The 248549-nt window shown below is 39.1% G+C and overlaps 2 protein-coding genes, 1 long non-coding RNA gene and 3 pseudogenes across 20 annotated transcripts, besides 7 other annotated features; 1 reads left to right on the top strand and 5 right to left on the bottom strand.

Annotated features, from left to right (window-relative positions):
- Positions 1 to 44378: 44378 nt before the first annotated feature.
- On the bottom strand, positions 44379 to 56594 carry RBM11 (RNA binding motif protein 11). Of its 10 annotated transcripts, XM_005260997.6 has the most exons (6): positions 56469 to 56594; positions 53026 to 53188; positions 51582 to 51654; positions 48214 to 48313; positions 45827 to 45892; positions 44578 to 45700 (listed from the first exon to the last, which is right to left on the bottom strand). In XM_005260997.6, the coding sequence occupies exons 1-6, from the start codon at positions 56562 to 56564 to the stop codon at positions 45458 to 45460; spliced, it is 741 nt and encodes a 246-aa protein (XP_005261054.1). In that variant the 5' UTR covers positions 56565 to 56594; the 3' UTR covers positions 44578 to 45457. The 10 variants fall into 10 exon arrangements, 6 of the variants coding, with proteins under 6 accessions (XP_016883876.1, NP_001307531.1, NP_658983.3 ...); NR_135311.2 differs by having other exon boundaries at positions 44379 to 45892; positions 53026 to 53198; NR_135310.2 differs by having other exon boundaries at positions 44379 to 45871; positions 53026 to 53198.
- Positions 56548 to 56777: a silencer, noted in NCBI's record as "silent region_13213". NCBI's record gives its function as "represses an Ori minimal core promoter by ATAC-STARR-seq in GM12878 lymphoblastoid cells {active_cell/tissue: GM12878}" and the evidence as "EXISTENCE:reporter gene assay evidence [ECO:0000049][PMID:35858748]".
- LIPI (lipase I) lies at positions 61796 to 163939 on the top strand. Of its 8 annotated transcripts, none has more exons than NM_001379565.1 (10): positions 61796 to 61951; positions 83332 to 83717; positions 86682 to 86790; positions 90892 to 90993; positions 106300 to 106389; positions 107466 to 107528; positions 109228 to 109332; positions 120067 to 120178; positions 127952 to 128128; positions 163671 to 163938. In NM_001379565.1, exons 1-10 carry the CDS (start codon positions 61906 to 61908, stop codon positions 163756 to 163758), a joined length of 1278 nt encoding a protein of 425 aa, NP_001366494.1. In that variant the 5' UTR covers positions 61796 to 61905; the 3' UTR covers positions 163759 to 163938. The 8 variants fall into 8 exon arrangements, with proteins under 8 accessions (NP_001366494.1, NP_001289929.1, NP_001289927.1 ...); NM_001303000.2 differs by having other exon boundaries at positions 107361 to 107528; positions 109228 to 109314; NM_001302998.2 differs by having other exon boundaries at positions 107361 to 107528.
- On the bottom strand, positions 128284 to 193777 carry ERLEC1P1 (endoplasmic reticulum lectin 1 pseudogene 1; annotated as a pseudogene).
- Positions 152275 to 152324: an enhancer, noted in NCBI's record as "active region_18269". NCBI's record gives its function as "activates an Ori minimal core promoter by ATAC-STARR-seq in GM12878 lymphoblastoid cells {active_cell/tissue: GM12878}" and the evidence as "EXISTENCE:reporter gene assay evidence [ECO:0000049][PMID:35858748]".
- Positions 156212 to 156361: an enhancer, noted in NCBI's record as "active region_18268". NCBI's record gives its function as "activates an Ori minimal core promoter by ATAC-STARR-seq in GM12878 lymphoblastoid cells {active_cell/tissue: GM12878}" and the evidence as "EXISTENCE:reporter gene assay evidence [ECO:0000049][PMID:35858748]".
- Positions 183133 to 245319, bottom strand: LOC105377134 (uncharacterized). Of its 2 annotated transcripts, none has more exons than NR_188592.1 (3): positions 245154 to 245319; positions 188607 to 188801; positions 183133 to 184167 (listed from the first exon to the last, which is right to left on the bottom strand). It is a non-coding gene; the product is annotated as an uncharacterized LOC105377134 (long non-coding RNA). The 2 variants fall into 2 exon arrangements; NR_188593.1 differs by having other exon boundaries at positions 183133 to 184142.
- Positions 195933 to 196222: an enhancer, noted in NCBI's record as "active region_18267". NCBI's record gives its function as "activates an Ori minimal core promoter by ATAC-STARR-seq in GM12878 lymphoblastoid cells {active_cell/tissue: GM12878}" and the evidence as "EXISTENCE:reporter gene assay evidence [ECO:0000049][PMID:35858748]".
- Positions 195933 to 196263: a biological region, named in NCBI's record as "Sharpr-MPRA regulatory region 1456".
- Positions 195969 to 196263: an enhancer, noted in NCBI's record as "tiled region #1456; HepG2 Activating non-DNase unmatched - State 9:DNaseU". NCBI's record gives its function as "activates a minimal TATA promoter and a strong SV40 promoter by Sharpr-MPRA in HepG2 cells {active_cell/tissue: HepG2}" and the evidence as "EXISTENCE:reporter gene assay evidence [ECO:0000049][PMID:27701403]".
- On the bottom strand, positions 201765 to 201880 carry RNA5SP488 (RNA, 5S ribosomal pseudogene 488; annotated as a pseudogene).
- On the bottom strand, positions 203663 to 208501 carry ANKRD20A18P (ankyrin repeat domain 20 family member A18, pseudogene; annotated as a pseudogene).
- Positions 244858 to 244927: an enhancer, noted in NCBI's record as "active region_18266". NCBI's record gives its function as "activates an Ori minimal core promoter by ATAC-STARR-seq in GM12878 lymphoblastoid cells {active_cell/tissue: GM12878}" and the evidence as "EXISTENCE:reporter gene assay evidence [ECO:0000049][PMID:35858748]".
- Positions 245320 to 248549: the final 3230 nt, after the last annotated feature.

Raw genomic sequence — 248549 nt, 5'->3', positions numbered from 1 at the left:
TGCACCAATTTGGGAACACCTCGCTCTCACTCAGCAGCCACAGCCTGAAGAGCCCTCCTCCTATCCGCACTTTCAAACTACTCACTCTGTGGATTCTCCACGGAAAATACAAGGTCTTCTAGTAGAATGGGCCTTGCTTTTTCAGATACAGTTATGAGGAAAGAAACAACTTTGAACCTGTGCAGGGAGGAGGAAGCCAGGAAGAAAAAGAAGCCTAAAAACAACGCAGGCACCAAACCCAGCATTTGTCTTTGACCTCTAGGAATCAGTCCCCTCAGGTAATGCTGGTGCTAGAAACTGGAAGCAGAAAGATTTCTACAGTTACTCAGCTCGGTAGAGATACCTGGCTCCTTGATTGGTGGGAGAAGGGAGGAATGCCTCCCAAAATTGTCTAGAAGTAGGGGAGGGTGATAGATGTGTGTGGGAACTATAGTAAAGAAGTCCCTACCTAAGGAGATTGGGGAAAAATTCTCTGGGAATCCCTCAAAATGTAATAAAAATTACGTTTTAATGTCAAGTTTCTCCATTTTATAGGAGGTGCAAGATAAGACTGTGCAAATGAGCAGGAAGACATGAAGGTTTGTAAGAAAAAAACTGAGTTTTCAATGCCTAGTTAAGGAAAACTGGGTGAAATACTCAGATTTGCCTAGGAAATAGAAAAGTACAAAATAAGAGGATCAGATATTCGCAAAACCTTACAACAAAGCTAGAATTCTGACTCGCTGATTTATCGTGCTAGCTGGGCTATGAAAGAAATACTTTTGTTTTCCAGGAAAAAGAAAATCATGAGACGGTGGAATAAAAGGATATCTAGATTGAGTAATGGGTGGGGCATATTCTGTGCCACAATACTCAATGTTTCGGCTTGTTGGAAAGATTCATTCTGTTGATGCTGTATAAGTTTTGCAGGTATGGCACGTCATCCTTTCTGGCTGGTGGAGGAGAGCCTCATAAACAGACCGTGAGGGTGATGAGTAAGGTTGAAAGAAAGAACTGTTTTCCACAGTTAGTTGGGCATATACCTGTCACTATGGCAGAGAGAGGAGAATCTCTTTCTTCAAGACAATTGTAGGTTATGTTTTTATGAGGGGTGGGAGATTGGGTAGATGTGATTTTCATTGTTCTTGCTAACTTTGGTATAAAAATTAAATTAACAATAATATTCAGTTCACTGCATATTATCAGTATCATTTTGTGAAGGGCCTTTCTATTTTGTTTATATTTTTCATCTGCTTATTTTCTAGTCCATTTATTTTCCCCAACAGAAGTCGTCTGGAGCAACTAGTAAGTATCTTTCCAATTCACCTTCTACAAATTTATTGAGATACTTGTTTATCCTTGAAAATATATGGTGCTGTTTTATGTGCCTTCAACATAGGCACAAGTGGTATTTTGCTATAAAGTCATAGCGATACAATTCTCTCCTGTCATGTAGCTTTGAAATGATTCCAAACATGTACTCTGCTATGTGAGCGATATATGTTTTGCTGTGATAAGAACTTGAAGTGTATTTCCTCAGCCTCTCAAAAATGTGACGTCTTATCCTACTCCATATGTGAGAACTTGGAGTGATCTTCCCCTGCCCTCAGGAATGTGACACCACACCTTAGCCTTATCATACCCCATCTGTGAGTTACTGATTTCAACCACTGGACTTCTATATATATATATTTGGCATTTGGAAGATATTTATAACTCAGGGAACTAATATTTCAAACTACCAATACATGATATTGTATATTATATATATATACACACACACACACATATGTGTATATATATATATATATATACACACACACACAATCTGAGAGCTTAGAACATGGTAGTCTACACTCTGTGAGCTACCTCCCTACATATGCTGACCCAGGGCTACACTGTCAGCTGCTTCTCGGAAGACTGAGCCCTCCGCCCTGACAGAGCTGCACCCTGTTAGCCTTTGAGCTAATCTCTGAAGCCCTGCCAACACCAGTCACCTTGCCTGTAATCTAAGATCTCTGCTTTGTCAGTCATGACAGTCTCACCTGAGAACCACTTATGTAAATATATACCTCAAATTTTAACTAGACTTTACTTTCTACAGAGGCCTGCTTCCATCCTAATTGACCCATTAGACTTCAGTAATTTTGGAATTCACTCACCGTGTAGTCAATGTACCTCATCTATCAAGCATATTCCCTGTGAGATTTGTTCTTCCTATTCCTCGTCTCTTTAAGTATTGTGAACCTAAGGAAAAAAAAATTTCTTCTTATATGATGTCTTGGTCTATTTTTTGCTACTACAACAGAATACCACAAACTTGGTAATTTATAAACAGAGATTCTTTGGCTCACAGTTCTGGAGGCTGTGAAGGCCAACACGAAGGCACTATTGGTTTGGTGATTCTGATTTTAAGATGGTACCTTGAACACTGCATCCTCAGGAGGGGAGGAACACCACACCATGTTTTCACATGGTGGAAGGTAGGAGGAAAAAAGACAAAATGGGGTGTAACTTGCCCTTTTATAATGACATTAATTCCACCCAACCCTCACGGCCTAATCACTTTTAAAGATCTCATTTCTTGGCTGGGCGTAGTGGCTCATGCCTGTAATCCCAGCATTTTGGGAGGCCGAGGTGGGGGGATCACAAGGTCAGGAGTAAGAGAACAGCCTGGCCAATATGGTGAAACCCCATTTCTACTAAAAATACCAAAATTAGGCGGGCATGGTGATGGGCTCTTGTAGTCCCAGCTACTCAGGAGGCTGAGGCAGGAGAATCGCTTGAACCCGGAAGGCGGAGGTTGCAGTGAGCTGAGATTGAGCCACCGCACTCCAGCCAGGATGATAGAGCAAGACTCCGTTTCAAAAAAAAAAAAAAAAAAAAAAAAAGATCCCACTTCTTAATACTGTTAAAGTGGCAATTAGATTTCAACATGAATTTTGGAGGGGACAGACATTCAAACCACGTTATATAGCAATAAACTTCAATTTGTGACATACTTTGATCATCTCTTTATTTCTACCATACAAACAACCCCCCTCTTCCCACATTTTAAAAAATGACATTATTTGTAAGGCACCTTACCCATGCGAGGCTATGCAGTCCTCACCTATGGTTTCTGACTACTGCATGCTGCTTTGTTCCATTCAAATACCACATTCTAGAGGAACTCCCATAGCAGAGTGATTAAGCACATAGGCTTTAATGTAAGACTGTGGGCTTAAATTGTGGCCTCCACTGCTTACCAGCAAGTCATGAACATCTCAGGGCTCACTTTCTCACCTATAAAATATAAGTAATAGTCATGCCTTCCTCATAAGTTTGTTGTAACAATTACATGACTTAATCATATAATAAGCAAAACGTTTAGAACAACAAGGGGACATGGTAAAGACTGCATAAAGTATTATGATTATTACTTATCTAGTCACATTGTGATCAATACGTAGGCTAACTCTGTGGTCAGTGCTGTGATAAACACCTCTCTCTGAGGACTGGTATGTGCATTTCTTTTTTTTCTTTTTCTGTTTTTCCTTTTTTTTTTTTTTTTTTTTTGAGATGGAGTCTCGCTCTGTCACCAAGCTGGAGTGCAGTGGTGCAATCTCAGCTCACTTCAACCTCCGCCTCCTGGGTTCAAGCGATTCCCCTGACTCAGCCTACCTATTAGCTGGGACTATAGGAGTGCACCACCACAGCCGGCTAATTTTTTGTATTTTAGTAGAGATGGGGTTTCACCATGTTGGACAGGATTGTCTCGATCTTTTGACATCATGATCCACCCACCTTGGCCTACCAAAGTGCTGGGATTACAGGCGTGAGCCACCACGCCTGGCCGTGCATTTCTTTTAGATCATGGTTCTCAAAGGTTTTGAATGTAGGACCTTTTATATATTTCAAAATTGTTGAGGACCCAATTAACTTCAGTTTGTGTATACTCTATCTCCCTATATTTATCAAATTAGAAATTAAAATTTAAATTAAAATATATTTATTTGTCAATTTATTTAAAGATAAACCTATTGCATGTAAATGATATATTACTTATTTGTAAAAATCCATATATTTTCAAAACTTTGAGAAGGTTGCCATTGGTTTGATATCATTTTAACATTTATGTTTTAATATAATTTAACATTTTAATGTCTGGTTTAGTAGAAGATAGTTGGACTCCCATACCTGCTTCTTTATTCAATCTGTTGAGATATTTTGTTTTGATTGAAGTAGATGAAGAAAGCCTGGATGTATACACATATGTAGTTGGAAGAGGCAGACAACTTCAATTAGCTTTCAGGAAATTCTGTATATTTTTCTTTGAGATAATACCAACATTTTGGTAGCATCTTCAAAGTTATTCACAATGTGGAATCTGAAACCATATTGGTAAATCTTTTGTGCTTTATTATATGAAAACTGTTGGTCTATCTTGCATTTTGAGTGGATATTTTATTCTTTCATAATTTTGTAACATCATGTATTGGTAGTTCAAAATATTAGTTCCCTGAGTTATAAATATTTTCCAAATGCCTGTGTATTTGTATTATATATATATCACAATTATATATCAATTATATAAATAATAATTAAGTTGCCTTTTGTTTAAAAATGTCAAATTATTTAAAGATGTTAAATTATTTAACATTGCAAAGAATCAGATGTTAATGGTGGTCCCCTCTGGGTAGTGAGATTATGAATGATTTTCTTTTTTTCTTTATATATATATATATATATATATATTTTATGCATTTTCCAAATTTTTTACAGCCATCATGCATTAGTTATAAAAGTAGACAAAAATAAATATTAACTGGGATTTCTCCATTAGGCTGATGTGTTTTTAAACACATACATATTTTTTCGACACGTGCTTTAAGAATTTCTTTGCCAGAACCTCCACCCTTACACTTTGCCAACTGTCTCAGCATAGAGAGGAAGGAGCTGATCGAGTGCTTCTTGTAAGCAGGGGCGTAGGTGTGAGAGAAACCAGAGTGTGCAACTCGTTTGGCATTTTCTACCTGTATAAAACAAGACAAATTTTGTAACCTCTTATTTCTTTGCCTCAGTTTCCTCAGCCTCATTTTTACCTCACAGGGCATCCAAAGTACTGAAAAAGATACTTAGTGTAAAATGCAGCATACAGACCCTGACGTGTTGTATGTACACAATGCAGTAAACACCACAATCATTATTTAGAGCCATGTCTTAAAAGGTATAGAGATGAAGGCTTAGCTGAGGCTGGAAACCATAAATGTGAAGTACAGCAATCGGGCATAACTCTAGGACCATAGTCCTAGATATGCTTTAAACATGGGAGCAGTAGTGACAGAAGAAATGATTGGACTTAACATAGAGGATCTGTAAAATGTCCAAAAGAAGCAAGAATCAAAAGTGGCTGTGAGGATGTCTGTTACTGAGGTCATTTTGTTTGGACACAGAAAAAGCTGAAGCTAGGAAAGTGATAGGGAACTGAGGTCAGGGTCAAAGTACTGAATGTCTCAAGGAGGATAAACTTTTATGAGTTATATTTAAACAATCAGTCAACAGAATGCAATTCAAATATGCCCTTGGAGTGACAAACCAGGCAATAGTCTACTGTCTCTGCCAAGAGTGCTGCCTGTTAAAGGGGGACTTGGCTGTCTTTTACTGGACATAAAGATGGTCTTATGGGAAATCTACATGCAGGTCTGTCATTTGGGGTCGACAACTTTATTCTCTATTGAACATGGCTATCACATTTTTCCTAGTAATAAGCATGGCTGCATCTATTCAGAACTTCCAAACTCATCATAATAACGATATTAAGCAGCGAAGGGGCAGGTGTTGATTTCCACAGGGAGAATTAAACATGTTTTTAAAATTAACTTCTTGGTTTATTTCTATTAAATATGCACAGGTTTCTCTCTGTGAAGTTCACACCTCAAGATCTGTCAGCGTTGGGAAAAATCACCAAGTTTTTTTCTCCCCAGTCCTCCTAAGATGAGAGCTGATAGTAAAATGGAGTTAGAAGAACATTAGCAAAAGTCACAAAGTTACTTTGTGCTTCTATTTATTAAAAGCAAGTGGAAGTTGCACTGTTTTTGAGTGAGTTAAAAAACAGTACTAGAGAAATGAAAATCAAAGTAATAGTAGAAAAGACTGCAGGGTTCTCAAGGTTTATTTCATGCCTACCAGGTCACAGAGGAGGAGACAAGGCCGAGAGAGTTCAGTGACTTTGCCGACATTACAATTGGAAAAAAAAACAGAGAAAAACATCAGATTTCCTTGAATCCAGGATCTTTGTGATTATTTTTCCACTATGCCAATCTGACACTCTCCCTTTGGCTCACATAATTACTGATTTGCAAATGTGAGAGAGAGGATACAAAATCTGCTCATTTTTACATTAACAAAGGGTAATACAGTTTTTTTTAATCATTTTTTATTGTGATCCTAAAGTTGTCTGGATATGATTTAGCAAAACAATTTTTCAAATATTTTTAAAGAATTTCTTCAAATCTCCTTGACTGTATTTTGCTGAACACTGTTCTTTATTTAATTGATATATTTAACAAGTGTTAATTGACTACCTTTTGTGTGTCAAGCCTTCTGGTACATGCCAGAAGTGTAGTAATTTGTTCCTGTCCTCACTAGATTCTACACTAGTAGAAGAAACCCAGAAGAAATGAGTATAGCAAAATAGTAATAAAAACAACAAAAAATGTACAGTACTATAGATAAAATGAATAGGATGTAATATTAGATAATAATTTATCAAGGTTCCACGTATTAGTCCATTCTCGCACTGCTATAAAGAAATACCTGAGACAGAATAATTTATAAAGAAAGGCCTAATTGGCTCACAGTTCCACAGCCTGTACAGGAAGCATGGCTGGGGATGCCTCAGGAAACTTACAATCATGGAGGAAGGCGAAGGGGAAGCAGACACTTCTTACACCGCCGGAGCAGGAGAAACAGAGAGAGAGCGGGTAGGTGCCACACATTTTAAACCAGATCCTGTGAGAACTCAGTTGGGAAACAGCACCAGGGGGATGGTGCTACACCATTAGAAACTGCCCTCATGATCCAATCCCTCCCACCAGGTCCCACCTCCAACACTGGGGATTACAGTTCGATACGCGATTTGAGCGGGGACACTGGTCCAAACCATATCACTCCACCATCTAGATTAGTTAGAGAAGGCTCTCTGAAAAAGCTAAACATGATGAATGAACTGGCCACAAAACAGTTGAAGGCAAACCATTTCAGGTACAGGAATAACATGGACAGAAATCTAAACACTTTTCTTTATGTTTGTTTTTTTCATTCTTTCTAGAGTGTAAATTATTTGTAAATATGTAATCTGTCCATGACTAAATATTGCTAAACCTAGAGCAGGACTGTATTCTTTATTTCTCCGTCTATCTTTCTGCACCACCTTCTGAATTGTTTGGTTTCCAGGGAGACATCGATGGAGTAAATTCCACATTTATTCTATTTAAATGAATATGTATTGAGCCATGCCCCATGAATCTGTCCTTTCTGTACATAATGCATTTCAGACAGATTTGAATATTTTGATCAAACTAATGTAGAGTGCTAGAACAGAGCCCTGAGGACTTTAAGGTCAAAACTGAATAATAGTTACTATGTATAGTGCTTTTATGTGTCAGATGTTATACTATGTTATTTATATTCAGTATTTAATTGAGTCCATACAACCAAACTCATGAGTTTTTCAGAAATTAAATAACTTGAAGGAGTCATATGGCTGATAATCCCAGAGTTGACCAGAAGTAGTTTTATCATCAATTTATTCAGAATGGAAGGAGATGGTGCCCCCAAAGCCCGAGAGCTGTGGCAACTTGCATGTGTATTAATATTAACACAGCTATGAAACGACTCCGTCAGCTATACGTGTCAACATCGAATAGGGTTAAGAGAGAAGTGAATTTTCTCAGTGTGAGTAGTCTGTCTTTCAGGGGGAAGGAGATTACTGTGAACTAGAAGAACTTTTCTGAATTTTCTGTAGTTTAGGTGAATAGTCATTTATTTACCCATCATGTATTTATTGCATTCCTATTATAATAAGGGGTAGGCATTATGGGAAGTGCTGGAAAGAAAAAACAGAGGAAGAAAAATCCCTCCAACATAAAATGTATATTCTAGTGTGTTTGGGGAACAGACAATACACATCCAAATAATGAAAGGTTTTGATGTCACATGACAATAAGTGGTGTTAAGAAGAATAATGAAGAGAAGAGGGATAGGAATATGGGTAATGTCACAATTTGTATATGGTGGTCAGGGAAGGACTCACTGAAAAAGAGTTAGAGGGAGGAAAGACTTTCCTTCTCTACCCTCGTAGGTTTGATAGCGAGGCTGTGAAATAAACTGAAAACATTAAAGTTAACAGGAGAAAAAGAATGTACGTTTCTTAATTTTTAGTATTATGTGTGCAGGGACATTGCAGAGAAAAAGTGAATATCCAAAAAAAACAAAGCAGTGAGATTCTGGAGCACATATACCATATACAAAGGGACATAATATATAGGAGAATACAGGGAAATAGAGGGGGGCATAGATAACTTAGGGAAGGGTAAATAATTTTTAGGAAAGGTGAGTGGACTTTAGAAGAAGAAGGGGTGGGAAATATGACAGTTTGTGGCAAAGTTCGTCTGGGTGTGATGTCAACTTCTAGTCCCCTCTCCTGTGATGAGTCAATCTTTCCTGGTTGACAAAACTCCTGTAAAAGTGATTGATGACAATTGTTTCATATGGAGGGTTTGTCTTTATGTAGATAAAGGGAGTTCAGCAAATGTTTCTCCCTGCCTTTGCTATTTTCCAAGAGCCTTCAGCTAAAAATAATCCATATACCAAAGCAGTATATTGTGGGGTATCATGTTCTGAATTCCTTCAGTGTGTTTAAGAAAATACCTGAGAGAGAAGAAGAGCAAGAAATATGGTTATTTGGTAATATTCAAGGAGACCCTGGCATTTAAACTTGCAGAACAGGTGTTAGAATTTGGAAGAAACCCAAGACCACAGTGCTTGTTTAGACTTTGTACAGAAGTTTTATCCTGACTAAAACCTAAACAAGTGATCTAAATAAGTATAAAATAACACATCTCATAGACAAGAAAGCATTGTTGGTTATAGTTTAATTTGTAGATTTTTTTCTTAGTAGTTCAGGAAATAATGATAAGGCTCACAATCATTGACATCTTAGATCCAACGAATTATCGTATTAGGAACAGCAGATGGAATTCAGTCAAGGATGACGATTGACAAAGGAGTCTTATCATTTAAAAAATCATTTCAAATTAAAGCTAATATCTTTTAAGTATAGAAGTAGACACAATAAAATCATGTGTACTGTAAAGGTTTAAAAAAAAGGTCACAACAGGTTAGTTCACAATTTCAACCTCATTTCCAGCCTCCTCCTTGGTCAATGTTCTCATACTTCGACTCACCATCGATCTTTATATATTAAAGCAAAGGTGGTGGTTATGACACAAGAATGTAGTCATTATCTTCCTATTTACTTTAACTAGATGAATTTATGGGATAAGGATGAGCTATGCAAGGAAGAGTTTCATTAATTTGGCTTTCAAAATTGCACATTAGTGAACAGAGAGAGAAGTCGGAAAAGTCTTTAAATTCTTCAAAGACTACCAAAGTGATTAACCTTCATTAAAGAAGATTCCTATAAAAATATAGATACAGTTTCTCCCTCAATGATTATTAATTGAGAATTAATTTAAGGATAAAAAAACTTTCCAAATTTGAACAAAAAGAAAGAGAAATCTGAAAACCTATATTATTTAACATGTTGAATTTCTCTCTTTGAAATCGCTGAAACAATTAATTAAAGCTCACATTATTTTGAACTTAGCCAAATATACTTACATTTATATTTGGAAATTATAATTATATCCATGAACATATTAAGCAAATTGCCTAAATGTATTACTGCCTATTTTATAAAAACATTTGAAAACATTAAAAAGAGCAAAGAAAAAGATCGCCTAAACTCTATCCTCACCTCCACCCCATGACAACTCTATGTGTAATTTTCTGTGCTCCAGTTCTTAAATAAGCTCTATTATTGCATTTAGTTACAATTTTACCATGTTTACATTTATTTTTTTCCATTTTTAGGTTTCACAAATAGTTTTCCTGCATTATCCCCATAATTATCATTAAAAATAACTACCTAATATTTTATTATGCTAATGTAGCATAATTTAATAATGTCAATTATTCAACATCTTATTATTTCCAAGTTTTTACTATGACATAAGCTTCTTTGTGCAGAAGTGTTTTTACTCACTTCTTTTTATTACTTTGAAATGAATTACAAAGAATTACTAGTTCAGGAGGTTTCAGCATTCTAATGGTTCTGCTTAACCTTTGGCAACATTATCCAAAAGCATACTAGTAACTTACATTGTCCCCAGAATGTTATTTATTTATAAATTGATACATTTATTTCACTTAACTTTACACTCATCTTCCTGCTCTGTGGGTAATAATGATAGTGATGATGACATCACCACCACTAATAATAAGGTTATCTAGTCTAAAACACGCTGAGGACTCTTCTAAGTAATTTATATAGAATTTTAATCAACAATTGTAGGTTTTATGTTCAAATCAATTTGTATTTGATTCCTTGCTCTTCTGCTAATTAACATTGTGGCCCAGGCAGGCCATTTAACTTTTTTCAGATAAACTTTCCCAGTCATACTATGCAAATAGCACTAAAACTCTTGCAGAATTTTTGAAAAGATTGGTTTTCTTAACATTTGATTTAAAAAATTGCCCTTTTAATCTTTCTAGAATTTATTTTTTAATATGTTAAAATGTGTGCATCTAGTCTTTTCTGAACAATTCATTTATCACAGTATTGATTAAATACTATTCAGTTCACCAATATTTAATGTGTACTTCCTTATATTCTAAATTATCATAATCCATTGTGTCTATTTCTGAACTTTCTTCAGCTCACCAATATTCAATGTGTACTTCTTTATATTCTAAATTATCATAATCCATTGTGTCTATTTCTGAAACTTCTATTTTTTCATTGATATAATTTTATGCCAATATAATAAATAAGATTTCAATGATTATTGCATCAAAATATGTTTAATCCTTTGGTAGACTATAATTTCCTTACTAAACTTTCTCCTTAGTTCAGCTAAAAATTGGGTTGTTTCCTGGTCACAGGACCAGGAAAGATTAGGCTCACAGACACTTTGAAGGGTGCGGGGATTATGGAATTTATTGGGCAAAAAGGAAAATAATACAGTAAAACAAGAGGGGTTCCTGTTAACAGGCCCCCATCTCACAAATAGAATCCCAGGTTACTTCACAGGAAGAGGAGGGACCAGGTTCCTTCCCCCTGCAAATGGGGGGAACTTCCCAAGGCTCCACTCTGTCCTCCCAGTGCACAGGCCGATTGGAGATTCTCTGGGGAGCTCTTTTTAATTGGCTGTCTCAAAGTTGTCAAGGCTTTATTGATATGTTCTCAATGTAGCACAGGTGCAGCAACCTCTGTAAATGAAACTGTTGGGAAGTTTCAGTGGTCCCATTAAAGTTGGCTCGAGCAAACTTTTAGAACTCGAACAAAACGCGTGTCTGATTGTAGCTACAGAATCAACGGAACTATATTGTAGGATGCCTTATTTGAAATCCATGAGGTATGAGTTCTGAAATATTTATTATATTTTAATACAAAATTTGCAACTATATTTAAATTTTCAAGAATATAAATATTGGTCTGTTGAACCAGAATGTGTCATTCAGAGAAAAGAATGAGTAAATTGTCTGATTTACAAATTAAATCCTGATTTAATTGAAATCCATTCAAATTCAATTAAATATACTCAGTGTCATGCTATTTAAATGGAAGACAGCATTGCATTCTATAACAAAAGATGGTTTCCATAGATATTTTAAAAACAAAAAAGACAAATTTACTGTAGATGAAAGGTCCAAATTACACATTAAAATTTTGATATTTTAGACATGAGTTCACAAAGTTCAACATTTGTTAAATAATGATAATATAATTAATATTGTTAGCATTTATTTAGGACTTACATGCTAAGCATATTCCCAGGGATTTGTACTCATGTTATCTTAGAGCAAAGTTATGAGGAAGAAACCATTATTACCTGCATTATATAGCTGAGGAAACAAAAGGTTCAGAATAAAACCTGAGAACTTTGTCCCAGATCATACAGAACAAGCATTGGAATCCAGATTTTTTTTCTCTCCAGAGTCTGTGCTCTCAACCATTTTGCCAAAAACAATTAAATCCTTTTATGTTTTGACTTTTCTTCTACTTTGCTTAGCAAATGATTTTTATTATGTATAGCTTTGTAAATTTAAACTGAAACCCTTTACAGCGTCTTGACTATTCAGCTGATGGAACAGCCTCTATAAAAGATCAAACAGTACTTAACAAGTGCTCTTGTTTAGGATTGAAGGCTAACACTGGGAAAAAACAGTGTATGTAGTGTGAATTTAAAATAGAGCACACCTTTCAAATAGCCTCTAAAATTAAAAATATGATATATGACTGTAAATTGTTGACTTCATGTTCACAACACTTTCTGATTTAATTTCAGAATATGTTTATTTTATGATTTCGTAAAAACTTATCAGTAAAGGGCTATAAAAGCTCTAAGATAATGGTTTGACCTTTGTTCTTTCAATACCAAAAGTAAAACTAGCACTACCATCCAGTTTCAATATATAGGCAGGGGGCTGTCCAGCTGGCATTAGCAATTGCAAATGTAGACTTCACCTTTCCAAGGCAAAAAAGGATGGTTGGCTGTGGGAACAAATCTTCATCTTGGAATAGCCTGTGAGAATGCCTAATCATCTACGAATATTACTTTGGCACCATCTACTGGACAGATTAAATAACAACCAACTCACTGTGGATTAGACCTACTTCTATTTCAGCGCTTTTTGTAGTAGCAATCCATATCCTCCAGATAGTCAGAATTAATTTCCCAGCCATAACATTCATTTTCTTCTTTTCCTGTTGATTTACTAGCATGGGGAGCTCCAAGTGGCCACGTGTGGGCTCAGCTTCCAGTTTAATGGAACCATATTAAAGCATCTCTGGTGGAAGCATTCCTCCCTTGGAAACCAAGATCACTAAGTTAGCAGAACCCCAAATCTTGGGAACATTAGGTCTCTGACACAATTCCTTAACTCTGCCATTGTAGTATGAAAGCAACCACAGACAATAGTAATGGAATGAGTGAGGCTGTATTATTACAATAAAAGTTTATTACAAAAAGAGGCAGCAGGCTAGAGGTGGCCTCTGGTCCATATTTTACCAACCTTTGATATACATATGATTTAAAACTCTACAATTTTTAATGACTTGCTCTATGACCTTGTATAAGTTTCCGTCTCTAACTGTGCAGTGTTCTTGTTTGTGGGGTGGCAGTCAGATGGATATAGAAAGATAAACAAAGATATTGAATTCACTAATTGCATTGTTCAATTTGTCTAAATCTCTTATGAATTTGTCTGTATGCTTGCTTTTTCCATTATGCATAAAAGTGTGTAAAATCTTTTGCTGTGATTGTGAATTTGGGTATTTTTCCTTGTGCTTTTGGCACTTTTCCCTTTATGTGTTTTGAGAATATGATATGAAGTACACACAACATTAAATTTATTTCAAACTAGTGAATTGAATCTTCAATTATTTTCAAGTGCCCTCTTTATCACGTGTGTAATAATGTTTGCTTTAAAGTCTCTATTTCCTGATATCAATAAAGTTATACCAGCTTTTGTTTGTTTGGTTTATGTTTGCATGGTGTATGATTTTATATTTTGTTACTTTCAATATTTCAGTATACCTTTCCTTTTCCATTAGTTGGTTTATTGTAAGTCACATATAGTTGGTAGTTGGACTGTTTTTTTGTTTGTTTTGTTTTGTTTTGGAGACAGGAGCTCTCTTTTTATCACCCAGGCTGGAGTGCAGTGGGGTGAAAATGGCTCACTGCAGCCTCGATCTCTCAGGCTCAAGTGATCCTCCCACCTCAACTCCACAAGTAGCTGGCATGCACCACCACTGCAGGCACGCACCACCACGCCTGACTAATTTTTGTATTTTTTGTAGAGATGGATTCTGACTCAGATAACAGGGTTAGCTCTAAGAAACAACAGAGGACAAGCTGGCTGAGTGCTAAAACTTCAAGATACAGAGGGTGTTTGAGTATTCAGAAGCTAAACTAGACCCATAATGAGAGAGAAAAGGGGACTAGAACTCAAAGAACATACCTAGACCGACTTAGTTTCAAGAAGCAAGCTAGGGAGTAATTCCGGGGGGAAAGAAGGTGATATAGAGGAATCTCAAGAGATCCAACTGGAGAAAAAAAGGAGGAGGTTAGATGTTTCCCAGAAGGAGCCAGAATTTGGGAAACTATCAATAAGTTCTATTTCAAAACTTCAGATAGGAACTATTGATAAATTCTCCATCAATACTATAGGTAGTAACTATGAATAAGTTCTCTTTCAAAACTGCAGGGAGGGGCTGGTCGCGGTGGCTCACGCCTGTAATCCCAGCACTTTGGGAGGCCAAGGCAGGTGGATCGCCTGAGGTCAGTAGCTCGAGAGCAGCCTGGCCAACATACTGAAACCCTGTCTCTACTAAAAATACAAAAAATTAGCTGGGCATGGTGGCAGGTGGCTGTAATCCCAGCTACTTGGGATTACAGGCAGGAGAATCGCTTGAACCCGGGAGGCGGAGGTTTCAGTGAGCTGAGGTCGCGCCATTGCATTGAACTCCCACTTGGACGACAGGAGTGACACTCAGTCTCAAAAAAAAAAAAAAAAAAAAGAAAGAAACAAAGAAAAACTGCAGGGAGAGAATCTGTAATAAAAGCAATCAGGGAATGACCCAGTGGGGGACATGAAGCTGCACCACCCAGACAACCTTCAAGGAGGATTTGTCACCCCAAAGTTTGCTGGGATAGGTGCCAGCAGAGAGCCTTTAGTTGCCAAGTCCTCACAGGGTTGTCTCAGCTGCTAAGAGCAGTCTGGCCAAAGGCCACACACTTCTGTGGTGGCTACAGTAAATGACTGGTAGACATTGGGGTACAAAGACCAGACCACTTCAGTGCAAAACAGGATAGCTCCGATTATGAAGAGGCAGTGGCCTCCTTCACTCTTCACCTTTTCCTCTGCCCATTGCTGCTCACATCTCTTCCTTGTCACTGGTGGCGATCCCAAGAGCATTCTCTAGGAAACATACTGTATGCTAAACTCCATCACAGAGTCTGCTTCCTGTAGAACCCAACCTGTGATACACCCCTTAAAGAGTGAAATAGCAATACCAAACGGTTGTATAAAGTATGGGCAAATGTGAGGGTGGAAGGATGATAAGATCAGTAGCGTATTCATCCGTGTTCTTCAGAGAAATACAATCAATAGGATATATGTGTACAAATATAAATCTACTATGTAGATTAATAAATGTATATTTATTAATATATTGATATTTATTTGTGTAAATCTATTATAATATAAATTATTAGGTAAATCTAATATAAATCTCTATATATTTATATTATAACTTATATAGATCTACTATAGTAGAAATCTACATAAATATAAATCTACTATGTAGATTTAATTATATATAGTATAAATAAATTTATATTTATTAATATAAATTCTAAATATAAATCTCACAAATCACCAGTAAAGAACTTACTCATATAACCAAATACCACCTGTTCCCCCAAAAACCTATAGAAATAAAAAATTTAAAAAAAAAATCCCTTTTGGGATATCTACAGAGTAGAAACATGAGCAGAGGGAACAACATATTCCCTGTAACATCTCTAGGCCTTTTGTTCTCTTAACCCACTGTACTTAACCATCAGTTCAGTGGCCAAATAAGAACAGTATAGTCCCCTTGAGAGGAAGAGACCAGTACTCTCTCAGGGCAAACAGCTTTCACCTTTAAAAGAGAATCGCGGTGGCTCATGCCTGTAATCCCAGCACTTTGGGAGGCCGAGGCGGGCGGATCACAAGGCCAGCAGATCGAGACCATCCTGGCTAACACGATGAAACCCCGTCTCTACTAAAAATACAAAAAATTAGCCGGGCGTGGTGGTGGGCGCCTGTAGTCCCAGCTGCTCGGGAGGCTGAGGCAGGAGAATGGCGTGAACCCGGGAGGCGGAGCTTGCAGTGAGCCGAGATCGCGCCACTGCACTCCAGCCTGGGCGACAGAGCGAGACTCCGCCTCAAAAAAAAAAAGCGAATTCCTCCAAAACCAAACACTACTCTTGGACTCCCCCCTAGGCCTATTAGTAACCAGTTTATATTTTCTTCCTAGGAAGCCATGAAATGGGACAGAATGCAGAATCACAATGAACCCAAAAGTGAGTTTCAAGGTGACAGAGAATTACCCTGACTCAGAGACAGGCTTCGGATTTCTAAGGAAATAGTTCTCTAAGGGAATGCACAAAGTATCACCCAAGTGCTTTATGGTATACTGACTTCCCTAACTTGTAAGAGAAGTTAGCAACCCTTCAGATATGTTAGAAATTTTGTAAAGTGAAGGCTGCAGTAACCAAAACAGCATGGTACTGGTGCAAAAACAGACATATAGACCAATGGACCAGAATAGAGAACTGGGAAATAAGGCCACACACCTACAACCATCTTTGTTAAGAAGTAGCAGATGCTGACAACGTTGTGGAGAAAAAGGAACACCTTTACACTGTTGGTGGGAATGTAAACTAGTTCAACCATTCTGAAAGACAGTGTGATGATTCCTCTAAATCTAGAAGCAGAATACCATTTGACCCAGCAAACCCATTACTGGATATATGCCCAAAGGAATATAAATCAATCTATTATAAAGACACATGCATGATTATGTTCACGGCAGCACTATCCACAATAGCAAAGACATGGTAACGACCTAAATGCCCATCAATGATAGACTGGATAAAGAAAATGTGGCGCATATACACCATGGAATACTATCCAGCCATAAAAAGGAATGAGATCATGTCCTTTGTAGGGACATGGATGGAGCTGGAAGACATTCTCCTCAGCAAACTAATGCAGGAACAGAAAACCACACACCATGTGTTCTCACTTGTAAGTGGGAGCTGAAAGATGAGAACATATGGACACATGGTGGGGAACAACACACATTGGGGCCTGTCTTGGGTGGATGGCGGGAGGGAGAGCATCAGGGAGAATAGCTTATGGATGCTGAGCTAAATAGCTAGGTGCTGGGTTGTTCTGTGCGGTAAACCACCATGGCACATATTTACCTACGTAACAAAACTGAGATCCTCCACATGTACCTGGGAAGCTAAAATAAAAGTTAAAGAAAAAAGTTGATGTTAGACTTCGTAAAATTCAAAACTTCTGCTCTTCAAACAACATGTTAAGAGAATGAAAAGACAAGCACCAGCTAGGAGAAAATATCTGCAAATTACACATCTTATAATGGACTTATATCCAGAATATAAAAAGAATTCTCTCAAAACCCAATACTAAGAATACAAACAACCAATTTTTTTAAATGAGTTGAACAGACCAATGAAAATATATTCAGGTGGCAAAAAAGCCATGAAAAGATATTCAACATTGTTATTCATTAGGAAAATGTAAATTAAAACCACAGTAAGATACCAGTACATACCTATTAAAATGATTGACTTAGAAATAAAAAATAAATTTTATAAAATGAAACCATTTTGATTACATTTATCTGTTTGGTCCACATCCCTAGAATTAGTAACAATATTGATATTCAAATAGTATAGTTTTCTATCATAAAAATGTAAATATAAATGGAATAAAAACAAAGAACACCTGCTAAGGTCAGTGGTAAGTGTGATGCACTTCTTGCAGATCCACCTGGAGTTCTAGCGCCTTGGTGCTGCTCCCCACAGGAGGATCCCACAGGAGATGGGCAGAGGAAAACCAGCCCAGGGGATCCTTCTGCAAATAACATAACAGATCACACTGGCAGTTGCTCCTGGATACTTCCTTATTCCTGATATCTGCAAACTCTGGGTCTAGAGTACTTTTATTGCTGCCCCCACTTTTAGGAACAGCGTATTACATAAATGTACTGGGCTCTTCTTTCTTCTGGGACTTCCTATTGTTTTATATGCCTGATTTTTGGCATATGAAACAACATATATATATATTATATATATGACGCACACACGTACACACACCTATACATATATATGCCAAAAATAAAGCATGTATATGTGTTGTTTTTTATGCCAAAATTTGCCTTATATATGTGTGTATGCATATGACTGTTTTATCTGCCACTGTGAACCAGCAACCCCTTAAAAGCCCTGTGCTAATCTTTTCCTCAATAATTAAGGAGTGTTCTGTGTATTTGTGTTTAATCTACAATTTGTGATAGCTAAACTGTTCCTGCCACTTAAGATCACAAGATTGGTTCAAACCCTAAATTCATGTCTTGTGAAAAATTAAAAGGCATCTCCAAGATTTCTAGGAGTACTCAATATAGTCATTGCCATAGCCATCTTTACTTTCAAACTCTTGCTTCTACTAAGTTAAGACAAGTAATATATTGGCACTGTTCCAAACATTGTTTACTCAAATACCGACTCCAGAGGTTTCCTTATTGTCAACACACACACACACACACACACACACACACACACACACACACACACACACCCTATTCACAGAAGGCCTTTGCTGGCATTGCTGACTTTACTGGTGCTCTGGACAGACAGTCTAGGTTGATATTGCTGCAAATTTGAAACTGAATAGTGAACACTGTCCCGTGGCACCTTCTGCCAATAATGGATGAAGTCTTGCACCATGTTTGTAATTGTCTTCTCTCTTGCTCCTCTTTCAGTTTACCTCAGTTTTTCTTCTTTGTTCTTTCCCACACCATCCTATTCATTTCTGTCGGGTCCTGGTACATTTTACATTTCCTAGTTTTTCGCTAATTATTGCCCTCTAGTGGCTTTTCAAGGTATTTTTCTAAACAAAGATTTTACACAATGAAAACACAGATGCTAGCTTTTAAGATTAATTCTTTAATTCTTTTTTTAACACTTCACTAGAAATAGACTAAGCTAGTTGTAGCACATTTTTAGATAATATTTTTGAAATGTATTTAAGTTCTTAAGGAATTATAATTATATTAAGTATTTTTCCTACATATTTTGCAAAAGTGGCTTTTCTGAAAAAAAAATTCTGTCAATGAACAATATCAAATAAAAGCATCTTCCTTTTGATTAATTAACCTGGCCACATTTCACAGTGATTCACCCTGTTTTGTGTAGTAGAAGAAATCATTTATAAAGGAGCTCTACTAAGGTTCTTGTTGTTGTTGTTTTATTTATTTAATGGAACTGGCAACTGACTTTTACTACCCATCTGTGAAATTCTGTGGACCAAAATAATCTATTTTATTCTTAATGATCAGGTGTCAGCCAGATACCTATGCACACACAAGTGTGTGATTAAAAGGAGTTTTTTTAAAAAGCTGTCCATTGTCACCTCTGAGATACATTTCAAGAAGGGTTCCCTTCCTGAGAGGGAATTCAGGGAGAAGTGCTTAGTTTTTGAAGCAGAACTTCCTATTATTTTGAATCTTGGCTTTTCACCCCTGTTTTCCAAACAATCAACAACATTCAATATCCACAGTTATAGCACACAATAGGCATTTTTGTATAAGGGATTGGTATTCAGGGTGAGCTTGGTGGGGGATGGAATATGGACACAGGTGTGCTTCACAGAGTTGATGGATGAGATACCGCCAGGCACCACATAACAACATTTCAGTCAACAACTGAACTATGTGACAGCATATACGGTGGTTGACCACATAAGATTATAATACTGCATTTTTATTGTATTTTTTTATGTTTAGATATGTTTAAATACACAGATACCACTGTGTTACAATTGCATGTGGTATTCAGGACAGTCACATGCAGTACAGGGTGGTAGCCTAGGAGCAATAAGCTATACCATATAGCCTAGGTGGGTAGTTAGTCTTTCTATCTAGGTTTGTGTAAGTACACTCTATGATGTTGGTACAACAACTAAATCACCTAATGACACATGTCTCAGAATATATCCCCACGATTAAGTGATGATGACTGTATTTTTGACAAAAAGCATCATGAGAGAAGAGCAAAGGGTCAAGGAGAGTTAATTGATCAGTCCTAACATATACTGAATGCCCCTGACTCTGTACTTTTTACTAGAAGCTTGATGTCTACAGCTTCTTGAATTATGGTTGTCAGAGTGGAGTTTGCTTACTGTGTAGTTAACTGGTTGTTACTCTCTACTGGATTTGATAAATCAGAAAAAAATTCCGCATATAAGAATTAGTTGGATTAATAGCCAAACCCTGTTTTTAAGGGTTTTGTTTGTTTGTTTGCTTTTGTTTTCTTGTTTTACGAAATCTCAAAGGAAGTACTTATGGTTAGAATGCAAGACAAGGAGTCTTTTTCTGGGATTAGTGTTTAGTTTGGCTTCATAGTTCTTAAGTCTGAAATGATTTCCTTAGCCTTCTGAAAGCCACTAAGAAGGATTGATAATTCTGTATAACCATTCTGTATTTATCAACTGCTATTTGTCTTTCAGAAAGCTGCAGGATTATAATATAACAATTCTCAGACACATGTAAAACATATATTGCTCTTCTATTTCTCACTGCAAAAATGAATTTTGTAAAGTATTTTAAACATTGGTGTCTCCATGGTAGCAGAGGAGATGATAAGTCAGAACACGAACATTGTCTTTGCATAGATAAAACTGTAGAATAAAGTAAAATGATATGTTGAACACCGAATATCTAGTTATGTCCATCATCACTGCACTCTAGGATGTGAATATAGTTGCCTTGGATTTGCTAGGAAGAATTTTAACTCACTGTTCCTGCTGTATCACATTATAGCAACTTTTCCTTCACAATCTGAATATGCTAGTTAGATAATGGACTTAAAAATTGAGGAAATGAGGTATAGTCCTCTTCTAATCCTGTTTTCTACAGGGTAAAGAAATATTAAAATAGATTCTTGCACAGATAACTGAATTAAAGGATGATATCAATTATCTGATTCAATGGATAAGCATAGGCACAGAGATATGGAGAGCTGAACATACTGTAAAATATCCTTTTGTTAACATTGCAAGCTGTTAAACCATGCTGCTTTGTTGAGTGTTCTCTCATTCTTGGGGAACAAAGCTTTGCTTTTCAGTGTTTGTACTGACAGAATGTTGGTCCATTTCCATGTGCCCTCTCATAAGTACAAATAGAACTCTTGAACAAATGTGGAATAATTATTGTGGTCTAGAGGGAAAATCATATTTACTAAGCATTTACAAGGTACTTAGGACAATCTTAGTACTTTAGCCCCAACGTGGGGATAGATCATTGTCTCCCACTTTGCATATAAAATTATGCAAATTTCATTGGTCCATGATTCTGTACTTAATATGGGATGGATATGGATTTCAGGTATTCCATTTCATGAAGAAATATTAAAGGACCTGTTATATAGGGAATTTAGAACTGCTAGAATATGGTAAGTTCTGAAAATGTTCTAAGTAACCATATAAATCAAATTAAATGTATATGTGCCTGCAATCAGATTACTTATCATTACACACTTGACTTAAGTATTAATAAACAATGAATCTTCAGGTGAGTGTTAAGAAGAATTAATACCCAGTTTATTTGATTTAAAGGTACCAAATAGCCCTCAAAAGCTATGGTGACAGGCCTGGCCAACATGGTTAAACCCCGTCTCTACTAAAAATACAAAAATTAGCCAGTCTTCATGGTGCATGCCTGTAATCTCAGCTACTCAGGAGGCTGAGGCAGGAGAATCGCTTGAACCCAGGAGGCAGAGGTTGCAGTGAGCCAAGATTGCACCACTCCGGCCTGGGTAACAGAGGAGATTGTCTCAAAAAAAAAAAAAAAAAGCTATGGTGACAGATTAGTTTACTTTCAGGATATTAGGCTGCCATTAAGTCATCAGCACTGATGTGATTTTTATGAAATGTTTATTTTTTATGTTTAAATGAATTGTCCTAGCATGTCTTTATATGATTTTCCTAGTTAAAAAAATGAAAATTACAGAAAATATCAGTACTTTAAATTTACTTTTGAGATCATTGGAAACCAAAATCAGTCTTTGTATGGTATTTTTACCCCACCTGCTTGGTTTGATTTTTGTCTATTTTATATCTCATGAATAAAAGTGTTATTTAATAACTTCTTGTCATTTTAAGAACATGACTGTAATTAATTTGCTTCACTCAGCTTCTAAGATAACCACTAGTAGAAACAGAAGAAAATAAAACTCACAACAGCCATGGTAGTATCTTGCCTGGGTCTGGGAGAATTTTCTGGAGACTGCCTGGCTGATGGAAGTAAGTGGCCAATGAGTTCAGCTGTGGGAAACAGCAAGCCATCTATAGGGGAACCTGCCCCCAATATTTCAACATAGGTTCTTTCTATTTCCCCTAAGTGTCAGCTGGCCTGAGAAATAAAGAGAAACAGTACAGAGAGAGGAATTTTACAGCTGGGCCACCAGGGGTGACATCACACATTGGTAGGTCTGTGATGGCCACCTGAGCCGCAACACCAGCAAGTTTTTATTAGGGATTCCAAAAGGGGAGGGAGTGTACGAACAGGGAGTAGGTCACAAAGATCACATGCTTCAAAGGGCAAAAGGCAGAGCAAAGATCACATGCTTCCGAGGAAATAGGGCAAGGACAAAATCAGGAACTCCTGATAAGGGTCCAGCAAAGATCACAAGGCAAAGGGTAAAAACAAGATCACAAAGCAAAGGGCAAAATTAGAATTACTGATGAGGGTCTATGTTCAGCTGTGAATGTATTGTCTTGATAAACATCATAACAACAGAAAACAGGGTTCAAGAGCAGAGAAGTGGTCTGACCTCAAATTTACCAGGGCGGGATTTTTTTTCCCCACCCTAATAACCCTGAGGGTACTGCAGGAGACCAGGGCATATCTCAGTCCTTATCTCAACCACATAGGACAGACAGTCCCAGAGCAGCCGTTTATAGACCTTCCACAAGGAATGCAATTATTTTCTTAGGGTCTTAATATTTAATATTCCTTGCTAGGAGAAGAATTTAGCGATATCTCTCTTACTTTCACGTCTGTTTATAGGCTCTCTGCAAGAAGAAAAATATGGCTCTTTTTACCTGACCCGGCAGGCAGTCAGACCTTATGGTTATCTTCCCTTGTTCCCTAAAATCACTGTTATTCTGTTCTTTTTCAAGGTGCACTGATTTTATATTGTTCAGACACACATGTTTTACAATCAGATTTCATATTGTTCAAACACACATGTTTTACAATCAGTTTGTACAATTTGTGAGTTTTATTTTATTCTGTTTATACTAGTGGTTATCTTAGAAGCTGAGTGAAGCAAATTAATTACAGTCATGTTCTTAAAATGGCAAGAAGTTATTAAATAACACTTTTGTTCATGAGATATAAAATAAACAAAAATCAAACCAAGCAGGTGGGGGAAAAATACCATACAAAGACTGATTTTGTTTTCAAATTATCCCAAAAGTAAACAAGCAATCATCACAGGGTCCTGAGGTGACCTGTTACGAAGATAACAGGATTAAGAGATTAAAGTAAGAGGCGTAAGAAATTATAAGAGTATTATTAGAGAAATGATAAACGTCCATGAAATCTTCACAATTTATGTTTCCTCTGCCACAGCTCCAGCCCGTCCCCCTGTTTGGGGTCCCTGACTTCCCACAACAGCCATCCTTTCTTGATTCTCTGCGACTTTCTTCCTGTTTCTAAATGCAAATATCTTTATTGAATAGTAACCTTGACAGCCATTGATCTACTGCCTCGATGCTACTTTGTCATGTCAACATCTAAATTTTAAGTGAACTTTTTCTACATTACATTAGAGACCAAAATTCCTATCATACAAATGGGATGGAACCAAGGGCCATCTGAAAGTAAACTGGTGGTGGCAGATTACTATTTTCTGCAAGATGTAATGTCTACAACAAGCATGAGAAACAGGGAGGGGGTCAGGAAGACCTTCTCTCATGGTGCACACTGGGGATTTTACAGATCCATGTGCATTATCTGGTAGGAATGTTAAAAAGCCAGAGGTGAACATAGAAAGAGCTCATTTAATTTCTGCAGAACCCAAACAGATAAAAGCCTTCATAGCAATGAAAGAGCATATGAACTCAGCCCATGGTCCACCCATAGCCCTCTGATTCCAGGTAAGAATAAGATTTGTACCCCAGTTGAAACTCAATGGACATAAACTCATTCCTCACTTCATGTAATTGGGTTAACACTGCAGCTGGGAGAGTTCTCCTCATTTAGGAATGAGTGTACTTATAAAAGAGGGAATATTAAAATGTATTATACAGCAACAGAGAACAAATCATGATATTTCGGAGAAGAGGCAAATTCCAAAAATACTTACTTTAAGAAATGTAGTAATGAGCATGTTTATTATTCTCTTCAGGACACAAGATGCTTCAACATTAATTAAATATGAGAAGAAGACTACAAAGAAAGAACAGGTTGGTATGAAAGTGAATAAGATGTAATTTAAAAAGAGATGGATGAGAAAAAGAGTGTTCTTGTATATCCCATAAGTGGAAAAAAAGGCCAATTTAGAAGAATGAAGTGTATTTCAGGTAAAATCAATGAGAAGAATGTCACATTTTAAATATTCTATAAATAAGATGGCAATAGTATTGATAGGGTTTGGGTCTGTGTCCCTATCCAAATCTCAGGTTGAATTGTAATCCCCACTGTTGGAGGTGGGGCCTGGCGGGAGGTGATTGGATCATGAGCGTGTGATTTCTTCTTAATGGTTTAGCACCACCGTCCCTTGGTATTCTATAGTGAGTTCTCAGGAGATCTAGTTGTTGAAAAGTGTGTAGAGCCTCCCCACTCTCTCTCTCTTCCTCCTGCTCCTGCCATGTGACGCTCCTGCTTCACCTTCTGCCATGATTGTAAGTTTCCTAAGGCCTCCCCAGAAGCTGAGCAGATGCCAGCATCCTGCTTTCTCTACAGCCTTTGGAACCATTAACCAATTAAACCTCTTTTCTTTATAAATTACTCAGTTTTGGATACTTATTTATAGCAGTGCGAGGACAAACTAATACAAGTATTGAGAAAAATTCTAAAATTATGAAGGTAGAATAATTAATTTGATACAAAGAATAAAAGAATATTCATACTGGCTTCAGACTTCATCTTTGGGACATTTTTTCTTATATATCCATTGATAGTTTTTTTTTCTTTTGTGAATCACTGGTTAATATTACTTGCTATTTTCAAAACTGAAAGCTTTTAGTTACATAACTGACTCATATATGATGGTTCTTATTTAAAAGTTCAAACAATACTGAATTATAGAGGGAAAAATAAGTATTTTATCTCTCCAGCACTCATCATAATCATAACTCTTTAGATCAAAGCTAACCAGCTAACCACTTTCAAATAATATACTAGGAGTACTAAAATGAATCCTTCTGCATCCATTAACTCTTGGAGATGTATGTTGTTATGTAATACATACACAAATCAACAATTTGCACAAAGATGTCTAATATAGTATTACACACAGAGGTGAAAAATATTCAAATTTCTGAAAATAAAGTAATAAAACAATTTTATGAAATGCAGTTTCTTTAGGCTGCCTTAGCCTAGGGTTTAAAACATGATCATATCAGCTCTCACAAACTCTGTCTTGTTCTTGTCCATATCTGTTAGTGGAAAAATAGGAGGTGGTCAGCGAAGAGTGGGATTCTTGAAATTTAAATATGGAGAAGTTGCATTTTTTGTTGATGGGGCCAAGTCTTACATACAATGATGAAAGTGAATGTATTAGATAGGGTAAGAGTTGAAATCATTAGAGAAAAGTTTAGGAAATCAAAGATCCAGTGATTTGGAAGGATCAACTAGGTCTTATACTTGAAATCACTGAGAATTTTGGCAGGAACAGTGTTGAAAAGACTGACAGTGAGCCAGGTGTTAAATTCAAGACATGAGAGCACTATGAATGGTACAATGAGGAGGCATGGCTGGTGATAGTAATATATCGCAATGGCAGGGAAGAAGGAGCATGATCTGGAAGTAGCAATGTTGAGCAAAGAGGCAACTTTCTTTCCTCCAGGCCAAGTTGTATGAGGAGGGTATAAGAGAAAACAGTTATTACTCAAGAAAGCTGCAAAGGAACAAGTGTCTTTAGGAGAGAATCTAGTTTCAGACTAGGAAGGTAAGAAAATAAGTTAAGGACACAGAGGATTTTGCTGTTGAATGACTGTGAGTTCATAAAACATAGCAGAAAAGCTCCAAAATGGGAACGGGTGGGATATGAAATCTGCATAGGGATGTTCACATACCTAATGGTGCCTATGGTATGGGAAATGAGGGATGACCTGTGTTTTTAGTAGTGGTTGAGGTAAATAAAGACAAACAGCATAATAAGATTGATCTTAATGGTCTTAAGGGAAATAGTGATGAAGAAGCTTTGAGCACAGGGGTTAGAGTTGGGAGAAGAGAGAGTGGTGAGTCTCTCACCAGAACACAGAGATATGGAGCTCTCCTTGACCCCTGCTGAAGAAAGCATGGAGACCAAAGAAAGGGATGTCTTGTCATTACACACATGTCCCTTTGGAAGGAACTCCCAAGTAATCCAAATGAAAGGTTTTTAGTGAGATAAACAGTGCTTTTGTAATCTTACTTCACCTAAGAAGATTAAACCAGGTTTGAAGCTTTCCAGGTTATGTGCCTTGTGGTAGCTGGAGCATAGGTGTGAGGGAAGAAGTCCAAGAAATAGCTACCCAGATGGCCAACTCTGAGAGGAAACCAAAAGCCAACAATAAGCAGAAGTTGTGAATTCTTAGAACAGCTTTAATGTAAATTATTTCCTATGACTTTTTCAGACTAAGTTTAAAACATATTGGTTTATGGATATAGCATATGACTAAATGGAATTTTTATGTTTAAAATGAAATGAGAGGTAAATAAATTTACAAAATAAGTATTAAAGCTGTATAATTTTACTCACCCTTTAAATACAGGGAGGTATAGGTGTCTATGTAGATATAAACCTCCCAGTTAACAGATATGTATCAAAGAGATTAAAGGCAGGTCAATTTGCAGAAATGCATTTAAATTGTTTAGGGAGCATATAGAAAGTTATTAGAGTTGGTTAATGGAACATGACAAATAAATCAGTTCTTTCCTTTCTTCTTACTGCCTTTTAAAAGCAAATAAAGCTAATCTGATTGCATTAAAATTCTGAATGTTGGGCTTGGCAGAAATACTACACGTTGATGAAGTTTAGAAGGGGATGAAGGAAATACTCCTTTCCCTACTCCCATATCTACCTGAGTTCTGAAGGTAAGAGAAATACAACAAAAGAGTGTAGATGGAGGCCAAAACACAATTATTGCTGATAAAGCTTGGGAGGGGGATGTATCTGGGTATGAAATACAAATGGCTTCCAATTATTGGATTCCAAAGTTTAAAAAGCTTACTAACCCAGTAAGAATGGTGCTGGTAAGATTTACAGTATGGGAAGCAAAGAATAGCTATACCTTGAGGCCAACTCACTGCCATGAAGGCCAAGAAAAGGGGAAGTGCTTTGCCTTTGCCATAATAAAATGATAAGGATGGCTTTTTTTCCATGTCCCAGCAGCTGAAGCCTGGGATGCCTAACATTGAGATATAATTTCAGTTATCTATTTCAGTGTAGTAAATTACCCCAAGCCTTATTTATTTACACACACACAAAAAAAAATTATATCTCATGATTTGCTCCCTGTGATGTTGATGGGCATCATGTGGTAATATTCAGCTGGTGAGCTGATTCAGAGATCCAAAATAGGTTCACTCACAGGCCTAGCCATAGCAGGAATTGTTGGAAGGTTGGGCTCATCTGGGCTTTTTCCCTGTCCATGTAGTCTTAGAACTTCTCCAAATGGTCCTTCTAGCAAGATAATTGTACTTCTTATGTGAAGACTCAAGACTACAAAGGCAAGTATTCCAAGACACAAAATGAAAATGTTCATCTCTTAAGTCCTGGGCCCAGGGACTGACATAACATCATTTTGGCTGTGTTTTATTTGCCAAAGCAGTCAAAGAGCCCATTTAGGTTCAAGGAGAAGGCATGTATACCCCATAAGTACATGAGATGAATGTCAAAGAATTTATGGTCATCTTTAATGAGCCATTGCCTTCCCTCTGACCATACACAAAATACATTTAACCCTTCCCATGAGTCTTGTGAAGTTCTCATTGCATTATAGCACCTTTCTTAGGCCAGGTTTCAAGGGGCTATCATCTAATTCAGATCCAGGTATGGATGAGGTGTTCTGGCCAATTGGCCCTTGTTCCTCTGTATCTGATAAGCTGTGAACTAAAAAGACTTTTTGTAATTCCACACAATGGTGAGATGAAGAAAGGTAAGTGCAGTAGAAACTCCAGTTCACAAGTGGAGGGAATACAGAGGCACGGCTGTTATTGGTTATTAGTAATTCTGACATTCAGGGTTGGGAACAGGTCTGCTTCCTGGAAATGATTCCCCTTGTTTCTTGTTACTGCCTTCTGTGCTATTGATTCTGACCTCTGGGTCCTCCTCCACACAGAATGGCCATGTTTTGCAATCAAATAGCTCAACTGAACAGGCAAGCCACACCCCTGTCACATGTCCAGTGAGGGGGATCAGGGAACTCTCCCGTTTCATCCTTACAGTTTTTGAGGTCTCAACTAAATGATTTATAGCAGCCACATACTTGTGATTTTTATCCTGAGTTTCTTTTAGTGTGCTGGATTTTATATTTGCTGAAGCTGTTTCTTTTCTTTTTGAGAATTTTTGCTTGCAATAACTGGGGATGAATAAACATTTTCTTTTCAAATCCAACAATCTCTGGGTCCTTTATATTTCTTCTAAATTCCTAAAATATAAATTAAAATGGAACAGTTTCTCTCTTTCTTTCCTAGCCTCTCTCCCCCAACCAATGTTGTACTTAATTACAGGAAGCTAGAAAAAGCCTGGGGGCATTTTTCTTATTCTGTCTGCAAAGCTCTCCAACTAAATCAAAAAGTGTGCTAGATATCCTATTTAATTTCCATATTACAACAGGGAGCTGTGTGACTGAACTTTCCAATAACAATATCCTCAATATTTTTGGCATCCTCATTGTCTCGTGAAGCCCCTTCCAGCTTTAAAGGTCTTCTCAAGTCCTTTTCATCTTCTTCTTGCTATCTTGTCCCAGAGCCAATGGGCTTGGGTTTTTGTTGTGGTAACACCTTCATTCCAGGCACCCAACTTTATAGGTTACAACCAGGGAAGAAGACTTACCATGAATGATAAGGAATCAGGATTTAATATAGGGTAGACGAATCATAGAAGAATGTTACCACTGCATTTGGTGGGCAGCCTGAAGTTGCTATAGATCAATAGGGCCAGAAGTGGAAACACACACACACACACACACACACACACACACACACACGTGATCAGTGACCTAGGACAAACTGGAAACCATACCCACTTCTCAAAATATCCAACCATGATGATGTGAGTGATTTGTATGCGTAGCTGCTGTGTTTACTACAGAACTGTACACATGCCTGCTTCAGGACTCAGAAAAGCTAAACTGGGAGATCCACGGGATGTGGAGGCTCTGTGGGCTTGCCTCCTGACCCACACCAACAACATGAGCCAGCAGACCAGTAACAAAGTTCTTTGCACTGCAATACTGCCTGATGCCCTGCATAGAACTATAAAGCCTAGTGGTGGCTGCTTTGGGGCCGTTCCAATTATCGTTTCTCCTATGGTTGGCCCTGGCCTGAAATTACAAAGAAGAGAATTCTGGAAAATGTAGCACTAGCCTAGCTATATTCACACAGTACAAAATCACTGAAAATGTATGTGATTTCTTAGAGGAGAGTTAATTCATCCCCAAGTGTAAATTTGTTTCTGTTCTTTTTAAAAGCATATATATTTATGGGGTGCAACATGATGTTTTGATATATGTATACATTGTGGAATGATTAAATCAAGCCCCATAACATATCCATCACCACATGTACCTATTTTTTTTTGTGGTGACAACATTTAAAATCTACTCTGTAAGCAATTTTCAAGTATTCAGTACATTAGTATTAACTGTAGTCATCGTGTTGAACAATAGATCTTGGGTGGAGATCTTAACTGAAACTGTGTACAATTTGACCAATATTTTTTCATTTCTCCTCTATACCCCCATCACCGTGACCCCTGGTAACCCCCATCCTACCCTTCTCTTCTATGAATTTAACTTTTAGATTCCACACAGAAGTGAGATCATGCAGTATTTTTCTTTCTGTGCCTGGCTTATTTCATTTAACATAGTGTCTTCCAGGCTCATCCATGTTGTTTTAAATAACATTTCTTTTTATTTTATGGTTGAATAATATTCCATTGTGCATGTGTGTGTGAGTGCATATATACCACATTTTCTTTGTTCATTCCTCCATTCATGGACACTTAGGTTGATTCCATATTTTGGCTACATTTTTTTCAAATGTTCGTAGCTAATAGGACGCTCATGAATCTCATAGCACTGACCAGCCAATTTAGTCAAAAGCCAACTCCTAGTTGTGAGGGCTGTTATTACAGAACCCAGTATTTAGCATTGCCAAGTCTATTGTAAGAATCTGGTTTCAGCTCTGACAGAATGTTAGGGCTATTTAATACCAGGCAATCAGTGCTCATTGTATAGATACATAAATTGCAAATTTAAAGTCATTTAAGGATGTTTCCTAGTAGAAAAATTATTCTGATGAACATATTTACCACATTTTTGGGGAAAATTCACTCAAACATATTCTCTTCTTTTTCTGCAAGTGTCATTTGAAACACTGCTACTATCTTACAAAGACTAGACATTTGCAAAGGTGGATGTCTATCTTTGCAATCCGGAAAATGCTCTTAATTTTCATTTTCTGAAATTTCATTGCTGCACTAAAGGGGAGCTTTGTCAAGGAATGTTACTTCCATAAATGCAAAGGCATTTTTAGCCTGCTGCCTACACGCTTTGTTATAGATTTACTTAGGCCTTATCTTAGTCAGTTCAGTCTGCTATAACAAATATACCACAATCTGCCTGGCTTAAACAGTAAACATTTACTTCTTACAGTTCTGAAGGCTGGGAAATCCAAGATCAAGGTGCTGATAGATCTGGTATCTGGTGAGGGCCTACTTCCTGGTTTGCAGATGACAGCCTTATATTTTCACGTGGTGGAGATCAGAAAGAGAGAGGAAATAAGCTCTCTTATGTCTCTTCTTATAAGGATAGTAATCTCATTCATGGAAGCTCCATCCTCATGACCTAATTACTTTCCAAAGGCCTCACCTCCAAATACCATGACACTGAGTATTTGGCTTCAACATATGAATTTTGTGGGGGCACAAACATTCAGTCTATAGCAGACCTACAAAACATTCCTGCCTTCATGTTTGTCTCAGCTAGAAAAAACTTCCTCAGCAGATTTCTCAGTTGAAGCCGGATTGCTGTTTCTGGTGTTCTTAAATCTAGCAGCCTAGAGAGAACAGATAACTCTGCCATGTGCTACAGTTCCTCCTCCTTTTCACATACACGTTCACTTAAGACACAGTGGGCATACACATGTCTACCTGTAATAATTATACCACCTTGACTCTCTCCAATAAGACTTGGTATTTCCACTCTTCAGCCAGAGGCCATGTTATATGAATTCCAGAGCAGGCTCTTCCTGGTTTCCAGATGCCACAGAGTCACAGAATAAAGCTCTCTACGTAGTACAACACCTTTTTAACATAAAGATGTTCAAAGACTATGGGACGTTTAGCCCTTTTTTCAGTATTAGGTATCAATACCACTTGAAATAGGATTGGCCCATTTTTATAATTGGTAAAGAATATGCATAATAAAACATAAATTTCTGTGTTACAAGAGCTATCAGTTGAACAAAGATGAGAGAGAGAAGAAAAAAGTGAGAAAAGAAAAAAGGAGAGTGATTTGGAAATAAATTTCCCTTTATTATTTATTTCTAATGATATATTTACATAAATGTTCAAAAGTATGGATGCTGTTTTATCCTCTTCACCCTGAAGTCTACTGAAAACTAGTAAAATTGGTAAAAGTGTGAATTATATTGTCACAGAAGGGCAGTCTTTTCATATATATTTTTAAAATGAATTGCCAGTACTGTAGATCTTTCACCTTACATTAGAAAAGAGGAGACAGGAATTCAAAGCAAAGTTAACTCTTTAAAGTGATTATTTTGTCAGGTTCTTTATAAAATTATTGGTAAGAAGTTATTGAATTTAAAGTATTTTACATCAATCAAATAAAACAAGCAGAAAAACACATTTTAATTGCAACAAAACTTTATTAGTTTAAATGTTTTATGGAAATGAAAAAGCCTATGGAAATAGTACATTATTTGGAAGCTAGAGTAATTAAAACAATGCAGTATTGTAAAACCAGATAGTTGAATGGATTAGAATAAAAAACACCGAGACACAAACAAGTAAGGATTTACTATACAGCTGAAGAGTTACTTTAACCAACTGGAGCATAGAGGAGGATAGACCCTTAACTTATACCACACAATAACATTAATTCTAGGTAGATTAAACATTTAAATGTGAAAGATGAAATAACATGCCAGAGGAAAAGCTAGAAATAGTCGCATAATTTAATAATAAAAAGCCTTCCTGAGAAAATCAAACAAGGCATACACCAAAACAGAGAAAACAGACTTAGGCTTGAGTACACACTGTAAATTCTCCAGCTCAAAGATATCTGAACAAAATAGAAAGCAAGTGACAAACAGGGAAACTATATTTGCAAAAATTACAGATACCAATAGTTGTTACTTCTGCTATATAAGGACCTCTTAAAAATAATTTAGAAAAACATGAGCCCCTAATAGGAAGAATGTACCAAGAATTTAATTCACATGAATCAGGAAATGATTAATAAACAAGAAAAAAAATTCAACCTTCTTTTCCTCATATGTGTTATTTTATAATAAAGCATATGAAAATGTAAGTATCAACAAAGTAGCACATTTATTAGATTGGTGATTAGCAAATATTAAAGACATTAAATATCTAGTGAGGGTGAAACTGTTGGAAAATATCTCATAAACAGCTGGTAGAAATGTAAATTACCACAATCATTCTGAAGAGAAAACCCAGACAAGCACTATTAAGCAACTTCCTCTAAGTAAAAGATTAGAAGTGACGGAATTCAGATTTTAACAGAGAGATCTCTACCAGCTAGATCTATGATTTTTACTTTACAAAAAATATTTGTATTAAAGAGTGTATTACTTAGAATCCAAATCAAATACCTAAGCGAAAAGAGGGAACATATTGTAAAACTACTAGGTCTTAGGAAGTCTCACATGCCTTTATTATTTTCTTTTTTCCTGCTTTCTCTGCAGATTAATGTTAATATATTCTGTAAAGGACTTCATGTTTCATTTATCCACAAGATGAAAACATGGCTACAGACAGCCCTTAGATTTACATTTTCTGAATATAGCTACTCTTTCTCTTTTGTATTTTCCAGCAGAATCAACCATGATTGGCCTACTTTGGATTGAGCACCAGTACTGACTTATCACTTTTGGCTAGAAGAGGAAGATCACAAGGAAGACTAGCCTGTTGTGGGTCATGTATGCTTAGCTACTTTAGAAATATGTGACCTAAAGAAGTTGTATCCTTTAATCAAAATGGTTGTTATAATGTCAATCATGGTGAGAGAGGGATTGGTTTGTAAATGAGATTATTTAATGTGAAGCAATCCATAATAGATGTGCAGATATAATCAGGCTCCTGAACTTCAAAATGAAAGACTAGACCCTGAACCCTGCTGAATTCAACAATTCCAGCTTGTCAGGTGTCTTGTCAGGCAGCTGCTAGGCTCTCTGGGCAACAACCCTGCCTTACATTGTAGCTTTCTTTCAAATTTCAATACAGTCACTCCCCAATTTCAGATTTCGTTAAGCAAGTTTGCTTAAAGTTTGATTCAATAAAAATTGAATGAAGCAAAAACAAAAAAGTGAAGTACATAAAAATAGTTAAGAAGGTGACATTTCATTGTCATTCATCTTTGTAAAAGGTAGGTTTTTCTGCATTCAAAATTTACTTGCATTGTTTTGTTTGGGTACGATACTTCTTTTCTTAAGCACACACTCACTTCATTAGTTTTTTTAAAAAATTTCTGGTACCTATATTTTCTAAATAGTGCATATTTTGTCAAGAAAACGTATTTTCTAAATAGTGAATATTATTGAAACTTGGAGAAATAAAAAGCTAAAGTAGGACAATTTAAGTGGTCAAAGAATAAAAAAGCAGTTTTATCATAAAATGGTTCTCTTGCACAGAATATTATAGGAAAGCCTCCATTTCATTTTCCTGAAGTAAGTTTAATAGATCTGAAATTTACATTAAGCTAAGGCAGAATATTTACATAGAGCTTCATCCTTAGTCTATATCTAAGGATTAGATTATATCTAGGAGACTGGTAACAATGAAATCAGTTCTAGCAAGAGCTAATCATCATTTCTGTTAAGCAAATTTTCATTTGAAATCACTTTCCAGTTATTGTAGACCCTGCAAGTAGATCCTTAGTACCATCAGTGTGGTAATAAATATTAAGGACACTGGAACGAGTCCCACAAGATTTGTATTCTAGCTTTTCTTTGATAAAAAAAGATGTGTGTTTTTGGGCAACTGAACTGCAATTTCCTCATCCCTATGGTGTTATTCTCAAGGCTAATGTTTGGAGTGCAATAGCCTGAATAAATAGTAGTTATTGTGATTATTAACCTCTTACAGCTTAGTCCCTCATTCATTCATTCATTCATTCATTCACTTTCCTACTCCCAAAATAGAGTAATGAACTTTGCAGTAAACAAAGAAAGCTTGATTAATATTATTTTCATACCATTGCCTGAAAATTTAGTTCTTTGATACAGTTCAGTGAATTTATCTTTAATGTTCTTCAGAAAAGAACATTATGGTATCCTGCACACATTTTTTTCATATGGTTCTCAATTACTCCTAGGGTGCAGTGGATCAGAATGACTGGCTAAGTTCTACTTGGATGGACTTGGTGAGGGGGAAGAAGCTAGTGTGTAGGTGGCTGGATGTTCTGTGGGTAGAAGGTGGAGGTGGACCCAGTTTGCTGGAAAAATAGATCTGGGATTTTCATCAAAGTAATGACCTGTAACTTCCCCTATTCCATTTCCATGTAAAATTCACAGGCTGATCTTTTGGAGCTTCTTATATTGCTGTTTTCTGAATGTGATATTTATTTTAATCAGGTTTTACTTGTATGCATTTATTTGAAAGGTGGAAATTGCAGCAAATGGCTGTTCTGATTTGCATCTTTATTAAGAAAAACAAATTATAGCTCCATAGATCCACAGTTTGAAAAAGAGATCCATTAATTTTTTGTGTCCATGGTTTCAAACACTTGTTTCTTATAGTTTGATGTCCTGTAAGATGGGTCCCTTTGGAATCACCACTTGTCTTACAACAGGACTCGGCATAAATTTCTTACCATCGTATAGATGGGTTAAAGAATAGACTTCAGTGGAGAAGTTTAGAGCAAGACAAGATAAGGCACAGTTTACCATTCTCCATTTATTCCCTCAGAGAAGCGTGCTGAAGCTGTGTGCTTGTGGGTTTGTGTGCTGTTGTAGAGGCCACTACTGCCTTGAACGTGAAGAGCCTGGGCACATGGGAAGTTTCAGTCCCCACTTCTTGTGGGTAGAACTGTGGAAGCCTCTTGTTCCATTGGAAATTGGGCTTGGATTTTACTTTCCTGGCTAGGAGAAGTGGGAGAAAATCCTCATTTCAGCTATTTCTTTGTCAAGAGCAGATAACCTGGGTCATTTTCAGAAAGTCTTGCTCCTTGCAAAACGCTGACAGTTGACTTTCCTTAGAGACTCACTCATCTATTAAAAAAATTAATGATAGCAGCCAAATTTCTTACATTATTTTAAAGTGTGTCATATTTCTTCAGATTTTTCTTGCCTAAATTCTATTTAGTTGGCTTTCACATTTCAAAATGTCTTTAACCATGTCTTACTTAAATTCTTTAAATTCCCCCAATATTATTTTCCATGTTTGTATTATGCCTTTTATTTTTCTGCCTCTAAACTGGCCATTTAAATAGTCTTCTCACTCTGGATGTTTCAAAATACCACTAATTCTTCTAAATTCGAGTTTAATGTGACCATCTGCATAAAACTTACTGTTACCTCAGGTGGAAATGGAATCTGCTTCACTGGAACCCCTTACTGAGTGTGGTATGTGTTCTATGCAGAAGGCTGGCATCTCATTCTACGAACTCAGCTAAGGTAAAACCTTCTTTACTTCAACTTACTTTCTGCTTCAAACTTCCATTCCAATGGCTGAGGTGGGAATAAATTAAGTTAGTTGGAATATTCACTTCTTTCATCAGGACTGCATCTTCTGCAGGATTACCTAAAGTCAGAATATAATTACGTATTTTGGTGTAATAAGCCTTCAAGCAGGTGTTCGGAAAAACAAACAAATGAAAAACAAACTCAAAATTGCTTCAGTTGTACTTTTTAAAATCTAAAGATTTTACCTCCTTATATCCTAATGCAATACTCCATGATCCAATATTTAATATTAAAAGTAATAAAATTCTAAGAGAAAACATAATTGATGTTTTCCCTTAATTTTTGATTGTAAAAGAGTTTTCTAAGCATAATTATAAAAACCTAGAAACCATAAAAAACACTGATGTTTGACTACATATTAATGATATGAAAATTAAACTCTTCTGTTCTTGAAAGAAAACAAAAAGCAAACTGGAAAATTTTGTGAAACATACACAAAAAACAAACAGTTAATTTTCTTAAGACCTTAATAAAAAGGATTTTAAAAACAAGTGAATAAGTACACAGAACTTCTTTTTAAACATGACATATGAAAACCAGACAGTTTTAACTCTTCTTCCTCCAAAAATCCAATTACAACAAATGTAAATAATTTTTTAAAAACTGTTTAATCACAGAGAATGAAAAAATAAACCACTACATTTTAGAAATTCTTTAGGTCTTTGATTAAACAAACCCACCAAAAATCTTTCTTGATCATTTATCCTTTTTGAGTTATGGTACTACTTCTCTGCACCACTTCACAACAGGACATTTGAGTAAGTTATCTCCTTTTTGCAGTCTTCCCCTTATTTACTTCTATTCTCACTTGAAATAACTCCAATCATGCTTTTGTCAGAATCAAGACATTCAAAATGTCTTAGATCAAGGATCATGGCTAAATTTAATGGTCAATTCTCTCTCTCTCTCTCTTTTTTTTTTTGACTGATTCTCACTCTGTTGCCCAGGCTGGAGTTCAGTGACGCAATCTCGGCTCACTGTGACATCCACCTCCCGGGTTGAAGCGATTCTCCTGCCTCAGCCTCCCAAGTAGCTGAGAATACAGGCATGAGCCATCATGCCCAGATACTTTCTATATTTTTTTGTAGAGATGGAGTTTCACCGTGCTGGCCAGGCTGGCCTTGAACTCCTGAGCTCAAGTGATCCACCTGCCTCAGCCTCCCAAATATCTGGGATTACAGGCGTGAGCCACTGCACCTGGCCAGTGATCAGTTTTGCGTCCTCACCCTGCCTGACCTGTCAATAGAATATGACACAACTCACTGTATCTTCCTCCTTAAAACATTTTTTCATTTGGTTTCACAGACATCGCATTCTGTTTGTCATTATACCTTGCTGGCTGTTCCTCATCTCCTTGAGGTACAAATACTGACTGGTAAGACCCAGGGCAATCCTTGGACTCGTTTCCTTTCTATCTTCACTCACTTCTAAGGCAATTTCATCCAGTCTCTAGGTTTTAACTACCACGAATATGCCAATAATTCTAATGCCTATATCGTCAACCTAGACCTCTTCCCTGGATTCCAGACTTGTGTGTACAAACTCCTATCTCCTATTAGATGCCTAATATGCAAATCGGAATGAACATGTCCAAAATTCTGCTCCTGATTTTTCTCCAAAACCTGCTCCTACACTGTTTCCTCTATATCAATAAGTAACTTCATTCTTCCAGTTGCTCTGACCAAAACTCTTGGAATCATTGTTGATGCCATTTATTCTTTCTCAATATTAGGATGCTTAGTAAACTGTTGGCTCTACCTTTAAAGTATATCCAGAATATGACAACATCTTACCTTTCTGTTTCTACCTTTTGATCCAAGCAATCCTTTTTTCTTGGCTGGCTAACTTCAATGGTCTCAATATTTCTATCCTTGTCTCCACTCCCATTCACAAAGCACCCTCACTAAGAATATATGTCAAAGTCCGTACAATAACTTCTAAGGTCCCTTAGTCAACTTCCTCCACTACATTGGCTTCCTTCACTTTCTCCCAGGAATGCTTCCTCCGTGGGCCTTCATCTGCTGTTTATTCTGCTTGGAATGCTCTTCCCTCAGCTATCCATATGGCTTACTCTCTCTCCAGCTTTGGCTCTGTAATCCCTAAAGCTTTCCCTGCATTTCCTCGTAATTATCAATTATTAAAATATAACTTTATATTTTATTTATCTTAATTATTCTATCTTCTTGATAGAATATGAGTTCCATGAGAGCAGGGATTTTTATCTTTTTTTATGTACTGCCATATCCCAAGCCCCTATATTCTCAAGGCGATGGAGTGGTAACTAGCAAGCAGCAAGCCATTTTACTTGCACAGGCTTAAAACTTGATGCCACCTTTCTAAGGAAGGATGAAGTGCAGAGCTGAAGATATGAGAAAGGCTGAGAGTTTGTACAGAAAGCTGTCGAACTCCTGGATTACCTCCTTTATTCTGTATAGTCAGGTGATTCCCTTTTTTCTGCCCAGGATTTATTTTCTTGAGGAATGAAGCTTGTCTTGCACTCTCATTATGCTCTGTGTTTACCTATATTATATTATAGCATTATCCTGATGTCATCTATCAAGTCAAGGTCAAGTGACTTGATACCAGTAGACCAGTAGCTTCTCGAATGTTGGGACCATACATTTTCAGTAATGTAGCCTCAGCACTAAAATTAATGTTTAGAATTATATTCAATCATTGTTGATTGATTTGCTTAATGGATACTCTAAGCAAGAAATAAAGAGAAACTGAACAAGGTCACAATGAGGAGCTAATGACCTCCTAGAAATGTACATGGGAAGTTGTCTAGAATAACTCTTAGGATTCTGATTGACAAGTTCTGATTGCAGAATGAGTCTGCAAGGTTTCCCTTGTGATTAACCTTGGAGGTTGGAATAAAATCAATGAAGACATAGTCAGCTTGGGGTACGTGGCTGGGGTGAGGGTTATTTTCCTATCCAGGATGTTACTCTTCTCAAATGAAAATAGAAGCAAAAACATTATTAGGATTCATATAGTATGTTGGACTGATCAACACTATCATTTAGAGAATGTTTTGATTATGTTTCCCAAACAAGGTAAAGTAATTGAGCCAACTATTGTTAGATTCAGATTCCTTGCAGTAAAACTTGTTATAAAGGCTTGTTGGGATCAATCATTCCAAGTTTTTAACACAGAGAGTACATTAGTTTGCATCTTTATATACTGGTTATGTTATCCAATTACAATATAAGTATGTATGTGTTTTCGTCAATCCTTATATAACCTGCTGGTGCGAAGTTGGTATTAGAAGCTCAAAAGAAAATTTCACCTGGAACCAGATAATAGATTGCTTGCCTTTACTTGCTATGGCAGGTTCTGCATGTACATGAGGTAATTTTTGTGGGTTGGGAATGATTGATGTGAATAAATAAACTTAGCCCACAGCTGGGGCATTTTGTAACTTTTTAGAACTCATTTTGACTAGGCAAAATAAAATCTTCACCAAGTACCTCAGCAAATCTCAGGGCAAATTGGAGAAACCGTACTCACTGAACTCACCTGGGCTTGAGGTGTGGAAGCAAATAGTATCCTTTGTTAAAAAAAAAAAAAAAAGCTTTTTGAGTTTTGTAAAGTAAAATAAGATTTCCAGAGATTTATATATTAGTGCTCATTTTCCCCCAAATCAAGCCCAGGCTATTAGTTGACTTTTCTTAATGAGGAGTTAATTAATGAGAGACAGACTAATTTCTGAAGTAACTGGCTTTACTAGGATGAGTAGAAATAGAGGTAGAATGTGGAAACTGTAAAGGATCTGAACTTTGACCACACACAAGAGCAGTGGGAGATGATACTCCATTAGTTCTTTATGAATCTATATTCCAGGAGCCAACAGTACTACTGTAACCTTCCTTCCTAAGGAGAGGGAAGATGAGGAATCCAACAGTCAAACCATCCTACAAGAACAGCCATTTAAACATGTGCCCTGCGCCATATCAACTGTGAGAAATATGGCCAGGCCTTAAGCAAGTAAATGGAGATGGACTGAAGCAACTGGTGTCACGTCTATCTTTTTATTCTGTTAACATTCCTAGTAAATGGGCCCATTTCCATTTATTTGAGTGACTGACATCAAGAGTGCTTCATTTTGTTGGAAGCATGCAAGTAGTCCAGGAAGGACTGAAACAGCTCTCTGAAGGTCATTGAAGCGTCACTATACTTGAGCAAATGGTCAATAGTGAAACATTGGCTAAAGCTGAGAAAACAAATAAATATTTAGGGAGAAAAATTAGCAATCGAAAATGTTGAATTTGCAGTGCTAATGAGATACCCAAGTGGGTATGTTCAGAAGGCAATGGAGAAAAAGATTTGAAGATAGTGTTAGAAGTTTTTGCACCCGGACAATGCTAATGAAAATGTAATTATTCTTAACTCCTTTTCTCTCTTTAAACTCTAAACAGGTAATAAAAAATGTTATATCAGAATTTTATAATAATCATGTTACAACAAATTGCTTATAAAATTTCATTTAATGTTGAGATTTCAAAGGTGATACCCTTGTATAAACAGGTACACATTTGAAACAATAACTCAGGATTAGTCACTTCATCAAATTTCAAGGGATTGTTTGGCACACATATCTTTTCAACCAATTTTAATTTTTCTCCTGTTTTGCCACTGCTTGATGCATTGCAGAAACTCATTTAAAAAATAAATTAGTGAATATGAGAATATACAAAACGTCTGATTTTTTTCTCAAATTCCAAGCTTCTTCTACTAGCGGCAGTAGATTGGATATATATGTAACTAAAAATAAGTAGATTTCAAGACTGAGGAGTTAAAATCAGAAGATTTCAATGATTTTAAATTATGTAGCATTGAGAACACTGGTAAGTTAAAATTTAATAGGATTGTAGTAGCTTAAAAATTTAATGGAAGTTTTATATTTTTTTATCAATAAAAGATATCATGCTAAATAGGTGAATCTCCTAGCCATCTGGTTGGTTCGAAGTTGTTAAAGTTGAGTTGTTAAAGTTGGTATCTAGATACTCCTGCCTACGCTGGAAGGAGTTACAATAATTTTTTTTCAGTTCTAACATTTTAGTTCATGTAATAATATTTCAATATAATTTTCTTAGACATATGTTATCCTTATCTCCTAAGAGACATTCCTTAATACATATTTCCTAAAATGCCAATCACAATGAAATAATTTAGGGCTAAGGTAAACTTCAGAACTAAAGGAAAGGCTGAGTGGAAGTTAATAAGTTGTTTAAAGATCTATTACTTTCTAATTACTCAGAAACATATTTTTCCCTTTGGCATGATTCCAAGTTGCAAAAATGTGAATTTTAAAAGAAAAAAATCTTGTATTTTCCAGTTTAAATTTTCAAAAACATGAATTATAGATAAAGCTACTGTATTAGTCTGTTCTTATGCTGCTATGAAGAAATGCCTGAGACTGGGTAATTTATAAAAGAAAGAGGTTTAATTGACTCACAGTTCTGCCCTGCTGGGGAGGCCTCAGGAAACTTATGATCATGGTGGAAGGCAAAGAAGAAGCAGGCACCTTCTTCACAAGGCAGCAGGATGAAGTGAATACCAGCAGGGAAATGCCAGACGCTTAAAAAACCATCAGATCTCCTGAGACTCACTCATTATCATGAGAACAGCATGGGGGAAACCATCCCCATGATCCAATTACCTCCACCTGGTCCTGCCCTTGATATGTGGGGATAATGGGGATTACAATTCAAGGTGAGATTTGGATGGGGACACAGACCCAGACCATATCATTCCGCCCTTGGACCTCCCAAATTTCACATCCTCACATTTCAGAACACAACCATGCCCTTCCAACAGTCCCCCAAAGTCTTAACTCATTCCAGCATTAACCCAAAGTCCAAGTCCAAAGTCTCATCTGAGACAAAGCAAGACCCTTTCACCTATGAGCCTGTAAAATCAAAAGCAACTTAGTTACTTCCTAGATACAATGAGGATACAGGCATTGGGTAAATATGCCCATTCCAAATGAGAGAAATTGGCCAAAATAAAGAGGCTACAGGACCCATGCAGGTCTGAAATCCAATAGGGGCAGTCATTAAACCTTAAAGTTCCAAAATGATCTGCTTTGACTCCAAGTCTCACATCCAAGTCATGCTGATGCAAGAGGTGGGCTCCCATGGCCTTGGGCAGCTCTGCCCCTGTGGCTTTTCAGGATACAGCCCCCCTCCTGGCTGCTTTCACAGGCTGGTGTTGAGTGTCTGCAGCTTTTCAGGTGCATGGTGCAAGCTGTCGGTGGACCTACCATTCTGGGGTTTGAAGGACAGTAGCCCTCTTCCATAGTTCCACTAGGCAAGGTCCCAGTGAAGACTTTTGTGGGGCTCCAACCCCACATTTCCCTTCTGCAGTGCCCTAGCAGAGATTCTCCATGAGGGCTCTGCCCCTGCAGTAAACTTCTGCCTGGACATCCAGGTGTTTCCACACATCCTCTGAAATCTAGGAGGAGGTCCCCACACCTCAATTCTTGACTTCTGTGCACCCACACGCTCAACAACACATGGAAGCTGCCAGGCCTTGGGTCTTGCAGCCTCTGAAGCAATGGCCTGAGCTGTATGTTTGTCCCTTTTAACCACAGCTGGAATGCAGGGCACCAAGTCCTGAAACTGCACAAAGCAGCAAGGCCCTGGACCTGGCCCATGAAACCATTTTTTCCTCCTAGGCCTCTGGGCCTTTGATGGGAGGGGCTGCCATAAAGACCTCTGACATCCTTGCAGACATTTTCCCATTGTCATGGTGATTAACATTTGGCTCATTACTTATGCAAATTTGTGCAGTTGACTTGAATTTCTCTTCAGAAATGGGTTTTTCTTTTCTGTCTCATCCTCAGGCTGCAAATGTTCCAAACTGTTATGCTCTGCTTCCCTTTTAAACAATTCCAAACCATATCTTTGTGAATGCATAAAACTGAATGCTTTTAAGAGCACCCAAGTCACCTCTTAGAATGCTTTACTGCTTAGAAATTTCTTCCACCAGATACTATAAGTCATCTCTCTCAAGTTCAAAATTCCACAGATCTCTATCTATAGAGGACATGGACAAAACGTCACCAGTCTCTTTGCTACAGCACAAGAAGAGTGACCTTTACTCCAGTTTCCAACAAGTTCCTCATCTCCGCCTGAGACCACCTCAGCCTGCACTTCATTGTCCATATCACTATCAGCATTGTGATCAAAGCTATGCCACAAGTCTCTATGAAGCTCCAAACCTTCCCACATCTTCCTGTCTCCTGAGCCCTCCAAGTCTCTAAGGAGTTCCAAACTTTCCCACATTTTCCTGTCTTCTTCTGAGCCTTTCAAACTGTTTCAACCTCTGCCTGTTACCCAGTTCCAAAGTCTCTTCCCCATTTTCTGGGAACCTTACAGCAGTGTCCCACTCCTGGTACCAAATAACTGTATTTGGTATGAATAAATACCTGATACTGGGTAATTAACAAAGGAAATAGGTTTAATTGACTCACAATTCTGCACTGCTGGGGAGGCCTTCAGGAAACATATAATCATGGTAGAAGGCAAAGGAGAAGCAGGCACCTTCTTCACAAGGCAGCAGGATGAAGTGAGTGCCAGCAGGGGAAATGCCAGATGCTTATGAAACCATGAGATCTCATGAGACTCACTCATTATCGCAAGAACAGCATGGGGGAAACTGCCCCCATGATCCAATTACCTCTACCTGGTCCTGCCCTTGACATGTGGGAATAATGGGGATTACAACTCAAGGTCAGATTTGGGTGGGGACACAGACCCAAACCATATCAGCTACATAAAGCAAAATTTAGTTTTTCATTTTGATTAGATAGAAATAAACTAATATTTATGTTTCAAACTTCACTATATTATATATTTGTAACCAAGATTAAAATTCAGTTACTCTCTTCATTAAAAACATATCTTTATTTTTTTAAATAATAAATATCTATAAAATGCTAGGCAACATGCAAAAGAAACATCCAAGCATGGCTTTTACTATTGAATTGAGTGGTTAATTCCCAACTGAGTTGCATGACTCTTTCAATTAGCTTTAGTAAATATATATATTCATCACTCTAGTTTGTAATGAGCTATAAACAAAAATGCCCAAATAATTTTATTTTTCTTCTAAAATAAATAAACCAAAAATAGGAAACTTGATTTAGACAATAAGTATTACATATCATACATTAATAAAATATTATTCTATTTACTTGCTCATTTTCATGATTTAAATGTTAATATAGCATCTCAAACCTTGCTAGCAAAAGAGGTGAATAATACACACTGACATAGCCAACTGATTTTAATGACATACAATTAATATGTGAGAAGAGGAAGGTATCCCTATAAATACACAATTGTATAAAAAGGGAATGATCCAAAAGTTGGTTTCATGATAATTATCTTTCCTTTGGTATCATTATCATATGTCCTCACTTTATAAAATAAACCTGAAGAAGAATATGGCTCAGAAACAACATATTTAGGTACTAAAAGAAAGGGGTACTAATGCCTGTTTATTACATCCTCATTAGGAACAATATGCAATCCTTAAATATCTGCACTACTTTCTTTCAGGAAATCCACCACTCCACATTGAATCCCAGCCTATTTGTAGTTGAGTGTTGGTTATAGGGGATAATCAAAGGGAACATGATGCTTTATCAATGTGTTCAATAAGTGACTTTTGATTAATAGTTTGGTGAAATTTCATCATTGGTACTAATAAAATGACAATAGTCTATTTGTTGCCAATGGGTCAAAAATATCATGACAAATACAAAAAGTGGTACATTATACTATTTTTAGAAAGCTTTTGTCGTTCAAGGCAAAAATTGAACAGCAAACCAGAGATAAGTCTTATTACTACATATTTCAAAAGACAAGATAGCCATGACATTGTTTATTTGATGGGATAACATCTTATTTTTTTCATAAGAGAACTAAGATCAGTGTAGGTAAGTTTCATTTGTAGGTAATACTAGTATCTTTTCTTCTTCTTAGACTTTCGGAACTTTTGGCTACATTCGTTGCCTCTGTTGTTGTCTGTGCTACTATCACTATCACTTGTTTGCTTTTGTCTCTTTCGTTTATTCATCTGATAAAGGTCAGAGTCACTTGGTTGTTGGTGAGTCCATTTATATGAGCTGGGTCCAGCCTCAAGATCTGGAACATGATTCAGTGAGGAAGACACGGATGCACTATTAGGAAGTGGAGCTGTCATCTGATAAAGGTCAGAGTCACTTGGTTGTTGGTGAGTCCATTTATATGAGCTGGGTCCAGCCTCAAGATCTGGAACATGATTCAGTGAGGAAGACACGGATGCACTATTAGGAAGTGGAGCTGTCATTTCATAGTAAGGAAGCTGCAGCACTGGATTATACACATGCCACTGCTGTGAAAACAAGACATTCATCTACCAAAACAAATCCAAAAGGTTAAGGAAAAAAAATTAACAGTTTACATGTATTATACAATAGCCATGAGTAAACTAAACTGTGTTTTGGTATAAGAAAGACAGTGACCTCTCATAGTAGAAAGGTAGGTGTTTCATTAAAGGGTCAATATAAAGAGTTGAGGCTGTGTATAGCTCACTACAATATAGATTAGTGCTATCCAATGGAAATAGTTTTTGTTTGTTTTTTTTTTTTTTTTGAGACAGGGTCTCACTTTGTTGCCCATGCTGGAGTGCAGTGGGGCAAATCTTGGCTCACTGCAACCTGCGCCTCCTGGGTTCAAGCAATTCTCCTGTCTCGGCCTCCCAAGAAGCTGGGACTACAGGCACACGCCACCACACCCAGCTAATTTTTGTATTTTTAGTAGAGACAGCGTTTCACCATATTGGTCAGGCTGGTCTCGATCTCCTGACCTCAGGTGACCCACCCGCCTCAGCCTCCTAAAGCTCTGGGATTACAGGTGTGAGCCACCGCACCCAGCCCACATGTAGTTTTAAATCTAGTAACTGCAATACAAAAGTAGAAAGAAACAGTGAAATTAAACAATGTATTTTATTTATCCCAATATATCCATTTAAAATGTTATAACTTTAATATGTAAATGATATAAAATTAATGAGATATTTTACTTTTTCTTCAAGTGAAGTCTTCAAAATATGAGGTGTATTTTATACTCATGGCATATCTCAATCTGAATGCTAAATTTTTATTGAAAATACCTGATCTGAATTTAGATTACATCAAATTTAGAGTTGAAAAAAATATACTCACATGGCCAAGTTGTTTCAAATATACTTAAAAGTTTTCTGAAAACCGAACCAAGTATCGGTTTTAAATTTTAATTTAAATTAATTAAAATTAAATAAAATTTTAAAACTCAGCTTCCTAGGTGCATATGTGGCAAATTGCCCCCATATTTTATAGCATAGTTATTTACTGTTTAGAGAGATGCTTCCTTTAAAAACAAACAAGCTCTTAACTCAAATTTCTAACTATTCAAAGATTAAAGATTAATAGAGATACCATGAACTTGTGTCTCTCTCCTACCCCATCTCTACCAAAAGATAAAAAATGCTTCGATGAAGACATTTATAGTTTCAGACGAGAACTGATTGTTTACTAATGTTTTACCATAGTTAAGAAAAGGGTTTTTTTTTTAGCAAAAGTTAAAAAGTATCAATTTACAGGAAAATTTCTGTTTAAAAATTGAAAATGGATATTTAACAAATCTAAAGCTCACATATACGTTGGGTATTTGCAAAAATAATAGTCTGTGAATCAGAAGACCTGGGTTAGTCCTACACCTGTCACTAACAAGCTGAAAATCTTGGGACTGTAGATTAACAACCCTGGACTTCAATTTCTTATTTATGAGGAATTAAAAAAAAATGAGTTCACCTTTAACAATGAAGTCCATAATTAAGATTTCTGGGTCAAAACCAATTTTTGGTAGTCTCTGGAAATAATTTAGTTTACTCGACCAATTGAGAATCTTCATTGCTATGATATCCTTCCCCTGTGATGTGTGCATGAAGGACTAAGTATATACTCAAGAAGGATAGTTTTGTCTTTAATTAAAAGGAGAAATTTACTTTAAAAATCCATGTCCAAAAGCAATCTATTTGGGATTGATGACATTATATAAAAATACTTCACTAAGTGAAATTATTCAAATTATGCAATTCTGCAAACATCTTTTTTTTTTCTTTTGAGACAGAGTCTTGCTCTATTGGCCAGGCTGGAGCACAATCTTGGCTCACTGCGACCTCCACCTTCTAGGTTCAAGCAATCATGCCTCAGCCTCCCGAGTAGCTGGGGTTACGGGTGTGCACCACCATGCCCAGTTAATTTTTTCTATTTTTATGATGGAGAGGGTTTCACTGTGTTGGCCAGGCTGGTCTCGACCTCTTGACCTCAATTGATCCTGCCCTGGCCTCCCAAAATGCTGTGATTATAGGTGTGAACCACCATGTCTGGCCACTGCAAACGTCTTTTAAAATAGTCATTTACATTAGAACTCTCTACTCAAATTTCACTTGGACTGCAGTATGTCGTCACTGCCGTCCATCCCTTTTCTGTTGACACCCTGGCCATTTGCTAAGGCATTAGAACTGAAATTTAGGATGATGGTGTTAGGCCAGGACACCACTGGAGGACAGTGCTGGGACATCTTGTGCCTTCATCCCAGTTTAGATTTGGGCACCATATGTTACAAATAGCCTTTATGTTCTTCATAGTTTGTATCATATTATATACTAAATAAAATGCATATTAAACTTACCATCTTCTGAAAGAGAAAATATTCTTGAGGTAAAGAAGTATTATTAATTGGAAAATACTGCATGGGAAAGGAAGATCTGCCCACCAACATTTCTTCATTCCTTTGAGGAGATGAAAGAAGAAGTAATAAAATCTTAAAATTCCTATTACAAATGTCATTTTCTCTTAAGAAAAACCACTATCTTTCCTCAGGGGATGCAAAGTTGTCTGCATAGAGGAATCACATGTAAATTCAGAAGTGTGATGGGCTGACATGTCTCCCCAAAATTCAGCTGTTAAAGTCCTAAATCCCAGTATCTCAGAATGTTACCTTATTTGGAAAAAGGGTCACTGCAGATATCATTAGTTAAGATGAGGTCATATTGGAACAGGATGGGTGCCTAATACAATATGAGTGGTATCCTGATTAAAAAGGGGAAATTTGAAGACAGACTGTTTTAGTCCATTTTCTGTTGTTATAACACAATACCTGTTTGTTATAACAAACTGGTATTATATAACAAACAGGTACTCTGTTTGTTATGAAGAAAAGAGATGTATTTCGGCTCATGGTTCTTCAGGCTGGAGAGTCCAAGATCAGGTGGCTTCTGGTGAAGGTGGTTATGGTTAGCTTCTGGTGAGCTCTACTATGTTATAACATGGCAGAAGTCATCACAGGCAGGAGGAGCTCACGAGAGATGGCCAAACTGGCTTTTACAACAGATCTACTTGTGATAACAAACCCACTTCCTCAATAACCAATTAATCCAATAATCCATTAATGAATTAAAATATACATGAGGGCATAGCCTTCATGACCCAATCACCTCCCAAAGGTCCCACATCTCAACACTGCTGCACTGGGGACCAAAATTTCAACATATGAACTTTTGAGGGACACATTCAAACTACAGTATGGTTACCCACAGGAAGAACACCATGTGAAGATAAAGGTGGAGATCTTGGTAATGCTTCTACAGGCTGAAAAATACCAAAGATTGACATCAAACCACCAGAAGCATGAAACAGATTATTTCTGATAGCTCTCATAAAGAAACAATGCTGCTGACACCTTTATCTTGGATGTCTAGCCTTCAGAACTATGAGACAATGAATAGCTATTGCTTAAGTACTCTGTTTGCGGTACTTTGTTATAGCAGCCCTAGCAAACTAACACAGGGAATATTCATTAAAAGCAGAAGGTACAAGAAACAACAAGAAGCATAAAAATCCATTTCCAAGGGAGAGCAAAGACTAGATTGTTAAATAAGCACCATTTTTCTCTGCAAATCACTTTGGGGACATGATAACCCATTTTATATGCTTTCTTTATAATATCAGAAATACTAGAAGAATAAAGTATTATCAATGAAATGTCATATCCAAAATATACACATAACTCAGGCTGTCTACTCTAGAATTTGTGATGACTTAGGGTCAGTGTATCAAACATAACTAGAAAATACCAGAGTTTGACTGCTATATTCTAGTGCCCATCTAGTCTTTTCTCTTCCGTCTAAATCTTACCAATAGCTTGTTCCTTCCTAACTCCTGAGGAAGAAGAGATACCTTTTCCCACTTGGTACTAGTAGAAAAAAGGAGTTCTTACATTATACACATGGCTCGACACATGAGTCTAGATAGTGCTTCCCCCCCTTTATGCTAACATTTGCGGAACATTGTATGCTCAGTATTTTAAGCACCTTGTGTTAATTATAAAATTCAATTCTCACAGTAACCTTTCAAAGTTTTATCCTCATTTTAGAGATAGGGAACAGAGTGGTAAAATAACATATCCAGTTCTTGTCTGAATTTGCATCTTGCCTCTGCTACTTTATTAATAGTGTTAACTGACTGTTAATAAACTGTTAATTGACGTTAATAAAGTGGCAGAGCTAACATGCAAATTCAGGCAATCTAATTTCACCACCTCCTTTCCTAACTTCTCATTTCACTGATGTAGAAATGTTGGGTGAATGAAGATGAGGAGCACACTGTTTTATCTGGGGTGCAATAATGCTCTGAAAGATAAACCTGGCTATTTGACAGTCCCGAGGGGCCACTCTCCAATGTTCAGAGGGTTGATATAACTAAAAGGGATAGGAGGGTCAGCTATTGTTAGTTTACTTGAGAATATTCAGCTCTGCTAAAGAAGACAAGAAAAAAAGCAGTATGGATGACACTCATACTGTTACTATGATAAACATTAGAAATGTAGCTAGTAGAGCTATACTTCTCTCTCTATATATAAGTATCTATATAGAGATACATAGATCTATATGTCTACTCTGAATAGAGTATATCTATTCCTCTCCTCTATATATAGATATAGATCTCTATCTATATCATACATCTATATGATATATCAGAACATAATATACCCTGACCTATTCTATCAGCCTGTGTAAGTTAACCAGACAGTACCAGAGAGCATGATGAAGCCAAACATTAAAAAAAAGAAGAAATGCAAAGAGAATGCAAAGAGAAGCACTTTCCCTTTGCAAGAACGGATTGTTTTTGTTATTCATATTTGTTTTCAGTATAGCAAGAGAAATTTAAAAACCAACAAGTGATACATCAAAAAGCCTGAACCACTTAGAGAGGCTGCAGAAGTACTGCAGTCAGCAGGGGAGGCTGATACAGCAGAGAGAAACAGGGCACGTGTTTATTAGTGTAACCAGAATTCAGCTAGTTCGTCCTTCTGCCTACTTGCAGCTTTTCCTAAGTGTGCTAAGCTATCCAATATCTTTCTTCTTGCTTTTCACTGTTTTTAAAATGGATGTAACAAAAGCTGTAATTTGAACATTTTCATTTGGTGTGGGAGCCTTTTAGTTTCATGACCTCTGGGATAGCCTGCCAGAGAGTGTATGTGGAGGCTACCATTGCATCAATAAATCAGGCTATACAAAATTCTAGATGAGTTTGAAAATTAACACAGAGAAGTTATTTCAAAAAGTAAAATAATTAATTCAATGGCTTAATGTCAGAAGGCTTAGTTTCAAAGCTAGCACTTTATCATCCTGTGACCTTAAGAACTGGTTAACTTTTGCAACTCCATTGACTCAAATATAAAATATAAATAACAGTATCCCTGTGATCCATGATGAAACCTTGTATGCTTAAATGATTTAACAGCTATGAAAAGCATGTAGAAAACTATAAAAAACTACAAATATAAGTCTCTACCCCCTACTACTGAAAATATTAAGACTGAATTTTAAATGAAAATATTTTCTATCACTTTTCATGGGCTCGGAAAAAAAAGATATTCCTTAATTTTATCCTAGGCCTAAAAAGTAAGGTTTTACAATAGCCCAAAATATATAAAAACTCCTCTTGGCATAAAAATATATTTGCTTTACCTTTGATGAGAAATATTTTTAAAATTACCTGTAGTTGTGTGAATTTATCTTAACACAGCTCTCAAAACTTTGGTTAGCTGGTTCAGAAGAGCGAGAACTCCCTTTGAAAGAAACAGAGTAACAGGTTACTTCATGGTACATTTTTTTTTGAGTTGTAATATTAAACCATAAAATGACTCAAAATATTTTAGGACGTAGTAGTGATTTTAAAATTCTGTACTCAGAGAAGATATATGCATATCTGACCTCTCAAATCATATTTATAGATTGTTTACAGTACTATATATATATCAATGAATTAAAATCAACCTTTGTCTAAATCAATGACTGTAAATAAGAATGACATTGACGTTGGACTTTGTAAGATACATGATGGTTTGTTCCAGACACCTGTAAACTAAAAATGGCAAATAAACAAGTGTTATTTGTTTCCAGTGTACAAGGCAGGAGTTTAACCCTCATGGACAAAAGCCAATTCAATCTTATACATGATGTGCCAGAACATAATATACCCTGGCCTATTCTACAGACATTAAAAGTAATGGCAAAACCGCAATTACTTTTGCACTAACCTAATACCAGGTTGTGTAAGTTAACCAGAAAGTACCAGAGAGCATGATGCAACCATGTATTACAAAAGAAAGGAAGAAAAAAAGAAATGCAAAGAGACGCACTTTTGCTTTGCAATAAAGCATTGTTTTTGTTATTAGTATTTGTTTGCTTTTAGTATAGCAAGAGGAATTTAAAAACCGACAAGTGACAGACCAATAAGCCTGACCACTTAGAGGAGGCTGCGTACATATTGCAAGAATTACCAGATGGCCTCTATTAGTCTCCTGAAACATGAAAGAGCTAGAGTAATGGTATAACATTCTCTTGGCAGCTAATCATGAATGATCTGTTCCTGATATGCGTGCAGGAGAAGTTGTTGAGGCCATTCTTGTCAGGAAGTTTTTTCCGCCACTACTAAGGGTAACTCTACGTTGCCTTTCACCACTTTGCTCTTACAGGGGCTAAAATCCTGTGCAACATGTATAGAAAGATTTCCCCAGAAGGACTAAATGCCCTCTCTCTATCTTCCAAATAGTACAGATTCAGTACCATACATCAGCAGTAACAAGATTAGTAAATACCCTTGCTATATAAATGTTACAGTTGTGTGACCCCAGTTCATTTAGATTTGCTCAATTTATAAGGGCCAATAGCAACCATCATAGCTACTTGCTGGCTGATACTAAAACGATTATCTTACATTTTATTTTTAGAAAAGATGCTATAGGTTTGTCAAGACTAATTAACTATATAACATTATGAATTAGACACGTGTTCTGAGAAAATTTAACAATGACCAGAAGGTAGAAGGTACTTTTTTTTGTTTTGGTCTTATACTACATAGGAAACAAATTGCTTACAACTCTGAGAATAGTACCAACCACAAAACACTTTGAAGATTAATCAGTGACAGGACCTACCAAATCGATACTGCACGTTAATTGGTCTTCCATATAAACGAATTCCATTCAGCAAAGCTATGGCATAAGACACCGATTCTGGGTGTTTAAAGCAGACAAATCCAAAAGACTTTGGCTTTCCTTCTCTGTCTTTGCATATAGTCACTTTGGTTAGTGGCCCCGCCTATAAGAAACTTAAAAATTATTTTCTCATAAATCCAAAGATTTTTTTTATACTCAAATAAGTAAATTCAACTTTAGACTAAAGAAATGTGTTAGCAATATCTTTATGTAGCTCTGCTAATAATGTATCTTTCTAATAATAAATATTACACTTCCTCACACTTTCTTTGTATTTTCTGGCTCATTGGGGAAACATACATGGTGTTAAGAACAGGAAATTCTAGGTATTAGTTTCAAACTGTAAAAGAAATGGTAGACTATCCTTCTGTTAGGCTTAACAAACCAATTTAGAAAACATATAAATCTAAGATTAAAATACTACTTTGTCTCCATACACATTCACAGTGTTGAATTCAAAAAATAACTGAAATGAGAAATTCAATGCTGGTTGAGTTATCCTCAAAAAAGCTGGCGATGTTATATCATAGTTTAAATTTTCTGTCATGAAGATTAAATATCTTTTCAAGAATAAATAAATTTATCATGCATTTTGATTTGGAAACTCCATCTGGTAAATTTCCAAAGGAAAAATGTTTAAATATGTTCAAGACTTTTAAGTATATTGCATTGTTTATAAGTGTGAGAAATTAGAGAGGCTCTAAATCTAACAACTGGAGATATTATTCCATGGTGTGTTACTAAAACGGAATAAAATATAAATTATAAATATTCAGATTATATTGATAGAAAAACCTATAATATGCAATGAAGATTTAAAAACACAGAGCCAAATATCATAGAAGATTGTTAATTACAACTAACGAAAAATTACATCACAGCCATGATAATGATTGGAGGAGGCACTTACAAACACAAACAACTGATTTAATGCTGAATGGTTCAGACTTTAATAACTGATTATTTTTCCCTGTAGAGTTGCATAAATAAAAAAATTGCTTTTACTCTAAAGAAAAATATTAATGATCATCTTTAAAATAATTCTGTGTGTTAAGATTTAGTCTTTTCCTTTCATTCTCTGTGCTCTCCCAGGGACTAGCTTCCCTTCCCTTCTGGCTTCAAGGACCACCTCATCAACAAATTTACTTTTCCCACCATGTCTCTTTCATGGAGACACCTCCTGGAGATGTCTATGTTTTTGTACTTCAATCTCAACATATTTGAAACTGAATTCACCATATTTTCTCTAAATCTCAACTCTAGTATTAAAAGTGTAATGATAATAAATCTGATTTTCTCATTTCCAAGTATAATCAGAAATTTGAAAGAAAATAGTAAAAGGATAAATATACTGTAATATAAAAACCAATAAAATTGGTGATTTTTATACAGATATTAAATAGATGTAATCACTATGGGACAGAACATGCTTACGTGATTTGAATTTTGACATAAATTTAGATATTCAAAGCATTTGTAAAGATAAAAGTCAACATGAAGACTTACTTTTAGCAACAATCACACTATCTTACAGTATTTTTTAAATCACAATGAAATACATAGTGTGATAGTTGTCAAGTTTTGCTGGGTGTTGAAGTCTAAAGTGGAAGAGAAACTCCACTTTGGCAATTCCTTTCAATACCTAGACAAAAATAAGAACTTATGCTTCTTACCTGATCTATTAAATAAAATTTATATTTTGCTTAGGTGGAAGAAGGAACTGATAAAGAATGAGAAGATAATATATAGTCTTGTGGATCCACACAACTGATATTGATCGAGTCCTGATTGACTAAAAATAATGGTTATTGGATAATGCAATCCCACCCCAGTCTTCCACTCTCCTTTTTTTGGAGGCTCAAAGTGAAAGAAGTCTTCTGGAGAAAAATAACTCTAAGTTTACTTTATATTTCTTTCGGTTTTTGTTGTTGTTTTTTTTAACTTAATATAGTAAGTTTTAAATGATACTGAATGAAAAAACAGATATGGATTAGAGTTCATAAAAAAGGAGGCAAGTTTAAAAAGATGAATTAAAAGGATGAACCTAAAAGTCTTAAAATCAATAATATTTTTCAAATAATAAAAAAGTTTTACGTCCAGGAAAGGAAACTGTATTCCTGGAAAGAACCCTCTCTACCAAATTGTATCTACAATTAAAAGAGGGTTGCTTTAGTTAAGTTTCGAGACAAAAGTAAGTCCTTTCACAACCAAATAAAGGACCCCTTTGACCCATTCAATCCTGAAAATTTAGTTCTGTAATTGCCTCCCTCGGAACTTTCCCTTATTCTGATAGGAGAAAGTAACTATTGATTTCTCTTGATGTTAGTATTATTACTAATAATAACAGCAGTACCATTAGCAGTAGTAGCGGTAGCAAACAGCGAGTGCTAGACTCAGCTGTAGCCATTTTACCATTAGGCCACATATTCCGATAGCCACATTATACTGCAGATACTACTACTCTCTTTTGACATATAAGGAAACTGAAGCACTGAGGAATTCATTGACAGGCTCAGAGTCACACTGCTGACCTCAGAGTTCGCACGCGGAACCACTTTTCTATCTATGTCCCTTCTCTTTTTATAGATTATCGTAAACATTGTAATTTTAAGTTCTCCCTGTTAGGAAGATAAAAGGATGTCTCGTCAATTTGTTTTCCCAGCACCCTCAGTATTTGCCCCGTAATTCCGGATCATTACACGGTTAGGGGAATGGCTGAATGAGTGTATCTTTTTGGCAAGTGATACCTAGCTGTATAGGACAATACGATAAGTGAGCGTGTATACAGGACACAGCAGGCTTAATCCTAGAGGTACCAGATCTCAAAGTTTCCGAAGGTCCTCTTGGTATGAATTAAAGGGCCTTGTCCAGGGAATCACCTGGTCACAGTCACGGTAAGTTGGCTGCCAAATCATCTCAAATCTCACTTTTCATGCTGGAATAAAAATACTGTCCGCATAAAAGGGCTTGAAGGAAGGAGCAAGGTGTAAAAGGAAACATTATAAAAGCGACCCCTCTCCTTTTGGGGGATGTCAGGCGTGCTTACTACTTGACGGAGAACAGTGACCAGGCTGTTTTCGGTTCTGCCCGCGCACACCCGAGGCCCAGGCAGCCTCTGGGAAGCCCTTAATCAGAAACGGGGGTTGAAGGAACCACGTCCCTGCCCAACCCCAGGACTCTGCAGCGCGGATGGGGATGGGGAACGCGCCCTCATTTCACTCCCCAGCCGCTCACCTGGAGACAGGTGCGCCAAGAGGAAACGAAATTAAAACCCCTGCTCAGGATGGGACGGAAGGGGGCCGGGCTCCGGGTGGTCCAGGTGCGCGCTATGTTTCCGGCCCGACGTGCTCCGCCCCTCCGCCGCCCCTTCCCAGAGACGGTACCTGAAGGAACAGCTCGTACAGAATCTCTTCCCGAACTCGGGCCTCTAAATTCCCAACAAACACGGTCCTGTCGGCCTCCTCCTGAGCAGGGAACATCCTCCGGTCTCGGCCGTAGAATGAAGTAGGAGCTGAGACCCCGCCCCTTCTCCGGCTTTACGGCGCCGCCTGGGTGAGGGGGCGGGGCCGGCGCCGGGAGCGCGCGCTGGGGGCGAGGCATGGCTCCAGGGCCACGCCCCCAGCGGACTTGGGGTACCGCCCACCGCACTGCTCCCTCGCCTGGCGTAGGGCTGGGCGGTGGGAGAGTGGGTGAGAGTAAGAAAGATGAATGCAGAAAGGGCTTTACTCTTTAGCTAGTGGGGTGGCTTCCTTTTTTTCTGGCACATTAATTGATTTTGGATTTATTCAATCAACATTTTAAATAAAGTCACTGTAGAGATGATTTAAATTGTGGTAACTTCATTGCAGAAGCTCCCAGGCAAATGCGGGGAGATACATTTCTTTGGGTCCAAAGAATAAATGAACAAATCATGAAGATATTAAACTATAAATAATTTTTGAAAGAATCGATGTTTGCATGGATGTGGATACAACAGAAAACTAGAATTAAAGTTTATTTTCCTAGAAAGTGCTCCCTAGATGAGTTTTTGAAACTGGTCGCAGAGGTTTTAAGTGGACTCCAAAAGGAACTTGAGAAAGCAAATACCAAGGGATATACTGGTGAGAGTGAGCCAGTTTTGTGTCTAAGCCAGAATTTTTGAGGATGGCAGCTAGGGTTTGTGTCAGGATCCAACGGCTGTACTTTGTTTCAGGGCTATACTTTGTATATGGTGTACCAGGCTAAAGGCTTAGTTCTTTCTTGGGGATAATTTTTGTTTTTAATAAAAGTCTTATGAACAATAAAATTACAAGAAAGGAGAAAGAAAACTTAGAATCTCAATACTTTGATAAATCAGCTGTCAACTGTTAACTTGGCTTCCTTTCTGAAGCTACCATACGTCTACATAGGACCTTGAGATCATCTCATGAATATCATATAGGTGATCAGAACATTATTTGACCTTTAGTTTGGCATCGTGATAAAATTTCATTTTGAATTGAGGAAGCATGCTTTTATCTGGTTGATGGACCAAAAAAAGTCATCTTTTCTAATGAAAAGGTACACATTTTAGGAAATCCTAATTTCTAATTGATCTCTGACATTACATAGTTTTATTACTTTGAACAAGTAATTTCTCTTTGGAATTCGGATTCTGTTTCTTAAGGAATGGATTGGACTAAATATAGTTACTTCATTTAATAGGTATTTTCTGAATGCTTAATTCTTGGAAAACAAAGGGAAATATAAAAGTCTGACCTCCTAAAGCTTATACTTTGGGAGAGACAGCCTTTCTACCCTCACAAATATAATATAAATGCTAGTAACTTCAGTAGTTACCTTCAACTGATATAAGTCCTGTCTCCATTTTTTTTTTTCCTTTTTCTTTCCTCTATCATCAGTAGAGTTGCGGTACAGTAAGAAGGAGTTAAGGAAACACTCATATTGTAGGCAAATAAATATATGTTGATCAAATGAATGGATACTTGCAAGTCTCTGTTATGTGTAGACCTCTTGATTTATTTGTATTCATTTACTTCATAAATCTCATCAAAGCAACATATTTCCTCCTTGAATTCCCCTCAGACACTTCTTATATGCAAGCTGTATCTTCAGGTTTCAGTTTAAACCATTGCATGTATATGAGTGCGTATGCTACAAACCTTTAACTACACTTGTAATTAATGTTCATATTATATTGTTCTATTGAAATTTGCATCCTTCTTTGTCTACAAATGTGCATAATTTTGGTGTTATAATATCCTCTTCTGGCCGTACATAAGTTTATAGTGCTTATAATTCTAGAATACTTAGTTAATATTATAAACTCTGAAAGTCAGCTTCTGTAGTTAGCAATTTTTTCAGAATATGATCTCAATATATCATTTTTCTAATGTAAGCATGTTCTGTTTCTTAACTCATATTGAATGCATGCATGGTAATAAATCTAGTAGTAGGTTAAAAATAATTCACTTCACTTTCAGTATTTACTGTACCATTAGTCATATATCAGGTTTTAATGGGTTAAATACATGTAACACTCTATAAAGAGCTAGCCTTTCTTCATTTATATCAGGATGTCTGATGTCCCTAGCTGAATGAACATATAATAAATGAAAATATATGTATATATACATGTATACCTCTGTATGTCTATATATGTATAATTAGAGCTCATTTCTTTATCTTCTTTTGCCCAGCCAACTTTTTTTTTTTTGAGATGGAGTTTTGTTCTTGTCGCCCAGGCTGGAGTGCAATGGCCCAATCTCGGCTCACTGCAACCTCCGCCTCCCAGATTCAAGCAATTCTCCTGCCTCAGCCTCTGAGTAGCTGGAATTACAGGTGTGTGCCACCATGCCCGGCTAATTTTTGTACTTTTAGTAGAGACAGGGTTTCACCATGTTGGCCAGGATGGTCTCAAACTCCTGACCTCAGGTGATCTACCCGCCTTGGCCTCTCAAAGTACTGGGATTATAGGCGTGAGCCACTGTGCCCGGCCCTGTGCAGCCAACTCTTACTCTCTTTTGTAGTTAAGCCCAGGCAACATGTCCTGCAATGCTTCTCTGAACTCTGCCTTCCAAATTAGCTGGCCACTCCACTTGTGTGCTTCCATAGTTCCCTAGGTACACTTCTGTCAAGTCCTTCTCACTGGGAACTAGTATAGAGTAAATATATTTCAGTACCTAAGACAATCTTTGACACACCTGTAGGTGTATAATAAATAGCTATTGAAAGAATACAGATTAAATAAATTAATGTCTTTACTTTGTATCCCCAACAACAAAGTCTGTGCCTGGAAATCAATAGGTACTTAATAAAAGTTGCATAAGTGAATGAACAACTGAAACAGAAGGAAGGAAGGAAGGAAGGAAGGAAGGAAGGAAGGAAGGAAGGAAAGGAGGTTGGCCAACTACTATTAAGGGATTTTATTGGATGCTTTTTTAAATTGAACTCATTTTTGTCTTCACTTTTTTAAACACTTATTTTGTCTTTATTCTGATTTTTTCTGAACCATATTTTTGTCAAGTAAATACAGTTTTTCAATTGTTTTATGTGTATTAGATGTTTATTATAAATAAATATTGTTAAAATTTAAGGAAATAAAGTAAAAATTACTGACAAATTTATCATGCAGAGATAACTATTTTGGAGGAAAACCTTCCAGACTTTGAAATATATATATATCACACTTTAGGAAAATATATATATATATTTATATATATCACACTTTAGGAAAATAAAGCATGCTATATAATACTGTTTTTTAGCTTGCCCTCTGCCCTCTAAAACTTTTTGTAATGAAAAAGGTGTAATGAAGGCCTTTTACACCAATAAATACTGATCAATCTGTATCATTAGTTTTAATCCACAGTAGATACCTAATTAGACTAATCTCTCATTGTTAGATTTTATATTGCTTTCATTTTTTGACTGTTATTGGAATGGTGAGATGAATGTCTTTGCTCATATATTTGTGCACATGTAGGCCATTTGCCACATAAAAGGACCTTGGATGTGTCTGTAGGAAAGTGTCTTGGATTTCTGTAGGAAGTATCTTTGTTGCTTAATTGCTGAGTCAAAGGGTAAGATTGTTAAACATTTTGACACATTGACAAATTAATAAAAGGTTGTGACAAAATATATTGTGATAAACAATGATTTTCCATCTCAAACACTAATTAACTCACTTGTAAAGTGCTTGAAGAACGCCTGATACATAGGGCTCAATAAATTTTAAATCTTCATCATCATCATCACATCATCATCATGAACATCCCCTTTGAGTTAATGTTTACATTGTAAGTGTGTATGTAAGCTACTTACAATCATTTTTTATATCCAAGGAGGACTAAACAAGTGCTCAAATAGATTGTCTTACTAAACTATTGGCATTTTGTAACTTTGTCATCCCCCAATATTTTCCTATTTAATGCAATGAACATTAATAACCTCATCTTTCTCATATTGGCAGTAGGCAAAATACATGATAATGAAGAAGCATGATTTTTAATTTTGAAACTCTATATTATACTGCCTGATATGCCAGTATTTTTCAGTATGAACTCATAAAGATGAAAGTAAATGTGCAAGAGTCATATTATAATGCCACATTGAAAGCACAAAGAGAAAAGGAAATTATAAGTGAAGGAGGAAAGATTTGTATTTTAATTTATTAAGTAAAATTTGTTAGGAAAAATTTGTTCTAGGATGTATGACACATTATCTTTCTTCCCATATTCTGAAATGATGTGGCTTATTTATATCTTTGTTAGAGAGGTGCAGTTCTTACAGCTAAGTGCTGTGGAAGGACCTAGATTATTTTTGGTCTTCAAACAAATTGTAGTGGTGGTATTTTTTAAAAAATGGAAATCTCATGTAAAACACCCAGAGATCAGACAGTTCAAAATAATGATGGAACTTCCTCAGCAGTTAAATGTTTGTGATTTTTTTAAACTAATACTTCATTTTGTTTGTGAATTTTCTCAAATACTTCCCCAGACCTCAGATTAGTTTCTGCAGATTTATAACATACAAAAAACACTTCTGTTCTTACTGTATTTTTGGAACTTTAGAGAAACTTGAATTTTTTAAAAATGAATTAATTTTTAAACTTTCAATTTATGTACTTAGAACAACTCCCAATTTTTCTTGCTTACTAAAGTCCATTGCTAAGAAAAGAAGATAATTAAGTAAACATGTAAAAAGAAAATGTATGCTAATTTTAAAATGGTCATCATATTAAATACTTTTTTTTTTATAATTTTCACCTTTTAGCCTCAAGTGATGAGCCAAAATTTTGAATGTTAAAATAGCCCCTGCTTTGGGGATGTAAAATAACATAAATATGAAAAGCTCATCTTTTATACTTGAAAGAGCTTAATGGATATGGCTTTCATTATTGATTTATGGTATATAAAGATATCTTAGTTTGTAGTCAAAGTGAATATAAACCACAACTTTTTCTGACTCTTTCCATTTCTAGCATTTTCTAACATCACATTTGCATATTTTCCTGACCGCTTCTGAAATCCTGAGGTTAAAAGGAATACAGAAAGATGTAATTAGATTTATCATTCCCTTAAATTCAACTTGTGTAGCTGAAGGTTTGTTTGTGACTTATTACAGAGCCTGTGACTTAAAAATCCTTCCCACAACCACAAGCTAAAGTGGGAGAAAACAAACTACCTCACCTTTTCAACCAAGAGGGAGGAGCAAAAATCAGTGAACTTTTACAGAAGAACCTGCCAGCCTGTGATGATCCTACCAAAGAGAAACCTCAATGAGTTACGGAATTTCCTTTTTGGTGAATTGAGTGCTGTTTTTGCTTTTCTCAGATTCCAAATGAGAGTATACATTTTTCTTTGTTTGATGTGCTGGGTGAGATCTGGTAAGATATTAATTAATAATTTGATTTATCTTTAAAAATTGCATATAAAATAGTGTGGTCTGTATTCTGGGATAAAGAATGTTATGATATAATGGGATAAAAATATGTTAGATTATTGGTACTAATTATAACAAACATTACTATTAAGAAAACTTCTGTGTGTGTACGTGTGTGTGTGCATGTGTTTGTTTAATAAGTTGACATTTTGCATTTTATTTCCTTGCCAGATAATTAGTAACTAGAAAACCTTTTTTTAAAAAAAGATGTAACTAGAGAATAAATAGAAATACTCAAGAGAAAAAAATTCAGTAATGGAGAAATTAATTTGGTATTTAAAATTATGCCTTAAATATCTTGTTTCAATTTTATTTGTTTAACTAGCTCTACTTTTGAAGAAAATTCTTACTTGGATAAATTATCGATTGCAAAACAAACAAAATAACCAGATACTACAACTTTTGCTCTCATTCAGTATGACGAAAAACAAAGCTGGTTTATGGTAATAAGGTAGAACTTTATTCTGGTTTATTGGCGTACAGTAATAAAGTTTATCAATATTAAGAGTATCGTTTTCTACTTTATGAGAAAGTAGAATTACTTGTTCGACTTATAAGTAGAACAATTAGTTCTACTTTATGGTAATAACAGTGGCAAATTTAAAATTCAAGATGATAGTTTTCTGTAGGGGTTTTATGAGAGCAGATTATTTCCTTTATGTTTTAAATTTATTTGAAATTTGTTAATGCATACTTGAATAACTTTAAAATTAACTAGAAATTACCATTATTTCTTATGTTTTCAATTGGCTATTTGAGATAACCATAAATTCTGGAAATGTTTGAATTTTATATTTAAATATAGAAACTAAATGATACTGATATGTAGTTTATAATTTATATTATTACTCTTAAGTTTCTTGATAGGGATTTTATGTTATTATAATGTAAAATAGTGGCACCTTCAGTTGAAAGCCAGAGAAATTTGAAGTCTAGGCCCCTAATCTTATGTGTCATTTTTAATACAGTTATAATCATTTTAATATCATAGTTTACATTAAAAACTTATTTGACAGACTTTCTGATATTATTGTTTTGATTAGTATTTATTTAGTCAGTTGCCTAAATTTTCAGTTGGGAAAATTCAAACATAATTGCTTTGTATGTTTCTGTCTGCTAATTCTTGTGTAATGATGATTAAAATACAATAGTAGAACTTTTAGATATTAACAGTAGTAAATAGAAAATAAGTGAATTACAAATTTTACTGATCCTCAAATTCATTTTTAACCCATGTAGACTCTATGCATTCTCTCATTTTCCTTGAATCTCTACTTGATTAAAAAATTTTGTTGATTTCCAGTAGTTTATTTCATACAAGTGTGTTTTATTTATTACACATGCTCCTTTCTTCTCCACTAGAGATTCTGATATATACCTCAAGGAGGGCATGTTTCATGGTTGTCAACATGAAAATCATTGATTAAATCTGCCTTTAATAAAGAAACGACATTCCGAAAAGCAGTTTAGTCAGGTGTTTTTAAAAATTGTAAGTAGAATAAAATGGGAGAGGAGAGATAGATCAAAAAACTTTATACAGATATACAGTACATCTATGTATCTGTATATTCAAATTATATGCATATATGCATATTTATTCTTAGTACAGTTACCAACTTATTGTAACCATTTACACTGAAATTTTTGTTGTTGCTGTTATTATATTGCAAGGGTCAGAAATTCTTTTTTTCTTTGGACAGGGTCTCATTCTGTCACCCAGGCTGGAGTACAGTGTGAAGTTCATGGCTCACTACAGCCTCGACCTCCTAGGTTCAAGAAATCCTCTGGCTTCAGCTTGCAGGGTAGCTGGGGCTGCAGGCACACACCACCACGCCTGGCTAATTTTGTAATTTTTGGAGAGACAGCGTTTCACTATGTTACCCAGGCTGGTCTCCAACTCTTGGGCTCAAGTGATCTGCCCTTCTCAGCCTCCCAAAGTGCTGGGATTACAGGCATGAGCCACTGAGCCAGCCAGGAAATATTTTTGTAAACGACCAGATAGTAAATATTTTACGTTTTGTGGGCCATACAGTCTCTTTTGCACCTACTCAGCTTTGTTACCAAAGCAAGAAAGCAGCAGTAGATAATGCATAAACAAGTAAATGTGCATGTGCACGTGCACGAATACAACTTTATTTATGGACACTCACATTTGAATTTGTTGTAACTTTCATGTCACCAAATATTATAATTTTGATTTTTTCCCAACCATTTAAACATGTAAAAAACATTCTTAGCTTGCCAACCAGACTTGACCACAGGACATAGTTTCCCACTCCTGTGTGCTTTGGAAGAGATGTTAAAGGTAGAATAATTCAGCTTTCTCATTTCACAGTTGAGGAAAGTGAAAAACAGAATAAAATGAAGTTATTTTTGTAAAGTCACAGAACTTGTAGTATGTGATAAAAATGCGAATTCTTATCCATAGGCTGGAGGTGAAGCCCAAGATTAGCAATTCTACTAAGCACTCAGGTGATGCCTACGGGTACGCAGACCACCTTGGAGTAATAAGGGTATAGGAAGTTACAGAACCTTAGAAGCCTGTTTGTAGGGCAGTAATCTTTCCAGAACCCATGGGATTCTGAGCTGAGTGCCTCAACAAAATCATTATTTTTCTCTAAATTGTGTCAGTATTTTTCTGATATGATCCACGATTAATTTTTCTTGACTTACTAAAATCAGATGCCCTCAAGGAATTTTAATTTATTGTACCAAAATCTCTTTAAACAAGGATCATGTGAAAGAAAATGAAATTTGGAACTAAAAGACCCAGATTCATGTCCTGGTGGCATGTCATCTTGTGCCAAGTCACTTAACCCTCTACATGCAGTTAATAGCTGTAATACTATCTCACTCTATTGTGAAGCTCAAAGAAGGTAACATAAATGTTGATTTGGTCACGTAGAAAGCAATATAAATTAGGTTAGAATAATCCACTGTGTTTTTTTCCGTGTTCATTTTCTCTTTAATTCTTTTAGATAATTTCCAGATGTAAAACTTCTCCGTGTGTGCTTCATGAACTACCATATGAGAATTCTCTGGGTTACCCACTTAAAAAAATGCAGATATATCTACCAAATCAGAATCTCTGGGGTTGGCCCCAGGAAATTACATTCTGAAAATTCTGATGTACCCAGTCATTTTTTTTTACATCCATTTTTAAGATCATTCTTGGGAATTCCTGGTATAAAGACTTGTTAGACACCTACTTTATTTTGCTTGTGTAGTCAGATTCATTTTCAGCAGCTTTCCTAACATTTGCATAAATGAGTTGCTGACTATCTTGTTTTTTCATTAAAAAATTAATTGACATAGTTGTGCCTATTATTTCTAGAGTACATAGTAATATTTTGATAGATATAATGCATAGTGATCATATCAAAGTAATTAGTGTATTGATATCTCAAACAGTTACCATTTCTTTATGTTGGGAACACTCAATATCCTCCTAGCTATTTGAAACTATGTATTATTGTTAACTATAGTCATTCTACGCTGATGTAGAACACTAGAACTTATTTCTCCTATCTAGCTATAATTTTGTATTCTTTCTAAATGTGTGTTTTGATTGCTTCACAACTACATAATTAAAGCTATATTTGCCTTTTATTTTGCTTTCTGCCACTAGCATTCAGGGATTTTAACATTTTACCTACAGTGTTGTGTCTTAACTGGCTCTGTGGCCATAGAAGCCACTGTCTTCGTAGCATAAAGTGGGTCAATTGTTTCGTACTTGGAATTCTGCTGGCCCAAAAGGGTCTTCCTTCTTATTATACATGAATAAACAAAGAGCTAGTGAACTTCTGATAGGGTCTTATTTATGTTGCTCAAATGTTTACATAATAACTTGTGCCAAAAATATAGTGCTCATGCTTTTCAGTTCTCACCCAGAAATGTCCTGTGGCTTCTAGTTGTGTGCCTGAGATCAGGTAATCTCTTTTAACTTCACTTTCTTCATATATAAAATGAAGAAAAGAAGAGGAAATATAAAACAACACTGGGCTTGCCATGAAGTGATAGCTGAATATAAACTATTATCATGTGGTTAATATTGTTGTTGTTAACAAATCCGTTTTTTTTCCAGAAATGAGGAAAGAGAATGAAGGAGGTTTTCATGTAGGATTTTTGGGATGAGAATGGGGGTTTAGATTATCAGAAAAAAAAAGGGTTAAATCTTTCTAAGATGTGTGAGGATTGTAGCTTTTTATGGCTAAGTTTTAAGGCTCTCTGTTCTTGAGTCAGCAAAACTAGTGGTTCTTTTGTTCATTTTGATTACAAACTAAGTTATCTTTATACACCATAAAATCAATAATGAAAACACTGAAAATTGCAAGACAAACTTATCTCAGCAGCTTGCCCAGCATGAAAAAGCATTTGAAATCAAAGAATGTTACAGTAACAGGAGACCATTTCTTTCAACTCCTTCCATTTAAACATGAGGAAACTGAGACTCAGAGATGAGAGGTAAAATAACTTGCTCAGAGTCACAAGAGATGTTTGAGAGAGGCTAGAGGTACTTGAGTCTCAGCTGCTCACGTCCAGGGCACTATGCCTGCCTCTGGACTGTCTGTTTTAATCTCCTTGCTCTCAATTTCACAGGCATTGTAACTGTAATGGAAATATGTTTCAGAGAGAATGCTGGACAACCTACAATGATTATTTATAACTTCCCCATGTGTCTTTGGTATTTTTAACATTTTTGCTGCTTCTATAATTTGAAACCTAATAAGATTTTCAGTATTATTTCTCAGCTTACCTCTCTGTTGAGATTACTGCTAGAGTCATTATCTTCCTACATCTTTGGAAATAAAATTCTATATTATGTACCTGCTAGTGAATTTTGAATCACAATAGAGTTACTTAGTCTATTTCTCAGATCCTCAATTTGTTAATTTTTCAAACAGGTACAAAAATTAATACTAATCTTTCTGTTTTAGATATATTCAGTTTTTGCTGATACCATTCATTTTGGCAATTTTTATTCTTAATTAACTGAAGTCTATTAAATCTATTTTTTCTCATTAAACTAAGAAATGAATATTTTAGACATAGGAAACTAAAAATATTAAAATACAGACAATAGAAATCACACAGAGAAATACAGATAAACTGAGAACACAATTTAATCAGCATCACTGCAAACTACATTTGTGTTGGTTAATATCTTACCCAATAAAGATGTGTGTGTGGGGGGAGGTATGTGCACAAATATATACATGTGTTTACAGTGTATTATATATACGCTATATCATGGATAAAATGAGTACTATATAAATATGGGCTATATATGCAGAAATATATATTCATATGGTTCATGTGTATGGTTTTTATTATCTTATTGTATTTCATTTTACATAATACGTGCTTTCTGATGTTATCCTTAGTTTTCAGAAACATAATTTCTTAAATGCTGCATAGTCCCCATCTTAGAAATACATGATAATTTATTTTTCCAGTCTATAATTTCCATGTATTTAATTGAATCCTAAATATTCTGTATTGAAATGTTGCAATATACATTGATGTTAGTAGTCAATGAGTATAAAGGTAAAAATGATATGGTAATTTTATTTTAATTAAAATTTATTGATTTTTTAAGGAGACTAAGCATATGTTTAATACATTTATGAACTCTTTGAATATTTTTAGAAAATATCTGTTTATATCCCTTACCTGGTGTTCAACTATAGTATTCTTTTTCTTTTTTCTCATTTATGGTTTTGTATATATATATTAGTTCCTTTCCTACCTTATATTGAAAACACTTCCGTAGTTCATTTTTTGTCTTTTGTCTAGTTTATAGTGTTTCTTTATGTACAGATGTTTTAAATGTATGTGCTATGAAATCTATTGGCTTCCTGGTTTCTTCCTTTGTTTTTATGCTGAAAAATTATTCTTCAATCTGAGATCATATATATATTAACTGTGTCCTTCTTCTAGTTCATATGATTTTACTTTTACATGGAATACTTTAATATAACTAGAATCAAATAATTATCCTAGCATTGTTTATTTAAAAATCCATCACCTTTGACTGCTTTTAATTGCCATAATTATTATAGTTAAAATGATATATTTATGGGTGTCCCCATTCTATTTCATTAAACTATTTTTGGTTCTGTTTCACAGGCCTCTTTTTAATTGGTTTATTATGTGAACATAATTTTAATCATGGTCCTATTATCTTCAAAATGTCATTTATTTTTCTTATACAGTTTCTGCCTCTCCTTAGTTATTGTATTGAGATTATTTTAGAATTGCACTGCACATATAAATTAATTTGAGCAGAATTTACTTCATGATATTAATGCTTATATTCAATCATGGTGTATTTCAGTACTGTATTTTTAAAAATTTCTTTTTTCATTTTTTCCTCTTTTCTCTTTTCCTCTTCTTTCTGTTTTCTTTTCCTTCTTTTCTCTCTCTCCTCCCAAACCCTTCTACCTCTTTTTTAAAAAAAAGACTAATTTGCAAATCATAGGAACCTAGTTTAAACCGGCTTAAACCCACTCATCCTTCAAAAAATAGTAATTGATTATATCATATAACTGAAAATTTTTGAATTAAATACCACTACATTTATTTATACCAGTACACATATTAAGCCTAGCATCCATTAGATATTCTTCCTGATGCTCTCGCTCCCCATAACCCCCACAAACAGGGCCCAGTGTGTGTTGTTCTCCCCCATGTGTCCATGTGATTTCAGCATTTAGCTCCCACTTAGAAGTGAGAACATGTGGCATTTGGTTTTCTGTTTCTGTGTTAATTTGCTAAGGATAATGGCCTTTAGCTCCATTCGTGTCCCTGTGAAGGCTATGATCTCATTCATTTTTAAGGCTGCATAGTATTCCATGGTGTATATGTACCACATTTTCTTTCTTTCTCTTTTTATTATATTTTAAGTTTTAGGGTACATGTGCACAACGTGCAGGTTAGTTACATATGTATACATGTGCCATGTTGGTGTGCTGCACCCATTAACATTAATGTTACATTAAATATCATGTAACATTAGGTATATCTCCTAATGCTATCCCTCCCCCCTACCCACACCCCACAACAGGCCCCAGTGTGTGATGTTCACCTTCCTGTGTCCATGTGTTCTCATTGTTCAATTCCCACCTATGAGTGAGAACATGCGGTGTTTGGTTTTTTGTCCTTGTGATAGTTTGCTGTGAATGATGGTTTCCAGCTTCATCCATGTCCCTACAAAGGACATGAACTCATCCTTTTTTATGGCTGCATAGTATTCCATGGTGTATATGTGCCACATTTTCTTAATCCAGTCTATCATTGATGGACATTTGGGTTGGTTCCAAGTCTTTGCTATTGTGAATAGTGCTGCAATAAACGTAAGTGTGTATGTATCTTTATAGCAGCATGATTTATAATCCTTTGGGTATATACCCAGTAATGGGATTGCTGGGTCAAATGGTATTTCTAGTTCTAGATCCCTGAGGAATCGCCACACTGACTTCCACAATGGTTGAACTAGTTTACAGTCCCACCAACAGTGTAAAAGTGTTCCTATTTCTCCACATCCTCTCCAGCACCTGTTGTTTCCTGACTTTTTAATGATCACCATTCTAGCTGGTGTGAGATAGTATCTCATTGTGGTTTTGATTTGCATTTCTCTGATGGCCAGTGATGACGAGCATTTTTTCATGTGTCTTTTGGCTGCATAAATGTCTTCTTTTGAGAAGTGTCTGTTCATATCCTTCGCCCACTTTTTGATGGGTTTGTTTGTTTTTTTCTTGTAAATTTGTTTGAATTCATTGTAGATTCTGGATATTAGCCCTTTGTCAGATGGGTAGATTGCAAAAATTTTCTCCCATTCTGTAGGTTGCCTGTTCACTCTGATGGTAGTTTTTTTTGCTGTGCAGAAGCTCTTTAGTTTAATTAGATCCCATTTGTCAGTTTTGGCTTTTGTTGCCATTGCTTTTGGTGTTTTAGACATGAGGTCCTTGCCCATGCCTATGTCCTGAATGGTATGGCCTAGGTTTTCTTCTAGGGTTTTTATGGTTTTAGGTCTAACATTTAAGTCTTTAATCCATCTTGAATTAATTTTTGTATAAGGGGTGAGGAAGGGATCCAGTTTCAGCTTTCTACATATGGCTAGCCAGTTTTCCCAGCACCATTTATTAAATAGGGAATCCTTTCCCCATTTCTTGTTTTTCTCAGGTTTGTCAAAGATCAGATGGTTGTAGATATGCGGCATTATTTCTGAGGGCTCTGTTCTGTTCCATTGATCTATATCTCTGTTTTGGTACCAGTACCATGCTGTTTTGGATACTGTAGCCTTGTAGTATAGTTTGAAGTCAGGTAGCATGATGCCTCCAGCTTTGTTCTTTTGGCTTAGGATTGACTTGGCAATGTGGGCTCTTTATTGGTTCCATATGAACTTTAAAATAGTTTTTTCGAATTCTGTGAAGAAAGTCATTGGTAGCTTGATGGGGATGGCATTGAATCTATAAATTACCTTGGGCAGTATGGCCATTTTCACGATATTGATTCTTCCTACCCATGAGCATGGAATATTCTTCCATTTGTTTGTATCCTCTTTTATTTCATTGAGCAGTGGTTTGTAGTTCTTCTTGAAGAGGTCCTTCACATCCCTTGTAAGTTGGATTCCTAGGCATTTTATTCTCTTTGAAGCAATTGTGAATGGGAGTTCATGATTTGCCTCTCTGTTTGTCTGTTATTGGTGTATAAGAATGCTTGTGATTTTTGCACATTGATTTTGTATCCTGAGACTTTGCTGAAGTTGCCTATCAGCTTAAGGAGATTTTGGGCTGAGACAATGGGGTTTTCTAGATATACAATCACGTCATCTGCAAACAGGGACAATTTGACTTCCTCTTTTCCTAATTGAATACCCTGTATTTCCTTCTCCAGCCTGATTGCCCTGGCCAGAACTTCCAACACTATGTTGAATAGGATTGGTGAGAGAGGGCATCCCTGTCTTGTGCCAGTTTTCAAAGGGAATGCTTCCAGTTTTTGCCCACTCACTATGATATTGGCTGTGGGCTTGTCATAGATAGCTCTTATTATTTTGAGATACGTCCCATCAATACCTAATTTATTGAGAGTTTTTAGCATGAAGGGTTGTTGAATTTTGTCAAAGGCCTTTTCTGCATCTACTGAGATAATCATATGGTTTTTGTCGTTGGTTCTGTTTATATGCTGGATTACTTTTATTGATTTGCGTATGTTGAACCAGCCTTGCATGCCAGGGATGAAGCCCACTTGATCATGGTGGATAAGCTTCTTGATGTGCTCATGTCATTTGCCCACTATTTAATGGAGTTGTTAGTTTTTATTCTTGTAAATTTGTTTAAGTTCCTTATAGATTTATAGATTCTGGATATTAGACCTTTGTTGGATGCATAGTTTGCAAAAATTTTCTCCCATTCTGTAGGTTGTTTAGTCTGTTGATAGTTACTTTTGTTGTGCAGAAGCTCTTTAGTTTAATTAGATCCCACTTGTTAATTTTTGTTTTAGTTGCAATTGCGTTTGGTGTCTTTGTCGTGAAATCTTAGCCTGTGTCTATGTTCTGAATGGTATTGCCTAAGTTGTCTTTCAGGGCTTTTGTAGTGTTGGGTTTTACATTTTATGTTTTTAATCCCTCTTCAGTTAATTTTTGTATATGATGTAAGGAAGGAGTCCAGTTTCAATCTTCTTCATATGGCTAGTCAGTTATCCCAGCACCACTTATTCGACAGGGAATCCTTTCCATTGTTTTTGGCAGGTTTGTTGAAGATCAGCTAGTTGTAGGTGTGCAGCATTATGTCTGGGTTCTCTACTCTGTTCCACTGGTTTATGTGTCTGCTTTTGTACTAGGATCATGCTGTTTTGGTTATTGTAGCCCTGTAGTATAGTTTGAAGTCAGGTAGTGTGATGCCTCCAGCCTTGTTCTTTGTGCTTAGGATTGCCTTGGCTATTTGGGCCCTTTTTTGGTTCCATGTGAATTTTAAAATAGTTTTTTTTTTCTCATTCTGTGAATACTCTCAATGGTAGTTTAATAGGAATCACATTGAATCTATAAATTGCTTTGGGCAGTATGGTCATTTTAATGATACTGATTCTTTCTATCCATGAGCATGGTATGTTTTTCGATTATTTTTGTGTGCCATCTCTGATTTATCTGGGCAGTGTTTTGTTGTTCTCCTAGTAGAGACCTTTCACTACCCTAGTTAGTTAGATGTATTCCTAGGTATTTTATTCTTTTTGTGGCAATTGTGAATGAGAGTTAATTCCTGATTTGGCTCTAGGCTTGACTTTGTTGGTGTATAGGAATAATAGTGATTTTTGCACATTGATTTTGTATCCTAAGACTTTGCTGAAGTTCTTCTTTATCAATTTAAGAGGCATTTGGGCAGAGACTATAGGGTTTTCTAGAGATAGGATCATGTTGTCTGCAAACAGTGGTAGTTCATCTTCCTCTCTCCCTATTTGGATGCCTTTTATTTCTTTCAAATCTTGCCTGATTGCCCTGGTCAGGACCAATACTATGTTGAACAGGAGTGGTGAGAGAGGGTATCCTTGTCTTGGCTGGTTTTCAAGGGGAATGCTTTCAGCTTTTACACATTTAGTATGATGTTGGCTGTGGGTTTGTCATATATGGCTCTTATTATCTTGAGGCATGTTCCTTCAATACATAGTTTATTGAGAGTTTTTAGCATGAAGCGATGTTGAATTTTACTGAAGGCCTTTTCTGCATCTATTGAGATAATCATGTGGTTTTTGTCTTTAGTTCTGTTTATGTGATGAATCACATTTATTGATTTGTGTATGTTGAACCAACCTTCCATCTCAGGGATAAAGCCTACTTGATCATGGTGGATAAGCTTTTTGATGTGCTACTGGATTCAGTTTTCCAGTATTTTGTTGAGGATTTTTGCATTGATATTCATCAATGATATTGGCCTGAAGTTTTTTGTGGTGTTGTTAAATCTCTGCCAGATTTTGGTATCAGGATGATGATGGCTTCATAGAATGATTTAGGGAGGAGTCCCTCCTCCTCATTTTTTCTGGAACAGTTTCAGTAGGAATGGTACCAGCTCTTCTTTTATATCTAGTAGAATTCAGCTGTGAATACATGTGGTCCCAGACTTTTCTTAGGCTTTTTTTTTTTGGTTGGTAGGCTATTTATTCCTAAATTTCAGAGCTCATCACTGGTATGTTCAGGGATTCCAATTCTTCCTGAAGTCTGTCTTGGGAGGATGTATTTGTCCAGGAATTTATCAATTTCTTCTAGATTTTCTGGTTGATATGCATAGAAGTGTCCATAATATTCTCTGGTGGTTGTGTTTCTGTGGGTTAAGTAGTAATATAACCCTTGTTACTGATTCCGTTTATTTGACTCTCCTCCTTTTCTTCTTTATTAGTCTAGCTAGCAGTCTATTTATTGTATTTTTTTTTGCAGAAAACCACCTCCTAGATTCATTGATCTCTTGAATAGTTTTTCATTTCTCAGTCTCCGTCAGTTCAGCTCTGATTTTGGTTATTTGTTGTCTCTGCTAGTTTGTGATTTGTTTGTTCTTGGTTCCCTAGTTCTTTTAGTTGTGATGTTAGATTGTTAACTTGAGATCTTTCTAACTTTTTGATGTGGTCATTTAGTGCTATCAATTTCTCTCTTATCACTGCCTTAGCTGTGTCCCAAAGATTCTGGTATGTTGCATCTTTGTTCTCATTAGTTTCAAATAATTTCTTGAAACCTTAATTTTACCCAGTATTCACTTAGGAGTAGGCTATTCTATTTCATGTAATTGTATCATTTTGAGTGAATTTCTTAGTGTTAATTTCTAATTTGATTACACTGTGGTATGAGAGACTTTTTGTTATGATTTCATTTCTTTTGTTTTGCTGAGGAGTGTTTTACTTTCAATTATGTGTCTGATTTTAGACTATTTGCCATGTGGCCTTGAAAAAAATGTGTATTCTATTGTTTTATGTGGAGATATCTATCAGGTCCATTTGACCCAGTGCTGAGTTCTGATCCTAAATATCTTTATTAATTTTCTGTCTCAATAATGTATCTCATATTATCAGTGGGTTGTTGAAGTCTCCCATTATTATTGTGTGGGATTCTGAGTCTCTTTGAAGATCTCTGAGAAAGAGCATGCTTTACAAATCTGGGTGCTCCTGTGTTGGGTACATATATATTTAGGATGGTTAGATTTTCTTGTTGAATGGAACCCTTTACCATTATGTAATGTTTTGTCTTTTTTTAATCTTTGTTGGTTTAAAATCTGTTTTGTCAGAAACTAGGATTGCAACCCCTATTTTTTTTCTGTTTTATGTTTGCTTGGTAGATTCTTCTCCATCCCTTTATTTTGAGCCCATGTTTGTCATTGCATGTGAGATGGGTCTTTTGAAGACAGCATACAAATGGGTCTTGGCACTTTATCCAGTTTGCCACTCTGTGTCTTTCAATTGGGGCATTTATCCCATTGACATTTAAGGTTAGTATTGATATATGTGGATTTTATCCTGTCCTCATGATGTTGGCTGGTTATTTTGCAGACTTGCTTATGTGGTTGCTTTATAGTGTCACTGGTCGTGTACTTCAGTATATTTTTGTAATGGCTGGTAAAGATCTTTCCTTTCCATATCTAGTGCTTTCTTCCAGAGCTCTTGTAAGGCAGGTCTGGTGGTAACAAATTCCCTCAGCCTTTGCTTGTCTGAAAAAGATCTTATATCTCTTTTGCTTATGAAGCTTAGTTTGCCCAGATATGAAATTCTAGACTGGAATTTATTTTCTTTAAGAATCTTGAACATTGGCTCCCAATCTGTTCTGGCTTGTAGGGTTTCAGCTGAAAGGTGCTCTGTTAGTCTGATGGCTCCCCTTTGTAGGTGACCTGGTTTTTCTCTCTGGCTGCCTTTAACATTTTTTTTTTTCATTTCAACCTTGGAGAATCTGATGATTATGTGTCTTGGGGATGATCTTCTTGTGAAGTATCTTACTGAGGTTCTTTGCATTTCCTGAATTTGAATGTTGGCCTCTCCGGTAGGTTGGGGAAATTTTTCTGGATGATATCCTGAAATATGTTTTCCAATTTTGTTCTATTCTCCTCATCTCTTTCAGGTACACCAGTGAGTCATAGATTTATTTGGTATCTTTACATAATCCCATATTTCTCTGAGGTTTTGTTCTTCCTTTTCATTCTTTTCTCTCTACTCTTGTCTGCCTGTCTTATTTCAGAAAGAATCTAACCCGGAGATTCTTTCCTCTGCTTGGTCTATTCTGCTATTAATGCCTGTGATTGCATTATGAAATTCTTGTAGTGTGTTTTTCAGCTCTAGCCAGTCAGTTACATTATCCTCTATACTGGCTATTTTGTTTGTCAGCACCTGCAACATTTTATCATGATTTTTAGCTTCCTACTTTTCAAATCTTAATGCTAAGTTAGAATATTAAAAAATAATACATAGTATGATAGCACTTTTTATACTTTCTTAATTTTAATGGAAATATGCCCTAGTGTTTTATCATTAGTATGATGATTCCAATTGGCATAAAATAAAAAAGCATTCTGTTATTTTAATAAATTATATTTCTATTTTAACTTATATTTAAAATAGTATAAATTATTTTTTTGTTCTTATGCTCTGTATTTTTGTGATTTGGGAATTTTGCCATTAGATTGTTGTATGGGTTACAATGACTTATATCTCATTTATCTGGTGTATGTGTGTGTGTGTGTGTGTGTGTATTTGTCCTATCTTTATGTTTGATATTAGGGTTATTCCAGGTTTTAAGAATTATTTGTTGAACTTTATATTTTTTCTATTATTTAAAAAGTATTGGACCTTTACTATGTTTTTTAAAACTAATTTTATTGATGTTTACTATAAATACAATAAAATGTACACACATTTAAATGTACTTTGATTATTTTTTGTTGTTGTTGTTGAGATAGGTTCTCCTTCTGTTGCCCAGGCTGGAGTGCAGTGGTGCTACCATGGCTCACTGCAGCCTTGATCTTCTGGGTTCAAGCAATCCTCCTACCTCAGCCTCCTGAGTAGGCAGGACCACAGGTGTGCACTACCAGACCTAGATTTTTACTTTTTTTTTGTAAAGACATCATCTTGCTACCTTGCTCAGGCTTGTCTTGAACTCCTAGCCTCCAGCTATTCTCCTGCCTTGGCCTCCCAGAGTTCTGGGATTACAGATGTGAGCCACTGCACCAAGCCTAATGAGTTTTGAAAAAATAGGTGCACCATACTTCTTATGTGCACTTATATAACAACCATAAAATCAAGATATAAAACACTTCCTGCACCCTTAAAAGTTAGTTAGCTTTTTGCAATTAATCCCTTCCACACCTCTGGTTCGATATAACCCAGACCTTCTTTATGACGCTAGATTAAATATTTCTTTTATAGAATTTCATATACATGAAAATTTAAAATATGTACTTTTTTGTTTCTGGAGTCTTTTGCTCAGCATAATGCTTTTGTGATTCATCAAAGTTTTTGCATGCATAAAAAGTTTATTTCTTTTTATTGCTGGGTAGTATTAAATTACACAGACATGCCACAGTTTATTTACCCATATACTTCTTGTTTTGTTTTTTTTTTTTACAATTTGGTGTCATGTAAAAAAAAAAAACGCTACGAACTCGTAAATGTGGTAAGGACATGTTTTTATTTCTCATGCATTAACATCCACAAGTTAATTTTTCGGGTCATATAAGTGCATGTAACCTTATAAGAAACTAACAATAATTGTATCATTTTGTCATTTCCCCCAGCAATGTTCAAGGGTTTCAGTTGCTTTACATCCTCATTGGTTTTGTCAGTTTTTAATGTTAGCCATTCTCCTGGGTATGTAGTGGTATATTATTTTGGTTTTAATTCACATTGTTTTGATGACTAGTGATGTCGAGTATTATTTCTTGAGCTTCTTAGACATTATGCCATCTTTTGTAAAATGTCTTTAATTCTTTTGCCGATTGAAACATTGAATTTTCTTATTATAATACATATACATGTTAGTCTAGATACAAGTATTTTTCAGATACACAAGTCTGCATATTCATATTCTTAACAGTGTCCTTTTAGAAGATATGTATTATTATGTAAAAGCCCAATTTATCACTTTTTTCTGTTTCATGTTTACTGTGTATCGTATCTTAGAGTCCTTTGCCTATGCCAAGATTGTTAATGTTTTCCTTAAATATTTTATATGCATAGCCTGTCCTTTGCCAGATAATGAGGCTGAATGAAAGCAAGCAGAGCTTGGAGAATGAGAGAAGGAGGATGACTCTAAGTTCTCTTTTATTCTAGACTTGGTTTAGTGCCATTTAAACTAAAGTCTGACCATTCTGGGGATCCTACTGAATGTCCCTGCATTTATTAAGGTCTTCCTACTTTGCCTAGTTGCAACTTCAATCTCTCCTAGTCTAATGTGACCTCGAAAATTGTTCAGCTTTCAGCTCTTTGTGATTCTATCCCATGTATGCAAAGGATCATATCCAGCAACATATGGATCCAGCAACATCCAGATATAAGAGACCCCTATGCAGATTTCAGAGTTTTTCTTCTGCCTGGCTCCTTCCTCTCTGACACTTTGCCTTTCAAATTCTAGTTGTCTCAGACTTCCCAGACTCTGATGTTTCTCCCCGACTTGACAAGACTGCTATACTCTGATTAATTGAGCCCTTTTTACACAGCAGTCTGGAAATGGCCTCCAAGCAGAAAGCTATGAGTTTATAGGGTTCAAATACATTGCTTCCCTTTCAGCAATCACAATTCTGTGTTTTTTGTTGTCCAGTGTCTAAATTTTTTTCCCATATAGTTTATCCACTGTTCTGGTTGTTTACAGCAGTAAGGCAAATCTGGGATGAGATATCTATAATGACAGGAATTGGATTCTTAATGTTTTGTTTTGTTTTCTTTCAATTGTGTCAAACACACAGAAAAAATTATTATTTTAGCCATTTTTAAGTTTATAGGTTAGTGGCATTAACTGCATGCACACTGTCATGCAACCATGATCATCATCCATCGCCAGAATTTTTTATCTTTCAAAACTCAAATTCTGTACCCATCAACTCTATATCTATTAAATATAACTCCTCATTTCCCCTTTTCCCTCAGCCCAGGGCAACCACAATCCTACTTTCCGTCTCTATAAATTTGACTGATCTCGGTATCTCATTTAAATTGAATCATATGGTATTTGTCCTTTTATGTCCAGTTTATTTTCACTTGACATAATGTCTTCAAAGTTATTCTTATTGTAGTATGTGTCAATTTCACCTTTTCAAAGCTGAACAATATTCCATTCTAGATATCTACCAGGTTTTGTTCATTCACCTGTTGATGGATACTTGTGTGGCTTCCACCTTTTAGCTATTGTAAATAATGCTTCTATAAACATGGGTATACAAATATATTTTCCAGTTACTGTTTTCAATTCTTTTGGGTGTATATACAGAAGTGGAATTGCTGGATAATATGGTAGGTTTATTTTCAATTTTTGAGGAGCCACCATACCATTTTCCACAGCAGCTACACCATTTTATAACCCATCAGCAATGCACAATGGTTCCAATTTCTGTACATCCTCACCAACAGTTGTTATTTTCCATTTTTGTGTGTGTGTGTTTTTAGCAAGTATCATAATAGGTAGGAAGTGGCATCTCATTATACTTTTGATTTCTGTTTCCCCAATTATTAGTGATAGTGATATTGAGCTTGTTTTCATAAGCTTATGGAACTTTTGGATATCTTCATTGATAAGTCAATTTAAGTCTTTGCCCAGTTTTAATTGGGTTGTTTGTGTTTTTGTTGTTGAGTGATAGAAGTTCATTATAATATTCTGATATTAATTAATTAATCCATATCAGATATATGATTAATAAATATTTTCTCACATTCAGTGGGTTGCCTTTTTACTTTGTTGATAATGTCCTTTGATGCATAAAAGTTTTACTTTTGATTAAGTCCAATTTACTCATTTTTTTTTTCTGTTGTCGCCTGTGGTTCTGTTCTTGTAATATTCAAGAAATCAATGCCAAATCCAAGGTATGAATGTTTCCCCCTTGTTTTCTTCTAAGAATTTTTACTGTTTCAGCATTTTAATATATTTGTCTCTTGTAACAGATTTTAACTTAGTTAATTTGCTTGATGTTAGTGCAGCATTTCTGCTCACTTTTAGTTACATTTTGCATTGAATATCTTTTTACATTCTTTAAGTTTCAGCCTATATGTCTTTAAATCTAAACTGAGTCTCTTGTAGGTAACATATAGTCTGGTCCTGATTTTTATTCATTCTGCCAATATGTTTTCAGTTGGGGGGGTTGTTTAGTCTACCTACATTTAAAATTATCATTGATAGCAAAGCACTTATTTTTACCACTTTGTTATTAGTTTTCTGTATGTCTTAAAGCCTTTTTGTCCCTCATTTCCTCCACTACTGCCTTTCTTTGTGTTTAATTGATTTTTTTGGTAGCAGCGTGTTTTGATTCTCTTCTCATTTTCTTTCTTAAATATTCTATAGATGTTTTCTTTTTGATTACATTGAGGATTACAAATAATAGCCCAAAATCATTATCTTTTTAAAATTGATACTAACTTAACTCCAATACCATAACAAAATTCTCTACTTCTTTACAGTTCCACTCTCCCCTACTTAATTTTACCGATGACACAAATTACATCATTATATATTGTGTACCCATTAACATGCATTCATAATTATTTTTATTCATTTGTCTTTTAAGTCCTGTAGAAAATAAAAAGTAAAGTTACAAAGCAAAACTGTTTTTATTTGTCATATATTTGTCTTTACCACAGAAACTTATATTTTTGTATTTTTGTATGACTTCTAGTTACTTGTCTAGTGTACTTTCTTTTAAATGTGAAGGACTTGCATTAACATTTCATGTAGAGTGGGTCTGGAGGTAAGGAATTCCCAGCTTATGCTTGTGTGGGAATGTTGGAATGTTTTAATTTCTTCCTCATTTTTAAAGGACAATTTTGTTGGATATGGAATTCTAGGTTGATAGTTTTTCTTTCAACATTTAAAATATATCTTTCCATTGCCTTCTGCCCTGCAAAGTTTCTGCTGAAGAGTCCACTTATAATCTCATCAGGGATTTCTGTAAGTTTTTGTTGTCTAGAATTTTATTTTTCTTTCTATTCCTAAATCTAGTAGAATTGAATCAATTTAATGTTCCTTAAGAGTTTGACAATACATTAGTTTAACTTTTTTGTGTGTCATTTGATAACTGTTTTTGTTGTTGTTGTTTGTTTCTTTGTTTGTTTTGAGACAGAGTCTTGCTCTGTTACCCAGGCTGGAGTGCAGTGGTGTGAACTCGGTCACTGCAGCCTCCACCTCCCAGGTTCAAGTGATTCTCCTGCCTCAGCCTCCCAAGTAGCTGGGATTACAGGCGCCCACAACCACACCCAGCTAATTTTTGTATTTTTAGTAGAAATGAGGTTTCACCATGTTGTCCAGGCTTATCTCGAACTCCTGATCTCAGGTGACCCACCCAGCTCGGCCTCCCAAAGTGGTGAGATTACAGGCGTTAGCCACCGTGCCCACTGTATCATTTGATGACTTTTGTTTTTATTCTCTTTACTTGATATTAATGTTGCTGATGAAATCGACTATATGATGTCACAATAATGCCAAAATAAAATAAAAATAAAATAAAACTCTTAACCCTCAGTGGGATTTGATGTTAAGCAGCTGTTACTCACACTTGTGGAGTCATATGGGAGTTGGTTAGGTAACACTGTTTTTCTTGGTTCAATTCATGTCTGGCTATTGAATGACTGTCAGTCAGCTGGGGTGACTAGAACCTAGCACATTGGAGGACTTTGCACTGTTACAACTGTCTTTCCTTTTCTAACAGGCCAGACTATGGATGCTTTTGTGGTGATAGCAGAGGTTAGGACGTCCAAGCCCACATACACAAGCTGATTTTAAGCCTCTGCTTGCATTAAGTTTCCTAAGGTTCTATTTTCTAGGGCACGCCCTACATTTGTGTCCATATCAAGGAGTGGAACAAGTCACCCCACTTATGATGTAACTAAAATTTCCAAGAGAAATGAGATGGATTCAGGGAGTGGTGAATTGGTGCCATTATTGCACTATAACACACCAACCTATTTTCTTTTTATTTTGTATAGAATATACTTAGTTCTCTATTTATTTAAAATTGCCTGTGTACCTCCTTTAAATATCTTGTTACTTTTTAAAAAAAGTTTATTTTTATTTTTTGCTTTTTAATAGGCAGGGTACAGAACTGCTCACATATCATATATATTCTTTTCTCTAGTGTAATTTCATCATTTTGTTTCATTCTTTCTACTTTATATATTTCCATTTTCTTTTTTTTTTTTTTTTTGAGACGGAGTCTTGCTCTGTCGCCCAGGCTGGAGTGCAGTGGCGGGATCTCGGCTCACTGCAAGCTCCGCCTCCCGGGTTCCCGCCATTCTCCTGCCTCAGCCTCCCAAGTAGCTAGGACTACAGGCGCCCGCCACTACGCCCGGCTATTTTTTGTAGTTTTAGTAGAGACGGGGTTTCACCGTTTTAGCCGGGATGGTCTCGATCTCCTGACCTCGTGATCCGCCCGCCTCGGCCTCCTGAGTAGCTGGGATTACAGGCATGCACCACCATGTCTGGCTAATTTTTGTATTTTTTACTCCTGCTCCAGTTTTTGAGATGTATTTTTTCTTGCATTCTAATGAAAAATATTTTATATCTTTTAATAGATAATAGATATATTTGTTGATTATATTAGGTGATGATTTCTTTCTCTTGTATTTATCACCAGGATCCTACTGGTTTATTCCTCATTACTTATTCTAGGGCCAGGTAAAATTGACTTTAGCTTGGAGTGGACCAGCACTTTGGATGTATTGATTGGTATTGATATGTATTAAATTCTTGTCAGAATTCCAGGTGGTGAGAAGGTGGATGTATAGATTTCCCACACAATTTGCACGGTGTAGCATGCATTCATATTGTATTGTGTTTCAATATATTTCTCTTCCTCATTCTCTGATATTTACAACAAATGAAATAATTTTTCCAAATATCTCTCAGCTGTTAATATAGGAATGGAATGCAAGTCTTGCTTCTCCTTCATTGCCTTCCTTATTTCTCTTCATCTAATCAATTGTGACAATATTGTGTATATACTTGAAAACTAGAATTATTGTAAGAAATGCATATTATCTCAGTATTAAAATAATACGTTACCTCTTGTTTTGCTATGTTTTTCTGGGATAGATTCTTTAAAGTGGAATTACTGGCATAAAGTGCATTAATACTTTTGTTAATTTTTGGTATGGATTGAAAAATTATTTCCTGAATATTATTATCAAATTAAAGTGCTAGAAGCAGTATGAACATATACTATCATCTGGAAAAAAAACCACTATGGGGATTATTTGCTTATTATGAAAAAAATAGAATCACAAAAATCTGTGAAAAAGAAAACAAAAGGCAGTCATCATTTCATTGTCTAGCAATGACTATTGCTATTCATCTGGTTTAGTTATTTATTTTCTGCCCTAGTTCTTTCTAGGGTAGATAGATAAGTATATAGAGCAATATATAGATAGATAGTTAATAGTTATAGAATGCACACATGGATGAAAATACTATAAGGATGAGATTTAAGATGTTTTACATTTTTGTCCCATTATACATAACCCAGCGGTTAAAGTCTTTACACTTATTACAAATGGTTTGTAAGTCCTAGAAAGAAAATTAAGAAAAAGATTTGTTAAGTTTATGTGTACAGTAAGCACACACATGCAAAATTTCAAAGGAATGTTGTATCAACTTATGATCTCAACATTCATGTTATATTAATATTTATTATTTAATTTTTTGAAACATTTTAAATTTTATGGGGAAAATATTACTTTATTGTTTTGTATTGATGACTAGACAAGTTAAATATATTTTATGCTAATGCTTATTGTACAAGGACTACTCTGTAAAACTTTTGTTAAAGTTTATAATCAATGTATCAACTTTGATTAGTACCCATTGCACTTTATTAACAATCTTATTTTCGCTCACACCCATTACTATTATATTTTGTACAGATAAAAATCTCTTCTTAATTTTTTAACCAATCACATTTATATTTTCCATTACTTTTGGTTCAGAAAATCTTTTTACATAATTAATACATTACCTTCAACATTGCAGTTGCTCAGTAAATTATGTTGAAGGGCTCATGAAATGAAATCCTCCCTACCCTCCACATTTAATTCTGTTCTTTGCAATAGCAACAGGAATAAAATACTATCCCAGTACTCAGCTTGACTGACATTTTCTTATTTCAGATAATAAAAGACCATGCCTTGAATTCTCTCAGCTAAGTGTAAAGGATTCCTTCAGAGATTTATTTATTCCGAGAATAGAGACCATTCTGATGATGTATACAAGGAACAACCTAAACTGTGCTGAGCCACTGTTTGAACAAAATAACTCACTTAATGTTAATTTCAACACACAAAAGAAAACAGTCTGGCTTATTCACGGATACAGACCAGTAGGCTCCATCCCATTATGGCTTCAGAACTTCGTAAGGATTTTGCTGAATGAAGAAGATATGAATGTAATTGTAGTAGACTGGAGCCGGGGTGCTACAACTTTTATTTATAATAGAGCAGTTAAAAACACCAGAAAAGTTGCTGTGAGTTTGAGTGTGCACATTAAAAATCTTTTGGTAAGTCTGGGAATTTTATGTATTATACATGCTATACAATATATTATACGTGCTATACAATATGCAGTGTGTTACATTCAATACCACAAAGTGATAATAAACTATATACTTTTCCCCATAAGCATTAACAATTACTGGTTTGATATACCAATGTATGCAGCCATCTTTTCTTTGTCTGCCTAAATGAATAATTCTATACCTAGACATATCCTGTGTTATTTTTAAAACATTATATTAAAATTTAGTAATTATTAGGTTTTATTTAAAAATCTTCTGAGATTTCTTTTAACTCTACCTATACCAACCTCAGAATAAAATAGTTATCCTATGTGGGTGGGGGAAATAAACTTTATAATTATTACAATCTTCAGGTATCTTTTAAAATATACGGCTAAAATATTTGCATATAATCGAGTGTGAATTGGTAAAAGTAAAGAAAAATCTTTTTTTTTTTTTTTTTTTTTTTGAGACAGGTTCTCACTCTGTTGCCCAAGCTGGAGTACAGTGGCACGATCTTGGCTCACTGCAGCCTGCACCTCCCAGGGTCAAGTGATACTCCTGCATCAGCCACCCGAGTAGCTGGGATTACTGGTGCCCACCACAATGCCCAGCTAATTTTTGTATTTTTAGTAGAGACGAGGTTTCACCATGTTGGCCAGGCTGGTCTCGAACTCCTGACCTCAGGTGATCTGCCCACCTTGGCCTCCCAAAGTGCTGGGATTACAGGCAAAAAATCATTTTGAAAAGTAGCATACTTCTGTCAGCTTTGGAGGTGAACATCAGATTCATTCAAGTCTGCTCAGGATTTGAATGGATCAAATAAAATTCAGTCCAGTTCTATGTTATCTGCACTGTGAATGATTTTTGTTTATTAAGTCAACCCTTAGGGAGATCCATGTCTATCCTAAAAGAAAGTAGGTAGTTGTGGGTACTTGAGAGAAAGAAGGGTGATATCTGATTCGGGGGCATTATTGAGCTTGAAATTTAAACTTGAGTTGTGTTGTGCTGAACTTTCAAGACTCTGCTAAAAATTGAACAAATAACAACACTTCCAAGAAGCCGTTATATGTAGTGGCCAGGGGTCAGACTGGATGGGTTCAAACTGTATGTCCATCTTTTATCATCTGTGTAATTTTGAACAATTACATAGCCTCTCTGTGCTGCATTTCCTTATTTGTACATATAGAATAACAACATGTTACAAAAATATTTATATGAATATTGAATTAATATATATGTGCTTAATCAGTGGGTGACATTTAGTAATCATTAAGATCAACTTTCATTATTATTTTTACACCCCCAAATTTGGACAAAACAATACCATTGCTGTAGAGAGACAGAGGAGGTAATTGATTCAACCATCTCCACCAACAGACTATTAATTACATCATTGATTTTTCCTGATGTTACTGGTGTTTTCTCAACTAATAAATATGTGCCTCAAAGTGTGGAGAATGTGAATATTAAATAGAAATATTTAGGAAAATTTGTAATATTAGATAAAATTCTAACAGTGCCTTTGCTTACAGAGGCTTCATATTACAGAGGAAGATTTAAATGACCGGCAGCACTGGAGTCTCGAGAGATACTCCCTTATGTTTTGGGGCATGGCTGTGAGAAATCTGAAGAAAATCATAACCTTGTGCCTTGAAAGCCTGAGGGTAGTTTTTCATTAGTGGCAAGCGCTCCACATCTTTCTGTAAGCCATCAGACATATCACTGTGTGGGCTGGACCATGATCTGTCCACAAGTCTCACAATAGCTCCCCAAGAGTGTGGTGGAAGTACACTCTCATGTAGTCTTCTAATTTCCCTTCCTGGAGCTGAGACTAAGAGGTATTCAGACGTTGGCCTTGGAAGATTGGATGCATCACTCCTGAGCTGGTGATCAGGGGAAGGAAGTCACCTAAAATCCATAAAATTAATTTCATCATCTCTGAAGTGAGAATCATTATTGAACTTTTGTGAATCTTCCTAAGGTTTTTGACACAACCTGATCAGATAAAACAAGAAGGCAAATTAGCATAATTTTGGAGTGAGACCTAGGTTTGTGTTTTAGTCCATTTGGGCTGCTGTAACAAAATACCATAGGCTAGGTAGCTTATAAACAAGAAACATTTATTTCTCATAGTTTCAGGGTCTGAGAAGTCCAAGGAGAAGGCATCAGCAGATTCAGTGTCTGGTGAGGGCCCAATTCCTGGTTCATAGATTATGCCTTTTCACTGTGTCCTCACATGGTGGAAGAGTAGAAGGAGATCCCTCAGGTCTCTTCTATCTGGGCAGTAATCCCTTTCATGAGGGTTCCACACTCATGACATAATTCTCCTAACCCACAAGAAGGCCTCACCTCCAAATATCATCACCTTGGGGATTAGAATTCCAACATATGAATTTTAGGGAGACACAAACATTCAGACCACAGCAGCTTGGAATCCATCTTTTCCTCTTATGAATCTATGTGGCTTTGGGAAAGTTGTTACTTCTGGCAGTTTCCTTAATAAAATTGGAATTGATCCAATATTATTTATTTAGCATTTAATAGGTGCTACTGACAGTTTTAGGCATTAGAATAAAAATGAATAACTCATAACGAAATTGGAAGTATTAAATATGAACTTTGTAAGGCCCATATCGAGGTAGCTAGCAGAAAGTAAGCACCTAGTAATGTTGATTATTATAAAACACTCTGCTAATTAATTGCATTTTGCATACTGTTCTGCATGAGATGATACAATTTTAAAATAAATTGATATTAAAAATGAATAAAGAAAAATCAAATATTTTGTGGCAAAAGTTGAACAAATATATAGTCATCTTGAAATTATAAAGTCTCTTTCCCGATATCCCCAAAATGAATCAAGCCAGAAAAATAATGAATTTTGAAATGTCGATATATGAGGGGGGCATGATTTGTTATTACTTGAAATGAATACTGTAATATTGCCTTTCTCTTTAATTGCAGAAGCATGGTGCATCTCTTGACAATTTTCATTTCATAGGTGTGAGCTTAGGGGCTCATATCAGTGGATTTGTTGGAAAGATATTTCATGGTCAACTTGGAAGAATAACAGGTAAAATTATTTTTATAAAATTATTGCTTTAGCATACTTTTAAGTATCAGAAGTTACTTTGCTAATTTTTTTTTTTTTGAGACAGAGTCTCGCTCTGTTGCCCAGGCTGCAGTGCAGTGGTGCGATCTCGGCTCACTGCAACCTCTGCTTCGTGGGCTTAAGTGATTCTCCTGCCTCAGCCTCCTGAGTAGCTGGGATTACAGGTGCCCACTCACTACCACACCGGCTAATTTTTGTTTTTTTTAAGTAGAGACAGGGTTTCACCATGTTGGCCAGACTGGTCTCTAACTCCTGACCTCAAGTAATCTGCCTGCCTCGGCCTTCCAAAGTACTTGGATTACAGGCATGAGCCACTGTGGCCAGCCACTTTGCTTAAAATTTAGTGGGTACAATAATTACTCAATAGAAATTATGTACAAACATTTATTTTTTCTATGTTATATTTAAATATTGGCTTTGTTTTAGTTAGACTCTAAAGTTTTGTTAAGTTCTCAACAGAGCTTAAGTTACCCAAATGGAAATGGGAGAAAAACATCTATTCCTGCAGTCCCAGCTAAATTTTAAGGACATACTATCGTAAGAATACAGAAGTAAATATGACTCATTAAAGAAAAATACTTTATGTATTAGCTAAGAATATAACTATTTACTTAGTTATCACAAACTTTGATGCATTTCAACTCTCTAAAAATTTTTACTTGAATGCTACAAAAGAATCAGGAGTTGCATCCAATTTGAGGGACTCTGGGTCCCCCTTCATATTTCTATAACAAAGTTACTGCATCCAGGAAGCTCAGTCATCTAATAAGGCTGATATGGATTTTCATTCTTTCCTCTATGAGTGGTAGTGACTTTAGGAATAGGAGGATAATATTCCTTTCAACCAATTTACCTTTTTTGTTTTGAAAAAAAAGCAATTATTCATATCTATGGCCATAGAAGACTTATAATAACTTTAAGTGTTGATAAAAGAAAATAGTGTCCTTAGTTAAGTTTCAAAAAAGGGGGAAAGAGGTGAATAACATATAGATAGTTATCTTTACAAACCTTATGCATACCCTTACTTACTCTGATTAGTTTTAATGTTATCAAATATGTGTGAAAACAAATTAACTGAATGAATGTAGGAGGGTCAAGAAATAGCAGTTTAGCCAGGATTTACTTATACAAAGTTCCCTAGTGCTTAAAGCTCATTCTCTTTCCAAAACCACACTTGCTCAATTTGTACTTTAAATTGTGTTTACACATATTAGTCTAGCTTGAATGGCCCAAATACCAGGCAATCATCAGGTACTAAAAGGCCACCAAACATGGAGGTTCTATATCAGAATGATTTATAGGAAGATAGATGATTCTGTCTCATTCAGTCAAGTGGGTTAAATAAAATGGGGATAATAGAGGTTTTTGAAATGAAAAACATTATATTTTACTTTTTTTCTAGGAATTTTTCAGTTTTATTTAAATTTTTTTTAAATTTTATTATTATTATACTTTAAGTTTTAGGGTACATGTGCACAACGTGCAGGTTTGTTACATATGTATACATGTGCCATGTTGGTGTGCTGCACCCATTAACTCATCATTTAGCATTAGGTATATCGCCTAATGCTATCCCTCCCCACTTCCCCCACCCCACAACAGTCCCCAGTGTGTGATGTTCCCCTTCCTGTGTCCATGTGTTCTCACTGTTCAATTCCCACCTATGAGTGAGAACATGCGGTGTTTGGTTTTTTGTCCTTGCGATAGTTTGCTGAGAATGATGGTTTCCAGTTTCATTCATGTCCCTACAAAGGACATGAACTCATCCTTTTTTATGGCTGCATAGTATTCCATGCTGTGTATGTGCCACATTTTCTTAATCCGGTCTATCGTTGTTGGACATTTAGGTTGGTTCCAAGTCTTTGCTATTGTGAATAGTGCCGCTATAAACATACATGTGCATGTGTCTTTATAGCAGCATGATTTATAATCCTTTGCGTATATACCCAGTAATGGGATTGCTGGGTCAAATGGTATTTCTAGTTCTAGATCCCTGAGGAATCGCCACACTGACTTCCACAGTGGTTGAACTAGTTTACAGTCCCACCAACAGTGTAAAAGTATTCCTATTTCTCCACATCCTCTCCAGCACCTATTGTTTCCTGACTTTTTAATGATCGCCATTCTAACTGGTGTGAGATGGTATCTCATTGTGGTTTTGATTTGCATTTCTCTGATGGCCAGTGATGATGAGCATTTTTTCATGTGTTTTTTGGCTGCATAGGTGTCTTCTTTTGAGAAGTGTCTGCTCATATCCTTCACCCACTTTTTGATGGGGTTGTTCGTTTTTTTCTTGTAAATTTGTTTGAGTTCATTGTAGATTTTGGATATTAGCCCTTTGTCAGATGAGTAGATTGCAAAAATTTTCTCCCATTCTATAGGTTGCCTGTTCACTCTGATGGTAGTTTCTTTTGCTGTGCAGAAGCTCTTTAGTTTAATTAGATCCCATTTCTCAATTTTGGCTTTTGTTGCCATTGCTTTTGGTGATTTAGACATGAAGTCCTTGCCCATGCCTATGTCCTGAATGGTATTGCCTAAGTTTTCTTCTAGGGTTTTTATCGCTTTAAGACTAACATGTAAGTCTTTAATCCATCTTGAATTAATTTTTGTATAAGGTGTAAGGAAGGGATCCAGTTTCAGCTTTCTACATATGGCTAGCCAGTTTTCCCAGCACCATTTATTAAATAGGGAATCCTTTCCCCATTTCTTGTTTTTCTCAGGTTTGTCAAAGATCAGATAGTTGTAGATATGCAGCATTATTTCTGAGGGCTCTGTTCTGTTCCATTGGTCTATTTCTCTGTTTTGGTACCAGTACCATGCTGTTTTGGTTACTGTAGCCTTGTAGCATAGTTTGAAGTCAGGTAGCATGATGCCTCCAGCTTTGTTCTTTTGGCTTAGGATTGACTTGGCGATGCGGGCTCTTTTTTGGTTCCATATGAACTTTAAAGTAGTTTTTTCGAATTCTGTGAAGAAAGTCATTGGTAGCTTGATGGGGATGGCATTGAATCTATAAATTACCTTTTCACAATATATTGATTCTTCCTACCCATGAGCATGGAATGTTCTTCCATTTGTTTGTATCCTCTTTTATTTCATTGAGCAGTGGTTTGTAGTTCTCCTTGAAGAGGTCCTTCACATCCCTTGTAAGTTGGATTCCTAGGTATTTTATTCTCTTTGAAGCAACTGTGAATGCCATTTGTTTGTATCCTCTTTTATTTCATTGAGCAGTGGTTTGTAGTTCTCCTTGAAGAGGTCCTTCACATCCCTTGTAAGTTGGATTCCTAGGTATTTTATTCTCTTTGAAGCAATTGTGAATGGGAGTTCACTCATGATTTGGCTCTCTGTTTGTCTGTTATTGGTGCTATATTTTACTTTCAAATATCTTTTTAAGATGATTGTTTCTTCATTGTATAGATGTTCTCAAAAAACTGAATTTTATCTTCTCTCTCCTCTTTTTGACAATTCCCAGAAAGTCATGAGCCTAGCATTTTTATTTAGAAATTAAGATAACCCAGAAATAATATTCACACTCCATGGAATTTAAAATATATTTTTTCTTTTCTTAAGAGTGTGTGAGAAAGTCTTACGAGAAATGGATAAGATAACATGATTTATCCCATAGCCCAAATTATATTTGGCACCTAAAAAAGCTTTTCAGGTCTATCTACAGATAAATCCAAAGTGAGCTAGTAATGTACAGAGTTCAAGAGAGGACCAGATGGTATTCATTATTTTTTTCCTTCAGGAGAAATAGTTGTAGTTATTATTAAATATAAACTACTTTATTACTCCTAATTCAGTCTCACAGAAAAATACTCCAAAAATTCCGACAATATTTTGTTGCGGCTTAACCTGAAAAGCTCTGAAGGTTAGTAGTATTATTCAAATACTGAAGTTACCTGCTATTCATTCACTTCCATTTGTTTTTAGATATGTTCTTGGATAGGTTTAAACTAAAAGTATAAATGCTTTTTATGTTTATAATGCAGTAATAATGGAAGTATGCAATGTAAGGAGCTCTGTGGACTTGATGAGACTGATTATTTCTTTCTTGCTTTCCAGGTCTTGACCCTGCTGGGCCAAGGTTCTCCAGAAAACCACCATATAGCAGATTAGATTACACGGATGCAAAGTTTGTGGATGTCATCCATTCTGACTCCAATGGTAACAAATCAGGATTTATTACCTAATTATTTGAAAATGAAAAGGAAAATGTAGACCTTGGGCAAGAGGAGGGCATAAGAAGAAAAAACATCATGGATAAAATGATTTTAAATCTGTAATTATAGAATGATAATATTTCCCAAGCAATATTTCTTAGGGTTAGTGATTTCCTGCATTGTCAAATGGCACTCTTTGACTTCAGTTTGCCTCCTTCGGGTTTCAAGATGTGTCATGTCATCCTAAAACACTGAAATAGATAACTAAGAGTTCATTCTGTTCATGCTGTTGACAATTTTATTGATTTGATCACATTTTCCCCCATGTTTAATGTTCCTGATGTATTTAGGTTACCATTCTCCCCGCTTATTTTCTTGCTATGATATATATCGACTAGAACTGAACACAGCATTTCAGCCACAAATAAAGAATAGTCTTCCTTAAATGTAAGGAAATAATCTTTCTATTGTTTTTAATTATCTTAGCTGAAAATCTCTAACAGGGTATTGGATTTTTGGCCAGAGTACAATTGAACAGACACTTTTAAGAAACAGACTGTCCTCGTGCCTTTCCTGATTTGAATTTGTTGATACTAATATTTACTGAGCACTTCCTATACATTAGGCAGTGTTTTGAGTGCTTGTATGAATTAATTAGTGAATTCTACTAAATTTCCGTTAGATAGATAACAACTGTCATTCCCTTTACAGTTGAGGAAACTAGAATAAAGGTTGTAAGGTCAGTAAATGGCAGAGTCAGAATTTGAAATCATATGTTTTGATTCCAGATGATGCACTTAACCAGTATATTATTCTTATAAACCGAATCAGGAGAGGATATGGTGGTAAGATAGAGACAAGGGCAGTGACACTAAGATTGCTCCTCTGAATTTATCTTGTGGTGATCTATACTTGGGTTTATGTGTCTGTGTGTGAGATACGTAAATGCCATAGATGCAATTTTTCAACCACCATGACTACATGTCAATAGACTGAGACTCCACTGGTAACAATTCTGCTCCTTTTTGGAATCTAGGTTCACCTACTTCTATAAGCAGTCAAAACCAAAGAAGTCATAGTTTAGTGTTATCCAAACCTCTCATGTCTTATTATCTCTAACTCTTTATATCAGCTTGGCACATCCACATAAAACACATCTATTGGCCAATTAATGTGTAGTCCCTTGTCTGAATTTTTTCTGAAACTCTAACTTATTGGGGGAACCCACCCCCGATATTTCAATGTAGGTTCTTTCTATTTTCCATAAGTGTCGGCCAGCTGAGAAATAAAGAGAGACAGTACAAAGAGAGGAATTTTACAGCTGGTCCACCAGGGGTGACATCACATATCAGTAGGACCACAATGCCCGCTTGAGTCTCAGACCAGCAAGTTTTTATTAAGGGTTTTAAAAAGGGAAGGGGGTGTAAGAACAGGGAGTAGGTACAAAGATCACATGCTTCAAAGGGCAAAAAGCAGAAATATTGATAAGGTTCTATGTTCAGCAGTGCATGTATTGTCTTGATAAACATCTTAAACAACAAAAAACAGGGTTCAAGAGCAGAGAACTGGTCCAACCACAAGTTACCAGGGCGGAGCTTTTCCCCACCCTAGGAAGCCTGAGGGTACTGCAGGAGACCAGGGCATATCTCAGTCTTTATCTCAACCACATAAGACAGACATTCCCAGAGCGGCCATTTATAGATCTCCTCCCAGGAATGCATTCATTTCCCAGGGTATTAATATTAATATTCCTCGCTAGGAAAAGAATTTAGCGATATCTTTCCTGCTTGCACGTCCGTTTATACGCTCTCTGCAAGAAGAAAAATATGGCTCTTTTTGCCCGACCCCACAGGCAGTCAGACCTTATGGTTGTCTTCCCTTGTTCCCTAAAAGCCGCTGTTATTCTGTTCTTTTTCAAGGTGCACTGATTTCATATTGTTCAAACGCATATGTTTTACAATCAATGTGTATGGTTAACACAATTATCACAGTGGTCCTGAGGTGACATATATCCTCAGCTTATGAAGATAACAGGATTAAGGGATTAAAGTAAAGACAGGCATAAGAAGTTATAAAAGTATTATTTGGGAACTGATAAATGTCCAGGAAATCTTCACAATTTATGTTCCTCTGCTGCGGCTCCAGCCGGTCCCTCTATTTGGGGTCCCTGACTTCCTGCAACACTAACTTCAATTCTGCCTATGGCCTTTTGACTTAGCTCTTCATACTTTTTATTATTTTTGTTTGCATTTTTGACTTATCCTAATGAACTGTCTTGGATTGTCTTATATTTGCAACATCTTTTGATGATGCAACCTATCAGATCTAATCTGCCACTAGAGGCCACATAGTTGGAACATTGGATTGATCTTTTCATGACTATCACAAATAAGAAACACAGATTTTTTGATGCTGCATATGTACCTGTCCGAGAAATTTCTGAATGATATGCGTGGACTCAGCACATACCTGGTGAACTGCCTTTTCCTTGAATACTAGATAATGACCACATCTTCTACTTGCCAGTAATCCTCATTTTTATTCAGTTGTGAGTGTTCAGAAAGCCATGTGGCCTTTCAAATTTGTGGATTAGATAATTAGGGCATACATTTTTGCTGAGATATTGGGGAAAATTATGAGTCCAATATCCAAAAGATAGATGCTTTTGAAACCCTCATATTGGGTTTGCAAAACATCTCATCTGTTATTCTTGTCTGGAACTCCAAAGGACATTATAGAAGCATGGGTAAAGCTGAACAAATCAGCCTTCTTATGGTCTGCAGAAAGCTTCTCGTTATCTGAGTTGCCTCTGCCAAAATCACGTTTACTGAGTTTTTTGTTTAAGTAGATTCTGAATTGTTAGAACTCCTAGTTATCTGACAGAAGCAAACAATAGCCTTCTTTGTAGGAAATTCACATAATTCAATCTCAAATTATTTTTACAAAAACATATTAAAATAAATGTTTAGCATCCAAGATAGCCAGGCACACTTGGAGCAAGACAGCGTGAATGAGAAACAGCAGAAACAACAGTCAATAGACAACACCCATAGGCCTCCAGATATTGGAATTATTATACACTGGCTATAAAAAATGTGCTTATTATTAAGTTGGTGCAAAAGTAATTGTGGTTTTTGCTATTAATATTTTCAAAAAGGTAGAAGACTGAAAAATTTAACAAAAAATTAGTAAGTATAAATTTATCAATTATATTTGACAAAAATAATGAAAGTTCTTACCCTAAAAAGTAAAATAATTGACATCCATTGAATGGGTTTAACAGAAAATTAGAAATAGGTAAAGAGAGAGTGAGCGAGTGAACTAAAAAGTAGGTGAAAAGTAAATTTCTAGACTGAAGCAAATGGGTACCAAAGAATAGACAATATAGACCAACAGTTAAGAGATGCATAGGATAGGCAATGACATGGTAAATTACATTGTGTTAGAATTCTGGAATAAAAAGGCAGAAAAATGGAACAAAGACTATATTTAAAGAGATATTATCTCATAATTTTCCCAAACTGAGTAATATAATCAGTCTACAAGTTCAAAATGCCCAATTAATTCCATTCAATAAGAAAAATAATAAAGATTAATCTCCATTGAGATGTATGATAGTGAATTGCAGAAAAGGCCATCATCAAACCATACAAGTTTATTTAAATAAGGTGAATAAAATTGACCAGAGTTACAATTGAGTTCTCAACAGAAACAATGGAATATAGGAAACAACAGAATGATTGCTTCCATATGGTGAAAGGAAACAACTGCTAAGATAGTATCTCAATCTGTTTCAAGAATAAATGTATTTTATTTCAGACAAATTTAAACTGGAGAGAAACTGTCATGAGCAGAAAGGTTACCCTTCAGACATTCATGAGCAGAAATGTATTCTTCAGGTGGAAGGAAAATTATTCTTAGATTGTGGCTATTTTGGAAGGAAGAACAATGAACTAGTTAAATCTAAGCATATGTTGATGGCATAAAATACTATTAATAATGTTTTATGGACTTGAAATATAGAAAATTAAAATAAGCTAAAAATAGCATATGATTTTGGGTGATAAATGAATTTCCAGCTTTCTGTGTTCCTTTCATTGTATAGAAAGAAGGTGAAAATGACCTTCAGTAATTGATATTCATAAGTATAGTATTCATGTTGAATCTTTAGGGTATCTAGCAAGAAAAGAAGCAAGAAAATGAAGGACAAAAATTGAATATACTTTTTATGAAGTCTAAAAGAAGGCAAGAAAAGAGAGAAAGAATGCATACAACAGCTAAAGCAAATAGAAGGTAGATAATAAGATAGTAAAATCAAACACAACTATACAATTAAGATAAATGGACTTATGCTCTAATTAAAATATTATGGCTGTCAAACTTGATTAAAAAGAAAAAATCCAACTCTTATTTATTAAAGACATATATAAAAGCAAGGAAGCAAAATATTTGAAAGTAGAAGGGTGATAAAAAATATGCAAATATTATCCTCCAAATGGTGGTAAATCTATATTAGACAAAATTGATTTTATATAAACTAATAAAAATATGGACAAACTTTAAAATAATAAAACTTTGAACTCACAAAGAAGATATAACAATTGTAGTTTGTATGTACCTAATAACACAGCTTCAAATACATAATGCAGTATTAACAATAACACATTGCAAAAAAAGGCAACTACACAATCATAGTGAATAATTTTAATTAACACAATTGATCTAATAGACATTTATAGAACATTACACCTGAGAACTGCAGAATTTACAGTCTTCTGAAACACAAATGGATATTTTAGCTAAGTTAAGCATATACTGAGCCTTAAAAATATTCTCAAACATTTCGATATACCTAATGTAAATGAGGCGTTAACGGGTGCAGCACACTAACATGGCACATGTATACATATGTAACAAACCTGCACGTAGTGCACATGTACCATAGAACTTAAAGTATAATAATAATAATAAAAGAATAAATAAATAAATATAATCAGAGCTATGAGGGCATTATTAGCGAAATGTAACCAAAAAAAAAAAGAATTGAAAGCAAATAAAAATGTTTGTATCTGAAAAAAAAACAATATTCTCAAACATTTCAAAGTGTAGAAATCATAATCTTTTCTATCTTTAATGCACTTAATCCAAATAAATAACAAAAATATAACTAAAATCCATACATTTTTGAAAGTGAAAAATCACATTTAAAAATAACTAATGAATACAATAATAAATAATATAATCAAATATTTTGAATTGAATATTCACATTATTGCATATTAAACCTTTTTGGATTCAGCAAAGGCCATGGCTAGAAGTTAATGTATAGTTTTGAGTACAGCTGTTTTAAAAGGCTGAAAATCAATAATCTAAGCATCTATTTTGAAAAATTAAGAATTAAACGATAGAAACACACAGAAATGGAGAAAGAAGCAAATATTAAACATACCAAAGAAATTAATGGAATAAAAATTATGAATTGCAGATGATTTAAAAAGCCAAATTTTGCACTTTAGAAAAGATAAAAATTAATTATTATTTTAAAATTTATTTATATCACTTTTGCCTTCTTTTTTTTTTTTTTTTGAGACGGAGTCTCACTGTCGCCCAGGCTGGAGTGCAGTGGCGCGATCTCAGCTCACTGCAAGCTCCAACTCCCGGGTTCACGCCATTCTCCTGCCTCAGCCTCCCGAGTAGCTGGGACCACAGGCGCCCACCACCAGGCCCGGCTAATTTTTTGTATTTTTAGTAGAGACGGGGTTTCACCGTGTTAGCCAGGACGGTCTGGATCTCCTGACCTTGTGATCCGCCCGCCTCGGCCTCCCAAAGTGCTGGGATTACAGACTTGAGCCACCGCGCCCGGCCCACTTGTGCCTTCTTTCCATACAATGAAAGGAACATAGAATGCTTGAACTTCATACATCTCTTCTAAAAATAAATTCTTGGAGAGAAAAAACAGAACAAAAAGAGAAGACACAGCTAGTATCAGTAATTACCTGGTTCTGTTTCAGTCAACTGGATTCTGAAGATGAAAAAAACCTTGAACTCATATAAAACACAAAAATTATTTCCTTGTGGTATGCATACATGTGAAAGGAAAATAAATGGTTTATGAGCTATTATTTTTAAAGCCTTCATAACACTGGGATAATGAATAATATTTTCCCAAAGTACACAAAAATTTCTAACCCAAATGAAAAGATTAAAATGTCAGATTATATAAAAATTGAGACTGTTATAAATACTTTAAGAATGTGAAGAGCAAGCCATAAAAAAAAGCAGTAAAAGAGATAAAGACCTACTATCAGTCAGTAATAAAGACAAAGACAACCTAGTTAAGAAAAAGTCAGGACATTATGAAGGATACATTCTGAATAGGCAATAAACATATAAAAAGTTTTTAAAGTTAGTAAGAAAAAAATATAAATTAAAACCCAAACAAGAAGCCACATGCTTAAAATTCAAAAGCTTGACAAGACCATTTATTGGCAAAGATACGCTACAACTATTCAGCATTATTTATTAAAATCAAAGATACTCATAATCTATAACAATTCCACTCCTAGGTATGTAACCAACAGATGTACCTTCACATATGCATTAATATATGTGTTCAAAATGTTCATAGTTTGAACACATTAGCCTCAAATAGGAAACAATACAAATGCACCACAATAGGAGAATGGAAAAATAAGTTGTGATATGTTCATACAATGAAATACTATATGACAATAAATGACTGTTTTTACACCTGACAATGTGGATTGATAGCACAAACATACTAATAATCTAAAAAGCCAGAAACAAAAGCCTACATAAAATATGAGTAAGTTCATATATTTTTTCACAAAGGTGAAATCTAAACTATAGGGTTTTGGGAGTCATCCTTAGAAGATAAAGAATGAAAACAGGCCGGGTGCGGTGGCTCACGCCTGTAATCCAAGCACTTTGGGAGGCCGAGGCGGGGGATCACGAGGTCAGGAGTTCGAGACCAGCCTGGCTGGCATGGTGAAAGCCCATCTCTGCTAAAAATACCAAAAATTAGCTGGGCATGGTGGCATGCACCTTTAGTCCCAGCTACTTGGGAGGCTGAGGCAGGAGAATTGCTTAAACCCGGTAGGCAGAGATCACAGTGAGCGGAGATCATGCCATTGCACTCCAGCCTGGGCGACAGAGCCAGACTCCATTTCTAAAAAATAAAATAAAATAAAATAAAATAAACAACAGATGATTTTATTTAAAAAAAAATGATGGGTTAGCGATTAGGGGACAGAGAGACACTTGTGGCTGGGTAAGGGCACACTGGGAGCTCCCAGGTGCTATTTCTTTACATTAGTGTGGTAGCCCCATGGCTGTTTGCTTTATAATAATTAATTAGCCTATAGATTTATGTTTAATGTTCTTTTTCTGCATGTGTCTTATATTTTACAATAAAAGGAAAATTAAAAAGTCATAGCTGCTCTCCCCACCCTTCTTGAAACCAAGAGAATGAATGATCTAAGCAGACCAAGCTGCCCCCCACCCAATCTGATAAAAGGGAAATGACATGCCTGAATCAAGGGCTGCTTCAAAGTTAATGACAAATTTCTTTTATCCCTCCTGATTCCTAAGCAGTCCTGTTGGTTTGAGTCTCCTTCAGTGGCAGGTTGGAGAAAATGACAGTTCCAAACTGGAAACCCCTAGTCTTGGAACTCCATGTCGAGTTCATATATGAGGAAATTTCACAAATCTCTGACCCTGTTAAATTTTTTTCTTGTTTTAAAAACTTTTTGGTCTTATTTAGGAAGCATGCCCTTCCTTGCGTGAATTTCACAGGCTAAGAAGATGATGGGATTTTAAGACAGACTGGCTAGCATACCCTCACCATTGTCCCAATCAAGTCACCATTGTCCCAATCAAGCTTTCCTGAATTCTAGGGACCTGTCATGAAGTCATCTACATTGTCCTTTGTCTTTCCTTACCCATTAAATAGTGCTCTTCTCCCCTCCCTCCAGCCTCAGTGTACATGCCCAGTGTTCTCATGTGCTACTAACAACTCATTAGAGGTTCTGTTACATCCTAGAACTAAGTCAGGTTGCAGCATCTAAACCCTTACTGTCAGAACCATCTATTTATCTTTGTTTTATGCTAAATCTATTACTGATGTCTTTCATGAGTTCACTGTGTTGTAGGAAATCTTTTGTGCCCCAGATTAAAGCATTGTTATCTTATTTAGCAACACAATTTTGTATCAAATCACAGTCCTGAGTATTCTGAGCTTGCTAGCCCTTTTCACTGTTAAGGCTTCTCTGAGTTATATGCCGGTAATGGGCTCAGAATCTGTACATTCACCAGTGGTCCAATGATCTACAGGGCTACATAAACCCTTGAATCAAAGCTATGTGTTTCATGTCACTCTGACTCAAACTGCTCCAGCCAAGGCAACTTAGTTGTTAGATTTTTTTCCAGTTAGTGAATCCAGCACCAGCAGGTCTTAGAAATTATGACCAAAAGTGAAAGCAAATCATCACACTGATCGAAAAGGATCTGTAGGACTTGGCTTCCTTTGCTCCGAAGCTCCCTCTTACACATTAGACTTCAGCCACGCTGGCTTCTTCGCCGAGCGTATTCGCACAAATATCCACTGGGGTCACCGCCTCACATCCTTCACATTTGTGCTCCACTCCAACTTCTTCAAGTGGCAAATTCCTAAACCAAATAACTTAAACATGCAACTACCACCCTCACTAGACCCTTCCTGTCCTCTTGTTCTACTTAACTGTTCTCCATAGCACTTATTATTATTTCACATACTCTGTATTTACTTGTTTATTATGGTTTCCTTCCACTATAAAGTATTTTCGACTGCAAGGAATTTTGCTCTATTCTTTTTTCTTTTTATTTTATTTTATTATTATTATACTTTAAGTTTTAGGGTACATGTGCACAATGTGCAGGTTAGTTACATATGTATACATGTGCCATGCTGGTGTGCTGCACCCATTAACTCGTCATTTAGCATTAGGTATATCTCCTAGTGCTATCCCTCCCCCCTTCCCCCACCCCACAACAGTCCCCAGAGTGTGATGTTCCCCTTCTTGTGTCCATGTGTTCTCATTGTTCAATTCCCACCTATGAGTGAGAATATGCGGTGTTTGGTTTTTTGTTCTTGCGATAGTTTACCGAGAATGATGATTTCCAATTTCATCCATGTCCCTACAAAGGACATGAACTCATCATTTTTTATGGCTGCATAGTATTCCATGGTGTATATGTGCCACATTTTCTTAATCCAGTCTATCATTGTTGGACATTTGGGTTGGTTCCAAGTCTTTGCTATTGTGAATAGTGCTGCAATAAACATACGTGTGCATGTGTCTTTAAGCAGCATGATTTATAGTCCTTTGGGTATATACCCAGTAATGGGATTGCTGGGTCAAATGCTATTTCTAGTTCTAGATCCCTGAGGAATCGCCACACTGACTTCCACAATGGTTGAACTAGTTTACAGTTCCACCAACAGTGTAAAAGTGTTCCTATTTCTCCACATCCTCTCCAGCACCTGTTGTTTCCTGACTTTTTAATGATTGCCATTCTAACTGGTGTGAGATGGTATCTCATTGTGGTTTTGATTTGCATTTCTCTGATGGCCAGTGATGGTGAGCATTTTTTCATGTGTTTTTTGGCTGCATAGGTGTCTTCTTTTGAGAAGTGTTGGTTCATGTCCTTCACCCATTTTTTGATGGGGTTGTTTGTTTTTTTCTTGTAAATTTGTTTGAGTTCATTGTAGATTCTGGATATTAGCCCTTTGTCAGATGAGTAGGTTGTGAAAATTTTCTCCCATTTTGTAGGTTGCCTGTTCACTCTGATGGTAGTTTCTTTTGCTGTGCAGAAGCTCTTTAGTTTAATTAGATCCCATTTCTCAATTTTGGCTTTTGTTGCCATTGCTTTTGGTGTTTTAGACATGAAGTCCTTGCCCATGCCTATGTCCTGAATGGTATTGCCTAGGTTTTCTTCTAGGGTTTTTATGGTTTTAGGTCTAATGTTTAAGTCTTTAATCCGTCTTGAATTAATTTTTGTATAAGGTGTAAGGAAGGGATCCAGTTTCAGCTTTCTACATATGGCTAGCCAGTTTTCCCAGCACCATTTATTAAATAGGGAATCCTTTCCCCATTTCTTGTTTTTCTCAGGTTTGTCAAAGATCAGATAGTTGTAGATATGCGGCATTGTTTCTGAGAGCTCTGTTCTGTTCCATTGATCTATATCTCTGTTTTGGTACCAGTACCATGCTGTTTTGGTTACTGTAGCCTTGTAGTATAGTTTGAAGTCAGGTAGCGTGATGCCTCCAACTTTGTTCTTTTGGCTTAGGATTGACTTGGCGATGCGGGCTCTTTTTTGGTTCCATATGAACTTTAAAGTAGTTTTTTCCAATTCTGTGAAGAAAGTCATTGGTAGCTTGATGGGGATGGCATTGAATCTATAAATTACCTTGGGCAGTATGGCCATTTTCACGATATTGATTCTTCCTACCCATGAGCATGGAATGTTCTTCCATTTGTTTGTATCCTCTTTTATTTCATTGAGCAGTGGTTTGTAGTTCTTCTTGAAGAGGTCAATCACATCCCTTGTAAGTTGGATTCCTAGGTATTTTATTCTCTTTGAAGCAATTGTGAATGGGAGTTCACTCATGATTTGGCTCTCTGTTTGTCTGTTATTGGTGTATAAGAATGCTTGTGATTTTTGCACATTGATTTTGTATCCTGAGACTTTGCTGAAGTTGCTTATCAGCTTAAGGAGATTTTGGGCTGAGAAAATGGGGTTTTCTAGATATACAATCATGTCATCTGCAAACAGGTACAATTTGACTTTCTCTTTTCCTAATTGAATACCCTTTATTTCCTTCTCCTGCCTAATTGCCCTGGCCAGAACTTCCAACACTATGTTGAATAGGAGTGGTGAGAGAGGGCACCCCTGTCTTGTGCCAGTTTTCAAAGGGAATGCTTCCAGTTTTTGCCCATTCAGCATGATATTGGCTGTGGGTTTGTCATAGATAGCTGTTATTATTTTGAGATACATCCCATCAATACCTAATTTATTGAGAGTTTTTAGCATGAAGGGTTGTTGAATTTTGTCAAAAAACTTTTCTGCATCTGTTGAGATAATCATGTGGTTTTTGTCTTTGGTTCTGTTTCTATGCTGGATTACATTTATTGATTTGCGTATATTGAACCAGCCTTGCATGCCAGGGATGAAGCCCACTTGATCATGGTGGATAAGCTTCTTGATGTGCTGCTGGATTCGGTTTGCCAGTATTTTATTGAGGATTTTTGCATCAATGTTCATCAAGGATATTGGTCTAAAATTCTCTTTTTTTGTTGTGTCTCTGCCAGGCTTTGGTATCAGGATGATGCTGGCCTCATAAAATGAGTTAGGGAGGATTCCCTCTTTTTCTATTGATTGGAATAGTTTCAGAAGGAATGGTACCGGTTCCTCCTTGTACTTCTGGTAGAATTCGGCTGTGAATCCATCTGGTCCTGGACTCTTTTTGGTTGGTAAGCTATTGATTATTGCCACAACTTCAGAGCCTGTTACTGGTTTATTCAGAGATTCAACTTCTTCCTGGTTTAGTCTTCAGAGGGTGTATGTGTTGAGGAATTTATCCATTTCTTCTAGATTTTCTAGTTTATTTGCGTCGAGGTGTTTGTAGTATTCTCTGATGGTAGTTTGTATTTCTGTGGGATGGGTGGTGATATCCCCTTTTTCATTTTTTATTGCATCTATTTGATTCTTCTCTCTTTTCTTCTTTATTAGTCTTGCTAGCGGTCTATCAATTTTGTTGATCCTTTCAAAAAACCAGCTCCTGGATTCATTAATTTTTTGAAGGGTTTTTTGTGTCTCTATTTCCTTCAGTTCTGCTCTGATTTTAGTTATTTCTTGCCTTCTGCTAGCTTATGAATGTGTTTGCTCTTGCTTTTCTAGTTCTTTTAATTGTGATGTTAGGGTGTCAATTTTGGATCTTTCCTGCTTTCTCTTGTGGGCATTTAGTGCTACAAATTTCCCTCTACACACTGCTTTGAATGTGTCCCAGGGATTCTGGTATGTTGTGTCTTTGTTCTCATTGGTTTCAAACAACATCTTTATTTCTGCCTTCATTTCGTTATGTACCCAGTAGTCATTCAGGAGCAGATTGTTCAGTTTCCATGTAGTTGAACGGTTTTGAGTGAGTTTCTTAATCCTGAGTTCTAGTTTGATTGCACTGTGGTCTGAGAGACAGTTTGTTATAATTTCTGTTCTTTTACATTTGCTGAGGAGAGCTTTACTTCCAACTATGTGGTCAATTTTGGAATAGGTGTGGTGTGGTGCTGAATAAAATGTATATTCTGTTGATTTGGGGTGGAGAGTTCTGTAGATGTCTATTAGGTCCACTTGGTGCAGAGCTGAGTTCAATTCCTGGGTATCCTTGTTAACTTTCTGTCTCGTTGATCTGTCTAATGTTGACAGTGAGGTGTTAAAGTCTCCCATTATTAATGTGTGGGAGTCTAAGTCTCTTTGTAGGTCACTCAGGACTTGCTTTATGAATCTGGATGCTCCTGTATTGGGTGCATATACATTTAGGATAGTTAGCTCTTCTTGTTGAATTGATCCCTTTACCATTATGTAATGGCCTTCTTTGTCTCTTTTGATCTTTGTTGGTTTAAAGTCTATTTCATCACAGACTAGGATTGCAACCCCTGCCTTTTTTTGTTTTCCATTTGCTTGGTAGATCTTCCTCCATCCTTTTATTTTGAGCCTATGTGTGTCTCTGCACTTGAGATGGGTTTCCTGAATACAGCACACTGATGGGTCTTGACTCTTTATCCAATTTGCCAGTCTGTGTCTTTTAATTGGAGCATTTAGTCCATTTACATTTAAAGTTAATATTGTTATGTGTGAATTTGATCCTGTCATTATGTTAGCTGGTTATTTTGCTTGTTAGTTGATGCAGTTTCTTCCTAGCCTCAGTGGTCTTTACAATTTGGCATGATTTTGCAGTGGCTGGTACCGGTTTTTCCTTTCCATGTTTAGTGCTTCCTTCAGGAGCTCTTTTAGGGCAGGCCTGGTGGTGACAAAAATCTCTCAGCATTTGCTTGTCTGTAAAGTATTTTATTTCTCCTTCACTTATGAAGCTTAGTTTGGCTGGATATGAAATTCTGGGTTGACAATTCTTTCCTTTCAGAATGTTGAATATCGGCCCCCACTCTCTCCTGGCTTGTAGAGTTTCTGCCGAGAGATCCGCTGTTAGTCTGATGGGCTTCCCTTTGTGGGTAACCCGACCTTTCTCTCTGGCTGCCCTTAACATTTTTTCCTTCATTTCAACTTTGGTGAATCTGACAATTGTGTGTCTTGGAGTTGCTCTTCTCGAGGAGTATCTTTGTGGAGTTCTCTGTATTTCCTGAATCTGAATGTTGGCCTTCCTCGCTAGATTGGGGAAGTCCTCCTGGATAATATCTTGCAGAGTGTTTTCCAACTTGGTTCCATTCTCCCTGTCACTTTCAGGTACACCAATCAGATGTAGATTTGGTCTTTTCACATAGTCCCATATTTCTTGGAGGCTTTGTTCATTTCTTTTTATTCTTTTTTCTCTAAACTTCCCTTCTTGCTTCATTCATTCATTTCATCTTCCATCACTGATACCCTTTCTTCCAGTTGATCGCATCGGCCCCTGAGTCTTCTGCATTCTTCACATAGTTCTCGAGCCTTGGCTTTCAGCTCCATTAGCTCCTTTAAGCACTTCCCTGTATGGCTTATTCTAGTTATACATTCGTCTAAATTTTTTTCAAAGTTTTCAACTTCTTTGCGTTTGGTTTGAATGTCCTCCCGTAGTTCGGAGTAATTTGATCATCTGAAGCCTTCTTCTCTCAGCTTGTCAAAGTCATTCTCCAGCCAGCTTTGTTCCATTGTTGGTGAGGAACTGCATTCCTTTGGAGGAGGAGAGGCACTCTGCTTTTTAGAGTTTCCAGTTTTTCTGCTCTGTTTTTTCCCCATTTTTGTGGTTTCATCTACTTTTGGTCTTTGATGATGGTGATGTACAGATGGGTTTTTGGTGTGGATGTCCTTTCTGTTTGTTAGTTTTCCTTCTAACAGACAGGACCCTCAGCTGCAGGTCTGTTGGAGTTTGCTAGAGGTCCACTCCAGACTCTGTTTGCCTGGGTATCAGCCGTGGTGGCTGCAGAACAGTGGATTTTCGTGAACTGCGAATGCTGCTGTCTGATCATTCCTCTGGAAGTTTTGTCTCAGAGGAGTACCCGGCTGTGTGAGGTGTCTGTCTGCCCCTACTGGGGGGTGCCTCCCAGTTAGTCTGCTTGGAGGTCGGGGGTCAGGGACCCACTTGAGGAGACAGTCTGCCCGTTCTCAGATCTCCAGCTGCGTGCTGGGAGAACCACAGCTCTCTTCAAAGCTGTCAGACAGAGACATTTAAGTCTGCAGAGGTTACTGCTGTCTTTTTGTTTGTCTGTGCCCTGCCCCTAGAGGTGGAGCCTACAGAGGCAGGCAGGCCTCCTTGAGCTGTGGTGGGCTCCACCCAGTTCAAGCTTCCCAGCTGCTTTGTTTACCTAAGCAAGCCTGGGCAATGGCAGGCACCCCTCCCCCAGCCTTGCTGCCGCCTTGCAGTTTGATCTCAGACTGCTGTGCTAGCCATCAGTGAGACTCCGTGGGCGTAGGACCCTCCGAGCCATGTGTGGGATATAATCTCCTGGTGGGCCGTTTTTTAAGCCCATCGCAGAAGCGCAGTATTAGGGTGGGAGTGACCCGATTTTCCAGGTGCCATCTGTCACCCTTTCTTTGACTAGGAAAGGGAACTCCCTGATCCCTTGTGCTTCCCGAGTAAGGTAATGCCTCACCCTGCTTCGGCTTGCACATGGTGCGCTGCACCCACTTTCCTCCGCCCACTGTCTGGCACTCCCTAGTGAGATGAACCCGGTACCTCAGATGGAAATGCTGCCTTCTGCACCTGCCTTCTGCACCACTCACACTGGGAGCTGAAGACTGGAGCTCTTCCTATTCGGCCATCTTGGCTGCCCTCTCTATTTCTTTTTTCACTTATGCGGTCATACCACAAAAAACTGTGACTGACCGATAGTAAACTGCTGACTGGCAAATATATTAAATTAATGAAATATACTTTTCATGAAGGAATTATAGAAGAAAAACTTATCTTTATAAAAACAGCACTTATTTTCAATTCTAATATTTAAAGAGTAACTTTCAATGGATTTTATAGGCTATTTTGTTTTATGCAAGATACTCACCTGATTATATACATGTTGTGATTCTTGGGTGCCTTTCTTCTCAGGTTTAGGCATTCAAGAGCCCTTGGGACATATAGATTTTTATCCAAATGGAGGAAATAAACAACCTGGCTGTCCTAAATCAATTTTCTCAGGTATACTGACAGTATTTTTGAATGAACTACATAATATTCGAAATGATGAAAGAAAATAACTTACTTTTCCCCTCTTAATCTGTAGGCAGTGTTTTGATTTCATCATCATTGCCCATGACTCAGGAGAGTCATTGGTTAACAATGGTTTAATTTGACCATGCTTAGTTCATAAAGGTTACCAGTAGACATCCATTAGGTCATGGATGAGACCTCTTATATTATATTTTTAATAATTTTATTCCATCATTTTAAACATTAGGAGAAGTCGTAAGTCATTGAGGAAGCACATGTAGCTCAAGTATCATATAATACAACTTTGATCTCAGGATTTAATCTTAACCATCACCATATTACTGTACAAAGACAATTGTAAAAACTCTTGACACTTGATTGTTCTGTACATAAAGATAGCTGAGCAACTTCCCCAGGTGTGGAATTTGGCTCACATCAGAGCCATTGCAAGAAATGTTCTTAGGTCCACAACGGCAACTGGTCAAATAACACGTGACCAAAGGGCACTGTAGCTAAAGAAGTTTGGTGAAAAGGAGGAGGATGTGCAAGGTTGGAAAAGAAAAGGAAGGTAATAAAGTTTTAAGGTCAGCTGGTTTCATGGTCATCTTTGTCATTAGGTGGAAATGTTAGGAGTGCAGTATTAGAAGGAAAAGATGTGTACACTAGTTATTAAGTATAGTAGCACTGTGTAGAGCTTGTGAAACACTGAAATGAAACATTTTTGCTATGTTAATTATTACTTTAAAAATTCATTATAAATCTCATGCAAAAGACATACTAAATTTAAGTTTTCATTGGTACTATTTGTTTAGTGGTTTGACATAAAACTGTGTATTATAGTCAGTAATATTCATAAGGTACATAGTATTTAGCAAAACTTCATCTTTACTTTGTTTTTAAATGTACTTGAACATGGCTTAATACATCTACAGTTCTTTGTTTTTTTTTTAACCCTTAAGGAATTCAATTCATTAAATGCAACCACCAGAGAGCAGTTCACTTGTTCATGGCATCTTTAGAAACAAACTGCAATTTTATTTCATTTCCTTGTCGTTCATACAAAGATTACAAGACTAGCTTATGTGTGGACTGTGACTGTTTTAAGGAAAAATCATGTCCTCGGCTGGGTAAGAGAGATTATTATAGTTACTATCATTCTTATTTAATATGAATAACATAATTGTTAGTATTTTCTGCTGGAAGCTAAACTGTGCACTCTGTTTACTTGTTAATACATGACCATTTTATGGAAAAATCATCTGTAGAGATGTGGTACAGAGTAAATATTTCATTCCCTACTAAACATTTTTAATATATTTAAAGAGAAGAACATGATCAACTGCCTTTTTATGTTCAGTGTAGTGGGCAGATTAGATGGCTTTATAATGATTCTTGTTCCTGATGTACAAAAATATCTAACTATCATCCAACTATATTTTCACTTAAAGAAAGAAACTTGCACAGTCTTGGCAACACTGAGGTTTTTTTGTTTTTTTGAGATTTTAGGAACAAGTGAAGAGGTGTGAGCCATGGTTAGCTTCTCATTTGCTATCACCAAGTAGACATGAAACATGGTTCATACCTTCTAAATGGATAAACCTGCTAAGAGCAGTTAAGTATTGCTACTTCTGATAACTAAAACCTGCCAATAGGGAATTATAGAGAAAAAAATCCACATAAAAATATAATATTGGAACTGGAAAGAATTTCAGAGGCTGTTTGCTCAGGGTTTTTCAAAAAGAGCACCAGATCCAAGCATGCCATGAGCATGTAAACATCTGGTCAGTATCATGGCAGAATTCCCCAGAGATGTTTCCAAAGCCAAAGGGGTTCGAGGAATAGGTAGTGATTACAAAGGCTAAATTAAACCAACTGCTGAAGCAGGATCAGCACACACTGAGAACACCCTAGGAGGGGTATGCACTGTTCAGGCATTGCCAATTTGATTTTTCTCATAGACTTTTCTGTCTATAAGACACCATGTGGGATTAGTTTTCTTCAGACCTCCTGTTGTGGATTGCTTTTCTGGCCCCATCCTTCTTCCATGTAATGAGAAATTGTAACCCAGAGTGAATATATAAATCACATAAAGGCATAAGTTAGAACTTGAGTAAAACCTCTGAATTCTTAATTTACTATTCTTTCTACCATATTCAAATCTCAAATTTGGAGGTAGCAATGTGGGAACAAAGAAATACATGAGGCATATGAAATATATATTAACATAAACTTTATTTTATAAGTAATTTTTATCAATATATCAACATATTATATATAATAAATATTTTATATGTACACATATGTATCTGAAATATGTATATTATATGCACAACATACAGTACATGTAAAGTATACCTATACTACATATATATAATATATATAATGTATACACATGCATGCCATATCTGTATGTATTATACGTATTGGAGAATTAGGGAGCTATACTCATGGAGCTATATTGTATGTTTAAGTTTTATGTAGTCAATTTACTCTGCTGAACTTATTAGAAGGAATTACAGGTAAAATCCTGAATTTATAACAGTAAAACTTCTACAAATGGACTATAGCCATACGGATGGAGTATGCTAAGCTCTGATAAGATTTTCAGGGAGCAGATTTATTTGTGAATCCTGAATTTAAGAGTTGTTATTGTAATTAAAATAAATGGAATGCTACATTATTTGAAAAAATGCTTTTTAAGTTATCAAAATCCATGATGATCATTATGATGATTATATGCACTGATCTTTTAGTTACTTTAGTGATTTGACATTTTTGTTATTTGATGGAAATCCAATTTCTAATGTTCTATTTCTCAAATCTCAGGTTATCAAGCCAAGCTATTTAAAGGTGTTTTAAAAGAAAGGATGGAAGGAAGACCTCTTAGGACCACTGTGTTTTTGGATACAAGTGGTACATATCCATTCTGTAGTAAGTTATTAACAATTTTAACAAATAAACAAATTTTTAGTTTTTTTTGCACTAATCTACATTTGATTCAAAGTGTTCTTTGCACCCACTCAAATTCCATCATGTTCTTTCAGGCAAATTTAAAATTTGCTATAGCCAGTGGGACAAATTCAACTAAGGACTTGATCTTTTTTTAGATAAAATGGAGAGACGCTTGGGTAATATTTTCCCAAAGAAACAATCAAGGTTGCATTCCTTCATCCTAAATTTGCATATTGCCCTTTTCACCTCTAGAGTTATTTTGGCATGTAACATATTAAGGAGCCTATGATATATATATATATATACAGTCTGAACACCCATTATTAATAAAACTAGATTATTAATATATAAATATAAAAAAGGACAAGAAAGTAGTAATCCTCATAATACATTTAGAGTTAGGTAAGAGGAGAAAACTTGTAGAAGAAGAGAGAATCTCATAGAAATATAATAAATAATAGATTTATAAGGAAGTATTAAAGAAAGCAAAATTATTCTGTTTGGAAATGAAAAACTGGAAGTGGTTTGTAAATAAAATGAGTCCTTTTTATGTGAAGAATCTTATGGAGGAAGTTTTGAATTACTGTCATTAATTTTGATTACTGAGAGATAAGTACTTAAAATAGATTCTCATAAAATATTTTAGGTCAGTCATTTTTAATGTCTTCCAGTCACAGTCACTGCCAACTTCAATATATTATTCTTCAAACATTAGTGATGTGTCCTGTCAAACAGAATTGGGGCTGTCCATTTTTCAAATTAAAAATTTTATTGAGTTAATTTTAGATTTACATGTAGAAGTAAGAAATCATACACAGAGATACTGTATATACTTTAGTTTCCTTAAATGATAAACATTTTGCAGTGCCATAGAGTAGTAGCAGGATATTGACATTGATACAATGCACCCATCTTAATCAGATTTTCCTATACACTTGCCTGCGTGTGTGGCTATATGTGTATTTGGCTCCATACAAAATAGTCATATTTATAGGGCTCTGTATCTACCACCACAATGAAGCTGCTGAACAGTTCATCACCACAAGGAATCTTTGTGTTGTGCCTTTAAAACTACGTACCCCATCCCCCCGGTATCCATTCACACATTTCTAGAACTTTGTTATTTCAAGATTGTTATATAAAGAGAATCATCCAGCATGTGACCTTTTTAATTGGCTTATTTTTTCACTCAGCATAGTTCCCTGGAGGTTCATCCATGTAGCATGTATCAGTGATTCACTATACTTTTAGTGGCTGAGTAGTATTCCATAGTAATATATCCAGAGATATGATATATATATCAATACATATTGATCTATCTATCTATCTATCAATAGGGGTAGAGATATGTTCCTATGGGATACTACTCAGCAACTAAAGGTATAGTGAATCATTGATATATGCTACAGGGATGAACCTCCAGGGAATTATGCTGAGTGAAATAATATATCTATATATCTATAAATAGAGAAATACATATATCTATATGTTATATATCTATATTATATTAATATAATATATGTTATATTATATGTAATTATATATAATAATGTATATATTATATATTAATATATATTTGTATATATTATACATTAATATATAATAATGTATATATTATATATTAATATATAATAATGTATATATTATATATTAATATATAATAATGTATATATTATATATTAATATATAATAATGTATATATTATACATTAATATATAATAATGTATATATTATACATTAATATATAATAATGTATATATTATATATTAATATATTATATATGTATATTATATATTAATATATTATATAGATATATATTATATATATAATAGATATAATATATTAATATATAATAGATATGGATATTATATCTATATCTATATATCTATATATTATAGATATCTATATATTAGATCTATTTCTATATATAATAGCTATATAATATCTATATATAATATATATTGATATTATACTCATGTATATATAATATACATATATAACATAGATATTATATGTCATATATAATAGATATTACCTATATTACTATATATTATATATAACTATATATTACATATATATCTATAGGGATATATAGATACTATTTATGGAATATACGTATACATTTACATAGATACAGGATGTGCCACCATTTGTTTAACCAATCACCTGTTGAAGAGCATCTGGGATGTTTTAAGGTTTTGGCTATGACAAATAAAGCTGCTTGAATATAGTGTATAAGTTTTTGTGTGAATATGTCTTCATTTATCTGTCATAAATTCCCAGGAGTGTTATTGCTGGGACAGAAACTAATTGCACATTTAGCTTTGAAAAAATTTAACATTTTTTTGGAGTGACTGTACCACTTTACATTATCCCAATTAAAATATAAGTGATCTAATTTTTCCGATTTTTTTCAGAATTTGGTGGTGTCATTATTTTAAAAATTCTTACGCATTCTGACAGGCATACAGTGATGCTTCAGTGGTTTTAGTATTCATTGCCCTGATGGATGATTATATTGACTATTTCTTCTACTTATCACCTTTGGTGAAATGTGTATTCGTGTCTTTTGGATATTTTTCAATTGGGCTTTTTTTTAAGCTGTTGACTTTTGATAATTCTTTATATAATTTCTAAACTAGTCCTTGTCAATATTTGATCTACAAATATTTTCATACAGTTTGTAACTTGTCTTTTTATCTGTTTCACAAAAGCATGGGCAGAGAAAAAGTGATTAGTTTTGATGAGGAGTAATTGATCATTATTTTAGGTATGTATCACGCTTTAGGTGTCAAGTCTAAGAACTCTGTGTTGAGCCCTAGGTCCTGAGGGTTTTCTCCTGTAATTTTTTCTAAAAATAATAGTTCTATGTGTTACATTTACATCTGAAATCCATTTCTATTTAGTTTTTTTTATAGCTCCAGCATCATTTGTTGATAGATTCTCTTTTATTAAGTGCTTTTGCATCTTTATCAACAATTGGTTAAAATATATCTCTGTAGATGAGATATATAATATAGATATCAATATATATCGATATGTTTATTGACATATGTTTGTACCTATTTGTGTTGGGTCTGTATTTTGATATGTATATTTTTTCATTTATGTATGTGTTCATTTCTTTTTCTAGTACCACATAGCATTTAATTAATGTAGCTATATAGTAAGCATTAATATCAAGTAGACTGATTATTTCCTCTTCATTCTTCTTTGTCATGATTATTTTAGATCTTCTAGTGTATGTACATTTCAATATAAATTTTAGCATAACGTTGTCTATATTTGCAAAAATTTGTCTGAGGTTTCAACAGAAATTACATTAACCACATCTTTCAATTCGGGGAGAGCTGATGTCTTTACCATGCTGAATATTCTAATTCATGAATATGGTATGTCTTTCCATATACTTTGATTCTTTGATTTCTTCAGTCAGCATTTTACAATTTTCAACATACAGATCCTGTGCATCTTTTGTTGTGTGTATACCACATATTCATTTTGGGGAGTAATTGTAAAATGTATTTCTAAATTTTGGTATCTCCACATTCAATGTTGGTATATAGTAATGAGATCGCATCTTTTGTGTTGAATTTGTTTCCTGGGAACTTGCTGAATTCATTTATTGTTTCTAGGTTAAAACAATAGATTCATTGGAATTTTCTATGTAAGCAATTATGTTTTCTGCAAATAAGAATGCTTTTATTTCTTCTATTACAATCTGTGTGCATTTAATTTTTTTAAATCTACTTGCTGCCATGGCTAGAACTTCCAGTGCTATTTTGAATAATAGTGGTAAGCACAGATACCTTTGCCTTAGAGAAAAAAAAAATCCAATCTTTTGCCATTAAAGTGTGATGTGACTTATAGTTTTTTTTGTAGATACACTATAAAATTGAGTTAGTTCCCCTCTATTCCTAACTTGCCAAGAATTTTACCTCATAAATATGTGTTGGATTTTGCCATATGCTTTTTATGCATAATTGATATGATCATATAATTTTTTTCTTTAGTTTGTTGATATGTTGAACTATATTAATTGATTCTAGAATGTTGAACAAGCTTTGCATTCCAGTAATAAATTCTACTTGGGCTTAGTGCGTATTTTAAAATACATTGTTGAATTTCATTCGTTAATATTTTGTTGAGAATTTTTCTAAGTTCATAAGAGGTATTTGTTAGTAGTGTTCCTTTCTTATTGTCTTTGTCTGGTTTTGGCATAACAGTAATAGCGTATTCGTACTACTATAATAATACAACGTCATAAAAAAAGTGGGCAAGTTTTCCCTTCTCTGTTGTCTGTTCTGAAAGAGATCGTGCAAGATTTGTGTTAATTCTTTAAATGTTTGGCAGAATTTTCCAGTGAAACCATTTGGGTCTGGAGACTTTTTTGGGAGGAAGTTTTTACTACAAATTTAATTTATTTAATAATTTTAAGACTATTTGGATTATCTATTTCAGCTTGGTTGAGGTTTTGTAGTTTGTGGTTTTTGGGGAATTGGTCCTTTTTTTTAAGGTGTTGAATTGTGAACAGTAGGTTTTTTAAAATTTATCTTTTTAATGATTGCATTATCTTTAGTAATGCCTTTTGTTTTATTCCTAACAGTGATTTGTGTCTTGATTCTTTTTATTTTGTCTGTCTTGCTAGACAAAATGGTTTATCGATTTTATTGGTTTTTATTCAAGAATCAGATTTTTGTTTAATTTTCTATCATGTTCTGTTATTAAATTTCATTAATTTCTGCTTTGTTCTCTCTCTATATATATATTTCTACACACACATATATATATTTTAATATATATATAAAATATATATTTCTACACACACATCTTTTCTTCTACTCTATTTGGGTTTATTTTGTTCTTTTTCTATTTTCTTGAGGCAGAAACTTAAATTATTGGCCTCAGATATTTCTTCATTTCTAATGTAATCATTTAGTCTGTGAAATTTCCTCTCAGTACTGCCTGATTTGTGTCTCATGTGTTTTGATATGTTGTATCTTTTTTATTCTGTTCTATGTATTTTTTAGAGAACTCTTCTTTGACCATGGGTTATTTATAAGCACGCTGTTGAATTTCCACAGTTTAGAAATTTTCCTGTTGTCTGTTACTGACCTTTAGATTAATTTTATTATGGCTAGAAATCAAACTCTGTATAAATTTTTTAACAACGTCCTGAGGTATTTTAGTAGTCAAGCATTGATCTCTTTAGGCTCATGCTTCATGTGTACTGGCAATACATGTGTATTCTGCTTTTTTGGGTATAAAGTAATATTTTGTTGGTTGATCTCAGACATCATCAAGTCATTACAGCATCAACTTAAAGTAAAAAATCTCCTCTAAACTCAACAGATACAAAGTTCTAAATCTTGTTGCCTAATTCATCTAAATCAGATTTGGCTACAGCTCTGGATATAAGTACTTGGACATAATTTTTCTTCATCTGTGAACCTGTGAATCTCAGGAATCAAATTACCTCCCCCTCAAATACAGTGATGAGACAGGGATACGATACCAGTTATAGCATTCTTGTTCAAAGAGAAGAAAAGTAGAAGAAAAATAGAGTCAACACTCCATGCAATTTTTAAATTCAGCCAGGCAAACTCCATCTGATTTAAAGGCCTGGGAATAATTCTCTGTGGTTCATGGCTCTGCTCCCTGGGTTCATGGCTTCGCATGTTGGTCTCTTAGAGTCCTTCTCTCTTTCTTTCACCCCCTTCTTCTTTAAATGTAGAAATGGTAGCATATGTTTGCATCTGAGTAGTTTTTTCATCTTGTTTCTTGTTTGTAGACGTTTTCCAGGCCTCAAAACTTTTTCTCATTTTATACTCTGTTGCTTTTAGTCCAAGTTGGCACTATTTATACCACTATAACGTTCTCCAAAGCCTGGTGGATCTCCGTATATGTCACAGAGAGTCATTCTATTAAAAAAGAGACTCCTCCATATTTTTTCTAGACAATCCTGCCTCTATTATTGGCCTCTGCCAAGATGGCTAAAGGAATCTGTGAGTCATGTGCTTAATATTTTCAAAGACCCTTTTGTGTGACTAAATGCTCTGATTTTTAAAATCTTTCTGAGGGAAAAGGTTGTGCCAGCTACACCCTCAGCTTTTTCTCTAGAGCTTCATTTCCCATTGATAAATTTCTTAACATGGGTATCTTAGTAAACTTGCTAGGCTGAGGATTTCCCAAATCAGCAAGTCAGGATTCTTTTTAATTTAACGGTTTCATCTCAATTTCTGTCTTTCCTCACACAATTCATGATGAGCACCAAGGAGAAATCTGGCCACACTTTCAACCCCTGTCTTATAAATCCCCTTGGTTAAATTTCCAATTTCTTCATTTACAATTTCTGCTTTCCACATAAATTGCAGTACATAATTCCACTAAGCTACCTGCCACGATGTAGTGAGGATTCTTCTTCTACCAGTTTCCAATAATATATTTCTAATTTCCGTTTGAGTCCTCAATGACGGCAAGATTAACATCCTTATTCATTCCATTAGACATCCATATTTCTCACCAACAGCCTTTTTGTAATGTGTATTTTCTCTGCCATGTTCCTTATTTCCTCCTGTGTCCTTACTAGCACATTTCTAGTTAGTTGAATAAACTAACAATTTATTCAAGGAAATCTAGGCTTTCCTATTATGTTCCTAAAAATTTTTCCAGCTTCTTCTTATTTCTAATTTAGAAGCCACTTTTCCACTTGTATATGTTTTTTATAGCTATATCACATTATTTGTATCAAAATGTATATTGATTTTCTATAACTACACTAACAAATTACCACAAATTTGGTGGCTTAAAACAACACAAATATACTATCTTAAAGTTCGGTAGTCCAGAAGTCTAATACAGATGTCACTGTGCTAAAGTCAAGGTGTTAGCAGGTGCATTCCTTTCTGGAGGCTCAGGGGAGAATATACTTTCTTAACTTTTCCAGCTCTAGAAATTGTTCATATTTGTTGGCTTGTGGCCTTTTCATTCACATTAGTGGGCTGAGTCTTCATATTATATCATTTTGACCCTTTTTCTGCACGACATCTCTGTTTCTGATTCTCCTCTTTTGTCTTCCTCTTCCTCTTCCTCTTTTAAGGCCCCTTGTGATTACATTGGGTCCACCTAGATAATTCAATAAAATGTCGCTATTTTAAGAATAGCTGGTTAGCAACTCTAATTTTATTTGCAATCTTAATTATCCTTTGCTATATAAGATAACATACTTGTAGGTTCCAGGGATTAGGACAAGGATATATTTGGGGAGGCCTACAACAATTACAATATGCATACATTATTCATCACTGTTTAATGATTCCAACATTTAACCATTTGAAGTAAAATGTGGAAACCTCACTTCCATGTAGGCCCCTTTACATTCCCCACATTTAATTATCATGATTTTGAATATTAGATTGTGTAAAAATTTTTGTTTCAATCCTTAACATTTACAAAATCAATGAGAAAAAGATAACCTATTGTATGTACCCATATTTATTCTCTTCTCATTGTTCATTCTTTCTTCATAATGATTCATGATTATTTCATTAATTCCTTTCTGTATGAAGAAATTACTTCTGACTATCTCTAAGGATAATTCTGCTAGTGAGATTTGTTTTTTACTGTTTCTTTGTCTGACAATGTCTCTATTTCCCCTTCATTCTCAAAGGACAGTTTTGTTGGATGTAAGATTTGAGGTTGGCAGTATTTTCTTTCAGCACTTGAAAAATGTTATATTTTCTTTTGACCTCCATGACTTTCAGATGTGAAATCCATTATGATTCAAACTGGTGTTCTCCTGTAGGTAATGCATCATTTCTTTCTGGCTGCTTTCAAGACTTTTATTTCTTTGTTTTTACTTTTGCAGCTTTATTATGATGTCTCTTGGTTAGAATTTCATGAAGTTTATTATATTTCAGGTTCACTTAGCTTTTTCAATCTGTGTTTATTTTTTTCACCAAATTTAGAAAGTTTCCAGGCATCATGTCACAGCCCCACACTCTCTTCTCTTTCTGACACTCTAATAGCAGAAATATTACATCTTTTATTATAGTCCCACAGATCCCTGAGGCTTTGTTCATTTATTTTTCTCCATCTTTTTTTCTCTGTCATTAAGATTGACTGGCCCTCAAGTTCACTGATTTCTTCTTTTATTATCTCTACTCACTATTGAGTATATCATGTGAGTTTTGTATCTGCAATTGTATTTTTTGTTTCTGTAATTTTGGAAGTCCAATGCACTATTCATTGCACGATGGAGCCACCTTTGTTTCTGTAACTTCATTTTTTCTTTTACAACTTTTTTTCTTTGCTAAGGTTTTAATTTTTTCTCATTTTTTCAAGAGACATGTTAACTTTGAATCATTATTGTGATGGCTCCTTTAAAATAAATGTCAGATAATCTCAGCATCTAATTTATCTCAGGGTTAGCATCAGGTAATTTTCTTAACAATGTTGTGATTTTCTTTGTTCTTGGTATTATGGGCAATTTTTGATCATATCTTGGACATTGTATCTCTTGTGTCAAAATCTGAGATCTATTTAAAACTTTTATTTTAGCGGGCAGTTCCTCTGTTTAGGTGTTGGCTTTAGATATTCCAAGGCCGTGATTTTTAGATGCATAAAACTTTTGGGACATCATATTTTCTCAGCGACTAACTTATTTTTTTGCTTTTTATGCATTTATACATGAATATGGATCTTGCTTCACAGACTATTTTATCAGACTCTGTCACAGCTACAAGTTGCCTCAGAGAGCCTTAGAATCTTTATTCTTCTTTTCTATCTTCAATATTATATCCTGTAGTATTTTCCTTCCATTTCTCATTTAATAATACATATTAATTATAAATAGTATCATCAAATACTTCCTTATATTTACCAATTTCAGTTTTCTACATTTTGTCTTATTCCCTCCTTCAACTCCTTCCTTCTGGTTTTAACGTTTTTCTTGCTGAAGTATATCCTAGTAGTAGCTTTTCAATAGTAGTCTTTCTCAGTCTTTTTCTTTTTTTGTCTTTCCTGAAAATGTCCTTATCCTTCCCTCAGTCAGAAATGAAAAGATAGTTTAGGACAGAATTCTATATTGAAAGTTTATATGCTCAGCACATTGAAAATACGACTTCTCTTGTTTTCAGATACACTTTTTTTCATTTATCTTCTATCTAATTTTTCTGTGAAGATAATCTATCATTTCATCAGACTGAATGTATTCATTGATTTATTTTTTTATATTGTTATTTTCCAGTCTCAGTGGTTTGTCAAGTCTGGATTAAAAATTAATTAAAAAAAACCTATTTGTGCTACTTCAAAATAGAGATTCATGTCTATCTTTGATATAAAAAACTCTCAGAAATCAGCTCTTCTTCAAAGTTCCCCTTCAGAGCAAGTCAGATTTTCTTTTTTCAGAACCATATTACCACAATCCTGAAGCATTTTAATGTAAATTTGTGGGGGTCTTTCAACATATAAATAGTGTAAACTTAAATTTCATGTTTTCTGGAGTTTTATTTAATCTCAAGAAACAATTTATGTTTTCACGTAAGACCCAGACTGAAAAAATAGGAAGAATTTTCCTAGTTCCTCTTTCAATGATGGGTCAGGGAATTTCAATTATGAGGTTTATGGCTCTGTGCAGGGACCTCCATTTCAGCTTTGTCCTTTAGCATCATTTCTCCTGTTCCTGCATGGAGGTTGACACTTCAGCCTCCATCTTCATGCTACAACAGGCTCTGAAGTCCCAGAGGGGTCCAGGGCTTCAGTTCTTCTGGCCTTGGCTTTAATTTCTCTTTGTTTCTGCTTTCTGACACTTCCCCTTCCTTCTTCAGAGCTTGGTTGCATATTGAAACATGGATTGTACACCTAGCATTTCCATGTATTTATAGTGGGAGGGTGGCTTAATCTGTAACATCTCAATATTCTGTGCTGTCAGAAATAATCTGAGCAAGTCTGAATGCCCATTTATATGGGCAAGGTGAATCAAAGTACTTTGCCTAAGGCTGTGAGGTAACTTCAAAGTGAGAAGTGTTTCCTTATACCTCTTGTGTCAGAAATGGGGAAAATCCAATTATAAATCCGTTCTGTTCTAGAAGGGGGGTGCACAAAACTTGGGATAACTCCTGTAGTCAAAATTTCCTGTACAGGCCTGGCAATATATAGAAGTGAGTTCAGCATCCTTTCCTGTGCAAGATATACTCTACCAAAGTTTAGTAAAGGCAATTTGAATAAGAACTGCTATGACCTTACCTTATATATATATTCACAGTCATTCTGGAACAGCCAGTGAAATTAGGACTTACGTTTGGCAAGCAATAGCTGGTACTATTAATCAGATAATTAAGAAATCTTACCATATTCACCTTAGATCTGCTATTGAAAAGTAAAAGTTGCTTAATTGGCCTAATTTCTGAAAAGTTTTTGTTTTTCAGACAAGCCAGTATTTAGGATCTATTTGTTCAATACTTCACCATACCCATTACTGGCTGGCAGGCTTTTTCATCTCTCATGTTTAAGAGTAGTCAAAAATTGACAAACAAAAGGTAAAATATATTACCCATTTACCAAATGAGTCCTCTCAATAATATTATTTGCATATGTAATATGAGCCTAGATTACATATCTATCTATACATACACATATATATATATCTGAATATGTACCAAAACCAAAAATTAAAAAATAATGTGAGTTGTATTCTATATTTTTATTTTGTAGCCTATTATTTTGTTCTCAGTATAATTGTTCCAGATAAAACTATGATGGATGGCTCGTTTTCATTTAAATTATTAAATCAGCTTGGAATGATTGAAGAGCCAAGGCTTTATGAGTAAGTAAAATTTACTATTTTCTTCTCTCATATATTCAATGTTTGCTTTCTTCAGTATCCCATCCAACAGATAATTTAAATAGTGTAGTTTATTTTTTAATCTAGAGAGTCTTAAAATGTTAAATATTAAAAGGATCTCATATGTTATATTCTAATTCCTTTATTTTACAGAGAAAGATAACATATGTTAAAGAGGCACCCTTACTCTAAACAACTAGTGACTTTAAAAGTTCTAAGCGTATCAGGAGATGGAGACCATCCTGGCTAACATGGTGAAACCCTGTCTCTACTAAAAATTCAGAAAATTAGCTGGGCATGGTGGCACGTGCCTGTAGTCCCAGCTACTCAGGAGGCTGAGGCAAGAGAATTGCTTGAACCCAGGAGGTGGAGGTTGCAGTGAGCTGAGATTGCACCGCTGCCCTCCAGCCTGGGTGACAGAGCAAGACTCCATTTCAAATAAATAAATAAATAAATAAATAAATAAATAAATAAATAAATAAAATAAGTTAAAGAGTAAAAGACGACTTTGTGTCTTTCTCTCTCTTATGACTCTCATTGGAGTGTTTTTCCTAACCATATTGCCTTCTAATTCCCTCCAGTTTTCAGTTAATATCATGTTCACAGTGATGTGACTTCTTTAAATAGAGTGACACAATTTTAGTGTTTCAGAGAACTATTCCCACCTACAAGGCTCCCAAACAATAGGGGAGGGTTTTGTTTTTTTCTCAATCTTTTATTTAACTTTTTATGTATGTACATATGTATGTGCAAGTGTGTGTACATATTTTAAGGTTATATAATTATATAAAAGAATGCTCTTGGCTTGAGCTTGTTGAATATATATTTCTGTGTTTAATAAATTCTTAAACTAGAAAATTATTTTTTTCTTAAATAAAAGAATGATATAAACGGGCACACTACCATATAGTTGTGGTTTCCAACCTGCTGTGCTAGACTTCTAACTAGCCATTAAATGATGAAACGATTTTCAAAAGGCTCACAGACACCATATCTAGTGATTAAAAGAAATATAAAAGTGTATTTTGTTGTGGATAGACAGAGCAATTTGGCTTAAGTTTTGACTGGTTATTGAACACATTAGGGTTTCAGGAAGCATGGTTGGTATTTCCAACATTTACTGCTGTCACAGTATAGGTAGTTACAGTACATAAATTAACTAATTAACTAAATTAATGTGCGATGGACCTTGGACCTGAGTACATAGTGACATCTAAACTCTGTGAGCCAGGAGAAAGTCCCTGACTACTTATTTATTTGCACATTCACAAACAATGGCAGTGAAAGTATTTAATGTTACAGTATTATTAGCACAGGTAAAATCTGAAACGATATTAAAATATAAAAAGTAGCCATAGCTCATAATAGTAGGTAAACCTTTCAAACATTGGAATCCACAAAGAAAATAATGATAAGTTCACCATAACGAAAATATAAAATACCTGTGTACTGAAGTAACATAAAAACCATTCCATCAAGGGATGCCATGATTATCCTGAGATAGTACCCTGGGTTACAAGTCCAGCAAAATGTTTAAAATTTTGGATAAACATATGTTTAATATTAGATTGTATAAATGTAATTTTCTTAAAGTTAATAAAGACATTGCAGATGATTTAACAGTCGTATAGAACTGGTAGTGAAAGAGTAACAATTATCCGTTTTCCTTTCCCTTTTTAAACTAACCTTCCGTCACCCAAAGAAGATAAAAGAAATTAAACAAAAATTCCAATCCAAATTCTTGACTTTCGTCAAGACCCATCTTTTATTGAGAGAAACTTTTCGGCCCTTTTCACCTAATTTTGAACACTGAATGTTCTAAAATAATAACTAATATTATTCCATAATTGTTCATTACTTTAAATTGCTTACAATTGTATTTATGTATGTATATACATACACATTCACACATGATCTATTATTTATTCTTATCAAAAACAGGATTTTTGGCTATTAAATTGATTCAATTGCTTATTCAAATTATTCAGCATCAAACTTATTCAGGCATTTCTCAAAATAATGGGGATCCAAACTGACACAGACAGTATTTTGTTCTCAAGAAAGTCACAGAATACTGGAGACTCATGCATAATTGTAGCTTTTAGTAAAATGTTTTATAAAAGAAGATCACTTAATGTACTGTTGGAGCCCAGAGAAGAATCAAGGAAGTATTTGAAAGCAAGGCAATACAGTCAGGGAACAGAAAGCATGTATCAAAAACCTAGAGATAGGAGAGTACCTGATATAGTTTGGCTGTTTGTCCCCACCCAAATCTCACCTTGAATTGTAGTAATCCCCACGTGTCAAGGATTGGACCAGGTTGAGATAATTGAATCATGGGAGTGGTTTCCCCCATACTATTCTTGTTGGTTCTGTAGGTTGCAGAAGACAAGAATTGAGGTTTGGGAACCTCCACCTAGATTTCAGAGGGTGTGTGGAAATGCCTGGAGCTCCAAGTGGAAATCTGGTGCAGGGGCAGAGCCCTCATGGAGAACCTCTGCTAGGGCAGTGTGGAAAGGAAATGTGGGATTGGAGCCCTATACAGAGTTCCCACTGGGGCACTGCCTCGTGGAGCTGTGAAAAAAAGGCTACATTCCTCCAGACTCTAGATTGGTAGATCCACTGACAGCTTGCACCATGCACCTGGAAAACCTGCAGACACCCAACGCTAGCCATGAAAGCAGCTGGAAGAGGGGCCGTACCCTGCAAAGCCGCAGGGGTGGAGCTGCCTAAAGCTATGGGAGCTCACCTCTTGCATCAGCGTGTCCTGAATGTGAGACATGAGTTAAAGGGGATCATTTTGGAACTTTAGGGTTTAATGACTGCCCTATTGGATTTCAGACTTGGATGGGGCCTGTAGCCCCTTTGTTTTGGCCAATTGCTCTCATTTGGAATGGGTGTATTTACCCAATGCTTGTACCCCCATTGTATCTAGGAAGTAACTAACTTGCTTTTGATTTTACAGGCTCATAGGTGGAAGGGACTAACCTTGTCTCAAATGAGACTTTGGACTTGGACTTTTGGGTGAATATTGGAATGAGTTAAGACTTTGGGGGACTGTTGGAAGGGCATAATTGTGTTTTGAAATGTGAGAACATGAGATTTGGGAAGGCCAGGGGTGGAATGATTTGGTTTAACTCTGTGTTCCTACCGAAGTCTCACCTTGAATTGTAATAATCCCCACCTGTCAAGGGCGGGACCAGGTGGAGATAATTGAATCACAGGGGTGGTTTCCCCTATATTATTCTCTTGATAGAGAGTAAGTTCTCAAGAGATCTGATGGTTTTATATGGGGCTTCTCTATTTGCTCGATTCTCATTCTTCTCTCTCCTGCCACCATATGAAGTAGGTCATGTTGCTTTCCCTTCTGCCATGTTTGTAAGTTTCCTGAGGCCTCCTCAGCAATGCAGACCTGTTGAGTCAGTTGAACCTCTTTTCTTTATAAATTACCAAGTCTTGGGTATTTCTCCATAGCCACATGAGAACAGACTAATACAGTATCTAAATTCAAAAATTGCACATGAACACAGGCCTAGAACAGATGTTTCAAATTTGTTCAGAAGGCAAAGAAACTGTTGGTCTTGAGTTAATTTACAAACATTATATTCTATGTGGAACAGCATGAAATAGTGATTAATTTTATTCAGCTACTTGGATTAGTTAGTGCACTGTTGTGAAGGAATATAAAATACAGGAACATATACGCATGTGTTGTAATCTGTCCACCTAATCTTGGCTAATGGGTTTACTGTTTTTCTGTTAATAATTATTTGCTAATACAGTCATTCATCATTTAACAATGGGAATATCCTCTGAGAAATGCATATTTAGGTGATTCTGTCATTGCTTGGACATTATAGAGTCCAAACTTAGATGGTATAGCCTGCTACACACGTAGGCTATATGGAGTGTAGCATAGGTTTATAACCTAGAAGCAATAAGTTACAAACCTGTACAGCATGCTACGGTATTGAATACTGGAGGCAATTGTAACACAATGGTAAATATTTGTCTATGTAAAAATATCTAAGCATAGAAAAAGGTACAGTGAAAATATAGTGTCATAATTTTATGGGACCACTGTCATATATTCAGTCCTTTGTTGACAAAAAAATCATTGTGCAGCACATGAGTATACATTTAATTATGTTTTGGGATTTTAATTGTCTTTAAGATGGCACAGGAGTCAAAGAATTTTAAATGATCTTTTATTTTCCTTTTTAAAATGGAAACAGGAATATTTACTCACTGTAGAAAATGTATAATATTATATAATAGAAAATAGGGATCACCTGTAATTATACCATCCAGGAATACCTACACTTTGCATTTGGTTTATAATCATTCTTCCCCTTCCTCCTTCTTGTACATGCCCCTATGTGCAGACATATGATTTTTTTTATTTAGCAAAATTAGGATCTGATTGAAATGTGTTCTGCATCCTGATTTTTATACTGAATGTTATTTTTTCTATACTACTAATGATTCATTGGACCAGATATATTAATATGCCAATATAGGATGTTAAATGGGAAATATCAATATTGGATATTCAGGATAGAAAGATGGCCCAGACATATGAGTAATGGAGAGATTAGAGGGAGCAAGACGTGAGATAGGAGGCTACAGAAGTAGTTACTGTGATAATTCATATGAAAGATAACATGAGCCTGGATCCAAATCAGTGGGAACAAAAAAACAGGGTAAGGGAGATTCCAGAGGTTTTGGGGCTTTAGAATAGACATGTTGTGTGTTTGCATGGTTAATTGAATAAGTGAACGTTAAGGAAAGAAACCAATCTAGAGTGACTTCAAGTTTTGAGCTTTGTGACTATTTAAAAAGTATAATGCTATTATACTGAGCTAAAAGATACATGGAGAGAATCCAATTTAATCCATTCATTACAAATTATTGAGTTCTTCTATAGACCCGGATCTGTGCTAGGAATAGGGGATACAATTCTGGACAAATTAAATGTCTGCTCTTATATAAATTAGATGTCTATAGCAGATAGATTTTAAATTAATAATAAAAATAAAACAACGATGTCCATCATTCTACTATTCAAACAATTTTTAATGATTATCTACACGGAGCCAGGCACTGTGTTAAGTGCTGGGGATACTGTGGTGAGAAAATCAGTCATGGTCTTACCTTCATTAAGCTTGTAGCATAATGAGACATATAAGGATAGTCAAATAATTATAAAATTATATAAGTAAAATCTGTTCATAAAAAAGTCTTGACATAAATCATAATGTATATAGAAAATTAAAATAGGGGATGTCAATTAGTGGGGTGACTAAAAGTTTCTCTATTGATGCTTATATTAGTCGAGTCCTGAATGGTGAACAGCAGTCATTGCCCTACTGCATTCTAGGCAGAAGGACCAATAAATACAGAAAATCTGAAGCATAGAGAAGCATGACCCACTTCAGGAGCTGAAGGCAGTTTAGTGTGTTTAAGAATAAAGGCTGGGGCTGGGCATGGTGGCTCACGCTTGTAATCTCAGCACTGTGGTAGTTCAAGGTGGGTGGATCACAAGGTCAGGAGTTCGAGGCCAGCCTGGCCAATATGGTGAAACCCTGTCTCTAATAAAAATACAAAAATTAGCTGGGTGTGGTGGCGTGTGCCTGTAGTCCCAGCTGCTCAGGAAGCTGAGGCAGGAGAATCACTTGAACCTGGGAGATGGAGGTTTCAGTGAGCCGAGATTGCACCACTGCACTCCAGCCTGGGTGACAGTGAGACTCCATCTCAAAAAAAAAAAAAAAAAAAAAAAAAATAGAGACTGGGAAAGTAAGAAAGAGAGGAGAAATCTAGAGAACACTTAGATATATTATAGAAATTAGAACTCATAGGCCATGTTCCAGAATTTATATTTTATTCACTGGGCACATGAAAACCACTGAAGTATTTTAGTTGTGGCAGTCAGGTTGAGGCCACAGTTGGATTTTTCTTTTGGAAAAACAATTTAACCACAGTGGATTGGAGAGATACAAAGCAAGATGCTGTTGCAGGAATATAGACATGACACAATGGTGCCCTGGGTTTGAAGGTTTATAGTTGAAATGGAAAAATGAGGGATTCAAATCAGTTTTGATATTTCAGAGGTAAAGTCAATATAAATTTCTGATAGATTGAATGTGGAGGTTGAAAGAAGGGCACTATCAAGGGTGAATCCTAGTTATTTGACTTGGGTAATAGGTGGTGATGCCATTTAATACTCTGAGACAATGTAAGTTTTAGTTTTAGTATTTTTTTTTTTTTTGGTTGGAGAAAGTGTTGGAGAAGATGAGTCATTTAGATTTGAACCTAGTGAGCTTCAGGCATCCTTAAGATATCCACATGGACACGATAAATGACAGTGGATACATGTAACTAAAACTTAGCATACAGGCCTTAGCTGAAGGTAGAGATTTTGTAGTCATGAGCAAACTGTTGGTAATTGAAAACACTGGTGTGGCTGTGAGTTTGTATGGAAAGATAACACATTCCTATCTGGATATGTTGAATTTGAATTATCACTGAAAAATTTGGATATGTTCATGGAAAGACATTAGTGATATATCTAATGACATTATAGTCTGTGAAAAAGAAGGTGGTAACCCTGCCAGGAGGTAGCAGAAATGGACTTTGAGTAGAATGATCATGTCCTTTTTCTGGTGTCTAACTGCTGCAAGGAATCAAAAAGAGAGCAGGAAAAAATATGAGATGGCAGGGAGTGCTGGGTGCCCTACTAGTTACTCTTCAGCTGTTCTCTGTGTGATTGTCACCTTTGATTAACCAAGTTGTTGTTGGCTCAAAAGAGAAACTTCTTTGAACTGATTTTTTAAAAAACTTTTTTTCCCTTCACTTCTGTCCTCTTCTTTAGTCCCTTCCCTTTCTCCTCCTTCTTCTCCTCCACCTCCGCCTTCTACTTTTCTTTCTCTTCCTTCATCTCTTCCTCCTACACCTCTTCTTCCTCCTTCTCCTTCTCTTTCTCCTCTTTGCCATCAGTTTTTTCTAGTGAGAAAAAGTGCAATAGAGTAGCTGGAGTTCCTCTTGGGGTCATGAAAGCCCAGGTTGAGATAAATGACTCCAGGGACCCACATTTCTGGCACATAGGGATGAGAAATTGAGCAGAGCAGTGAGGAGCATTATTAGCTGTGTGGCTTTGGGAAAGACATTTATATGCTCTGATGCTCAGTTTTCTTATCTGTAAAATGGTAATACTCATAGTACCTAATAAAAGGAGTTTTTCAGGTAGTTAAATGAGGTTAAGCATGTAAAGCTTAATTACATTGTAAATGCACAGAAAATTGTACTTATTAAACACTGTATTTCTGTTTTGAATCTCAGGCCTTTATAAGTTATTGCTCTAGGTCAAAAATATTTGATAAAATATTTTTAAGTTGTCCGTTAAGCACCTAGTCTATTTAAGGAACTGTAAAAAACACATATAGGATGACTTCTCTAATTCTAGTCAAATGTAAAATCTAGACATCTACTCAGAAAGACATGTCACTTTTTCCCAAAAGAAGCATTTTCAAAATAGTTCTATGAGGGAATGCATTTATTATTATTTTGCATTTATTATTTTGTTCTGTTATAAATTACGGTTTTAATTATTTTAATAAATACTGCAATAATATTTTGTTTGGCCTTTTCCCTATAATTTTGTTCTCTGTGGCCTCCCTTATTAGGATTATATTGATTTTAGAATTGAGTTATGTTTCAAATTATTAATATGCTGCGTGTATCAAATTTTCTCTCTAGAAAGAACAAACCATTTTATAAACTTCAAGAAGTCAAGATTCTTGCTCAATTTTATAATGACTTTGTAAATATTTCAAGCATTGGTTTGACATATTTCCAGAGCTCAAATCTGCAGTGTTCCACATGCACATACAAGATCCAGAGTCTCATGTTAAAATCACTTACATACCCAGAAAGGTAAGAAAATTAAATTTTGATTTCAACATGTTATCTTTTAAACTTGAAAATATTGGTTTCTTAAGTAATGGTTTAAAAATTCATGTATTCAAATATCTGTTTATTGTGTATTTCAGACTATATTTTACATAAATATTAGAATCTCAAAAAGGTATAAAGGTTTTTTTGGCTTTAATAAAATTTATTTGGGAATCTCATTGTCTAATCAAAGAAAAAATACACACAATCATTTCACAGACACAATAAAGATAAAAAAAAGTAACACCAATGCCTGCCTTAGAAGTTTACCAGTAATTTCTTTCATATACATACATATTAACAGACTGGTGAGAGTCCTTTTTCACAATTTTTTAGATGAGGGTCAATGTCTAAAACTCTCTAAGGAAACATATGGTCACAGAAGATAGACTTTATCATGACTTCCAGCAATATCTTCTTTCTCTCAACTTCATTGCTGTTTACTTAGGAAGACAGAAAAGCCTATTTTCATCTGCTTTATCTAAGATTCTATGGATCACTTGAGATTCAACCCCAAGAATATGCTGACAGGAGTGAGGTTCTCAGATGTCTACTATAAAGGTGTGAGGAGAAGCTGACACTTTACATTGCAGTTTTATAGTCACCTGTCTTGGTTTGTCAGTATATCACAAATATCCCCATTCCTATTAAAATGTAACACAATCCTGACTGTCTGGGCACCATTTTCTTGAAGACGACATGCTCCAGAAGTGTTTTTCTTATGACATTTCATATGCTCTTCTCAGTTCTACGTCCTCACAATCAGAGGTTTTCCCACTATCCTTGTTCCACATGATATAGATGTACATGTTTGCTGTAGAAGAATCCATATTTCCATTGACAACACCCTGTGAAATCATTAAGAATTATTAAAAATCTCTTTTATAAGTTGGTCATCTGTCAATCTGCATGTGTGAGTTGTCCAAACACTAAGCATCAGCTGAGAGCCTATAGAAATGGTTGTGTAGGTTGCTGGGAATCTCTCTTTTTTAGTTGACTGTGGTGCTTCCTCTTTATTTCTCTTTATGTTCCTGTATTTATATATATTTATTTCCTAATTATCTTCTTGTCAATGTTAAACATAGTACACAAGAACCTGTGGAGAGTAAAAATAAAAATAATAAATGATAATAATATACATTTAGGTGGGGTCTATATCAACAGAAGAGAGTTGGGAAGTCATTTTATAACTTTTGGTGTGATATTATTTAGTTACTGAAAAGTCAATAAATCAGATGTTGCTATAATGGCAAAAATCTAGGAGTAATTGTATTGTTCCTTGCCTTTGAAAATGCCAAAATATCTGAACATTTTCGGCAGGAACATTAGCAATATCATTCCCTATGAAAGTATATAGTGGGGAGGGATCATGCCTTGAAGGACTAGAGCTGTAAGATTTTCAATCTTCAACTAATCTCTGTATCTGTTATTATTATTGTTATTTTTGCTTCTCATCACTCTCTCTTTTCCAAAACATCTAATACTTTTAATGGTAAAGGGCTACTGTATTTGGGGATTCCATTATCTGGTCATTAGAACAGCAAATACAATTGTGGAGTAGGCATATTTCGCTGGGTTTTTCTAGAGTTTCTATAAAACACTCTTCCAGGGCAATTTTTACTCTATGATTCTGATTAAAATTCAAGTAGCATGCTGATTAAAGTTCACATCTTAGGGAACTTGATGTCAGGAAAGTACTTCCTAGGACAGATAATGCAAATAATTGAGTTGATAGATATTAAAATATTTATCAAATATAAGTGTAAGTTAATATACTAATTATAGTATAAATATAAAATCTAAATTATAAGTATACAAATTGGCCAAGAGTGGTGGCTCACGCCTGTAATCCCAGCATTTTCAGAGGCCAAGTCGGGAGGATCACTAGAGGCCAAGAGTTTGAGACCAGCGTGGGCAACAAGGCAAAATCCTATCTCTACAAAAAATTTAAAAAATTAGCCATGCATGATGGTGCGTGCCTGTAGTCCCAGCTGCTAAGGAGGCTGAGGTGGGAAAATCACTTGAGCCTGGAGGTCAAGGCTGCAGTGAGCCATAATTGTGCCACTGCACTCCAGCCTGAGCAACAGAGCAGGACACTGTCTCAACAACAACAACAAAATATATATATAATATATTATCTATAATCTATAAATATACTTATATAATACATAATTATTATAATCTATAATTAAGCCATTGACCTAATATGCTGACATTTTTGTTTATTTCCTTTAGGTTAGTTTATGTATTCATTTATTTATTCAATGTTATTTCAATTTATTCTATTTTTTAATTATACTTTAAGTTTTGGGATACATGTGCAGAATGTGCAGGTTTGTTACATAGGTATACATGTACGATGGTGGTTTGCTGCACCCATCAACCTGTCATCTACATTAGGTATTTCTCCTAATGCTATCCCTCCCCTAGTCCCCCAACCCCCGACTGTTATTTTGAAGATGCAAAGCCTCCACTAAACATAAGAATAGAAATTATATTTGTAGTCCACTAAGGCTAGGCTGTAAAGGGGCCAGGAGTTTTGCATCATTGTAACAGGGGTTGTTGTCCCCTTGTTGCCTTATTAATACCTTCTAAATGTAAAGTTGGAGTATAATTAGAGATGTCTAGAAGTTGTAGTGCATGCTTTCTTCCTGGGATTTAAATTTAAAGAATTTATATTATCCAGGGATGAAGTTTTCTCCCTGTGGTATCATAAATACAAGAGAATTTCCTCCTCAGTCGAGAGGCAGCACACAATGTAAATCTTGGCCAGACATCAGAAATTTAGCTAGAATATTTGCATATAAAACAACACATAAGCTCAAGATGAGAAACAGAAATTTAGTTCCATTCATATGGACGGTAAAAAGAACCAAGGATAATCCACCCTCTGTGTACATGGGCAAATGCCAGGGCAGCTACCACTTTCGTCATTTAAGCAGAAGTGGACAAGAAAAACACAACAAAACAACAACAAAATGAGGCCTAATGCAGCATAGCAATGCAAGAAGAAAAGGTATAACAATCAAGATTTAGAAATAAGGTTGACTTTTTAAAAGATTTATAACAGGAAACAGAAGAAAGTTCCATAAAGCATTGCTCAATGTTCTCAATGGTAGTTAAGAAAACAAAAATCCATATAAGAACGAGTGAAGAGTGAGATGATGGGACAACTGATTGCAGTTAAAAGAAGGTTGGCTGAGTTAAAAAAAAAAAAACAACTAAAGTTATTTGGTATCAACATTAAAATAGTAAATAATAGATTTGACCAATAATGTAGAAAATATATTTATCAATAACTTATAGAATAAGGAGATATAAAAATAGAGAAAATAGGGTCTTAGGGTGAAATAACTGAAATGCAATATTTTGGATACCTAATGTTGCTGAAGAGGAGACACAGCAGAAGAACTAACTACGGATGTAATAAAAAAAAATTCCCCTTCAACTGAGGAAAAGAAGATACAGATCTCAAATGGAAAGGATGAACTGAAAACCAGGAACTAAAAGAACGAAAAGAACAAACATTTAGACCCATTCTTATAAATTTTATTTTAAAACTTTGATGATGAAGAGAATTCTGCAAATATTCAAAAAATTATCAACGGAGTAGAAGATTCAATGTTATAGCAATAGCCATTCTTGTTAAATGCACCTACAAGATTAACATGACTCCAGTCAAAATCTAAGGTAGATGTTGCTTGGTTGTTCCTAATCAACTTGGAATTACAAATAATAAGATGAGCCAAACAGACTGAATAATGAATGTAATGTTCACAGCTTTATGAAACAGTAATATTCCAAAACAACAATAAAGATATTTGATGCTTGAGGAAGAATATAATGGAATAAATGGAAAATTCCAAAATAGAATTTTATAGATGATAAGAAGAGCATTACAGAAAATGATGCTGGAATAAATGACAAGTGAAAAAGACTTTGATATGTCATATATCAAGATTAATTTTAGATATGGTAAAGTATTAAATGTATACTGATAAACAAAAAAATGGAGGAAAATCTAGGCAAATGTTTATATTTGCACAATAATGAAAGCCAAAACAGGAAACTGAAAGAAAAATATTACGGTTGCCTACAAATATACAAAATTAAAACTGTATGTCACAAACAAAATTAACAAAAGTAAACTGAGAAAACTTTTGTAATGTATATGACATAGATGGATTTAAATTATTTATATATAAATAACTTTTACAAAAATATTTTTAAAATACGTTCTAGTTGAAACATGGAAAGAAATATCCTTCCAGTTGTTTAAGCCAAGAAACCTGGGTTCATCATAGACTAGTCTTTTTCTTCTCACTCATCATCCAATCATGAAATCTCTTTGTTCCTACCTTCTGAAAATATCCAGAATTCTTTACCACCTGTACTGCTACAAACTCACTAAGTTTTATCATCTCTCCTTGAATTCTTAAAATAGCCTCTTAAGTGTTCTCTTGCTTTTAGCTTTGTGTCCTATAATTTGTTGTCCTATAATTTGTTGTCCAGAGTGACCCTTTTAAAAGTGGGTTATGTCACACCTCTGCTCAACAATCTCAAAAGTCTTGCCTTCACACTTCATATAAAAGCCAAAGTCTTCACAATAGCTTACAAACTCCACATGACCTAACTAGTATCTCCACTGCCTCATACCTCCCAATTTCAACGCCTTGACTACTGTACCTGCACACTTAGCTATATCCTGACAGCCTTCTTTGCTGTTCCTTGGACACACCAGGTAGGATCCTCCTTAGAACCTTTGTACTGGATGTTCCCTCTGCCTAGAAATTTCTTCCCCTTGAAGTGCCGATGGCTAACTTTCTCACCTCCAAGCTTTTGCTCAAATGCCATTTTCTCAATGAAGCCTACTTTTATCATCCTGTTTACAATTGTGAGCAGCAGCTCTTCCACTATCAATCCTCTTACCTGGAATTTTTTGTTGTTCTCGTAGGAGTTATTATCTATACTGTCCTCTGTACTTATGTTTGCTGTTTATTGTTTGTATCTCTGCAAGTAGAAGATAAGTTTCTTGAGGATGTTGAGTCTATGTATTTTCTTCAAAGACTTATTTCAAGTGCCTTGAACTGTGCCTGGTACATATTGGGCACTAAAGGAATAGTTGTTGAATGAATAAATGCAGAAATAAATACATTGGCATGGAACAATTTTAAAAAGAAAGAAAAAATGATTAATAGACATGTTTTTAAATGCTTAAACCCAATTGAAGGCTATGAGACATAATATATCTCTTCCCAAACTGTAAAAAAAGTATATTGTTGAAGTTATACTGAAATTGCCATCTTGTTTCACCAATTGTAGGTATGTAAAATTGTATACATATACTGGAAATAAGTGAATAAAATACATTAATAATCCCCACTAATAATAAAATACACTAATAAATTGTATACTGGGTATAGTATACAATTTGGAAATAAGTGAATAAAATACTCTAATAATCCCCAAGTGTTAATACTTCTGGCCCTATCCTCTTCTAGAATTTATACTTCAGAGACATAGCAGAAAGTAACATTTAAGAGTGTCAGCTTTGGAGCCAGAGTATCCTGGTTCGAATTTCAGTTCAGCTAATTACTAGCTTTATTACCTTGAAAATATGATTAACCTTTCTGTGCCTCATTTTCCTTACCTGTAAAATGGGAGTAGTTATAGTCTATTTTGCAGAATTGTTAAGAAGATTAAATAATGTAATATTTATAAAGAATGTAATATATTGCCTGGCATATAAGTGTTATGTAAATGTTTGTTAAATAAATAAAATGAAAGATCTAAAATGCACGTATGTATTTCTATAGAAGACATTTACAATTTGATTAACAATGCTAAAAATTATAAATAAATCGACTGCTCAATAATAGGGTAATTTATACATTGATTATGGAATAGCTGTAATATTAAATGTTATGCAATCATTAAAATTGCAGAACTATCACAACATAATGATGGCTAGGGACAATTTTTTCCAAATATATAATAAATATATAAGTATTCCATAATTGGAGAAAATTAAGTGACTTTTTCTTATAAAAATACCTTGATTAAAAAATTAATAAAATTTATATGGATACCAAAATTTTGCAGCTTTAGTCTGAGTGCCTTGCACACTTGTTTTAACTCCTCTAGTTATTCAGCTTAATTGGATTTAGTTCAATCATTTCCAGATTCTTTTAAAAATATTATGCTGTTCTCTAGATAAATGAGAGCACTTATTCACTGAAGAACAGCCAAAAAGCTGTCTTTAATTTAGAGAATAAACTTAGACAGCCAATATGCAGTTATATTATTTGTCCTGAAATCTTTATTTTTTTATCTATCTATCTATCCTGTTATATTACTTGTCCTGAAATCTTTTTTAATTTTTTAATCTTTATTTTTATTTTTTATCTATGTTTAGGGGGTTCAGGTGCATATTTCTCACATGAATATATTGTGGAGTGGTGAAGTCTGGGCTATTAGTGTGCCCAAAACCTCAATGGTGAACATTGTAATCAATACGGTCTGGTATCAATGAAATCCCTCAGCTTTTGTTTTTCTGGGAAAGTCTTTATTTCTTCTTCATGCTTGAAAAATACTTTCCCTGGATATACTACTCTATGGTAAACTTATTTTTTTCCTTCAGCACTTTAAATATGTCATGCCACTCTCTCCTGGCCTACATGGTTTCCACTGAAAGTCTGGCACCAGGAGTACTGGAGCTCCATAACATTTTATTTGTTTCTTTTGCTGCTCTTAGGTCCCTTTTTTTATCCTTGACCTTTGGGAGTTTGATTATTAAATGCCTCAAGGTAGTCTTTCGGTTAAATCTGTTTGATATTCTATAACTTTCTTATACTTGGATATTGATATCTTTCTCTAGGTTTGGGTATTATCCCTGTTATTTGTTATTATCTTGGATCAGTTATTATCCCTTTGAATAAAACTTTCTACCCCTATCTCTTTCTCTACCTCCTTTTTCAGGTGAATAAATCTTGTATTTCCCCTTTTAAGGCTATTTTCTAGATCCTGTAAGCATGCTACCTTGCTTTATATTCTTTTTTCTCTTCTGACTGTATTTTCAAATAGCCTGTCTTTAAGTTCACTAATTCTTCTTTCTGCTATATCCATTCTGCTTTTAAAGGACTGTGATGCTTTTGTTAGTGTGCCAACTGCATTTTTTAGCTCCAGAGTTTCTGCTTGATTCTTTTTAATTATTTCAATCTCTTTGTTAAATTTATCTGATAGAATTCTGAATTCCTTCTCTGTGTTATTTTGAATTCCTTTTAGTTTCCTCAACACTGCTATTTTGAATTTTTTGTCTAAAAGGTCACATAGTTCTGTTTCTCCAGGATTGTTTACTGGTGCCTTATTTAGTTCCTTTGTTGATGTCATGTTTTCCTGCATGGTGTTGATGCTAGTAGATGTTCTTCGGTGTCTGAGTATTGAAGAGTTAGGTGTTTATTGTAGTCCTCACTTTCTGGGCTTATTTCTGGTCATCCTTCTTAGGACAGCACTCCAGACCTTTTAAAACACTTGGGTCACAACTTGAGTGTTGTGATCTAAGCTGTTCCTGCTTTAGGGAGCACCCCAGGCCCAGTAATGCTGTGGTTCTTGGAGACTCATAGAGGTACCACCTTGATGGTCTTGGACAAGATCCAGGAGAATTATCTGGATTACCAGCAGAGACTCTTGTTCTCTTTCCTTATATTTTCCCATACATATAGAGTCTCTCTGTCTCTGCTCTGAGCCACCTAAATCTGGGGGTGGAGTGACACAAGCACACCTGTGGCCACCAACACTATGACTGTGTTGGGTCAGACCTGAAGCCAGTACAGCACTGGGTCTTGCCCAAGACCTACTGTAACTCCTCCCTGGAAACTGCCTATGTTCACTCAAGGCCCTGGTGTTCTACAATCAGCAGGTGGCCAAGCCGTTCAGACCTGTGTTTTTCCTTTTAGGGTGGTGAGGTCCCCCAGGCCCTGAGTGGATCCAGAAGTACTATCCAGGGGTCAGCGACTAGAGTCAAAAACCTTAGAAGTCTACCTGGTATTCTACTATATTGCAGTTGAGCTGGCACTCAAATTACAAGACACAGTCATTCCCCCTCTTCCCTCCCCTTTCCAAAGACAGGGGAGCCTCACCCCATAGGCACCACCACCCTTGGACAGAAGAAGTACTGCCAGACTACCAGTGATTTTCCCTTAAGTCCCAATTTCTCTTAAGACAGCTGGTGGTGAATGCTAACTAGCCTGGGACTCACCATTTAGGGCAGTGGGCTCCCTCTGGATCAGGGCAGGTCCAGAAATGCCATCCAAGAATCAAGTCCTGGAATTGTGAACCCCACGAGCCCACTTGGTGCTCTACCCTCCTGTAGCAGTTTTGTCCCTGAAGCCAGCAAATCTCTGAGGCTCGCCAAGGCCCTCCATGCAGTACCTGGGTATTGCTGCTGGTTATTCAGGGCCCAAGGGCTCTTCAGTTAGCAGGTGATGAATGCTGTCAGGACTGGGTTCTTTCCTCAAAGGCAGTGGGGTTCCTTCTGGGCCAGGGCATGTCTAGAAATGTTTTCTAGGAGCTAGAGCCTGGAACAGGGGAGACGGGGCCTTAGGACTCTGACTGTTGCCTTATCGTGTTGTGGCTGAGCTGCTATGCTAGATGCAAGACAAAGTCCTCCCCACCTTTACCTCTCCTTCCTTCAAGTGGGAAGAAGGGGTCTTTTTTTGGAGCCACGAGTTGTGCAGCCTGAGGTTAGGGAAGGGGTAATGCCAGTACTCCCTTAACTTCCCTAACTGATGTCTCAGTATGTGACATGGCCCCTCAATCTATTGCCTCTGGGCCTAGTTCAGCCCTAGGACTCACCTACAAGTTGCAGTCCTGAAGGCCTAGACTGCCTTTCAAGCTTACTTAGAGGCAAAGAGTACTTTGGGCCTCAGTGGCCAGGTTTCTTGACACTAAAGTTTAGGCTACTGGGATTGCTGATTCCCCTGTGGCAAGGCCTGGTTTAAATACTCCCTCCGTGGGCTGGTGTCAACTGAGTTTGATCTGGTTTTTCCTTTTGCTCTAACAGAACAGCACAGAATTCAATGCCTCTCAATTGCTGTGTTCTCCTTCCCCTAGCACCCAGAGAGGGTCTCTGCACCATGCCGCCACTCCTGGGGATGGGGGAGGAGTGGTGTCAGTGACTCAGAGCTGATTTTTCTATCTCCTCAATTCCTCTTTTAGTGATATGAAGTTAAAACTAGGTACTATGAGTGCTCATCTGATTTTTTGGTTATGAAGGTGTTTTTTTCCGTGTAGATACTTGTTAACTTGATGTCTTTGCAGTGGGGAATAGTGGAGCTTTCTATTCCACCATCTTGCCCTGCCTCCCAAAATCCCACTGTGCTTTTAATTTGCATTTCTCTGATGATTAGTGATGTCAACTGTTTTCTCATATATTTCTTGGTTGCTTGTATGTCTTCTTTACAAAAATGTATGTTCATGTCCTCGCCCACTTTTTAATTGGATTATTATTTTGCTTTTTGAGCTGTTTGAGTTACTTATAGATTCTGAGTATTAACCCATTGTCAGGTGCATAGTTTGCATATAATTTTTTTCCCATCCTGTAAGTTTTCTGTTTACTCGGTTGATTGTTTCTTTTTTGTGTAGAAGCTTTTTAGTTTAATTAAGTCCCATTTGTCTATTTTTGTTTCTTTGCATTTGCTTTTGAGGATTTGACCATATATTCTTTGCCAATGGCCAGAAGAGGTTTTCCTAGGTTTTCTTCTAAGATTTTTTTTAATAGTTTCTGGTCTTATGTTTATGTGTTCAATTTATCTCGAATTAACCTTTGTATATGGTGGGAGACAGGGGTCCAGTTTCATTATTCTGCCTATGGCTATTCAATTTTCCTACTACTATTTATTGAATTGGCTGTCCTTTTATCAGTGTGTTATTTTGTTGACTTTGTTGGAGATCAGTTGGTTGTAGGGTATGGCTTTATTACTGTGTTCTCTATTCTGTTCCATTGATCTGTGTGTCTATTTTTATACCAGTACCATGCTGTTTTGGCTACTCTAGCCTTGTAGTATAATTTGAAGTTAGGTAATATGATGCCTCCAACTTTGTTCTTTTTGCTTAGGATTGCTTTGGTTATTTGGGCTCTCTTCTGATTCCATACGAATTTTAGATTTTTTTTCTAATTCTATAAAAATGACTTTGGTAATCCAATAGAAATTGTATTGAATCTATAGATTGCTTTGGGCAGTATGGTCATTTTAATGATACTGATTTTTCCAATCCACGAGCACGGGCCATTTTCCATTTGTTTGTGTCATCTATGATTTCTCTCATCAGTAATTTGTTGTTATCCTTACAGAGTTTTGTTTTTGTTTTGTTTTTTTGACAGAATCTCATTCTATCATCCAGGCTGAAGTATACTGGCATGATCACAGTTCACTACAGCCTTGACTTCTTGGGCCCAAGTGATCCTCCCACCTCAGCCTCCCAAGTAGCTGGGACCACAGGCATGCACCACCATGCCTGACTATTTTTTTTAAAATTATTTTTGTAGAAATGGGTTGTCCCTATGTTGCCCAGGCTGATCTTGAACTCTGGAGCTCAAGCAATCCTCCAGCTTCAGCCTCCCAAGGAGCTCACAGCCTCCCACAGTGGCAAGCCACTGTGCTTGGCCAAGTGATGATTTACCTCCTTGATTAACTATATTCCTAAGTATTTTAATGTGTTGTAGCATTGCAAAATGAAATTGTCTTTTTAACTTTGTCCTTGGCTAGATCATTATTGATGTATAGAAACACTACTGGTTTTTGTATGGTAATTTTGTATGCTGAAACTTTTCTGAATTCACTTATTAAATTTAAGAGTTTTTTTGGTGGAGTCTTTAGGGTTTTCAAGATATAAGCATATATCATCAGCAAACAGAGATAATTTTACTTCCTCTTTTCCAATTTGTGTGCCTTTTATTTTGTTGTCTTGGTTGATTTATCTGGGGTGAGAACTTACAGTACTGCGTTGAATAAGAGTGGTGAAAGTGAACTTCCTTATATTTTTCCAATTTTTAAAGGAAATGCTTTCAACTTTTCCCCATTAAGTTTGATGCTGGCTGTGAGTCTGTCATTTATTGTCTTTATTATGTGAGGTATGTTCCTTCTATGTCTAGTTTGTTGAGAATTTTTCTCGTGAAAAGATGTGGAATTTTATCAAATGCTTTTTCTAGATCTATTGAGATGATGTCTTTCATTCTGCTTATGTGATATGTCATAGTTATTAATTTGCACATGTGGAACTATCCTTGCATCCCTGCAATAAATCCCACATGATCACAGTGTATTATTTTTTTAATGTGCTATGGCATTTGATTTGCTATTTTTTGCATCTATTTTCTTCAGGAATATTAATCTGTAGTTTTGTTGTGTCTTTATCTGGTTTTCATATGAGGGTGATACTGGCCTCTTAGAATGAGTTAGAAAGAATAGAATTCCTTCCTCCTCAATTTTTGGAGTTGTTTCATGAGGATATGTATTAGTTTCTTGTGTGTTTGGTAGAATTTGGTTGTGAATCCATCTGGTCCTGGGCATTTTTTGTTGTTGTTGTTGTTGTGAGATTTTATTGTTGATTCAATCTTGCTACTCATTTTTGGTCTGTTGAGGTGTTTTATTTCTTCTAGGTTCAGTCTTGGGAGGTTGTATGTTTCTAGAAGTTTACTCCCTTCCTCTAGGTTTCCTAGTTTGTGAGCACATAGTTGTTAATAATAGTCTCTCAAGATCTTTTGTATTTCTGTGGTGTCAGTTGTAATATCCCTTTTTTCTTTACAGATTGTGTTTATTTGGATCTTCTCTGTTTTTGGTTAGCCTAGCTAGTGGTTTATCAATTTTATTTATCTTTTTGAAGAACTTTGTGGTTTTATGAGATTCTGTAGTGTTGCCATTTTATTCCTGTATCTTCTTCCTTTGTGTGAGTGTTTTATAAGAACTGTGAGTTTTATATTTTTGTGTTTTTGTGATGGTGAATATTGACTTTTTGTTTCCATGTTTAGGATCCCTTTGAGCATTTCCTGTAGGACTTGTTAATTGGTGAAAAATTTTCTTTGCATTTGCTTGTCTGGGAAATACTTTATTTCTCCTTCATTTATGCAGCTTATTCTGGAAGGATATAAATATTTTGGCCAAAACTTTTTTGTGTGTGTGTGTTTTCAGCACTTTGAAAATGTCATTCAATTATCTTCTGGCTCATAAGGTTTCTGCTAAAAAGTCTGTTGTTATTCTGATGGGGCTTCCTTTATAGGTGACTAGATACATTTCATTTGCTAATTTAAAAATTCTTTCAGTTTGCCTTTAGACCTCCTAAAGGTAATATGCCACAGTGATGTACTATTTGCAGTGTATTTGCCTGGGAAATAGTGGGACTCCTGTATTTGCATGTCTGACTCTCCTGTTAGATTGAGAAGTTTTTATCCACTTTCCTTAAGTAGTTTTTCTAAGCTTTGTGATCTCTCCTCCTTCTTTGGAATACCAATAATTAATACGTTTGGTCACTTCATGTAGTAAAAGATGTTAAAGGCTTTGTTTTTTTGTTTGTTTATTTGCTTGTTTTTTGCCCGACTGGATTATTTTTAAAAACGTATCTTTGAGTTCTGAGATTCTTTCTTCTTCTTGGTCTAATTTATTGTTGAAGCTTATTGAAGCTTTTGGATGTATTTTGTATTTCCTTCAGTGAAATTTTTACTTCTAGAATTTATGCTTTTTTTCTTTCAAGAAACTTTGTAAATTTCTCATTAATATCCTGAATTGATTTTCTGATGTCTTTGTATGAGTCTTCAGATTTCTCTTACATCTCATTGAGCTTCTTTAAATTCTATATTTTGAATTATTTACCTGGCACTTTGAGGAATTCTTTCTGGTTGGGATCTATTGCTTGAGTACTGTTGCGGTCCCTTGGTGGTGTCATATTTCCCTGCTTTTTCATGTTTCTGTGTCCTTCTACTGATATCTACACATCTGGTGTAGCAGTCACTTGTTTCAGTTTTTTAAAGTGCTTCTATAGGGGAGAATTTTTTCCTAAAGATGTTTGTAGATTGTTGGTTGAGTAGGATATATTGGTTTTGATTTTGGGTGCCTGTGATAGTATAATTTTGTATGACTTCTTCAGCAGTACACAGAGTCTGTATTAACTGTGATTTCCTCAGTGACTTAAGGTAGTTATTAGTTGATGTTGTGGCAAAGTTTTGATGGGGACTTGGATGCTAACTGAACCAGGCTTCAGACCCCAGTGGTGGCAGAGTGGGGTAAATGTGCCTGTTTTTAGGCCCCAGAACAGCCTATACTGGCCCCAGTGCTAGTTGGTCCTGGAGGGATGATTTTGGGGCCTCCAAGTAGCTTGTTTAAGTTAGTAGTGGGTCACTTTGGGAGGCCGAGGTGGGTGGATCATGAGATCAGGGGATCGAGACCATCCTGGCTAACATGATGAAACCCCATCTCTACTAAAAATACAAAAAATTAGCCGGGTGTGGTGGCAGGCGCCTGTAGTCCCAGCCACTCAGGAGGCTGAGGCAGGAGAGTGGCATGAACCTGGGAGGCAGAGCTTGCAGTGAGCTGAGATCGTGCCACTGCACTCCAGCCTGGTTGACAGAGCAAGACTCCGTCTCAAAACGAAACAAAACAACAACAACAAAAAAGTTAGTAGTGGGAGTGGTGAGCCAGCTGTGTGGGAAGGCTCTCAGATCTCTGGGTAGCATGTGGATGATGAGTGGTGGTGGAGCAATGCACTGGGACACAACTGGTCCATGTTGGTGTTCCTGGTGGCTGTGTTGGGTGGGGCAGGCTAGACCTCAGTCCCACAGCTGCTGGCATTAGGGGAGTAGTTATTGTCCTAAGTGTGCTTAGAAGAGCTTGATCTCTCCATCCCTCCTCTGGCTGGTTGGCAGCTGCAGCTGCATCTCCTCAAACTTGGCCCAAGGGTCAGGCACAGCATATCACTAAACTCTCAAAATGATGCTAGGTGTGGGCTTGTGACCAGAGAGGGCGGTGCTCCACTCAGGTGTGCTGAATGAGCAAGAAACTGTGGGCAGTGCAGTCTGTTCAAGTCTTGGTCTGTCAGCAGCCCATAGCATGGTAGTGGGTATTATCCTAGATATACAGAGCAGAGAGAGCCTGGTTTCCTCATCCTTCCTTGGCGAGGTGGTGGTGGTAGCAATGTCAACTTGAACTTGGTCCAAGGGCAGGGCACAGATGCTAAAATCTTTCACATTTCACTTTTGTCTCTCTCTCTCTCTCTTAGACAGAGTCTTGCACTGTTGCCTGGGCTGGAGTGCAATAGCACAATCTCGGCTCACTGCAACTTCCGCATCCAGGGTTCACACGATTCTCCTGCCTCAGCCTCCCAAACAGCTGGGGTTACAGGTGCACACCCCCACACCTGGCTATCTTTCACTTTTTCTCTTAAACATTATGGCTAAACTTTGGGAGAATATGGGGACTGGGACTCTAGAACTCTGAAGAGTGTCTAAAAGTAGCAATTTTTTAAAAACTAACTTTACAATTTTACAAAGTTTGTTGATCCATCCTAAAATGTTTCCTCCACTGTCACTCTCCACCACCCCCTCTCCAATTTTTCCTTGGTCCTCAAATGATGCTGTCCAGGTTCAGAGAAATGTTGAGAAGTGATACAAATAAGGAACAGGAACTTCAAACAAAATCAACAGTGAGAGTACCATATGTATGTTTTTCTATGTTGTGTGAGTTGTGCCTCACTTGAGAAGAATCAAATTGTTTAAGGAAGGTGAGAAATAAGCTTTTTTTTTTTTTAAAAAAAAAAACAATTAGAGTCATTATTGAACAAATAGATTATTATACTTAGGTTTTTTTAAAAATCAGCATTTTACCTATCATATTAAGGAATATTTTAATTCACAATCGACTTTTAAAATTGTTATTTTTTTCTTTTTTCTGACTTCATTCTTCCATGACATCAAACTGTTTTTATTAATTTTTTTCTGCAGTTATATTACATAAGAATTTTAAAATACAAATAATTAAAATAAATGATTCTCTCTTTAGTTTGCCTAGAAGTTGTTATGACATAATTCTAGGTGGTAATTGTATAATTGGGTACACATCTTAAGAATTTTTTAGTTTGAAATCCTGAAAATTACAACACATATTTTCACTAACTGTTGTGGGACACAATTATAGTTATTACCTAGGTATTCAATAATCAATACACATCTTAACAAAATTTGATTAAGATATATTACAAATATATATAAATGCATTCAATAATTCTTATTCATAAAATGGTTGCTTTTCTTTCTATATTTGTCTCGCCATTCTGTACATTTATTTTTAGTGGTATAATATATGTAAAGTGTTTAGTTAATATTAGGTGCTAAATCATTTCTTCTCATTTTCTTCCCTTCCCTGATTGGTCCCCAATTTGACTTTCATTATGCCTTCTCTTATCTATAAATACACAGCTCAATGAACAGGCTGACCACGTCATAATTATATAAAACATACTTGTCTATTTTGTTGAAATATTTAATCAACAAAATTCCTTATTCCAAATACTTCTGTGAAACTATGTCTCCTTCTCTAACTATATAAATACTCCTAGATTCTTGGAAAATTTGTATTATTACTACTTTCTAAACATCTTGTTCAAACTCTTTATTCACTTCTGCTACCATTCTCACTCTGAGAACTATAATGATCAATACTCTCACCCAGGGCGTTGTTAAGGATATAGGAAGGCTCTGATCACAGTTGACTAAGAAAGTTAGATAATAAAATCTGCATTGATTGCAATTTTATCTCTGAAAGTAGAATTTATCTTTAGAGTTATCTGCCCCAAAGTGAATTTAATTATTTCCTATAGAGAACTAATATGTAAGCAAGGAATTTTCAGTTTTCTCCAACATGCATGCTTTGGATGACACACTTAAGATATATCGTGTACCTAAGATTGATGATTTCTTTGACTATTTAGGCATCTTTAAGGATATATCCTTGATAATTATTTTATATTAGTGAACTGCTTTCTAGATGAGTAACAGTGGAAACATTTAATTGGTGTCTACTACATTACAAATGCTATTTTTTCAGTCCTTGCAACAAATCTATGAGGTATCCTCTCTATTAGTTTAAGAAATAGAAATCCAGAGTTGATACACAGGCTACCTAAGGTTTCTCAGCTCAGAAGCACCTTTGCAATGACTTGAAACTAAAATCTTTCTTGGAGTTTTTAATTTGTCCTTGTTTTATTTTTCTTTTGTTTTTAGTTATTACTAGTTTAAAAATAACAGCTTTTTCAATAAGAAATATAGTCAATTATTCCCATTGTGGAAGATTTGGAAATTTTAATTCATATGTAATTCTGCAACTATGAGATAGTAATTGTTAATATTTTGTTATATTTACTCATAAACACATATGTTACAGTTGAAACATGCATTTAATTTTTTACATTATATGACACAGTGTCTGTGTGTATACATCATTCAGCCTACACTGCAGTATCTTCAAGTCTCATTATTTACATAAAAAACAAGGTGAACACAACGTTATTGGTTCTATGTTATATCATGAACTGGGTTGTAAGCATTTTTTTTCCCTAAGTTAATGGCTACTTTGTATTCTATCTTTTGTGGATTATTAAATTTAGTGTCCTTTATTATTGGATCCTTCATTTTTCCCCAAAGTTTGTTTTATCATAAATAGTTAATATCTATACATATGTAACTATCTTCATTTTAGACAATTTCATTTTTATATATGCTTAGAAGAGACGTCAAGGAGGAGGAACATTTTTAAATCTTCTATCTCAGGTTATGATATTTACACCTTAGTACAGAATGTTGGTGAGCACACAACCATTGTTCTCTGCATACATTTCTTTTTCTTAGCCACTTATTATAAAGGAAAGGGAAAAGACAAACAGGTCTGTCCATATTTTATTTATCTCACTGTCTTCTTAATCATTTTTACATAGAGAAATATTATATTTTACTTATTCATGTGTTAGGTAAAAAATAGGGTGAAGTCATTAGGATATGCAACAGAGCAAAAGAAAACAGAACAAGTATGCAATTTTAACTTTTATGTAAAATTTAAACATGGATAAACTATGAAAATTTATTAAATGTATGAAATCTGGATGCAATTGTTTCTACTCTGGGGAAAAAATACTAAAATACATTTTGTGGTTGTTGAGCAAAACTCTCTACATTCCCTGCTGGCTGGAGATGCTAACACATGTTTGGATCAATGTATGCTTAAGTTTAATTACCTAGGTAATTGCTGAAACCATCTATTTGCTTTTCCTATTTAGATCTGTCCATACAGATAATGTGCAATTAGTGAGATTTAATACTGCCAAATTATTGGGAATGTGAGTTATAAAAATGTGATGCCTTATGGTCCAGATTAAACTATGCATGCAGTCAACAAGTAATTATCTTTTTGTAACAGACTGTGATAGAGACAACAGCAGAGCTCTCCTTCTAGGTGCTTCCAGTAGAGTAGGACCTCAGACCTTAGGGCTGAGAGGGATTATGCACGACAGAGGTGACTTCAGATGACTTCTAGAAAATGTTGTGCTAAAGCTACTTTCAAAAATTTTATGTAACAGTAAAACTTATTCTTTTGTTGTATAGTTCTATGGATTTTCATACATACAAAGAGTTATATAATCACCACCCCAATCAAAATTTACATTTTCATCAATCATAAAAACTTCCTGATGCTGCTTTTTGGGTTTCAAGTCCACCTGCTGGCAACCACTGTGCCCAAGTTTGACTTCTCCAGACATATACATAGAATTAGAGTTGCTCCTCAGTATCTGTGGCAGATTGGTTTCAGGAACCCTGTGTATACAAAAATCCACAGGTCCTCAAGTACTGATATAAAAGTATGTACTATTTACATATAGTTTATGCATATCCTCTCTTAAACCTTATCTGTAGATTACTTACAGTATTTAATACAATATAAATGATATATAAATAGTTGCTATACTAAATTATTTAGGGGATAATGACAAGGAAAAAAGTCTGTACATGTTCAATACAGGCACAACCATCTATTTTTCCCCCAAATATTTTTGATCTGCTATTGGTTGAATCCATGGATGTAGAATCCATAGATACAGAGGGTTGACTGTGTAGCATGAGGTCTTTTAAATATTGTTTATTTCACTTAACCATATACATATAAAATTTATCTATGTTGTTACTTATGTCAATGGCATGTTATTATGAATAGTATTCTATTGTATAGATATGCCACAGTTTGTTTATTCATCCACCAGTAAGAGGACATATGGTTTGCTTGCAGTTTTTGATGTTTATAATAATGCTGCTGTTAATATTGGACATGTAGGTGTTTAAGTAAACATAAGTTTTCATTTGTCTTGGATAGATATTTAGAATTGGAATATCTGGGTCATATGGTAAATGTGAGTTGAACTTTATAAGAAACTGCCAGTCTCTTTTCCAAAGTGACTGTACAGTTTGCATTCCTACCAGCAAAATGTAAGAGCTCCACGTTCTCCTAAACCCAAACTGCACCTTCACCAGCCTTTTTTTTTTAAATGTTTGATTTTCATTTTATCTTTTCTAGTAGGTGTGTAGAGGTATCTCATTTTTCTTAAAATTTCCATGTCTCAAATGAAAAATGATGATGATCTCTGCCATTTAATTGAGGATATTTACATCTTTTAATTTAATGTCACTACTGATATAGTTGGGTTTAAAACTATCATCTTGGCCTGGCGCGGTGGCTCACATCTGTTAACCCAGCACTTTGGGAGGCGGAGGCGGGCGGATCACGAGGTCAGATGGAGACCATCCTGGCTAACATGGTGAAGACCTGTCTCTACTAAAAACACAAAAAAATTACGTAGGCATTGTGGCACATGCCTGTAGTCCTAGCTACCCGGTAGGCTGAGGCAGGAGAATCACTTGAACCTGGGAGGCAGAGGTTGCAGTGAGCAGAGATCGCGCCACTGCTCTCCAGGCTGGGTGACAGAGTGAGGCTCTATGTCAAAGCAAAGCCAAGCAAAACAAAACAAAACAAAACACTATCATCTTGCTGTTTTGTTTTCTGTTCGGTCCATCTGTCCTTTGTTCCGTTTTTCCTCATCGTCTGCCTTTTTGGATGAACCAAGTAGTTTCATGATTAAATTTTATCTCTTTTGTCAGTTTGCTAATTATTATTCTTTTATTATTTTAGTGATTTATTTAGGGTTTATAACTTTATTACAGTCTAACTTCATGTAAGTTTTACCACTTCACATAGAAGATGAGAACTTTACAATAGTATACTTACATTTCTCTTATCCCAGGTTTTGTGCTGTTCTATTAAAGAGATATAAATAATTAAGTAAAAGCTTATTTATTTACCCACAGAGTCACCATTTCTAGTGCTTTTCAAACTCTTATGCATGTGTGTATTTTCATCTGGTATAATTTAACTTCAGATTGAAGGAGCTTCTCAAACTTTTTTGTAGTATAGTGCTGGTAGTGAATTTTTCAACATTTAGTGTCTAAAAATGTCTTCAAGTTATCTTCATTTTGAAAGATAATTTCTCTGGGTATATAATTCTAGTTTGACATTTTTTTTTTTCGAGGTGGAGTTTCACTCTTGTTGCAGGCTGGAGTGCAATGACATGATCTTGGCTCACCGCAACCTCCACCTCCCGGGTTCAAGCAATTCTCCTGCCTCAGCGTCCTGAGTAGCTGGGATTACAGGCATGTGCGTGCCACCACGCCTGGCTAATTTTTGTATTTTTAGCAGAGATGGGGTTTCACTGTTGCAGGACAATCAGAGATAAGAGAGACCGAACAGAGTTCAGGAAAGGTCTTTATTAAAAGATGATCACCTGGCTTAGTTGGACTAGTGTCCAGAAAAGTCTGAGCCCCGGACAAAGAAAGCAGCCACCTTTTAAGCTGTCAGTGTCCGGGAGCTACTTGATGCAGGAAGCGTACTTAGGCAGTTGATCAGTCTTTTACATTTATTTATACTACATGTTACACATACCTGGGAAACCATGTTTCTGTATCAACCTTGTAACTTTGCAGCTGCCCTAGAGAGGTGAAGCAGGAACTCACTGAGCCTCAAGGAATGTGAAACTAGCAAGTACAGATAAGGCTCGCTGAGCACAGAAGGAAAAACAGGCAGTTAGTATTCTACCGGGGCGGGGTCGGGGGAGGTGGGTGAGGTTGCTACACTACACTTAGCTTTTGAAGGAAAAAGTAAAAATGTCTTGTCTTTGATTATACTTGTAAAATTCATGAATTCTTTCTTCATCTCCCCCTTTGGTGCTCGCTATAAATGTAGATTAATAAAGAGCACCATAATCGTTTATCTCTTCCTGTGTAGGCACATATTCTTCCCAGGGGATCGGTTGGTATTTTTGTAGCACCATCATTTTGGTGGTAGTTTTTCGGTCCACTATTGCTTCAATAGTAGACTGGATGCTTCTGAAGAGGAGAGGTAAAAGACAAGGCAGTATTAGACATCCTCCAATTATAGCTACAAAACCAATTATCAAAGTTTTAAAGCCTCCAAACCATGAGAACCATCCTCCAAAAAGTGAGTTTGGGCTCCACCTGGACCAAGTCTGGACTGGGACATGGGCCAACCTCCGCATTCTGGCAGTAATTTCCATAACAGCTCTTCTATTATCATTGATTTGTGAGGAACAGTTGGTTAAATTAAGCTTGCCACAAACTCCTCCTGAGGCCAGGAGGTAGTCTAATGCTAGCCTATTTTGGTATATAGTGTCTCTCATTTGAGTGGCTTGTATGGCTAACAGATCCACGGCTCGAGCTGTCTTATTGACTATGATCTCTAGTACTGCTTTGCAATCTTATAATTTGGTTTCACATGTAAATAGGGGTGCGGTAGACTCATGATCCATCTTGGGCCCACTTAGCTGGCCCATAGCATTTGATAATTCTTTCAGGAGGCCATTTGTTATCTTTCCAGCTACCTATCTTAATGTCCTTCTTTATGTTTGTGTTTATCTTTTCTACAGTACTTATCTGAGTAAAGATGTTTCTTCTGGTCCTTTTTCTTTCTTCATTATAGACTGGGTAACTTAAATCTTCCCTTGTTTTGGTGGGAGCAAGAGGAAGGATGGTCTTATTGTCCCTAACACACAGGCTCCAGTCCACTTCTCGGGCAATAGTTGGTAGGCTTTTGTCTTACAGATCCAATATAGTCCTGATGGTGCTCTCCAAACATTTGTAGTGTCTAGTTGATACCACAACTGATTCAGCGCTGGAAACTGAGAGAGAGGGTTAAAATCTGATACAGAGGAATTGTCTATGAAGCTTCTCCACTGTGTCTTGTTCTTAGACTCTTCAAAATATTGCTGATCTAAACAGGTTGTATCTCCTACGGGAGTCTGAAAGTCTTTTCCTATCATGCTATGCAGTATCTTCCAATGATAGGGGTTTTTAATAGACAGACACTTGGATATACATTGAACCTTGTAACAAATTCCAGTATGGTGAAGTTATCTTGTGGCATTAGTTTTCTAGCCTCCCAGGGCCATTGGTTACTTATACTGGTACTTTCATATACATAACATGAGGTGACTCAAAGATTAGTAGCAATACTTTCAGCTAGCTGAGTAAATAGGTTCTTGGCTGACATTGGTGGAATCTGAACTTTTGGATCCTTGGGGTTAAAATGTTTATTGAAGGATCTGAAAAATCTGAACTGTGACATTGGACTGACTTGAACTTTAGCTCATTGAGTCTTTTTAATAATGACCAATGAAACACCTAGGTTTGCTCTTTCTTGATCAAAGCTTAGCTCTCCTTGATGTCCTTTAGTCCAAAAAGGTATGTTTGGCTTTAATATGGTCAAATTAAGGGGGTTGCATGTGTTAGTCACACAACCAATCTTTGCTTTTTGGCTGGCAAGCAGAGCTACTCCCCCTGTATATAGGTGTTGGCTGAATTCATGTGTGGTCCGTTGAAAGTTACAATCAGGACATTCTTCTTCTGGTTCTTCTATTATGATCTTAGCAGCCTTACTGCTGACTCTTTCTTGTCCTAAGTTCTTGCAGACTTCTCCTGGATTAGGTTGCTGAGGTGTGCAGCCTGACAGGCATCAAAATATATAGAAACTGATTCTTTATGTGAATAAGGTAATACCCGTGTTTTGCTTATGAGTTTCCCAGTTCCAACGTTATTAGGATTGGCATATGTGGGTAACAAAGGTTTCCCTATTTGAATTTCAAACCAAAAGTTGTAGGGTAGGAGGCCTAGATCATAACATACTTGAGGTTGCCCATGACTTGGGTCATAGACAGAGTAGCTGGTTTGATTATAAACACATGTCCCCAGGGGATTCCTGTACACTAATAATAAGTTTGATATAACAGGGTTTTTGTTATACCTTTACCAAACCAAGCTTCTATCATATAATGATGACAATTATCTTGGTTTCCTCCCGTGCCTGTTAGCATTATTGTCACTACTGTGATCAAGTTTACACTATGCACAGGCATCCTCCTGGGCAACAAGTTTGATAGCAATTGCAAAGATAGCATGACAGCAAAACAATCAGTATAAGCAATAGTATAACTACACTTGCAAATTTAATCCACATTTACTTATCTAGCACCAACTTCCTCAGGCTTCAGCCATGCGTAGACTAGTCAGCTTCCTGTTGTGTGACTAGAGCAGGGCTTGACGTTTCCTCAAGCTTCATCAGTGCATTTACCAACCAGCCTCTGGTGTGGTTGGGGCAGGGCAGTCATCTTTTTCTGCTGTGCCTTGGTTCCTCCGCAAGATCAGTCGAGTTGGATGATCTGGATCTTGCTGACTTGTCCACTGGTCTTGAACTGAGGCTGCAGGTTTGTCGGCTGTGATGGATCCAAGGTGTAATACTTGCAACTTTAACAGTGGTAGGGGTAGACATGATTACAATATGGGGGCCATCCCATAAGGGCCCGAGGGTGGTAGGATTCCAGCGTTTAACCCACACAGAGTCAGCAGGTTTAAAGGGATGTATTGCATCTGTAAGGCTAACAGGTATTGTTTCTCTTACCCACCCTTGTACTTCTTGTATTACCTCACCTAATGCCTGCATTTGTCTTCTTAGGGTCAGTTCTCCAATTTCCTTTAAATTTCCTTTTACCTGAGATATAAGTGCAGTTGGTCGGCTGTACACTATCTCATAGGGTGAATACCCGTTTAATGTAGTAGGGGTACACCTGACTCAGAGAAGGACCATGGGTAATACCTGATCCCATCTTAAATGAGTCTCTTGGCAAAACTTCTTCAACAGTTGTTTCGGTGTCTTGTTCATTCTCTCAACCTTTCCAGAACTTTGTGGTTGATAGGCTGTATGCAGTTTTCATTTAATCTATAAGATCTGAGTCAGTTGCTGTACTACTTCTGCTACAAAAGCTGGTCTGTTGTCCGAGCCTAAAGGTAGAGGCATTCTAAATCTAAGAATAATATCTTTTAATAATATCCTGGTTATTTCTCATGCCTTTTCTGTCCTGGTGGGGAATGCCTTGATCCACCCTGAAAAGGTGCAAACACTAATATGTACTGACAGCCTCCAGCCTGAGGCAGTTTGGTAAAGTTTACAAGCAGGTTTTCACATGGCACTGCTCCTGTTTCCTGAATTCCTGGGGTCTGAGTAGGCCCTTTCCTTAGGTTATTCTGGATGCAAGTAACACACTGCTCACAGATGGCTCGAGTGATGGCAGTTAGGCATGGCACATAGAAATATTGCCCTACGAGAATTTCTAAAGCTGTCTTCCCCATGTGTGTTCCTTGGTGAAACTGCATTATAAATTGGGGGGCAATGGCTTCTGGAATGGCACGCCTCCCCATCTGAAAACTTCCACCAGCCTCCTTTTTGATAACACCCATTTTCCTGTGTGAACCACACCTTCTCACTGGATGAGTAGTTAGGAGTCTCTGCAAGGGGAGGCTCTAATGAGGGCATAACATAAGTCTCTTCTTTCTTTGTTATTTCTGTCATTGCAGCCCTTTTCACTTCTTTGTCTGCTTTTCTGTTTCCTGTAGTCTCATCACTTCCTCCTGTTTGATGTCCCTTACAGTGGAAGACTGCTACTTCCTTTGGAGCCCATACAGCCTCTAGGACCTGCCCTATTTCCTTTTTGTTCTTTATTTCCTTTCCTTCAGTAGTTAACAGTTCTCTTTCTTTGTAAATGGCTCCATGAGCATGCAAGGTGGCAAAAGCATATCTTGAGTCAGTATAGATATTCGCTGACTTTCTCTTTGCTAGAAGTAGTGCTCTTGTGAGAGCTATTCTGCCTTCTGTGCTGAGGTTCCTACCGCTAGGGGGCGGGCCTTGGCCACCGAGCTTAATGTGACTATGGCAAATCTGGCCTTTTTGACACCCTTGGATATGAAGCTGCTTCCATCAGTAAAATATTCAACATCTGGGTCTTTTAAGGGTTGATCCTTTAAGTCTTTCTGGCTTGAAAAGACTTCATCCACTGTTTCTACACAGCAGTGGTACCCTGGGGCACATAACGGGGGCTTCCCATGTTCCACATATTCTATTGGTAACAGTGTGGCTGGATTTAGGGTATTCACAGTCTCTAAGGTGATGTATGTATTCTCACATAGGAGCCCTTGATATCTTAGCATCTTAGGGTTAGAGAGCCAATGATGTCCTCTCTGTTCCGTCAGGGTGACAACTGTGTGGGGCACCTGAATTATCAGCTTCTGTCCAAATGTGAGCTTGTTAGCATCCTCGGCTAACAAGGCAGTGGCGGCCAGTTCCTTGAAACAGGGTGGCCATCCCTTAGCCACAAAGTCTAGTTGCTTGGACAAATATGCTACAGGCCAATACCATGACCCTAGCATTTGCACTAAGACTACTGTAGCCATTTCTTTTCTTTCATGAACATACAGGTAAAAGGCCTTTGTCATGTCTGGCAGCCCTAGTGCTGGTGCCTGAATTAAAGCTTTCTTGATTTCCTTGAAAGCCATATCCTGTTCTTTTCCCCAAAGGAGGGGCTCCTTTCCCTGCCCTTTCATCGCCTCATATAAAGGTTTTGCTAGGAGTGAGTAGTTGGGGATCCATATACGGGAGAAACCAGCTGCCCCTAGGAATTCCCGCACTTGCCGCCTTGTGTCTGGCTGAGGAATGCTACAGACAGTCTCCTTTTGCTCCCACCCAAGCTCATGCTGCCCTTGAGAGATGTAAAAGCCAAGATACTGAACTCCTTGGCCACAGATCTGTGCCTTTTCCTTGGACACTTTATAGCCAGCTTTCCACAGCGCTCAAAGGAGACTCTCTGTTCCTTGCATACATTCCTTTCTGGTGGGTGTAGCTAGTAACAAATCATCTATGTATGGCAGTAAGATACATGGGTCGCTAGGTGGAGTGAAAGCCTTTAAGTCTGAGGCTAGTGCTTCTTCAAAGATAGTTGGGGAGTTTTTAAATCCTTGGAGAAGTCTAGTCCAGGTATACTGAGATGGGCCCAATCAAAGGCAAAAATGTCTCGGCTTACAGGGGCTAATTGGATGCAGAAGAATGCATCTTTTATGTGTAAGCATGTGAACCAAGCAGCACTAGCAGGTATTTGTGCAAGCATAGCGTACAGGTTAGGCACAATAGCATGCAGTGTAGCCACCACCTCGTTGATTGCCTTTAAGGCTTGTATAGGCCAGTAGTCACCAGAAAGTTTTAACACCAGCAATAGGGGAGCATTCCATGAGGAGACACATCTCTCTATTATTCCAAATTCAAGGAGCCATTTTAAGTGTTTTGCAATCCCTTGGTTAACCTCTGTGGGAATGGGATACTGACAGATCTGCACCAGGTAGGTTCCTTGTAGTAGTTCTACTATGACAGGTGCTTGATTCACTACCAGCCCCGGGGGACTGTCCTCTGCCCAGACTCCTGATAACTTAAGAAGTAAGTCTGTGAATAGTTTTTCTCTTTCAGCCACACTATATCTTCTTCCATACTCCTGGCAACTACTTTCATGAAGTCTCCATTCATCTGTTTTGGGGATTGTGAGTGTTAATACCATAACCTTTCTTTGCCTTAGGCTTAAGGTCCTATCTCCACTTGGTGTAAAGGAGATCTGAGCCTGCAGTTTTGTAGTAAGTCTCTTCCTAATAGTGGCACTGGGCAGTTTGGCAAATATAAGAACTTACGTTGGACTTTTCGGTCTCCAGTCATACATCTCTTTCATTTGAAAAAAGGTGTCTTTTCTGTGATAACTGTGGCTCTGATAATATTAGCATAGTCTTTTGATAACGGCCCAATTTTTTGAGTCACAACCGAGTGTTCAGCACCTGTGTCTACCATAAAGTCTATTTTTCAGCGCCCTACTACAATTGAGACCATAGGCTCCTTGGGGCCTAATGAGATGGAGCCCGATCTGTCTCAGTCTTCAAGGTAGTCATTGGCTTCTGCCAGCCCAATTAGATCCACGTCAGATCTTACTATGCCTTGCCCAGTGACGGAAGGGGGCTCTGTCCAGTCATTCTGTCTCTGGTTGTTGCCCTTGTCCTATTCTTTCTCTGGACATTCATCTTTCCAATGCCCTCTTTGCTTGCATCTCACACATTGATCTCTCTCTAGTCTAGGCTGACCTTCCTGACCTGTCCTGGTCTCCTGATCTGGCCTAGCTTGTCCTCTACTGTGACCACATCCATGACACATTCATGTCCTCTTGCAAATCCAGCCTCTCTTTCAACCAGGGCTGTGGCCAAGAACTCTGCCTTTTCCTTCACTCTACGCTTGGCCTCCCACTTTGCTTTTTCATCTCAATTTACAAACACTTTGGTTGCCACCTGGATAAGCTGGGGAATGTTCATACCTTCAAACCCCTCCAGCCTCTGCAACTTTTGCTTAATATCATTTTGTGCTTCACTCATGAATGCTGCATTAACCATGCACTGATTCCCTGCCACTTCTGGGTCAAAAGGTGTGTAGAGTCAGTAAGCCTCACAAGGCCTCTCTTAGAACTCACTGGGGCTTTCATCTGGTTTCTAATGAACCTCTGAAACCTTTCCAGTGTTTGTTGCCTTTTTCCCTCCAGCCTTTATTCCTTGTATCAGAGCCTCTCAGTATCTCAGAAAGTTTAGCAGCCCTTGGGCCTGATTTCAGTCCCAGCCTGGATCAGTTTCTATTGGTAAAGTCTGTTGTGCATACTCTTTGACATCTGCCATGCCTACTGGGGTGTTGCTTTCTAGCCACTGATTAGCCACTTGTATTACTCTGCAGCGTTCTTCTGTATTGAACAGTGACAGAAGGAGCTGCTTGCAGGTCAGCCCAGGTTGGGCTGTGAGTTAAGAAGATGGACAGCATTAGGTCAATAAGAGCCTGGGGTTTTTCCGTATAGGAGGGAGTATGCTGTTTACAGTTGAAAATGTCTGTAGTAGAGAAGGGCTTATAAAGATAAAGCTGTTCTCCTCCTTGAACCTCATTTTGTGCATCTAAATAGATCTGTCCTCTAGTTTCTCTGAGGGGCATCTGCATGGCTTGGGTGTGTCCTGACCAGGGACGGCCAACCTCATCCTGGAGTTCCTCCTTTGATTTATCAAGCAGTGGGCCTGGCTCTTCCTTATGTGGTGAAGTTTGGGGGGTACTCTCCTCTGAGTCCAACCCTCTGGAGGCAGCTGCTGGAGTGGCTTCCCGCCTAAGCCTTGCCAGAGATGGATAAATTAGAACATAAGGGGATGGAGTCTCTAGCTCCTCTGGCGGGGCCTGTAGGACAGGCTTTTCCTGTTGTCCTTGCTACTCTTTCTCCTGGGCCTGCACTTTGTGGGTCTTTTCTATTGTTCTTTGTTTTGTTCGAGCCACTAGAGTCTTACAATAATCTTCAAAGCAGGCCTGTAGCCATTTTGGACGGGTCTGAATCACGTTCAGCCAGGAGTCTATGTATGGGAACTGATCAGGGTACCCAGGCTGTTGTCTGACCCCAGTGACCACCCAAAACACTTGGCCAATTATTTCCATATCTATGGTTCCCTCAGCTGGCCACCCTACATTAGAGGGCCAGTCAATTTCAAAAAGGGTTCTTAGCCTCTGCGGTCTTAACTTCATTCCATAATCACCATCAAAGCCTTTCTTAAAGTTCTTCAACATACATTCTAATGGAGTCGGCTTCAATGCTTTTTCTCCAATTTCCTCCCTCACAGCACACTTTCACTCTCACTTTCACTCTCAGATTCACCAGACCGGGTCCTATTACAGGAGGTTTGGGTGCTGCTTGGCCAGGTCACACCCAACTACTGCTGTGAAGCTATGAAACTAATCCTGTCGGCCTTACGCACTGACCTAGGTCTGGCTCATCCCACACTCGCCTCGGAGGACACAGTCTGCACTAAGAGATCTGCACCTCCCCACATCACTCCCCACATTGGCCTCTCCTGAGACCATCTCTTTCACACACTGTCACACACCTCCCCTGCCCTAGGACTCCTCATCAGATGAAACGAGCCTCTCTCATGTCCCAGATGAGCCTAGTTAGGCTCCCACATTCACACACATACACACACCACTCCTACCCCAGGACTCCTCATCAGGTGAAATGAGTCTCTCTTGTGTCCCAGGTAGGTTCACACACACCCACACACTCCCACACACTCCCAGTTGGGGTGGCAAACCACTCTTGTCACCCTGCCAGCAAGCTCTACCTTGCTGCACTTGCCACTCTTCCAGCCCATTTTCTCCCTTTTTCCAGTGTGAGTGGGGACACGAGGTTCATCAAAATTGGCAAGCCACTCCTGCTGCACCCAGCTACTCTGGGTTGGATAAGTGGTCGTTCCCTGGGAGGTGATCAAGCTCCCCTTCTGTCCTTATGGGACAGGCTTCCCTAGGGACCAACCTTACCTTGGTTCAGTAGTCTGCCTGCGCACTGCTCTGTGACTCTCCTGCAACTCCTGAGTCGGTTCCGTTTGCACTGTCAAGGGAAGGCTCCAAGACACGGGAAAACCGTTCTCCTTCTGGGCTGTGTTACTCAGTGGTGCCAAGAGTCCCAAATCTCCCACGTCCTGGGGCTCTAACCCATAGGCAAAGGAGACAGAAACCTACAATCTCCAATCCCAGATGAGCCCCCAGAAATGTTGTGGGGCAATCAGAGATAAGAGAGATCGAACAGAGTTCAGGAAAGGTCTTTATTAAAAGGTGATCACCTGGCTCAGTTGGACTAGTGTCCAGAAAAGTCTGAGCCCCGGACAAAGAAAGCAGCCACCTTTTAAGCTGTCAGTGGCCGGGAGCTATGTGATGCAGGAAGCCTACTTACAGAAGCGAGAAAAAAGGCAGTTGATCAGTCTTTTACATTTATTTATGCTATATGTTCCACATCCCTGGGAAACTATGTTTCTGTATCAACCTTGTAACTTTGCAGCTGCACTAGGGAGGTGAAGCAGGAACTCGCTGAGCCTCAAGGAATATGAAATTAGCAAGTAGGTAAGGCTTGCTGAGCACAGAAGGAAAAACAGGTAGTTAGTATTCTTCTCTAACTTAGACTATGGGGGGTGGGGAGCGGGGTGCGGAGGTTGCTATACTAAGCTTTTGAAGGAAAAAGTAAAAATGTCTTGGTTGTCTTTGATTATACTTGTAAAATTCATGAATTCCTTCTTCACCACCATGTTGGTCAGGCTGGTCTATCAATTCTTTAAGGATGTTGTTTTGCCATCTTCTACCATGCACTGAACCTAAAGAGAAATATGTTGCTATCCTTTCTTTGTTGCCCCAAAGATAATCTACTTTTCTTCTTGGCTGGTTTTAAGATTTTTCTCTTTGTCACTGATTTTGAGCAATTTGATTATGATGTACCATGCTGTAATTTTCTTCATACTTCTTGTATTTTGAAGTTTGTTGGCTTTCTTGGACCTGTGGGTGACATGGTTTGGCGATGTCCCCACCCAAATCTAGTTTCTCTGAGGGGAATCTGCATGACTCAGGCATGTCCTGACCAAAGACCGCCAACCTTATCCTGGAGTTCCTCTTTGATTTATCGGGCAGTGGTCATGGCTCTTCCCTACATGTTGAAGTTTCGGGGATACTCTCCTCTGAGTCCGACCCTCCAGAGGCAGCTGCTGGAGTGGCTTCCTGCCTAAGCCTTGCCAGAGAAGGGTAAATTGGAACATAAGGGGGTGGAGTCTCTAGCTCCTCTGGCAGGGCCTGTAGGACAGGTTTTTCCTGTTTTCCTTGCTGCTCTTTCTCCTGGGCCTGCACTTTGTGGGTCTTTTCTATGGTCCCTTGTTTTGTTAGAGCCACTGGAGTCTTACAATAATCTTCAAAACAGGCCTGTAGCCATTTTGGGTGGGTCTGATTGTAGTTCCCATAATCCCCACATGTCATGAGAGGGACCTGGTGGAGATAATTGAATAATTGATTCATTGTGGTGGTTCCCCCATCCTGTTCCTGTGATAGTTAGTTCCCATGAGATCAGAACTTTTTTTTTTTTTTTTGAGACAGAGTCTTGCCCTGTTGCCCAGGCTGGAGTGCAGTGGCATGATCTTGGCTTGCTGCAACCTCTGCCTCCCGGGTTGAAGTGATTCTCCTGCCTCACCCTCCCAAGTAGCTGGGACTACAGGTGCATGCCACCACGCCTGGCTAATTTTTTGTAGAGACAGGGTTTCACCATGTTAGCCAGGATGGTCTCAATCTGCTGACCTCATGATCCACCTGCCTTGGCCTCCCAAGGTGTTGGGATTACAGGTGTGAGCCACTGAGCCCGGCCAAGATCTGAAAGTTTTTTAAGGGGCTTCCCCTTCGCTGGGCACTCATTCTCTCTCCTTCTGCCCTGTGAAGATGTGCCTTCTGCCATGATTGTTAAGTTTCCTGAGGCCTTCCAAGCCATGCTGAACTGTGAGTCAATTACACCTCTTTCCTTTATAAATTACCCAGTCTTGGGCAGTTCTTTATAGCAGTGTGAGAACAGACTAATACAGTGGGTTTATAGTTTTCATCAAGTTTCATCTAAATTTCCAGCTATTTTTTTGAGATTTTTTTTCTGTGTTCCTCTACTACTTCTCCTCTGAGGATTCCAATTTTAAGTATTTTTGGCTACTTGAAGTAAGATCTAATATTTGATAGTACAACAGTGTGATGATAGCTTTGGTAATTTTAAAATTCTATTTTCTCTTTGCATTTTATTTTGAATAGTTTCTGTTGCTATGTTATCAAGTTCACTGATTTTTTCTGCAATATCTAATCTGCTTTTAATCTCATAAGTGTATTATTCATCTCAAACATCGTAGTTCTCACCTCTTTATATCTCTCATGTCTCCACTTCACTTTTGAAGATCTGAAATAAAGGTATAATAACTGTTTTAATGCATTTATCTGCTGAGTCTCACATTTGTGCTAGTTCTGGGTTAGTTTCAATTGGTTGATTTTTCACCTCATATGGGTCCATTTTCCAGCTTCACAATGCTTAGTAATTCTCAATTAGATCACAGATGCTGTGAATTTTATCTTATTGAATGTTCTATATTTTTGTATTCCTACAAATGCTCTTAAATTCTATTCTCAAAATACTGTTATGTTACTGGGGTTAAACCTTTCAGGTCCTGCTTTCAAAATTTATTAAGCTAGCTTGGATAAGTGCTCAGTCTAGGTGTAATGATTCCCACTACTTAGAGAAGACCCTTCTATGTGCCTTATCGAGTGGACTATGAATTGGGTTTTCTCACATGGCAGGTGGAAATAGGCACTATTCTTTTCCCTGTGTTATTGCTGGAAACCTTATCCAAGTAACATTTTAAAAGAATATTAGGAATAAGTTACATTGCAGGAAACAAAATCAATATACAAGAATTAGTAGTTTTTCTTTTTTAATATATTTTAAATGCTTATTTATATTTATGAAAAGATTCATAATATATTGCCTGGTGAGAAAAGCATGATGTCTTATAAGAGTATGATTCCATTTTTAAAAACAAAATGCATGAATATGTATAAATATTAATATAACATTCTCAAAGATAGCTTTGAAAATGCAATATAGCAAAGTATCTGAAAAATAAGAACACAATTGTATTTACAATAGCTATAAAATGATAAAATACCTAGGAATAAATTTAATCAAAAAGGTAAACAATTCTTACACAGAAAACTGTAAAACATTGATGAAATAAATTGAAGAAGACACAAATAAATGAAAGATATCCCATGTTTGTAGCTTGGAGGGGTTAATATTGTTAAAAATGTCCATAACAACCAAAGGGATCTACAGATTTAATGAAATCTCTATCAAAATACCAATGACATTCTCCATTGAAATAGAAAAAAAACCTTAAAATTTGTATGAAACCACAAAATACTTTAAATAGCTAAAGCAATTTTGAGCAAAAAGAACAAAGCTAGAGACATCACACCAAATAACTTCAAAATATATTAGAAAGCTATAGTAACCAAAGTAGTATAATACTGGCATAAAAACAGAGACATGGACCAATGGAACAGAACAGAGAGCCTAGAAATAAAATAAATTCACCCATTTAAAAATTAATTTTCAACAAAGGTTCCAAGAGCACACAATGGAGAAAGGACAGTCTCTTCAATAAATAGTGTTGGAGTGGGTAACCATGGAAATACAGAGGGAAATAATCAATACCAGGATTCTAAAAGAGATTAGTGTGGGAGAGGGATGCGAATTGAAAAATTACCTATTGAGTACAACATTCACTATTCGGGTGATTGGGTACACAGGAAGCCCAAACTTCATCACTACACAATATATTCTTGTAACAAACCTGCACATGTACCCCCTGAATCTATTTTAAAAAAACAAAACAAAATGAAAATAAATGGTGTTGGAAAAACTGTATAGTCACATGCCAAAGAATAAAATTAGACCTTTATGTCACACCTTATACAAAAAATTCAACTCCAAATGGACTAAAGACTAAAATCTAAGGCTTGAAACTATAAACTTGCTAGAAGAAAATATAAGGAACATCTTCTTGACATCAGTCTGGACAATGATATTTTGGATATGACCTCAAAAGCACAGGCAACAAATGCAAAAATAGACAAATGGGATTACATTAAACTAAAAAGCTTATGCTCATCAAAGGAAATAATTAACAGAGGTAAGAGACAATCTACAGAATGGGAGAAATTATTTGCAAAGTATATATATGATAAGGGGTGAATCTCCAAGATATATAAGGAACTCAAACAACTCAATATCAAGAAAACAAATAACCTAATTAAAAATTGGGCAAAGGATCTGAAAACACATTTTTCAAAAGAAGACATACAAGTGGCCAACAGGTATATGAAAATGTGTTCAATGTCACTAACCATGAGGGAAACGCAAATTAAAACCACAATGAGCTATCACCTCATGACTGTTAGAATGGCTATTACCATAAAGACAAAAGTTATAACAAATGTTGGTGAGAACATGGAAAAAAGGGAATGGTTGATAACTACTGATAAGAATGTAAATTAGAAAAGTTGTTAGGAAAAACAGTTTGGAAATTCCTAAAAACATTAAAAATAGAACTAATATATGATTCAGCAATCCCACTACTGGGTGTATATCAAAGGAAATGAAATCAGTATGTTGAAGAGATATCTGCACTTCCATGTTAATTACAGCATTAGTCACTATAACCAAGATAAAAAATAAAACTAAGATTTCAATAGTGGATGAAGCTGTAAGAAAAATATAATATGTATATTATATATATATAGTATATGGTATATACTATATATATTAAAAATATAGTATGCATATATATATCACCTATATATAGAGAGAGATAGATGATAGATAGATAGAGATCTATAAATTGGAATACTATTCAGACATAATAAAGAAGGAAATCCCATCATTGGCAACAGCATGAATGAACCTGAAGGACATTATGTTAAGTATAATAAGCCAGGCACACAAAGACAAAGACTGTAGGATTTCACTCACATGTGGAATCTAAAAAAGTTGATCTCATAGAAGCAGAGAGTAGAACCATGGTTACCAGAGGCTGGGCAGTTGGGAGGGGAAGGTGTTAAGGAGATGTTGGTCAAAGGATAGAAAATTACAGTTAGATAGAAGGAATGAGTTCAAGAGATTTATTGTGCAGCATGGTGACCACAGTTAATAACAAAATATTATATTCCTGAAAAATGCAGAGTAGATGTTGAATGCTTTTGTTGCAAAATAACTATATGAGGTAATGTGTATTTTAATTAACTATATTTAACCATTCCACAATGTATTTATTCTTCAAAACACCATGTACATAATGAATACATAGAATTTTATGAATTTAAAATAAACAAATAAATAAAAAAATGAAGTCAAATTTAGGGGCCTCTATATTAATGGCAAAAAAAAGAGAATATTAAATGGACAGATGTGGTGATAGGTTGAGCAAAAGCCTTAGGGAGATTTTTCAAGTAAAGAAGCTTATATATTTTTTGTACTTTGGTATAATATATATGGATTAAAATAGAAAACTGGATTGTACTTGAATTCATAAAAAATTTTTATTACTATATTTCTTTTTTATTATTTTAGATCAATCTTATACTTTATCAATGTAATGTGTTCATTTTTGGTAATGTGTGGTAAGCAAAGCATTAGAAGTACAAATTCAGTATGCATTTTGAAATTAGAAAGATAGATACATAATATTCTTTTCCCTTGGTAATTCAAAATGTATCACAAAATTATAGTGTTTTTATTTTTTATTGCCTGGGAGAAGGAACTATTAAACATAAGATAAAAAAGATATCAAAATTCATGACAGTGATAACTAGATGAACTTTTACAATGTAAAAGGACAGCAAATTAATTTTTCTCAAAGGCTTTGGTAAAATTTAACATTGATAGGCATTGTGAACCTGCCTAAGCTGTTTTGTGATGCTTGTAGAGGCTTTGTAAAATATAGGATATTTGCAAAAATATGTATTTACTATATATGCACTAATAGAAGATAATTCAATGCTATGCTACTAAGGTCATGAGCTTTTAGTCTATTGCAGAAAAAAGAAAACACACTTGTCTTACTATTTTATTATAAATATGTGAACAGTGCTGCAGTGACTTGGCTTCTTGGAAAGCTTGAAATATTAAATATAAAATCTGTCCAAGATATAGAATACTTTAGGATTTATTATTTCCATTTTAGTAGGTGGCATAAGAGGACTGATTAAATTGCTTCGGCAAACTTTGTCTATGTGATTCACCCTGACTCTCTTCTGGTGACCATCATGATGGAAGGAATGGCCTGGATACTGAGTTGAGTTCAAGTTTCAACTGTATCAGTATCTAACTGTATCTCTAATACAATTAAGTTTTCCAATAAAGCAGTGAGAAAAGAAGTTGAAACAGATTTTTTTCTTTCTTATAAGCATTATGTCTATTTCATCCCTACACAGCCAAATGAGATAGAATGGAAATGATCCCATATATTTGTTCCAACTCCCTACATTTAGAGAACTAGCTAGTTACAGGCATGGACTATTCTAATATTAATGAGAGAAGGAAATCAACTCTGTTGTTTTACTAATAGTTATTTTTTTGTTCTCTCCATTTTTCTCTTTCTCAGACCACCACTTTGCAGGTATAATATTGTACTTAAAGACAGAGAGGAAGTGTTTCTTAATCCAAACACATGTACACCAAAGAACACATAAGATGCCTTCTTCCATCAAATGCACTTGCTTGTGAATTAATGGACTTGTAAATGAAACAATGCAATCAGTCTTTTATAATGCACTGTTCAATTTGAGATTCAAGTATTTCTATTTCTTGGAAAAAATTTTAAGAATCAAAAATAAAGAAAATAAAAAATGCATACAGTTAAACATTCCAAATATATTCTGAAAGTTGTTTATTTCTGTTTACTTTTTCTGCTTCCTCAATTTAATACTTATCATTGACTGTTTACCTTAATTATTTATTAATAATGAATAAATGCCTTTTGAAAAATAGGCAAGTTTAGTGAATACTTCAATTCACTGTTTTCAACAGAACCATTCTACCTCAGTAGTAAAATAAATGAACACACTATTTTATTTGTAAATTTTCATTTGGAGAAGTCACTTGTATTAATGTGAACCTAGTAAACATATACTTATTTAATCATCTACTTGGCATCTTTTTTTAGTCCTTTGTAAATAATGGCTTTGCTTCTATGGAGTACAATAAATAACCTATGGTCAAATACTGGTGCCATTACCTATTAATGATGTGATCTTGAGTAAGTTAATTTACCTCACCATATCTCAGTTGCCCAAGTAATTTTTGTGAAAATTGCTTTTAATAAAGTATTTTGAGCAGTGTTTGTTCATAATGACAATAATAAGAAGATAGCTAACTCTTATGTATATCACTGTGTTCCTGGAACAGTTTAAATGCTTTATACATATTAATTTATTTAATCCTTATGAAAACCATATGCAGCTAGCCATATTATCTCTGCAGATGAAGAAGCCAAGAGATAGAGGCCAAATAACACGTCCAGAATAATGCACAGGACCAGAATTCAAAACTAAGATGTCTGGGTCCCTGTTCTTAACTCCTATGTTGAATGAATCCCCTAAGTTCAGTATGTGTTATCTGTTTACTCGATTTACAAATGATCACATTCAAAATCATAATCTAAATGTTCTTAGCATTCTCTAATTCCCCTGTTCAGTCCAGCAATTTCTAGTGTTGAGCTCTCTCTCACTTGTGTCTGAATACCCCAAGGATTTATGTGTGTTTCTAACACACTCTGCCAACCACAGTCACAGCCTTTGTGCCTTTGTTTGCCTGTTGAATTAGTTTGCTTGAGCTGCCATAACAAAATACCACAAACTAGGTGGCTTAAGCAGCACAAATTTATTTTCCCACAATTCTGGAGGCCAGAAGTCCAAGTCAAGGTGTCAGCAGGCTTGGTTTCTCATTGACATGGTTTGGCTCTATGTCCCCACCCAAATCTCATCTTGAATTGTAATCCTCATGTGTCAAGGGAGGAACCTGGTGAGAGGTGATTGCATTATGGGGGCTGTTTCTCCCATACTGTTCTTGTGATAGTGAGTGAGTCTCATACAATCTGATGGTTTTAAAAGTGACAGTTTTCCTGTGCTCACACTTCACACTTCTGTCTCCTGCCACTTGTGAAAAAGGTGCCTGCTTCCCCTTCTGCCATGATTCTAAGTTTCCTGAGGCCTCCTCATATGAGTCAATTAAACCTCTTTCCTTTATAAATTACCAGTCTTGGGTATTTCTTTATAGCAGTGTGATAATGACTAACATGCTTATGAAGCCCTTCTTTTATCCTTGCAGATGGCTGCCCTATTGCTGTAACCTCACATGGTCTTTCCTCTGTATATGCACATCCCTGGTGTCTCAGTATGTCTAAATTTCCTCTTCTTTTAAGGGGACCATTCAGATTAGATTAGGGCCCACTCTAGCAGTCTCATTTTGACTTCATTACCCACTGAAGGGCCCTATCTCCAAGTATAGTCACATTCTGAGGAACTAGGGGTTAGAGTTTTAAAATATGAATTTTTGTGCGTACACAATTTATAACACTTGCCATGACCTGATAGTATCATAATGATGTACTTTGATAATAATCCACTTGAAGGTGAATTGGGGCCATTGTTGGTGCTCACCTGGAAGTAGGTGAAGGTGCTTCAGATATTAGATACATGTTCTACGCAAAAACGCAAACACTCTACTTTTTCCCTAGGGATTTAAGCAGTGCTGCCTGTAGCTCTACTGTCTGACAGATTTTCATTAAAACAGTTACTTCAGTTTACACTGCAGCCCTTCCCTCCACAGTCCTTTCTCCAATCCACAGAGATACTGTTTCTCTCTTCTCCACCCCTTGGGCATCTGCTCACAATCTTCATGCATTCTTTAACACACACACACACACACACACACACACACAACCTCATGCTATTTTACTTTTCTAATGCCCATTAATTTTTCATATATCCCCAGAAGCTTTTCAATCTCAGCTTGTGATATTAATGACACCTATGAAATGCACTGCAAACGTTACCAAGAGCAGAAATTTTGTTACTGTCTTCCTGATTGCTTAGGGCCTCTGGGTAACAGACAAGGCAGTAGCCAACCGTTTCATGTACATTAGAACCCATTAACCTCCTAATGAACCTTCCTTGCCAGAGGTGATAACAGTCTTCCAGAATAACTCAAAGATGTAAACTTGTGAAATGTGTACATGTTACCACACTGCAATACCTTAGACCACATTGCACATGTGTGTGAATGAGTGTGTGTGTGAGTGTGTAATGTATATTTTGTCTGTTTCTATATATAATGTATATTTTATCTATATATTATAAATAATATATACATAATACATAGCATATATAAAGATAATACACACACATACACTACATGACTGAAAACATGTATTTTTATATATATATATATATATATATATATATATATATATATATATATTTTTTTTTTTTTTTTTTTTTTTTTTTTTTTTTTTTTGAGATGGAGTCTCACACTGTCACCCAGGCTGGAGTGCAGTGGCACGATCTCAGCTCACTGCTACCTCCACCTCCCAGGTTGAAGCAGTTCTCCTGCCTCAGCCTCCTGAGTAGCTGGGATTACAGGCGCCCACCACCATGCCTGGCTTTTTTTTTTTTTTTTTTTTTTGTATTTTTAGTGGAGACGGAGTTTCACTATGTTGGCCAGGCTAGTCTCAAACTCATGATCTTGTGATCCATCTGCCTTGGCCTCTCAAAGTGCTGGGATTACAAGCATGAGCCACCGTGCCAGGCCTGTATTATATTTTTATTAGTGTTTAATTTACTGGTGCCCACAAGAAAAAAAAAGAAAATACATTTTACAAGTAAAATCAAAGCACTAGTTGTTAATCCCTGCATCTAGTCTTTTTTCAAAATGAGGGCTGGTGTAATTAAATAACAAACTGGGCTGGGCGCAGTGGCTCATGCCTGTCATCCCAGCACTTTGGGAGGCCGGCCGAGGTGAGCTGACCACTTGAGGCCAAGAGTTGAAGACCAGCCTGGCCAACATGGCAAAACCCCATCTCTACTAAAAATACAAAAAATTAGCTGGACATCATGGCACGTGCCTGTATTTCCAACTACTAGGGAGGCTGTGGTGGGAGAATCACTTGAACCCGGGAGGCAGAGCTGGCAGTGAGCTAAGCTCAGGCCACTGCACTCCAGCCAGGGAGATAAAGCAAGATCCTGTCTCAAAAATAAATAAATAAATAAGTAACATTAGCATGAAAATAATTTTTGTATTTTTCTCTATTGTTTTTCCCATCAGGTTTCAATCTTTATTTAGAAACTTTCACTTTTTTAAAGATCTATTCCACACTCTTCTGCCAAACTCTCACTGCCAAAACCTTAGCTTTCTGAAGTTTTTTATTTTAGTCCCTGACTCCTGAATAGCACCTCTGAACCAACCTAGGGCCTAAAGAAACTTGCTAAACTGAAGGGAGTAATCGAGGCCTGGCTGACTTTTTCACCTGCTGATTGTAGAGCCACAGTGCCCTGAATGAACATAGACAGTTGTTGTAACCGAGTGAGTTACAGAGAAACGCCACATGCTGAGATGAATTCAGGAGTCCTTTATTAGCCGGTGACCAAGAGATGGCTAGTACTTAAAATTCTCTTGGCCCCAAAGAAGGTGTTAGATTTTCTTATGTACTTTGGTTTAGAAAGGGGAGGTGGGGGGAGTCTAGTTAAAACAATCTTACAGAAGTAAAGCAGGCAAAAAGTTAAAAGGATAAATGGTTACAGGAAAACAAACAGTTCCAGGTGCAGGGGCTTTAAATCCATTACAAGGTGATAGACGCAGGGCTTTGGGTGTTATCAACTGGACACAAACACAGGGGCTCTGGGTGCTATCAACTGGGCGAATTCCTAGGAACTGCGGACATAGCTTGCCACAGTATCTTATTAGTTAATTGCGTCCTTGGATGTGCTGGGAGACTGCTTGCACAAGTTAAGTCCTTGAGGAAGGGGGTGGGTAAGGGGCTGTAAGTGAAGGAGCCAAGATGGAGTCTGTCTGGCTCTCTCAGCTAAGGGAAAGTCAATTCAGGTTAAAACAAGGTTGGGTATCACACAGTAACCAGGAAGCTGTGATGGCAGGCCTTGGGTGAGATCAAGCACTCTGCTGGATTCAGGTCTGACCCAGTGCAGTCATAGTGGTCATGGCCACAGAGATGTTTGGGTCACTCCACTTCACTTTCATGTGTCTCAGAACACACACACACAGATAAACACACACACAGACTCCATTTGTTTGGGAGAAAGTAAAAGAAGAAGAGTCCCTGCCAGATAATTCAGAAAATTCTGCAAGACCATGTTGTCCAAGACCATCAAGGTAGTACCTCTGTGAGCCTGCAAGAACCACAGTGTTACTGGGCTTGAGATGTCCCATAAAGTAGAAAGAGCTTAGATCACAACACCCAAGTCGTTTTGAATATCTCTAAAGCCTTCCTAGGAACAATGGCTACAAACAAACCCAGGCAGTGTTGACTACAATAAATATTAAAATCTTCAATGGTGAGACACCCACAAAGATCTACTGGCATCAACAAATCATTAAAAGAAATACTTAATCAAACAAACTAAAAAAGGAGCCAGGGACCAATCCTGGAGAAACAAAAATGTGTCATTTTTCTGAAAGAGAATTCTAAATAGCTGTATTAGAGAAACAAAGAAATTCAAAATAACAAAAAAAATTCAAAATTCTATCAGATACCTTTAACAAGCAGATTAAAATAATTGTATTTATTTATTTACCTCTTTATTTATTTAGACAGAGGTTCACTTTTTTTGCCCAGGCTGGAGTGCAGTGGTGCGATCTTGGCTCACTGCAGCCTCTGCCTCCTGGCTTCCAGTGATTCTCCTGCCTCATCCTCCAGAGTAGCTGGGATTACAGGAGCCCTCCACCACACCTGCCTAATTTTGTGTTTGTAAAAGAGATGGGGTTTCACCATATTGACCAGGCTGTTTTCAAACTCCTGACCTCTGGTGATCCACCCACCTCAGCCTCCCAAATTGCTGAGATTACAGGCGTGAGACACCATGCCCAGCCTATCATTTGCTTTTCTTTCTTCCTTTGTTTCTTTAACAAGCATGGCTACTTCTACCTGGGTTTTAAAAATTGTGTAAAAGAAAAATAAATCTTGGGGCTCCAAATCACTAAGCTAAAGGGAAAAGTCAAGCTGGGAACTGCTTAGGGCCATCCTGCCTCCCATTCTATTCAAAGTCACTCCTCTGCTCACAGAGATAAATGCATATTTAATTTCCTCCTTTGGGAAGGGTAATCAGAAACTCAAAAGAATGCAACCATTTGTCTCTCAACTACCTATGTCCCAGAAGTGCCCTCCTTGCTTTGAGAATTCCCGCCTTTGCTTCAAGTTGTCCCGCCTTTGCAGACTGACCCAATGTTAATCTTGTACACATTGATTGATGTCTTCTGTATTCCTAGAATGTATAAAACCAAACTGCTCTGATGACCTTGGGCACACGTCCTCAGAACTTACTGAGGCTGTGTCACGGGTGTGCGTCCTCAATCTTGGCCAGATAAACTTTCTAAATTCACTGAGACCTATCTCAAGTTATCAGGGTTCACAATGGATAGTGCATTATAGCTTCACCCTATGACTTCTCATTAACAAGAACTATCCTGAATCTCTCCAGATGCAGCAAAACCAGGTATATGTAAACTGTATGAAACTAAATGGCACTTCCTAGAAGTATATGAATGAATGCTGAGGAAAAACCACGGACCGCCCACCTTTCAAAGAAGCAATAACACTGTAAATTCTGTGTCATTTTCAGAGTCAGCTTGTTTCCAGAGTCGTCCCCACTAAACTTGAAAATATTCCAGGGTGAGCTATTGTCCCTCCAGCCTTTGGCCCTCCCCCTTCCTTCCCCTGCGCCCTCCCCTCAACCGTTGCAGTGATCACATTCTCTGATTCTGCAAAAGCAGATGGGAGCCCTTCTTTTTTTTTCTTTTTTTGAGATGGAGTCTTGCTCAGCTGCCCAAGCTGGAGTGTAATGGCGCAATCTCTGCTCACTGCAACCTCAACCTCCCGGGTTCCAGCTATTCTCCTGCCTCAGCCCCCCGAGTAGCTGGGATTACAGGCATGCGCCACCACACCCAGCTGATTGTATTTTTAGTAGAGACAGGGTTTCACCATTTTGGCCAGGCTGGTCTCAGGTGAACGGCCCTTCTTGGCCTCCCAAAGTGCTGGGATTACAGGCATGAGCCAACGCGCCTGGCCGGAGAACAATGGTTTGTAAATAATTTTTTTGAGTCATGAACTCCTTTGAGAATATTACAAAAGTTAGGAGCTCTCTCTCCAGTAAAATGCACACACACATACAGAATGTTCCCAGAGCCTCTGAAGCCCCACCATGCATGCCTGGCTAAGAATCCCTTGTCTATAGAATGTATTCTACTTATAGTGCTATATGTCACAAAACAAGTTGCCCCATCACGACCTGTTGAAATGCACATTTGGAATCTTGCAGTCCCATAACCTCAAGTGTTTGGTCAAGAAACACAGATTCCTCCCATAGCTATGTGGCAAAAACTTCGCATAGTACACCAGGGCCTCCTTCTGGAATGTTTATGATTCCTCTATACTCTTGAGCATGTACACAACAATCTGAGATGCGAAAGGCACAGAACATGGTCTTATTCTGAGCAAATCAACAGCTTTCAGAAGCTGCAGGGAAATGAAGCATCAGAGAAAGTGAAAATTGTCCCTAACAATAGCTCAGAAAATAGGGCTGATTAGGCAAACTGTATCCCGGAGTTTCAGTGGATCCCAGACATTATGGATCACCAACCACTGTTACCAACCTCCTAGGAGCATTCTGCTCACCTGTTTGGCAGTCAAACTCAATAGAACAGATTTTAGAGTCAGGAAGGCCTGGATTTAAATGCTGACTTTCTTTGCCATATAAATCTGTGGAGGCTGCTTAGCTTCTCTGATCCTTGGTTACCTCATCTGTAAAATGGGAATAACAAAAGAATCTACCTCATAGGATTATTGTGAACATTAAATGAAATAAGGCATGTAAAGTGCTCAGCACCCTACTCAGCGAGTGGGAAGTACTCAGTAATATGGCTGTTACTACGGACAGTAGCAGAGGGCAATAACAGTGTAACTCCGGAGTTAGGAAAACTCGATTCCAGGCTGGATGCAGTGGCTCACACCTGTAATCCCAGCACTTTGGGAGGCCAAGGTGGATGGTGGATTGCTTGAACCCAGCAGTTCAAGACCAGCCAGGACAACATAATGAAACCCTGTCTCTACAAAAAATACAAAAATTAGCCAGGTGTGGTGGTGCATGCCTGTGATCCCAGCTACTCAGTAGGCTGAGGTGGGAGGATCGCTTGAGCCCAGGAGGTTGAAGCTAAAGTGAGCTGTGATTGCACCACCATGCTCCAACCTGGGCGACATGGCAAGGCCCTGTCTCCAAAATAAAAAATAAACAAAAAACCCTTGATTCTAGATTTCGACTTCAATTACTTGCTGGTTTAACTTTGTACTGAACTCTCCCATTTTTAGTTTCCTCAACTGAAGCACAGGGTTAACCCTTACTTCAAAGTGTAGTTCAGCAAGGCACAGTGGTTCATGCCTGTAATCTCAGCACTTTGGAAGGTCAAGGTGGGCATATCACTTGAGGTCAGGAGTTCAAGACCAGCCTGGCCAACATGGTGAAACCCTGTCTCTACTAAAAATACAAAAATTAGCCGGGTGTGGTGGCACATGCCTGTAGTCCCAGCTACTTGGGATGCTGAAGCAGGAGAATTGCTTAAACCTGGGGGGCAGAGGTTGCAGTGAGCCGAGATCACACCACTGCACTGCCACCTGGGTGACAGAGTGAGATTCTGTCACAAAAAACAACAAACCCCGCCCTACCCCCCCCCCCAAAAAAATGAAGTGAAGTTCAATGAGCTAATAATGCATGTACTATATGTGCTTAGACATGTCTGGTACATATTAAATACTCAGTAGATAGTGGCAATAAAGATGATGATGGTACTAATATTAGTTAATACTTACAAAGCTCTTACTAAGTGCCAGGAACTGTTCTAAGCACTTTTCATGTATTATTTTTTATTTAGTTGTCACAACAAATAAGGTAAGTCCAATTATTATCTTTGGATGAGGCCTGCAAAACTCAAATAAATTGTGCTAGATCACAGAGCTGGTAAAGATTGTTTTTTTTTTTTTTTTGAGGCAGGGTCTTGCTCTGTTGCCCAGGCTGGAGTGCTGTGGCATGATCACAGCTCATCACAACCTCAACCTCCTGGGATCAAGTGATCCTTCTGCCTCAGCCTCCTCAGTAGCTGGAATTACAGGTGTGTGCCACCATGCCCAGCTAATTTTTGAATTTTTTGTAGAGATGGTATCTCACTATGTTGCTCAGACTGGTCTCAAACTTCTGAGCTCAAGCGATCCTCCCACCTTTGCCTCCCAAAGTGCTTGGATTACAAATGTGAGCTAACATGCCTGACAGAATTTCAATCTAGATAGAGCTTGAGACCATGACCTAAACCACTGTTTTCTTGAGAATAATGTGTCAAAATCAGCCCTGTAAATCAGATTCAAGATCACTTCACTAAGGTTTGAGACACTTCCCATTTCTGGCTGGAGCTCCCCTCCCTGCCCCATCAGTTTTCATGACTTGCAGGGGCTCCACTGTCCCCAAAACAGGCACACTACTAGGGCCACATGCTGTTCTAAGAGAACCAAGACAGCATTCTCCAAATCCTTCTAGATCTGCTGTTAGTCTCAGTCAGCCAATGGCCATTGACTGCTCTAGTATGAGAGAGACACCCCTTCTGCCTGACCACACCAAGAGAAAGCATGCAGGGTTTGCTTGATGATTTCATGAGGGGAACGTACTGGGGTGGAAGAATGTTCCCTGCATGTTTGTTTTGCAACTTCCCAGCTCGGGAAGGCTCCAGTGATAATCATGTGATTAGGGAGACCAGACTGATGGCAGACCCAGGGCCTCCTGCTCTCCTCCAAAAGCCACAAGTCTCCCATTGTCACAGCTCACAGGAAGCCAAGAAGAGCACCAGGGACAGGTGGCAGACATCCCGACATCATGAAAAGGATGGGTAATTGAACATAGCTAGGTTACATTAATCACCCAGGGTCAGAGAACAGAACCAGGAAAGGAGAGAGGGGAGAAATCAGTCCAGCTTTTCTGGTGAGTTGGCACAGGAGCAGTGGCACAAAATAGCTTTATGTGGGGGATTTAGCCCACAAAATCTCTATCAGGGCACCCCTTCCTTGCAAATTGCCCCAAATATACATACAATCTAAATTCAAGGCCAGCCCCAGCCTCCCTTCTGATGAGATTGCTGCCCTGCGCTCCTCCTTTATAGAAATGCTGGCAACACCATGGCTCCTCAGCCACCTATGGTTTAGGGGGAACATAGAGGCTTGCATTTGCACTGCTGGATTCAGAGGCAGGGAGCCCTGAAGCTCAGGGACAGTCTCCTAGATCTAACTATCTGCAGGGATTAACCGGTCATTATCACCTCTGGGATGTGTGTTCTGCAGGCCCTGTTTTCTATTTGTTCCTTGCATCTGACCCTGCCCAGAGAATTGATTTCAGCAACTATAAATTTGGAGGGAGCTGTCCATCTTGGAAAAGATTCTGGAATGGAAACCTGAAAGTGAGGAGGAAACGTGATTCTCAGGAACCAAATACAAATATGTTCAAAAACAAATCATGTCCGACCACTCCCTAGGCTTCTCTGAGTGGGTTACAAGACTACAGGCTCAGGGAGCTTCAGGAGATGTGCACCATCGGGCTTCAGTGAGCAGAATCTGTAGGGAATTGCTGCATGGCCTCTGACCTTGTGCATGATCTAGGTGAAGATACATATTTTTCTCACAATATGACAGACAGCATGAAGCTAGGAGGCAGATACACTTGGGATGACAGAACCAGGAATCCAAAAGATAGTGTAAAATAAGGATAAAGTGCTGACTAAAAGATGAAATTTATGAATAGCAGGAGCAGATATGGTCTTGCACGTTGGTCAACAACATAACAAACAAAACCAACCAAAGGACCCTGCCCAGGTTTAGATTCTTGTCACTGTTACCCTCGGCACAAAACATAATCTTATGAGGTCCCACTTTCTCACTTGTAAAACTGGGATAATAATTGCCCCTACATTATGAAGTTGTTACGAGAATTAAATCAGTTAACATAGGCAAAGTGCTTACTTAACATGGTGATGATGATGTGATGGTGATGCTGATGATGGTGGTGGTGGCAATGATAATGGTGATGGTATGATGATGGTGGTGGTGAAGATGATGGTGGTGATAGTGATGGTGGTGATGGTGATGGGTGATGGTGATGGTGCTGATGATTATGGTGATGGTGGTGATGGTGGTGATAGTGATGGTGATGATTGGTGATGGTGGTGATAGTGATGGTGATGATGGTGATGGTGGTATGATGGTGATAGCGATGGTAATGATGGTGATGGTAATAATGGTAGTGACAGTGATGGTGATGGTGGTGATAGTGTTGATGGTGATGTGATGATGGTGATGGTGATGGTGGTGATGATAGTGTTGATGGTGATGTGATGATGGTGATGGTGATGATGATGGTGGTGATAGTGATGGTGATGGTGATGATGGTGGTGATAGTGATGGTGATGTTGATGATGATGGTGGTGATAGTGATGGTGATGGATGATGATGATGGTGATGGTGATAGATAACACATGGTGCCAATCATAGTGCTTCCCACTAAGCAGTCTCATTCCAGAGCCTATGTTCTTAACCATCTTGCTATACTAAGTCTCATAAGTGTTAAGTATAATTATAATTATTACTGACTAGGAAGAAATGTGGCTGATCCACAGCATGTGTAAAAATGACTTTAAGGATGATGGCTGACAGCAAGTACAACACGAGTCACATGAAGTCTATCTGTAATGAGGTGGTGACAGTCCCAAGCTAATTTTTGCAGCATGGATATCACAAGAGGAGAGGCCTAAAGACACACAGAGCAGGATCCAGAAGGAAATGACTAGGCCCAGGTGTGGTGGCTCATGCCTGTAATCCCAGCACTTTGGGAGGCTAAGGCAGGTGGATCGCCTGAAATCAGAAGTTCGAGACCAGCCTGGTCAACATGGTGAATCCCCATCTCTACCAAAAATACAAAAATTAGCTGGGCATGGTGGTGGGCACCTGCAATCCCAGCTACTTGGGAGGCTGAGGCAGGGGAATTGCTTGAACCTGGGAGGCAGTGGTTGCAGTGAGTTGAGATCATGCCATTGCGCTCCAGCCTGGGTGACAAGAGTGAGACTCCATCTAAAAAAAAAATAAAAATAAAAATAAAAAAGAAGGAAATGACCAGAATAACCAAACTATAGCATAAGAAGAATAGCCAAGACCAGTTATGGTGGCTTATGCCTGTAATTTCAGTATTTTGGGAGCCTGAGGCAGGAGGATCACTTAAGCCCAGGAGTTTGAGACCAGCATGGCAACATGGTGAGACCCTGTCTCTAAAAAAAATTAAAAAATAATAGCCAGAGGACCTGGCAGGTTTTGCCTGAAGAAAATACCTGGGGGACATGCCAGCCACTTTCTAAGGCCTTAAGCCTGCTACGTAGAATCCAAGGCCCAGAAGTAGGCCAGGTGAAGGTGAGCCCTACGTAGGCAGATCTCAGCTCAATACAGGAAGGTCTCTCTGACGTGTTGACCCAAGATGAACAGGAAGCGTCCTGTCCCAGAAGCATCTGAGTGCTAGCATAATCCAGAAGTCTGGGACTCAAACACTGGATAGGGGAGTAGCTATTTTACAGGCTCTAAATATCTCGTCCGAGTGTGGAACTAGGACCATCTGATGACCACGTGCACCACCATGGGGCTTGTTAGACACATAGATCCAGAGGCACCACCCCAGCCATTAAGTCTGAATCTGCATTTTCACAAGTTGCACAGGTGATCTGTGTGCACATGAATGCTGATAAGCACTGATGTGGAGATCATCTGAGGAAGACCCAGGTTTGGGTGGGCTGCTGCTCTGAAAAGCAAGAGTGAGGAGAAACGCTGGGGAAGGAAGAGCACGTGGTGCTAGAATCTTGTCTCCATGGGGATGGCCCAGCTGTGCTTCCAGCCCAGCTGCTCCAATTATGTCTGTTTTTTTATCTAGTCGGGCTCAGAAGAGTCAGTCAAATTTGTATAAGGAGGCCTGAGGTAAAGGGGCTTGTGGGAATGAGTACTCATCTGACACCTCATTAAGCCATCTTGGTAAATCATCTCTAGAATACCTGTTGTTATTTTAGGAAACAACATAAAGAGGATGAAAATTAAAAGTAACAACCTGCGTGGGAATTTCTACTTCCTTCCAGTGGTGGGCAAATAAAGCACCTTGGGAATTTTTGGGTAAGGTAACATTTCTATACATTTTCACAGATCACACAATGTCAAAGCTTGTGTATGCTGCAGGTTTTTTTCCCTTTCCTCTCCTGGTGCTTTGGGTTTGCAGCTTTATTCTATTGCTGGTTTTTTGCCTTCTGGTTTTTTTGTTCGTTTGCTTGTTTTTGTTTTTTTGTTTTGTTTTGTTTTTTTCCTTTCCACTGAGCATTTTCTGATTTTACTTTGACTTGCAATGGAGGAGGGTATTGCTTCTGGATGTTACATGACATCCAAAACATAAAATGGTAAATGAAGCTGCAGGTCATTTTCAGGTGAAAAGGCAATTTTATGCTTCATGGTTAGGACCATGTAAGGCATTTTCATGGCGGAGTATTTTTCATCTTAGATCTCCATCGGGATGGCATCCAGGGATCTGCTGTCCAGCAGAAAGTTCACCTTTCAGTTATCCACTGTCTGTCTGCAGCCTCCTAGCCTTGCTGCTCTCCTGCACAGGTGCAAGGGTGTTCCTGTTAGACCTGCTCCCCTCCTGGGACTGCCAGGGCTCTGTTGTTGCCAAATTCCCCTGGTTTTCAGGGCCTCTTGTCATGCATCTACCCCATCCTTCACGACCCTCACTGCCTACCTGCTAGGCCCACTGTCTAGGACCTGAGCCCCTTAGTAACACTCCTTGATCTGCCTTACACCCTGTCCTCCTGCTCCTCCTCTCTGATGAAACCCCAACTTCGGGTCATCCCACCAACTGCCTTCTCTGCTCCTGACTCCACCCTGCTGAGAGCTGGAGAAAGCCCACAGAAGCACCTGCTGAGGCTGCCACAGTTTCACGGTCTCAAACTTCCCTAGATTCTTGTACTCTCTCACAACCATTTTAGCTGTCCTAAATCAGCTCCTCTCCTCCTCCACAAAAAAAAAAAAAAAGCAAAAAACAAACAAAAAAACCCCCTGTTGTTTGGCCCCACTTCCCTGCCTCACAGAGGAGGCTTCTTTTTGTCACAGCTTGTTGACAGTTCTTTCAATACCAGCCCTTTTGTTAACTCACTGAGGCAGCTTTTAGGATGCTGGGACAGATTCCATGACCCCGTGCTAAAGCAAATGAATTTGAATCTCTAATGTGGAGCCCAGGGTTCCTTTTTATTTACTTTTATTTATTTTTTTAGAGACAGGGTCTTGCTCTGTCACCCAGGCTGGAGTGCAGTGGCGTGATCATAGCTCACTGTAGCCCCTAACTCTCTGGGCTCAAGAGATCCTCCTGCCTCAGCCTCCTGAGCAGCTGGTACTATAGGTGCAAGCCACCATGGCCAGCTATTTTATTTTATTTTATTTTTGAAACAGAGTCTTGCTCTGTTTCTGCATTAAACCTTGAATACTATCTAGGAGGGACCTATCATACAATAAACAGCTCTAGGGTAAACACATTTCATAAGGTCCAATGTCATGTGTTTAACTTTTTTACTGTTATCCAAGTACTTTCTTACCTGTAGTCTTTTTCTTTCTTTCTTTCTTTTTTTTTTTTTTTTTTTTTTAAGACAGGGTCTTGCCGTGTCACCCAGGCTGAGTGCAGTGGCACAATTATAGCTCAATGCAGCCTTGCACTCCTGGGTTCAAGCAATCCTCTGCCTCAGCCTCACAAGTGGCTGGCAATACAGGTGAATGCCACTGGGCCCAGCTAATGTTTTTATTTTTTTCATGGTAGAAATGGGGTCTCTGTATTTCTCAGGTTCTTGAACTCCTGGACTCAATCAATCCTCCTGCATTGGTCTCTCAAAGTTCTGGGATTCAAGGCGTGAACCACCGTGCCCAGCCTAAAAAAAAAATATTTTTTTAATTAGCTGGGCATGGTGGGGTGTGCCTGTGATCCTAGCTACTCAGGAGGCTGAGGTGCGATGACTGCTTGAACCCAGGAGACCAAGGCTGCAGTGAGCTATAATCATGCCACTGCACTCCAGTCTGGATAACAGAGTGAGACCCTGTCTCTAAAAAAATAAAATAATAAATAAAATAATAAAAAGAGAGTACATAGTAGGGCAACCATAGACTATCATTACCTTGGAAGAGAGAAAAAAAGATAAGAAAACCCCCTCTGTGGGGCAAGGTGATGCAGCCAGCTCACACAGGATTTTACACAGAATTAAATTAATTAATTAATTTATTTATTTATTTATTTATTTATTTATTTATTCAGACAGAGTTTCTCCTTGTCTCCCAGGCTGGAGGGCAGTGGCACAATCTCAGCTCACTGCAACTTCCTCTGCCTCCAGGATTCAAGCAATTCTCATGTCTCAACCTCCTGAGTAGCTGGGACTACAGGCACGCGCCACCACACTTGGCTGATTATTTTGTATTTTAATAGAGATGGGGTTTCACCACGTTGCCCAGGCTGGTCTTGAACTCCTGAGCTCAGGTAATCCACCTGTCATGGCCTCCCAAAGTGCTGGGATTACAGGCGTGAGCCACCATGCCCAGCCTTGGATTTTACATAGAAGTTAAAGAGCTCATGATCCCCTTGAAGTTCTTTCATCATCTTCCCAGACATACAAGAAGCCTAGTTAAGAACATCTGGGTTAGAGGTTATATGCAGTCTTTGAATCAGGGTGTAAGAAATGGACAGGACCTCAGAGTTCAATGAATATAATCCTCATAAAGTCAGATTTTACAGATTTAGTCAATGAGGCCCAGAGAGTTTTCATGGCTAACTCATAGTGAAAGGTGACAGTGTGCTGGCAGCCCTCGCAGCCCTGGCTCACTCTCGGTGCCTCCTCAGCCTCGGCGCCTACTCTGGCCACGCTTGAGGAGCGCTTCAGCCTGCTGCTGCACTGTGGGAGCCCCTTTCTTGGCTGGCCGAGGATGGCACTGGCTCCCTCAGCTTGCGGAGAGGTGTGGAGGGAGAGGCACGGGCGGGAACCAGGGCTGTGCAAGGCACTTGTGGGCCAGTGAGAGTTCCAGGGGGGTGTGGGCTAGGCAGGCCCCACACTCAGAGCAGCCGCTGGCCTGGCTGGCCCCGGGCAGTGATATGCTTAGCACAAGGGCCAGCAGCTGTGGAGGGTGCACCGGGTCCCCCAGCAATGCCGGCCCACTGGTGCTGTGCTCAATTTCTCCCCGGACCTTAGCTGCCTCCCTGTGGGGCGGGGCTTGGGACCTGCAGCCTGCCATGCCTGAGTCTCCCCCACTGCGCCATGGGCTCCTGTGTGGCCTGAGCCTCCCCAACGAGTGCCACCCCCTGCTCCATGGCACCTGGTCCCGTCAACAGCCCAAGGGCTGAGGAGTGCGGGCGGGTGCATGGCAAGGGACTGGCAGGCAGCTCCACCTGTGGCCCCTGTGCGAGATCCACTGGGTGAAGCCAGCTGGGCTCCTGAGTCTAGTGGGGACTTGGGGAACCTTTATGTCTAGCTAAGGGATTGTAAATACACCAATCAGCACTCTGTATCTAGCTCAAGGTTTGTAAATACACCAATCAGCACCCTGTGTCTAGCTCAGTGTGAATTCACCAATTGGCATTCTGTATCTAGTTAATCTGGTGGGGACTTGGAGAATCTTTATGTCTAGCTAAGGGATTGTGAATGCACCAATTGGCACTCTGTATCCAGCTCAAGGTTTGTAAATGCACCAATCAGCACTCTGTGTCTAGCTCAGGGTTTGTAAATACACCAATCAACACTCTGTATCTAGCTAATCTAGTGGGGAAGTGGAGAATTTTGTGTCTAGCTCAGGGATTGTAAATGCACCAGTCAGCACCGTGTCAAAATGGACCAATCAGCTCTCCGTAAAACAGACCAATTGGCCCTTTGTAAAATGGACCAATCAGCAGCATGTGGGTGGGGCCGGATAAGAGAATAAAAGCAGGCTGCCCGAGCCAGCAGTGGCAACCCGCTGGGGTCCCCTTCCACACCGTGGAAGCTTTGTTCTTTCGGTCTTTGCAATAAATCTTGCTGCTGCTCACTCTTTGGGTCCACACCGTCTCTATGAGCTGTAACACTCACCGCGAAGGTCTGCAGCTTCTCTCCTGAGGCCAGCGAGACCATGAACCCACCAGGAGGAATGAACAACTCCAGATGGGAGGAACAAACAACTCCAGATGCCCCACCTTAAGAACTGTAACACTCACTGAGAGTGTCCACCGCTTCATTCTTGAAGTCAGTGAGACCAAGAACCCATCAATTCTGGACACAATAGCATAGCTGGTGGAGACCTATATCTTGGTTTTCTGAATCCCAGTTCTTACACAGTGTTGTGTTAACATACTGTGTTTAAAAGAAATGTAAAGAAGGAGAGAGGACTGCGGAGAGACTGGCTGGGGGCAAAAAAAACAATAGTTATTCCTAGGATGTGTAGGTTGGCTATTACTCAGCTTCTTTTTTGTGTTCAGCATAGATTAGTTTTCTAGCTTCAACCCAAAGAGACCAAGCCTGAAGCTCCCCTCTGGCTCCTTACTTTGGATCTGTGACTAAATCCTGATGGATTGTCTGAGCAAGATCTGTGGAAAGGCAGATAGTGGGGCCTGGGCACATCATGAGTTCTAAATGGCTGATGTCATTACAAAAACCATAAGCAAAAAAGAATCTACTGTTTCCAGGAAGTGGGGGGCAAGTTTCTAAGGAGAATATATGAGTCTTGAGGAAGGAGGGTAAGGGTTATGTAGCAAAGAAGAGGTTATTGGGTGGTCCCTGTAGGCTGGGGTTTGGAGAGGGGTGCACAGCAGGGCAGGGTGTGACTGAGGCATGCTCAGAGATCTTTTTTTTGTTTGTTTTTTGACCAATGAAATGTTCAATTTTTTTTAGTTTTAAAATTTTTAAGTTTTATTTTTTTGATCAGTGAATTGAGAGATGGTTTTGGGGATGCCTGGGAGCCATCTAAGCTATTAAGCTGGAGATTATCAAAGTAAGATTTGCATTTTAGATAGATGCTTTTACATGGAAGATAGATCTAAGATTTTGTTTTTCAGTCAAGTGTTAGAGTGCACTTGTCCAGATTATGAATCATTCATTCATTGATCCAACTTTTCGAAGCTCATAATATAAGCCAGGCACTGATCTAGACAAGAAAAGATACTCTAAAGCAGCACAGTGACAATGGAGATGGAGTTATATAACCAACAATACACACTGAGGAGACAGATTTGAGAAATACTTAGGAGTTAAAAATCAGTAGGACCTGATGACTAATGGGGGCAGTGGAGAGTTTAATGAAAAGAATAAGGATATTGACAGATGCGTGAAACAAATATGTCCAATATTTTAGAATTATATAATAAATTTAAAGAAATTTTCTGCCAGGAGCCCCAGAAAGATTAAAACTCAAATGCTAATACATGAAGATCAAAACAGCTTTCATTTGCAACATCTTTGAATGAGGAGAGTACTTTGGACTTTGTTATTTCTCCAAGGCAGAGATACAGACCTGTCCAAGGGAGGTAATTATATCACCTACCAAATTGTAGGTTTAACCGAGAGGGGTTGAAATAAAAAGAACAAAAGTCTTCCTGGGCCTCTCTCAACAGCCTCATGGTAAGCCATCGCTACCAGAATTCTAATTTTGTCAAAATGGGGTTGCTTTCATGTAATTTTAGAGTAAGCTTTTAAAAACTGACAGCAGCAAGAACAGCAAGTGAACACAGATGGGCTGGGGGGCAGAGTGAATTAGGTGAAGTTTACAAGAATAAAAAAGAAGAGAGGATTTTACTAATGCTATTTTCAAAGGCAAAAGACCTAGTCAAAGCACTTATTTTTGCTTTCTTAATTCCTTATCTACTACTACAAATAAAGAGCAGCAAAATTAAAAGGAAAACTAAAAGCTATGTGCTGTAAATGCCTTTAAAGACACCTCCTTAGTAGTTCACTGTGTTGTATACATCATAATGTCTTTCTGGGCAGGCTGCCCAGCTCACTTTCTAACCTCACAGTTCTGTGAGATGAAAAGTGAAATGTAATATTTACAATCCTGGGAATGAATTAATCCCTGGCAAAATAGAAAGATTTGATTTTTTCATCTGCTCTCATCTAGCTGGCTTAGTACCTAAGCAGGGTACCAGGGATCTGTTTCTATTTGTCACCACAGGGCAGGAACTAGAATCAGGTCCTGAAGCTAAATGCCTGACATGTCTGAGACAAGCAAAAACTGACAGAATTCATCACCACTAGACCAGCCTTACAAGAAATGCTCAACAGAGTCCCACATCTGGAAGTGAAATGATAGTTACTATCAAGAAAGCACGAAAAAAGTATAAAACTCACTGGTACAGCACATACACAAAGGAGAAAGAGAAAAGAAATTTTACCACTACAGAAAACCACCAAATTACAAGGATGAACAATAAGAGGGGAAGAAAGGAACAAAGGATATATTTAAAAAACAGAAAATAATTAACAAAATGACAGAAGCCCTCACCTATCAGTAACAATCTTGAATGTAAACTGATTAAATTTCCCCCCTTAAAATATATAGACTGGCTGAATGGATTAAAAAACATGGCCCAACTATAGGTTGCCTACAAGAAACTCACTTCATCTGTAAAGACACACATAGACTGAAAGGGTGGAAAAAGATATTCCATGCAAACAGAAACCAAAAGCAAGCAGGGTAGCTGTACTCATATCAGATAAAACAGACTTTAACTCAAAAGTGATTAAAAAAAGATGAAGGTTATTATATATTGATAAAGGGATCAATTCAGCAAAAGGATGTAACAATTCTAAATATATATGCACCCAACACTGGAGCACCGAGATATATAATATAAACCAAATATTATTAGGTCTAAAGGGAGATATAGATGCCAATACAATAGCTGGGGAATTCAATACCCCATTCTCAGCACTGAACAGATTGTCTAGATAGAAGATCAAAAACAAAACATTAGATTTATACTGTACTTTAGGCTGGATGCGGTGGCTCACACCTATAGTACCAGCACCTTGGGAGGCCAAGGCAGGCGGATCCCTTGAGGCCAGGAGTTTGAGACCAGCCTGGCCAGCATGGTAAAACACTGTCTCTACTAAAAATACAAAAATTGGCTGGGTGTGGTGGTGGGCATCTGTAATTCCAGCTACTTGGGAGGCTGAGGCATGAGAATTGCTTGAACCTGGGAGGTGGAGGTTGCAGTGAGTCAAGATCATGCTACTGCACTCCAGCCTGGGCAACAGAGTGAGACTCTCCTAAAAAAACAAAAAACAAAAAACTGCATTTTAGACTAACAAAGAGACATTTACAGAACATTTCATCCAACAGATGCAAAAAACACATTCTTTCATCAGCACAAGAAACATTCTCCAGAATAGACCATATGTTAGGCCACAAAACAAGTCTCAACAAATTTAAAATAATTGAAATTATATCGAGTATCTTTCCTGACCACAATGGAATAAAACTAGAAGTCAACAACAAGGTGAACTTTTGAAATTGTACAAATACATGGAAATTAAACATGCTCCTGAATGATCAATGAAGAAAATTTTAAATTTTCCTTTCTTTTCTTTTCTTTTTTTAAGTAGCTAAGAACAATTGCTCTGAAGACGCAAAGCTAAACTAACTGCTAACATCCAAACACAGCCTGACAGTGTAGCTGCAAACTCTGCTCCTGATCCATGGGTAAAAGGAGCTCTCAGCTTTGCAGAAGCCTTCTGTTGGTGCCGCCTGCCGTGGGACAGAAGAGAAGCACCTGTGAGCAAGAGTCATACACTCAATACACCACTGTTGACTCCTAAGTGCCCGGACTTTCATCGGGAGAAGTAGCTTTAGAAGTTAGGTGATGAATTCTATTCATTTATTAAAACGAATTATTAAAAAATACATAAAAATATAATTATAATTATATACTATATTTATAATTATATATTATATTTTTAATTATATTATTAATTATATTATTATATATGATATATTATTATTAATGATATATTATTAATTGATTATATATAATAATTTATAATTATATATAATATATAAAAATATATTATATATTTATAATTATATATTATATAAAAATATATTATATATTTATATATATAATATATTTATATATTATATATAATTATATAATATATAAAAATATATTATATATTTATATATATAATATATTTATAAATTATATATAATTATATATAATATATTTATATATTATATATAATTATATATAATATATATAAGTATATTTATATATTATATTTATATTTATATATTTTTAGGCAGAGTCTTGCTCTGTTGCCTAGGCTGGAGTGCAGTGGTGCACTCGGCTCACGGCAACCTCCGCCTCCTGGGTTCGAGTGATTCTTCTGCCTCAGCCTCTTGAGTCGCTGGGATTACAGGCGTCCGCCACCACGCCTGGCTAACCTTCGTATTTTTAGTAGAGATGGGGTTTCACCATGTTGGCCGGGCTGGTCTCAAACTCCTGACCTCAAGTGATCCGCCTGCCTCAGCCTCCCCAAGTGTTGGGATTACAGGCGTGAGCCACTGTGCCCGGGCATTTTTTTTTCTCAAACAGAAGAGCAAAGATGAGGGAGTCTTCCAGCCTAATAGCACACCAAGGATATTATCTGCCTGCATTAGGAAGCCTCCAGGGCAGACAGGATGGCAGAAACTTCCAATGGGGTGAATGAGAGTGATTTGGAATTACTTGATGGGATCCCTTTGGATGTTTCTGATACCGCCATGCTTCCTGAGGCTTTTCCACTGGGCTTGGGAAAAGGAGAACCCTTTAATATTTAGGAGAGCAGAGAAAGAGGGAGAATGGAGAAGCCACATAACACAGTCTTCTGTGTTTTTCTGGCTGAAAAGCCTGCAGACATTTTACATGCCCCTCAAATTGTCAACAGGCAGGGCACGATGACTCACACCTGTAATCCCAGCACTTTGAAAGGCTGAGGTGGGCAGATCACTTGAGATCAGGAGTCGAGATCAGCCTGGGCAGTGTAGCGAAACCCCATCTCTACTAAAAATACAAAAATTAGCTGTCCGTGGTGATGCGCACCTGTAGTCCCAGCTAATTGGGAGGCTGAGACAAGAGGATCACTTGAACCTGGGAGGCAGAGGCTGCAGTGAGCCGAGATCGCACCACTGCACTCCAGCCCGGTGATGGAGTGAGACTCTGTCTTAACAAAAAAAAAACCCAAAAACCAAAATTGCCAACAGGAAGAAGGCAAAAGCAAAACAGGTGCTCACGGCTGCCAGAGATTTGTGGGCCCTGCCTGGAGTAGAGGTCTAAATGCCGGCTCTGCATTGAAGACATGAGGGAATTTTTTTGTCTTGCTCTTTCCCCGGCTCCCTGTAACTGCATACCATCGTATCTCTTTCCTTTCTGGGTGACAATACCCCATCCACAAGCAGGTTACTAACAAAATGGAGGACAGGACTTCACTCCTCCCCAAACACCTACAGGGGGAAGGTCCTCTTTTACTGAGCACCATGGCTACAATTTTAACAGTTACTGCAAAATGAAATTTGCTACATTCTCATGATGATGGGTTTTCCCATCACCTGAAAAATTACTCACCAAGTGTCTGCAGCCAGGGTGGAAAACACCCTTAAAGTTTAGATATGCATCAGTATTTCCCTCAAGAATAGCACAGGTTAAAAGCTTTCACAAAGAGAAAACAAAAATAAGGAGTTGAAAAACATGTAAGTATAAATTAATAGCCACAAAAGGGAGAAGTTAGAGAAACACTATGAAAAACATCTTTGTCTTGAGGAAAGATACAATCTGAGAAGCAATTCTGCAGGACTTGGCTGAAAGTCAATGGGAGGCTGATCAAATGAAGTGATAGAAACCGTGTAATTTGTCACATCAAGCATCTGCGACAAACCCACATAGAATCCAAGGAATGTAGGTGATCTGACAAAAGTCCTCATGTTTAAAATTTGCCCTAAGTTTCCCCAAATCCACCAAAAGTTTCCCAGCATAAGCCACTTTTTCAGATACAGTTTTACTATCTGTTCTTGTGACACTAGGTGCATTTGAAGAGTTCTTGGGAGCCACGTGTGGTGGCTCACGCCCATGATCCCAGCACTTTGGGATGCCAAGGCAGGTGGATCACCTGAGGTCAGGAGTTCCAGAACAGACTGACCAACATGGTGAAATCCTGTCTCTACTAAAAACACAAAATTAGCCACGCGTGGTGGCACATGCCTGTAATCCCAGCTACTTGGGAGGCCGAGGCAGGAGAATCGCTTGAACCTGGGAGGCAGAGGTTGCAGTGAGCTGAGATCCGGCCATTGCACTCCAGTCTGGGCAATAAGAGCGAAACTCTGTCCCAAAAGAAAAAAAAAAAAAAGCTCTACTTTTTTTTTACTGTTACAATGACAATAATAGAGGCTTTTCTCTCAAGGAGCTCTAAGTGAAATTAATAAGAATTCTCATGACCCTAGAAAGAGAGACTTAAAAAGCAAACACATAGGCCGGGTGCAGTGGCTCACTCCTGTAATCCCAGCACTTTGGGAGGCTAAGGCAAGCAGATTGCTTGAGGTCAGGAGTTCAAGACCAGCCTGGTCAACGTGGTGAAACCCCGTTTCTACTAAAAATACAAAAATTAGCCGGGTGTGGTGGCATGCACGCCTGTAGTCCCAGCTACTTGGGAGGCAGAGGCAGGAGAATCACTTGAACCCGGGAGGTGGAGGTTGTCGCAGAAATCAAGCCACTGCACTCCAGCCTGGGCAATAGAGCCCATCTAATTATTTGTATCTTTTTTATTTTATTTATTTTTTTGAGACGTATTTTCGCTCTTGTTGCCTAGGCTGGAGTGCAATGGCGCCATCTCGGCCCACTGCAACCTCCGCCTCCCAGGTTCAAGCGATTCTCCCACCTCAGCAACCTGGGTAGCTGGGATTACAGGCACCCACCATCATGCCCGGCTAATTTTTGTATTTTTGTAGAGAAAGGGTTTCACTATGTTGGCCAAGCTGATCTTGAACTCCTGATCTCAGGTGATCCGCCCTCCTCAGCCTCCCAAATTGTTGGGATTACAGGCACCAGCCACCGCACCTGGAGAGTTCTCTTTTCTTTGCAAAGGGCAAGGCAAACTGGAATGGATTCACCCGCGAGCGGTGTGCATGCCTTGGAAAGCATTATGGTTAGACTCATGTGAGACGTGTTAGTTTTACTGTGTGTGTTCCCCATGTGTTGCTGCCCATGCGTTGCTGCCATGGTAATCCTGCTCAGTAGGAGAGGAACCCCAGGTTCAGACATTTGGTGTATGTCCTTGGCTGAGGAGCCAATGGGGTAAAGCTACCATATGTGGGATTATGACTGAACGACTCTAAGTCAGAATCCCGCCGAGGAGGAACGATTTGGCAGCGCCGCGGAGCGTTTTTTGGCCTCGGAAAGGCGGTCCTCTGCGGTCCCAGCTGGCGGGCCACTCCGCCCCGCGCGGGGCATGTCCCGCTGTGCACCGGGAACCGGCGTCCGGTGCAGACAGCCCCTCGTCCTGGGAAACGGGCTGCTGCCAGAAAGGTGGTCACTCCCTGACCCATCAGGTAACGTGTTTGTGGGGAACCTGATGCTAAACTATTGGTAGACGCCCTGCTTCTGGGTCAGGATTTTCTATGGAGCAGAGCAGCTCCCTCGCTGCGATCTGCTGAAAGTCAGACCTCCACACAAGGTTCTCTCCACCCGTGTGCGGGGGACCTGGTGATATGGCGTGTCCTGTGTAATTCAGCCCATGAGGTCTACCTTCCTTCCTCCCTCCTGTTGCCCCCGGGGACCTCCTTCCCTGGCCCGCTTATGCCCACCCGCCCCGGAGCCCCGGAGCACGCAGCGGGTGTCTCTTGCGAAAGCCCATCGGCGCCCGCTGTGCATTCGGGAGGCGCCCGTCCCCACTCGCGGTCTTTCCAAGGTGCCGCGCGGGGGGTTGCCGATGTAGGGTTGGCGCCCCTGCTCGTCGTTCCACCTCACCGATTCCACCTCCTCCCCGCAACCCGCTGGGAACTCCTCCAGGGGCTGGGATGGAGCCTGTTGAGAATGGCTGACGCTTGGGTGTTGGAGGGTGTGCCCCTGCGGTTCCTGTCCCGGTAGTGTTCACGCATGCCCGGTGGTGGCCGTTGGGCCCCTCTCCCCACCCCAGGTGCGCGGGAATGGGACATGAGCCAGTCACTGCCCTTGTGCCTTACCTCCTCTCTCCGCTGCCCGGGTCAACCAGCGAACAGTGGAGGAACGGTGGGCCGGTCAGCGGAGTTAGATGGCAGCAAAGGTGGGCCAGATTGGTGGGATAAGGATCCAACTAGGTCTGTCCGCTTCCGTCCGCGAGCGCCGGGTCCACTAGATGTCTGCAGCGAGCGTTGGACTTGACGGTCAACTTGGGATTTCTAAAGTAGAACAGATAACTCTGGTCACCTCATGTTTGAAAAACAGATCTGCTCCCAAGTTCAGTGGAGGGATGTGGCATGTAGGACGAGGGACTTTTCCTTCTGACTTAGTCTGCACGGTGGGGCCTAGGGCTGGAGCTGAGTGCAGATCGATGGCTCCCTCTACCTTGGGTTCCCTTGTCCCCACCCTGGAAGACGGGCCTTGGCAGATCCTGCCCTTCCTGGCCCTTCCTTGCCCTTAAGGCGCTGTCAGAAACCCCATCCCGAGCTCGGATGCTCTGAATGACTGTGGCTCGAGCCTCTCCGGAAATATTTGAAATCTATCCTCCATGCGTGGCCACCTAAAACCACAGGAGCGCGGGACAATCCACCGCCATCCACCTCTCTGCTTTCGGGACACTCCACCGCCATCCACCTCACTGCTTTTGGGACACTCCACCGCCATCCACCTCACTGCTTTCGGGAGACAATGCTGAAAGTCTCTTGCTGACTCTCTCGACTCGAGTTCTTTAAGGGCATGTGGTCAGGACACAGTGAGAACAGATGTATTAAGTCAGGCCGGGTTCGGTGGCTCAGGCCTGTAACCCCAACACTTTGGGAGGCCGAGGCGGTAGGATCTTTTGAGCCCGGGAGCTGGAGACCAGCCTTGGACAACACGCCAAAACCCGAGGTGCATGCCTGTGGTCTCAGCTACTCAGGAGGCTGAAGTGGGAGAATCACCTAACCCTGGGGTGGTTGAGGCTGCCGTGAGCCGTGATGGTGTCACTGCACTCCAGCCTGGGCGACAGACAGAGTGAGACCCTATCACAAACAGATGGACAGACAGACAACAGCTATATTACTTCCTTCTCAGGGTAGGAAGCAAAAATAACAGAATACAGCATTTAAGATTTTTTTTAAATTTTAAATTTCAATCTATTTATTTATTAATTTTGAGTCCAGATTATGAAACCAGCTGAATTTTGTATTTTTGTAGAGACAAGGTTTCACCATGTTGCCAAGGCTGGTCTCGATTGCCTGGGATCAAGGAATCCACCCGTCCTCAGGCTCCCGAAGTGCAGGGATGAAAGACGTGAGCCACTGCTCCTGACAGCATTGTTTTTTTTTTCTTTTTTTTAATCACTTGTCTTTCCAGGAGTTTCATGGCAGAGTGTTTGGATGGCTTGTTTAAATTCATTCTAAATAGGAACTGAGGATGTCAGCTTCTGGCTTCATGGACTCTGAGCTGACGAGTCCCCTTCTTACTGTACACGTAAGAAGTTAAAAAGAAAAGGAGTAAAAAACTTGTAACATTTAAAATAAATAACTTTGTTGTACAGAAATACACGGATGCACCCAAAACACAGAAACGATTCTTTTAAAAGTTGTCTTAGTCCTGGTGGGTGTGCCAGTGATTCTTTTAGGTTTGGAGCTTGACTGAATTTCCAATCGGTCTCTGGACGGAATTTCTAGATGATCCGATGGGTGGGGACTTAGGCTGTGTCCCTCCAGGGGCCCCGGTTGATTAGTTGTGGGGACTGCCTGGGAGGGCGCGGTGACCCACTGTACTGTGGGTGCCTCCATTCTTCCCCTCCCCTCTCCCCTCCGGGTGATCCCAATTCATTCCAGGCTGACACTCTAATTGGCAGACGTTGGGCATCACCTAGAGGCCACTGTTACTCTGAAAACCAAGGCCTCAAGGAGGAAGAAAGCTTGTGGTGCCTGCATGCAGCCCGGGGCAACTGCGTCTTCTCCACTGCCCCTGCCCCCACCTCCAAGTTTCTCCCTCCCTTATTGCCTAGGGAATTGCCACCCTGATGACTGGGTCTGACTGTTCTTTGATCAGTTGAAAAAGAAATAAATATGCCAGGTGTGGTGGCTCACACCTGTAATCCCAGCACTTTGGGAGGCAGAGGCGGGCAGATCATGAGGTCAGGAGTCCAAGTCCAGCCTGGCCAGTATGGTGAAAACCTCCCTCTACTAAAAATACAAAAAATTAGCCAGGCGCGCCTGTAATCTCAGCTACTCAGGAGGTTGAGGCAGGAGAATTGCTTGAACCCGGGAGGTGAAGGTTGCCGTGAGCTGAGATAGCACCACTGCACTCCAGCCTGGGTGACAGAGTGAGACTCCGTCTCAAAAACAAAACAAAACAAAACCAAAGAGGCCAGGCGCGTTGGCTCATGCATGTAATCCTGGCACTTACAGAGGCTGATGCGGGGGAATCACCTGAGGTTGGGAGTTCGAGACCAGCCTGACCAACATGGAGAAACCCTATCTGTACTAAAAATACCAAGTTAGCTGGGCATGGCAGCACTTGCTTGTAATCCTTGAATCCGTGAGACAGAGGTTGCGGTGAGCCGAGATTGCACCATTACTCTCCAGCCTGGGCAAGAAGAGTGAAACTCCGTATCCAAAATACTACTACTACTACTACTACTACTACTACTAATAATAATAATAAAAAATGAGTTTCCAGGAAAAAAGAAAAAAATAAAACCAATAGTGACATAAACACACGCCTCTGTCCTTTCGAGGCAGCAATGATGCTACAAAGTGATCCACCTGTCTCAGCCTCCCAAAGTGCTGAGATTACAGGCGTGAGCCACTGCACTTGGCTATGTGTAATTTCTATGTGTACTTTCTTTTTTTAAATTAAATTAAATTTTTGTTTGGAGACAGAGTCTCACTGTGTCACCCAGCCTGGAGCACAGCGGCATGCTCGCAGCTCACTGCAACCTCCACCTCCCAGGTTCAAGCAATTTTCCTGCCTTAGCCTCCCTAGTAGCTGGGAATATTGGCACGCGCCACTGCACCTGACTAATTTTTATATTTTTAGTAGAGACAGGGTTTTGCCGTGGTTGCCAGGCTGGTCTCAAACTCCTGACCTCAAGTGATCCACCCATCTCACCCTCCCAAAGTGTGGGAAAGAGAGTTTCTGGGGTGCCAGATGAGTTGGTCTCCCCTGTGAGACACCCATGGGGAGCCATGGGCAGCCTCTGAGAAGAAAACTCTCCTTATTGCCTTCATGTCTTTATGCCCCGAGAGCATAACAGCTCAGAGGCATTCCACAGGTTGCTAAGGGAGATAACACTCCCTTGAAACAGTGGAGTATCATCAAACATCTTGGCTCCTCCTGAAACCCACTCCCTCCCATTTCAGTCCCGATAAGTTAAAGATCTTAAGTAGTTTAGACACACGCCTTTGCTCAAGGAAATTCACAAAAACCGCCACTGCTATACATCTTATTGAAGGACTCACGAGTTCTCCTTCGGTGATTAATCCTTTTCCTCATCCCTTTCTACCCCTCCCATCTGCCCTAAGAACAAAGAGCTTGTAAACCATTGAATTCCGCCGGAGCCCGAGAGCTCTGGGCCTGGAGCAAGCCTCCGACGCTCCGGTCCCCTGGACCCGCCTTTTAAACACTTATTTTGTCTCTTTCTAACTCCTTTGTGTCCACTGGACTCGGGGTACCCGCCGGATGGTGTGGGGCTGCTTTCCCCAACACAAACTGCTGAGGTTACAGGCATGAGCCACTGTGCCCAGCTATGTGTAATTTCTTAGCTCATTTCTTGACTGGGTACCATGGGCATTTGGGCCACTTTCTCGTGGAACTTACTTGCGCTTCAGGATCTGTTTGGACCCAATCCGGTCCACAGCCCTTGCGTGTCACCCCGGAGTGCTGCTGTGCACACCCACTTACGCCCAGTGTGTGATGAGTGGCTGAGCTCACACGATAACTTCGTGGCCCCACGGTTGGGCGTTTGGTTTCTACCAACTGCCAGAGGCTAGCTGAGATAGCCTGTGGCTCCAAAGAAGAATGGTTATCTGCAGATAATGGCAGGGCCTTGCTCCGAAATCCTCAAGGCCTCCACTGTGATTCGGAATAGCATATATCTCAAACGGATGGTCCTGTTTTTCTGCTCTGGTCTTTAGGAACGAGTGGAGCCTTCCCGTGCTCTGCCACCTCCTTGCATTTTTTTTTTTTTACATTCATCTATTCATTCATTCATGTATTTTTTAGAGACGGAGTCTTCCTGTGTCACCGAGGCTGGAGTGCAGTGGTAGGATCATAGCTCACTGTGACCTTGAACTGCTGGGCTTAAAGCGATCTTCCTCTGCCTCAGCCTCCCGAGTAGCTGGGCCTACAGGCGCGGGCGCGAGCCACAACACAGCACAACGCCCGGCTAATATCTTCATTTTTTTTTTATTGTTTTCTTGTTTCTTTTCTGAGGCAAAATATCCCTCTGTCACCCGGGCTGGAGTTTAATTGTTCCCGGACCAAACTGAGGGTCAGGCTGCTTATTCTCGCGGCCTGATAACGAGATGCAGATGAGCTGAAAAAGGAGGGAGTTTTTATTTCTGTGACCACTTACAGGGAGAAGGCCTGGAAATATCGCCAGACTGACTCAAAATTACAAATGTTTATAAAGCTTATGTACCTTCCAAGCTATCTGTCTAAGCGTAAGAGTGTATTCGTCTAAAGATGGAAGCGATTGACTCTTTTTTTTTTTTTTTTTTTTTTGAGACGGAGTCTTCCTCTGTTGCCCAGGCTGGAGTGTGGTGGTTAGATCTCAGCTCACTGCAACCTCCACCTCCCGAGTTCAAGTGATTCTCGCGCCCCAGGAGTTGGGATTAAAGGAACCCACCACCACCCCGGCTAATTTTTGCATTTTTCTTAGAGACGGGATTTCGCTGTGTTGACCAGGCTGGTTTGGAACTCTTGACCTCAGGTGGTCTGCCCGCCTTGGCCTCCCAGATTGCTGGGGTGACGGGCGTGGGCCGCCGCGCCCAGCCTGCTGCTTTTGTTACTAGAAATGGATTCTCTCACTATCACGGTATAAACTCGTCTATATTGTGGGATATGGCGTGCACGTGTGTACATGCTTAGGCGCATGTTTCTCCATGTTTTCCCGAGCCACGGTGCTTCTTCCCCCGCAGGGGCTCTGGTCGATTAGTTGTTGGGAGCTCCTGGGAGGGTGCCGGGCTGACACTTCCATGCGTTGTCATCGGTCGTCATCTAGCGGTCAACGTTTTTGAAGTCTAGGCGGCGCACAGGACGCTCTGGCCGCCCGCCCACGGTACGGAAGGAGCGTGGCTTCTCTCCGCTCCCCCCGCCCCCACCCCGCTCTCTGAGGCCCGCTCTACCTCCGTCCCTCTGTTTCCCACTCCTTCATTGCCCAGAAAACCTCTGGAGATTCTGGTTGGGCCAGATTGTTGCTCTTTTGATCAGTTGTTTCCTTTTCTTTATTTGTGTGTTTAACCCGCGTGGACTCTTCTGCCTGGGTTTTACAGATGGCAGCTCCACCCTAGGCCTTTTCGTTAGTAGGGACTTTTCTGATTCTCCCCAGATATTGTGAAAGCAGGTAGATGTCAAGCCTGTGGGACTAAACGACCGAAGGAGGTTATTATGCAGTGCACACCTTTCAAGGCAGCGATGGCAGCACTATGAATTCGGTGTCATTTCTGGAGTCAGCTTGTTTCCTGAGTTGCCCTCCGTGTCTCCCCATCCACCCCAGGCTAGAAAACATTCCAGAGTGAACTACTGTGCCTCCATCCCTTCCCCCTCCTATTTTGTCCCCTCCCCCTCACCTCGGTTTCTCTCCTTCGACGCTGACAGTTTCCTCTTCCTCTCTCCCTCCCTCCCTAGGGAAACTCAACCACCCTGGCTAAGCCGCCATAGTCACTTTTTACCGTTACGTTATGTTTAACATTTTTCTTTCCCTGGCCAGCATATTGGTAAAGTGGAAAGTGCATCATAGCCCCGCCCTGGGCCTTACTATTTTTTTAGAGGTTTTTTTTTTCATCTTTCTCCTTTCATTTCTGTCTTCTTAATTTCTCCAGTTCCCTCTTTCTTTCTCTTTCTTTTTTCTTTTTCTATTTCCTTTTTCCTTTCTTTTTCTTCCTTCCTTTTTCCTTTCTTTCTTCTTTCTCTCTTTCCATATTTCTCTCTTCCTCTTTTTTTCTTTTTCTTTCTTTTTTGATTTTTTTTGAGACAGAGTCTCGCTCTGTCACCCAGGCTGGAGTGCAGTGGCGCCATCTCAACTCACGGCAACCTCCGCCTCCCGGGTTCAAGCGATTCTTCTGCCTCACACACACCCCAGGTAGCTGGGACTACAGGCGCGCGCCACCACGCCCGGCTAATTTTTGTAATTTTAGTAGAGATGGGGTTTCACCATATTGGCCAGGCTGGTCTTGAATACTTGACCTCCCACATTGCTGGGATTACAGCCAAGAGCCACCGCATCCGCCCATTGTTTCTTTTTAAAATATTTTTCCTTTCAGAACGCGACCTCCTTCTTCATTTCCTTTATATCTTTTTCTTGCAGGACTCGCAATCTTTATTCGTTCAAGTTTTTTCAGACGAAGTCTCGCTCTGTCACCCGGGCTGCAGTGCATTGGCCTGACCCTGGCTCACCACAGCCTTGACCTTCCGAGTCCAAGAGATGGTCTTATCTCAGCCTTTCGAGGAGCTGTGACTACAGACGCATGCCATCGTGCCCGGCTAACTTTTTTTTTCTTTTTTTTTTTCTTTAAGTGAGACAAGGTCTCGCTATGTTGCCAGAGCTGGTCTCAAACTCCTGGGCTCAGGTGATTCTCCCAACTAACCTTGCAAAGTGTTGGGATTATAGATGTGAGTCACCATGCCCTGTCCTCTTTGTTATTTTCTCCTCTTTTCTTTCTTTCTTTCTTTCTTTCTTTCTTCCTTCCTTCCTTCCTTCCTTCCTTCCTTTCTTCTTCCTTCCTTTCCTTTCTTTCCTTTCTTCTTTCTGCCTTTTATTCTTTTTCTTTTTTCTTCTTTCTTTTTTCTTTCCTTTGTTTTTTCCTCCTGGCTTTCCTCTATTTCTTTCCTTATTCTTTATCTCTTTCATCTTTCTTCCCTTTCTATGTCTCTTTCTCTCTTTCTTTATACTTCTTTCTCTAGATTTTTAAAATTCTGTCTCTCTCTGTTTCTCATTTCCTTCCTCACTTCCTCCCTCGCTGCTCCTTTCCCTCCCTCCTTCCCTTCCTCTGTCTGTCTCTTTTCTCCATTTCCTTTCTCCCTCCCTTCCTCTGTCTGTCTTTGTCTGGATTCTAGAAGACTCTCCTCATTCTGTATCTCCCTGTGTCCTAACCGATCCGCGACCAAGTCCCGTTTCTTCTTTCTCCTTCTGAGATGCATCTTCAAACTCCCAAGTTGTCTTTTGACTCTGTTGCAGCCTATGCAGAGACACGTTGGGGAACGGTTTCTGTGAAGTTGGGGAGGAGGTGCTGCGTTTTGGGCCTTCAAAAGACTTCCACTCATGGTTTTGGTTTCCCAGTCATGGGCTGCCCTGCCATCTGGAGCTCTGGCGCGTCACTTGTGAGTCAGAGCTCGGGCGTGCAGGGCTTGTGGGGGGAGGCTGTCGCCGCGCTTCCCTGCTCAATGGCAGTGTGGGGCTGCCCTGGCTGGTCAAACAGCACGCCCCCAACTCCCAAGGCTTGACCCAAGACCCGCGGGGACGTATTGGGCATTTTGCGGGTGGCTGGGGACGAACTTCCCAGCCTGGTGGCAGGCCAGTACAGGTCCTGGACATCTGAGGCACCTGCCGAATTATTTTCCAAGTCCCCGGGGGAGTCAGGGACCGTCCTTTACTGTCCTTTGGTTGCCGAGGAGCGGTCACCGGGCCCGGCCCCAGTCCCTCTGCCCTGATCTTTTTTTCCAAGTCCCCATGCCGAGTTGGAGAGCGGTCCCTGAGCACGCATGTGGTCCGAAAGGTGGCAGCTGGCCGGGCTTGGGTCCCTCATGTGATCCAGTCATGCGAGGGACCGGCTGAAAATGACTCCGAGTCTCGCTCTGGAGAAATGGGCCAGCCCCTGCATTGCACGGGTGGCCGGGAGGGTGTCCCTGACCCTCTGCTGCTCCTGTGTGTGTCCCGGGGTCCACAGAAGGCCTGGGTGTTCCATATCTGGCTGCCATGGTGGCCTTTTTGAGGACAGATGTCCAGGTCGCGCATTTCTGGGCCGGTGGTGTGGTCGGTGACTTGACACCCCGCCCCCAGGCGAGGTATATCTTTCACTCCGAGTTGGCATTTTGGGCCACCAGATTGTTGCTGACATGCTGTCTGGCGATTAGATTGGGCCTCTAGATGCATGTGAAGCTCTGGTATAGCAGTAACCCGGCTAACCGGCCCTGCCCCAGCTTGAGCTGATTGCTGGGACCTGTGTGCCTGCTCTCATGCATCGTAGTGTCATAACTGTCTCTGGGCCTTTGACCCTGGTGGGGAAGGCAGCATGGGCTCCTCTGACCCGTGTGCTCCCTGCTGCGGGCACACGGGGTGGTCAGAACAACCCCATCCTGTTGGCTTTGTGCTGTGCACGTCAGCCATTCTCTTCCTTAAATTGTCTGCTGTCCCTATCCCGGAGCGAGGCTGGCTGGGCTGTTATGATCATCAGCTTCGTCAAGAAAGACCCTCACTCAACCACCGCCCCGCTATGGGGCTTTTCATGATCAATGTGATGTCACGCTCTCCCAGGTCGGGACTAAGCCACGAGGAGCAAAGGATGGAAATTCATGGTGAATGGAACCGTTCTTCTCATTCTGCTCGCGGGGCCCCTCGTCTGTCCTCCCCGCTCGTGGGTAGTGTGTTGGGAGGCATGGGGCAGGGAATTTGGCATGACCTCGCTGCCCTCATGCCTTGTGCCTCATGGCTTTGAGAAGATTGGTGGGGTCCTCTGACACAGCAGGCACCTTTGCTCTGGCTTCCTGTGGTTGTTGCCTTGGGGGTGGACCCGGCACCTCTCTGCGGCCATGGGGGACTGTCCCTACAAAACATCATGCTGCCCTTTCTGGGATACGAGAGGGTTGGCACCACCTGGGCCTTTGTGGTGATCCAGGAGTGCTCCAGATTGCCCCCACGTGCCCGAGACAAACGGTGGCGGGTTGTGCCAACCCCATGCCCTCTGCTACAACAGCCACCACGGTGTTTGCCAGTGCTTCCTGAAGAGGTCCTTGGATGGGGAGAGGCGGATGAGTGAGGCAGGCCCCTCCCACTCTATAAGAGATGCTGCCTTGTCTGTCCAGCGCAAGTCCCTTGCTCCACTCTGCCAAGTGCGCGCAAGTACCCGGAGTGATTGTGGTAAGATTCTGTGTACTACCGTGGTGTATGGGCCTCGGGGAGGACTTTTGCCCCAGAGAGAAAGGTGGATAAAGGGAGGGACTTTAGGGGTGAGTGCATGCACACCAGGCAACGGCCCTGATGGAAAGCACTCAAAATTTGCCACAGGCTTTTGGTCGTAAGGCAGACCACTTTCTTCCTCAGGCGTTCAAGAGCGAATCTTCAGGCACAACGAGGGGCAACGGGCGGGGAAGGAGTGTGACCAAAACTCAGTAAGAAAGCCTTCTCTGGTAAAACGAAAGGTGAGCCAATGGGGTACAAAATGCCCCAGTCCAAGGCCTCTGCGTATAATAATGATTCCGTTGATGTGCATAAGCAGAGTTCCCTACTTTTACCATAAACAAGGACAGAAGCCGCGGGGGGCCGTGGAGTCCCTGGCTTACACCCAGGGTGTGTGTCGCCCCCACTAGGGGCACCAGAAAGCGGCAAGAAGACCCCCGGGGGAAGGGAACAGGAGGCCAGGTTTTAAAGGAGACGTTGAGGCAGTCCGGGGAAAAAACTTCCCAAGGAAAACAGTGCCTGCCAGCAGACCCTGGGCCGGGCTTTGCGAAGCCGTGGAGTCCCTGACTTGCACCCAGGGTGCGTGTCACGTCCATGGGGGACACCCCAAAGCGGCAAGAAGTCCTCCGGGGTAAGGGAACAGGATGCCAGTCTTGATAGGGGACGTTGAGGCAGCACGGAAAAAAAAAAGGGGGCGGGCCAGGGTCGTCCAACGGATGACAGTGCCTTCCCTGCAGCCCCTGTGTTGGGCCCGTGGGTTCGTGGAGTCCCTGGCTTGCACTCAGGGTACGTGTCACGCCCATGGGGGGGGCACCTCAAAGCGGCAAGAAGACTCCTGGGGAATGAGAACAGAGCGCCAGGCTTGAAGGCCCCCAGGGGAAGGGAACAGGACGCCAGGCTTGAAAGGGGATGTTGAGGCATTCCAGGGAAAAACTTCCCATGGACGACACCTGCGCCTGGCCCAGGGGGAGGGGGGGTCGTGGAGTCCCTGTCTTGCACGCAGTGCGTGTCTCACCTAAAAGCGCACCCCAATGCGGCAAGAAGGGCTCCGGGGGAGTGGAACAGGACGCCAGGCTTGAAAGGGGACTTTGAGGCAGTCCAGGGAAAAACTTTCCACGGAGGACAGTGACTTCCCGGCAGCCCCTGCGCCTGGCCCCAGGGGGTCTTGGAGACCCTGGCTTGCACCCTGGGTGCGTGCCTCGCCCACAGGTGGCACCCCAAAGCTGCAAGAAAGCCCCCAGGGGAAAAGAACAGGATGCCAGACTTGAAAGGGGATGCTGAGGCAGCCCGGGGAAAAAAGGGGCAAGGCTGGCGTCCTCTCACGGACGACAGTGCCTTCCCTGCAGCCCCCTATTCTGGGCCCGGGAGGGTCCTGGAGTCCTTGTCTTGCACACAGTGTGCGTATCTCGCCCACAGGGGGCACCCCAAAGCGGCAAGAAGTCCTCCGTGGGAAAGCAACAGGATGCCAGGCTTGAACAGGGACGTTTAGGTAGCCGGGGGAAAAAAAGCAGCGCGGCTGGGGTGGTCCCACGGATGACAGTGCCTTCCTGGCAGCTCCTGGGCCGGGCCCGGCGGTGTTGTGGAGTCCCTGGCTTGTACTCAGAATGCATGTCTCGCCCACAGGAGTCACCCCAAAGCGGCATGAAGGTCCTCGGGGGAAGGGGACAAGACGTTAGGCTTAAAAGGGGATGTTGAGGCAGCCCGGGGTAAAAGGTAGCGAGGCAGGTCCTTCGAACGACAGTGCCTTCCCGGCAGCCTCTCGCCCTGCCCAATGGGGTTGTGGAGTCGCTGGCTTGCACCCAGGGTGCGTGTGGCGCCCACGGGGAGCACCCCAAAGCGCCAAGAAGGCCTCCGGGGGAAGGGAAGAGGATGCCAGGCCTGAAAGGGGATGTTGAGGCAGCACGGGAAAGAAAGCAGTGGGCCGCGGTCGTCCCACGGACCACAGTGCCTTTCCAGCAGCCCCTGCGCCGGGCCCGGGGTTGTCGTGGAGTCCCTGGCCTGCACCCAGGGTGCCGATCGCGCCCATGGGGGCACCCCAAAGTGGCAAGAAAGCTCCGGGGGAAGGAAACAGGACGCAGGGCTTGAAAGCGGACTTTGAGGGAGTCCGGGAAAAAACTTCCCCTGGATGATAGAGCCTTCCTGGCAGCCCCTTTGCTGGGCATGGGGGGGTTGTTGATTCCCTGGCTTGCACTCGGGGTGCGTGTTGTGCCCATGGGGGCACCCCAAAGTGGCAAGAAGTCTTCCAAGGGAAGAGAACAGGACGCCAGGCTTGAAAGGTGATGTTGAGGCAGCACGGGGGAAAAAGTGGCGAGCCGGGTTCCTCCCACGGAGGACAGTGCCTTCCCGGCAGCCCCTGCGCCAGGCCCGGGGCGTCGGGGAGTCCCTGGCTTGCACCCAGGGTGCGTGTCTCTCCCACGGGGTGCGCCCCAAAGCGGCAAGTAGGCCCCCGGGGGAAGGAGACAGCACTTCAGGTTTGAAGGGGGACATTGAGGCAGCCCGGGGAAAACAACATCAACGCTGGGGTTCTCCCACGGACGACAGTGCCTTCCTGGCAGCCCCTGCCCTGGGCCCGAGGGTTTCATGGAGTCCCTGGCTTGCACCCAGGATGCGTATCTCGCCCACGGGGGGCACCCCAAAGGGGCACGAAGACCTCCAGGGGAAGGGAACAGGACGCCAGGCTTGAAAGGTGATGTTGAGGCAGCACGGGGGAAGAAGTGGCGGGCCAGGCCCTCCCACGGACGACAGTGCCTTCCCGGCAGCCCCTGCGGAGGGCCCGGGGTGGTCGTGGAGTCTCTGGCTTGTACCCAGGGTGCGAGTCGCACCCACGACGGGCACCCCAAAGCGGCAAGATGTACCCTGGTGGAAGGGAACAGGATGTCAGGCTTGAAAGGGGATGTTGAGGCAGTCCGGGGGGGGGTGCGGGAAATCCCACGAAAAACAGTGCCTTCCCTGCAGTCTCTGTGCCGGGCCCGGGGTGGTCGTGGGATGTCCCTGGCTTGCACCCAGGGTGCATGTCTTTCAAGCGGGGCATCCTGTTACCTTTCTCTGGGGGAATTCTTGCCGCTATGGGGTGCCCCCTGAGGGCGAGACAAGCACCCTGGGTGCAAGACAGGGACTCCACGCTCCCCCTCCCATTCTGCCGCAGGGTCTGTCGGGAAGGCACTGTCATCCCTGGGAAGTTTTTCCACGGACTGCCTCAACGTCCTCTTCAAAGCCAGGCTTCCTGTTCCCATCACCCGGTGTCTTCTTGCCGCTTTGGGGTGCTCCTGTGGGCGAGACACGCACCCTGGGTGCAATCCAGGGAATCCTCGCCTGAGGCCTGAGTCTCTCTCGTGTCCTCGGGACGGGAGTTTACACGAAGTCGGTAGCAATGGGAATCCGGGTTCACAAGGACGTTTTCCTGGTAGCTGGCAAAGGCAATGTCCTTCCCTGGAAAAAGCAGCCCGTGCGTTCTGGAGGAGCTCTTGGCTGGCATCTGTGGGACCCTCTGCCCCTGCCCGCAACTTCCCCAGGCTTGGATGTTTGCGGCGGCGCCAGATGAGTGAATTGAATTACGTGGGCGTTCCTGGAGCAGGAAGATAACCAGGATGGCAGGGAACCTGGGCCTGTGCCTTTGGGGGTCTGGTCCTGGCCTGCCCCGGCCTGGCTAGAGCCGGGGACCTGGTGGAGCTGCAGCAAGGCGGAAGAGGTGGGATGCTGCTGCCTGGCGGTACTGCAGCGGTGGACCCCCACGAGGAGGTCCTGGGGTGCGATGGGGACTCAGGCAGCCGGAAAAGGGGTAGCAGAGTCAGGGGGTGGTTGGGAGGCAGAGCAACAAAAGGGGGAAAGAGGGAGAGAGCGGGAAGCCAAAAGCCCACAGCGTCCAGTAGTCCCACGCGGTCTCCCTCAAACTGAAACAAGCCCCACCCTGCGTAGCTTCACAGACCAGAGGAGAGCAGGCGTCTTCAGGGCGGTAAGGCCTTAGACAGCGGCAGTGATACCTGGCTGACACAAGAGCCGGGCCCGGCCACGCCCGCCTGGCTCCAGGCATCACCGCCACTCCAGGGCCGCGGGGCTCCGATCGGTCACCTCTGAGCCACTCGCCCGCTGCTGGGCTGCTCTCCCCCTCCACGCCCCAGCACTGTGGGTCTCCGCGCTGGACCTTCCGCCGGCCTCCAAGAGCCTCCCGCCATCGCTGGCGAGGCCATGCACCGGACCGCCGTGGTGGCACCCTGCTGTTGAGTGGGGACGCCAGAGGTTTCCATCCCCTGCCCAGACTTCGGGCTCTCTGGGTGGCCTCCATTCTTCCGACGCTCCAGGCCTTCCCCAGGCTCCTGAGCTCCCAAGCTTCCACCACATCGCGCCTGCTCAGGACAGTTTGTGCTCCCAGCCCTCAGGGCCCTGGGCCCACGGTCCTGGGATACCCTCCTGTCCTCCTCCTTGCCGCCCGAGGGATTGTTTTGGTTCCCTTGCCGCCCCACCTGCAAGGCCCCCTCTTTCCTCACCCACCCAGAGCTACCAGGGCTGCCCAGGGGTGAACAGCCGCCCTAGCCCTACGAGCCCTTTCTCTCACAATGTCACTAACAGCGTCGCTTGTCCCGACAAGGACATGGCCCGTGGCCAAGTGAGTGGGAGGAGCTGCTTTGCCCGGCGCTGCCACTAGAGCTGGCAGACTGATCCCAGGAGAGAGAGGCTGATGGACAGCCAGACACACCTCACCACCACCACGAGCAAACCCACACCCACAGACACACATGGGTGCATGCGCGCGGGCACACAGACACAGACACACACAGATACACAAAGATACAGCTTGAAGGAGAGCAAGGGAAAGAGGATGGAGAGATAGAAACTGAGGGAGAGAGACCACGATATAGAGAGAGACAGGAAGGAGAGAGAGAGAGTGACAGAAAGAGCATGAGATGGAGGGGAAATAAGAGAAATAGAGAGAGGGTGAGAGAGCTAGAGAGCCAGAGTGATAGAGCCTGGGAGAGGGAGCCCTCTGCTCTGGTAGACAGAGCTCCTTCCAGCAGGCTGGGGTAGGGTGGAGGGTGCTTGAGCCAGGCCAGAACAGGGGGGCAGGGCCGCCCATGCAAGAGGACCAACAGAACCCTGAGACGTATTTTTTCTTGGATTGGTTGGTTGCTTTGGGGGTGCTTTTATTATTATTATTATTATTACTATACTTTAAGTTTTAGGCATAAACTGGAAGAACAACAAACTAAGAGAAAAAAAAAAAACTATTCTTGGCATTTTCGCTCATTACCTAATTTCCAAGTGACCTGCATATTTCTGATTGCTCTCCTTTTCCCTTCCCATTTTCCCCTGTTAAGCCTTGTGCCACTGAGAGATGATACATCGGTTTTTCAGAAAATTAGCAGCAGCAACATATCCACTTATTGTAAGTTGCTTTAGTTTTGTTTGAGTTTTAAGATAAAGCCTATTTCCAGGGCATAATTTCTTTCCTGTGTTGTTTTACACTAACTGGGGGGGGGGGGGGGAGGAAAGAATAACCCTCCACAGAAAAAAAGTTGAAAAAGTTTTACCTTTAACAAATTCACAAATATTTTCCAAAGTGCATTTTATAAAGCCATACCCTTTAATGCTCCTTTAAAAGTATCAATATTTAAAATAAAATCTTAGACAATTATTTCAAAATAATTTGCATTTGCATTCAGGGAATGGTTGAGCTTCCAAATATAAAAAAATGACCCTTACCTATGTCAATGTTAAAACAAATATTTTGGGAAGAAAGTTGATTGATCTATACCTTGTCCAGTGCTTCAATATCTGCACCATTGAAAAGCAGTTTTTCTGCCAGTGAGGTGCTCTCACTATACACAGCATAATGGAGAGCAGTGTTGCCGTACATATCCTTAAGGTTTGGATTGGCGCTATGTTCCAGCAGAATAACAGCACAAGCCTCTTCCTGGCAATGGACAGCCTGTCCGTATTAGACCAAGAAATAGATTGTAAATTCCAAGAATTCAAAATACACATTCCACAGGTTTCACCAACTAGTTATATGTAAATGAGATCAATTTATTTTAATTCTATGTATGCAAATCAAATCCATGTCATGCTAAAAGAGTTGGCTCTAATATACCTGTATCAAAGGTGTTCTATTTTCTTTGTCACAGATATCAATCTGGCATTTTCTGTTAACCAGGAGAGTGACCACTTTCACATGGCCACTGGCACAGGCCAAATGTAGAGCAGTTCTATGAGAGTAAGAGGACTTTTCAGGAAACTGTAGTGCAACATCTCAAAACATACAATCATTCATGTAACTGTAAAAAATGAATAGCATGTTTTTCCTCTGCCTTCAAAACAAATACTTATTTTTTTTTTTTGAAGAAAGTACAATACTTACTAGCTCTGATTGCTCATTGCCTTAATGAAAACAGCAGCCTATTTGAATAGAAAGAGCTCAGTCTTTGGATTCAGTTCAATTAGGGTTTGAGTCCTACTTTAAACCCTGTCACTTACCAACTATTTCTTAGCCTTTCTGTGCCTCAACTTCCTCATTAATGAAGATGACAATAGTAGCTATCTCATAGGACACCATCGTGATGCTTAAATGAGAAGCTATGTATTTAGAATAGTTCCTACAACTCAATAATTGTAAGATTTTTGTTTTTGAGACAAGTCTCACTCTTTTGCCCAGGCTGGAGTGCAATGATGTAACTATAGCTCACTGCAGCCTGGAACTCCTGGGCTCAAGCGATCTTCCATCCCCAGCCTCCTGAGTAGCTGGGACTACAGATGTGCACCAGCATGCCCAGCTATTTAAAAATTTTTGTAGAGTAAGAATCTCACTTTGTTGCCCAGGATGGTCTCAAACTCCTGGCATCAAGCAATCCTCTCACCTCAGCCTCCCAAAGTTCTGGGATTACAGGTGTGAGTCACTGCACCCAGCCAGATATTATAATTGTTACTATTACTACTTAACAAAAACATTTTAATTAGGTAAAAGATACAATTACACCTACTTTGCAGGATGGCTTAAAGAGTAGGTCACATTTTAATACCTCTGACATTGGAATGCCACTTATATTATTATAACTATAATTGGTAGCACTTTAAAAATTATCTTATTGATATATAAAATAGCGGGGTATCACACAATCCATGAGACCTTACATTAAGTAGAATATGGTATACTCAGCAGGTCTAGGGCAGTTCTAGGCATATAACTGGCACTTAAATACATTTTAGTTCTTAAAGGTACTATGGGGAAAGAGCACTGAAATAACAATAATGCATTTTTTTAAAAAAATTAATTCCTTCATTTTCAAACAAATTGAAGCCAAAGGAAACTCATGATTCAAATGAATACACATGGCTCATTTTATTCAATACTTATAATACTTACAGAATATATGCAAATAACACTTTCCAATGATTAATATTAGTATTTAAGACTGATAAACTTTTCAAAGAGCAGTTAAAGGTTATCTTCTACTATTTTCTAAGTTCAGAAATGCTTTTGTTTGAAAGGTGGGAGATAAAGTTTCAAGGAGATTAAGTCCCAATATTCCTATATTAAATCTCTCAGCTTGTGCAGGCAGGGCAGGTAAACATGTAGTTTTTAAGGATAGAAGCGTCCTGAGAGATAGTAGAATATGTCTGCTACATAACAGGTACTCAGGTTATGTTTGATGAATAAATGGAATGAAAGAATGGATAAATACAGTTGGGGAGATCGATATTTTTAAATAAACTCCTATAAAGCAATATTTTTGCAATAGTATTTATATATTATTTTTATTTTTAAAGAATACAATTGAAATGAAATTATTAATCTATCATTGTTTGCATAAATTGAGTGAATATATAAGAAAACCATGTTCATAATAATATATACAGAAAATAAAATCTGGAAACAGATAAAAACATTCCCTTTTTACTTCTGAAGAGGCTAAAAGTTCAAAGAAGATAACAATACACAAAATAATGATAAAAATAGAAAGCGAGAAATTATTTTTAATATTGTAAGATTCATATTCCTCTCTTCCCAAGGATTATTCCTTTATTAATAAACTTTACTAGAAGCTTTGTACACGCTCACTGCAGCAATCACAGATAAGAAAAAGGAAAAGAACTTTACTTAAAATACAATTGCTCAGAAATTACAAATTTTATATTTTGTACATATTTTTTGCTAAAACAAGACCATAGTATATTTGTGTGTATGTATAATTTAACTGATTTTTTTTCCTCGCTAGCTATAACAAAATACATCTTCACACATCAATGTACTTCTGTATCTATTGCCACCTTCAACGGTCACATATTATTCCATCCTACGGATGCAACTGAAATTTATTTATAGGATCCATTCTATGGGTTCTTTTTAAAATAAGTGTTGCAAAAAATAAAGTGCATGTATCTTTATTTCCTAAGTGTGTTTTAGTATAATGGAATTGATGGGTAAAGGGCATACATATTTTTTAAATGTAGTACTTACCACCAAATTACCTATTTGAAAAGTAATCAGCAACTTAGACTTTAAGCAGGAGTGTAAAACATCCTCACAAATATTGTGGATAGAAAACTGTTTCATTCCTCTTTTATTTTAAATTCTTATACTAGAAATGTGAAGGACTTTTTCCTACGTACACAAGTAACTTGTAGATCTGGAAAAAAGTACTTTGCCCAGTTTTAGAGTTTTTGATGATTAGATTTGAAAGAATTCCCTGTAAAATGAAAATGTACTTTTCATCTAATGTGTATATATACATACAACTTTTCATCTAATGTGTATATACAACTGATATATATATTACAGATTATATCTGTAATAATATATATGGTATATGTATCAATAATATATATATCATACGATACATAATAAACAATATAGGCCGGGCACCGTAGCTCATGCCTGTAATCCCAGCACTTTGAGAGGCTGAGGCAGGCAGATCACTTGAGCTCAGGAGTTCGAGACCAGCCTGGCCAACATGGTGAAGCCCCTCTCTACTAAAAATACCAAAGTTAGCCAGGCATGCTGGCACCTGCCTGTAATCCCAGCTACTTGGGAGGCTGAGCGAAGAGAATTGCTTGAACCCGGGAGGCAGAGGTTGCAGTGAGCCAAGATTGTGCCATTGGACACCACCCTGGGCAAAGAAGTGAGACTCTGACTCAAAAAAAAAAAAAAAAAAAAAAAAAAAAAAAAAAAAATATATATATATATATATATATATATATATATATATATATATATAATGAATTCCCTATAAAATGAAAACATACATTTCATTTGAATATATATATAATATAGTTAATATTTTTCAAGTAAGTTCTCTTTTGTTGTTTTTTTTTTCTGAAACACAGGCAGTTTTAATTTTTAGTTTGCTAAATCAACCTTCAGAATGTCTGCTTATGAGGTCATTCTTAGGAAGGCTTTTGTCAACATAAAGTGTACCTGCAAAATAAGCGTTTGTGTTTTCTTCTGGTACTTTACTCATTTGCATATGTAAAAATTTCAATCTGTATTCCATCAGGAACTTTGTTTGTGACATAAAATTTCATTAGTTTTCTTCAAACAGCAGACTTTTTTTATTAATAATTCATCCTTTCCTACTCATCAATCCTTATGTATATCTTACATAATTTTAGTGTTTCTGGGTTGCCTATTCTGTTCCATGCGTTTATCTGTCTTTTCAGCTGTTAGTAAACAATTAATTGTAGAAATTAATAGCACATTTTGCTATCTAGAGGAGCAAGTGTTTTTTCACTCCATTATGAAATTTTTTAAAATGTCATCACAATAGCGAAAGACAGCAGGTGTCATACAAAAATCTTAAAACCTTGATATTTTCATTCGGTCTATGTAAAACTGATTAACACAGAAAGAGCTCACATGTTGGGAAAAATGTGCCTTCCCATTCAAGAACACAGAAGCCACCTCCCACTTCCAAGTTTCTCTCTAAGAACCTTCAGTAAAGAACCTACCTACACAGGGGGATACGGATGTAAAACGGACAGTTTTATCTGAGAACTTTTCGCCTACTGAAAATAACTCACGGTATTTTTGAGAGGGAAATGAGTTCTCTCATCAGGCACCTCCTATAATGTATATATACCATGTTTTAAACGTGTACGTTAAAAATAACAACACTGTATATGCTTAAATTTGTGAGTTAAATCACTCAAATTCTCCACCAACTGCTCCAGCCAGGGAATTATAAGGGATGGAAAACAGCTCAGGGTCCGTTTGGCTCCGCCGCTCAGAGGGTGCCCGGCGACCTCCAAGGCCCCCGTCCCAGGGGCTGCCGGAAAGCCGCGCCTGGGGACCCCCTCCCACCCCGGGCTGAGCCCCCGCTACCTTTGCTGCTTGTCCAGGGCGTCCAGGTCTCCGCTCCTGCGCGCCAGACAGCGCTCCACCTCCGTGGCGTCGCCCTTGACAGCCGCCTTGTGGATCTTCTGCAGTTCGGAGTGCCGGATTCGGTACCCGGAAGCCGTGTAGACGTGGTCTATGGAGTCCAGGACCATCTGGCCCCTGCGGCTCCCGAAGCCGAACAACTTCATGGTGGTGACTTCTCAGACCCCCAATCACCGGCTCTTGAGAGGGGGCAGCTCCCTGTCACCTTTTCACTACCACCCCCCGCCCCCGCCGACCCAGCCCCAAATCACCTATCCAACCCCAAATCCCCGATCCAACCCCCAATCCGAGATCCAACTCCCAATCCGCGATCCGATATCTATGATCTCCAAAATCCGCGATCCAGCCCGGTCCACTACAGCCTTCAGCAACGACACTCGCAGCCTCCGACCTCTCAGACCGAGTGAGCCTGGCAAAGCCGTTGGGCGCGCGCCTGCACCGCGGTGGCCGCCGGGCTCCCGGAAGTCGCTGGGAAGCGGCACGCGCTGGCAGGTGGGGGTGCAGCTGCGGGCAGGCGCCGCTGGGCTCGCCGGTTCTCCTGGGCTCGCCTGGGCAGCCCCAGAATCGCACGCGCTCAGCCAGCCCGGCCTGAGGAGGATGGCCTGTCTGGCCTTGCGGCCCGCCCTGCTTCTCCTCGGAAGGGAGATCGGGTGCTGGCAAGGGCACTTCGCGGCCACCAGAGTGTCCTTCAGGGCACCCCGATAGCGCCCCTAACCCGCCGCCAGCTGTTGGACCCGGGATGGCGCCCCTAACACCCTCCCCTCGCCGCTGCAGCGTAGAACCCAACAGCGCCCCCAACCCGTCCCCGCCTCAGACGTTGCAGCACCAGATAACTCCCCCAACCTGCCCCCTGCCGTGGGCCATGCAGCCACGGATTGGACCCGCAACCAACCCCCCTGCCGCGGGCAGCGACGCCCCAGAAAGCGCTGCAACCTGATCCCCGCCGTGAATAGTGCAGCCACGGATCCTTAAGGCCCCCAACCCGCTCCCCACGATGGGCAATGCAGTCCCAGATAGCGAAGAGCACCCCCAACCATACCCCAGCTGCGGGGTGTGATGCCCTGGATAGCGCACCCAACCCGCACCCCCCGTGGACGGCTTAGCCCCCGACAGCTCCCCTAACCCGTATGCCACTACCGAGAATATGGTCCCGATAGCGCACCAAACCTGACTCCCGCCACAGGCAGTGCAGCAGCTGATAGCTCCCCTAACTCGCTCCCACTGACCACAGTACAGCCCCCTAATGGTGCCCACAACCCATCACACCTGCCCACCCACCACTGGAGGGGTATCGCCCCCAAACTGTCCCTTGCCGCTGGCAGTGTAGCCAATAGCGCACCCAACGCCCCCCTCTATCATGAGCAGTCTGGCCCGCGATAGCGCCTGAAACCACCCCCTCCAATCACCTCCCTGTACCCCCCTTTCCCGCCCCACTCCACCTGCAGTGTATCACGGGATACTCCCCCTAACCTATCCCCTGCGGGGGGCACTGCAGCCCCAGATAGCGCCCCCAACAAGCCCCCCGCCGCAGGCGGTGCAGCCCCCATACCACCCCCCACCCCACTATGGGCAATGAAGCCAGACCAGTCAGCACCCAGACCAGTCCCCCCACCCCGGCGCCGCCGGCAGTGTAACCACAGTAGCGGCCCTAACCCGCCCCCTGTCGCGGGCAGTGTAGCACCCAATAGGGCCCCCAACCAGCCCTACTGCTGCTGGCAATACAGCCCAGGATAGTGCCCCCAACCTACCCCCCCCCCCGCTGCTGCGGGCAGCGCAGCCCGGGATAGCACACCTAAAGTAGTGACGCCCGGAATAACACCCCTAGCAGCCCCCGGCCGCGGGCAATGTAGCCCGGGATAGCGCATCTACCCCATCACCTTTCTACGCTCTGGCCGGCTGCAGTGTCCGCTGCTGCCACCCACAGCAGCGAGGCGAGCCAGCGAGGCCAGCCGCAGTCCCACAGACTCTAGCCTCCAGCCTGTGGTAGGTGCCTCCTCTTTCCCTTCCTGTATCCAGGCAAGGAACAGCTCTCGCTGCCAGTCGCCTGTCTCCATCACCACCACACACTATGCAGAGGCAAGCCCTGGTGCCACAGGATCCAGCCTCCAGCCCCCAGCGTGTGGCGGGGGACTCTGCTTTCGCCTTCTCTAAGGTGCGAACTGAGAGGCTGGGAACGCTGAGGTACAACAGCCTGCAATGGCGCAACTCCCCCTTAGCATGCTTTATATACTGAGGTTATGCAAGCCAGGTTCCTGGACTTTATGTTCTGATTGGATGAAAGAAAACCGCTAGGCCTGCTAGTTGGGGGCACTATCCCAGACTGTATTGCCGGCAGCAGTGAGGTGGGTTAAGGGTGCTATCCAGGGCTGCACTGCTCGGGGGTGCGGGTCGGGGGGGGGTTTGGGTTTAGGCACTATGGGGTGCTGCAATGCCCATGGTGCGGGAAGAGGGGGCAGTTTGGGTGTGCTGGGTGCGCTATCGGGGGGCTACACTGCTGGTGGCAGCGGGCAAGGTGGGTTGGGGGCCATATCAGGGGCTGCACTGATTGCTTTAGCTAGGATTTCCAGTACTATGTTACGTAACAGTGGTGACAGTGGGCATCCTTATCATGTTCCAGATCTTAGAGGAAAAGCTTTCCATTTTCCCCCATTCCATATGATTCTAGCTGTGAGTCTCTCTCATGTGGTTTTTATTATGTTGCAGTATGTTTCTTCTGTACCTGGTTTTTTGAGGACTTATAACATGAAGGAATGCTGAATTTCATCAAATGCTTTTTCAGTTTCAGTTGACATAATCATACTGTTTTGTCGTTTATTTGGTTGATATGATGTATCACATTGAGTGTTGAATGACCCTTGCATCCCAGGGATACATCCCACTTGATCCTGATGAATTATCTTTTTAATGTATTGCTGAATTTGATTTGCTGGTATTTTGTTGAGGATTTTTGCACCAATATTAGAGATACTGGCCTGTAGTTTCCTTCTTTGATGTCTTTGTCTGATTTTGGTATGAGGGTAATAATGGCCCCACAGAATAAGTTTGGAAGTATTCCCTGCTGTTTTTCAAAATAGTTTGAGTAGGATTGGTACTAGGTCTGTAAATGTGTGGTGTGAAGCCATCAGCAGTGAAGCCATCAGTTCCTGGATTTTCTTTACTGGGAGACTTTTTCTGATGGTTTCGATCTCATTACTTGTTACCAATCTGTTCTGGTCTTGGATGTTTTCACTGTTCAAACTAGGTAGGTTGTATGCGTCTAGGATTTCTACTAGGCTTTCCAATTTATTGGCATATAATAGCCAGTTAAGATCCTTTGAATTTCTGAAGTATCAGTTGTAATGTCTCCTATTTTATTTTTTGATTTTATTTATTTGAATCTTCTCTCTTTCTTCTTAGTCAGCCTGGCTAAAAGTTTGTCAGTTTTGTGTAGCTTTCCAGAAAACCAACTTTTTGTTTAATATTGTGTATTTTTTTAACTTCAATTTTATTTCTGCTATGATCTTTATTATTTCTTTTCTTATTTTGGGTTTAGTTTGTTCTTACTTTACTAGTTCTTTAAGATGTATGGTTTATTTGAAGTTTTTCTTCTGTTTGGATGGTAGGCACTTACAGCTATGAATCTCTTCCTTTGTACTGTTTTTGGCATATCATAAGTTTTGGTATATTGTGTCTTCATTACCATTTGTTTCATGAAATTTTTCAATTTCCATCTTAGTATCTTCATTGATACTAAGACTAGTCATTCATTCAGGAGCGTACTGTTTAACTTCCATGTGACTGTATGGTTTCCAAAATTACTCTTCTTATTGATACCTAGTTTTATTCTTTTGTAGTCAAAGAAGATGGCCATGGAGACAGCAGCGTGGTTGGAGTGGTAGCAGGCCGCCATCAGCAAGAGCTGCTCCCTGCCCAGCTGCTGGAGGCTAGAGCCTGCGGCCCAGTGGCTTGCCTCACTGTGGCTGGTGGTGGTGGTAACAGAGACTGCAGCATGACCAGAGTGGTAGGACAGGGGCTATCAGGGCTGCACTTTTCACAGTGTGGGGTGGGTTGGGGGTGCTATCTAGGGTGTCACTGCCTGCATTGGGGGTACTGGTTGGTAGCATTATATGGGGCTGCACTGCCCATGGTGGGGGGAGTGTTATGGGCGCTCTCTGGTGCTGCAGTGCCCATAGAGGAGAACAGGTTAGGGCACTATTGGGTATACGCTGCTGGTGGCGTTGGGGGGGGGGGTGGAGGTGGGGGGCGCTATTGAGGGCAGGATTAGCCATGGAGGGGGGCAAGTTGGGTACTGTTGGGGGCTGCACTGCTGGTGACGGTCAGCAGAGTTGGCAGTGACAGTGGTGGCATCCAAGGAAGGAGCGGTTCTCCTCTCCCTGGACTCCACACTCCAGAGGGCAACCTACTCTTGCTCATACTGGAGCGTGGCAGACACACAGTGTTTCTGTGGAAATCCTGAGCATGGCAGAGCCCCCATACCCACCGTGGTTCCTGGGCCCATGCACTCTGAGTCTGTGCCACAGAGACTGCCTGGCACCCCCCAGTATGGAGTAGCAGACACCACTGAGGACAGGGCCCTGTATGTGGAGGCATCCGGAACAGGAAGTGGCACCTGGGTGCAGAGGGTTGGCTGGGTCTGAGTTTCTGCTGCTCCTGCTTCCCGAGGAGTGCAGCCCAGGTGGGCCCAGCAGTTCCTGTGGAGTGAGGAGCCAGGCACTGTGGTGTCTCCAGCACCCACCCCAGGTCCCGGTTTCTGGCCAGCTTGGGCCAAAAGGAGAGGCTGGACTTTGAAGGGTGGCTGTGAGTGCCTTCACTGAAACTGGCCCCTGCCACCCAGTGGCTGGCATGACAAAGTGAGGCTCTGACGCTACCACCCCTTGCATCTTCCTCTAGGATTTTCTGGCTTTGCCGTCCCAGCTGCTCCGTGCCAGGAGTAGGAGGAGACACCTGGAGCCTGCAACGCCGCAGCTCACTTCTCTGTGGGCTCGTGGGGGCAATGCAGACTGCAGTGTGCTGGAGCGGTAGGAGGGCAGGTGGCTGCGGCCAGGGTTGGGGCAGGCCTACAGCGGTGGCCAGGCTGTGGCAGCGGCCAGGTGGTAGGAGCCTTGTAGGGAGGGCTGATGCATTCACAATGGGCCTGGCTATGCCCTGCCCGTGCTGTGGACCTGGCCCTGTACTGCCCTGCCCTGCCCTGGACCTGCCCTACCATTACCTGGACTGTCTCAGCCCTGCTCTGCTCTGGTCCCACCCTGGCCCTGTCTTGGCCCTTTGCTACCCTGTCCCTGCTCTGGTCCTGCCCTTGCACTGGCCCTTCCCTGGCTCAGGCCCTGGCTCCACCTCTGCCCTGGACCTTCCCTGAATCTGCGCTGACCCAGCTTTGGCTCTGGCCCTGCCTCCTGTCCTGATCCTGGCCCTGCCATGGCACTGGCCCTGCCAATGGTCATGGTCCTGGTCCTGTTCTGGCCCTGACCTGGCCTTGGACATGTCCTGGCCCTGATTTGTCCCGGCCCTGCCTTGGCCTGTCCCTGCCCTGGCCCCACCATGGCCCTGCCTGTTCTGCCCTCTCCTGGCACTGACCTTGCCCTGTCATGGCCCAGCGGTGCCACTGACCTGCCTTACCCTGCCCTGGTTGTGCCCTGGCCCTGCCTGGCACTGGCCGCTCCCTGGACCTGCCCTGACCCTGCCATGGCTTTTGCCCTGCCCTCACTATGGCCTGGCTCTGGTCCTGTCCTGGCCCAGCCTGGACCCTGGCCCTGGCCTGGACCCTGGTCCTGCCATATCCCTGACCCTGCCCTTATCCAGGCCCTGCCCCTGCCTGTGCCCTGGCCCTGGCCTGGAACCTCATCCTGCTAAGGACCTGCCCTGATTCTATCATGGCCCTGGCCCTGCTCTGCCTTGCTCCTGGCCCTGACCCAGACCCTTTCCTGGTTCTGTCCTGGCCCTGGCCTTTCCCTGGCCCTGAGCTGGCAGTAGTCTGCCCCTGGTCTTGGCACCAACCTGCCCTGCCGTGCTCTGGCTGTGTCATCACCCTGCCCTGGCCCTGCCCTCACCCTACTCTGGCTTTGACCCTGCCCGGGCCCTACCTTGGCTCTCACCCTAGTCTTGGCTACGGCCTGCTCTGGACCTGGCCCTAGCCCAGACCTGGCCCTGACCCTGGCCTTTGTCCTGCCATGGCCCTGGCCCTGGCCCTGGCCCTGAAGTGACTAGACCCTGTTTTGGCCTGTCCCTGCTCTGCCCCTACCATTGCCTTGCCCTGTTCTGCCTCATCCTGGCACTGACCCGGCCATGCCATTGCCCTGCCTTACCCTGCCTTGGCCGTGCCCTGGCTCGGTTCTGGCCCCGGCCCCGCCCTGGACATGCCCTGACACTGCCTCAGCTTTGGCACCAGCCTGGCTCTGCCTTGGCATCGGCCCTGCTCTCTCTATGGACCGGCTCTGGTCCTGTCCTGCACTGGCCATACCATGCCTTGCCCTGACTCAGCCCTGACTCAGCTCTGACTCAGCCCTGGCTCAGCTCTGGCCTTGGTGTTGCCCATGGTCCTGCCATGTTTCTTGCCCTGTCCCTATCCTGGCCCTGGCCCTGACCCTTACCCTGGTCTGGCCCTGCTCTTGCCCTAATGCAGCCCCTGGACCTATCCTGGCCCTGGCCCTGGCCCTTCCTGGCTTGAGACCTTACCCTGGTTCTGCCCTGGCCCTGACCCTGTCCTGACCCTGAAATACTGGCCCTACCCTGTCCTTGCACTGCTCTGGTCCTTGCCCTGATTCTGACCCTGTCACTATCCTAGCCCTAGCGCTGTTGCTGGTCTTACCATGGCCCAGACTCTGCCTTGGCCCTGCCCTGACCCTGTCCTGGACCCCGGCTGTGCCAAGAACCTGCACTGTCCTTGCCCTTCTTTTGCTCCTGCCCCGAACCTGGTCCTGCCCACGCCATGGCCATGGCCCTGTCCCTGCCCTGGCTGTTCCCTGGCCCTGTCCAGGTCTTGGCACTGGCCTGGCCCTGCCCTGCCTTGGCCCTATGCTTTCCTGGACCCATCCTGCCTGTCCTGGCCCTGCCTTGGTCCTAGCCTGGCTTTGACCCTGCCCTGGCCCTACCTTGGCCTTCACCCTAGCCTGGCCTGGGCCCTGTCTTGTACCTGGCTATAGCACAGACCTGGCTGTGGCCCTGGCCCTGCCATGGTCCTGTCCCAGACCCTGGCCCTGCCAGGTACCTATCCTGGCCCTGCTCTGGGCCTAGATTTGTCCTTGGTTTTTAGATGACCCTGACCCTGCCCCCTACCCTTGCCCTTTCCCTGGCACTGGCCTTGGACACTGGGACACGTCCGTGGTCCTAACCCTGGCCCTGCCCTGGAGCTGCCACTGTCTTGGCTCTGCCCTGGCCCTGGCCCTGCCCCCGCCATAGACCTGCCCTTGTTGGCCATGCCCTGCCTTCACCCTGTGCTACCCTGGGCCTGCTCCACCCTGCCCTGCCCTGGCACTGCCCTGCCTTTGGCCCTGCCCTGACCCCACCTTGGCCCTCGCACTGACCCTAGCATAGACCTGGTCCTCGTTCTGGCCTTGGCCCGGCATTGACCGCTGCTCTTGACCCTAGTCCTGCCATGGCCCTGGCCCTGCCAATGATCCTGACAGCCCCAGCCCTTGGCCGTGACCCTGAACTCGCCCTGCCCTGACCCTGGCTCTGAAGTGGATTTGAAGGTGTCTTGACCCTGATTTAACCTGGCTCTGCCTTGGCCCATCCCTGTCCTGGCCCTACCATGGCTCTGCTCCTCCTCTGGCTCTGCCCTGGTCTTTTGCTGGGCCTGACGCAGACCTTGGCCCTGCCTCAGCCTTGTCCTAGACCTGGCCATGGCCATGCTCCTACCCCGGACTGGCCCTGGCCCTGGCATGGACTTTGGCCCTGGCCTTCGCTGCTTAAGGCCATACCTGGCCTAGCCCTGGGCCTGACCCTGTCCTGGCCCTGATTTGCCCTGGCCCTACCCTGGCATGCTATTCTGGCCCTAGCCCTGACCCTGTCCCTGTCCCTGTCTTCGCCCTAGCCCTGTTGCTGGTCCTGCCATGGCCCTGGTCCTGACATTGCCCTTTCCTGGTCCTGGCCCTGGCCCTGCCCCGGCCCTGCCCTGGCCCTGGTCTGAACTCTGGCCCTGGAATGGACCTGACTTGTCCCTGCCCAGACCCTGGCTCTGGCCCTACCTCTGCCCTGGGCATGCCCTTGCCCTGGTCCTTGTCCTGTCCCAGCCGCGTCCCTGGCCCTGCCCTGCCTGTGCCCTGTTCTATCCAGGGCTGGCCCTGCCATGGCCTGGTCTTGCCATTGCCCTGCCCTAGCCTGGCCTGCTTGTGCCCTAGATCTGCCCCGGCCTTTGCCCCTGTCTTGGTTCTAGTCTTGACTCAGCCCTGGACCTTCCCTGACCTTGCCTCAGCCCTGGCACTACCCTGGCCTTGCCTTGGCGTTTGCCCTGCCCTCTCTATGGCCTGGTTGTGGTACTGCCCTGCTCTGCTCTTGTTCTGTCCTGGCACAGCCCTGGTCCTGGCCCTGCCCCTGGTCCTGCCACATCCCTGGCCCTGGTCCTGCCCTCATGCAGGCCTGCTCCTGCCCCTGCCCTGGCTTTGGCCTGAACCTTGGCCATACAGTGACCCTGCCATTACCCTTCCCTGGCCCTGGCCTGGAATCTGGCCCTGCCAAGGACTCACCCTGGCTCTGTCATGGCCCTAGCCCTTTCCTGGACTTGGATGTGTCCTGTCCTTTATTTGCCCCAGCCCTTCCCTGGATCTTCCCTACCCCTTCTCTGTTCTACAGGGGTAGGCCAGGGTTAGGACCAGGCCAGGGCAGGGTCAGGACCAGTGGAGGGCCATGGTAAGGCCTGAATATGGGAAGGACCAGGGCAGCAGCAGGGCCAGGGAAGGGTCAGGGCCAGGGATATGGTAGGACTAGGGGCAGGGCCAGCGCTAAGGCTAAGCCAGGGCAGGGCCAGGGCAGAGCAGGAGAGATTACATTAGGATATTAGTTAAAATTTTTAGATTTTTAAGATAACTATACTAGTAATAATATTATCTATACTATGTTGTTTGTAATAGTAATAATATTTGCAGTAGTTAATAATCACTAAATTTTAACCAATACTTTCTTTGCTTCTGGTACTGTTCTATGACTATAACTATATAAATATGTATATATGTGAGGCATTAATTCTCACAATAACTCTGTGTGCTAGTTACTTATAGTATCCCCATTTTCCAAATGTAGGAAACAGGCATAAAGAGGTTAAATACTTGGACTGGCGCAGTGGCTCACACCTGTAATCCCAGCACTTTGGGAGGCCAAGGCTGGCAGATGGCTTGAGCTCAGGAGTTCGGGACCAGCCTGGGCAACATTGTGAAACCCTGTCTCTACTAAAAATGCACAAAAGTAGTTGATTTGTTTAAGTTCCTGGTAGGATTCTGGTTTTGAAACATTGGTCAAATACACAGGGCATGGATAGGGCAGGGCCAGGGACAAGGTCAGGCCAGGGAGGGGCCAGGGCCAAGGCAGGGCCAGAGCTGGACTTGGAGGTGTCCTGACCTGATTTGCCCTGCCCCAATGTTGGCCTGGCCCTGCTCTGGCACTTCCTGCCATGCCCTGTCCCTGGCCTGAGCATTGGCCCTGGCCCTGTGCTGCTTCTGGCCCTGCCCTGGAGTTGACCAAGCGCTGCCATGGCCCAGTCCTGCATTGCCCTGCCCTCCTCTGCCCTGGTACTGCCATGTTCCAATATAATTTTATTTAGAAAAGCTGACTCGGAGGCCGGGTGCATAGGCTCACACCTGTAATCCCAGCACTTTTGGAGGCCGACGTGGGTGGATCACCTGAGGTCAGGAGTTTGAACCCGGTCAAGGAGTTTGAGACCACCGTGGCCAACATGGTGAAACCCCGTCTCTACTAAAAATACAAAAATTAGCAGGACGTGGTGGCACATGGCTGTAATCCCAGCTACTCGGGAGGCTGAGGCAGAAGAATATTGCAAAACACCTCTATGCACATAAACTAGAAAATCTAGAAGAAATTAATACATTCCTGGACACATACACCCTCTTAAGACTGAACCAGGAAGAAATTGAATCCCCGAACAGACTGATAATGAGCTCTGAAACTGAGGCAGTAATACATAGCCTACCAGCCAAAAAAAACTCAGGACCAGACATTCACAGCTGAATTTTACCAGATGTACCAAGAAGAGCTGGTACCATTCCTATTGAAACTATTAAAAAAAAATTGAGATGAGACGTCTCCCTATTTTATGAGGCAAGCAGCATCCTGATACCAAAACCTGGCAGATATAAGAAAAAAAGAAAACTTCAGGCAAATATTCTTGATGAACATCAATACAAAAATCCTCAACAAAATACTGGCAAACCAAATTCAGCAGCACATCAAAAAGCTTATGCGCCAAGATCTAGTAGGGTTTATTCCTGGGATACAAGCCTGGTGCAACATACACAAATCAATAAATGTGATTAATCACGTAAGCCGAACTAAAGACAAAAGACCCACGATTATCTCAATAGATGCAGAGAAGGCTTTTGATAAAATTCAACATCGATTTACGGTAAAAATTCTCAATAAACTAGGTATTGAAGGAACATACCTCAAAATAGTAAGAGCCACATATGACAAACGCACAGCCAACATCATACTGAATGGGCAAAAGCTGGAAGCATTCCCTTGGAAAACCGGCACAAGAAAAGGTCGTCCTTCCTCACCACTCCTATTCAACATAGTACTGGAAGTTCTGGCCAGGGCAATCAGGCAAGAGAAAGAAATAAAGGGCATCCAAATAGGAAAAGAGAAAGATAAACTATCTCTGTTTGCAGATGACATGACCCTATATCTAGAAAACCCATTATCACAGCCTAAAAGCTTTTTTTTTTTGTTTGTATGTTTTTGTTTGAGGTAGAGTCTCACTCTGTTGCCCAGGCTGGAGTGCAATGGTGTGATCTCGGCTCACTGCAACCTCCGCCTCCCAGGTTCAAGCAATTCTCCTGCCTCAGCCTCCCAAAAGCTTCTTAAGGAGATAAACAACTTCAACAATGTCTCAGGATACAAAATCAATGTGCAAAAATCACTAGCATTTGGCCAGGCACGATGGCTCATGCCTGTAATCCCAGCACTTTGGGAGGCCAAGGCAGGTGGATCACCTGAGGTCAGGAGTTCAAGATCAGCCTGGCCAACATGGAAAGACCCTGTCTCCAGTAAAAATACAAAAAATTAGCCAGGCGTGGTGATAAAGAAAATGTAGACAGATAAAGAAAATGTGGTACATATACACCATGGAATATTATGCAGCCGTAACAAAAGAATGAGATCATGTCCTTTGCTAGGACATGGACGGAGCTGGAGGTCATTATCGTTAGCAAACTAAGAGGGGCAGAAAATCAAATACTGCATGTTCTCGCTTACAGGTGGAGTAAATGATGAGAACACAGGGACATGGACACATACAGGGCAAACACAGACACTAGGATCTACATGAGGGTGGAGGGTGGGAGGAGGGAGAGTATCAGGAAAAATAGCTAATGAGTACAAGGCTTAATACGTGGGTGACAAATAATCCGTACAACAAAAGTCTATCTATGTCACAGACACAGATTTATCTATGAACAAACGTGCACACATACCCTGAATTAAAAATAAAAGTTAAAAAAAATAGAATGGATTCCTGACTTTGAAAAGATTATAGTCTAAAACAGAGGAAAATAATTAAGTAATAGCAATTCAACCTTCTAATAACAAGTTTTTAAAAAGACAAAACACATCAAGATTTCACATAAAAACTGCATGTATTTAAATTTACAATTTGATAAGTTTTGAAATATATTCATGAATCCATAAAACTGTCTCCATAATCAACATAACACACTCGTATTCCCAAAGTTTCCACCTGTTTCTTTTTAAGCCTTTCCTCCCACCCTTTCAAACCCCATCTATCCCACAGGCAACCAATGATCTGATTTCTGATGCTACAGATTACTTCCTATTTTCCAAAATGTTATATAAATGCAATTATGAAGTAGGTATTCTGGCATCTTTCAGTCAGCATAATAATTTTTAGATTTATCCATGTTGTAGCATATGGAGTTCATTTATTTTTATTAATAAGCAATATTTCACTGTATGGGTATGCTTCAATTTATTTATTTACTTGATGAATATTTGTGTTATTTTAAGTTTTTAGCTATTACAAATAAAACAATTAACATTTATGAACTCATTTTTTGTACAGAAATATGCTTCCAGGTATTTTGGATAACTACTTAGAAATACAATGGCTAGGTTATATGATTCACTTTTAAGAATTCCCACAATTTTCCAAGTGTTTGTACCATTTCAGAAACCCACCAGCAGTATATGAGAGTTGTAGTTGCTCTAGCTGGTCAGGGTTTCTAATTTTAGCCATTTTTTTAGTAGGAGTATACTGGTAGCTTCTTTTAATTTGCATTTCTCTAATTAATAAAAATGCCAAGCAAATTTACATGTGCTTATTTGCCATCTATAGATCTTTTTTGGTGAAGTGTCTAAGCAAATCTTCTGCCCATTTTAAATTGGCTTATTGTGTTCTTATGAGCTGTAAAAGTTCTTCATATATACTAGATATAGATCCTTGTTTGGATATACATTTTGCAAATGTTTTTCCAGTCTGTGAAATGCTTTTCATTTTCTTGTCAATGTCATTATGTGTCTATAGCTGAAAACTTTATTCTGTTCCAATGAACTATCATCTATTTTTACACTAGGATCTTGATTCGCTGTAGTTTTATAATAAATCTTGAAATCATGAAGTATAAGCCCCCAAAATTGGTCTTCTCTTTCATTTATTTTGGCTACTTACGCACAGTTTCTTTTCATGCAAATTTTAGAATCTGTGAATTTCTACCAAAGAAAAAGCCTGAATGAATTTTTATTGAAATTGCATTAAATAGGTAGACATATTTTTAAGTTGGGCTTTGTGGTTTTCTCTTGTTGTTTTTTTCTTAGTGTTGAGGTCTAAGAGTTATTTGTATACTTTGGATACAAGTTCTGTATCAGTTATGTGATGTAAAAACATTTTCTGTTAGTCTGTGTCTTGATTCTCTTAACAGTCACTTTTGCAAAACAGAATTTTTTTAACTTTTGATAAAGTATAATTTATCAATTTTTTCCCACGGATCATGCTTTTTGTGCATGGGAAAAAAAAGAGCTTTGCCAAACCCAAGGTCATGTAGACTTTCTCCTATGTTTTCTCCTAAAGGTTTGTTTGGTTGTTGAAGTTTTGAAGCAGGGTCTCACTCTGTCACCCATGCTAGAGTGCAGTGGTGCCATGATAGCTCACTGCAGCCTCAAACTCCTTGGCTCAAGTAATCTTCCCACCTTAGCCTCGCAAGCGATTGGGACTACAGATGTGGGTCACATCTGGCTATTATTTTTTATTTTTTTGTGGAGGCAGAGTCTCCATATGTTGCTTAGGCTGGTCTTAAGTTCCTGGTCTCAAGTGATCCTCTCATCTTGGCTTCTCAAAGCATTGGGATTGCAGGCATGAGCCACTGCACCTACCCTCTAAAAGTTTTACATTACTGCATTTTATATTTAGACTACTGATCATATTTTGAGTTATTTTATGAAACATTTAAGTCTCTGTTGAAATCTTTTCTCTCTCTCTCTCTTTGCATTGCATTTGGACATCCAATTGTTTAGCAGCATTTGTTGAAAAATGAACTGCCTTTGTTCCTTTGTCAAATATCCATTGTCTGTATTTGTATGGGTCTGTTTCTGGGCACTCTATCACATTCCATTGATCTATGAGTCTATTTCTTGAAAACACCACTCTACTTGATAGTCGTACAACTTTATAGTAAAATGTGAAATGTCAGTCCTCCAACTTTGAAACTGACTTTAAACTTCAATTTCACAATATCCATAAAATAGGATTTTGCTAGAATTTTGATTGGTATTATGATCAATTCCTGTTAATGTCAGGGGTTGCCTTAATTGATTTTTAAATACAATACTAGTTTTGCATAACTGGAATAAATACCACTTGGTCCTGGTAAATAATTGTACATTGTTGGATTTGGTTTGCTGAGGATTTTTCCATCTATGATCTTGAGATAAATTGGTCTGTGGTTTTCTTTTCTTGTAATGTCTCTATCTGGTTTTGGTTTTACAGTAATGCTTGTCTCATAGCAATGAGGTAAGAGATGCTCCTTCTGCTTCTATTCTCTTGAGGAGATTGAAGAGAATTCATATTAATTCTTCCTTAAACTTTTGGTAAAATTCGCCAGTGAAACCATCTGGGCCTGGTGTTTTCTTTCTTGAATTACAGTTCAATTTCTCTAATAGACACAGACTTACTCAGATTATATAATTCTCCCTGTGGGATTTTGGGTAGTCGTGTCTTTTAATGAATTTGTATATTCTATTCATCACATTTGTGGGCATGGCGTTTTTCATAATATCCCTTTATCATCCTTTTGATGTCTATGGAATCAACAAGAACGACCCCTCTTTTATTTCTAACATTAGTAATTTGTATGTTCTCTCTTTTTCTGTTTGTGTTTGTTTTGGTTTAGTTAATCTGGCTAGAATTTAACCAAGTTTATTTATCTTTTCAACGAGCCAACATTTGGTTTTGTTGATTTACTCCAATATTTTCTGTTTTTAATTTCACTGATATCTGCTCTAATTACTATAAATTCTTTTCTTCTGCTTCTTTTAGGCCTAAATTTCTTTCCTCTCTCTGGTTTCCTCAAGTAAAAGTTAGACATGATCTGTAAATTATTTAAATAGGGTTGTAAAAGTCTGCAAGTATAATAGTGGATTTGTCTATTTCTCTTTGCATTCCATACACTTTTGCTTCACATATTTTGATTCATTGTTATTTGGCACAAACATATTAAGGATTGTTATGTCTCCTTAGATAATTGACTCCTTTATAATTATATTATCCTTTTTATTCTTAACAAATTTCTTTGTTCTGAAGTCTGCTTTGTCTGAAATTAATACAGCTACTCCAGCCTTCTTCTGATTAGTGCTAGCAGAATATATCTTTCTCCACCCCTTTACTTTTAATGTATCTGTGTATTTATATTTAAAGCATATTTATTATAGGCAACATATAGTTGGATTTAATTTTTAGATCCACTCTGACAATTTCTATTTTGTAATGCATGTGTTTAGACCTCCACATTTACAGTTATTATTTTTATAGAGTTGGTTTATCTACCATGTCTGTAACTGTTTTCTATTTGTTATGCTTTTTCTTTTTTTCTCCTCCTTTTTGTCTGCCTTTTCTGGTTTTAACTGATCACATTATATGAGTCCATTTTTCTCTCCTCTGTTAGCATATCAAATATACACATACACACACCACAATTTGTGATTGCCATGGCGTTTGCTATATACCTATAAAAAGCATTTAAGTTCACTCCCAAATAACATTATAGAGCTTCATACAAAGGATGGAGGGAAGGAATTGGGAATAGGCTATTATAAGGTAATTGCACTTATAATAGTGCATTCCCAATCCTTCCCTCCATCCTTTACTGTTATATAAATAAGTCAAAAATAATGTCTGTGTACTGCTCCCCAGATTGCTTATTTCTTCACTGCATGCTGAGACCCACTAGCTGAAAAGCCCAACAGGGCCAAACTCAAATTTTTACATATCCAGTTATTTTTAAAATAGCTCAAACAAGCAGATTTTTAGTCACTGAGAGGCTGCTTGCTTTACATATCCTCACATTTGCTGGCCATTGACAAAAGCAAGCCTGTGGTTATAAGACCCCAAGCTGCTACGCACTTTGGAGTTTTCTGACCTAGAGAATCCCTTCCTTGTTGCTGAGTGACATCACCTAGGTAGTAAGTTTTCTCTCCATTTCCCTCTCCTCAAAATGTTTCCTTTTTCCTCTTCCCTTCTGAGTAGCCAACCCCATGCTGTAATCTCTGGACAGATTCCTGCTATAAGAGGCTTCCCCAAAAATCAAACCCGTTGAAGTGTTACCCATTAAAGCCTGTGTGTGCTATTGCCCTCATGGTAATATCAGCTTCCTAGATCATCCCCCATATCAGTTGAATCCCTTATATTTTGCATTGCTGTCATTCATTCCACTTACCCATATTCTATAATCACCTAATATATTGTTATTATTATTACTTTGAACAGCTATGTATTAGATCAATTAAGAATTTTAAAAATAAAAGATTTTATTTTACCTTTATTTATTCCTTCTTAGATGCTCTTTTCTTTATGTAAATCCAAGTTTCTAATATATATCATTTTCCTTCTCTCTGAAGAACTTCTTTTCATATTTCTTGCAGAAAAGTTCTGTTGGCAATGAATTTCCTCAGCTTTTTGTTCATCTGATAAAGACTTTATTTCTTCTTCACTTTTGAAGGATAATTTGGTTGAATATGGAATTCTATATTGGTGTGTCTCTCTTTCAGTAATTTAAATATTTTACTCTCTTCTCTTTTTTCTTGCATGATTTCTGAAAAGAAGTCTGATATAATTCTTATCTTTCTTCTTCTATAGTTAAGGTGCACACCTGGCTGCTTTTAAGATTTTCCTTTTTTCTTTAGTTTTCTGCAGTTTAATAGATATACTTAGGTGTAAAATTGGGGGGTTTTATCCTGGTTTGTGCTTTCTAAGCTAAACTGTCTACTGACATATCTTCAAGCTCACTTATTCTTTCTTTGGCCACGTACAGTTTACTGATAATCCCACCAAAAGTATGACTATTACAGTGCCTTTTTTAAAATTTTCTAACATTTTCTTTTGATTTGTTCTTAGTATTTTTAGCTGTCTCTATTTACAGTACTCATGTGTTCTCTATTTTATCCATTATAGTTCTTAACATATTAATGAGAGTTATTTTAAATTCTGTCTGATATCACTTCTTGGCCTTTTGGCTTAGATCAAGTGAAATTCTGTCTGATAATTCCAAAATCCATGCCATATCTGAATCTGGATGTGATGCTTAATTTGTCTTTTCACACTATGTTTTTGCTTGCTTTTTTAGCACACTTCATAATTTTTTGGTTGAAAACCATTTAGTATGTATCATGTAATACGATCCGAGGTAAATATGCCTTTAGTGACAGGTCTTATGCTTATCTGGCTAGGAGATAGGCCTTGTCTAATGTTTGCTATAGCTGCAGATGCCAGAGCCTTCAATTTCTTCTCGTACTCTTGTAAATTGGCTTCTATTTTGTCTTTGGGTTTCCCTAAAAGTGCTCTTAAATAAGAGTCTGTGCCTTGCAGTTCTATTCCACTCCACTCCACTCTGCTCCGCTCCGCTCCACTCCACTCCACTCTCCACTCCACTCCACTCCACTCTATTCTATTCCATTTTATTGAAATGGAGTTTCACTCTTGTTGCCCAGGCTGGAGTGCAATGGCATGATTTCGGCTCACTGCAAACTCTGCCACCTGGGTTCAAGTGATTCTCCTGCCTCAGCCTCCTGAGTGCTGGGATTACAGGCTTGAGCCACCATGCCTGGATCATCCATTGTTATTTTATATGTGAGGCTTGTTGCGATAGTAAGGTATGGAGAAGGGGAAGCAGTCCGTCATCCTATGATTAAGTCTCAGGCTTTAAGTGGGCCTGTGTCACTAGTGTGATCTTCACAAGTGTTTCTCAGCTTCCCCCTTCTCCCTTATAGAGAAACGCTTACAAAAGGCTGCAGTTGTGTAATTTCTATCCCCCCACCTCAGGTAACATCCTGGTAAAGTCTTTTCTCTTGCTGAGCAGACATTTATAACAGAGTATTCTGGCCATATTTCCAAAGTTTTACTTATTTCCTCCCCTGCCAGAAACATCAAGGTTTTTCACAGCTCTTCATTATGAGTAACTCCAAGTAAAATCCACAAAAATGCAGGCTCTCCAGCTGTTTCTCACTCTCAGACTAGGCCATATTCAGCCTCCAGGGATTCATCAAAGTTAGTATTTTTAGTGTCCCTATCAGTTTAGGGCTCCAGTAGCTTCTGTTCCATTTAGGCTGGGACTCCTTGTGTTTACCTGTATTCACCTCCAGATTTCTGGTGGCAGTTTACCCTGAGCCCTCAATTATCTCACAGGTCCAAGAAAATTCATTGATTTTCGGTTTGTTCAGCTTTTTCTTGTTGAAAGGTCAGGAATAAAAGTTTCCAACCTCTTTATGTGTCAAAGGTGAAAATAAAAGTCCCCTCAATTTATTTTTGAATGTTAAAACAATCTTGCATTTCAGGGATAAAGCCCATTTATTTATGATGCATTATCATTTTTATATATTACAGGATTGGATTTGTGAATTTTTTCATTTATGTTCATAGCAGATATTAGTTTGTAGTTTCCTTTTCTTGTAATGTTTCCTCTTCTCTTGATATCATGGTAATATTGGCTTCACAGAATTAGTTGAAAAGTATGATCTCTTCAATTTCTTGAAGAGTTTATATGGAATCAGTACTATTTCCTCCTGAAATGTTTTGTGGAATTCATCAATGAAGCCATCTCAGTCTGAAGTTTTCTTTGTAGGAAGTGCTTAGCTATAAGTTCAATTACTTTCATATATATAAGACTATCCAAGTAATCTATTTCTTCATGAATATGCTTTGATAGCTTATATCTTTCATTAAAGTCCATTTCATTAAAGTTGTTGAACTTATTGGCATGAAGTTGTTCACAATCATTCATTATTATTGTAGAATCTTTACAAATATTAACCTTTCTTTCTTTATACTGGTAAATTTGTTCCCTCTCTCACTCCTTCTCTCTCTCTTTCTCTGTCTCTCTCTCATTTGTTTATTTCCTGATATGTCTGGCTGGAGATTTATCATTATATCAAAATTCACAAGGAACCAGCTTTTGGTTTCATTGATTTTTATCTACTACTCTATTTTTTGCTTACTTTTATTTTCTTTGATTTCTACTCTTTTATTTCCTTCTTTTGCATACATTGAGTTTAATTTTCTCTTTTTTTATCTATTATCATTAGGTGGAAGTGGAAGCCATTGATTTGAGACCTTTCTCCTTTTCTATACAGGTAGTTAGTGCCATAAATTTCTGTTTCGCTTTAGCTGTCTTGTAAACATTTTAATATAATACGTTGTCATTTTCTTTCAGTTCAAAATACTTTGTAAGTCCTCTTTTGATTTCTTATTTGAACTAGGAGATTTAAAAGCATTTAATATCATTTCCAAATAGCTTATATCACACAGACCTCTTTGATACTGATTTCTAATTTAATTCCTTTGTAGTCGGAGAATAGAGTTTGTATGATTTGAATTAAATTTATTGAGACTTGTTTTATGACCCAGAACAAGGTTTACCTAGGTAAATTTTTCGAGTACACTGGAAAAAATGTAAAGAAATAATTATTTGGCTGTCTTTTGTGGAATGTTCTATAATTTGTAATTAGATCTAATTGGTTGATGGTATTGTTTAAGCCTTCTGGCATCCTTAATAATTTTCTACTTGTTCTATCAATCATTGAAAGATGAGTGTTGTAATATTTTACTGTAATTGTGAATTTGCCTGTTTCTCCTTGTCATGCTACCAGATTTTGTTTCATGTGTTTTCAAGTTTTATTATTAGGTGCACATACATTTAGAATTATTATGTCTACTTAATGAATTGAACACATTGTCTATGAAAATTCCCTCTTTATCCTCAGTAATATTGTTTTCTCTGAAATCTACTTTGCCTGGTATTAATGTAGCCACCCAAGATTCTTTTTTATTAAAGTTAGCATGACCTATATCTATCAATCTTTTTTCTTTTAACCCATTTCTGTTTTAATATTTAAAGTTAGCTCCTTTTTTTTGAGATAGAGTTTCACTCCTGTTGCCCAAGCTGGAGTGCAATGGCACTATCTTGGCTCACTGCAACCTTCACTTCCCGGGTTCAAGCGATTCTCCTGCCTCAGCCTGCCGAGTAGCTGGAATTACAGGCATGTGCCACCCAGCTAATTTTTTGTATTTTTTTTTGGTAGAAACAGGGTTTCACCATGTTAAACAGGCTGGTCTCAAACTCCTGACCTCAGGTGATCTGCCCGCCTCGGCCTCCCAAAGTGATGGGATTACAGGCATGAGCCACCACGCCCGGCCTAAAGTTAGCTTCTTACTGGTAACATGTATTTGGGTCTTACTTTTTTGTCCAACCTAAAAATCCTTACCTTTTGCTTGGGTTGTGTTGTTTAGGCAATTTATTTAATGTAATTATTATGATGATGAGGTTTAAATCTACCAACTTGCTATGTTGTTTTTTTTTCCATTTATTTGTTTTCCTTTTTTCTCTTTTTTTTTTTTTTGCCTTTTTTTTCTCTGCCTTTTTGGTTTAAGGGCTATAACTGTTCTTTCGGTTTTTGTTTGAGTCATTGCTTTAAGGTTTATAATACAAAATTTTAATTTATTATAGTCTATTCTCAAGTAATACACCACTTTGCATACAGCAGTGTACTTTAATTTCTCCCTTCCTAGAATTTTGGTTATGGTGATGTCAAAAAACAAAATTTCAAAAATTGATTTTTGAAGATCTAATTGACTTTTATTAGCTATTCATGAACCAGGCAGCATCTAGTATATAAATAGACATAAGCCCCACTGGGAATGGCAGAACAGTAGATTTTTGTGAAATCGCTTGAGCAGGAACAAGGAAACAATATAGTAGAAGCAGCAGATTGGTTAACATCAAGTTACTTCAGATTACTTTCCTAGTGTGGGTTAAGGCAGAGGGGGCTTCCTTATCATGCCGGTTCAGGTTGCCTGGGTCCCTTTTGATTGGTTGCATGAATCTTTTGCTTTTTGGAAAACTGGCCTGTTTTTAAGTTCAATTTGTACGGGTGCCTAGCACCAGTAACTCCATTCTGGTTTGGTCTGGTCTGTTGGAGCTTGGTGCAGGAGCTCAATCCAAAACAATGGCCTCCCACAAATTTTATTTATAGTTGAAATACATTTTATTTTTACATATAAGCACCACAATACAATCTTATTGGTTTGCTTTAAATAGTCAACTACTTAATAAGGATGTTTTAAAATAATTTTTTAAAATTTTATATTTACTCACATATTTAGCATTTCTAGTGCTGTTCATTTCTTACTGTGAATCCAGCTTCCATTTGATATCATTTTCCTTCTGCCTGGAGAACTTCCTTTACTATTTCTTGTAGTGTATATTGACTGGGGATAAATTCTTTTAGTTTTTTTTTTAATGTATGTAAACCTTTTATTTTATCTTCCTATCTCAAATATATTTTTGCTAGTTGTAGAATTCCAAGATAATCATTGCCTCCTCCGAATACTTTAAAAACTTTGATCCTTTGTCTCCTGGTTTGCTTTGTTTCTGACAAGAAGCCTCTTTTCATTCTTACCTGAATTCTTTTATACCCACTGTGCCTTTCTTATCTGGCTGCTTTTAAGATATTATCTTTATCATTTATTTTAAACAATTTGATCATAATGTGTCTTCATGTAATTTTCTTCAAATGTCTTGTGCTTGGAGAGTTTTGAACTTCTTGCATCTGTAGGCTTATAGTTTTCATCAAATTTGGAAAATTGCAGACTATTATTTCTTCTAATGTTTTTTTTTCCTGTCTTTTGGGATTTCAATTATACATAGAGTAAGCCGTCTGAAGTTATCCCACCACTCACCAGCATGTCATTCTCTGGGTCTCTCTTTCATTTTTGATACATTCTATCATTATGTCTTCAAGATTACTAATCTAACCTTCTGCAGTGCATAATCTGATAGTCCCAGATAGTATATTTTTATTTCTAGAAATTGTATTTAGATCTTTTTAAAAACATTTATATCTCTGCTTAACATACTAAACTTTTATCCTCTTGGCCATTTAAATGCCTTTACTACTAATTCTATTATCTGTGTCATTTCTGGGTCTGTTTTATTAATTTTTTTCTTCATTATGAATTGTAATTTCTTATTTGTATTCCTGTTAATTTTTTAATTAAATGACACACATTGTGAATTTTACTTTTTCAGTGCTGTATCTTTTAATTCCTATAAATATTCTTAAACTTTATTACAGGATACAGTTAAATTACTTGGAAGTATTTATTTTCCTTTCCAATCTTGCTTTTTAAGCTTTGTTTTGCTGTAACTAGAACTTAAATACTCTGTTCAATGCCTCGAGAATTATGAGATTTTTCTTTCTGGCCATGAGGCACATGAAATATTCCTGATCTTATGCAAGCTGCCAGGATTTTTTCCCTCTGCTTGCTTGTCTGATACAGCTTTGTTCTTGGCCTCAAGTAGTTTCCTCACATACACGTGTTGATCACTACTCAAATAATGACTGAACAGGTGCCCTCTGCAGATTGATGGGACTCTCTCCATGTATCTATTTTCTCTTCCTTACCCGGTCTTTTTAAAGTATAAGTACTTTGGCCTCCTAGGAATCCCGGCTTCATTTTCTTATTCAGGAATACTGTTGGGTTCTGCCTATATTTTTCTTTCTTAATTTGCAGCCTGGAAACTCTCTCCAAGAAGTAAGTGAAGGATAATTTTAGAACTGACACTATTTGTTTCTGCTCTCAGTAGCCATTATCCTGGATGCTTAATATCCAATGCAGAAATGTGGGCCCTCTTACTCCACTTTTGCCCAACACATTTCTCTTTATCTCTTTATTCATAAAGTAAGGATCAGGCTGTTATAAAATCTATCTCATTTTTTAAATGTTCTACAACCTGGTAATTGATCAGGACTTGGCTTGGAGAGAGATTTTCCCATCTCACCTTCATTAGAATCCTACCATTACTCTTTGATATGGACAATTAATCTATTCCCCATCTCATTTAAATAACCAGCTAAAAGCAGTTCTGAGATAAGAACTACGTCATAGCACTGCCCTACTACTTCTACTCCTCTCCCAACGTCCTAACATTCCAACAAGAGACTGTCCATGAGGTCCTCTCATATAAGAATTCTAGCACTTTCTCCTCCACCTTGTGTAGGAAACCTTCCTTAGTCCTGGGTAAGCCACCTGGATGATGCGTGATTTATATTTAAAGATGTAAAGCAATTAGTTCAACCATTGAGAAAAGCAGTATGATGATTCCTCAGAGAGCTAAAAGCAGAGCTGTCACTCGACCCAGCAATCCCATTACTGAGTATCTACCCAGAAAAATATAAATCATTATACCATAAAGACACATGCACACAGAATGCATTCCAGCACTATTCACAATAGCAAAGACATGGAATCAACATACACGCCCATCAGGGACAGACTGGGTAAAGAAAATGTGGTACATATATACCATAGAATACTATGAAGCTATCAAAGAGAACAAGATTATGTCTTTTGCAGGAACATGGATGGAGCTGGAGGCTATTTTCCTTAACAAACTAACATAGGAACGGAAAACTAAATGCTGCATGTTCTCACTTATAAGTGGGGGCTAAATGATAAGAAGTTATGAACACAAAGAAGGAAACAACAGACACTGGGGTCTACTTGATGGGGGAGGGTGGGAGGAGGGAGAGGAGCAGAAATGGTAACTATTTGGTACTGGGCTTAATACCAGAGTGATGAAATAATCTGTACAACAAACCCCTGTGACACGAGTTTACCTACATAACAAACCTTCACATGTAACCCTGAACCTAAAATAAAAGTTAAAAAATAAATAAGTAAAGTTGTAGAGCCAGTGCTAGTAGATTATCCATTGACCGAGGATGTAGAATGATGCTAAGGGAAATTTAATCTGTTAACATCTCTCTTACATGAGCTGCTGCTTGGAAAACAGTAAATCAAATGTAAAGAGATTCTTTGCAATTGTGTAAATAGCCTTATTTTATTTATGTAGTGATGTGATTAACAAGCGCATGCTTTGCAACTAGGTGGCTACTTTTGTTTTCTTTAGTATTCATTAACATAAAGAGAGGCTGAAACCAAAAGTATAGCAGAATGTTTTTTCACTTCAAGAATGACTTCCAAGCAAAATACATTAATTGATTTTACCATTGAGTCTGACCTCATGTAGTATCATGAAAAAATTAACATCCAGACTTGAAAAAATGTTGAAAACCAAGGAACTACGTTTTAATTTTTCTAATTTAAAAAGAAGATAACTAAGGAAGACATCAGAGAAAAAGATTAAGCAAACTTCACTCTAGAGGAGTCATAAGCCTCATAGGTGGTCATTACGCAGGGTTTCAGAACATTTTGGGGTCCCGGTAATCATGTCATTGCTGGATTTGTATGGTCCACATTTTTCCCAAGAGAATGCTTGCTCCTCATTTGCTTCATCTGTTTTCAAATAGGCACATCCTCGGTGCTAATAAAGATACATTTCTGATTTTAGAAGTTGCTATTTGCATTCAAATCTGGATCCTACTGTCCAAGTTTCACCTACACTTAACACTTTGCTTTCTAGGAGATAAAATGCTATCTGATTTCACTGCTTAACTATACGCTCTTTGGAAACAGCTGCTTTTCCTCACATACATCTCTGCTGCTTGCAGTGCCTACCAAGTGCTTTGCACATAGCTGAATTATTAGTATCCAAATGATTTTATTATGTCAAGTTTGAAATTACTTGGCTTTAGCTTCAATTTTTGCTAATTTTTAAATATATGTGTTTGTGTGTTTTAATAGCAAAGTAGCATGTCTGTGTGTGTGTGTGTGTACTCAATAAATAAGCAGATGAAGAGTGTGTCACATATTTTCAATTTGATCCTATAGATTCACTTTCTACCTATCTCCAAAATGTTCTCCACCTGGGAGGGCTGCCTGTTTGGGTTACATCACCAGGTTTCTCCTATGCCTCTCTGGCTTCTGTGTGGGTTTGGCTAATGGGGCACATCAGCAGGAGATAGGAGAAAGATTCCAGGCACCCACATGTGGAAAACTGAGGTACAAATTTTGTATGTGGGGGAGTAGAGAAGGTCTTATGGGTGCTATGAGGAAGAAGAAAACCCCTTACTGATATTCTTTAGAATGCCCTACTTCATCACTAAATATTACTGCAATATCTTGTGAAAATTTCAAAGCTAGTAACAGAGAGATTTTCTGCCTGAAGCCAGCATCAGGATAGATGTAAGACAGACCAGTCAAGCAATGAAAAAGTGCCAATTTTCCTTCTATTCTGGGTATCCTACCGTGATGAGCTTAAGTTCCAGGAAGGAAACTGAAGGAGACTCTTTCTCTTACCAAGTTTTGTTGGAGTGGTTTAATACACTTGTTAAAGAAGCACTGTCCAACATTAAATATACCAACCAAATACTTTCTCAAAACTAATCTATGTGTCATAATTGCATACTGCAGAGACATTTATTTTCATTGTCAATCAAATAAAAATTTACTTCTTAGGTTACTTTTAGAGATTGCATAATAAAAAGATTCTTGAGAGCCCAACAGAGTACATATAACAACATGGAATAAAAACATTAAGGTCAAGGAAGACCGTACCAACAACTCAGAAAAAAAACTAACCTAAATTAATTCAAGTATTTTCTTCTCTAAGACAAATAAAAATATGGGAGAGGAGCAGGAGCAATCAGAAACAGAAGTTTTGTGATGATGGTAACAAGGAGAATAGGTGAAGGTCTTATGAATTGGTGGAGGACCCTTAATCCCCGAGACCCATGAGTCTGGATTAGGGGCAAAAGACAAGCCTAGAGATGCCCTACATCATTTCTTGCTGTGGAGAAGCAGAGAAAATCTGGATACCAGATACAAGTATCTGGAGAACCACCTCATCAGGACACCCACACACACACACAAACATGGAAGGAAACAGCCAATCATAATTGGGCATTCCCCATGGCTCTCATTTTAGACAGGACCAATTATGACCATCTAGTTTAGTCTCTAATGCCAACTTGGAATAGTTGTTAATGGCTACCTGGAAGGGGGACTTGATACCAGAAAGCCTGTCCAGGTCAGTGGGAAGAGTGTCATTCTGGATTAGGGACACCTGCCAAGAATAAAAAGCAGGTCTTTGGTGGTGTTTTCCTTTGATAAACATGATACAATATTTCAATATATTAACTGCCAGGGAAAGGGGAAGGATTTTATTTAAATGTGTGGATATGTCATCACTTTGCTGTTGAAATTCATTTACATAAGGCAGAGTTTTTGAGAAATCTCTCCAAGCAGTGGCTCTTCTCTTGCAGTCCCTGTCCCACCAGGAGCTCTCTATGTGCCCACCTAGTAGGCATCTTTGCTCTTACATATTATTCCTTTCCCAGACTTGTGGTTTTGACACCTAAATGGAATGAAAGACGTAAAAGGAAGAGAATGCGACTGCAAGGATGAGAAAGGAAGAAAGAACGTGTGCATTACACATGAATATAAGATAAATGCTTTCACCTAATATCTCATTTGATTATTTCCATTATATTTATGCAATATTATAGTGTTTTTCACTTCAAAAATCACAAAATTAAAGATCAGATAACTTATCTATGTTTCCCAAAATCAACAGGGTTGACAAATGAGAGCTCACGGACTAGAACTCATTTGTTGTGTTATTTTTCCCCTAATATTCCACAGCAAACATTTTTTCTCCTGTATTATATTGCCACATTTTTTACACTCAATATGACCTCCTTCTCTTTCTCTCTTACTTTCATTCCTCATTTCACCCAAGCTCCACTTTTGCAAATTAAGGTGACGTGAGAAAATGCTGGGCAAGCTTCAGATTCAAATTAAGACTGATATGATTTGGCTCTGTGTCCCCACCCAAATCTCATCTTGAATTGTACTTCCATAGTTCCCACGTGTTGTGGGAGATAACTGAATCACCGGGGCGACTTCCCGCATACTGTTCTCGTGGTAGTGAATCAGTCTCACAAAATCTGATGGTTTTATAAGGGGTTTCCACTTTTGCTTCTCTCTCATTCTCTCTTGCCTCTGCCATGTGAGAAGTGCCTTTTGCCTTCTGCCGTGATTGTGAGGCCTCCCCAGCATGTGAAACTGTGAATCCATTCAACCTATTTTTCTTCCCAGTCTCGGGTATGTCTTTATTAGCAGCATGAAAAAAGACTAATACAAAGACTTAGCTTGTAATTCAAGAGTGTACTATCTTAGTCCCTTTATTCTTTCATCCTGATGGGAAACATTAATGTTCAGATTCCATACAAGTATGTCTGAAGTATTGCAAAGCAGTATGAAAAGACATTATGTGGCAATCCAACCAGATTCAATAATTAATAAAAATGGGGGCTCTATTTATAAAAGCAGAATATTTAAAGTGGGATAAAGAGTAAGTTCTACCTTCTTCCCTACAGGTCTGGCCATGCCTGAGAATGATGCTGTGTTAAGAATCTCTCTTTAAGATGAAAAGAGACAACTTAGCATCTAGTGAAAAATGACCAGGTAAGTTAAGACTTGGAAGCCATGTTATATATGAGAAAAATAATATAATAATAATAAATAGCCTGGGATTTTTAAGCTATAAGAGAAATGTCATGAAAATTAAAAATAAGTATCTTAAAGTATGTAAAAGGACCTAATGTGGGAGAGGGAATCGACTTGTTATGTTAAACCAAAGGATATACCATGAAATAAGGGGGTGAGAACACAAACATACTAAGGTGTCTCAGAGGTCTAAAGATCTTTCATCAAGTGGAGAGCTCCCTGTCCCCACAGACAGTCAAGCAGAGACTAAACTAGCATTCAACCCTTCTATTGCAGAAGCGAATTTAAGCATCAGAAGGTAGCTGCACTAGATAACCGGTAGATGTTTCTTTCAACACTGAGCTTCTAGGGCTCTTTACTGCCCTTACTACCTTTATGATATGTTGTGGCAGGAATTCTTCCCAGCATAGGGTTGGAAAAATTGCTTAAAGTATTTATAGCCACTGCCAATTACTTAGGAGCATCCTGCACACAGTACTTGCCCAATAATTTTTAAGTCAAAATGCTAAATTTAATTTATGCCACAATAACAGTTCCCTGCATGAGGCGCAAATGTTCTATATAGTGTTCTATATAGAATATAGTACATAAACTTTCAGGGAAAAAAATCACTTAGTTACATGACAGCAGAATGAGCTGTCTAATGGGACTCTCTTTAGCTGAGCTGTGACCACCTGCCAGTCCTAGGTGAAAATGTGCTCTTATTCACAAAAAGACCACAAACCTAGTGAGTTTCTCAGCATGCCAAGAACCTGGTAAATTAGTTCTGAATATTGAGGACTTGCATTTCCTTCATTTGCCTATCACTTAAACTTTCTTCTGTCACACTGTAAAACTAGGGAAAAAATAGACTTTCTCCAGTATCTCAGTTCCCACTGGGCTGAGATCAGGAGAAAAGTAAATAGCAAGGTGAGGGGGAATGATACTTAAGACAGAACTCTGAATGTAGCAGGAGGAGGAAAAACCAGTTCTTCCCAATTTAAAAATTTTTTAACGTGTAATTTCCTTCTTTTTACTTGCAGGCAGTTTTCGGAAGGTGCACATTTACCTTCCAGGGTAAATGTAAAGCTTGAAGCTGCAGCTCTGCACTGAAGCTACTGTTATTGTGGCATAAATTAAATAAGAGGAAAATGCAGATTCATTTGCTTTTCTCCTGGAATAAGACCCCAGTGCTCCTCCAAGTTTATATAAAAGGCTGAGGAATCTGTGGTACAAATACTTTAATTAGCTGACAGCATGTGCGATGAATTACATTTGATTTCTGTCTAAGATGCTTGTATAATAAAGGATTTAATTCATTTTTTACAGTGTAATGAATGGATAGACGAGGATATCTTAGAAATTTGTTCATTTAAAGCAATAATTGCAATATTGTACGCAAAGTGGAATGACATGAAGAACATTGTAGATAAAGTATGTAGGAGCCTTCAGATTCTGTGGATTCTCTGTACCCTTGCCCTCCTGCCTGGGTATGAAGCTGACTCCATCTAAAAGCTCGAGAACTTCTGGCCCCACCTTTGGCCCTTGCCATCTTTTGCCAGCAAGAATGTAACAGACTCTTAATTGACCTTTCTGCTCATTAAATGCTTATTCAATGAGTGAGTACATGAAAATAGATTTCCTTCTATTACTTCAACAGGATTAGAGTAAAAGTAATGTTTTACCAAATATTCAAGTGAGACAGGTGTAAACAAATCACATACTAACGTGTGGCAAATGTTTGCAAGATAAAATGCCACTAAGAATTAAATTGCTGAGTAAGAGACTTGGATATAATTATTTAATATAATCACATGTGTTTAACATTTCACTCAATTGTAGCTATCATCCAAAATGCTTCTTTGCCCTACCTATATGCTGGTTTAGAGAAACTGACCATTTAGCTATAAATATTCAAGGAGGAGGAAGGTGCCTTGCACTACCAGATCTGACACCAGCTCCTAGCCTCACAAACACCATTATGCATAGACACAGCCTGGGGATCCTGTCAAAATGGAGATTCTGAGTCCATAATTCTGGTGCAGTATTTGGGACTGTGCGAATCTATCAAACTCCCTGGTAATGTTGATGCTGCTGGTCCTTGGATCTTTCAGTGGCAAGGATTGCAAGCACTAAATTTAACTCCGTGCAGTGTAAGGTGGCTTTCAGGAAGCTGAACACCAAAGTATTTATTGTCATGAATATAACTATACTGAAAGTTTCTTTCATCCTATGTGAGCATCTAAGTGGATTTAAGTTAATTTGTATACTCATTATTTGATGAACAAGTATTTTTTAATGATTAAACTAAATTATAAATATTGCAGGCACGGATTTTTTCCTCATAAAAGCTTCAGAAATTTTCACAGAATCCCTTATCCCAACACCCTTATCACAACACACATATCCTTCATCCAAAGAAAAGACCACCAATCATCAGCCTGAAACTTGGCATTCTCTGCAGGCCCTTTTACATAGTTTACACAGGCTGGAGATAATGGCAATGTCTGAATAAGTCTGCAGTTGAAAAACATGTGCACAAGCATTAATGCAATGTTTATGGAGCATGTACTATGTGCTCAGGAGTATGTCACAGAGCACTGTGCTGGGAAGCTCACATTATGTGTTAATTCTCATAACAGGTTTCTGCAGAGGTGGGTACTAATTGTCCCACACTTCCCAGGATTTAAATGCAGGGCCTGCCATTTCTATTTCTTCTGTTTTCCTATCATTGATTTTAAAATAAAATGTATAGAATAATAGCTCATTTTAGACAGATGGAGAGATATAGAAAGGAACTGTTAACTGCAATTCAGTGTTTGTATTTACTTTGAGACTTGTGAAGAAATCATTGAAACTGCAGGAATGGAGAACAGGTTGCTGGATGGGATGTCTCTAGAAACACTGGTTTTAATTTTTTTTTTTTTTTAAGACTGAGTTTCGCTCTTATTGCCCAGGCTGGAGTGCAATGGTGCAATCTCGGCTCACTGCAACCTCCACCTCCCAGGTCCAAGCAATTCTCCTGCCTCAACCTCCCAAATAGCTGGGATTATGGGTGCCCACCACTGCGCCCAGCTAATTTTTAGTATTTTTAGTACAGCCGCGGTTTCATCATGTTGGCCAGGCTGGTCTTGCACTCCTGACCTCAAGTGATCTGCCCGCCTTGGCCTCCCAAAGTGCTGGGATTACAGGCATGAGCCACCGCACCCAGCCTAATTTTTTAAAAAAGAATTTAAGGCCCCAAAGTATATAGTTTTTCCCCTTTTATCTCCTTTTGGGTTTCAGGAAATTGTGAGCACCAGCTGTGGAGAGGCAGTAGGGGTAGTCACTCCAAACTCTGATCTCCTCTAGGCAGTTCTGTGAGAGATTTCAGTGTGGGATCAGACCTGGAGAAAGTTTAGCAGTAGAGGGTGGATCTGCGCAGGGTTGGGACAGATCTCCATGCTGCTAAGAATTTTCAGTTTTATCTTTTCTAAGCCTGACCAAGAGAAATCTGATTTTCAGAGTTTGTGCAATTTTAATCTATTTTAGCCACTTCCCTATTTTGTAACATACGATAAGAAGGAATTTAACCAAAACCCTTACGTTTTCCTAGAGCAATTATATTAGAAGGTAAATATTTATTCTTAGCAAGGTAAAAACAATACAAATAATAACTTCTCTTCTGTCCTTGAATAGACCTTCAGTTGGTGGCATCAAAACTCAAAACAAGGGATGTGACCCAAATGAAGCTTAAGTCTCCTCTACACCTTCCGTCTTTGTGCTTAACACATGATGCTGAATTCAACTACTTATTCATGTGCTCTAGATTGCAAGTTCCTTCATGGTAGGGACCATGACTGCTTCATCTCTTTTTCTAATGACATATGAAATAGAAGCAATTAGCTTATTGACCAGTTTGAGTCTCCAGATCTCCTCATTTTTCACCAAAGAACCAGAAAACTGAAGCAACTCCCATCTGGGTACAAATCAAGGAAATTATTTCTGTGAGGGGAGGAACAAACCCTGGCTGAACCATTTCTCTTCCTCTAAAATGGGGGCAGAATTAAACCTTGTAGTCAGACAGACCCCAATTTGCACAGGACATCCTCAAATGTCTCCAAAATTCACAGGTGCTGGTGAGAGCGTCCCCAGTGACTATGGGCTGATGCCTCCATAATGATCCTGAGACAGGAGACACTCAGGCTTTGTGGGGTGCAAATATTATAGAAAATGGTTCTGCTCTGGTGGAGCGACAGATCCCGAATCTAGCTGTAATATCCCGTCCCTGTCCAGCTAAGTCTGAGGTAAGGGGAAGAACAAAAATACTCTACTCCACTAACAGTTTACAAGGAGGCACAGTTGTGATTATGGCTCTGGTTATTTTGTAGCTCTGACCTCCCACTGCTAAGGTGCTTGTTTAACTTACAGGATTCTGTTGACACCAGAAGCCTCTCACAGAGCTGCAGCAGGTCACTGGACAAGATCTGGAAAACTCAAAGGGCTCCACTCTGAAACTGATGCTTAAGATGTCTATGTTGACCTCTTATGATGCAGAAAATGTCTTCTGTGAGTTTTCTGTATGTCTTCAACCCAAAGTCTGGCCCTGTCTTGTGAATCCTAGGCAGAGGCCAGCTTTTATGTGCAGATTCTAGGTGGGATCAATGTGCCTCTGCATTCTTGGGGGTTACAGCAAGCAGAGTAAAACCAGAGGAAAGATCTTCTCATGGAGGCTCCTTCAACACCTTTTCTTCTCTCAAATCCCAGGACATAAATTCAAAATCTGGAGCTGCACATTTAGGTCTTGAAGGGCTGATGAGCGGTGGCACATGTGTGGGCATTTGGGCAAGGGGAGGTGGGAGGGAGTTGAACTTTTCAGGTTTAATTAATGCACATGTGTGATCCTAATTGGGTTTATGTGCCCCATGATCTCTGAATCAGTGTCAGATGTGAAGATGCCAGGAGCACTAACGGAGGTGGAATACTTGACTGCTATCCTGAAAAGTTATTTTTGTAAAAATCTACTCTCCCTGCTCTAGAAGGGACTGTAGATTCCAAAGAGAGACCATTCTGTTTGAAGATTTGGGGGGCACTTTGCTGCACAATTGTGGGTTGGGACTGGAATCCTGAGAAAGAAAGTTCTCTCTAAAGTGAAGCCTGTTGGGCACCTTGTGTATAACATGTAGTAATGCTGGACAGTGTGGAAAACATAACTGAAAGCAAACTCATTTCTGACCCTAAAAAACTCTCCACCAGCCAGGCGCGGTGGCTCACGCCTGTAATCCCAGCACTTTGGGAGGCCGAGACGGGCGGATCACGAGGTCAGGAGATCGAGACCATCCTGGAGAACACGGTGAAACCCCGTCTCTACTAAAAATACAAAAAAACAATTAGCCGGGCGTGGTGGTGGGCGCCTGTAGTCCCAGCTACTCGGGAGGCTGAGCCAGGAGAATGGCATGAACGTGGGAGGCAGAGCTTGCAGTGAGCCGAGATCACACCACTGCACTCCAGCCTGGGCGACAGAGCGAGAGTCTCTCTCTCAAAAAAAAAAAAAACAAAAAAACAAACAACAACTCTCCACCATAACAGAACAGCAAGAAAACTGTTTTGTTATATAATTAAACTAAAATGTGATGTGCATCACAGGCAATATACTAAGAGATTGCAAACAGAGAAAGGTCAACATAATTAGTACTCAACTGTACCATTTGTCATACACAGCTTATTATAATTTGGGCTGTCATCTGGGTTTTCTAATTGGTAATGTTTAAAGGAAAAATAAACTTCCCTCATCTTCATGACAGGAGGTAGTGTTGCAATGTGGAGTTAGACACCTGCTGAAGGCAGCCTTCTACTCTCCTACAGAAACTGTGGGATAGGGTGTATAAACTTGCTAATTACATTTCAAAGCAATAGTTCCCAGGTCCTAGATTAAGACAATTCTGAGTCAAACACATACACACACACACACACACACACACACACACACACACACACAACCAAATGACCTATTTAACTGATAAAAATGATTTACATATATTTCAAAGAAGTAGAGAAAGGTTTTCAAACTAAATGCTTTAAGAAAAGAAAGAAGAGCAAAAATTCTTCCCTCATTTTAAAGAGAAAGCATTAAACCTTTTCTTTCTAATTTGTATTTGCTCCTACAATAGCCGGGTCTAAAGGCATGGTCTTGAACTCATTAACATCTGACTTCTAGTAGGCACTGGATTCAGGCACTGGAGGGATGGCCTTGGGCACACTGTGTACACGTGAAAGAGGATTTGTGGGGAAGAAAAAAGCAGAAAAGAGAAAGATGCTATCAAGAACTATGGGTGGGGATGCAGGGCAGAATTGGTTAAGGAACTGGTTTGTGCTACAGATACAGGCTCAGGCAGCGCTATGTTCTGACTTATTCCTGTGTTCACACAATCAGAAGAGATTATGATCAGGTAGTCCAAGAAACCTGGGTTGGTGAAAAAAACAGGTTCCCGATAGAGATTCATTGTCTACAGTTTAGATAAGCCAGGAGTCTTCTAGGCACCTGTGTATGTTCTCGGCAGAAATCTCTAGGAGGAAAGCTGTTGTGAGCACAATTCCTGAGGGTAAAACTTTGTCGTGGGAGGAATGTAGCCAGATCAATTTTTAGTGGTTATGTTCAGGAGTGGGTTAGAAGCATGTAGGGGCTGGCAGCAGGGTCAGGGGAGGGAATAGGTTCTCAGAGCTCCTTCACTCTAAGCTCTCGTTCCATCTCACAGTAGGAGGAGACCTGGAATTACAGGACAACGCACAGGGTGACGACAAGCCTGTGTGCAGAACAAAGCCTCACTTCCCTCAGACACCTGGAGTCTCCTTGTAGACCAGGCCCCAGTGATGTCTTTCTTCTGACACAAAACGTAAGGAGTTTGCTGAACACCAACCAATTATCCAACACCAACTAGCTGTCCAACACCTCAATTCCAACACCGCCCGGAGTCAGCATAGATCCCACAAGTTCAGGCTAAGTCCCATAACACTGTCCCCACTGCCGATGCCAGTCACATGCCTCTGGATACCTATCTTTATTTCTCAACTACTTCCTACAAATCAAGGGCTTCCACATTCCCCTCCTCAAGCTCAATAATTTGATAGAACTATTCACAGAACTCAGCAAAGCACTGTACTTACATATACCAGTTTATTATTGAAGATACAGCTCAGGAACAGCCACATGGCAGAGATGCATAGGGCAAGAAAAAGTGGTGGTGAAAGCTGGGGCAGGTAGGTAATTCTGCTAAATAGCTGTGACAAAAAATTCCTCATGCTTTTTGTTCTCCGAAATCAGCTTAACGAAAAGAGACACCCTTCCCATTGTGACTTCAATAATACTCTCTCTTCTTTTTTTCTAAACCTACCACAGAGTCAGACACGGACCACACATTTCCATCTTTTTCTCATATACAATTGGCTGAACAATTTCATCTTCGATGGTAAAAAAAAAAAAAAAAAAAAAGCCTATTTGTTCAGATCCCTGAACTTTGACCTATTCTCAGCCTGATTCAACATTCAATCTCTCTTTATTAACCTCCTAAGAAAAAGCTGACTTCAGGGTTGAACGCTCTCTGATTTAGAATCTGATTTTGCCACCCTTCATTCTGCCCACCCTCTCTCACCTTCCTTCTAATCTGATTTGCTCTTTCCAACTTTTTTTAAAAGCCCTTTTCTGCCTATCCTTTGAGATCCAATTTACAGTTAATTAAAAAAACCGAAGTTGAAATAAGTGAGCAAATCTATACAGGGGGACAAACTCAGGGAGTGGCAGTGCTTTCTGGAACAGGGACATCTGACTCAAGTGTCAAATCAGGCCACCTTATCCCTTGGGACTTTCTCTCACCCCCATACTCCTCACTGAAGTGCTCAATGCCCACCCTCCCAGGAGACACTGCACTGTGCCCCACTCCGCTTTTTGCTTTGCAGGTTCTTGCACTGCCTCCCTGGGGTGGGTTTTTCTTGTCCTTCAGGTTAGTTTCTCTCCCTTCGCAAATATAAGACAATTCAGAAGACAGGAATAGTCTATCTTTTTCTCTGAATACCAGCATCTGATTGGCTGACAAGCAATGTGTTTCCATGGAATGCAAACTGGGGTTGGGGGAAAAAAAAAAAAAAAAATCTTAAAAATCCCAAGGGATTCTTTTTTTACAGGAAGGGTAAGCCTGGATATTTCTCTCACCCCCAGGGCATTCAGCTGCTCCTTTGAGAAGCTGTACTCCCATCCCTCATTGTGTCCTCTGGAAGATTACCAAAGGGCTGATATTCACCAGAACTCCCAAAAGACATGGCTCTGGTTTGTATCTTGGGCCATCTCAAGACAGTTCTAAAACTCAGGACTAGAAAAAGGCCCGAATGTGGCTAAGGAAACATTGCCCCATAAAGTTTCCCAAGGAAAACCTCAATCCCAAGATGTCCTAATAAGGGCGTTTGTGCTAAGGGAGGATACAAGGAGAAACAGCAGAAAGATTTTTTACAGCTGAGTGCCAGGGGATTATTTTCTGCTTTTTTCTCATGTGAAATATTTGTAAGTAGAAAACAAGTATTTTACAAATTGCCATCCACTGCTCTGTGAAAAAGTGATTAATTAAAATACTGTTTCTGAAATGTGCAATAAAGGACAAAAATAGTTGATAATGTATGGGAGGGGAGAAGTTGCCTTTGGGGAATGTCAGCAAGAAACCGGAAATTTAAGATTTTACTTCAAGCCAGGTTAGGCTGGCAGAACAGAGTAGTGGATGTGAGACCCTGCTTGCCACACATTTGGAAAATGCAGGCGAAAACCAGTGTCTTTGATTAAAGTTAAAATAATTACATAGCAGTCAATTAGATTGAAGTGGCTCTAGTGGTCTAGGCCTCTATGTAAAAAAAGAAACCTAACTCAAATGCATTTTTTCTAAGTTACTACCTTAGGAGGAAACGAAATTCAAGCTTAAACAACTACAAACCTCCAATTAATCCCTGATTACATAACCAGGAAATTTCCACCCAGACACTCCAAATAAAGCGACTACATAACTGTACCCAATTATTTAATTGTCTTTGCTTCCTCACACACCTTATACAAGCCTTTCTTTCAAGACCTTCTAGTAGCCCCCAAACCACAAACCATTGCTGAGCGCTGTCCCATTAATTAATCACTGTTTACTCATATAAGCTGTCTATGTTTTAATGGTGCCTCAGTCTAATTCTGAACAGGGTAAGGTAGGGACGGGGGACCCCACGGACCACAGCTCCTTCCACGCAGGAACCCTGCACACCGAGTCGGCGTCTTTCCGATGACTTTCGCCTCATCACCTCACAACCTGGGGAAGATGCAGGGCTGCGGGCGCAGAGCTGCGCAAAGAGGGCTACAGGCTGGGGCCAAAGCCGCCGTGCAGGGACAGGACAGGACGCCCGGAGTCCCTGCACCGGAGGGGACTGAGGGCTGAGCTGCAGAGGACTCGACTCGCAGACTAGGTCCCGTCACCGCCATGTCCAGCCGGTTCCAAGGAGTCCCCTCCCCAGTCTCGGGACGCCCTGCCCCCCACACTCACCATTTCTCGGCTTCAGGGGTGTCCTGGAGTCTTAGCTATAAATCATTCAATGCCAGCAGGTCACAGAGCGACGGAGGGAGTGGCAGAATCACCGAAGTCTCCCGGAGCAGAGGACACAAGGCAATGAAGCCCTAACCCCGCTCTCTGGCTGAAGTGAGACAAAGGCCGCGCCAGATTCCGGAAGCCGCCCCTTCCTCCCTGGCTGCGCGCCTGATTGGACAGTTCCCACCCCAGCGCCCTGATTGGATAGTAGTGCAGGCACCGCGCCCTCAGGCCTTGCGTGTCAGAAGATGCTACCATACACTGTACGGAATGAGCCGAGAGTGTCAGGCTCTTGGCTCCAGTCACTTTCAGGCAGGGCTTTCTGTCTGTGCTGCGCCTGGCTCTAACCAGGGGTCATTTTTTAGCATTGTGGTGTATAACGTTATGAAGGTTATGTTCGTTTATAAAACACACACACACGTTGTTCACAAATGGAAGCAATATAATGACAATTATTTAATATTTCAGATTTCATAACCTTTCTGGCCGCCGGTCTTTGGAGTGGGACACCTAAGATTTTAAGAGAGAAGCAATCCTCTAAAAAATAAAACGTTAGCTATTGTGAATTTTAAATGTTTTATTAGCCAGATCAAAAATAGTAATAAAAAGACTCCGGACATGGTGGCTCACGCCTGTAATCCCAGCACTCTGAGAGGACAGAGGTCAGAAGTTCGAGACCACTCTGGCCAACATAATGAATCCCTGTCTACTAAAAATACAAAAATTAGCCGGGCATGGTGGTGGGCACCTGTAATCCCAGCTGCTTGGGAGGCTGAGGCAGGAGAATCGCTTGAACCCAGGAGGTGGAGGTTGCAGTGAGCTGAGTTTGTGCCACTGCACTGCAGCCTGGGTGACAGAGCAAGACTCCATCTCAAAAATAATAGTAATAATAAAAAGAAACAAGTGAAATTGTTTGTAATACTGTTTAAGCCATTATACCCAAAATATTATTTTTCATGTGTGGTCAACAAATAATTATAAATATTTTGGATCTAAATCTTTTAAACTCGCTGTGTATTTTATGTTTGCAGCACATTTTACTTCAAACCAGCAGCCATGAGGGCTCTGATGCTCCGATCTCAGGGAGGTGAAGGCCTGAACACCTCTTTTCTGCTGGAAGTGGGCTCTCTCCCTACCAACTACTGGCCTCTCTCTACTAACTTTTCTCCTCAGGCTCAAGGGTGGGAGGGTCAGTGCCCCTAGAGAGATCAGGGGCTGCAAGCAGAGAGTGTCACGTAGAGACCACTGTCTCCCAGTTGCTGTTTGATGGGAGTTTCTCTTCCTTTCAAATATCAAACAGTAAACAAAAAATGATGGGGCCCCAGGAGGGGAGAACACCATGTCTTCAGATCTCTTTACAGCCTTGACCTCCAGAGTTCAGATGTGGAGGGAATAGATAAAAGTCAAACTCCTTATTTTGCTATTTGGCTTTGGACCTAATTGTCTGTCTGTAACTGTGTGTTTTTCTCCTGTGGTGTGGGGCACTGCGTGCGTTTAAGCACCAGTCATATGCATCCACATCTACCTGCACTTCCATATAACTCAATACCATCTAACAACAAATCTAACTCTAAATAAAGGGCAAATAAAATCAGTACTTACAGGGTGCCAAGCATTTGCAGGTTATTTGTAATCAATCTGTCCTGGCATCCTGGCATCCTGTCTTTAATGGTTGTATATATTAGTAAGCATAATAAACAATCCCAAACGCTCATGATTGAGCTGGTTAGAAATTTAGGCTGGGCTCAGCTGGGCTATTCTTCAGGGCTCAGAATGGCTCCTTCAGACGTTGAGTGGTGAACGGCTGGTGAATTAAGTGGCTCTGCTTCTGTAAGTGAGCTGTCAATGGGGACATTTTGGCTTTTGCCCAGCAGGCCAAAATGGGCTTGTTCTCATGGAGATGGAAGGGTTCTGAAAAAGAAAACGGAAGCATTTGAGACTTTTTGAGCCTAGGCCCCAAACTAGCACACTGTCATATGCACAGCTTTGGCCTGTGCAAATAAGGCCATAAAGATTCAAGATGTGGAAAACAAATTCTGTCTCTTAATGGGAACCACTATAAAATCCATTGTCAAGGCATGAACACAAGAAGAAATTTTAAAAATTTGCTGTTGTTTTCAATCAATTTTAGTATGGCCTTTTTTTGCAGATGAGGTTTATATAACTGTCCCACAGCTTCTAACTCAGCTGGGCTGGGACTCAGGATCAACTCTGCCTGACTCTGAAGCCTATGCACCTCCGTAGACCACACTCCTCAACCAGGTTTCCTGGTCCTTCAAGGTGCTGCACAGTGGCACTTCTGAAATAGAAGCAAGATTTCTTTGAGATTCTCATCCTGTCCATCTAGTACTCTTCACCATTGGAAATAATTCATTCCAGGGAATGCTTCTGAAGTCTCTTGGAAAAACTGGAAACAATTTGAGGAAATGGCTGAGCACTGAGTTTAGGAAATTAATGCCCAACATTCTATTTTTAATTTCTCATCATAGGAGAAATTTGAAAACACCTATAATGCACTCCACATATCTGCAAACTCTGTCTCTTTTTTTTTTTTGTATTTCTAGGCTATTTATGATTTTTAACACAGACTAAATCAAATTACTGTGCCTGAAAAACCTTTTGCTTTGAAGGCAAGTGACATAAAGACAGAGCTGCTGATATTTTTTCCTGCTGCAATTTAGCCAATCAGCAGAATATGCTTTGAAGGGTAAAGATGTTTTCTAAGACCCCACATTCAGGAGCAGCTATGGGGCAAATCCCTAAAGCACACATGAAAATCACATACAGCCAATGTATTCCTCACCCTGAATCAATGCTTCTCACCCTTGGCTGCATATTTCAATAACCTTGTAGAGGAGTGTTTAAAGTCTTCAAACCCAAGTTGCAATGGGGTAATTAAGTCAGAATCTCTGGAGTGAGACCTAGGCAACAGTGTGACTTAAAGCTTTCGGGTGATTATAGCACACAGCTCAACTCCCATGTTACTGCTTTAAACCAACATCTTTTGGAGAGCCAGTTGAAATTATTTCTCAAATTAACATAGAAGTGTTTGCTGCTGAGTTGCGGCCTTTCAGTCTTGATTACTTACTTTCTATCCTTTGCAGAACTGACCTCTGCTACTTGTTTTGTTTCTGATTCAAACCAGTTCCACACACACTGAGTGCACACTACGTACAGGGCCCTGTGCTAAGTGTCCTGGCCGTGGTGAGTACTATCGTGGAGGAAGGACTTTGCTGTAAAAAATTGCATTCCCCAAAACTACAACCATGCTACTTACTCAATTGAGGTAAAAATGAAAGATCGAGGGGGACCCCCAAGAGTCAGGATGTGAATAAATACCTTGGAATATTAATA

The sequence above is a fragment of the Homo sapiens genome, chromosome 21 (assembly GCF_000001405.40).
Source record: "Homo sapiens chromosome 21, GRCh38.p14 Primary Assembly".
NCBI classification, from domain to species: Eukaryota; Metazoa; Chordata; class Mammalia; order Primates; family Hominidae; genus Homo; species Homo sapiens.
This window is presented reverse-complemented; position numbering and strand designations above follow the sequence as displayed.

What these genes read in the sequence shown, in the direction of transcription:
- RBM11 (NM_001320602.2), bottom strand. Translation starts at nt 56,564, where the DNA reads ATGTTCCCTGCTCAGGAGGAGGCCGACAGGACCGTGTTTGTTGGGAAT. An exon ending in TGTACGAGCTGTTCCTTCAG is followed by an intron (nt 53,189 to 56,468) that starts GTACCGTCTCTG and finishes AGTTTCTTATAG; the next exon opens with GCGGGGCCACTAACCAAAGT. An exon ending in ATAAATTCACACAACTACAG is followed by an intron (nt 48,314 to 51,581) that starts GTAATTTTAAAA and finishes ATCTCCTCAAAG; the next exon opens with GAATGAAGAAATGTTGGTGG.
- LIPI (NM_001302998.2), top strand. Translation starts at nt 61,906, where the DNA reads ATGAGAGTATACATTTTTCTTTGTTTGATGTGCTGGGTGAGATCTG. An exon ending in AAAATCATGTCCTCGGCTGG is followed by an intron (nt 107,529 to 109,227) that starts GTAAGAGAGATT and finishes CTCAAATCTCAG; the next exon opens with GTTATCAAGCCAAGCTATTT. An exon ending in TCACTTACATACCCAGAAAG is followed by an intron (nt 128,129 to 163,670) that starts GTAAGAAAATTA and finishes TCTCTTTCTCAG; the next exon opens with ACCACCACTTTGCAGGTATA.